At 36.4% G+C, this 265,718-nt stretch overlaps 2 protein-coding genes and 1 long non-coding RNA gene across 3 annotated transcripts; all 3 read left to right on the top strand.

Annotated features, from left to right (window-relative positions):
* Nucleotides 1-22,277: 22,277 nt before the first annotated feature.
* On the top strand, nucleotides 22,278-223,776 carry LOC126820656 (leucine-rich repeat-containing protein 9). Its single transcript, XM_056100793.1, has 13 exons — nucleotides 22,278-22,379; nucleotides 59,172-59,442; nucleotides 65,875-66,093; nucleotides 71,167-71,307; nucleotides 77,685-77,748; nucleotides 91,211-91,281; nucleotides 137,281-137,463; nucleotides 141,719-141,874; nucleotides 156,377-156,460; nucleotides 168,110-168,201; nucleotides 197,129-197,260; nucleotides 203,013-203,198; nucleotides 223,600-223,776. The coding sequence occupies exons 2-13, from the start codon at nucleotides 59,275-59,277 to the stop codon at nucleotides 223,736-223,738; spliced, it is 1,635 nt and encodes a 544-aa protein (XP_055956768.1). The 5' UTR covers nucleotides 22,278-22,379; nucleotides 59,172-59,274; the 3' UTR covers nucleotides 223,739-223,776.
* Nucleotides 27,459-34,147, top strand: LOC126820666 (uncharacterized). Its single transcript, XM_050548793.2, has 2 exons — nucleotides 27,459-28,902; nucleotides 30,149-34,147. The coding sequence occupies exon 1, from the start codon at nucleotides 27,661-27,663 to the stop codon at nucleotides 28,876-28,878; it is 1,218 nt and encodes a 405-aa protein (XP_050404750.1). The 5' UTR covers nucleotides 27,459-27,660; the 3' UTR covers nucleotides 28,879-28,902; nucleotides 30,149-34,147.
* Nucleotides 101,281-125,132, top strand: LOC130012829 (uncharacterized). The gene is made up of 3 exons (XR_008788063.1): nucleotides 101,281-101,409; nucleotides 105,723-105,769; nucleotides 124,925-125,132. It is a non-coding gene; the product is annotated as an uncharacterized LOC130012829 (long non-coding RNA).
* Nucleotides 223,777-265,718: the final 41,942 nt, after the last annotated feature.

Here is a 265,718-nt window from a genome sequence, read left to right as displayed (position 1 = left end):
CGGTTATTTGTTGACGTTTCAAACCACCGTTTTCTCCCCCTTTCCTCCCACTGCTAAAGACCTTTTGGTACTGCAATGACAATGTCTCTCTCTCTTATTGCCTTAGGGAGTCCACTATTGATTTTGGTGAATGTCTCAACCCCCAGGAGCAGAGTCACGCCCACTTTTTGCCTTTGGAATGTGAAAGGCACAATTCTGAATGCATTATCTTGGTATACTTATTAATAAGTTATACTCTAAGGACAGGAACTATTGATGTTGATGCACGACCCTCAACGCTAAACAAACCAAAAGCCTAGCCTTCTTGACAAAGTACCTTGTCAATCAAAGCAGAATTGGAATGTGGACGTATATTGTAGCGTTAGCGTTATGTTTATCATATTGCTTTTCATCAATAAAAGAATAAATGTCACCATCAGCTTCTCTTTCAGAGGCAGTCCATAACTTCAAACAGGTGTCACAATTAAACTTATTATACGCTCTATGAACAAGATATCCAGATATGTAAGCAACAATATTTTCTTCTGGCAGCTCTAAAAGAGGATCTATCAATATGTCAGATATATCCAGTTCAACTATGGACACATCAGAAAGTACAGTAGCTTGAGCAGAGGTGTTTTCTGGGCACTTGGGTTTTTCTGTTTCAATAACAGCTGTGGTTGACTTGAACTAAAATACACAAATAAAAATAACATAAGTAGCTTTTGAAGTTTTGCGACAAAATTATTGGTTTTGGAATTTGGAATGAGAATGTGTATCGAAGGTCCACAGACAAATTATTCAATTTCATAAATGACACCATCTTCAGCACAATATATCTTAATAATGAATTAATAAACCTTTCAAATCAAGGACTGGAAATAGTCGAACACCTATTAAGAGATTCAAATATTGTTATAACAGTAATTTTTAACATGGATATTTTACACAAAAATTTCAATTTACAAAATCAAAATAACTCTTAACTCACCTTGCAAAGTTTGCTCAATTTAATAAAAAAGTGACTTTCGTCAAATTCACAATTGGTGTTGCCACCAATAATCATCAGATGTTCAACTAGTGACTGCCTGTAAGCTTGGTTGAATTGGTAGGAGTCTGGATTGTCTCTATATCCTCCTTTTCCTCGTATTGATCGAAAAAAGTGCCCAAGACAGTCTTGATTGATTCTTCTAGTCATAAGGAAATTGATATGGGATCTGATAGAAGCATCATTCCATAAAAGTAATAAAGAATCTACATTCATGCGCCAACCCTCAATACATGGAAGAATGGATTCTCTTGAACAACTTAGTTTTGACAACCATTCCTTCATATCTTCTAAAAATGGCACATGAGATGTTCCATCTCTTAATGCACATTTCAAAGGTTTGGTTGACGACAAACTGCTACTATTAAAACAATCAAAGAGACGATCAAATCTGCTGATAAACTCTGCTGTATATTTAGCTTCAGAGGGTAAAATACCAAAGTCGGCAAGAGATGACATGGCTGCAGCAACCAAATGACTTAGAACCTGAAATAATAAAATTAAAAAATATATATATGGTAACAGTAACTCTTAATATGAAAAATGATAATTGACTGATAATAACTTACTAGAAGAGGATCTTTGACTATCCATGATATAATTGTAATAATAATGAATTTAAATTAAAAAGTAATAAATGATGGTCTTCTAATCAGTGGAATATTGTAGCTTGCTTACTCATTTTCGATATTCAACTACAAGAATTTTCAATGTGAACTCCTAAACATACACTTGAGGACATTGGTTTATATGTTTATAGCAAACACCTTATCCACTGAGCCAAAGCTCTCCTTTAATTGTATACAAATACATTCTAACAACCAAAAGACAAAAAGAACTAGTTACCTTTCTCTTTCTGTCAATTCAATAAAATCAAACATAACAGTAAAAATTTATGTAACACTAAAAAAAAATATATATAAACAGATAAAGTATAAACAACATGAACATCATATACCAGTAACAGAAAATTTAACAATTAAAACTATTTAATAGTTTTGTCAAAAAGAAAATCATAAAGTATAAACAACATGAACATCATATACCACTACCAGTAACAGAAAATTTAACAATTAAAACTATTTAATAGTTTTGTCAAAAAGAAAATCATAAAGACAGGTTGTGGGCAAATATGTAAAGAAAAACACTAGTTATGTTAAAAGTATATGTAGGGCTGCAGCAAATCATCTCAATGAATCGTGATACTTAGGGTAGGGTGATATATAGGGTTTAGGTTTTTAAATTAGTACTCTTTGTTTTACATATTGCTCATAACCTGTACAATGTGTAAAAATGATATTGTCCACGAAATTTACCTGAGCTGCGAGAGGAACACTCATAGTTGAGACTTGAAAATATAGGTAGTGAAAGATGTTTTTCCGTCAACCTGGGTACCATCCGTATCTGACGAGAGGAATCATACTTATACAATTCTTTTAGATGGTTCCATTCATATTTGATAGCATTATAATGAAATCCCTGCTTCTTCATATTTGTTCGAACATTTTTTAAAAGGTGGGGAGAGTCATAAAAAGTGTAAACTTTAAAGTTATCAATCATAAAAAAGGGGACTTCTGTGCTCACGTTTAAGGTCTTTAAGGCTGATCGATTGTTCGGTCCCTGATCACAAACAAATACAAACGGAATAAGTCCAATATTAATAAGAATCTTTGATGCTTTGATAATTTTGTCGGATAGTTCTTTTGCTTTCATTGTTCCGGAAGTTAAAAAATACCCAAGTGGTTGCTTCCATTTCGCAGTGACACTTCTGATCATGAAGACACTGGCATGGTTTATCAAATGTTGATTTATGTCAGTGGTACAACTCTTAATTAAACCTTCAATATGATCACCTGCTTTATTGTATGTCAAAGTTTCCTTAAGGGCTATTTCATCATATGACAAAACAACTAATTTTTCCTTGGGAGACATGGTAGTACTCATTTCTTCTAAGGTTTTGATAACAGCTTGATGAAAACCTTCCTCAATATTAAATGAACCCACCAGTTCATTCAGAGTTCTTATGGCTGGAAGCCTGAAAATGTTCTTAAGAAATTTATATCCTTTATTACTAATTCCCTTCATCTGTAAAGCAAATGACTTGATTTCATCAGACCATCTGATTCCTCTTTTCTTCTTTTTGGCAACTTCTATTTGTTGTTTGACAAAATTATAAGCAGGCGGCCATAAATATTTTCTCAGTGTATCTAATAAAATAATTTTTGACATAGTTCTTCTTTCTGTACATCTTCTTTTTCTCAAACTGTGATTTTTAGCTTTTAATTTATGAATAGTTGCTTTTAGTGCATCTATATCCTGTATGGATATATCTGTCATTGTTCCAGATTCTGTTGGTATATCCTGTTCTAAAAAATATTAAAAAATGAAAATGTGAATGAAATATAACAAAAATAACATTTACAGGGAGTGTTCTTGGAATGATACTTGGCTATCATTCAGATTTGGCTAATATATATTAGGTAGAAACAATTGTAAACAAATCTATTCCCTTGCGTGTTTGTATCATTTGTTTGTGATATTGTGGGCATATAAAACAAAATGATTCAATCTACAACCTACCCGATTGAAAGATATGGCAGTGTTTAATGAACAGTGATGTATAATTTAAATAACTAGCTTACTTGTTACAGCTGTTTTAACGTCCTCATCAATCTGAATCACTCTTACAATCTCTCTCCTACATGATTTCAGACGTTTTGGTGGATTTGGGGCATCAATGATAGTAGGAACAGCATTGGGCTTCAATCTGCTAGTTCTGTGTTTTAAAAAAAGGTGTAACATTGTAACATGAAATAAAATAGGAGAGGACAAATAAGCCAACAGTGAGGCTGATGTCCCCCACCGATATCCCAAATATTTGTGTAATAGTAAATTTACTCCTTGTTAATTAGAAATAGAAAATGTCTAATTATAAAAACAATTTCTTTTAACTTTACAATGTAGTTGAGAAACTGTCATATTTCAAATCTATATTATCGAAACTAAAGAAATGCAGATTCAAATCAAAGCAGAAAATTGTCTAAAAAGACAGACTATGTAGGCTAAAAGTGGGTACTAACAATATACTTCCATTATGTCAGTAAAAGAGAATTAGTAAAGCTGGAGCTTACCTATCTTTAGGGTTCATAAATTGACTGTCCTCAAAATGATCTGAACACAATTTGGAATGTTTCAGATTTTCTGGTTTCATACCTATCATATCCTGTCTTCTTATATTCTGAATCCATCTATCACACCTAAAATTAATACACAAATGATAGAATTTGGCAAAACTTACAATTAGTCCGAAACAGACCTAATGGTTAATGCTTGCACGTTGTGTCAGAAGGTCTGTCTTAAAGCCCAGTGCCACAAAGAGTTTTTTTCTTTCCTCACTTGTACGTTACAAGGAATAGGGTCGCCTGTCCAGCCTCGTCCAAGTCGTGGGTTTTCTTTGGGTCCTCCATCTTCCTCTCCTCTGACTGGTAAAAAAGACTGACACAAGTGAATTATTGAACCATATCCTAGTCTCAAAAGTAGGCTACATATAGTTTGAATCTAGTGGATGTTAAACCAAATTTCTCTCCACATCTCTCCCTACATTATCAGTAGCACAGAGTAAGTATCAAAGTAATAGGCCTACTGTCTGATTCATCGTAAATTTTAAACGGATTTCTTCGATTATGAACAAACTACTTAACTTTGGTTATTATAAACTTACCTGTGTGTTTGTAATGAACTCCCGTTCGATAAAATCCATTGCACAACTAATTATCACAACGATGAGAACAATTTCTCTCTTGAAAAATTTGAAAATTTACTTGTAATTTCGACAGAGTCGATGTCAACAATGTCTTCGTGACGTATTGGTCGAATCCAATATACCTGTTGCGGGGGTTGGTTAACATTGAAAGATAGTTTGACAGCGCGATCATTTTGATCGTATATGGGTTTGGGCGACGAAAAATATCAATTGAAGGCAATTACATAGGAGATTTATATGGAAACCATTGATCGCCAGTCTATCAAATTTTCTACACAATTAAAATATCACTGATTGCACGGATACTCGTAAAAATAAAGTCATGAATAAACTATAAATATCCTATCTTCTTTATGTTATAAATAATTTAACAAGGATCATGAAGCTTACCTCCGAATTCTCTGAGTGTATTTTTAATTTTAAACGCATTCTTTCGATCGAATAATAACCGCTTCAGTAACATCTTTAAGCGTGTTGCGGCAGCCCTCAGCGTGTCTATTGCCGTATTGGGTGCCCGGGTGGGTATATAATGCTACTAAGCCCGTATGACCCCGTAAGAAGCGGAACATTAATTCTCGATTCGACAGTTTTGACCGAAGTGTGATAAAGCCCGTAAAACGAATGTATAGTTGTGTTTGTGCGGCATGCGTGTTCAAAAGTAAATAATCCCATCCGAGTCGCTAATCAAATAATTAGAACAAAATATTTCAAAAAGTAAAGCTATAAAATTTGCAGAGATTTTACTAGAATGTAAAAGACGGTAACTAAATACAGGAATGCGGGTAGTTATGTGTGCGAACGCTCAAACTCAATGCCAATTGTCGTAGGTATCCAGACCACTCGGACCAAAGACTACTCGGACCAAGACCAGTCGGACCAAAACAAGACCAGTCGGACCAAAAACAAGACCAGTCGGACCAATTAAATTATATTATAAGGCTAGACAATATGCTATTTATTTATTATTAAATCACAATACAAAGAAGCAAATAATTCTTATACGGAATTCTTATATTTAGAGTTGTTTGGTTCAATTTAGTGTACGTAAATAAATCAACGATTAGTTTTAAAATTAATTAATAATGGTGCCAAAAAAAAATATCAATCTAATTTTTCTTTACTCTTGCAATGAGACTCGGTATGTCCAGACTTTTTACAGTTTCTACATATACGGGTATACTGTTCTTGTCTGATAGCCTAATTTTACTTTTTCCACATTCGCGGTATCCCCAGTGGTTTCATTCCGTTCTACCCCACTAACCCCTGGGTTACTATATATGGGGTGGGGGGGGTGGAGACACGTTTTCAAGTTATCCGCACTTGATGCGTTAATATAAACAGCACATAATAATACGAAGACCGGACGTTTATATGCCCCTTTTTAAACGTGACTACAAGTGTGGTTCTCGATATTTTGCGATTTGGAATACAATTATCAATTTATTCAAACAACACGTTATTATTAGTTCGAGTAGTCATATTAAAACACACACAATTATCAATTTATTCAAATAACACTTTATTATTGGTTCGAGTAGTCATATTAAAATAAACACAATTATCAATTTATTAAAATAACACTTTATTATTGGTTCGAGTAATTATATTAAAACAAACGCAATTATCAATTTATTAAAACAACATTTTATTATTGGTCCGAGTCGTCTTTCTGTTGGGTCCGAATAGTCTTTTTGTATGGTCCGAGTAGTCTATTTGTTTGGGCTGAGTGGTCTATCACTTGGTCCGACTGGTCTTGAACCGAGTGATCTTTGGTCCGAGTGGTCATGGATTCTTGTCGTAATTGTACTTGAATTTCCTATGCTGTCACCCCTAATACGAAATGATAGCTTCCGCAGAGTGACGTAACCATCTTCCATATTGGTATTTTTCTCTGGGAAAAGTTTGTGATATTTCAATTTTTCAAGAGAGAACTTGTTTTCATCGTTGTGATAATTAGTTGTGCAATGGATTTTATCGAACGGGAGTTCATTACAAACACACAGGTAAGTTTATAATAACCAACGTTAAGTAGTTTGTTCATAATCGAAGAAATCCGTTTAAAATTTACGATGAATCAGACAGTAGGCGTAACTCTTAACTCGTTTAGTCTAGAGCTAGGCTAAATTGAATGGAATGCAATATTTTTTCAATAGGCCTAATTTGCTTTTACTAAATATATACCCATACAAAATAAAATGTTTCATAAAATCTATTAATATTGCTGGCTGCTGCTATGTTTATGTATTTTTACTCTGTGATAATACATAAACAAAAGTTGAAAAGAATGGAGCACTCTCGTCACAGATCCCTAGACTGGGCTATACATAATAATTTGCTTGCTTAACTCTCTTTTTCTTTAGGAAAACTGAAGAATTTTAATCCCTCAGAAGTGCCCGAATAATTAAAACACCCGTAGGATCTACACTGGGTACCGTACCCACCACTAGGATGTTTACTTTTCCTTCTGTTTGACTGCGATACATCTGTCTCGGCAGCCATGTTTAGTGACATTACAGAAAAACCCCAAGATGCATTGCGTGACCTACTTTTTATGCAAATGAAAAAGTCGCCACTCTGTATTTTTACTCTGTGTTACAGGTGTTTCATCTAGTAGCAGTCTTGTTCCCAGCTCGGCTCTCCAGGCTGGCTTGTTGATAAAACATTTAGTTTGAATTTATATATTACTGGGCCGGATCGAGGTCCAGCCTTGAATTTGGAAACCACACCCATACACCGTGACCTGATTGGTCAGTATTAGTCTGGGGTGGGTGGATGCCCCGAACGGACAGATAGTTATTGACCAATCCGCTATGGTCAGGTATTATATTTCAGATTCAATTATATGGCCGGAGATTACAGCTGGTCATTATGTAATAAACAGATTAAGCTTCCTGTACAGGTTGCTTTATCATTCCAAGACCTTGTGTAACTCGGGTCAGCTGTGATGATTAATGACTCCAGTTAATGACATTCGCACAGCTGTTCGCCGTGTCAAGTCAGTGCCAGCTGTTTTAATGACTTCAGTTAATGACATTCGCACAGTTGTTCGCCGTGTCAAGTTAGTGCCAGCTGTAACTCGTCTTCTGTTAATCTGATAAGATTGCTAATGTAAGGAAGGTGTAAATTGATATTTCCTCAATTGTGTAACATTCCTCCTATTCTCAACAAAAAAAGTTATCATATAACTTTTTAAAATCTTGACAATCTTAATTATTATAATTATACAATATAAAAAATTAAACACTTCTAAAATGTCATAATATGTACAAATCTCTGTACAAAAAAATGCGAAAACACGAATTTAAAAGTTATATTTTTTGTTGGGTTTTTTTTTGTTTTTTTTTTGTTTTTTGTCTTTTTGGTTTTTTTTTGTTGTTGTTGTTGTTTTCCTCAACACAATATGAACACAGTCGGTCACACACGCGAGTCAATTTACATATATACATATATGTCACAGACGACTATTTTAACGTCCACACCCGCGACTGATTTGGATCACTAATAATTATAAAAACAAACACTGTAAAACTATTCTAATGTTCGCACACACCCGAGAAGCGCGAAATACAATCCTTTTGAAACTATTCTAATGTTCGCCACACAATCACTAATAATTATAAAAAAACAAAAACACTGTAAAACTATTCTAATGTTCGCACACATCCGAGAAGCGCGAAATACAATCCTTGAAACTATTCTAATGTTCGCACACAATCACTAATAATTAAAAAACTGTAAAACTATTCTAATGTTCGCACACACCCGAGAAGCGCGAAATACAATCCTTGAAGCCAACGGTAGGGAGAGGTACTAATTGTTGCCCTCTTCTTTATCCTCTATTTCATTCGTGTGGCTCACTGTAGGGAGGTACACAGAGTATTCCCTCTTTTTAACCGCTATGGCTTTTTCGTGGGCAACTGTCGTGGAGGGTACATATTATTCCCTTCTTCTTCGTTTGTTTCCACTTCCTCCGTTCGAGGTTCCGGTAATGGCGAGGGGTCAGTATTTTCCCTGCGTAGTGTAGCTCCACTATTGGCATTATTTGCCACCATTGCTGTTGATCGGTAGTCTTTTCGTTTTCCATACCGTCTGGCCAAACGGTGTTTTATGACATGTCGTGGTATGAAAAATATAATAACCCCCAACCCGCTAGTGATCCCTATCCCCGTTGATAATATAGGCCAATGTCCCCAGGTTTTATCATCTACTTCTACATTATGGAGTGAACTCAATTGGTTTATCAAACTAACAAGTGGAACACACTTAAGATCACGAAGGTGATGCGGCAGTGAGGGTGATGAATGGTTTGGAAAAGCCACCGTTAGAGGACACCATAAATGAAGATTAGTTATATTGAAACGGTATTTCAAATTCCTAAAGGATTGGGTCGAATGAAATCGACTTTCTTTTTGAAAATAAGGCAATAAAGTGATGAAAGTGTTTGATGCTGAACAGGTCATGTTCAGCTTGAGAAGATCAATAGGAGGGTTTGCAGTGACGTGAAAATCAGAGGTAGAATGCTTTTTGTTGTAACAGACCAAAGAAAAATGGAGCGTTTCGCGAGATGTAATGGCCCAGATACCGTCCATCAAATAGTTTGCTATTGGAAGAATGGTTTTTGGCTGAACAGTTACTACACAAACACGTTTTATTAATTTATGATTTTTCATAAAGAGGGATGTGATACAAAGTTTTCTAAGATTAATTGGATAGAGGGAGCTCCTAATTGAACAAAAGTGGATCACCTTGTTGGAACATCGATCGACTTCACTTTGGGAAAGAAGAGCGAATTGAGTTCGCTCGGCATTAATTGCGAAATATTGGCTTTCTAACTTGTAGTTTGCCACCATTTGATTGAGATTATGATCATCCGTAATTGACTGATTAGAGATGAATGGAACGGGCAAATTATGAGCCTCGAAAATTTGAAGTTTTCTGTTGGAATCAAAAAGTGGGATACTTAATATAATAAGAATTTTGGAATTCAAACTTAAAGCGGAACAAGTTGGGAGTTTATAATATTGCCAAAGGTTCGAAATGACAGCAAGAAGGTGTACGCTACGAGGTAGATGGGATCGAATGGTTAATAGTAATGATTTAAGGTCCGATGGGGATATGGTACTGGGAGAAATATGTCCCAGCGATAGCATATTAAGCTGTAAGCTAAGATGGTCAAAATAGTTAGAGCCTTGAGTGATAACATGTTGTAGTTCTGCCAATAGATATTGTATCTTATATGAAAGTTTGGGAAAATTTTTGATTCTAATAACCTCATTCGTGACATTTTGAAGCATTTGTTTAACCCGTGTCTCGAACGATTGGAAACTGTAGATCAAAGTATTAATTGTCGCTCTGTTTTTAGCAATCGCGATACGGGAAGTATTTAAAATGGACAAACTTTTAGAAACAATATGGATGACATTATTCTGATTTGAGGCAAGTTTATTTATATTAGATTTGATTGTATTGAAATCTGATTGGGAGACGGTACCAAAAAGGAAACTTAAGGCTTTGCCAATTAACGGAAGTAATGCGCGTTTTGGACGTGTACTTTTTAATAAGGGAAATTGAGAAGATTCCGAGATCAATTTATAGTATTGCTGTTCCACAATGCGCACCTTTTGTAAATCATTTGACAACAGTTTAGTGAAAAATATATCGTCGGAAGCGCGGGAATAATTATTTATAGTGTCACATAAAGTAGTAAACACTCTTTTTGCATCCTTTTTAAGAGAAGTAATGAAAATTTGGGACGGTTTTAAATCTACCATAAACGTAACTAACCAACGAGAGCGGGAAATTGAAAAATCACTAACGGGTCTAAAAATGACATTTTCATACACGTGATATCCAACCGTAATACAAGGAGAAAATGAAGACTACGCATCTATTATGAAAATAAACAAAAGAAATAATTAAACAACATTAAACATCGATTAATAACCTATGTACAACTATTATGAGGAGGGGAAACTTAATTTCCAAGCATTCCTAGTATGCCCGATAAAAGATTCTTTAAATCCGAGTTCTTGTCAGTTTGTGTTTTAAGGGGTGGGTCATCGGGATTAGAGGTGGACATGGAATCAATTTGTTGACAATGCGCAATTGTGTCCGGTTCGGGCTCTGTTTGTGCATCCTCGTCTGTCGTGTGGACAGGTTCTCGCGTTACAGCGTCAACGTCCATGGGTCGTTCCATGTCGGGGAGCTGGTTTTGTTTGGCGCGTAATCTAGTAGCCAATTCCATTAACGGAATATCCTCTTCTGAAGATGAATCGGCACGTGCTTGGCGAGTATTTTCGACAATATCAAAATTGGATTCCACGTCACTCTCGTCCCCGGACGAGTCGTCGGAGTCTGGTGGTATGACATAGTTAGCAGCTCTAAGCGGGTGTTGCTCATCAGGTCTGGGTATTTTCCAGGAATCGATTTTGGCTAGACGCATGTGCTCAGCATGGGCTCAGCATGTGATTTCAACGTGGAGCAGTCGAGTTGATTTTTCAAAACAAAAGTTAGTGGGGAGGTTTGTTCAATAATTCTAAAACAAGGCTTCCATTTTCCTTGAAGTTTACTAGAGCTCATATGATTTTTTACATAGATCGGATCACCTAATTGAAAATTAACTACTTTCGAATTTCTGTCAGCATAATGCGCTTGACGACGTTTGGCTTGCTTCATGTGTTTGTGCACTAGCATGAATGACTTATGTTGGGTTTTTTTAGAGCAATTTTATGGAAATCATCACCAAGGTACTTTCGACGCGGTTTGAGTAAGTTATCAATGGGCAAAACAACATCGCGATTATATAATAGGTAAAAAGGAGAAAAACGGGAACTTTCGCTGATAATTAAGCGAATTGCTGCCAAAGTTTGATTGATATATAAATCCCAAGTTTCAAGATTGTCCGCCATTTTCTTTGGAATCTTTCAAAGCGGGCATTGGATTGTGGGTGATAGAACGAAGAAGTCACATGGTTGATGTTTAATTCAGCAAGTGTCTCATGCATCATTTTGTTTTCATTTTCGGTACCGTTATCACTGACCAGTTGAAGCGGTGTGCCGAAACGCGGAAAAATTTCTTCCAAAAAAAGTGTGCCATATTTGCAGCCGACTTATCTTTAACCCGAAAACTTTCAGGCCAGCCACTGTACCAGTCGACAAACGAGATGATGTATTTGTTTCCGGAGAGGCTGATTGGATATGGGCCGGAAAGATCAAGTGAGATTCTTGCAAATGGGTAAGGAGGTATGTCGGTCTCCTGGAGTGGAGGTTTGACTTTCTGTAAACAACGACATATTTGTAAATTTGTTTGTATAGGTTAGGCCAATAATATTTCTGCGCTATCATGCTATATGTCTTATCAATACCAAGGTGAAAATAATCATGATATTGCTTGAGAACTTCATTTTTGATGTGGATTGGGACGTACAAACGAGGATTAGGTTCATCATAGGTGTGAGAGATATAATGCAATATATTATTAATTAACATAAATTTCTTGTGAATACCAGGAATGTCTTTATCACTTTTCAATTGCGAAATAATTTTTGAAATTTCTTTGTCTTTACATTGTTCTTGGTACATGTCATAACCGTCTACTGAGATGTCGTCCTGAGGACTTACTTCCGGAACAACCACGCACTTCGCAAATTCAGCAGGAGAAAATTTGTTGGAGTTGATGACGTTAATTTCGAAAGTATGATCGCTAATATCGGGTTCGACGGAAACTTGAGGTGAATTATTTGGTTTGTATGCCATTCGGCTGAGAAAGTCGGCTATTACATTTTGTTTTCCAGGAAGATATTCAATAGAGCAGTTGTAGCCAGTGATGTTTAATGCCCAAAGTTGTATTTTTTTATTTTGCATGGGGGAGTCCAAAATGTATTTGAGTGGTTTATGATCGGTGATAATAATCAAACTTTTGAAGTGCGTAGTGAATAGCAAAACATTCTTTTTCGATGGTTGACCAGCGAGTTTGGGTATCCGATAGTTTGTGCGAAAGCAAATAAATTGGGGCTTCAATTCGTCGCCACTTGCGGTCGTCTGTTTCTGGACTAAACATGCACCTATGCTATAATTACTAGCATCCGTATATAGAAGATACGGTTTGTTGGGATCAGGGTAGACAAGAAGGGGTATCGAAGCTAAATGATCTTTTAATTTGTTAAAGGATAAGCTACATTTTTGGGTCCAATCAAACTTAGCATGTTTCTTAGTGAGAGCGATTAAGGGGTCAGCAATGAAAGAAAAATTTGGGATAAAACGCCTATAATATCCACACATACCTATAAAACTACGAATATCGGTGACTGTTTTAGGTTCAGTCATGTTATTAATAGCTGACACCTTTTCAGGGTCAGGCTGAATCCCACCTGGTGTAATTACAAAACCTAAATAATTAGTCTCCCTCTGAAGTAATTTACATTTCGATAATTTTAATTTTAAATTATGATCACGGAGACGCTGAAATACAGTCTCGATATGTGCACAATGATCGTCCAAACTAGAGGAAAAAATTAGAATATCTATGTACACGATAGCAAACGCATTAAGGTCTTTAAGAACAACTTGCATAAGATGCTGAAAAATCCAAGGAGCATTGGCGATCCCGAATGGCATGGCATTGAATTCAAATAGGCCACGATGACATGTAAATGCGTTTTTTTCGCGATCTGCCTCGTCCATCTTTACTTGCCAATATCCTGACTTGAGATCAAGGGTAGAGAAGTGAGTCTTATTATGCAGTTTCGAAAGAATATCATCGATTAACGGCAGGGGGTAGGAGTTAGGTTTAGTAACTTGGTTTAGTTTTCGAAAATCGACACAAAAACGCTTTGAGCCGTCCTTTTTAGACACAATGACCATAGGAAAACTCCAGGGTGACTGAGATGGGCGAATTACCTTGGCGTCAAGCATTTCATTAATGGTTTTGTCGACAGTATCGCGTTGGTTTAGAGGAGTACGGTATGGGCGGAGCTTAATGGGAGGGTGGGAACCGGTGTCGATTTTCATTTTGACGGTGTCGGTTTGAGTTAAATCTTGATCTGTTTTGGCAAATAAATCTAAATTTTTAGCAAGAAACTGACGCATAACTGAATGAAGTGGAGATGTGAGGAAGATTTGACGTGTCACTGATAGAATTAATATTATTCGACTCAAGTACCGCGACGTGGCCTACAACACAGCCTTTACGTAAATAATAATTCCGATTCGTATTATTGATAATCGCGATAGTAAATTTGTTATTTGATTTTGCGACATTGATACTATCATGCAACTTCAAACCAGGTTGATGACTGATAAAACCTTGAGTGACAGGTGTCACTGCATAAATACCAGCCACTATCAGATTAGCTGAATTTTTTACACGTGCGGGACAAAGAACGGATGCCTGCGGCTTAACTTTGACGGATTTAGTCAGACGCAGGATCGATGACACGTGTGCATCTTGGACGAATGGAATATACTCATTTTGAACTTTAAAATGGCCATTATTGTAGCAAAGTTGTATACCATGGCCTACTAGCCAATCTCTACCTAATATAAAATTTCGATTAATATTAGAGACGACGTAAAATTTTTGATTTAACAAAACACTACCGACGCGAAAAGATAATACGACATACCCTGGTATTTGCAAGGAGCCCCCACTGACTGATTGTAAATTAATATCTGGCTGTTGCAATGGTGGTTGACTACTGAGCCTCTTGTATACTTTAAAATTTATAATACTACATTCAGGCGTACTAGGAGTTCTTGGGGAGCCGGCGTCACTGGCCTCGAAGCGAGTCGGCGCTATTAGTTTAAACGTGCTCGTGTATCGAAATTATTTCCTTGGCGTCTTTGATTAAAGCTTGGCCTTGATTCACGGTACGGGTTTGATTGTGGAACAGTACAATCCCTACGAATATGACCTGGTTTCTGACAGTTCCAACAGATTATACTCTGATTATTGTTTCGAAAACGGGAATCTTGACGGTTTGGTTCAAAACGGTGATTCTGATCATTTTGTTGAAAGGACGATTCGCCTGAATTTAGGCGGTACTTATGGGAGTAAGGGGAACGCGTATTACTTGAAAATGCATTAATATCGGCACGTTCACGTGGTTTTGATCTGCAAATATCCGAATGGTGACCTAATTTATGGCAATATGAACAACGGTGTTGCGGGCGGACATGGTCAATTTCCATGGGAACAGGATAATTTTGGGTTTCTCTTGGGAAAGCATCAGAGCGTAATGCGAATCTAGACCTAATATTTGCTCAGCCATAGCGGCGACAACAGCTGCCTGAAGTGTGGTGGGTTATCGCGTAATAATTTGAGCTTTAAATAGTCTTTGTTTAAGCCATTAGCAAATGTGGTAACTAACTGACGCTGGATTGGGGCGAGGTCCATTTCCGCCGTGGAGAACGCTTTCGTGGCCAAAGAGATGATTCTTTCAGCGAAGATTTGCACGTTTTCATCACCTAATTGCCTAGCTGATTGTAAAACACTTAGGGCGAATTGAGCATCATTTACAACGTCATAACGGGTAGCTAATTCCTGTTTAACGTCATTCCAGGGGGCCTCAGGATGTTGAGGGATATACCGGGATAAATAGTCACTGACGGTTCCACTGCTAGCTTGAAATGCAACGTATTTAATTTTTTCGTCAGGGACATCCGGTAAAAGGGCATATTTTTCAATACTTTTGACCCAACTAGTAAATAGTTCGGGATTGCCAGGAAATGTTGGAACCAACTGAGTTACTCCATGATGCTTAAGTGTTGACGACAAACTGCTTATTTCCCCAGTTAAATTATTGAACATAGCACTTATGTCTGGATTTACCGTTGCCATGGTTAGGATTTAGAAAAGACTTACCTTTAATAATGATAGCTGTGTTCTTCTAGTGGTTGAGGACTTCAAACGTTGCTCTGGTCTACGGCGCCAATTTATATGTGACAGTATTGGTTCTTTAATCAGGTTCGGATGACAAGACTAGTTTCAGGTTCATACAATACTTTTTATTCTGCTATAAGCATATTTACAATACTCGTACTTAAGTTACAGGTGTTTCATCTAGTAGCAGTCTTGTTCCCAGCTCGGCTCTCTGGGCTGGCTTGTTGATAAAACATTTAGTTTGAATTTATATATTACTGGACCGGATCGAGGTCCAGCCTTGAATTTGGAAACCACACCCATGCACCGTGATCTGATTATTCAGTATTAGTCTGGGGTGGGTGGATGCCCCGAACGGACAGATAGTTATTGACCAATCCGCTATGGCCAGGTATTATATTTCAGATTCAATTATGGCCGGAGATTACAGCTGGTCATTATGTAATAAACAGATTAAGCTTCCTGTACAGGTTGCTTTATCATTCCAAGACATGTGATGATTAATGACTCCAGTTAATGACATTCGCACAGCTGTTCGCCGTGTCAAGTCAGTGCCAGCTGTTTTAATGACTTCAGTTAATGACATTCGCACAGCTGTTCGCCGTGTCAAGTCAGTGCCAGCTGTTACTCGTCTTCTGTTAATCTGATTGCTAATGTAAGGAAGGTGTAAATTGATATTTCCTCAATTGTGTAACATTGGCAGTTCTCACTATAATAATTAAAAACTAGAAAACGTAAAGGCAATTTGCTGAAAATTTCATTCAAATTGATCCACTACGAACTGATAACTAAGGGAATGAGATTTCTGCTTAGCCTCGGTCATCATTACTAAAGTCAGTACGATAAACAGCATAATCTCGATTATCCATTTAATCGTTTGATCGAGAAGGAAAGTTATGTAGTAAATCGGCTCATAATCCACTTTTAAGTGGATTGTGAGCCGATTTAGATCGCAGGCTAGCGATGCCATCTAGAGTTGATTATGGTCTGGATAAGTTAATTAATAATTTAGATAACATTTCAGGCCTAAAGCAAGACTTGCAATAGACAGATTTAGCTCTTGCATAATGTATGTTTAAAAAAGAAATTGAGTTTGGCACTTGGAACTAAAGGCATCCAATCTTAGCTAAAAACAAGCACATCAGTATATCTCAGCGTTTTTAGTTACGTTTGTAGTGTGGATGTAATGAAAGACATGCTGTTCTGAGGATTACGATGGATTTTATTCATCATCCTTGACAAACATACAACATTAGGGTGACCCACCATAAATAAATATCTCCAAATATCTCGACAATTACGCCACAATATTTATATATATGCCAAGCCTCAAATCAGCTTCACACAATTATAGTCACTAAATAAACGATCATGTTGTACTTAATAAGCTATGACCATTAATCATCTATAAATAATAGACTGAAAACTGGTTCCAAGTGTCGTCCATAACATCCAGACACTTTTGAGTAAAAGATAGGTTACGTGCCCTTGTTTTGAAATTAGTCTCGCTTAACCAGTCTATCGACCATTCTACGTTTGATTGACAGGTCGGGATAATCAAGACTACTTTTTTACGAAACATAACAGAAAGCTAGAACAAGAAATTGAATTTAGAAATAAGCACTTTAAACAACTCAACAATTGTTTTACGAAACTTGTAAAAGTAAATTGAAACTACTGCTAGTATCATGTTCCTGCTAAAGAAAGTGATTCAGAGATAGTATTTGTACTAAACCAAAATAAGACGCTCTTAACGGTACAGTTAATGATAAAGCAATTTAAAAAATAAAACAAACGTAATTTCTAAAGCTACTATAATAACCATGAAGCTAAATTTTACTGCTATTCAAAATCGTCAACAATAGATTTTTTACGGCTGTAATAGTTGATATATTTGTAGAGAATTGCACGTGCCATGGCTATTTATCGACTCAAAGAGAGTGCGGGGTAGTCAGAAATCAGTTCGAGACACGCAACTGAAGCGTGCACATTTAGCCGTGTCGAGACCAACTTTCTGTAGAGTGCACGGGTCACCCTACAAAATGGTTGAAACGCGCCATGGAACTTTCTTAATACGTCATACATGTCACATGATCAATATACATTTAGAATGGAGTTATCTCCCATTGTACAGTAATATGAATATTAACATGATAGCTAGACACCACATTTCCCCTCTCCTGGAAGAAATACAAAACTAGTAATACAAACTCATTTTGTACTGACAATGTAATATTTAAACCATACTGGTTTTGTTCTTACCCTAGAGCTTCTAACTCTTTCAGAATGGAAATTATTTGGATGGACAATGTTAGGTTCATTATTATTATTACAACCATAATCGTTATTTGCATTTGAGAACATATCTATAGCATTTTCCTCCTCTCTTTGAAAATAATTACCATAAAATGGAGATAAATGACGTACATTCCATTTCTGACCATTATCAAGTATAACAGTACTTTGACCAATTTTAAACGTAATTCGTAATGGATCCGTGTATTTACTTTGGCCCTTAGGCACATACCAAGGCTTTTTGATTCTTACAAGATCGCCTGGATTAAAGGTTCGAATGGTTGCTCCTTTACGAGTATCTGTGTAAAATTTACTTGAATCTTGTTTGATCTTAACACGCTGATCTATGTCAGAACTGGAAAGTGGAGTTGGATGTTGTGTAATCCCAATTATGTCAAGTAAAGTACGCATATATCGTCCGTGTAATATATTGGATGGGGATTCACCGGTTGTAGTATGTCGCGTTGCTCTATAAGTACCAAGAAATTTGGTTACAGCAGTAGTAACGTTTTTGTTTTCAAACCGAGCTGACTGAATAACTTCACTTAAAATTCGGTTAAATCTTTCGATTTCACTGTTACCTTGGGGGTGATAATTAGATGAAAATCTATGTGTTATATCCCTTTTACGCAGAAATTCACTAAATTCGCGAGATTGAAATTGAGGACCGTTGTCGGTTACAATTTCTTTCGGATAACCCTCGCGGCTAAATATGCGAATGAGGAATGCAATTGTAGTAGATGTAGTAATATTACGTGTAAAGGCAACTTCTGGCCATTTACTTCGGTAATCAATTAATGTAATCATGAATCTTTCGTGTTCAGGTGCAGAATAGTCTGGACCCACAAAATTAAGGCCAAGTTTCTCCCAAGCAGTGTCTGGAAGTTTAACGGGTTGCATAGGCGCTGTACGCGTAGTAGCAGACTTATCGTTATACTGACAAGTAACGCAATTCTTAATACTTTCGTTCACATGATAATCCATTTTAGGCCACCAACAGAGATCTCGTAATCTCTGCTTAGTTTTAACAATACCCTGATGGTCCGTGTGTGCTAACTGAATTAATCACGTTTGTAGTTCTGAAGGTACTATTACACGACTACCACGAAATATAATATTATCATAAACGGATAATTCATCGCGTATTGTATAAAATGGTTTAGAATCATGAACCGTATCTTTAGCTGAAGTAGGCCATCCATCGCGAATGTATGAAATTAACTGAGAACACGTAGGATCACTAACAATAGCTTCTTTAAGTTCTGTAGACTTAATAACTGTATCACTGGCTGAATGTGTAATGTTACAAACGGCGTCGCAATCTTCGATGATTGCTGGAGTTGACGTAATTAGAGGTAAACGACTTAACACGTCGGCCACTTTATTTTGAGAACCTGGTTTAAACTCAACCGTGTAGTTGTAATGAAGTAACCGTGTATTCCACCGTGCAATACGCATTGGTTTATGACCTGGGCCGGAAGTACCTAATAAAGCGGTTAGAGCTCGATGATCCGTACGTAATACGAACTTTCGACCCCACAGATATGTATGCCATTTTTCAACTGACCATACACACGCAAGCGCTTCACGTTCCCCGACTGAGTAGTTTTTTTCAGCCGGAGTAAGACTCCTAGACGCACAAGCTACAAGAACCTCTGCTCCGTTTTTTAATTGGGCTAGAACGGCGCCTAAGCCGTACGCGCTGGGATCGGTTGTAACGACGACAGGTAAATCAGGATCAAATAAGGAGAGGACTGGACTAGAAAGAATTTGATTCTTGATCGTTGAAAACGCTTTGTCGGCATCAGGTGTCCATACAAATTTATCGGCTTGCATAGCAGACTGTAGCGGTTGAATTACCATAGCGAAATTAGGAACAAATTTAGAATAGTATCCCGCTAGACCAAGAAATGAACGACATTGGTCCTTTGTAGAAGGAACGGGTGCTTCGCGGATAGCTTGGACAAGCTCCAGATTTGGACGAATCCCATCCTCGTCGCCAAATGAAAGACATATACTGTTCTGAGGATTACGATGGATTTTATTCATCATCCTTGACAAACTTACAACATGGTTGAAACGCGCCATGGAACTTTCTTAATACGTCATACATGTCACATGATCAATATACATTTAGAATGGAGTTATCTCCCATTGTACAGTAATATGAATATTAACATGATAGCTAGACACCACAACGTTCTCGTGGCTAGTGGTTGACGTCTGCTGGAAATACCTTTATTTGCGTCAGACCATATAGATCTGATTGGTTGATTGGTTATTATTTTGATTGACAGGGGCGATCGGTCTAGTTACTTTAGTAACGAAGTCTTAGAGGCCCCCCGTGCTCTCTCTTCATATAGGGGTCTCTAAGACTTCGTTACAAAGTAACTAGGAATAGGGTCGGTCAAACTATATACATGTAACTCACTCACTCAGCAAATATTTTTGACATTCAGTCACGTGGTCAACACCGATTATGAGATACTGCTGACTAAGACTTAAAAATCTTATTTTCTAAGCACACACGCTAATTATGCAGTGATTTTGAAAATTATGTCACTACAAAGACCATAGGGGGGAAGGTCATAATAATAATATAGTATATAGTTGCGTCCGACACACTACAATATCTCTAAAAACATCGTGGGGTGATCAGCGCAAAGTTGGCAATCTGCGCGCTAGCTTCATAAGCGCAGATGCAATCTGCCCGCGCGGAGTGCAATCTGCGCAGGATGACAGCGCAGATTGCAATCTGCGCGAGTGGTGAAGATTGCGCCTAACTTATATATTGACTGTGCTTCAACACGTGCCGTCATAGCACGCGGCGTCAATCATTGGCTGAATGCGCGTGAATTGTTTACCTAAGACGTTACTGCTTCGGGAAGAATGCTGCCTTTTAGTCATTTTTATACCCATTTACACAATAATAGGAAATATTTTTTACCTACAGTACAAATACTTCAAACGTCTTTATTTATTTTTCTAATACATCAAAAAAATGTTTTAGAATTTAATTTGTCGGTGGAAAAAAGTTAATATTTGAGACTCATTAAAGGACTTAAGTCCGTAACTCAAAATCTTCGACATCGAAAACACGAATTATTGGTCAATTTAAATCAACATTGATGATGTAAACTTACCGGGAAAAGATGAGCTTCTGATATCCGATATTTAAGATAAAATAATTTTTTTAACATTGGTACACGATTCGTGTACCATAATGCGCTTCAGCCCCAGTTGTATTGAGTGACTCGATTTACGAGGCTAGACACATTGCACCAAATCAAATGGAGTTATGTAGACTAGAATAACTAGACGCTAGAAATTTGCACTCGATTGAGATTTCTGACTTATTTCGCCGAACATATACATTCATATTACAGTATTATATGCGTTACGACCCACTTTTGTGAATTTCTAGGTCCCAAATGTTAGCGATTTAGCTCCTTTAAGTCGCATTGATGACATCCTTATCAGTGATCGTAGCGGCCTAGCCGTTTTACAATTATTATGACAGTGAGTTGCATTTAGCTAATCTTCAATGGGCGGCGTGTTTAAACTTCAGACAAATTGTGGCTAAAATCATAACGCCAAATAGTAATCAATTCTTTATTACAAAAACATCGATAATACTAATTAGACAAACAAAAATGCTAAAATCATAACGCCAATTAACAAACAATACAAGTATACTTCATTACAAAAGGTGAATATACTTTATTACAAAAACATCGTTAATACTAATCAAACAATCAAAAATGTTACATGCCCGTCTTCATTAGCCCAGTATAGGAGCAGAACAGTAGGACGTTAAACCCCATTTCATTTCATTTCATTTACAATCATAACGTCAATTAAAAGCGAATATAGCCTACCTTATTACACAAACATCGTTAATACTAATAAAACAATCAAAAATGCTAAAATCTAACAAAACAAACTAAAATCTAACATGAAAAGAAAGATCATACAATAATCCAACAATACGATTAACTTTATTACAAACAATACAAGTATACTTCATTACAAAACGTGAATATACTTTATTACAAAAACATTGTTAATACTAATCAAACAATCTGAAATCAAATAACATCGGCGTTTCGAGTACGAGTAAATTGTGTACGACTCTTATTCTTAGCTGTGGACGACATCGCCAATGCCTTGTGGACGACTCCACTAGAGTGTGGACGACTTCACAGTGGACGACTTTGCTTGTGGACGACTTCACTGGCACCCGCAGAGTGTAATGGTGTAACCGTAGAAACGACTGAAGTCATGTGATGTATATCCTCCAATTAAAATGGTTATCTGCGCTTCAGTATGGCGGTAACAATGCCGAAGTGTGGATAGGTGTCATTTTTTCAATGTAACAGTGTTGAGTGTGTAGATCTTGTGGCTTTCGTATTCGAGGTTAGTGGTAATATAGATTAGGCTAGATTTAGGCTACCCTCTATAGTAAAATTGGCGTGAAAATTTCTAAAAATACTTGATTCTTATTCATATCCTTACCCTTATCATTAGCCTACAGTCTACAGCATATAAATATAAGGCCACCGAACACAATTTGGCGACCTATTCGTCTAGCGACCTATTCGACCGATCCAGCTGGCAACCTGTTCGTTGGCAACCTATTCAGAATAAATTCAACAGTCGCCCAAACTCATCTATTTTTATCAACCAATCAAATCCAACGTTACGTCTATCAAATGAAAGTAGAATATTTAATTATTTACCCATTCCTTTAGCTCAGAATAGACATGTATTTTCGCATTATCTTACACAATTCTGGACATCCAACTAAATATATTCCGAAAGGTAAATAAATAAGCTTTCCAAATATTATTAGTAAAAGTTGGCACAGCCATATTAAAGGGATGCACTCTCATCCTAAACATGGCCAATTTTGAAAAAAAAATTAAACGGAAAGACTGTTAATGTTAATATCCCGTGTCAAAATTCGGACCATCGTACAAAATTCTGATGATCCAACTAAATATATCCTAAAAGGTAATTGAATAAGCTTTCCAAATCTTATTAGTAAAAGTTGGCACAATCATATTAAAGGGATGCGCTCTCAACCTGAACATAGCCCATTTTTCAATATTTTAAAGTGAAAGAACGGTAATATTCGGAGTCAAAATTCGGATCATCGTACAAAATTCTGAGCATCGGGCTATATATATTCTGAAAGGTAATTGAATAAGCTTTCTAAATATTATTAGTAAAAGTTGGCACAATCATATTAAAGGGGTGCGCTCTCATCCTAAACATCGTCCATTTTTCAATATTTTTAAAGTGAAAGAACGGTAATATTCCGAGTCAAAATTAGAACCATCCTACAAAATTCTGAGCATCCAGCTATATATATTCTGAAAGGTAATTGGATAAGCTTTCCTAATATTATTAGTAAAAGTTGGCACAATGATATTAAAGGGGCGCGCTCTCAACCTGAACATGGCCAATTTTTCAATATTCTAAATGTAAAGATAGACCTGTATTTTTTTCGAAGTCCATATTCGGATCATCGTACAAAATTCTGAACATCCAGCTATATATATTCTGAAAGGTAATTGATAAAGCTTTCTAAATATTATTAGTAAAAGTTGGCACAATCATATTAAAGGGGCGCGCTCTCAACCTGAACATAGCCCATTTTTCAATATTTTAAAGTGAAAGAACGGTAATATTCCGAGTCCAAATTCGGACGATCAAACAAAATTATGAGCATCCAGCTATATATATTCTGAAAGGTAATTAAATAAGCTTTCTAAATATTATTAGTAAGAGTTGGCACAACCATATTAAAGGGCCGCGCTCTCATCCTAAACGTCACCAATTTTTCAATATTTTAAAGTGAAAGAACGGTAATATTCCGAGTCAAAATTCGGACCATCGTTCAAAATTCTGAGCATCCAGCTATATATATTCTAAAATGTGATTAAATAAGCTTTCCAAATATACTTAGTAAAATATGGCACAATCATATTAAAGGGGTGCGCTCTCATCCTAAACGTCGACAATTATTCAATATTTTAAAGAGAAAGAACGGTAATATTCCAAGTCAAAATTCGGACCATCGTACAAAATTCTGAGCATCTAACTATATATATTCTGAAAGGTTATTGAAAAAGCTCTCTAAATATTATTAGTAAAAGTTGGCACAATCATATTAAAGGGGCGCGCTGTCAACCTAAACATAGTCAATTTTTCTAAACGTCGCCAATTTTTCAATATTTTAAAGTGAAAGAACGGTAATATTCCGAGTAAAAATTCTGACCATTGCACAAAATCCTGAGCATCCAGCTATATATATTCTGAAAGATATTGAATAAGCTTTCTAAATAATATAAGTAAAAGTTGGCACAATCATATTAAAGGGGTGCGCTCTCATCCTAAACGTCGCCAATTTTTCAATATTTTAAAGTGAAAGAACGATAATATTCCAAGTCAAAATTCGGACCATCGTACAAAATTCTGGGCATCCAGATATATTCTGAAAGGTAATTGAATAAGCTTTCCAAATATTGTTAGTAAAAGTTGGCACAATCATATTAAAGGGGCGCGCTCTCAACCTGAACATAATCAATTTTTCAATATTCTAAATGCAAAGATAGGCCGGTATGTTTTTCGAAGTCGAAATTTGGATCATAGTACAAAATTCTGAGCATCCAGCTATATATATTCTAAAAGGTAATTGAATAAGCTTTCCAAATAATATTAGTAAAAGTTGGCACAATCATATTAAAGGGGCGCGCTCTCAACCTGAACATAGCCCATTTTTCAATATTTTAAAGTGAAAGTACGGTAATATTCCGAGTCAAAATTAGAACCATCGTACAAAATTCGGAGCATCCAGCTATATATATTCTAAAAGGTAATTGGATAAGCTTTCCAAATATTATTAGTAAAAGTTGACACAATGATATTAAAGGGGCGCGCTCTCAACCTGAACATAGCCAATTTTTCAATATTCTAAATGTAAAAATAGACCTGTATTTTTTTCGAAGTCCAAATTCGGATCATCGTACAAAATTCTGAGCATCTAGCTATATATATTTTGAAAGATAATTGAATAAGCTTTCTAAATATTATTAGTAAAAGTTGGCACAATCATATTAAAGGGGTGCGCTCTCATCCTAAACGTCGTCTATTTTTCAATATTTTTAAAGTGAAAGAACGGTAATATTCCGAGTCAAAATTCGGACCATCGTTCAAAATTCTGAGCATCTAGCTATATATATTCTAAAAGGTGATTAAAAAAGTTTTCCAAATATACTTAGTAAAATATGGCACAATCATATTAAAGGGGTATGCTCTTATCCTAACCGTCGACAATTTTTCAATATTTTAAAGTGAAAGAACGGTAATATTCCGAGTCAAAATTCAGACCATCTTACAAAATTCTGAGCATCTAGCTATATATATTCTAAAAGGTAATTGAATAAGCTTTCAAATATTATTAGTAGAAGTTGGCACAATCATATTAAAGGGGCGCGCTCTCAACCTGAACATAATCAATTTTTCAATATTCTAAATGCAAAGATAGGCCGGTATTCTTTTCGAAGTCGAAATTCGGATCATTGTACAAAATTCTGAGAATCCAGCTATATATATTCTGAAAGGTAATTGAATAAGCTTTCTAAATATTATTAGTAAAAGTTGGCACAATCATATTAAAGGGGTGCGCTCTCATCCTAAACGTCGTCCATTTTTCAATATTTTTAAAGTGAAAGAACGGTAATATTCCGAGTCAAAATTAGAACCATCGTACAAAATTCTGAGCATCCAGCTATACATATTCTGAAAGGTAATTGAATAAGCTTTCCAAATATTATTAGTAAAAGTTGGCACAATCATATTAAAGGGGTGCGCTCTCATCCTAAACGTCGCCAATTTTTCAATATTTTAAAGTGAAAGTACAGTAATATTCCGAGTCAAAATTAGAACCATCGTACAAAATTCTGAGCATCCAGCTATATATATTCTAAAAGGTAATTGGATAAGCTTTCCAAATATTATTAGTAAAAGTTGACACAATGATATTAAAGGGGCGCGCTCTCAACCTGAATAAAGCCAATTTTTCAATATTCTAAATGTAAAGATAGACCTGTATTTTTTTTCGAAGTCAAAATTCGGATCATCGTACAAAATTCTGAGCATGTAGCTATATATATATTCTGAAAGATAATTGAACAAGCTTTCTAAACATTATTAGTAAAAGTTGGCACAATCATATTAAAGGGGTGCGCTCTCATCCTAAACGTCGCCAATTTTTCAATATTTTAAAGTGAAAGAACGGTAATTTCCGAGTCAAAATTAGAACCATCGTACAAAATTCTGAGCATCCAGCTATATATATTCTAAAAGGTGATTAAATAAGCTTTCCAAATATACTTAGTAAAATATGGCACAATCATATTAAAGGGGTGCGCTCTTATCCTAAACGTCGACAATTTTTCAATATTTTAAAGTGAAAGAATGGTAATATTCCGAATCAAAATTCGGACCATCGTACAAAATTCTGAGCATCTAGCTATATATACCGGTATTCTGAAAGGTAATTGAATAAGCTTTCCAAATATTATTAGTAAAAGTTGGCACAATCATATTAAAGGGGTGCGCTCTCAACCTGAACATTGTCAATTTTTCAATATTCTAATTGCAAAGATAGGCCGGTATTTTTTTCAAAGTCGAAATTCGGATCATCGTACACAATTCTAAGCATCCAGCTATATATATTCTGAAAGGTAATTGAATAAGCTTTCTAAATAATATTAGTAAAACTTGGCACAATCATATTAAAGGGGTGCGCTCTAATCCTAAACGTCGCCAATTATTCAATATTTTAAAGTGAAAGAACGGTAATATTCCGAGTCAAAATTAGAACCATCGTACAAAATTCTGAGCATCCAGCTATATATATATTCTGAAAGGTAATTGGATAAGCTTTCCAAATATTATTAGTAAAAGTTGGCACAATGATATTAGAGGGGTGCGCTCTCATCCTAAACGTCGCCAATTTTTCAATATTTTAAAGTGAAAGAACGGTAATATTCCGAGTCAAAATTCTGACCATCGTACAAAATTCTGAGCATCCAGCTATATATATTCTAAAAGGTGATTAAATAAGCTTTCCAAATATACTTAGTAAAATATGGCACAATCATATTAAAGGGGTGCGCTCTCATCCTAAATGTCGACAATTTTTCAATATTTTAAAGTGAAAGAACGGTAATTTTCCAAGTCAAAATTCGGACCATCGTACAAAATTCTGAGCATCTAGCTATATATATTCTAAAAGGTAATTGAATAAGCTTTCCAAATATTATTAGTAAAAGTTGGCACAATCATATTAAAGGGGCGCGCTCTCAACCTGAACATAATCAATTATTTCTCGTAAATTCTCACTTACGAGATTATGTGAATAGGACTGCGCAGCCGTACAAGATCATTGTACTGCTATTAGCCGAAGTGACAGGACGTGGTCTTGTTAACTTCAGTACTTTTTCTGATAGTTATTGACGCGGTCAATAAACTTTAGGTTTTCTATCAGTGGATGTGTGGCTAACGTGGTTAGTTACTTTAGATCGGTCGGTTTTTACGATCTCTTATTACACAGGACTTTTTTGGTTGGAGGTTATCCGCCATTTTGTTTTTCGCACGAGGTGCTTGATTTGTTTACGTCGCTGCTATGGCCGAGATTCAGGTTTCTCAGGACCAGTTGAAGGAAAAAACAAGGCCGTCTAGAAACTCGGTTAGTGGATCTAATAAAAGCGGAAGGAAAAAAGGTTTGAATTCCGATTCTCCTAAACAGTGCGATGTAACCGCTAACTCTTTGCCTGGTTGTAGTACCGGTAATAATAATGACAACGGCTCGACGAGTGTTTTTTCCAATTTTCTCGCTGCCTCGACATCGTCTAAATCGAAAGATGTTCAGTCTGCCGAGTCAAGTAATAATGATGTCCTGACGATTCTAAAATCCATTCAGGAGACCCAATCGGCTCAGAATTCTCGGTTTCAAAGACTATCGAATAAAGTTGATGATCTTTACTATGTCAATGATGACGATTATGAAAATGAGTTATTAGGCTATAATGATGATACAGATTATAATGAAGATGATCTAGAAGTTTTGCCTACAAAAAAGCCCAAATTATCAACAGACGCAGAACTTAGTAATTCTGTTTATGCTCTGGCAGGGGAAAAATTGAGAGTTAAAGATTTGTGTGACAAACCTATTAATCCAGACTTAGCATCGTTGATCGATAACTGGTTCAGAGACGGTGTAGAGGAGGACAGATATAATGAGTTAATTAAATCTATCTCTCGTCCTAAAAACTGTGAGTCTTTGGTGACTGTTAAAACCAACCAATTAGTGTGGGATTTTCTTAGTCAGTCTACACGTACGATGGACAAACGTATACAAAACGCACAAACTTCCATCATTAAAGGAGCAGTCTCTTTGGCTAAAGTTACAGAAGTCCTTGGTTGTGGACAACCTCTGGATGTTAACAACGTATTGGAGCAGGCTATGAAGTCCCTTGCTTTATTCGGACATGCCAATAAACAGTTGTGTTTGGTGCGTCGAGATATGATGAAACCCGATATGAGAGGGGAATATTTACATTTATGCAGTCAGAATTTCAAATATACAGATTGTCTATTTGGAGATGACATATCTAAAACAGTTAAGGATATCTCTGATTGCTCTCGTATTAGTAACAAGATAGGTGCTTACCTAGGTCGCGGAGGACGTGGAAGGTCTGTCCGTTGTAGAGGTAGATATTTTAGAGGCCATTTTCGTGGTCGTGGTTCTGGAGGTTCCTATGGATCATACAATTCAGACGCAAAAAACTACCAGAAGAGGGGTCAAGGTCGACCCCACTCCCAACAAGCTCAACAGAAGTAGTTTCTGAGGCAAGTATGAATGCCAGTAAGTTTCAAGCTGGCAGACTCTCTTTATATGAATATGCATGGGAGAATTTAACTTCAGATCACACAATTTTAGATATTGTTAAACATTGTACACTTCTATGGCTCAAGGGCTAGCAAGTGCGCCTCGAATATTTACTAAATTACTGAAACCTGTGTTTGCTACTCTTCGCCGTTTAGGCTTTGTCAATACTGCCTATATCGATGATTCTTTATTACTAGGCGATACAGTTGAAGAGTGTGAGGACAATATTTCTACAACTATTGCATTTGTAGAAGGTCTTGGATTTACAGTTAATTTTGAGAAATCTGTTCTCAAACCATCTAAAGTAATAGTTTTCTTAGGAAACATTATAAATTCTCATACAATGACAGTTACTCTTACAGAAGAGAGGAAGTCTCGTATTTTACTAGCCTGTAATCAGATTCTCAAATGTTCTACAGCAAAGATTAGGGATGTTGCTAAGGTCATAGGTTCTTTGGTTGCTTCTTTTTCAGCAGTCGAGCATGGGCCTTTGCATTATAGAAATTTAGAGAGAAATAAGGATAAGGCTCTAAAATATTCAGGCTTTAATTTTGATGCTACAATAGTCATTTCAGAGGATATGAAATCTGAAATTCAATGGTGGCTCACTAATTTACTAATATAGAGTTATTTCTCACAGAGACATTCATTTCACTGTTACCACAGATGCATCTATGTTAGGTTGGGGTGCTGAAAGTGACAATTTTAAAATAGGTGGTAGATGGAATTCATCAGAATCAAAATTTCATATTAATTATCTTGAATTACTTGCCGGATTTTATGGCTTGAGATCTTTTAATATCAACAATAAATTTTATGGTAAACATGTGAAAATATTACTGGATAATACTTCTGCTGTTTCTTATATAAACAATATGGGAGGTATCAATTCAGTATGTTGTGAAATGCTCGCAAAACAACTTTGGCAGTGGTGCATCGAGAATAATGTTTGGCTTACAGCGAGTCATATACCTGGTAAATCTAACGTTGCAGATATTGCTTCCAGGAAATTTGATGATCAAACTGAATGGATGTTAAATTCAGATATTTTCTCATGGATTGCTAGCTTATGGGGCTTACCAGATATTGACTTGTTTGCCTCAAGACTTAACTGTCAGATTAAAACCTTTTGTTCATGGAAACCGGATCCAGATGCATCTTTTATAAATGCTTTTACTTTTTCATGGCATGATTTTTATTGTTATTTAAATCCTCCTTTCAGCCTATTGAACCGTTGTGTTCAGAAGATACGTCAAGACAAGGCGAGATGTATTGTCGTAGCACCGATATGGCCAAGTCAACCTTGGTTCACAAGGTTACTCGAGTTGTTAATAGATGTTCCAGTGATTATTCAGCTCAAAAGGATCTTCTTGTTCAAGTGTCCAGCGGACAGCCTCACCCTCTTTGGAAAAATCTAAGTTTAATGACTTGTCATGTATCCGGAATCAATTCGGAAAACGAGGTTTTTCTGAACAGGCAACAACTGTCATCATGGCGTCTTGGAAGTCAGGGACCAAGAAACAGTATCAAGTCTACCATAAGAGATGGTTTCAGTACTGTCGTCAAGAACAGATTAATCCACTTTGCCCATCTATAGAAATTGTCATAAATTTTTTAGCGTCTCTTTTTTCTGCTGGCCTTGGATATAGTGCACTCAACACAGCCAGAGGGGCTCTTTCATCGTTAGGGCTTGTATTTGAGGGATTTACAGTGGGCTGTCATCCTCTGGTTATAAGATTTCTAAGAGGAGTATTTAATCTTAGACCTACTCAAGCGCGTTATACATGCATTTGGGATGTTGCTCCTGTCTTAAAATATTTGCAGAAGTTATCGCCTGTTGCGGAACTGTCGCTAAAAAATATAACATTGAAATTGGTGATGCTAATCGCTTTAATCTGTGCTTCAAGAATACAGTATCTTCATTGTTTGAAATTGTGTAATATGTTGAAGAGGAAATCTTCTTTTGTGTTCGTATTTACTGACGTATTGAAAGTTAGTAGGCCAAATTTTCATGTGCCTGAGTTTGTTTTGAACTCATATCCTCCAGATAGGAGACTTTGTGTATATACAGTTATGAAACAATATTTAGAACGAACTGAGAGGTTACGGGAAAATATGAATGGACGTCTGTTTATAAGTTACAGTACACTTCGAGCGGAAGTATGAAAATAGTCCTTGTGGGCGTTTTTTCCGCTCAAAAATCGCGGTGTTTTACCCATATACACTCCGCGGAATTAGAGACGTTCTGGGCGGAAAAAAGTCCGCGAAAATATAAAAATCGCGGTGGATTATCGCCCGCGAAAATATGAAATTCACGGCGGATTATAGTCGGTGGAAATATCAAATTCGCGGCGGATTATAGTCCATAGTGATTTGAAATAGTCTTGAGTAATTTAGTCCATATTGCCACAACGTTATTAGAAAGAAACAAATATTTAATGGAACGATATCATGAGTATATTAGTCGTTTTAGTTCACCGGTAATTCATATATTCATAATACTCTTTTCAAATTCCGTTTTGATTATTAACTAAAGTGTACCAATGTATTATTGTATTCATATCCTAAAATGTCCGTTATGTTCTATTCATTTATAATGTACATCTACATCGGTATTTAATTAGTGAATCACACCATAAAGCACATACACATAGCAATTTTCCATGTCATTAGTTGATCCGACAAGCAGACAATGAAACCATGTTTCGTGAATTCTGATAACAATGTCTAAAAATGGACGACAATAAACATATATAGAAGGTAGCGATTTGCACGTGGATGTTTTAAAATATGCTGTTTTTTTATATACTGATTTATTATCCGTTTTAATTATGAACAACAATTTATCGATATTCGTAGAAATAAACGAATTAGCATAAATTGCTAGGAAGGAATATTTTCTCCTTTAACGGTAATTCAATTAAAATGACGATTCGGCTCCCAACGTTCAATATATACATGTACTTTATGTCCCCAAAATTAAGTCATATTGGATAGAAGCTGGAAGATTGTTTACTTATTTCAGTTTCGTATTTGACTTTACAGATTCCCCATTCCCCACATTGCAAAACAGATCAACACGTCAAATCGTTTCAGTTACAGGTATAAGGCTTAAAAATATCATGTCTTAAATAGCCCCTTCAAATATTTCTTTTTATACTTTAACTTATAAATGCAACACACAAACTGCTTACCGTATTTATACAGTTGACGATAAATATCCTAAATAATAATCCAGTTCGGTTTCTTTCCAATGATTATCAATGAACATATCGAAGAACCTTTAATAAAACACCTAACAACCAGATCTTATGAATGGGATCTTGTCCGGACAGAACTTAGATTAATAGTAACTGATCAAAGAGTGAACATCAAACAGAACAAAGGAAATTGCCTAACAAAAAAGCATGCGTTAGTTATAAGGGATGATTTGTGTGCCAAATTAAAAATATTATCACAGAGAGGGGTTCACTAGTCCGCCGCTATAAGAAATACTATAATGTGGGTATCAATAAACCAACCCTAACTCAACCCTAATGATAGATATCGGTGGACTAATGAACCCTAACCCAACCCTAAAGAAAGACATCGGAACCCTAACCCTAACCTAACCCTAATTCATCGTAGCCTGTTAGTAATTTAGTTGTGACAACCGCACCTATTTAGTGTGAAAATCCAGTTTGTTCGCGTCCCAATTGTAATTATTCTTTATTAATGAGGTCAACTATTTTGGGTAATGATTACTTACTGACAATTCAGAATGAAAGTATTGTCTACAAGACTACGACATGGTAACAATTTGTTGTTAAAGGGGCTTCTATTATAGTCAATTATCAATTCCTTTTGATGACACGCTCGAATTCACGTAATTTGGAAACTTGATTGACAGTATGCATTGACTCAGACTCTTTGGTGCCGAAATGAATAGGTGATCATGGTATTATGTACATGTTTGCGTCAAGGTTGATGTTGACTTCTGGCGAGGTGTGCATTTAATTCATTTGTGATTTAAATCCGAAGATATAATACTTCAGGTGTGATTTACCGATTTACAATGCATTGTGAAACTTATTTGTCAGAATGGGAATGAATATTTTAATGGACAAAACTTTCGCCCACGGTAAGACCAACATCTATGTGTATAAATTTTGAAATTTTCGTAATTTGAACGAGTTTGAATGTCTTAAAAATGTCGAACATATTGATGAAGTAATGTATCGTACAGCCCTAACCCTGTTTATTATATTATATAAAAGCCTGCCAATTTTTTATATTTGTTATATTTTCAATGGAAGACAGCAAAATCTGCGTGTCTAACCGTGTTAAATTAACAATCTTTTTTTTGCATGCCGTATTAGCTGATATTCGAATACGATATGATGACTGCGGTGCAATTGCACTATAAATAAACCTAGCTATTTTAAAAGATCTACATGTATGGATGTGCTGACTGTACATGCATGGAAAGTCCGACTTAAAGGGGCACGGTGCGATATAAGGGATGGTTTTTGTGCCAAATTAAAAAAAATATCACCACCGGTTCAACGAATGATTTTAACAGAATATGTCACCTGCGAATATGATTTTTGTTATTTTTCAATATAAGCAAGTAAAATCTGCGTGTCTAACCGTGTTAAATTAACAATCTTTCTTTTGGCATGCCGATATTCGACTACGATATCACTGCCGTGGAATCGCACGATAAATAAACCCATTTCAAACCAGCTATGGATGTGCCGACTGTACATGCGTGGAAAGTCCGACATTTTAAAATTTCGCGGTGGGCGGCAGTTTAAAATAATCGCGGAGGTCGGCGGTTTATTTAAATTCGCGGAGGAATTTTGGAGCGGAATTTTGAGCGCGGCCAGAGCGGATTGATTAACTGACCTTCGCGATTTTTCATTTCCGCCCAGGTCGGACCTCGGGGAAATTTAGTACTTCCACTTGAAGTGTACTGTATATAAAACCTCATAATTGCGTTTCGCGGGATACTATTGCCAGGTGGCTAAAATGTGTTATGTACAGTGCAGGTGTTGATACTAGTGTTTTTACAGCTCATAGTGTGCGCTCTGCAGTTGTTTCTAGAGCGAAGTTGGGTAATGTGCCAATTAAAGATATCATGTCTAAAGCTGGTTGGACAAATGTGGGAACTTTCAGAAAATATTATGATAAACATGTTATTAATAATGAAGAGTTTTCTATCTCTGTATTAAAAGTTTGAAATTTTCCTTTGTTTTGCTTTAAAGATTCACATAATCTCGTAAGTGAGACTTTACAAGAAATAATTAGGAAATTAAACGAAACTTACCTTGGTTAAGTTGAAGTGTGATTCCAATTATTGGAGTAAAGAGGAATCACTATAGAGATTAGGTGCCTCCCTCCCTTTTCCCGGCATTCTAGGTCTCTAAAACAGTTTTTTCATTATATATACTATTCAAAAAAAGTAGGGGATGTTTGATTTTGCGGGCATAATACTAAAATATGCAAATGACTACGAAAAAAGTCACTATAGAACCTAACAGAAGAAACATTTCCAGTTACATGTGACGCCCAAACGCACCAATAGCTACCGCATGGAATGCAGGTGATGCTTGGGATCATCATGGGGGTCCAACCCAAGATTTGCACGACTCTGACTTTGAATTTTACAGTCATTGTGGCATTGAATTCCAGGGTGGAAACATCAGTTTAATTGTTTTAGTGACCAGAAAACAAATTTTGATATGCGTCGGCTTACCCAAAATGAAAGGTTACGTGCCCTTGGCATGCTACAGATCGGCACAACACAGGCGGTTGTGGCGCGGACGATGAATGTTTCTCAGTCTGTCATAAGCAGGCTATGGTCCAGATACCGTGATACACAATCTGTACAGGACAGACCATGCTCAGGTCGACCAAGGGCGACAACTCAAGCCCAGGATCGATTTATCCGTACCTTGGCCTTGAGAAATCGTGTCATCACAGCAAATCAGATCAGCGCTCGTCTTCAAACAGACACTGGTGTGAGAGTGAGTGGCCAGACGATTCGGAATCGACTGCATAGGGGTCACCTTCGCGCCCGACGTCCTCGCGTGATCCCTTGTTTGAGAGATCATCACATTCAGGCAAGACGTCGTTGGTGTAGGGATCGTCAACACTGGGATAATCGACGCTGGAGCAATGTGATGTTTTCAGATGAGTCAAGGTTCACTGTTGATTTTTAGGACAGACGTAGGAGGGTGTGGCGTCGTCAAAACGAGCGCTTCCAAGACGTTAACGTCATGAGACATGATCGATTTGGGGGTGGTTCTGTTATGGTGTGGGGAGGCATCACTGTTGCTGGAAGAACGGCTTTACATGTTGTTGCAGGGCGTGTTACAGGCCAGTACTACCGGGACAACATCTTGGCAGTCCATGTTGTGCCGTTCGCACGACGTCAGGGCAGCCGTTTCATCTTCCAGCATGACAACGCAAGATGTCACAGGGCCAGGATCGTTACAGGTTACCTCCAACAACAGAACATCACCACATTACCTTGGCCAGCACTGAGTCCCGACCTCTCCCCCATCGAGCATGTCTGGGACATGCTTGGACAGAGGTTACGTCAACGTCAACAACGTCCTGCCAATGTCCAAGAACTTGCTGCTGCGTTGCAACAGGAATGGGACAATCTGGACCAAAATGACCTTAGACGTCTCTTTAGGAGTATGCCACGTCGGATCAATGCTTGTTTGGCAAACAGAGGAGGATTTACCCGTTACTGACTTGGTTGTGATGCTGTGGTAACTTTGCTGTTTGACCCCGGGTATCATTTTACCCTTATAATGGTCAGTCTGTGCCTTACTTAGTCTAACGATCATTTGGAATAAATCGATGAATGTGAACTTCATTTCATTTTGTCATTTGTTTCTTCGTCAGTTTCATTAGGTGACTTTAATAACACTTAAAAATCAAATATCCCCTACTTTTTTTGAATAGTATATATTCCATTTGTTATCTAAACTTTGGAAAATTTTTATTTAAAGTATGATCTTGTGATTCCTCTTTACTCCAATAATTGGAATCACACTTCAACTTAACCAAGGTAAGTTTCGTTTAATTTCCTAATTTTTCAATATTCTAAATGCAAAGATAGACCGGTATTTTTTTCGAAGTCGAAATTCGGATCATTGTACAAAATTCTGAGAATCCAGCTATATATAATCTGAAAGGTAATTGAATAAGCTTTCTAAATATTATTAGTAAAAGTTGGCACAATCATATTAAAGGGGTGCACTCTCATCCTAAACGTCGTCTATTTTTCAATATTTTTAAAGTGAAAGAACAGTAATATTCTGAGTCAAAATTCGGACCATCGTACAAAATTCTGAGCATCCAGCTATATATATTCTAAAAGGTGATTAAATAAGCTTTCCAAATATACTTAGTAAAATATGGCACAATCATATTAAAGAGATGCGCTCTCATCCTAAACGTCGACAATTTTTCAATATTTTAAAGTGAAAGAACGGTAATATTCCGAGTCAAAATTCGGACCATCGTACAAAATTCTGGGCATCTAGCTATATATATTCTGAAAGGTAATTGAATAAGCTTTCCAAATATTATTAGTAAAAGTTGGCACAATCATATTAAAGGGGCGCGCTCTCAACCTGAACATAGCCCTTTTTTCAATATCCTAAATGCAAAGATAGGCCGGTATTTTTTTCGAAGTCGAAATTCGGATCATCATACACAATCCTAGGCATCCAGCTATATATATTCTGAAATGTAATTGAATAAGCTTTCTAAATAATATTAGTAAAAGTTGGCACAATCATATTAAAGGGGTGCGCTCTAATCCTAAACGTCGCCAATTATTCAATATTTTAAAGTGAAAGAACGATTATATTCTGAGTCAAAATTAGGATCATCGTACAAAATTCTGAGCATCCAGCTATAAATATTCTGAAAGGTAATTAAATAAGCTTTATAAATATTATTAGTAAAAGTTGGCACAATCATATTAAAGGGGTGCGCTCGCTCTCATCCTAAACGTCGCCAATTTTTCAATATTTTAAAGTGAAAGAACGGTAATATTCCGAGTAAAAATTCTGAGCATCGTACAAAATTCTGAGCATCCATCTATATATATTCTGAACGGTAATTGAATAAGCTTTTCAAATATTATTAGTAAAAGTTGGCACAATCATATTAAAGGGGTGCGTTCTCAACCTGAACATAGCCAATTTTTCAATTTCAAATAGCTGGTGATCGTCCTTTTTTTTCAAAAAATGTGGGAGGGAGGGAGTTTTTTTTTTTTTAATGAATATACAGAATAAGCAATATACTTCAGGAATATTAACCTTTTATTTCATGTCAAAACACAACTCATCTGCATGATCGTCATTTGAATTGTTCAGATTAATTATTTAAAGATATTCCGCCGTGGATTCAAAAGAGATTTATAACTGAACACTTATAGGTGGTGCCGACTGGTTTAATTGAATAGGGTAGGCCTCTATCATATGTGTGTAATTTCGACCACTTTAGATTTGACGTCATATATTTCGCCAACAACGCTTACCGTTAACAAGTATTATTTTGCTTGGCATTACTCAATTATCCAGGCTTAATTTGGAATTGAAACATGTACATGTATATGCGACCACGTTTGGGGGAAATTCGACCGCCATCAATTTGTAATTTACCGACTTGGGGGGAAATTCGACCTGGTCATGCTCATATGACATGCCCGTCTCGTCACAATTCCATATTCTGCATCTATGTTCTTTCAGGTCGATATCCGAAATTATTGCTCCAAGGTCTTGGAAATATTTATTGACTACTACTTTATTGAGCATTCGAGACATAGCTTTTCAGGTTTCGTAAAGTCACCTCTGGGAAGCGGCTTTTAAACCCCCTCCACCAGTCATTACCTGGAATACCTTTAGTAAATGGCGTTTTTGTAAATATATTTGTTTATCGGACGTACCGTGCAACTTTCAGCAGGAGTTGCTTTTTTTGTCACTCCGAAACCCTTTTCAGAAGCGTCCAAAACTTTTTTTACTATTTCCTCTTCAATTTTCCGGGGGAGGGCAGTCGGTTTACCCGGCACGGCATTCGGGCAAATCGTGCCTGACACATGATCAATTATTGTTGTTTTGGGGATATTAAATTTTTTGCTTGCCTTTCGGTATGATAGGCCGTTTCTTACTGATGTTACGGCGTCATCTAGAGTCTTTGAATCGTATCTCATATAGATATTTTTAGACTTGTGGGGCATCCTGAAATGTAAAACAAATGTTTATTTATTATCTATTAAACTTTGCCTATATATAAATTTTATAGCTTACACATAAATTATTAATAAATGTCCTTTATTTTCTAATTCATTTAAGGATTATTTTCCTCAAGAGTAGATTAATAATAAATAAATATTTTACATATTACGATTATTTTCCCAAAATTACTAAATTAATATTCAAAATACACTATAATTATAATATGATATTTAAAATTTATTACTATTGTAATTATTAATTATCGGTAAAAATGTAACATTTAATAAATAAAATGCATGATCATAAGGCAGGTCGAATTTCCCCCACCCCCCAAAAGTAAGTTGGTCATAATTCTACCACTTGACCATTTTTGTCATAAAACTGAATTAAAATTTTTTTTTTGATTAAAAATTATTCCGGTTACATCCCACTTACGAATCTAAACCATACAAATCAATAAAATGACCCTAATATTTACCTGTTGATATATGATTGGTCATTGTACTCGATGGTGGGCGTTGAACAAACTTGACAGACACTGTGACAGAATGCGATGCTCCTACACGATAGGCCTGACGTCAACTTAGCGGTAAACAAAGATAGCGATTTCTGATTGGGTGCAAATATCACGTGACAAATAACGTGATCAGAACAATAACAAAGCACATTATCCAGGCGGAAAAGCAAATGTCGGTCGACATAACAGTTCAGACACGCTTTTTGTAAGCGGTCGAAATTAGACCTTGGGTCGAAATTACACACATATACCCTATCATCCAAAATCTTCGACGTTGAAAACACAAATTATTTGTCAATTTAAATCAACTTTGATTTTGTGATCTTACCGGGAAAAGATGGGCTTCTGATATCCAATATTTAAGACAAAATAAACATTTTAGCATTGGTACACGAATCGTGTACCATAATGCGTTTCAGGCCCATTCTAACAAGGGACTCGAAGAACGAGGCTAGACATTCAACAAGTCATGTCAAACGGTGACGGCATATTCATATCGGGAGAGTATAACCAGACGCTAGAAATTTTCATTTGATTGAGACTTCAGACATATTTCGCCGAACGTAACTGATTTGAAATTAGAGTAAAAATGGAAACGATTGAATGTAAATCAGTTTATATATATTCCTATTACATTATTATATGCGTTACGACCCATTTGTGTCAATTTCTAGGTCTTTTTTTTTTTATTCAATTTTCATTAATCTTTTTTTTTTTTGGTCCGAAATCGAAATCTGGTGCAAAAAGTGGTTATTTGATTTCAGTTGTACAATGTAAAAAAATTTTTTTTCGATGAATTGACATGAAACTTGGTAGCATAACAGTTTGTTTAATCCTTATTAAATTGCCAATCATTCAGATCAAAAATAAGACTCCCTTTTTGCAGAATAAGTGGTTATCAATGAGGAGGGTGAGGCTTGAAATTGACGATTATTTGTTATTTCACGTTTTGAATATTTGCACCCATCACACAAATCCAAATGTATGCATTCCAAGCAGGGGGTGAGACAAGGATATGGAGAAAAGGAAAGAAGGATATGGAGAGAGGGTTTTAACTCCACTTGACCCAGACTAGGTCATTTTGGGAGTAACATACAGCAATATTTTATTTCATTAATTGGCTTGTCATAAGGAGTCTTAAAGGTCATTATTACCTATGTGATAGAACTGGTTAAATACATTCCAAATATAATTTTAACACAGAGATCATTGCTACGGGAGACGTGTAACAAGTACGTGAAGAAACGGGAAGTGACGGGAGAAAAAGTAGAAAAAAACTGCATTCCCCCATTTTTATTCATTCTGTTCTTAATAAAAACATGGTAATGCACGGACTTTTTCTAATTTGTCCGTTAACTTTTACCTACTGACAGCCAATTCTTTTTTTGAATTGTCAGATATCCTCTCATCGTCTCATATAACAACTTTTCATCTTCAACGGAATTATCAGTGAAATGAAATTCGATCGTTTGTTACCGCTCGTTACTTCAGACAGTTATATATAGAAGGACAACTCATGTTTGACGTCACTTCCCGTTTCTTCACGTGCTTGTTACACAACTCCCGTAGCAATGATCTCTGTGTTAAAATTATATTTGGGATGTATTTAACGAGCTCTCACATATTTTATAATGACTGACACCAATATTGTCCTTTAACCCTTAACCGGTCGACGTCATTTTGACGTCAAGTGGTCAGGCTAAATAAAGGCTGAAGTGAAATAAGTTATAGACTCTTGACACCAATAAAAAAGTTGCTGGGGGTAAGTTGATCTATAATTTGCAAATCATTCTAAATCCTTTTCATCAGAAATATCGTCTTAAGAATCGGTGTCATCGATATAATCCGATTCCGAATAATTCATAAGTATTTCAACCACTTCGAGCGTCTTTAACGTTCCTGACACCATTAAATTATGTTTTTCGTCAAAAAATGTTGAACAAAGACATGGTTTTCTCAATGCCCTTGATAAGACAAGTTCCTGTCTGACACGCATGCGTGGCCATATCAATTAAACATACATTATTCAAGAGCAAAATCTGATTATTGCAAGTCTTAATTTAGGCGTCAGATGTTATATAGAAATTTTAAATTAGATCTTTATTTAAACAACAAGCCCAAAATCAACTCTATAGACCCACGGATGGCTCGGCTACAGCTCGGATTTAAATAGGATTTCACTCATTGATAAATTGAAATATGGCGCACCCTGATGAGAATACGTCAGTTAGATCGAGGCTAAATGATAGAGTGTACTTAGCGAGGCCGCTGTAGAGCGTTTCCGCATGCCATTGAAAACTTTACTTGATAATCGAGATATGTAGGTGGAGCGTTTCCGCATGCCATTGAAAACTTTACTTGATAATCGAGATATGTAGGTGGAGTTAACGCCTGTCAATCAAACGATCGACCAAGGTGATGGCACATTTCACTACCATTTCTAGGCAAATATTACAACGATGATAACTATGTTCAGAATAAAGTAATTTGACTGAAATTTTCAATATATTCTTCTTTCATCATCTACTTTTGAACTGTTATAGCAAGAATGGCCAACTCTCTATAAAAATCTCCCATAATGTATCTTTAAATGTGAAACTAAATACTCAAATGCGGCTTATGAAAAAGTTCTTGCTGTGGTCGACTTAAGTCGACCGTGACCACTTAGCTGTATAAAGTTGTGGTGACTATAGTCGACAATGACCGGTTATGGGTTAAGCAGTGGGAACCCAGAGAAAACCCATGAGGTTGGGCAGTTGACCCTACTTACTTGTAAACTGAATCTAAACACATTATACATTTAATAGGGTTTATTTAAAAGTTAAAAAAATTTTTTTTCAATTGAACAAATTGTACATTAAGAAATATAAATTTGTACAAAAGTAATATTAATTCCTCATGTAACTGATTTATTATGCGAGTACCTGAAAATAGATTTAAAAAAATAAAATAACAAAGGTTTTCTCGTAAGAAAGAAAATCATTATGTCTACAAAATTTAAAAAAACAAAAAAACAACAGTGCCCCAGACTGTAGCTTCGTAATAATGAACGTCAAGAATGCCACTTATCTGTAAATCCAGGAACAGAGATACATATCATATTACATGACTATGTAATCGTGTACATACAAAAGTAACAACAAAATATTACTGAAATAAAATAATAATAAAATATATATATATATATATATATATATAAATTAAATAAAATAAAATAAAAGCCATGCAACTTATCTGTAAGTAGGATTCCTTCCTACTGCGCTGTTATGCCAAAAATGAACAAAAGTGAACAAAAATAACAAAAAAAAATAACAAACAAAAAATGAACAAATATAACAACTGTTGGTTATTAATATAAAATAACAATATATAGAGTATAATAGTAGGAAAATTTCTGAATAAAATTATTCAACAAAACTAATTTTAAACCTAATGCCTTACACACAATATGTCCCAGTCTTTTACACACAATACCTCACAATCTTTTAATCACCAATAATGTTTAAGTCACCAGAAACATAATTGTCATTGAGTTTATACACATACACAGATGTATCTCTTCATATACAACATCATACCAATCTGCATATCCCCGGAACAGAAGATATCACACGACCATTGAAGGGTGTGCGTACCCCTTCTACAATTTGGTGATGTACCACTTTTTCAACAAAAATATTATCTTCAGGGCTTGAGTCCTGTAGGGCAGAGCTGAATAAGTTCTTGACGTTGGTTGTTAGCTGTTCGAGAGTATACAGTTTCCCCTTTTCACTAAATTGGAACACCTTTTTGTCATTGTGTTTTTGCTGTAGTACTATCTTCCTAAATTGTATTTATTTGTGTTTTCAGGGCTTTCATTTTTTCTGTGTTGGATGGGATTGATGAAAGTTGCGAGTCAACAGTCTCAGGGTACTGCCATAGACCATAATACAGCATGTTATTTGTGATATCTTCTTTAGCTTGAAATTCTTTTTTGATCTTATCCTCTAAACTGGTTCTTTTTGCCTTTAGTCTTTCTCTATGCTTCATTTTGATCTCATCCAATCTTTCCTTAAATTTCTGCCTAATGTCTCTTCCTTCCTGTCGGGCTTGAGATAGATATTTCTCCTTGGTTTCCTCAGATAAAGAGTTCACCCAATCCCCTGTTTTGGTAAGTGCAAACATAATGTGTGCCTCATTACATAGAGTTGTAGCTGCTGAATAGTAGGGTGCACAAAATGTCGACTATTTCGACTTTTCTCAACCGATTCATTTGTAGATCCCCCTATTTGTTCCACTAGATGAGTAACTACGCTGGGCTAAATATCAGTGAGATTGAAGAATGTCTATGTGGGCAACGCCACTATCAAAAAAATCGCCAATTTCCGGAAAAAAAGAAAAAGAAAAAAATTAAACAGAATTCAAACAAGCTTTAATATTTACTTTGATGCCTTCTACTGAACAAGACATGTAAAATAAAGCAGTACAAGAAGTATATATACGATTATATAAGGTTTGAGAACCAAAATAAGTCAACTACATCACTGATTAGTAACTATCGATTGTTCGTTCCAAGATTGTCATTTTGACTATTTAGTTCATCACTGTGTGAATAAAACACATAAAAATACCTGTGGCAAGTAAGTCATCTAAAATTACAATACAGTTAGGGGAATTCACTTTTTGAAGAGTTTTTTTTATGCAGATTAGGTGTCATTTTTCTCTCATTTTCCACTACTTGTAGCGTATTCTCATAATTTTCCTCGACCCTTGCACTTGGTAAAAAGTCTGTACTTAGCTTCAAGCCTCTCTCGGCAATATCATTGGTCACATTTATAGCCCTTACATTGCGTATAGACTCTTGATAGGCTCCACACAACTCCCAGTCTTCTACTGGAAAAATTAGGAATTCATCACTAATTCTTAAAGATGAGAGAAAAAACCAGGAGTCCTTATCAACAAAATCTGAAAGTTCGGAGTCTTGGGTAATATGGTCTGGAAATGTAGGTTTTCCGTATCCGGTGCCAAAACGCGTTGTAGGCACAACTGGTTCTGTGGGTTTTAGACTGATAAGCTTATCAGCCATTTGGCGCTTCTCTACATTACTCACTTTAGAGCTGAACAAAGATAGAAGTACTAAGTCACTGGACAAGTACCATAAATGTCGTTTGAGAGCGCACGCAGCACTATCTGATATCGTACTATTGATGGCTGCATACTTGAGAATGTCCTTATATAACTGTAAGCTATTCAAAGGTGCATCAACGGTTACACTGCATTTGAACCACCAAGCACAGTATACAAGTGAAACAAAGTCCACAAATTCTCTAAGCTTGGTGACTTGAGAAGTGGTCGTGACAGTTCCCTTTGGTAAAGCTGCAATTTGATGCTCCAGTAACACAAGTTTCAATGTATATATCAACTTAGCCTTCCATCTAGCCTTATGCATGGCACCCGGACGTTGAAACGTTACCTTTGTGCCTTGACTTAGGTAAGATACACACAATATCATCATCCCTTTACAAACTCAGTTTTCTGCTCTGATAGACGAATCAACTCATCCTTCCATTTCAAAACGTATTCGTGTGTTTCTGTGGGGAACTTGGAAATGTCAAAGTAGTTGAGAGGTTGATTTATATCATGTGGAATATAATTCCAGTTCTTACGTGTTCGGACAAACAAACTCACTTCTGGTGATTTGGAGACTTCCATCTTCAAGTCCTCAAAGACATGTCCCACCATCAACTCGCCGACATGATGGCAACAACATGACCAGAATAGTGCACGGCCAAGGCGCTGTTGAATCTGGATGCACGCTGCAGTCATGTGTCCAGTCTTAGACGAAGTGGTATCAATCACCATATTTACAACATTTCCAGAGCATTGCCATGCTTTGAGTAGCTCTGAGGTCAGCCTTGATATGATTTCTCCTGTTCGTTCATCGGTACCGGATTGATAAGCAGGTATTCCCAGCAACTGCCAACCTTTCTTCATGTTCATATTTGTCTTGAAGAGTAGGTAAGTTCTTCCCATCCCAGTGAATCGGCCCCTGATTGTACGTAAAAACGCGTTTTTTGGCTTGTGGACCCTCTATAGAGGTCATAATTTTTATCCGATTTAAAAAAACGTATTATTATATCACCGTTAAACCCTAAGGACGGTCGAGTTCGAATTTCGTGAAAATCGGCCCAAAACTGACAGACAAAATGGCCGCCGGTCGTTCTCAAATAGCGTAAAAATATGGTATATCAAGGTTGTGGACCCTATAGAGGTCACATTTTTTATCCGATTTTGTTGAAACTTGAAATATAAGTTTATAACACAAAGATCTCGGTTCCTTTCGATATTCGCGCATATCGGACCAAAACTTCATGAATTATGGCCCCTGATTGTACGCAAAAACGCGTTTTTTGGCTTGTGGACCCTTATAGAGGTCATAATTTTTATCCGATTTAAAAAACCGATTTAAAAAACTGTGTTAATATATCACCGTTACAAATTTGTTGTTCAGGAAATTTGTTGTGCAACGGCACTGACTGTGTTTGCTCTTTCATTTCTTCAGTAAGTGTTTCATACTTTCCTCCTTTCAAGTGGTCGGATGCCGATTTTTCCAGCAGAGTAGCCCATACCGGAAATAGCTGTTCCAGGAGAAAAGCTGTGATGTCATCATGCAGGTCTTCTTTTAGAAGTCTTGTATACAGCTCATCTTTTTTGACACAAGAGGGGAATGGTGCATCTATCCCACACATAAAGTTACTGATACCAGATGGTGCACCTTTCAAGAATGAGTATAAGGTTTGGTATGTATTGCTAGCCTCTTGAATAGAACAGTTTCAAGGATTCGCCAGAGTGGTGAAGTGATAAGTTTAGAACGCATACCTAAAGCCTTACAACAAGAAGCTAGGTATAATGTAGTTCAGCTCTGAACGCAGGACTGGACGAGAGTAATGAGTCCTACGTTCAGAGCTGAACTACGTACTTCAATATCAAAAAGGCCTGCTTTCTGCAACAAGTTATTAGGTCTTGAAACCTTAGTAAAGAATTAAATAATGTGGTTTGACAGATAAAAAACAACTTCTGCATCATAAAATAGAATATTAAACCTATTTCCACGAAATGGCTCCAGCAATCTATATCTAGACTTCCCAGTGTAACCCTCTTCCTTGTCTTTTTCTTGGAAAAATGAACTCTCCATAACATCCACTCTTTTCATCTGCACCCATTGCAAAGCACTTGGCAGCTGTTCTTATTAATTGAACTGTTCCACTTTCCCCAGCAGTAGCGGTCTCTGTTTTGGCCAAGATTCCAATTGGTTCTGTACATGTCTCAGTTTCATACTGAATAAGGACCTAGTGAGCGATTTCTGCAAAATTAACAAGTAGATGTAAACCCGCAATACAAATTATTGAGAGAACTGTGACATTCTTTTCCAAGCCCAGTTGGAATAAACCATGGGGAGTAGCTCTGTTCTGTACTTTTCAAGAAGCTGGTGCAGGGCTCACACTGTCGGTTGCGATAAAAATTTGAAAGTTGCGATTAAATTTTGATTTTATGTAAAGACAGATTTTTAAAGTTGTTGTATATTGTATTGTATCTATCGATAATAATGATAGTTGAGACGTAAAATTGTTATGTGTTGTATTTTTTTATCACACATTTTTGGCAGATAAAATATTCCAGTTGGCAGAAAAAATATGAACATTTTTTTTATATAAAAATTATCATCCATTTTGGCGGAAAAAAATTGAAAGCCAGTGTGAGCCCTGAGCTGGTGAAAATGTTTTTCTGTAGTGGCACGGTCTGACATCGTGTTTTTTATATTGGTTAAAATTTGAACACCTGCATTGGTTTTAGATACATCATTTATATCGGAGACAATTTTCTTTAGTGTTTCCAGGCAAGTATCTGAGGATTTGCAGTGCATATTTCTGAGGCCTATCACCCAATTTTTATACGCCCACATGGAAATGTGGTCGTATATTGCCGTTGCCCCCGTCCGTCCGTCGTCCACAATTTCTTGTGAACACTCTACAGACTACATTTATCATCTGATTGTTTTGAAATTGATATACAGTGGACTCTGTCACATCCGACATTGTGCGGGACGTTACAATAATTCAGATCACACAGCGTTTCGGAATACCGAGCTTTCTCCAAAACCGGAAATACTGTAACTTCGAAAACCGGAAGTCTTTTTATATTGTAGCTTCGAATCACCAGAATGCTACTCCCTTTATAAATGATAAACTTTTCTGTACTTTCAAAATTTTATTATATTAAATAATTAACAATAACAATGCATGCGTACAATATATTCATAAAATCGTTTACATGTAATATCAATGCATGCGTACAATATATTTATAAATATCAATGCATGTAATCGTTTAAAGTAGTTTGCTTAGTTAAGATTACCAGAAGCATATCGTAAGGCGGAGTCCTGGGCAACATCTTCTAACAAATGAATTGTTGCGATCATCTTTTCGTCCTTAATCTGTGCGAAGTGTTTATTGTCGTTGGGCATACGTAGGAATTTTGAATAGGTCAAGTCTGTCGTTAATGTATATTCTTCATCGTCCCCGTCTTCAGTCAATTGTCATTTATAATCTGTCGTTGTATGTCTAGTTTTTCAAGCCAATCAAAGTAAACGGCACCTGTAATCCAAGCTTTGCGATTGGCCGACCAATTGACTGGCAGGTAGATCTTGTCCACTCCCTTAAAACAACTCAAGTTCACTGCTTTACCGATCAAAGTAATCAACACAGTTTTAATCTCACCGATAATTGATTGGTGATTATTTGTTAATCTTTTCTGGCTTCACACCCATTGAGTTTTAATCTCACCGATAATTGGATGCTTCACACCCACCGTTTGAAGTACGGATTATACGGTGTCGATTCAATGGAAATTATGTGACAGGGCGGCTGATTGATTTCGGAATCCGGAACATACAGAATTCGGATTTACCAGCGATTTTTTGGCTGAAGTAATAAGGAAATAAATCGGGACATGAAAATCATACCGGATGTCACAGCAATCCGGAGTGATCAGAGATCGGATGTGACAGAGTCCACTGTATGTTGTTGGCATTAGTGAGATGAAGAAGCCTATTTAATTTCAATAACTTCCGTTAATTTCTTCTGGAGTTATGGCCCTAGTTTCACAAGAGTTATATCAACCGATCTGTATGAAATTTATATGCATCATTTAAATTAGTAAAACAAAGAAGCATATTGAATTTCAGCAATTTCCGTTAATTACATCTAGAGTTATGGCCCTTGTTTCACTTTGTTGAATCTTGTGAACGCTCTAATGACAACAGTTATCATCCGATCTGTTTGAAATTGATATGCATCATTTAAATTAGTGAAACAAAGAAGCCTATTGAATTTCAGCAATTTCCGTTAATTACGCTGTGAGTTATGGCCCTTGTTTCACTTTGTTGTACCTTGTGAATGATCTAACGACAAAGGTTATTATCCGATCTGTATGAAATTTATATGCATCATTTAAATTAGTAAAACAAAGAAGCCTATTGAATTTCAGCAATTTCCGTTAATTACATCTAGAGTTATGGCCCTTGTTTCACTTTGTAGAATCTTGTGAATGATCTAATGACAACAGTTATCATCCGATCTGTTTGAAATTGATATGCATCATTTAAATTAGTGAAACGAAGAAGCCTATTGAATTTCTGCAATTTCTGTTAATTACGCTGTGAGTTATGGCCCTTGTTTCACTTTGTTGTACCTTGTGAATGCTCTAACGACAAAGGTTATTATCCGATCTGTATGAAGTTTATATGTATGGTTTGAATTAGTAAAACGAACAAGCCTATTGAGTTTCAGCAAATTTCCGGTAATTACATCTAGAGTTATGGCCCTTGTTTAACTTTGTTGAATCTTGTGAACGATCATCCAATCTGTATGAAATTGATATGCATCATTTAAATTAGTGCAACGAAGATGCCTATTGAATTTCAGCAATTTCCGTTAATTACACTGTGAGTTATGGCCCTTGTTTCACTTTGTTGTACCTTGTGAATGCTTTAACGACAAAAGTTACATCTAGAGTTATGGCCCTTGTTTCACATTGTCGTTCAAGCGTTCACTAGATTCAACAAAAGTTATCACTCAATCTGTATGACATTCATATACATCATTTAAATTAGTGAAATGAAGAAGCCTATTGAATGTCAGCAATTTCTGTCAATTACTTCTAGAGTTATGGCCCTTGTTTTACTTTGTTGAACCTTGTGAACGTTCAAATGACAAAAGTTATCCAATCTGTATGAAATTGATATGCATTAATTATTTGAATTAGTAAAAGGAAAAAGCCTGTTGAATTTCAACAATTTCTGAAGATTACTTCCAGAGTTACAACCCTTGTTTTAGTTTTTAGAACCTTGTGAACCCTCAAAGGACGAAAATTATAATGTCATCTGTATGAAATTGTCTATTAAATGCCCCTTATTTACCTACAAAAGAATAAATATACGACAACTCTTGTCAACCGCTCGGACGATTTAGCTGCTGTGGGCGTATGTTTGGTTGCCTGGCAACCTATCTTTGTGACCTGTATCTCTCCAAAGCAAATACTTCACAAGAATCACCTTGTTTATTGGTCTCATCTGACATCAAAGTGGTTTCATATTGTAGTTCTTCTGCAACATGCATCTGACTAGTTCTTCTGCAACATGCATCTGACTCTGAGAGACTGAGGCTCTCTGGTCACCAATTCTACATATAGTGGAGACAGAAGGTAATTTGTCGATGCTTTTACCACAAAGTCTGGCAACTTCTTTAATTACGGTATTTATGTGTTGTACCCGAAATCCCTCAGTAAGAAGGTTCATGATGCATATTAATTGTACACCTGTGGTAAAGACATTATTCTCATCCATTGTCTGAACGGTATTTTGATCAGAAAGAAGGGTCTGAAGGTAAGTGACAGAACTTCTCAATTCAATATTTTCATTTTCTAATTCTGATTTCAAGGAAGATATTTTATTTTCTAACTGCTCAATAGCTGTGACAGTATTTGTTCTTTAATCAGGTTCAGATGACAAGACTAGTTTAACATCTTAAAATACTTTTATTCTCTACTTCTTCTAACATATTATGTACAAATCTTAAGACTCGGTAATTAACTTGTATTGAGGGAGCCATGGCCCTAGCTCGGCTAGGCACGAGTGTGCCAACTCCCAACTAACTTACATTATGTGGCCGTTGTCCGTCGTAACTCTAGACCTGCGTGGCCTGTTCTGGCCGTACCTCTCTGTCGATTCAATTCTTATCTGGGCTTATAAACCCTTCCAGACAAAGGAATCTTATTAGACATCTGGTTAATGTATCATGTATCATATCAGGTTTAGCATTTAGTACAGTTTGCTTATCATCAAGGAAAGTTTAAATAAGACATGCCAACAAGTTAAAGTTAAGATTACATAATAACATAAGACCTCTAGGGGTGTCGATAGTAGACAGATTTAAAATCACTTTCGCGTGTCAAGATGATAGGAAGCGTCTATAACATCAGTTATTATGTAACATAGCTTCTTTTTTGTCATCTAGTTCAGTTGCAGTCTGATTCTTTGATATTCTTAGTTTCTGACACTGACGTTGAAGAATGGTAATTTTTTGTTCCTGCTGACTTATCTTACTTACTAGTTTAGATCTTGCATCTCTTAATCTATGTTTTTGCAAATTTTTGTTTTGAAGACGGAGAAGCTGGTATTTAGCTCTTAATTTAATTGACAAAATCCGTTCGAATGCTTTGCACTTTTGTTTCAAGATCACAATCTGTCTTGACAGGCCCGATATCTGAAGTGTAAGACTTCCCATTTTCTGTTCTTTTTCTTGGATTATTTTCTTCAAATCAGCATTGACCTTTTGAAGGGTACAATAGCTGTTTCTTTAACTATCTGGCTAACTTTTTTACAGGCCGTTACTTTATGTGTTTTCTGAAATTCACATTCCTTGTTCAAGAAATCTACTAACTTTTGACTTCTTAATTTTTTATACGCCCACATACAGTGTTTAAGGTTATAAGACGAAGAAGCCTATTGATTTTCAACGATTTTCGATAATTACTGCCAGAGTTATGGCCCTTGATCACTTCAAAAAATCTTGTGGATGCTCTAGAGGTTAAAGTTAATATCCGATTGATTTTAAATTTATACACAGTGTTTAAGGTCATGAGACAAAGAAGCCTATTGATTTTCAGCGATTTCTGATAATTTTTGCCAGAGTTATGGCCCTTGATCACTTTGAAATATCTTGTGGACGCCCTAGAGGGCTAAAGTTAATACCCGATTGACTTTAAATTTATACACAGTCTGTGTACAGTGTTTAAGGTCATGAGACGAAGAAGCCTATTGATTTTCAGCGATTTCCGATAATTACTGCCAGAGTTATGTCCCTTGATCACTTTGAAAAATCTTGTGGACATTCTAGAGGCTAAAGGTTATATCCGATTGACTTTAAATTTATATACAGTGTTTAAGGTCATGAGACGAAGAAGCCTATTGATTTTCAGCGATTTCCGATAATTACTGCCAGAGTTATAGCCCTTGATCACTTTGGAAAATCTTTTGGACGCTCTAGAGGCTAAAGTTAATATCTGATTGACTTTAAATTTATACACAGTGTTTAAGGTCATGAGACGAAGAAGCCTATTGATTTTCAATGAATTTTTATGACTTGAACAGCTAAATTCATGATGTTAAAAGTTTTGTATATAATAAACGTTAGCATGGGGCAGAACTTTATAAAAACCAAACAAATTCTAATGGTTTTTTGATAATTACTTAATGAGTTGTTGCTCTTAATCAGATTTTAATGTATTATAAATGTTTCATTACCGAAAAAAGTAAAAATATGCAACAACTCTTGTTGACTGCCCGGATGATATAGCTGCTCTCAGCGTATGTTTCGTTGCCTGGCAACCTATCTTTCTTTTCTGATTTTAGTTTCCAAACTTTAGATGTCAGTTCACTTTGAGGCAACTGTAAAAACGCTGATAGCTGACTTATTGTAAATATTTCATGTTCTTTCGTCTTGTTGTATAAATTGATAATGTAACCATTGGTCATACATGTCTGGTTTTATTCAAAAAAATACATCAATTTCACCTTGTCCTGTGCTTGTGGATGCCATTTTTCTTAATTTTCTAGATATAGATTCTTAGTGAGAATTTTCCCAGTTGAAATTGTCTGTGAGGCTTTAATTTTAAATTTAGAACTTACCTCCAGCTTTTTAACCTATTTAAGATAAATCAGATACGGTAAGAATATTTTACAACATGCATAAGAAATAGATGTATTGTTAATTGTAGCATCATCAATAACCAATAATGCAAAGAAAGACCTGGATGTACACAAAAATAGCAAACAATAATTTTGGTATGTTTTATAGAAATTGATTTGGACTTGCAGTCGTTGTTTTTTGTATTTTAGAGAAGAGCCGAAAAAAGCTCCCCTTAATGAACAAATTGAAAAAATCGCTCCCCTAAAAAAGCTCTCCCAGTTTCGATAAGAAGAGTGATTTAGAAATTAAGGAGAATGATCTGATATTAAGGAGAGTGATTAGTTGTTTGTATGGGAAATGGTTCTGAACATCAATAACTGCGTGTAAGGGTCATTCTTTGTTACATATAAATGATAATAAACATCGTCTGCTAAATAGCACTCGTGTAGTCGTACAGTCAAGTCAAACTTCTACTGTCGTCTATAACTACAGTACATACGGTATTCCAATAGAAATACTTGTCGACATTTCTAAATATATATAGCTTGTATAAATTTTGTTTAAAAGCATAACCCCTATTCAAAATATAATCATAAACGCTTGAAAATTCCATTAAAATATAATCTATTTCTTCCGGAATTATTCTCATTGGAAATTTTCATGTGCCATCTCTCCTCAATTTCTCACGTTTCGCGAGAGTTTTACTTTTCATTTCAGTTAAATTAACCAATGGTGCACAGTCGCCATCTGTTTTTAGCAACATATTCATCGGAATTTTATTACCTAGTGCGATCACATTATACTAATCGAATACACCAAATAAATGTTCACAATGACAGCATGGTGGCGCTCGGAATGTGAGTCTTTCACACTCTTTTGAAAAAAAACCCAAATATATACATGTCCATGATTTACAAATATGAAGAGCGATTTTCAATTTTAAGGCGAGGGAGAAAAACCTCCCCTCAGTCGACATTCGGGTGCGCGACAGGCGCTCGAGAGCGATCGTGCGCCTCAAAAAACAATGACTGGACTTGAGACATACCTTGCTGGAGGTAGGTGTTGTAGCTTCAGGTACTGACTGTGTAAATTCTATGTCTGATGCTAAGTCAAACTACAATTAAAAAACCCCACATAATAACGTATTGGAAAACATCATTGCATAGATACATACATGCTCACAAATAAATAAATACAAGATTACTCAATAAACTTCATTTTACCTTTTCAAGCAATTTTCTTTTGGTACCCGTAGTAGTTTCTTTTGGTAGCAGCAATAATTCTTGGTCCGACTGATACTCTGGTCGCTGTGCACATTCAGCCTCCGCTTCAGAGTCTGTTGTAAACAGCTTGAATAGAAAAAACAAAATGAAACTAGAACTGCGATGCAGTAATGACGGGTTTCACCGGTGCCACATTACCCTTGAACTCATGTCACTTCCGGTGCCAGTTACCCAACAATATCAATTTCATTTATACATTTGTTACCATGTGTTACATATGTCAAAAACGTGATCCTTACAAAATTTGTTACTAACTTACCGCTAAGTTAGCTGACTTTTTAATGGGAAATTTCTCGACAAGGGAAGATGCTAGAAGCAATTTTTGGACAAATGATAAATATAACTCACTTCAAAACAATTTGAAGGCTAATTATACAGTTTTTTCCAAAATTACATTACTTCCGGTGATGATGAAAATGTTACATTAATTTTATGAAAATATAAATGGCATAAGGTCTCACATGGTGAAAATTTTATGATAATCGGATAATAATTGACAATTTTATAGACCAAAACCTTGAAAAGTGACTTGTAGAATATCGTCTATATCTCTGCAACCGAACAAGTTAGAAACCATTTTGTGATATCTGTATGGTCGTATGGGTTCATTCCATTTGTTGATTGGAATCAAATATCATAATTTTAAAAAACATTACAAATCAGACTCAATTGAATAAAGTATCTGTTTTGGGGGCTAAAAATACAGTTTTTGCCCAAATGACGTCATTTTCAGTGACAGTGAAAATGTTCAATTGGATTGACCTAGTCAAAGGTGGCATGAGGCATCACATGGTAACAAAAATAGAAAATCGAACGATAATTGACTCTTTTACATGCAAAATAACGTGAAAAGTGACGCATGCAGAATTGCCTATTTCTCGGCAACTGCACATATTACAATCTCATTTTGACATACATTGTCCTCGTATGGATTAATGCTACAAAATTATCAAAGTTACGTAGAAATAATTTAAAATATGAAGAAGATGAATGGGTTGTAAATAGCTGGTTTTTACTCCTTTTTTAACCCTTAAATCAAAATGGCGCAAATACAAAACGGATCTAAAAAATAAAACCAACAAAAAACTAAGCCCGACATATTTTGCGCCTGTAGTAGGAGCATTCATCTTCATTGATAAGATTTGTAGAAATTAAGACTTTTCCTTAGGAAAAGAACTCCCGACCCGTCAAAATTTAACTTTTAGGCAAAATTACGTCACTTCCGGTGTCAACAGAAAACATAATAGGTAGAAACAAGTTGAGAATTTGCACCAAGGAGTATATGAGCTTTTGTTTTATACAAATCAGGCAATAAATAATTAATTTAGAACCCATAAACTGTAATAAAAATGCGAAAAGTCTTAAAAAGTGATCCTGACGAAATTGGTTATTTCTTTGCAAGAGAAGATGCTGGAAGCTATTTTTGACATATTTATGATCGATTGATCCAATCTATATTTCCATTGGAATGAAATAAAATGTTAAACGAATACTAAATATAACTCACTTCAAAAAAATATTTGTTTTGAAGGCTAAAAATACAGTTTTTGCTAAAATGACATTACTTCCGGTGAGAATGAGAATGAAAATGTTAAATTAGTTTAATGAAATCAGAAATGGCATAAGGCATCACATGGTGAAAATTTATGAAAATCGAATAACAATTGACACTGTTATAGACCAAAAACCTTGAAAAGTGACTAGTAGAAAATCGTCTATTTCTCTTCAACCTTACAAGTTAGAATCCCTTTTGTGGTATCTGTATGGTCGTATGGGTTCATTCTCTTTGTTGATTGAAATTAAATATACTTCTCAACAAATAACATATACGACTCATTTGAAAAAAAATATCGGTTTTGAAGGCTAAAATTCAGTTTTTGCCCAAATGATGTCACTTCCGATGACAGTAAGGGGGGTTAAAATGGTTTAATCTAGTCAATCGTGGCATTAGGCATCAAATGGTGAAGGAAAATTGAATAATAGATTCTTGTACAGGCAAAATAACATGAAATGTGACTCATGCAAAAATGCCTATTTCTCGGCAACTGCTGATGTTACAAACTAATGTTGACATACATTCTCTTTGTATGGGTTATTGCTACGAGGTTATGAATGTTACGATGAAATATTTTGAAATGTGAAGACGGTGGATGGGTTGTAAATAGCTTATTTTTACACCTTTTTTCACCTTTTAATCTAAATGGCCCGAAAACGAAATCGAAATTAAAAAAACTGAGCCTGATGTTTTGTGCGCCATTACAGGGCACACCCTGTTTCAGTTAAATCAGATTGGAAAAAAATGATATTTGCTTTCAAAAAGTTGTACCGAATTGTCAAAATTGTAGTTTTTGCTGATATTACATCACTTCCGGTGCCAACAGGAATCTTTACCGGTAACAAAAAAAATGACATTTTGGATCATGCAGCATATGAACTTTCTTTTGTACAAATCGAATAATAAATAATTAATCTAGGACTGAAAAACTGAATTGGCCAATGGCGACCAATGAAAATTACGGACACAAAAAATGTTGACATTTTTAGTCAAATCGGATAACTCTTCAACCCTGGGTAAAATGCCATCTAAAAATATTCATAAATATGAAAAAGTTTTTTGTAAAATTTTAAATTTTCGAAATTTGGCACTTAATATCTACGAAGATTCATCGACAATCAAAAATCAAAAGTAGCACAGCTATGTGCCTGGTCTCCGGTTATGTCAATATGCATCATATGTTAAAATTCGATGATTATTGTTAATGCTACAGCATTTTTTAAAAAAAAACGACAACTTCGTCATTTTTTGCAAGAATCTAAGAGGATTCTCATATATGCAATCTACGCGAATCCTCCGAATCTTTAATAATAATAATGTCTAAAAATAAAAAAATGTTTTTTGTGTTAATCTAAAACATCAAAATACAACAACAATGATAAAAATAAAACAAGCAGATGGAATTTTTGGTAAACACTTAAATAAAATAAAACCATGTACGAACAATCCAAACCATTAGACAAAACTCGAACTCCTAAAAACGGTTTACAAAGTAGGCCCTAATATCCAGATAATGCCGTAGCCAAAATAAAATGATACGGCACCATGTCATTTCTTCATAACACAATTTGTAGTCTTTTGTCCATCACGTAACTAGTCACCGTAACTTGCAATTTCTTTTATTCATTCATGGATGATAGACAAACAGTAGAATGATCACGTGACAATCGAAATGAAATTGCTATAAAATAAAATTCAGTACGACTAGGATATATCCTTCAATAATATTTTTAAAATTTAGCATCTGTCAGCATGGGGTGGTACTTTTTACCGCCGACCATCGTGAAATTACCGCCGACCAAATACTTTTTACCGCCGACCGCACTGTAATATATTTCGATCGTAATATAATTACCACCGATCAAATACTTGTTACCGCCGACCAAATGCTTAATGATTCCTTGTTACCGCCGACTATATAAAATTAATTAAATTATTAGTGACAAAAAAATAGATTTGGTTAACTACACAGAGTTTGATAAAAATATAGATTTTATTATATATAAATATGGTCGACAACCCTAACCCTCGCACTAATAGAAGATAGGCCTAAAATGTTATTTTTTTATAACCAGTAGCTGAAACAATCTTGATATATTTGCCCTTCAATATCTAAATTGTAGTTTTGTCCTTCCATATTCTTTAAAATATATATGAATGTTTTTCGACAGTTGTACGTGATTACCCCTCAAATAAAAAATAACATTCTTGTTGTATTATTTTTTATAAAAAAAAAAACAACCGTAAAATAGTCGGCGGTAACAAGGAATCATTAATCATTTGGCCGGGGGTAACATGTATTTGGTCGGCGGTATTTATATTACGGTCGAAAATGATTACAATGCGGTCGGCGGTAAAAAGTATTTGGTCGGCGGTAATTACACGACGGTCGGCGGTAAAAAGCATTAAGTCAGCGGTAAAAAGTACCACCGGTCAGCATGTGTATAGTATTAGTATAAAATAAGATAATCATAACGGTAGACGCAAATTTGGGTACTATTTCAGTAACGTACCTCTACCAGTTCCCATGATCGTAGCGACTTGAAATTTTCAGGGGGTATTCATGGGGACTAGCCATGACCTGACACGAAATTTCAGCCGAATCGGTCAATAACTTTTTATTTTACTACTGTAAAATAAAAAGTTATTGACCGATTCGGCTGAAATTTCGTGTGAGTAAAATAAAAAGTTATTGACCGATTCGGCTGAAATTTCGTGTGAGGTCATGGCTAGTCCCCTTGAACATCCTCTGCGAGAATCCCAGTGCGAATTAGATTCGGAGATTCACGTGAATTTCTAGTCCTGACTTCCAAATATTGTGTATGCATCAGTAAAATTCAAGGCATTCTGACCTAATTTTTTTTTAATTTTTTCAAAACTTTGTCCCTTAATTTCTCCAAGGGGAGATAAGTTAGGAAATGTCTAAAGATAAGGTCAATGTTTTAATCAGTAAATTTTGGTGATTTCGGATTCGTAAAACATTCTGAAAATATATTGATTCCAAAGACACCACCCATTCTTGGGAAGAGGCTAACCAGAATTCACAAAACGACGGCTGATTTCGATTTTTTTCAAGGCGTTAATGGGAATTTTTCACTTGTAAACAACTTCGTCATCACAAATAACGTCAGAGGCGAAATTCCAAATTTTTAAATATTAAAATACCCAAAATTCGACCATGAGCCAGGCTATCCAGAAATGTATTAAATTTAGAAATAGACGAATTCAACAAACTATGGCCTATTATTTATTTACAGGTCGTTAATGTAGATTTTTCACTATTTTTCATATTCAATTCAAAATGGTGACTATCATTTGATGGAAATTAAAATTCTGCTTCAATAGATTTTAAGCCATTTCTTCAGAAATTCAGAAAATGCAACTCTCATGTCTGTATCTGTAAGTAAAATATCGCAAAATTCTTAAGGATTTTTCATGTTTCAAGATGGTGGCACTTCCGGTTCGATCGATCGACAAACTTCACATTTGGTGTACGCATCTGTAATTTCTTAGCTAGTACAGAATTTTTTTTTCGAGGCAGTCTGATCTATATTTTGTTGAGTTTTTGAAAACTTTGATCCTTAGGTCCTCCAGGGGGAGATAAGTTAGAAAATTTCTAGTTACATGTATCAAGTCGGATCAATAAGATCTACTTACATGTACATTCCAAATTTCCCGAAAACCGTTCAACTATTAAAAAAAAGTTCTCAGGTTGGTCTCAACTTCCGGATCGAAATCACAGCGACGAATTTTCGAAACGACTCAATATTTTGAACTGAACTTTTCGGACAAGGTAAATACACCATTCCTCTATATTTTGACATTTAAATTCCATACGTACACGGACTGTTATGTCTTAGGCTCTATGAAATTCAGGAATATCCTTTTAATATCTAACAATATGAGGAGATGGTGACTTATTAACTTATTTAATTTATGCATGTGTAACGCATACAAATAATTACTAATTGTACTGCCAGACACACCTGTCCATATCATTGTTTTACATTTTATACTATGATTAATAAAGATTCTGCATTATTTATACATGTGACTAATTATATCTCCAACTGACAGCTATAAACCACAGCTGCTTATTATGTAACACAAGAAAGGATGAATCCTATTGATATTCAGGGTTCGCGACCTTCTGTTCTAGAGTACCCCCCATCTTTTGATTCTATATAAGCATTGGATTCGGAAAGTATGAACCCTGTTGATTTTCAGCAGTTTAGGTCTTTTCGTTCCAGAGATATATTATGTGAACAGGATAGAGATTAAATTTCTTGGAGGATCCCTACATCCTTATCAAATTTGGTCAACATCCAAGTTTTTCTTCAGATAAGCTGCTTTTGAAACATAACTGCTCTGTGAGTGTATTTCCACACTGTGAGTGGCTATCTTTTTCTTTTCTCTTTTCAGATAAACATTTTGAAAGAACATGTTAGTATAAGTTGTTTAGATGTGGTACATTTTCATCTAATTTCTTTATTGAAATCGCAACATACCATCACTGATTGCAGACATGTCAAATACTGAAACCGGAAGTGATACAATGGATGTTGAATCCCTGTCTGAGAAGTACAGAGAACCATTTTTACAATCAATACCACATCGAGTGGAAGAAAAACATCATGGTCCAAAAAACTTTTATAATTATACAGCTAAAGATCAAGAAATTATACGTGAAGTTGTAAGTTGTTCCACTTGGGAAATTGTGGAGTGGTTTTAACGATAATAATATCAATGATTCAAAATCAGAAATCTTACTCTCACTATAACCAATGGTGAAGTGCTAGAACTTCCCGCCTTCCTGTGTGCATTTTAGATGTCAAAAAGCCTATGGGCCAAAGGAAGGTATGAGCCCACTTCTCGGTTTATTTAACAATTTAAAACACCCCAAACCTTGTCTAAAAATAAACGTATTTTTAAAAGCTTAAGCTTTGTTTGAGCAAAATTCGTAAAAATAAGTGAGTAGTTAGTGATTATAGCATAAATATAGTCATGATGTGGTTATAAATATAGAATTGTGCTTTAATATTCAGCCCTCATGAGCCTCACTGCTTCAGATTCTTTAAAATCTGTATGTGGTACAGTAAATACATCTAAGCATCTATGCCATAACCACTGAAACAAGGTAAATGTAACATAAACTACAATCGACAACATCAGACATCAAACCTGCTAAATTGAGGTGAGATAGTTTAAAGCATGGGTTCCACGTCGGCCGTATATGCCGGTCAGGACCTAGGGCTATAGAAAGTGACCATATCTAGATTTGAGCTAACGGTTATTTTGCACACAAAAATGAAAGCCTTTTTTTCAAATCCCATTTTCAAACATGGCTACAATTAACCTCCGCTATTCTACAGAATAATGCACACAAAGCCACATAATCTCATGATTCGTGTAATAGAGTTGTATACATAGTCGTCAACAGATTATACCGAGTGTTGTGTTGATAATTAATAATGAGTGTCTGGTATACACTGTAACCCTTGTATCGTTTAATAAATGAAATTGGGTTTAACGGTATCGTTTAATAAGGGGTTTTTAGCGTTAAAAACTATGCATATGGTTTAATTTCAAAACATCGTTTGATAATTAATAAAAATCGTTTGGAAATTACAAAAATGGTTTAATTAGTACTATGGTTTAATTTAATGGTACACCGTTGGATTTCTCCAAGTGGGGTTTAGAAATGGCCAACCCGTTGACTTATCTAATGCGTTTATTTATTAGACGAGCAGTCCAATTTCCCGAGATGCATTTAGAAATCAACACCTGTTAATTTATCTACTGTGTTAAACTATTAGATGAATCGTTTATTTTCCCGAGAGCCGTTTATCCGATCAGTATATTTTGATTACGATTATTTGCATATTAAGTGCGAATAAAAATGGTGAATATAAAAAAAAAAGCATACCCATAGATGCTCACCTTACCGTGGTCGTAGTGTTATTATCCATTATCCATTCAAAATAGTAATTCCGCCATTGACAAATACATCAAAAATCGGTAAATCACGTCCAAGGTAATTATGCATTTGGAAATCAGTAAATCACCTCCCGTTTGTTCGTTCGTTCGTTCCTTCCTTCCTTCCTGGAATTTTACGTCCACTTCCACCTGTACACGTCACTAGAAGACAAGTCAATCCCGCAATGTAATGTTGCGCCACGATAATCTCGTGAGATTTGTCATTGTCGGTTATCCTGGGATTGTCTTAGTAAATTGTCTTCATCTTCACTGACAACTGAGCTTATGTTTCTTTTGGCCGGTAGTCTTGAGTGACTACGGCTTCAGCGGTGTTCTTTTGATTTTGATGTGGAGGGGGGTGGGCATATTTGTTTGCTCTGTCTCGGGAGCCCTTTCTGCTTCAGAGAGTTTCCCTTGATTTGATTTTTAGGGTGTTTGGATATTTTTATTAATTTTCGTTGTGTTTGTAACGTAGGTAAATATAGTTTTCCCTATTTCTACATTTCGTTCCTCCTCGACTTTTACCGATCCTAGCTTTGCTAAGTCTCGACAGAAGCAGACAAAATCTCCTGCGCTCTTAAATTGGGGAGTAAAGAATTTATTGGACTCGTTGTCTTTAGCTTGTGGTCCCTCTAGAGGTCACAATTATTATCTGATTAAAAAAAAAAAAACGTTCAAATATGTCACCGTTGGTTGCACCCAAAAGATGTGAAAATCGGACCAAATCTGCCGGATACAATGGCAGCCCCTCGTACACTAAAAGTGTAAATATATGGTACATCAAGGTTGTGGACCCTCTAGAGGTCACAATTTTCACCCTATTTTGATGAAATTGAAGTGCATGTTTATAACCCAAAGATATTGGTTTCTTTCGATATTCGCGTGTATCGGATGGTAACTTCCTGAATTATGGCCCTTGATTGTACAAAAAAATAACTTTTTGTTATACGCCCACATTGAAATGTGGTTGTATATTGTCGTCGGTCCGTACGTCGGCCCAGATTGTGGACGCTCTAGGGGTTAAAGTTAATAACCGATTGACTTTAAATTTATACACAGTGTTTAAGGTCATGAGACTAAGAAGCCTAGCGATTTTCGATAAGTTATGGCCCTTGATCACTTCAAAAAATCGTGTGGGTGCTCTGGAGGCTAAAGTTAATATCCAATTGACTTTAAGTTTATACACAGTGTTTAAGGTCATCTGACAACGAAGCCTATTGATTTTCAGCGATTTTCGGTAATTACTGCCAGAGTTATGGCCCTTGAACACTTTGAAAAATCTTGTGGATGCTCTAGAGGCTAAAGATAATATCAGATTGACTTTAAATTTATACACAGTGTTTAAGGTCATGAGACGAAGAAGCTTAGTGATTTTCAACGATATCCGGTAATTATTGCCAGAGTTATGGCCCTTGATCACTTTGAAATATCTTGTGACGCTCTCGAGGCTTACGTTAACATCCGATTGACTTTAACTTTATTATACACAGTGTTTAAGGTCATGGGATGAAAAAGCCTAATGATTTTCAACGATTTTTGATAACTTGAACAGCTAAATCCATGATATTAAATGTTTCGTATGCTAAAAAGTTAGCATGGGGCAGAACTTTATAAAAACCTAACAAATTCTAATGATTTTGTGATAATTACTAAATGAGTTGTTACTCTTTAATCAGATTTTAGTGTATTATAAATGTTTTTTTACAGAAAAAAGTAAAAATATGCGACAACTCTTGTTGATTGATCGGACAATTTAGCTGCTGTGGGTGTATGTTTCATTGCCTGGCAACCAATCTTTTAGCTTGCTCTCTATCCATCTCTTGCAAAATGTTGGCGAATCTTGCCTGGCATCCACTGGTTAAAAGACAGTGTCTTTCACATACAGAGACACTTCTCCCTATCACATTTTGACCAGGTTGTATAACTACACGTACCATACTGTCAAGTGTATTTTGAACTCTTTGCAATGTTTTGACCGATATCCAAAAAGTCCATATTCCCAATTGTAGATTTATAATCTGACATAAAAAATAGCCGCCATGATTGAAATATAATTCCCTTTTTTTCTTCTTTTATATGATGTGAAATCGTGACTGCTTTATTATAGTGACTATATGGCAAAAATATCTTTTCAGATAATTTTTTTTGTGATTCAAAGCTCCCAACAGGTCACAAAATGGTAGGATTTATTTGATTTGAAAGTAAATTGTCTAAGATTCAATAAAACAGCACAGATTAGGTTATGTCACAATCAAGAAGGTTGCCTATAAGCTTGTGTAAATTCTACTTTGAACGGATGGTAAGATTTCAAAATGGCGATGTAGAAGGCAACTACAGCAAATCTAGTGACCTCCCCCTAAGTCAAACACGCGTTCAGTTTGTGAATAGAACAGGTTTATTACGTTTAGTATTACATTGTTGCGTTGAAATTGTTACATTGAAACACACCGTTATAAATTAATAATAACAACACACGTTACGCGTTAAGTTCAATACACATTACAAAACTAAGCGAAAGTAAACAGTTCAACAAACAAACGTGTGACCTACAATTCAACAACCAAACGTGATTTCACTGAAATGATAAAATAACAGTGAATTACAATACTATTACATTGAACAATGTAAGTCAAAGATATAAACTTAACTGATAACCAATGTCTTTGGCCTAATGAAATATGAAATTAAATTATCCTAACATTATCAAAAACCCTGCGTCTACCTCATTTGGAAAATTGCTAAATCGTACAAAAAAAACATGTGAACAATAGACCTAACTTTAAATGCCTAAAATCATCATATACATACGTTAGCAATACATTAATTTGACATGAAAATGCTCTACAACTTCTTATAACATATTCACAATAATATAAAATCCACTTAAAACGTTTAGCTTATCATTGCGTTTTCTCTTTGGCACTAGTGGCAGCTTTTATACATTGTTATGGTTATGTATAGTACAAATCATGCACTAGGAGTAAGGATTATCAGCATCTAATTTATGGACACGAATCAAATAATTATCAAATAAATATGGACTTCTGCCGTAACAGGCTACCAGGTTCTTTTCTGTTGTTTAAAGTAAATTACTGGTTAACTGATCATTAAGAATGTTACACAACAATAACACGTCATATTTTTATACGCCCACATTTTCCTGTGGACAAATTATGCCGACATCCATCCACAATTTGTTTGTTGACACTCTTCAGGTCACAATTTTTATCCGATTTTAACGAAACTTGAAATATAGGTTTATCTCCAAAAGATTTCGGTTCCTTTCGATATTTGCATGTATCAGACCATAACTTCATGGATCATGGTCCCTGATTGTACAAAAATCTGGTTTCGAATCCCCGGTTGTACGTGGCAAGGAGTAGGATCGCCTGTCCAACCTCGTGGGTTTTCTCCGGGGCCTCCGGAATCCTCCCACTGCTAAAGACCCCTACGCGCAAGTGAATTATGTAAATAAAATGAAAACCATATTTTAGTCCCGAAATGACCTGGTTTGTGTTTAGTGGACGTTAAACCCCATTTCTCTCTCTCTCTGTACAAAAATCTTGTTTTCAGCTTGTGGCCACTCTAGAGTTAACAATTTTAAATGCATGTTTATAACCCAAAGATCTTGGTACCTTTTGATATTTTCGCATATCGGATCGTAACTTCTTGAATTAGGGCCTCTGATTATACCAAAAACTGCCGGACAAAATGGCCGCCCCTCATACGCAATTAGTGTAAAAATGTGTTGTGGACCATCTAGAGAGAGAGAAAAATGGGGTTTTATGTCTACTCGACACAAAAATGGTCATTTCGGGACTAACATATGGTTCAATTTTATTCCATTAATTTGCTTGCACGTAGGGGTCTTTAGCAGTCGGAGGAAACCGAAGGACCCGGAAAACCCCCCAAAAGGTTGGACAGATGACGCTACAACTTGTCATGTACAACCGGGGAATCAAAACCACCCAACCCCCCAGTTTATCTGATTTTAATGAAACTTGAAATACATGTTTATAACCCTAAAATCTTGGTTTCTTTTGATATTCACACACATGGGATTGTAACTTCAAGAATTATGGTCCTTGATTATACGAAAAAAACATGTTATTATAGCTTGTGGTCTGTCCTCTAGCGGTCGCAATTTTTATTCAATTTAAAAAACATCCTAAAGATTGTTGAGTTCGAAATTAGTGAAAATCGGATCCAAAATGCCGGACTAAATGGCCGCCCCTCCTATGCATATAGTGTAAAAATATGGTAAATCAAGGTTGTGGACCCTCTGGAGATCATAATTTTGATCCTATTTTGATGAAACTATAAATTTATGTTTTTATCGCAAAGATCTTGATCACTCTCAATAATCGTGCATATCCGAACGTAATTTCCTGGATTAAGGCCCCTGATTGTTTGATAAATCGCATTTTTATACGCCCCCATTTTCATGTGGACGTATATTGTCGTCGCCCCTGTCCGTTGTTTGTGAACAGTCTACAGGTCACAATTTTTATCCGATTTCAATGAAACTTGAAATATAGGGTTATCACCCTAAGATCTCGGTTTCTTTCGATATTGGCATGTATCGGACTGTAACTTCCTGAATTATGGCCCCTGATTGTACGAAAAATCGCATTTTTAGTTTGAAGACCCTATAGAGGTCATAATTTTTATCCGATTTAAAAAAACGTTTTTGTATATCACTGTTATACCCTAAGAATTGGTCAAGACTTTGGAACATAACAACTCTGCTTTTAATTGAGGTAGTAGAATGTTTAAACTTGATGTAGATGTTCATAAGCATTTCGAGCTAAGGCTAAACAGAGGTAAGCAATTTCATTGGTCGATGCTTTGGAACAAGATAACTTTGATTCTATCTGATAGAGAGTGATGAAATTTAGTGTATAGTTGATAAACAGTTTGATTGCTTGATACTTTTGATTAATGTGTCATCTATTTATTTTGCGATTTCGGCGGGGGACATCAGCCTCACTGTTGGCTTGTTTCAAATTAAATGTGAAGCATTTGGACAATGAGAGGATGAACCCTATTGATTTCTCTGTTCTCTGTCCATCTCTAGCAAAATGTGAGCTTATCTGGAAATGTGCAAAGTCTTCATTTATATTTTTTTTTTTTTTTTTTTTTTCTCTAGTGTGTCAACAATGGAATCAACTTTAATAGAGTCTTTAATGATGATCAGTCACTGGAAGTTTTAGAGATGTTCTTCTCTGGTTTTCCTCAAATGATTGGTTTAAATCATTTTCCAAACTTACAAAGTCTAACAATTATAGGGCAGTCCATACAGCGAATTGAAGGCTTGACTATTCTCCAAAATTTGCAACAGCTGTGGTTGTGTGAGTGTGAAATCACGGTAAGTTAAACTAATGCTGTTAATAGTGTTATCATTCAAGAAATTTCCGTCCATTGGACGCCAAGAATGGTCTAATGCATGTGTTACATTATAATGTTACGTCAATGTTAGTCAAGAATGTTTCCTTTTTACACCCATATAGAAATGTGGTTTATCACCCAACAACGCATTCTACAGTAGATATCGCTTCTGACTTCTGTGATAACTTTCATAATCTACTGAGCTATCACTTTACATGAAATAAAATCTATAAATCTATACTAAAGAATTTTATTTATTGTGCGTGTAAGAAAGGCAAAGTCTTGTACTCTTAGTCTTATACATCATCGACTTTGTTGAAACTTGAAATGTAAGTTTATAACCCAAAGATCTTGGTTCCTTTCGATATTCGCACATATCAAATTGTAATTTCCTGAATTATGGCCATTGATTGTAGGAAAAATCACTTTCTTCTTAGCTTGTTCTCTATCCATCTCTCGAAAATGTGGGCGTATCCTGCCTGGCAGCCGCTGGTTAATAATAATATCTGGGTTCGTCTTGAAATGAACAATGGCTTCCCTTTCTTCATAGGAAAGATTGTTTCTCTGGAAATTTATAATCACTGTGTTGAAGACTTGGGTCTTTATAACTCTAAAGAAGATTTCTAAGTTTAAGTTTGCCCCTGGGTTGGGGGTCCAAGTGCTTCTTGGTGCGAATCCTGTCAAATTATTCTTCATACTTAAAGACTTGGAGCATAATCAAATATCAAATTAATTATTGCGACTGCATGGTAAAATAGGACGACATTATACCATTAGGCCTACCTAGTACAATCCTAGTCTAGGTCGAGATTTTGGTTTTCCAATTCCTGACCTATTTCATTAAATATTCATACTTACTTGTGAAAACTAATGCCCTGTGCTTTCGTCGAAGGATTCATGTTGATAAAACGAATATTGAGCAGCAGGTAGAGTTGACTGATGACACAAGACTACAAGAATAAGGGAGACAACTCGCAATCAGTTACGAATCATAGCTGGATAACCGCGGCACAATATGGCAACTCTCGTAACGTGAACAATTCTTTTTTTAAATTTTTTTTAAATTTTTTTAGAAAATAAAAAAAAAATATTTTTTTTAGAAAATAATAATAATAAAAAAAATAGAAAAAAAAAATATATATTTCTTTTTTTTTTAGAAAATAAAAAAAATATTTTTTTCATGAAATATAAAAATAAATTGTACATGAAATAAAAAACAAAATTATAACGATAAAAAATATAGGTGGCTGATTTAGGACACGCAAAAAAAATATCTCGAGCGCTCAAGATTTCCAGATCTCTTGAAAAGTACCATTATAATTTTATATTTGGAATGACGAAAAGCAATCTGATTAAAATACAGATGTATATTTCGTTTCATTTTTTTTTTATACTTTCGATGGCCTACCCTACATGAAGGTCTGGCCAATTGTACTGGAAGGTCGCGTCAGTGGTCATACGGGCAGCTTTTGACCCTATGTTGTCATACATTAATTAATCAATCAGTGATGATGTTTCTAGGGATTTACCCAGTTCCGTGCAGAGCATGCCAAGAATTCGCCTTAACAGACCATTTCATTGGCTAATTCCTCACATCAACTAGACGGTCTGATGATCGAGAAAACACTTTTCAGGTCTATTTTAAACCAGTTGGTTTCTGTACCCAAAATTACATTTTGCCCGCCGCCCCATATAATGAGAATCTTAAACACATATTTAGAGATGTGCAGCGGAATTAAAGAGTAATGTTTTTGCCAAGCTCTAAGAAAATCATAAGTCACGATTATACAAGTGCCCTGGTTACCACTATGCTCACATCTTGTCAAAACTACAAACAATGATAACTTGGCTGAGAATGAAGTAATTTGAATGGAATTTTCAATTTCCAGCTCTTTATTAAACTCTTAACTAATGTATCTTTAAATCAACGTGAACTCATTACCCGCCAATTTAGCCCCCCCCCCCACACACACACCCACACACACACACTTCCATACACGCACACCTGCTACCCTCACCCTACCTCCCCACAAATCAAAACAGTTGTCCAGGGGCATCATATACACTTCTTTAGAGATGGACAGTCCTAGAAATTTATGTTATCAATACATAACATGAACATCATTTACGTCAAAAAACTGGTCTCATAAATTCACAGCTCAGGTGGCGATTCCCCCCCCTTCAGCCACCGAACTATAAGACTAATATGAAATCCACACTCATCATCGATATCCATGGTATGCATTGCTTTGTTCATATCTATCTCAGACATAACCTGTACAAAAATAATTTTTTATCGTTGTATGCCTAATTCTTATTTACTTTTAGCAGAAGAATAAAACTGTTTACGGTCATTAAATTTTATACGGGCTTTATCTGCGAAATATGCATTATCATTATGATATATGTATGGCCCATTGATCAGTCAAAATAGTTAAAAATAACTTCCCATAGCTACATATAATACGACGAGTCTCGACGACCGACATTTTAGGGGCTAGCTCACCAAACTAGGCGTTGATAAAGAATGTTCCTCGGAATTCTTTTTCGAGTCACATTTTCCCTTTATAGTGGTGCATATTATAGCTAACGGTTCACAAGTAACAGCGTCTAATCTTGATGAATAGGATTGGTACATTATAACATTTTCCGGTCGTTATAAATAACCCCACAATATATATATTATTCGATGCTTACCTTTCGTCTTTTGGAGACTGGTGAGGTACTAATAAAGGTTGTATTGAGATCCGATTCATATTCTTCAATAATGGTAAGGGTTGAATATCTATCCGACAAATTGTAGGAATGGAACCTGGAAAAAGTTTTTTTTATCTGTTTGCGTGTTACGAAAACTTCAATTAAGTTAGGCCGCAGCCCATAGCAATCGTTTGCAAAATGTTCACTGCATATCACTGTTGTGACTGTAGGTTGCCAATCAGGATTTGATTTGTTTACAAACGCAATCCACTCTTTCCGTAAGATTTCTGAATTTCATCCTTGGGAAATTAATGAAACGCCAGTACATTATGCCCCCTTTTTTGCTTTAATTTCCACAACTCTCAATAACACAACGATAATGCGGCATCTTAAAATACACTTCGAAATATTCTAGTCCCAAATATCTAATCTATTACAATTCAAGACGAGAAAGGTTGGCTTTTGTTGTTGTTGTTAGTTAGTTGTATTTTACGTCCGCTTCCACCGAGGTGATATCACTTTTGAAAATGCTTTGACTTAGTTATATAGTGATATTACGAGTTAATGATTACGCCAGTCCAATGTTAATTGGCCTGACAAATACACACTTGTCAACTGGTGGTGTGTTTATACAGTGATATATTATACAAAAAGAGATATATATTGTATAGATAATGTATATACTATGTGTAGTGCCTGTGACATCACCAGCCAATCAACCGGATTAAGGTCGTTAATGAAAATTAGAAAACAGTTTTTGGCTGTCGGATACTTAAACGTTAATAGCTGAATTAATTTAAATCAGATTACCGTAAAATGGATGTAGTAATCATTGGCTACATCGTCCACAATTTCTTGTGAACACTCTACAGACTACATTTATCAACCGATTGTTTTGAAATTGATATATGTTGTTTGCATTAGTGAGATGAAGAAGCCTATTTAATTTCAATAACTTCCGTTAATTTCTTCTGGAGTTATGGCCCTTGTTTCACTTTGTTGCACCTTGTGAACGCTCTAACAACAAAAGTTATCAACCGATCTGTATGAAATTTATAGGTGTCATTTAAATAACGACAAAAGTTATTATCCGATCTGTATGAAATTTATATATGTCATTTAAATTAGTAAAACGAACAAGCCTATTGAGTTTCAGTTATCACTTCAATTAGTGAAATGAAGACGAACAAGCCTATTGAATGTCAGCAATTTCCGTCAATTACATCTAGAGTTATGGCCCTTGATTTACTTTGTTGAACATTGTGAACTTTCGAACAACAAAAGTTATCATCCGATCTGTATGAAATTTATATACATCATTTGAATTAGTAAAACGAAAAATGCCTGTCGAATTTGAACAATTTCTGTAGATTGTTTCCAGAGTTACGGCCCTTGTTTTAGTTTTTAGAACCTTGTGAACCTTCAAACAACGAAAATTATAATGTCATCTGTATGAAATTGTCTATTAAATTCCCCTAATTACCTACAAAAGAATAAATAGTTTGTGCAGGTGAGTAAAGCTTGAAAATTTCAGGTTGGGGTCAGCCATCTTTTTGCATCTCTACACACGCTTCACTGATTGCTCTATTTCTGATCAGGTAAGCCTGTAAATAATTATATGAACTGCGTATACTACTATATCTAAGCTTTACTCTAAAACAAAAGATGCAAAAAGATGGCTGACCCCAACCTGAAATTTTACAGGCTTACCTGATCAGACATTTTGCAATCTTTAATAATTTGGTATACTGTTGGGAAACAATAGAGCAATCAGTGAAGCGTGTGTAGAGAATAAGGCCGGATGTGTACAGCTGGCTGACAAGAAACAAACTGGAAGTGAGATCGGCTAACCTTTCCAGGTCATAAGCCTCCATGTCCGCCATATTTATTTCACAAATTGGAAACAAGTATGGCGGCTTGGGGGCATTAACTTTTTTTTTATTTAATTATTTCGGTATTTTTGTAACCGGAGTTCAGCTTTAATTATTTAAGTTATTTTCGTATGTACATATTTATGCTTGTTGGAATAAACCTAGCACAAATGTTGATCTGTATCAGCTGCAGTTTGGCTGACAATGTGTGCTTCTTGTGATATCACATGACTACATATGTCCTCTGAAAAACTTTTTGGGAGCGTGTGACACATACACAGTTGTATGTAATGTAAATAATCACACTGGCTTCAAGCCATTACCACTTTTATGTGGTTTTTTTTATAGGCTCATTAAATAATTTTAAAACTTTAAATATTGTAAAGCATTCATATTCTTATAATAGTTAAAACATGTATTTGATAGGTAATTTAGTTTTTCGATTTTGACTGATATTTAAAGCATATATATATTTTTATTTTCAGAAAATTGAAAACATTGATCATTTGAAAAAGCTGAAAAAATTATACCTGTATTCTAATCAGATTAAGAAGATAGAAAATATAAAAACATTGAATAATCTAGAAGTTCTTTGGTTGAACAATAACCACATTGAAAATATTGAGGTGTGATTTTTTACTGTCTAATATTTACTGTATCTGAATACAGCATGCATTTTTGTGTAGGCATATGTCTTCACCCTGTTCGTCCATCCCGCGCTACTGAACTAGTCTCTGACATTTTGAACTTCGTGCAAGACATTGATAAAGTCAGTGAAAAGAAAAAAAATCCAAATCAATGCCAAACAAAATGACAGGTACGAGATAGATTGTGCTTGACAAAGCCTACATTTGTGTCTGGCAATATCAGGGACATATACATGCCTTATATCCAGGCTTGGTGTTAACACGACAGAGGCTATATGTAACGGTAAGAAACAGTGTATTAGATTGTATTTTATATTTTTATACGCCCACAATTTCAATTGTTTGTGGACTCTCTACAGGTCACAATTCTTATACGATTTTGACGAAACTCGAAATATAGGTTTATCTCCAAAAGATCTCGATTGCTTTCGATATTGGCATATATCGAATCGTACGAAAAATTGTATGAAAAATCAAGCTTTTAGCTTGTGGACCCTATTGAGGTCACAATTTTAAATGGAATGAAATGAAATGGGGTTTAACGTTCTACTGTTCTGCTTCTATACTTGGCTAATAAAGACGGGCAATTTTAAATGGGTTTTGATGAAACTTGAAATGCATGTTTATAATCCAAAGTTCTTGGTTCCTTTCGATATTTGCGCATATCGGATCGTAACTTTCTGAATTATGGCCTCTGATTGTACAAAAAATCGCCTTTTTATACGCCCATATTGAAATGTTGACGTATATTGCCGTCGCCTCGGTCCGTCGGCCACAATTTCTTGTGAACGCTCTAACGCCAAAAGTTATTATCAGATTGTTTTAAAATTGATATATGTTGTTCACATTGGCGAGAGGAAGAATCCTATTTAATTTCCGTTTATTACGTCTAGAGTTATGGCCCTTATTTCACTTTGTTGGACCTTGTGAACGCTCTAATGCCAAAAGTTATCGTCCGATCTTTGTGAAATTAATATGCATTATTTAAATTAGTGAAACGAAGAAGCCTATTGAATTTCAGCAATTTCCGTTTATTACTTCTAGAGTTATGGCCCTTGTTTCACTTTATTGATCCTTGTGAACGCTCTAACACCAAAAGTTATCATCCGATCTTTGTGAGATTTATATGCATCATTTAAATTAGTAAAATGTAGAAGCCTATTGAATTTTAGCCATTTCCGTTTATTAAGTCTAGAGTTATGGCCCTTGTTTCACTTTATTGAACCTTGTGAACCCTCAAACGACAAAAAATCATAATCTGATCTGTATGGAACTGTCTTGTAAAGGCCCCCAATTACCTACAAAGGAATAAATATGCGTCAACTCTTGTCAACCGCTCGGACGATTTTATTTATTATTATTAATTATTATTATTACATGTATTTATAAATTATAAAGCGCTCCTTTCACAATAAACATGTTCAGATGCGCTTTACAATAAAAATAACATAATACAACGGATAAAATCACAATATCAATATAGAATATAGATAGGGTTTTAAAAATATGTAGTTTGTGTAAAAATAGAAATTTTGAAATCCACATTTAAAGATACATTATGGGAGATTTTTATAAGGAGTTAGCCATTCTTGCTATAACAGTTCAAAAATAGATGATGAAAGAAGAATATATTGAAAATTTAAGTCAAATTACTTTATTCTGAACATAGTTATCACCAGTGTAATTTTTGACTAGAAATGGGATTGAATTCCATCTTCACCGATTCTTGGTATGGCCGCTTGTTTGATTGACAATCGTTAATTCCACCTACATAATCTCTGCTGTCATCATATTCGAATTTGTGTTTTACCTTTTTGGATTTTTATAACAATTGGACAAAATGAGTGAGAGGGTAAATTTTCATTCTTACTTGTATTTTTGGCATGCTTTAAATCAATTGAATATAGGACATAATATTATAATACAATTATGATAAATCTATAGGTATACACCAGTGGCTATGTGACTATTGGGGAAATAAAAATATTTTTATTGTAATTAAGACAGAAGACCTGTCCATCTGTATAAGTCATCACACGGTCTTCAGGAATTGTATAATTTGTCATTATCTGTGTTTAGTTTATTGCACTTTAAATAGTTTAGATGTCATTAATTGTTAAGGCATCGCTCAACAGCAGCCTCGCCTCGTACACTCTCATTTAGCCTCGACCCGGGAGTATGACGTCAACGTAACGGTTAATCTCCGCTCACGATGCCATTTAAAATTAAATCAGTCAACGAAATCCTGTTTAAATCCAAGCTGGATTCAAGCCATCTGTGGGTCTACAGAGTTGATTTTGTGCTTGTTGTGTAAATAAAGATCTAATTTATAATTTCTATGACATCTGAAGCCTAAATAAAGACTTGCAATAATCAGATTAGCTCTTGCATAATGTATGTTTAAATAAACAGTAATATATAAAGTGTAAAAATAGAATTATGTAAAAGCAAGAGTAAATAGGTGGGTTTTGAGTTTCGTTTTAAAAACAGGAAGTGAATTGCAACTGCATATACTGTGTGGGAATTTATTCCATAATTTTGGTGCACAAATGGAAAAAGCACGATGGCCACAGGAGGCAAGGTTTGATTTTTTCTCCTTTAAAAGAAAATGATCTTGAGAAGAACGTAAAGTTCGGGATAGTGAATATAAAGTTAAAAGATTGGATAAGTAAGGTGGGGAAAGACAATTGAGACATTTAAAGTTAACAATACAATTTTATAGGTTATTTTAGATTTAACCAAGAGCCAGTGTAAATTAATAAGGATTGGGGTTATATGTTCTCTATAAGAAGTACCAGTAATAAGCCTAGCTGCAGAATTTTGTCATTTTTATACGCCCGCATTTTCATGTGGACGTATATTGTCGTCGCCCCCGTCTGTCCACCCGTCCACAATTGTTTGTGAACATTCTACAGGTCACAATTTTTATCAGATTTCAACGAAACTTTAAATATAGGTTTATCACCCTAAGATCTCGGTTCCTTTTGTTATTGGCATGTATCGGACTAACTTAATGGATTATGGCCCCTGATTGTACGAAAAATCACGTTTTTAGCTTGTGAGCACTGTAGAGTTCTCAATTTTTAATCAATTTGGTTTAAACTTGAAATGTATGCTTATAACCCAAAGATCTCGGTTCCTTTCGATATTCGCACATTTCGGAACGTAACTTCCTGAATTATGGCCCCTGATTGTACGAAAAATCGTGTTTTTAGCTTGTGGACCCTATAGAAGTCATAATTTTTATCCGATTTAAAAAAACGTATTATTATATCACCGTTACACCACAAGGATGACTGAGTTCGAATTTTGTGAAAATCAAACCAAAACTGACAGACAAAATGGCCGCCCTTCGTTCTCAAATAGCCTAAAAATATGGTATATCAAGGTTGTGGACCCTATAGAGGTCACAATTTTTATCCGATTTTGTTCAAACTTGAAATGTAAGTTTATAACACAAAGATCTTGGTTCCTTTCGATATTTGCGCATATCGAATTGTAATTTCCTGAATTATGGCCCTTGATTTTAGGAAAAATCACTTTCTTTTTAGCTTGTTCTCTATCCATCTCTCGAAAATGTGGGCGTATCCTGCCTGGCAGCCGCTGGTTGTAGTTTATCGATATATTTAGCAGGGATACCATATAATAAAGAGTTCATGTTATCAATGCAAGAAGTCACTAAAGCATTAACAAGAGTTTTCACACAATCTGCAGACACTTTTGGTTTCACTTTTCCAATATTTCGCAAATTAAAGTATCCTAATTTACGCACATGATTTATATGACTCTCCATTGACAGGTGAGAATCAAAAATTACCCCAATGTTCCGAGCCGACTTAAGAGGGACAGATGGCACTATCGCCCACTTTAATACTTAGGTTGTTATCCAATTTCTGTCTTATCGTCTTGAGATTGAGAGAGTTTTGACTCATCCAGAACTTTATTTCTAAGATGCACTGTTTCAAAATTGATTTTGAAATATGGAAGTGGTCATCCTTCTGAGGGCGTATGTTTCGTTGCCTAGCAACATATCTTTTTGCTTGTGGTTCCCCTGGAGGTCACAATTATTAGCCAATTTAAAAAAACGTTTGATTATATCACCATTAACGGTAATGAAGGTTGACTTCGAATTTCATGACGAAACATCCATAACACATACAGCATATTCATATGATAATGTTAACTATACTGAAGAATAATCTATATATTAGTAGTCTGTTTTGTATATTATAACGTTGGTGAGATTAACAGTTAATCTCATCAATTAATTAGCACCCTAGTGCCAGCTAGTGGTCAGGAGATTAAGATTGTTGATTGGATAATCATCAAAGAAGTCGCCACAGCTGTATGCGTGTTCATTTAACACGAATTAAAATAAGATTTTGCGTGTACGATAGGTCTATTATTATTTTCAGGTACCGTGACATTATCAAAATATGAGTCCCTATAGAAATGTCAATTTCATAGTCAAGAAATGCTTACGTTCACTTTCGTGCATTTTGGCTTTGATGTAAATATCAACATTATTCAGAGGATACTCAATGGCAGACTCGAGAATCGTCGCATTTCGGCTCGTTGATCGTTCTCATTTTTTCGACCCATTGTGATAAGAGAATTTTAAACAATAATATCCCAGATGCATTCCTTACTTTGCATGTCGTTTGAAGAAGCGACGGTAAACGGAATTCAGCTATCAATAAAATTCTCTTCGAAAAGAAAATTATTGGCCATTTTGTTTATTTCCATTTAAGGCCTATAGATTATTTTTTTAAAGATGATATGAGATATCAAATAATCACCACTTAATTAATTATTTGGAGTAAATAATGAGTTGTCGACAGCTTTATCATTGACCCGTGACAGTTGATTAGTAATAGTATTACTCAATGACACACACCCGCTTGTTGATTAATTTACATCATCAGCCATGTGGTTTCGATTAACACTCAACGGCAATCTCTACGATCAGAATTATTTATTTTTTCTGCCACTTATCAGAGTAAATCGCATGTAAGTACCCAAAAACATTATCGCCAAAACCAAATATGTATGGATAATGTTTTGCACGCGGTGTCTGGGCCAATCAGCAAAGGAGTTGTGTGGACAGCATGGCAACAGGCGGAGTTTATTTATATTTTTGGAGGGTTTTAAAACTCGATTGTATCTGTTCAAAATCAATTCATCGACAATATTTTGATCATATTTATAAACTAGAGATGCTCCGCTTTACAACAATGCCAATTGTTATGCAAGAGGAATGACCGGTCGTCCCACTGCGAGCGAAAATAAAAAACTACTTTCGCCGAGAATTTTAAGAAATAGGACAGATTTAAGAGAATACGGTACTCTTACAAAACGTTCAAATACAGGTGTTTTAAAATGTTTTATTGCTATTTTGATCTTCTGTGTCGATAGATAGTATATTTATAGACTCTTCGTTCAAAATCAATATTTTCACTTATTTTGTCTTTATCTCATTATTGATTCTCGCGCATCCCGACTCATTTAGATGCGGCCGCTCACATTTTGCTCTATCCTTCAACCCAAAATGCTTTCTATAGATCCTGTATCATGTAAATTGTAATATGATTGGTGCAATACCCGCACGCAGTCCTAGACATTATGGAGTCTTAATTGCGAATACATAGTTGTTAAACAAAAGGATTTAATCTGGACAGTGAGTCAACGTGTACACACATGAATCAGAGGTGTGAGATTTATCATTCGTGGATGTGTTATGTCAGTGTGGGAAATGCTGTTTCAAATATAGATACACGTTATGATTGTGGACGAAACGTTATGTGCATCTCTAGAAAGCTTTGCTTCGTCCCGTTGCCATTAAAAATTCAACATCTGTTACACCGTAGTGATCTTGAAATTTAATCGCCAGGCATGCAGAAACCTACTGTCTGAATCCTGAAAACTATTTCACCGTATCGCGACAGGTCAGATTTAACAGGATTTTAGACAACAGAATCAAACACCTTGTGTAATTGGACACCATGACTAATTTTAATCATGACTCAGGAAATTGAACGGTTCAACTAATTATTGATCAGCTGTAATAATTAAGCGGGATGTTTGTAATTAAACATGTGTCAACAAACTAAACATTACTAGTTAGTTAGATGCTTGGTAATCAAAATTAAATAAAAACACTGAGATTTATTATTAGCCAAAATTTTCCAATGGATCAGAGAAACTAACAGTGTTTACACTGTTTCTTCAAATCTTCATTACGCATCTGTCGTAGCAATGATTGCAAGAGTTTTTCCACTATTTATTTGATTTTGTACTTGGAATAAACCTACTTAATTTGCTTTGATATAACTCTATAAAACATTTTTTTCAAATAGAATATTTCAACTTTATGGAAATTGTCTGAATTGAATTTAGCTGAAAATAGGATTAGAATAATTGGTAAGTAAAATATTTATATAATATGCAGTCCTGGAAATTAGGATTTTTCTACCACGGCAACAAAAATAAAAAACCCCAATGCTTTAGCTATAGAATAAGCACAAATAGATGTTTTGATTAGCCCACATTTTCATATGGATGTATATTGACTCACCCCTGTCCATCCGGACGTCCAGCCTCAATTTGTTTGTTGACTCCCTACAGGTCACAATTTTTATCCAATTTTGGCGAAACTTGAAATATAGGTTTATCTCCCAAAGATCTCGTTCCTTTTGATATTGGCATATGTCGGACCTAACTTCATGGATTATGGCCCCTGATTGTATACAAAAACCTTTTTTAGTTTGTGGATACTCTAGAGGTCACAATTTTTATCCAATTTTTATACGCCCATATTTTCATTTGGACGTATATTGTCGTCGCCCCTGTCCGTCCGTCCGTCCACAATTGTTTGTGAAGAGTCTACAGGTCACAATTTTTATACGCCCACATTTTCATGTGGACGTATATTGTCGTCGCCCCTGTCTGTCAGTCCGTCCGTCCACAATTTCTTTGTGGACACTCTACAGGTCACAATTCTTATCCGATTTTCATGTGGACGTGTATTGTCGTCGCACCCGGTCCATCCGTCCACAATTATTTGTGGACACTCATCAGGTCTCAATTTTCTTTTGATTTTGATGAAACTTGAAATGTAAGTTTATAACCCAAAGATCTCAGTTCCTTTCGATATTCGCGCATATCAAACCATAACTTCCTGAATTATGGCCCCAGATTGTACGAAAAATCACATTTTTAGCTTGTGGATCCTATAGCAGTCAAAATTTTTATCCAATTTAAAAAAAGTTTGAATATATCACTGTTACACTCTAAGGATGGTTGAGTTCGAATTTCGTAAAAATCGGACCAAAACTCAGACAAAATGGCCGTCCCTCGTAGGCAAATAGCGTAAAAATATCAATGTTGTGGACCCTCTAGAGGTCACAATTTTCTTCAGATTTTGATGAAACTTAAAATGTAAGTTTATAACTCTAAAGATCTTGGTTCCTTTCTATTGTGTATTAGAGTGGGGTCTTATATAACACAAGGTGATTTCAAAACATGTCTTTATTCTAGAATTGAATAAATCGAACTGCCAGGCTAAAGTTACCTCAGTCCAGACTACAACTTGCCTAACCTTAATCTTAAAGGTACGGTAATGATCTACAATCATCTTAAAGGTACGATAATGATCTACAATCAATTCATAACAATTATCTCTCTTTAGGAAAATTTGAAAATAGCGTTAATTACTATTATCTAAGAAAAGTTTATTTATAACGATCTGGAACACGTCTTATACGTTCTGGATATCGACGTTCTGTAACGATTGGTTGATCTGGAGGATTCTGAACTTCAGACAAGATCGGTTTATTAATATCAGTTTTATTAGTTTGACGAGTTGGTATGTCTTTTTAACAGTCCGTCCGGGTTAGAATTAAACTGACGACCCAACTTATTTGACGTAAGTGTTGCATCTAATAATTCCGGTGATTTATCCTTTAATTCAAGAGAATGTTTGCGAAGTTGATACTGGTGTCTTTTCCAAACTGGTTGGTAGACTTGAACATCGTACGAACGTTGCTTTACATCAATAATATACATCACACTCCTTTCTAAAACTCAAAGAAGGTCTAAGACTTGAAAACCTTGTACGAAGTTGTCGATGCATCAGCAGATAACACAGGCTTTCACCAGTCGCTGAATGTGGTGTTGTTCTGTAAGACAACAAAAATCGACAAATTTTTTCTTCTAGCGATCCTCGGTCGTTCGCCATTTTCTTCATTTGTTTCTTAAAGTTTAAAGTAACCTACATATCGTTCAGCCATACCGTTGGTCGCAGGGTGTGCTGGAGCTGTACGCGTATGTTTAATATCATTCGTGGATAAAAACTCGAAGAACTCACTACTATTAAATTGTGTACCATTATCGGTTACTATGTGTTCGGGAGTACCGAATGTTGAAAATAGCTTCCTAAGTTCGTTAACAGTTGATGTCGTGGTGATAGATTTCATTTGAATGACCTCTAATCATTTCGAATAAGAATCAACGGCAATCAAAAAAGAGTAGCCTAAAAATGGACCGGCGAAATCTAGATGTAATCTCTTCCACGGGACCAAGGGCCAATTCCACGATGCGACGTCCGGGGGTGCAGGCATAGTCGTTTTTTCTTGGCACATTTTACAATGTTTAGTTATGTTTTCTTTTTCCTCATTAATTTTTCGGCCACCAGAAATACTGTCTCGCAACAGCTTTCATACGGACAGTTCCCAAATGTTCACTATGCAAATCTAACAAAAGAGTCAGTCGTAAATTAACAGGAACTACAACTCTACTTCTTCATAAAACAAAAGTTATTATCTGATCTGTATGAAATTTATATGCATCATTTAAATTAGTAAAACAAAGAAGCCTATTGAATTTCAGCAATTTCTGTTAATTACATCTAGAGTTATGGCCCTTGTTTCACTTTGTTAAATCTTGTGAACGCTCTAACACCAAGAGTTATCATCCGATCTGTTTGAAATTGATATGCATCATTTAAATTAGTGAAATAAAGAAGCCTATTGAATTTCAGCAATTTCCGTTAATTACGCTGTGAGTTATGGCCCTTGCTTCACTTTGTTGTACCTTGTGAATGCTCTAACGCAAAAGTTATTATCCGATCTGTATGAAATTTATATGTATTGTTTAAATTAGTAAAAGGAGCAAGCCTATAGAGTTTCAGCAATTTCCGTTAATTACATCTAGAGTTAGTACCCTTGTTTCACTTTGTTGAATCTTGTGAACGCTCTAATGACAACAGTTATCATCCGATATGTTTGAAATTGATATCTGGCATTTAAATTAGTGCAACGAAGAAGCCTATCGAATATCAGCAATTTCCGTTAATTACGCTGTGAGTTATGGCCCTTGCTTCACTTTGTTGTCCCTTGTGAATGCTCTAACGCAAAAGTTATTATCCGATCTGTATGAGATTTATATGTATTATTTAAATTAGTAAAAGGAACAAACCTATTGAGTTTCAGTAAATTTCTGTTAATTACATCTAGAGTTATGGCCCTTGTTTAACTTTGTTGAATCTTGAGAACGCTTGAACAAAGTTATCACCTAATCTGTATGAAATTCATATGCATCATTTGAATTAGTAAAATGAAGAAGCCAATTGAATGTCAGCAATTTCCGTCAATTACTTTTAGAGTTATGGCCCTTGTTTTACTTTGCTCTAATCTGCAATGCCCATCCAATGTCATGAATATGAACATGCAAACTAACTTTCAGTCAACTGTATATACATCAAAGAAAGTGTCAACAGATACTGCCCCGAACAGTTACACGCCCAAATATACCTCCAGTTCCCGTCTTCCCTTCTCCCTTAATTTGAAATTAATCCTGGCATCCCGTAGTGTAGGGACAGGCTATTATCAGATCAAAAGGTTTTTTAGCATCATGGGTGTTCCAAATATGCCACATTTGAAAACTTTCCAAAATTTAGAAAGCAAACTCCATGATGCTACAAAAACTTCTTTTCTGAAACACTTGTCTCAAGTGAGAGAAATTGCCGATAGAACATGTGTTATTGAAGGGTTGTATGAAGATCACGATAGTCTAAATACAGAATTAAAAACAACAAGGGAAAAGGGGGACATTGCAGTTATGTACGACGGTATGTGGCAGAAAAGAGGGCATAAAAGTCATAATGGGGTGGGGACATGTCTTGATGTGGCCACGGGATACGTACTTGACTACCAGGTATTATCAAATTATTGTCAGGGTTGTTCATCAGGCCCAAATGAAGACAATGAAAATTATGCAGACTGGCTTATTGTACACAATCCCAAATGCACAAAAAATACCGACTCGTCATCACATGCCATGGAGACTACGGCTGCTAAATATATTTGGGAAAGATCAACCACACAAATTCCCAAACTCAGATACCGTCAATTTCTTTGTGATGGAGACAGCAAGGCATTTCAAGCTGTTTCCTCTTTATCTCCATATGGAGACGATGTTGACATTATTAAAGAGGATTGTGCTAACCACGTAGCAAAATGCCTTGGCACAGCTTTGCGTAAAATTACTGGTCTGGGGCGGGAAAACAAACTTTCAGAAGAGACGATAAAAAAATTAACTCTCTACTATAGGATCTCAATCTCTAATAATTATAGAACGAGGCTTCAGCCTTATGAAAGAGTCAAATCTGACTGGAGGGCTAGGTTGAATGAAAGTTCTTTGAATGATCTCATGTCTTTATCTCTTTCTGACACCACAGTAACCTCCTTTGAGCCAACTCCAGCCACGGAACTGTGGTGGCTTGACACCAATAAATCCAGAAGACTTGTGGATACATATGGGCCCTCGAGTCCCTAAGAATTCAGATATTGCGCTTGAACAATAATTCTGGCTACTATTTATCAAGTGAAGGAGTTATTTCTAGTCAACTCATTCATCATTCAAATAGTGTAAAAGTATTTAATACCAAGGTTGTGGACCCTCAAGAGGTCACAATTTTGATCTGATTTTGATGAAATTTAAAATATAGGTTTATATCCCAAATAAATTTTTTTCTTTTAATATACTATTCAAAAAAAGTAGGGGATATTTGATTTTTAAGTCTTATTAAAGTCACCTAATGAAACTGACGAAGAAACAAATGACAAAATGAAATGAAGTTCACATTCATCGATTTATTCCAAATGATCGTTAGACTAAGTAAGGCACAGACTGACCATTATAAGGGTAAAATGATACCCGAGGTCAAACAGCAAAGTTACCACAGCATCACAACCAAGTCAGTAACGGGTAAATCCTCCTCTGTTTGCCAAACAAGCATTGATCCGACGTGGCATACTCCTAATGAGACGTCTAAGGTCATTTTGGTCCAGATTGTCCCATTCCTGTTGCAACGCAGCAGCAAGTTCTTGGACATTGGCAGGACGTTGTTGACGTTGACGTAACCTCTGTCCAAGCATGTCCCAGACATGCTCGATGGGGGAGAGGTCGGGACTCAGTGCTGGCTAAGGTGATGTTCTGTTGTTGGAGGTAACCTGTAACGATCCTGGCCCTGTGACATCTTGCGTTGTCATCCTGGAAGATGAAACGGCGGCCATGACGTCGTGCGAACGGCACAACATGGACTGCCAAGATGTTGTCCCGGTAGTACTGGCCTGTAACACGCCCTGCAACAACATGTAAAGCCGTTCTTCCAGCAACAGTGATGCCTCCCCACACCATAACAGAACCACCCCCAAATCAATCATGTCTGATGACGTTAACGTCTTGGAAGCACTCGTTTCGACGACGCCACACCCTCCTACGTCTGTCCAAAAAATCAACAGTGAACCTTGACTCATCTGAAAACATCACATTGCTCCAGCGTCGATTATCCCAGTGTTGACGATCCCTACACCAACGACGTCTTGCCTGAATGTGATGATCTCTCAAACAAGGGATCACCCGAGGAAATCGGGCGCGAAGGTGACCCCTATGCAGTCGATTTCGAATCGCCTGGCCACTCACTCTCACACCAGTGTCTGTTTGAAGACGAGCGCTGATCTGATTTGCTGTGATGACACGATTTCTCAAGGCCAAGGTACGGATAAATCGATCCTGGGCTTGAGTTGTCGCCCTTGGTCGACCTGAGCGTGGTCTGTCCTGTACAGATTGTGTATCACGGTATCTGGACCATAGCCTGCTTATGACAGACTGAGAAACATTCATCGTCCGCGCCACAACCGCCTGTGTTGTGCCGATCTGTAGCATGCCAAGGGCACGTAACCTTTCATTTTGGGTAAGCCGACGCATATCAAAATTTGTTTTCTGGTCACTAAAACAATTAAACTGATGTTTCCACCCTGGAATTCAATGCCACAATGACTGTAAAATTCAAAGTCAGAGTCGTGCAAATCTTGGGTTGGACCCCCATGATGATCCCAAGCAAGTGACTTTTTTCGTAGTCATTTGCATATTTTAGTATTATGCCCCCAAAATCAAATATCCCCTACTTTTTTTGAATAGTATATATTGGACACTAACATCCAGGATTATGGCTGCTTAGTACGTTTTTAGCTTGTTCTTTGTCCATCTGTTGCAAAATGTGGGCGTATCCTGCTTGGCAACCGCTTATTATCCGATTTTGATGAAACCTAAACTATATGTTTATTTTTCAAAGATCTGTGTTCCTTTCAATATTGGCACGTATATCGGACTGTAACTTCCTGGGTTAGGGCCCCTGATTGTACCAAAAATCGCGTTTTTACATATATCACTGTTACACCATAATGACGGTTGAGTTTGAAATTCAGTCCAAAATTGCCTGACAAATGGCTGCTCCTCGTACACAAATAGTGTAAAAGTATTTAATACCAAGGTTGTGGACCCTCTAGCGGTCACAATTTTTATCCGATTATGAAACTTAAAATTTATGTTAATATTCCAAACATCTTTGTTCATTTCGACATTGACGCATGTCAGACTGTAACATCCTGGATTATGGCCCCTGTTTGTACAAAATATCGCTTTTTTTTTTTTAGTTTAGCCTGGTCTCTTGCAAAATGTGGGCTTGTTACCTTGTGGACCCACTAGATGTCACAATTTCTATTTGATTTCAAAAACTGTTCTAATATATCACTGTTACTCTGTGATTACAGTTGTGTTCGAATTTTGTGAAAATCAGACTTCATGCAAATTGCGTAAAACTAAAAGCATGTAGTATATAGTAATCAGTTTGTGGACCATAGAGCCTACAATATTTGTTCGATTTTGATGAAACTTAAAATGTTTTAACTTTCAAAGATTCTTAGATAAATTCTGTGCTGGTGTTATGCCCCCTGCCTTTTACCAAGTAATGTGAGGCGACAATTTTTGACCCACTCCGATGAAACATAAAATGTGTTAGGAGAAAATGTTCTTGGATGAGTTCAATTTTGGTACACATCAGACATTCCATTCTAGAGTTATAGCCCCAAATGTTCACGCAAAATGTGTATAAAGTTTGTAGACCATCCAGTGGCTACAATTTTGTCTGATTCCGATGAAATGTAAAAAAAAAATGTGTTAGGGATCAAAACAGGGCTTCCACTTCAAAATTTTCACTGCCGGTCATTTTTGATAACGCACGAAAACTTTTCAAAGTAAATTTATATTTCATGTTTTTTATTCATGGTAGGGTATTGTGAATTCACGTGTGTATATACTACTTTGTCACCATGGGGTGCACAAAAAAAATATATTTGACTTAAAAATGAAATATTAGTAAGGCTCATGATAATTATTTAATAATTAAATATTCCGTTTTGGCTACTTAAATAACGAAATAGTTGAATTGGCCGGAGAAAAACCATTTCAGTAGCTCACACGTAATTAACACGTGCTCTATAGAAAACACACTGACCTGGATAATTTTGAGTTGTAATACAATAACTTTGAAATGAAGATAAATATATAATTATCCATGGCATATATCTCACATTTTTTTGGTTTAAGACCATCTCTTATGGAATTACGGGCCGCAGAATTGTGACATAAATCCTAATAATGTATAACTAAATGACTAACGGATAACTAACTTCACGGCTAGCGACAGTAGCGCCCCCTAGATTATGGTCGTGTATAAGAGTAACCGTATATACACAACATTTCTTCTACATGTGGAATTATCAATATTGCTGCACAATAGAACTGGAATATGTATTTTTCTTAATTGTTCGGTAAGCAAGTTAACTAATCTCTAGATTTTATTTCAACAATTTCCACAAGGCCGCAATACCGCTATAAACATTTTATTTATAAATGCATTTTTCTTCGAACACGTACGTTGTTGAGGATTTACGTAATTTCTATGCTGTTTTTATTTGATATGACGGTTGGATTCGAAGAGCAATACTTCATATCAATTGCCCTTTTTCGAAGATCATAATAACCTCGTTTACATTGTGCCTGACCGTAATAGCGGTAAACGGCTTTGTTGTTGAAAAGTCTTATGACACGTGGACAATACGTGAATGATTAACAATGGGCCGCTTCACGCCGTTAATTAGATTCCCACTTATCAATTAACATTTATAGCTCTACTACCAGACACTCGTCATTATCAACACAACACTCAGTATAATCTGTTGACGACTATATTGTAGCAGCCCCGGCAAGGGTGGTCTTGCCTCTAAAGAAGGAAAATACGATTTTCGGTAACACAAAAAAAATATGAAACTTTATTCCAGGTTCACTCGGCCATCAAATGTTGAACATACACTTGAAAATATAACTCAGTAGATCCTTCTTAGGCTTTCCTTCCAGTGGCTTTGAATTTAGGACTAGCGATCAGAATAGTATACAAAAATGATGGCTATTTAATTGGGGAAATTTGTGTAATTTATGAAAATATATTTATCATTTACTTTATATGTTATTTGGGAAAATTTACTTTACTTTAAAAATAATCATGGAATGTGCCCTTTAAGACGAGGTTCTAAGAATTGGGGAGGGAGGAGTTAGTGCTCTTTGACTCTTACCTGGCAAGCACCAATGAGTGAATGACAATGGAAAGCCTGAGGGCCTTATATACTCTCGCTTTAGGTGTCACGTGATTGTCTCGACCAATCAGATCACGTAAAAAGGGGACGTATTTGGCCTAGGAAGGATCTACTTTACAATACTGGTACATGAAATGTAATCATTATTAATGAACAGACAACTTTTGAGGAGGCAATAAGTTGGCAATACAAATATATAGCTAATCTGACTAATATCCAACTCTTACAAGACTAATGGATGTACATGTACAAAATAATAATGAAATTAATGTAATAACAATGCGTCCTTGGTTACGTCTCGATTACGTCCCACGACATTACCGTGAATGAGCATTACGCCTCAAATACAAAAGACTAATTTTAACAAGGTAGAACTCAATATCGCTATATACAACCGTTACAAATTATGCGAGGAATAACATGCTCCATCCGATTTCAATAAAGATGAAAATGTAAATTAACGAATAATTATATCATTAGCCCCGAAAATATTAGCACAGTCGCCATTGCCAAGATGATCACAGCGTATGAATTTCCTACTCAAGGCGAGTCAAGGCCTTGCTTGCACCGAACGTAATATTGAATCTGAACACAACGGATTTAACGGAACCTGGATACGATTATCTAATCATCCTTTATAAATATCGCTTTATTAGCGATCCTCTCTTAAACATTTATTTATTGTTTGTGATAACTAGAAATAAGAAGTATTTGTGTCCCTGTTATCGACATCGCGCTAACAACCGTTTTTAAAAATGGCGGCTTCGCCAAATCCTCGTAGAAAACGAGACAAACTTTTAAGAAATTACCCTGTGAATCAGGATTATAACCGTTCGTGGATATAACAGTGAACATATATGAAGGTAAGGCAAATTACTGATATTTAATTGACACGTTTAATGTTACTCAAACGACGATACGTATCAAAATTCATCAAGTAAACGACGTGTCGTTCAGCGGACACAAATACTAGAAACGTCTTCACTCATTCTAGGTTTAAACTAACTCTAAATTTAGACAACACATGATGGCATTTCACACGATTAATAGCTTAGGTTACTCAACAATTAATATTACTTATGCTAGTCATTGTTTCTATAACATTTATCATTACAATTCCTGTAAACAATCACCGATTACATACGTTGTCATAAAGAAACGAAAGGCATCCCCATGTTACTATAATTAGAATAAAGGCTCACGAACGTCAACAAGCGAACGAGTGAAAACATACAAAAACAACAAGAATGGCCCAGGCCATTTCAATATATACAACTCTATAACACCAATCACGAGATTGGCTTCTAGACGTGCATTCTTGTAGTCACACAGTGAAGGTCGATTGTAGTCATGTTTGACATTTTTTTTTTTTTAAAAAAAACCTCTTTCCGGCGTGCAAAATGACCGTTAGGTCAGATCTAGGAACGGTCATTTTCCATAGCCGTAGGTCTCGACCTGCATATACGGCCGACGTGGAACCCATGGATCAAAAGATCTTTAAGTTTGACAATGAGAGGATTAGTCCAATTGATTTTGCCTGTTACCCATCCATCTCTTGCAAAATGTGGGCGAATCTTGTATACCAGCTGCTTGTTAATTGATTTTTTTATACTCCCACATGGAAATGTGGACATATATTGCTATATGGCATGTTTTATTATAAAGTGTACCAGTGGGTATCTAACAAATGTAATGGTTTTATTAGAAAAGAGAAAAAGAGTTTATAAATATTTTTCTTATTTCAAAATCAGCATATATTGAACATATAAAATACTTAATACCAGGTTTATTGATGTATTTTTTTTATTAAAATAAGTTACAAATATTTTAATGAATTACATCATTTAAGACAGACATTTTTCCCATCATTTTTTATCTAGATTTTAGAATACTTTGAAATAAAATTTTGTTTTAAAATTTTAATTTATTTTTGTATAATTATAATGGCAAGTGTGTCTTCTTTAAAACAGACTTAAAAATATACTGATGAGAAAAATAACAGATCTGAAAATTGAATTGTTCAAACCCCAGTGAAAATTTGACTGGTCTGTCCATCCACTACATTATTGAAGTGGTCTTACATTTGTTTTGTAAACTTTGTATTTTTATGTCACGTGGAAATAAATTTGTCCCTTTGTGGAATGGCTGTTTATGTTTTAGTATATGCCATTTAAAAAAAGCAGGAAAATGGTTTGGAAAATCAAATTTCCATGCTTATATTTTGCTAATGTTTCGACCAATTTATGTCTGTCCAGTTTTAGCGAAACGTTAGCATTATTTTAATATTTCTTTCGGGCTTCATATTACGTTATAGAATTTGAATAACCACTGCAAACGAAACGTGAGTGTAGTCTCGATCTTCTACACAGGATAGGGATAATTTGACACAGGTAGTCGATTGGTTATGTCATTTTTACAGTTGTCTGTCCGAAAATGTTAACGTTAGCACTCTTGATACGTTAGCACAACTAATTCGGCTTTCATGGCGTTATTTACTCAAAATATATAACTTTCTTGTCAATTGTCAGACCGATTAAATAAACCATCTGTACTTACGTAACGTTAGCACATGCTTTTAAAATACTTTTTGTCTGATTTTAAATTTAAAACTCGCCCAAGGGTAGAAATACTATACAATTTATTAATACCTTTCATTGCGGACTATTTGAATTTTTAGTTAAAAACAATAATTCAAGTAATACAGTTATTTATAAAATGTCCATGTCTGTCCTTATGTAACATTAGCTACATTTGCAAGTCCAATAAATGTTTAAATTTTAGGTTATTAAAATATATGATTATATTTATTATATTTATCTTAAATTCTTAATATTATGCTTTATTTCGCATATATAAAGTCTCAGTAACTACTTACACCATCACTATAAATAGAAATTTTCTTCAAACTTTAGTGCTAATGTTACTAATCTGCCAGAATGTCTGTCCACATGTAACATTAGCAATGCAATTAATTTTTAAATTAATGATTAATTTGTAAATCATATCTCATGAAACTTCAGATTTAGATAATTTATTATTACATTAAAATTTTGAAGAAAATTATTAATATATAAGCAACGGTTAATATCTGAAATGAAAATAAATGTGCCATGCGCCTGTTCAATTCAAAAGAGACATTTTATATTTCTTAATATGGTCATCTTTAAGGGGGGCTTATGTCGACCTTGCAACTGGCGTTTCGGCAACTGGGAGCAACTGAATGCAACTGAAAAAAGTTCAACTGGCTGCAACTAGTGGCAACTATTCGCAGTCGACATGAGTGTTCTTGCCACTGGAGTCAACTTGTTTTCATGAAAATAACATCACGTGATACGAGACGTGTCATGTGACTTTATAAATAAGCAAATGGAAGCGAACGAAGACATTGATCATGTCGACAATAATATACTAATAAAATTGTAGCAAGACCGACCATACCTTCGGGTTGCTTCTTCTAAGTAATTCGCCATTTTGTTGATCATGTGATGAATAAATTAACAGTCACATGTTCAGGGTGATCGCTATCAGTTCTGAGTCGTCATAAGCGCTCCCAATTCAGTTGCTCCCAGTTGTCCTCAGTTGCTGATATGATCGACATAAGCACTCTTGCAACTGACGGCAACTAGTTGCTTTGGGTTGCAAAGTCGACATAAACCCAGCTTTACTGTCTTATGACCCAAAAATAATAGCATCTTCTTTCATTTAACATAATTCAATGTATATTCTACCTGTAGAGATTGCTATTTCTATGAGCTTTAATGTGCACCATTTACATTTGGTATAATTTCATCTAGAGTGATACGATTCAAAAAATTTCAATATATTAGGTATAATGTTAAAAAAAAAAATTTGTGAAAAATTATCTTTTTTAAAATATATTTTGGAAGAATATGTATCGATCTTTGCTGAGACAGAGATTTTGTAAGAGGCATAGGATTATCATAATTCTGTTGGGATTGGGAACCTATGGTACACTTTGAAAAAAAAAACATGCCATATGTTGTTTACATTCGTGAGATGAAGAAGCCAAAAGTTAACATCCGATCTTTGTGGAATTTATATGCAATATTTAAATTAGGGAAATGAAGAAACCTTATAAACGCCATAAAGGCTACAGTTTTTAACAGATTTTTTCAAGTTTGATGTACAAATCATTGATATTCAGCATTCTCCAACATTTAGTTTCGGAGTTTCCCCCCCCCCCCTTTTCCGAAAACCTTATGAACATGATAGAGTCTAAAGTGCTTAATGAGTTTGTTTCAAATCTGGATTGAACCCTAGAAACATTCAGCCTTTCGCAACATTCCATTTCAGAGATAAACACCTATGATGAGATTCACGAACTTATCAAATTTAGTCAACATTCAAGCTTTCCATATAGATAGGCTGCTGTCTATATGACTATCTTGTTTTCAAGACATGGCTGCTTTGTGGGAATATTTTCACGCTTTGGAGCCACGATGGACAATTGAGTGAGATGCTGGCTCGCTAGCATATATATAGCCTGGGGGTCATGGGTGACTCCCAGTGTTGGCCGAGAAAGTTCATCATGGTTTTCCCTTGACAGTGGTGCAGGACAGAGGGTCTAACAAGAACAGCTGTTTAGTCGTTTGGATGATACAAAAAAATGAGGTCCCGTGTACACATTGGCATGCACGTAAAAGATCCCTTGGCAATTGAAATTTGATATAAGAGTAGGCCGTAGCGCCGCTGTCTGGGCAAAATTTCCCTCATAGCCCATTGTATGGCGCATGCCCATCTTCATTAGCCCATTAGTCGGAGCAGAACAGTAGGACGTTAAACTCCATTTTTATTGCATTTCCACGCTTTGCGTGGCTATCTTTGAAAAAATTTAATATACTAGTATTATGCATTATCACTTAAAACAGGACATTGTCTAGATGCTAATACCCATTTAAGAGAAGTTAATTTGTCTGGTAATCCTATTACCTCTTTAAAGGTTAGTTACTTTCCATTCTTTTATTTCACTACTTATTTGAACTTAATACTGATGTATTTTGAGAAACTAATCTGATCAAAATACATCTAAGGTCACGTGACTGGTGTCGATTCCTTTATGCTAATAGACACATTCATTTCTATTAAAGGAGAATGCTATGGTAAAAGTTTAATTTTATCATTCACTTAGTTCATTGTGTAACACATTTCAGAATTATTTTTAAAAAAAAAAAAAAGGTTTTAGTAACAAATAACGTTAAAAACACTTTCGGATTTCCGCAATTACGGAAACACCCGGGGATTAATGAGCTGAAGCTAAATCATGTGACATGACGTAATAGACGACACTCGTATAGCAGTCGATGTATATTTCAATATGGTATTGGCAGAAAGTGACAATGATGGTTCGGAACATTCTACCATTTCTAGTGACGAAGAATGATAAATACTAAATAGGCACTAAAAACAGCGTAGACACCTTGTCTTATATCGTCGGCCCTTCGATTCTCGATAACTTTTCGCTTCATTTAGGCCCTATTGATGTTCACGCTTTATCGGCGAAAATATATTAGAGAAAAAACTATTAATTTCGGTATTATATGCCCTATACTAGGTAGATACAAGAACATAGCTAAAAATGGGTCACATCATATGACTCTGACTATCATCGGATTCGGAGTAGGGCCTATCGCTGAAAAAAATTTCTATCACTATCAGTATCACACTCATTTACCTAGAATCTGACGAACTTCTTACATCTAGTACTATCTATGATTGACTGCAAAATCATCGACATAACATTTCGTTGCTATGGTTACATCAGTCGTTTCTATTGCAAGATTTTAAAAGCGTGTCGGTTTCGCCATAGAATGCACAGTTTTAACATAGAAAGATAACATAACAGTGTTTAAAATTTGGCAAAAAAAGTTGTAAGCCAACAGGACCCGCTGGTAGACGCAATTCATGAAAATTGTAGGTCCAAACATGAACTTGTGGGCCCAATAAATATTTACAAAACACACGTACACTACCCCATCCCAAATTCCTTAAACTTTTAAGTTCCGTAGGTGGCTTCTACAGCCATTTGGGACAGGTTTAAAAGTTAAAATATGTATTCAATATTGATTAACTGTTCACATTACAATTTTAACTTTTGAAAGATTTAATGTTTATACTTCGTGTATAGAATTAATAGAAAGAAAAAAAATCATTCCTGCCCAGGCTTGATATTTATTTTTTTGTAATAAATAATTATTCACTTGTAATCTTGGTGATTATATGTAGGTCTACTTTATGATACTGACAACGTATCTCGAAATTCCATTCACATAGAAATCTGAAGATTAAAATGGCCCTTCACATTCTCCGAAATTAACAGAATATATTGTGCATATAAATGAAATGAAAATGGCTTTTAAGGTCTTACAAAACACAGATTAACATGTCTTACATTTCAATGAACTTATTAAATTTGCTGTCCGATAGCAATAATCATTTGATTTGTTTCCATCACGTGTGAAATGAAAGACCGTGACCTCTTTTAACATGAAAGTGGTGTTTGGCAGACAACACATCATTTTTATACGCCCACATTTTCATGTGGACGTATATTGTCGTCGCCCCTGTCCGTCCGTCTGTCCGTCCGTCCACAATTTGTTTGTGGACACTCTACAGGTCACAATTCTTATCCAATTTTGACGAAACTTGAAATATAGGTTTATCTCCAAAAGATCTTGACTGCTTTCGATATTGGCATGTATCGGATCCAAATTTCATGGATTATGGCCCCTGTTTGTACGAAAAATCACGTTTTTAGCTTGTGGACACTATAGAGGTCACAATTTTTATCCGATTTTGATGAAACTTGAAATGTAAGTTTATAACCCAAAGGTCTCCATACCTTTCGATATTCGCGCATATCGGACCGTAACTTCCTGAATTATGGCCAGGGCTGCCGACAACCAGTATCGCAGCGCAATTTGCGATACATATTTTGTCCGTTGCTAATCAAAAATTAAAATCTAACGTTTTTGATTCACAGTAACTGCGAATCATTAATATGCCTGTCATTTTGGATATTGACACAAAGATTTATCCACATTTCTCAACACTTTCAACGTGTATAAAATATCAAATAAATTTTATAAACAAAACGGAATTCTCCGTGTGACATTTTCTTCTCAAACTACCCAGACTCAATTCATGATACTATATAATACAGGGACATAACTCTATGAATCGAGACTATTAAACCGGAAATAGGGAATCAAGTAGTACCACTCACGTTGCGAGACATGTCAATTTCGAGTAATTATATCAGTATTCAATTTGAAAAAAAATAAATTCAGTGTATCCCCCACGTATTGTAAATAAAATATAAAAGATAAATACGTGTAAACGTATTGTAAAGTGAGAAATCAAAGTAAGAATTCCCGTAAACTATTATTGTTTATATCGCGTGCGTCTAGTTAATCGAGATTATTCGTAAAATACCGCGTGCTTCCGATTGAACAAAAATAATAACACACGATAAAAAGCAGACGAAATTGTTTTCTAACGAAGAAATAAGAAGCCACTGCCAAGAATTGGCTTCAGACATAAGGCCTAACAAAAGTCTACATTCATTCAATTAAAATTAAAATAATCTTGTTATTTAGGTGTTTTATGTTGATTTGAAACTGAAAAAGTGCTAATCAATTTTTAAATTTGCTAATCAACTTTGGCAAAATTGGACTTTTTGATTAGCAGTGCTGCTAATCATCTGTGAAAAATTACCGACAGCCCTGATTATGGCCCCTGATTGTACGGAAAATTGCGTTTTTAGCTTGTGGACCCTATAGAGTTCATAATTTTTATCTGATTTAAAAAAACGTATTATTATATCACCTTTTTCACCCTAAGGAGTTCGAATTTCATGCAAATCAGCCCAAAATTGACAGACAAAATGGCCGCCGTTCGTTCTCAAATGGCGTAAAAATATGGTATATCAAGGTTGTGGACCCTATAGAGGTCACAATTTTTATCCGATTTTGTTGAAACTTGAAATGTAAGTTTATAACCCAAAGATCTTGGTTCCTTTCGATATTCGCGCATATCGGACCGTAACTTCCTGAATTATGGCCCCTGATTGTAGGAAAAATCACTTTGTTTTTAGCTTGTTCTCTATCCATCTCTCGAAAATGTGGGCGTATCCTGCCTGGCAGCCACTGGTTTATCATTATTAAAACTGACCTGATGTCACACGTTGGGATAGCCTATATTTATGGAATGATAAACTCTTTGTTATTCTTCCTATATGAGATATTGCACGTGCCTGATTTCGAAGACTTGGGTTTGCAGTACGGTTGTGAAATCTTCATTAAAGAAAGACTTGATTCAAGTCTGCTATTAAATCCCGAGAGTTGGAAATAATGGCGGGAAAGGTCACTTGTTTTATCTCGCTGGAATTATATTGTTAACCGTAGTTAGGCTTTCAGGAAATTTTCAGCTCTGGTTTTTCAATTTTATTTTTACAAGACAAAGGTTTTATATCACGTGAATATTTATTCTTGGATTCATGGCAGTACAGTAGATGGACTGACCTAGTTTAGTAGCATATGTGTTTGGATCTCTCTATTGAAGGAATATAATATGCCGGATTATGCATGTGTATTCAATATCGGATAAAGGCAAATATACTATTCAAAAAAAGTAGGGGATATTTGATTTTTAAGTGTTATTAAAGTCACCTAATGAAACTGACGAAGAAACAAATGACAAAATGAAATGAAGTTCACATTCATCGATTTATTCCAAATGATCGTTAGACTAAGTAAGGCACAGACTGACCATTATAAGGGTAAAATGATAGCCGGGGTCAAACAGCAAAGTTACCACAGCATCACAACCAAGTCAGTAACGGGTAAATCCTCCTCTGTTTGCCAAACAAGCATTGATCCGACGTGGCATACTCCTAATGAGACGTCTACGGTCATTTTGGTCCAGATTGTCCCATTCCTGTTGCAACGCAGCAGCAAGTTCTTGGACATTGGCAGGACGTTGTTGACGTTGACGTAACCTCTGTCCAAGCATGTCCCAGACATGCTCGATGGGGGAGAGGTCGGGACTCAGTGCTGGCTAAGGTGATGTTCTGTTGTTGGAGGTAACCTGTAACGATCCTGGCCCTGTGACATCTTGCGTTGTCATCCTGGAAGATGAAACGGCGGCCATGACGTCGTGCGAACGGCACAACATGGACTGCCAAGATGTTGTTCCGGTAGTACTGGCCTGTAACACGCCCTGCAACAACATGTAAAGCCGTTCTCCCAGCAACAGTGATGCCTCCCCACACCATAACAGAACCACCCCCAAATCGATCATGTCTATTGACGTTAACGTCTTGGAAGCGCTCGTTTCGACGACGCCACACCCTCCTACGTCTGTCCAAAAAATCAACAGTGAACCTTGACTCATCTGAAAACATCACATTGCTCCAGCGTCGATTATCCCAGTGTTGATGATCCCTACACCAACGACGTCTTGCCTGAATGTGATGATCTCTCAAACAAGGGATCACTTGAGGACGTCGGGCGCGAAGGTGACCCCTATGCAGTCGATTCCGAATCGTCTGGCCACTCACTCTCACACCAGTGTCTGTTTGAAGACGAGCGCTGATCTGATTTGCTGTGATGACACGATTTCTCAAGGCCAAGGTACGGATAAATCGATCCTGGGCTTGAGTTGTCGCCCTTGGTCGACCTGAGCGTGGTCTGTCCTGTACAGATTGTGTATCACGGTATCTGGACCATAGCCTGCTTATGACAGACTGAGAAACATTCATCGTCCGCGCCACAACCGCCTGTGTTGTGCCGATCTGTAGCATGCCAAGGGCACGTAACCTTTCATTTTGGGTAAGCCGACGCATATCAAAATTTGTTTTCTGGTCACTAAAACAATTAAACTGATGTTTCCACCCTGGAATTCAATGCCACAATGACTGTAACATTCAAAGTCAGAGTCGTGCAAATCTTGGGTTGGACCCCCATGATGATCCCAAGCATCACCTGCATTCCATGCGGTAGCTATTGGTGTGTTTGGGCGTCACATGTAACTGGAAATGTTTCTTCTGTTAGGTTCTATAGTGACTTTTTTCGTAGTCATTTGCATATTTTAGTATTATGCCCCCAAAATCAAATATCCCCTACTTTTTTTGAATAGTATAGGACAGTAAGTAAGGCATACTATTGGAACACACACTCATCTATTCTATACTTGAACAAAATGGTTAAATAATATCCTCCCGAACTCTGGGAGCGTGCTGATATTTTGGTGGACAATTTTATTTTCATTCCCGGTAATGAAATACTGTTAAATATCTGGATGAAATATATTTCGGATATAAATAGGCAATGTAAATATTTTCAAAAAAGAATTTGATAGAACCCTGAACAAAATTTCCATGACAAAAAACAATCTGCTCACAGGGCCGACTCGCCATCTTAAAAATAAAAAGATGTCGGCCTGTCCAGTTGTTTATCGCTGACGGACCGACGTAAATTTTAAACACTGTAACATAACTGTTATATCTTGATCCACATAATAATATTAATAAAATCACACTGGTGACGTTCGTAAGCAGATAACTCGAAATTCTCCGAACAAGAAAGAGAAGCGTGTTTTGACATGGCCTCGTTGACATCGCTGTGTCCAGACTTCTGCGTGTTGTCTCGTTAGGAAATCAAAAAACAAATGACACATGCTTCCTTATTTATTGTTGGTGTTATTGGTATATCCCCAAGCCACACAATTGACCATGTTTATGCATCCAGTTAGTCAAAATGACGGCATGCAGTGCTCAGTTGTAATAGCCTTCTAATTCCATAGGGAAATTCACAACATCTGTCGTCTCTGATGTCATTTACGGAAAAAATCAAAACGAGGCTACAGATATGCATAATTGTCAATTCGGTTTTTTTTTGGTATATTTTTACTTTGTAAAATTATTCAGAGTAACTTTTAAAATTTCGCAGAGCCAAAAATATTCTAATGTTATCGTTATTTTTCATATTAAAACAACTTTTTTCGGAAGTATTATCCTTTAAATAAATTTTCGACAGTATATTTATGATAATCAGAAATGCTGTCTAAAATATTTTTTTATGAATACTTTTCATGTTGTCATATGGTTGGTTTTGCCGATTATCCAACTGAAGCATACTTGACCCTTTGAAAACAAAAATGGCTTGACTTCTAAAGCGATATGGATCCAGAAAATAAGTCAGGACACTCTGAGGTTAAATATTATGTAGGCTGAATTGTGGAATGCACATATTTTAGTTATAGGATTAAATACCAAGCACACATTACGGCAGTCAAATTTAGGGGTGGACAATTTTATTTTTGTTTACAGTTTGTATGAGTGGCGATGCACCATTCTTTTGTGTAATCCAATTTTGAAATAAAAAAAGTTCAAGGCACAACATTTTTGCGGAGCGGTGCCCTAGAAACAAGACATTTTATTTGATAATGTTTAATGATGATCATTATCAAATTTCATAACTTTTTTCAAATTCAAATAATCCTTAAAAGATTTTCTTAAAAACACCGTAGATAAGTAAACCGTGTGTTGATTTTTCAACATATCTCGGGGAAAGTAAACGGCTCTTCTAATAAGTAAACGTCGTAGATAAGTGAATGGGTCGTCCATTTATAAACGCCTCTCTGAGAAACTAAACCGGTTACCATTAAACTAAGCCATAGTACTAACTAAACCATTTTTATACGCCCACATTGAAATGTGGACGTATATTGCCGTCGCCTATTTAATTTCAGTCTAGAGTTAGGCTCTTGTTTCACTTTGTTAAACCTTGTGAACGCTCTAATGCCAAAAGTTAACATACGATCTTTGTGAAATTTATATGCATTATTTAGATTAGTGAAACGGAGAAGCCTATGGAATTTCAGCAATTTCCATTTATTACGTCTAGAGTTATGGCCCTTGTTTCACTTTATTGATCCTTGTGAACGCTCTAACGCAAAAAGTTACCACCCGATCTTTGTGAAATTTATATGCATGATTTAAATTAGTGAAACGAAAAAGCCTATTGAATTTCAGCAATTTACAATAATTACTTCTAGAGTTATTTCCCTTGTTTCACTTTGTTAAACCTTGTTAATGCTCGATTGATGATAGTTATCATCCGATATGTATGAAGTTTATATGCATCATTTAAATTTGTGAAACAGGTCTATTGAATTTCAGCAATTTCCGTCAATAATTTCTAGAGTTATGCCATATGGCGATTGTGAACGTTAGAATGACACAAGTGATCATGTGATCTGTATGAAATTTATATGCATTATTTAAATTAGTAAAAACGAAAAATCCTGTCAAATTTCAACAATTTCTGTAGATTACTTCAAGAGTTGAGACCCTTGTTTCAGTTTGTAGAACCTTGTAAACCCTCAAACGACAAAATTTATAATCTGATCTGTATAGAACTGTCTTGTAAAGGCCCCCAATTACCTACAAAGGAATAAATATGCGACAACCCTTGACGACCGCTCGGACGATTTAGCTGCTGTGGGCGTATGGTTTGTTGACTGGCAACCTATCCTTGTAATTCTTAAACCATTTTTGTAATTCTTAAACCATTTTTATCAATTATCGAACGATGTTTTGAAAGTAAACTATATGCATACTTTCCAGCGCCAAAGACCTCGTTCTAAACGATACCATATCTCCAGTGTAAATGGACTTGTACATTGAGAATTATAATCTTAAGTTTAAAATTGACACTGGGGCAGAGGTTAGTTTAATTTCAGATAGAGATTATGATAAAATTAAATTAAAATGAAATCAAAAAATAAAATTAGTTACATCTAATAAGATATTGTATGGTCCTAGTAGGAATAGATTGCATGTATTAGGTATGTTTAAAGCCGAATGTAGTATCCAAGGTACACATAATAGTAGGCCCATACAGCAAGATATTTATGTTGTAAAATATCTTAGTACTCCATTGTTATTCTTGCATTAGATTTACTGAAATGTACAGATCATAAATTTAACAATGTTGATGTAGATGATAATGTTCACGTTAAACCTAAATCACCATTTATTGATAAAAACCCTAAGCTTTTCGACGAATTGGGGGTATTGGAAGGAGAGTACAGTATTAGATTACGTCCCGATTCGAAACCTTATTCAGTTGTAACTTCTAGAGCTGTTAAATTGCCTCAGTATGAAAGGTTGAAAAAAAGGGATTGCACATCTTATAGAATTAGGTGTTATTTCACGAGTTGAGGATCCCACGGAGTGATGTTTTCCCATAGTGCCTATTGATAAGGCTGACGGTAGAATTCGCTTATGCGTAGATTTCACCATGTTAAATAAAAATGTACTCCTAGAAAATTATGTTAACCACGGTGGAGCAAACTCGAGCTCAATTATCGGGGGCAAAAGTATTTACAAAACTGGACGCCAACTCCGGATTTTATCAAATCCTGATTAGTAGTGAATCCAAATTGTTAACTACATTTATGACCCCGTTTGGATGATATTGTTTCAATAGATTGCTGTTTGGTATTAATTCTGCTCCCGAATATTTCCAAAAAAGAATGTCAACTTTTAGATGGGTTACCAGGCGTATTGTGTCACATAGATGACATCTTTATTTACGGTGAATCAGAATTACAGTATGACACATGACTTCATAGCTTTAAATTTGTCGAAATGCATATTTTTTGAATTCAGTTTAAAATTTCTAGAAAATATCGTAAGTAAACACGGTATAGAACCAGATCCCGATAAACTCAAAGCCATTTCTAAAATGGACGCACCAACGGATATTCACAGTCTACGTAGAGTATTAGGCGTCATACATCAGTTAAGTAAATTTACCCCAAATTTAGCCGATTTAACTAAGCCTTTACGAGAGTTTAATTCCACCAAATGTGAATTTAACGGGAATGATTTGAGACAAAAAACTTTTGAAGATATTAAGAAAAATATTTGCTCTAGTTCTATTTTAAAGCATTATAATAGGTGTCACAGCTCCATTGCCTGCGTTGGAAGAAAGTCGTTTTTCCGGATTTGTAACCCTTTTTCAACTTAACGTCAAACAGTGGCTATTTAATGTTTTGTAATAATTTAAAAATATTTTAGAAGCAGACATCCTGTTCTCTTCTTTGATATAATTTTTATATATGTGTTCATTTTATTTATTTGATAAACGTAAGTTGAAAAACGTCAATTTCCCGTGTTTTAACAGGAAATTTTGTCACGTTTTTAAACGAGGGTACCCCACTTTAAGTGCTCAGCGGGCACACTTATTATTAATATTATAAATGAACGATCTTTCGATCGATTCGGGGTGCTTTGTTGGCATTTCGAAATACCATGCATTTTTTGTAAGTTGAACACTTCAGTTCACGAAATCTTTTTTTTGAGGCGATTTGTCAATATAGCACCCCCGACCGATTGAAAGTTCGTTTTATTGTCGTTTCGATGATATTAAAATCAACAAAATCGGAGCATGGTAAGTGCGCCCGCCGAGCACTTGAAAATAGTATACAACATGATTTTTTTAGAAAAAAAAATACTGCAATCATGCGAGTTTTGTGACGTCATGACGTCGGCTGCTATAGCCAGCAAGGTCACAGAGAAAAGGGTATGGCTGAGACGAGGAAACTGCTTTGACATACTTGCTACGTTGTAAACAAGGGGATTTGATATGCATTAATACAAATAAAGGACTTGCCTGCAAATAAAAGTTATTCCAGGTTTATCCTAATCCATTTTACTAAATGCATTGCAAGAGACAATGTAACAAATGCTACGGTCGTCTCAACATGCGGAACTACTCTGACACTTCACGTGATGTAAACATGAACAGGTGGCATGGGGCGCTAAATTCCCGCGAAAGAAAATAAACCAATCACAATTTATCTTTACAAAAACAACCTCCAATAAAAAAATCCCGTACAGAAAAACTAGGTTATCAAAACATGGGGTCGAAGTTGAAGTTAAACATAATTGCGCCAGTTTGATCGCTGAGTGTGACACAAATGGTCGATGAATAATATTTTGGTGAAAAAAATATGGAACAGCAGCAGGTTTATGTGGATAGTGTGAATATCACGGGTAGTGGTGAGTATGATTATTATTATACCATGCAAAGAAAGACTAACAAAGTAAGACAGTGGTGAGGACCGCACCACGCCCACACTTAAAATTAATAGAAGAAACTTGTGCTTTTTTAATCTTAATTCTTTTAGATCAGGTTAATAGAATTATAAATATTTCCCACGTGTGTTATTTCTAGTGCCAGTGGGCCTAAATATAAAATTGTGATGCACAAGTGTCGAAGTGAGTGGAACGAATCCGCCTACTAGTTGTAGTACTGGTACGGTCAGATCGTAATCGTATCCCCCAAATAATTGCCGGTGCTTTTAAAATTGGTATGAATTAGTGAATCAAAATATACATTTTCTTAGATCTGGTGAATTGATAAATAAAACTATAAATTATACCCTTCAACGTTTAGTGTGTTTATTCTGATGGATGGGCCTTGATCTAAAATTGTAATGGAACCAATGGCAATAGGCCTAGGTCACATAGAGGTCATTGTTATTGTATGAATTATTGAATGGAAGTTTTTTTTTATTTCGCCGGGTGAATTGATGAATAAAACTCTAAATTTCCTACCTAACAATTTTGTCTTAAGTTAGGCCTAGATCTAAAATTGTAAATGTATTATTGCACTTGCAGCTGAATGGAAAGAATTGCTTTCGAGTCTTTCGTCAGACAATTTTGCTAGTTTTTTAAAATATGATAATCCTGAGATTTTTGAAGGTTATTTAACAAATGGTTCTATTTTATTGCTACGGTATAAATTGATTAAAGGTCAACTATCCTTGAAAGAATTATTTCAAATGTTGACGTCCATTTCACCAAAACTTAATTTAAATTTGAAGTAATTAAATTCTGTTGTTAATAAAATACTTATAAAGTATACAGAATTAAAGAAACGGAAAGGTAGTACTGTGAGTATTTAAATCTTATGGCAAACTTGCCGCTTAAAAGCATTTCTAATGATGTAAGTTTAATGCAATCGTGTCCAAATGACGATAAGTCTTTAAAAACGCCATTAGAACCAATGGCGGCAATGGTCGATACATTTCAAGAGAAATTAGATTTGACGTCAGTAGGTCACAAAAGTGAAGGTATGTCAGGTAATCAGGATTATGATATTAGTAGGTCAACAACTTGGGATGAAGAAGATTCCACAAGTAATAAGCATAGTTTCAAAAAATATGTTTGATGTTGATATTTCAAATACTTCCCTTCCAAGTGCTAATACAATTAGCAATTTTGTACCCGAAGTGCATTTTATAGCAAAGCGCCATGTTACAGAAACTCTGTTGAAAAGTAACAAGTTTGATTTGCATTTTGATGGAACTTGTCGAGACAAGAATAAAATTTTGGATTTTGAGGTCACAACGGATAATTTTCAAACATTGACTTTGGGATTTATGGATATAGCTCGCAAAGACAGTAGAACAGTCGTTGACACAACCATTAGTGTCTTTAAGGATTTGGCCCAAACTATGATAGGAAACGAAGAAGTGTTTGAGAATTTGATTTCCCGTTTATCTTCGCCCGTTGGAGATCGTTCCTCGGTAGTTCAATTGGCACATAAGAAATTAAATGAATGGCAAAACGAATATCTGGATTCTGTAGGTCAAAAGAAAGACGACGGGTTACTTTACTTTTATTGTATGGCTCACTTTTTATTAGGTTTAAGTTCTCAGGCTGAAAAAGATATCAAAACATTTGAAAGCGAATTGGTAAAAGAGCGTGGTTCATTAGGAAGAGATGCGTTAGCTGAGTTCAAATATTGGAGATGTTCAGAGAGTTGTGTTTTAAGATTATTACGAACCTTATGTTCTGCTTTGGGGCCACGTGGTGATGAAAAATCGGGATGTCGCGCGCGATGGCTCAGCTACTTGGATCTTTCGGACAAAAAGTCTAAAATATTAGATTTTAGATCTAATAGATTTAACTGCATATTCGACGGTGCTGCCGCAGCCCATTATCATAGAGCTGACATCATAGACTTTTTTGCTAATGGCTATGTTGGGAACAGCAATCAACTGTTGCTGTCAGTTTTGGCTGAAAGAGGCTCGTGGGTATGTTGCTGAGGTAAAGAGGCAGAAGAAGAGAGCTACCAACTCGCACGAGCAAAAGAATTAAAAAATCTCAATGAAAAGCAATCAATCATTGACGATTGGTGGGCCATGCCGTTGCCGTGAGGATTCAAGTAGTTTACTAGAAACAGTTTCTGAGACTGAAAAAATAACCTTACTTGTAACGGAAATTAAGTATTACAATAAGGTTTTGAATGTAAAGGCACCTCGTGATCTTTTTAAGATGTCAAAACAAGGCAAAAAATTAGCAGTTGGTGAACTTAGAAATAATCTTGAGCAAATTCTAAATTAGTTACACGGAATACACCAGAAATACACAAAAAGTTAAGGAGGTGATTAATCAAAATCTTGAGCAACTTGTTGATAATCATCGTAAACAAAAATCAAATATCGAAATTTGCCCTACACCTGCCAAAAAAAGTAAAGTATCGCGGGAATCTGAAATCGATCTTTCTGGTGAAGATACTGACGACGAAACTAATTCACAACATGTTTCATATGAAATTGGAAATTTGTAAGAAAATGTCTACATTGCCGTAGCATATGAAGATAGTTGGTACCCAGGGCTGGTAACAAAATTAGTTGATGACGAAACTGCGCATTTCGTTGGACTTCTGAAATTGCGCCTGTTGAAAAAAAATTCATCATTGCAAATGAATTATCTATCCTTCCTATAGGTGCAGGACGAACTTGGGAAATAGAGGATATTGAGAATATCGAACAACGGTTTTGGGAGTATGCTCGTTTGTTTTTCTAAATTAAATTTCTTTGTAAGAGTACTAAGAGAGAGAGGTGGGGGGGGATCTTATAGTAGGAGTATTCATGGTGTGCCCTGAGCCACATGGATGTAGGTTTCACTTAATAGCTTAATCAACTTAAGATGCATTCAAAAGGTAGGGCATAGTACGTCCGTGGCGTGCCTTGAACCACACGTATATGTGTATATTAAGGAATGCGCTCTCTCTTTCAGACAAACCTTTTTCAATTAAAGTATTCATTTTTGTATTTACTTTTCTTTTTTCCAAATTGGTGTTTATATTATCATTCCAATCTGATTATTTCGTTACCTTTGGGGGTAGTTATTTATTTATTATTTTTTTTTTTTTCAATTTAAAATTCTTTTCTTAATGTTCCACTGTTCGTTTTTGTTAAAATAAAATGGCTTTAGCGGGGGTGCTGATTACGGCAGCCAATGAAATAACCCCATTTAAAATTGGCGCTCTTCCCCCCGCCACTGTGCAAACACACGCCATTGGGTGAATACTTGATTGAAATGATGGGAATATGAAAATTAAAACGCAGCTTCATGTACACTACAAATTTGATATACGAGTTGCTTCAATGGCACGTCGGTTGTCTATTTAAGTGAAAGGGATACTGCTATTATTGTTGTCGATCGAGATTTTGATTTACAAGCCATATCATCAGGGGCTCTTTATGTTATTTTTATTAGGCCTAAATATAGTTCATCGTGACGTAAACTAGATCTACTAATAATGTAATATAGTTGAAATATTGTTGTGGGCTCGGATGGTTGCTAGAAATTAACAAACGGCTTTTACTTAATTTACAGTTGCTGTAATCATAAGGGTAGATTCTGCTTTTTATTCGTCCACATTTTCATGTGGACGTATTATGCCGTCGCCCCTGTCCGTCCGGACGTCCGTCCACAATTGTTTGTGGACTCTCTACAGGTCACAATTCTTATCCAATTTTGACGAAACTTGAAATATAGGTTTATCCCCAAAAGATCTCAGCTGCTTTCGATACTGGCATGTATCGGATCGAAACTTCATGGATTATGGCCCCTGATTGTACGAAAAATCACGTTTTTAGCTTGTGGACCCTATAGAGGTCACAATTTTTATCTGATTTTTTTGAAACTTGAAATGTAAGTTTATAACCCAAAGATCTTGGTTCCTTTCGCGCATATCGGACCGTAACTTCCTGAATTATGGGCCCTGATTGTACGAAAAATCGCATTTTTAGCTTGTGGACCCTATAGCGGTCATAATTTTTATCCGATTTAAAAAAACGTATTATTATATCACCGTTACACCCTAAGGATGGCTGAGTATGACATCTCAACGAGTTTCTTATCCCGACGAAGATATGGAGAGAAAAAATAGGCCAGACATGCTTCCACTGACATCCGCGCTCGTAACTATCCGACTACACACCGTTGACGTCATATTATTTATTGTTGTATATTCAAAGGCCTACTTTGTTAATAATATGTTGTATTTATTTTAGGTTATAAATATAAAGTTCTTATTTGCTACAGGCTTAAACAATTACTGGTAAGACAAAGTATTTATATTTTAGTATGGATGTCTGTGTATTTGGGCATTCGTTTATTAGAAAATTAGAGTTAGAGTTAGGATATTCTGTAAAGACGGAGAATGGGGAGGGTAAAATTCATTTTGTATATAGATCGGGAGGGACAGCCCTAAACTTAATGGGAATGGTAGACCAGATTCCTGCAGATGTTCGTGTTGTTTTTGTACAGACTGGAGGCAATGATATTCATCCCCGTCATCAGCCTTTTCAAATCGCTAGGAATATAATGAATTTGGTCAGAAGGGTTTCTTTGCGGTGTCCTGGGGCAGTAGTCTTTGTTGGATGCATCTTTCCGCGCTTCCAACCACGGGGGATGTCAAAAGAGGTCTATGAAAGTTATAGGGTAATTATCAATAGGATCATAGAAGATCAAGTTAGTCATTTGGCCAAGGTTAGGTGTTGGCATAACTGCAGAAAAGTACGTTGTAAATTAAGCAATTATGCTGGTGATATGGTACATCTGAATGACGTAGGGAATGCCCTTTTTGCAAAAACAGTCATGATGGCTTTAAAACTCGGTTTAAGGTGTTTACAGTAGGGTTTATTTAAAATATTTAAATCTAATTAATCTATGATGATGTTTGTATAATTTAGGATTGGTGCCTGTAGTGTAATCCATGGCGTGCCTTGAGCCACATGGATGAAGAGAGGTTTTTTAATTAGGGTTTCACACTGCGTAGCTTGTGTGAAACACTATTGTTTTTGTTAAGATTATTAAGCTTTCATATTACATATGAAAGCTTATTGTTTCTGTTAAGATTATTATTGTTATTTTTTTTTTGTGTTTTGTCCACAAATCGGATTTCTCAGAATCTAACCATAGGATCGTTCTGAAACTTTTACCTATCCCCCCAAAAATGGGTGGTGGCTGTTGATTAAATATATTTTCAAAACGTTTTACGAATCCGAAATCACCGAATTTTACGAAGGAATGCATTTGACCTACAATGCTGTAACTTTGTGACTATTTGACCTATTTTACTAATTCTTTTTTCTTTGAGTATCTTGAAACATTTACTTCAAATCTGCAATTTCGGATTTTGGCATTTCGAAAATTCGTCGCTGTCATTTCGAACCGGAAGTTATTACCAATTTGACAACTTCTTTAATAGTTGTGCGATTTTCGTGAAATTTAGAATGTTAGTAGATCTTGCCAATGCGACTTCAATGATGTCCTTGGAAATTTTCTAAATTATCTCCCCTTGGTGAAATTAAGGATCAAAGTTTTCAAAAAAATCGTCGAAATATAGGTTAGAATGACCTAAAAAAAAAATTTGATACTAGACAAGTAATTACTGATTCGTACACAAAATATGGAGTTTGTCGATCGAACCGGACAGACTCGGGCGTCATATTTTTGGAATCCTGGAAGGAATGCCTAAAAATCTATCGGATCAGAATTTTGATTTCGGTCACGTGATGGTCACCATTTTGAATTGAAAATGAAAAATAGAAGCAATTTGAAGGGCCGGGACTTTGGAACACAAGAACTCTCCTTCTAATTAAGCTAGAATGTTCAAACTTGGTGTAGGCGTTCACTAGGTCAATGTCATGATTGAGTTCAAAGATGAGCATTTTTTGCCTAGGGTAAGCAGAGATAAGCAAGCTGATTTGTTGATTCTTTAGGGCACGATGACATTGGTTATAATGAATGGAGGGCGATGAAACTCTTGTCAATCGAGAGGCTAATAGCTGGCCTGTTGTGTGAAATCATTGTATCATTTTTTGAAAATGTCCGGGGTAGCCGAAAAAAGGAGATCGAAATCCAAAAAGTCGTATTTTTACGATTTGGGGCATTTTTAGAGGTCGTGTAAAGTAAAATAAAGCATGCATATACATATATTATTGATATTAAATATATCATATAAAAAACTAAACAATGAATCAGCTGTCATTGACAGATTTTATATTATAAGCATGGTCAGTGGAAGGTCAGCGTATTGTCTAACTTGAACTCACTGACTCCGTAACATTATTGTGGGTATGGTATAAGCTGAATTTGATGAGATGCACATATCTCGTTATTATTTTTTTTTGTGTGTCATTTCTACAAATCGGATTTCTCAGAATCTAACCATAGGATCAATCTGAAACTTTGACCTACCCCCCCAAAAATGGGGTGCGAATGTTGATTAAATATATTTTCAAATCGTTTTTCGAATCCGAATTTTACGAACAAATTCATTTGACCTACATTACTGTAACTTTGTAACTATTTGACCTATTTTACTAATTCTTTTTTTGAGGGGTGCCTTGAAACATTTACTTAAAATCTGCAATTTCGAATTTTCGAATTTCGAAAATTCGTCGCTGTGATTTTGAACCGGAAGTTGAGATCAATTTGACAACTTCTTTAATAGTTGCACGATTTTCATGAAATTTAGAATGTAGGTAGATCTTATCAATGCGACTTCATAAATATCATTAGAAATTTTCTAAATTATCTCCCCTTGATGAAATTAAGGATCAAAGTTTTCAAAAAAATCGACGAAATATAGGTCAGATTGCCTTGATTTTTTTTTCTTTACTGGCTACGACACTACTGATTCGCTACAAAAAATTGAGTTTGTAGCTCAAACCGGAAATGCCACCATCTTGAAATGTGAAAATTACATAAGGCTTTTTTTATATTTTACTTACAGACAAGGCAATTATATTTTCCGAATCCTTGAAGGAAAGCCGAAAAACGGTAGAGAACACAATTTTGATTTCCGGCAAATGATGGACGCCATTTTGAATTGAAAATAACAATTAGTGAAAAATCCACATTTATGGGCTTGAAAACATATACAATTGGTCGTGACCTAGAGAATATGTCTCCTATTACCGAAATTAATACATTTCAGGATAGCCTGGATCATGGTCGAACGTTTGGTATTTGAATATTTCAAAAATTCGAATTTCTCCTTTGATGTTTTCCGTGCCGACAAGGTTGTTTTCGAGTTTAGCTGGATTTGACTTCGCGCATGCGCTACGCTGGAACCAAAGGTACCATGAGTACTAAATTCCGGCGAGCAACTTCTCCCTTTGGTACCTAGGTACCCTGAAAATTTCAAGGTGATACCTGCATTCGTTCAAGTCGTTTGTTCTTGTCACCTGCCTTTCGTCGTTTTTTTTCGAAGTCAATTTACGGCTTCCATGAGGGGAAAAAAGTGGAATTTCACCGTGACACCGGCACCGATTGTCCGAAAACCATGAAATTTGGACACAATACGCCCATTACCACCCCGGACACTGTGCTTTAACCCCATTTTGATCCCATTGAAAAAAAGAGTTTTAGCAAAAAAAACGATTTTCGGAATTTAATATTGGTTTTAATTAATTTTGAAATTGCAAATGCAAAGAGATTTTATCGCTTCTTCCGTATGTGATAGGTATTGGTACTATACACATTATCCTTAAAAGACAATTTTTTAAAATGACCGTAACTATGTATCGACACGAGAAACCGAAATCGCCTATTTTGACCTTTTTTGACTGCTGAGGCATCCTTCCGGTGGTCCAAATCTCTGGAATTTCCAGCGGTTGGCTGCGCCTCGATGATACTTATCACATATTAAAATGAGAAAATGTTCAGATATCAAGAACAATAAAAATTCGATAAAATACGGCAATTTTTTAAGCAAAAAAACTTTGATGGTTGGGGGTGGGTTTTGAATTTATTTTGAACGTTCTCGGAATCCCACACTCTTCTATTTTTAATATGTGATAGCTAGAATCCCAAGGTACATTCTGTGCAAATTTGAAGGCAATCGGATCACAGGAACGTTGCCTGGGCAGAGCAAATCATCCCGGTCGCGGAAATTTGTTCATTCTTTAAAGTTATTATAATATTGTGTTATGACCGCCATCTTAGATACACCGTCACTTACCAAACCACTCCGAAATATACCCCAAATCCCAAAATCGACCGTAATTTCTTTTGACTTCGCGCATGCGCCACGCTGGAACCAAAGGTACGTTGACTACCAAATTCCGGCGAGGAACTTTTCACGTTGGTACCTAGGTGCACTGAAAACTTCAAGGCGATACCTGCATTCGTTCAGGTCGTTTGTTCTTGACACGGTTCCTACCGTTCGTTTTTTTCCACCATTTACGGCTTCTGTAAGGGCGAAAAAAGTGGAATTTCGCCACGACACCGGCACCGATTGTCCGAAAACCATGAAATTTGGACACAATACGCCCATTACCACTCTGTGACTTACTCCCATTTTGATCAGATTAAAAAAAGGAGTTTCAGCAAAAAATAAACAACCGATTTTCGGAATTTAAATTTGGTTTTAATTAATTTTGAAATTCCAAATGCAAAGGGATCTTTTTGCCTCTTCCGTATGTGATTGCTATTAGTACTATACACATTATCCGTAAAAGACATTTTTTTTAAAATGAGCGCAACACCAAAAACCGAAATCGACTATTTTGACTTTATCATACATTAAATATTATATGCCATCGGTTAATTTTTATACGCCCACATTGAAATGTGGTCGTATATTGTCGTCGCCGCCGTCCGGACGGCTAAAGTTAATATCCGATTACTTTAAATTTATACACAGTGTTTAAGGTCATGAGACGAAGAAGCCTATTGATTTTCAGCGATTTCCGATAATTACTGTCAGAATTATGGTCCTTGACCACTTCAAAAAATCTTGTGCACGCTCTAGAGGTTAAATTCAATATCCGATTGACTTTAAATTTATACACAGTGTTTAAGGTCATGAGATGAAGAAGCCAATTGATTTTCAGCGATTTCCGATAATTACTGTCAGAGTTATGGCCCTTCATCACTTAAAAAAATCTTGTGGATGCTCTAGAGGCCAAAGTTAATGTCCGATTGACTTTAAATTTATACACAGTGGTTAAGGTCATGAGACAAAGTAGGCGATTGATTTTCAGCGATATCTGATATTTACTGCCAGAGATGTGACCCCTGATCACTTCAAAATATCTTGTGGACGCTCTAGAGGCCAAAGTTAATATCCGATTGACTTTAAATTTATGCGCAGTGTTTAAGGTCATGACACGAAGATGCCTACAGTATTGATTTTCAGCGATATCTGATATTTACTGCCATTTCCGATAATTACCGTCAGAGTTATTGCCCTTGATCCCTTTAAAAAATCTTGTGGACGCTCTAGAGGCTAAATTCAATATCCGATTGACTTTAAATTTATACAGTGTTTAAGGTAAGAAGACAATTGATTTTCAGCGATTTCCAATTGAATCCTTTGAAAATCACACGTAACTCTAAAACAAAAGGCAAGAAACGGGCCGGTTTACATTGAAGCACAACTAATTCCTGTCCTGCGTACTCTGTATATAATATACGGTTTTCTAAATATGCCTTGGATGGTAGCCACAAGTCGACAATTTTTGTTTAGTATTTTTCCCATTTTGTTCATAAGGTAAATGTAATTTTTCAGATACCTGATGACATTTATACTTATTGTTTCAATAGATTCTAATAAACCCCGTTGCAGTTAATATGAAAGCTTTCATATCTGCTATGCAGATCTAGTTCTTATTATTATTCTTATTATTATTATTTTTTATACGCCAACATTTTCATGTGGACGTATTATGCCGTCGCCCCTGTCCGTCCGTCCACAATTGTTTGTGGACTCTCTACAGGTCACAATTCTTATCCGATTTCGACGAAACTTGAAATATAGGTTTATCCCCAAAAGATCTCGGCTGCTTTTGATATTGGCATGTATCGGATCGAAACTTCATGGATTATGGCCCCTGTTTGTACGAAAAATCACGTTTTTAGCTTGTGGACCCTATAGAGGTCACAATTTTTATCCGATTTTGTTGAAACTTGAAATGTAAGTTTATAACCCAAAGATCTCAGTTCCTTTCGATATTTGCGCATATCGGACAGTAACTTCCTGAATTATGGCCCCTGATTGTACGAAAAATCACGTTTTTAGCTTGTGGACCCTATAGAAGTCATAATTTTTATCCGATTTAAAAAAACGTGCTATTATATCACCGTTACACCCTAAGGACGACTGAGTTTGAATTTCATGAAAATCGGCCCAAAATTGACAGACAAAATGGCCGCCGTTCATTCTCAAATAGCGTAAAAATATGGTATATCAAGGTTGTGGACCCTATAGAGGTCATAATTTTTATCCGATTTAAAAAACCGTATTATTATATTACCGCTCCACCCTAAGGACAGTTGAGTTTGAATTTTGTGAAAATCGCCCCAAAATTGACAGACAAAATGGCCACCGTTCGTTCTCAAATAGCGTAAAAATATGGTATATCACGGTTGTGGACCCTATAGAGGTCACAATTTTTATCCGATTTTGTTGAAACTTAAAATGTAAGTTTATAACACAAAGATCTCAGTTCCTTTCGATATATGCGCATATCGAATTGTAATTTCCTGAATTATGGCCCTTGATTGTAGGAAAAATCACTTTCTTGTTAGCTTGTTCTCTATCCATCTCTCGAAAATGTGGGCGTATCCTGCCTGGCAGCCGCTGGTTCTTTTTCCATTTTGATTGTATCTCAGAAAATACTTGTCGGATTGATTCAATGTTTTCGGATTTACTGGGAAAGTGGGTGTGACTTAGAAATTAAAGCTATTTCGAACGTTCTGCGACAATGCAAAATGTCCGAAATCGTCGAAGTTGTCGATTTTTGAAACATTGTCGTAATATTAACAATAATCGTTGGATTTTAACATTGGATACATTTTGACACAGCCAGAGACAAGGCACAAAGATAGGGTTCTTTAGATTTTTTATTTTCGACGAATCTTTGGAGATATTAGGCGCCAAATTTTGAAAATTGAAATTTTTACGAAAAACTTTTTTATTAATGAATATTTGTATGTGGTATTTTACCCAGGGTTCAAGAGTCATCTGATTTGACCAAAAATGGCAACATTTTTTTTCACCGTAATTTTCCATGGCCCCCATTGGCTAATTTAGTTTTTCAGTCCTGGATTAATTATTTATTGTTCGATTTGTATAAAACAAAGTTCATATGCTCCGTGGTCCAAAATGTCATTTTTTTTGTTACCGGTACATTTTCCTTACGGCAACGGAAGTGACGTAAATTTAGCAAAAACTACAATTTTGACAGTTCGGTACCACTTTTTGAAAGCAAATATTATTTTTTTCAAATCTGGTATGACTGAAAGGGTGTACCCTGTAAAGGCGCAGAAAACATCGGGCTCAGTTTTTTTTAATTTCGATTTTGTTTTTGGGTCATTTCGATTTAAAGGTGAAAAAATGAGCTATTTACAACCCATTCAGGCTTTTCATGTTTTAATATATTTCTTCGCAACTTTCATAAACTTGTAACAATAATCCATACAAAGAGAATGTATGTGAAAATTAGTTTGTAATATGAGCAGTTGCCAAGAAATGGCCAATTTTGCATGAGCCACTATTTCCGCTAGTTTGCCTGTAAAAGAGTCAATTATTATTGGATTTTCATAAAAGTGACACCTTTTGATGCGTAATGTCAATGTTAACTAGGTCAAACCAATTTAACATTTTCAATGTCACCGGAAATGACGTAATTTGGGCAAAAACTGTATTTATAGCCTTCGAAACAAATAATTTATTCAAATGAGTCGTATTTGTTATTTGTTTAAAATTTTGATATTTGATTCAAATCAACTAATAGAATGAACCCATACGATCATATAGATATCACAAAATGGTTTCTACCTTGTTCAGTTGCGGAGAAATAGACGATTTTCAACAGGCAACTTTTCAAGGATTTTGGTCCATAAAAGTGTCAATTATTATTCGATTTTCATAAAATTGTCACCGTGTGATACCTAATGCCATTTACGATTTCATTCAAGTAATTTAAGATTTTCATTATCACCGTAAGTAACGTCATTTTGGCAAAAACTGTATTTTTAGCCTTTAAAACGGATATTTTATTCAAATGAGTCATGATTTGTAATGTTTTTAAAATTATGATATTTCATTCCAATCAACAAATAGATTGAACCCATACGATCATACAGATACCAAAAGATGGTTTCTAACTTGTACGGTTGCAGAGAAATAGACGATTTTCTACAGGTCACATTTTAAGTTTTTTGGTCTATGAAAGTGGAAATTATTATTCGATTTACATAAAATTTTCACCATGTGATGCCTTATGCCATTTCTGATTTCATAACATTTTCATTATCACCGGAAGTAATGTAATTTTGTCAGGATCACTTACATGTAACAAATGTATACAATGAATTGATATTGCTGGATTTTGTTGATTATGCGTACATTTTATTTGATGTGTGCAATGCTTATATGGAAACCTGTTTAATGTTTTCATCGGTACTGGAAGTGACATATGTTCAATGGTAACAGGGCACCCATGAAACCCGTCATTACTGCGTCGCAGTTCTAGTGATTTGTTTTTACCAAAAAATCAATCATCCAACACGTTGGCCGTTTTATTTTCCACTTGAGTATATCTCAGGAAAGATGGCATGACTTAGCGATTAAATCTATTTCGAACATTCTGCGACAATGCGAAATGTCCGAAATCACCGAAGTTGTTTTTTTCTAAATATAGCCGTAATATTAACAATTGCCGGATTTCAACATTTAATACATTTTGACATAGCCAGAGACTAGGCACATAGCTACGTGTCTTTAGATTTTTGATTTTCGATGAATCTTCGGAGATATTAAGCGCCAAATTTTGAAAATTTAAATTTTTACAAATTTTTTTTTTATTAATGAATATTTCTTTATGATATTTTATCCAGGGCTAAATAGTCATCTGATTTGAGCAAAAATGTGAACAATTTTTGTCTCAGTAATTTGCGTTAGCCGTCATTGGCTAATTCATTTTTTCGGTCCTACATTGATTATTTATTGTTCGATTTGTTTAAAACAAAGTTCGTATCCCCCTTTTCCGAAATGTCATTTTTTTTGTTACCGATAGAGTTATCTGTCAGCATCGGAAGTGACAAAATTTTAACAAAAACTGTAATTTTGACAGTTCGGTACCACTTTTTGAAAGCAAATATTATTTTTTCAAAATTTGATATTACCAAAAGGATGTGCCATGCAAATGTGCACAAAACATCGGACTCAGTTTTCTTAATTTCGATTTCGTTTTCGGGCCATTTCGATTAAAAGGTGAAAAACGGTGTAAAATTAAGCTATTTACAACCTATTCAGCGTCTTTATATTATAAAATATTTCTTTGTAACTTTCATAAACTCGTAGCAATAATCCATACGAAGAGAATGTATGTGAAAATTAGTTTGTTATATGAGCGGTTTCCGAGAAATAGGCAATTTTTGCATGCGTCATGTTTCAAATTATTTTGCCTGTAAAGAGTCAAGTATCATTCGATTTTCAATTTGTTTTTACCATTTGATGCCTTATGCCAATTTAGACTAGGTCAAGCCAATTTAACATTTTTCTATCATCGCAAATGACGTCATTTGGTCAAAAACTGTATTTTTAGCCTTCAAATCAGATATTTTATTCAAATGAATCGGATCTGTAATGTTTTTAAAATTATGATATTTGATTCCAATCAACAAATAGAATGAACCCATACAATCATACAGATACCATAAAAGCGTTTCTAACTTGTACGGTTGCAGAGAAATAGACGATTTTCTTTAAGTCACTTTTCAAGGTTTTTGGTCTATGAAAGTGTAAATTATTATTCGATTTTCATACAATTTTCACCGTGTGATGCCTTATGCCATGATTTCATAGAACTAATTTAACATTTTCATTATCACCGGAAGTAATGTCATTTGGACAAAAACTGTATTTTTAGCTTTCAAAACAAATATTTTTTTGAAGTGAGTTATATTTATTATTGGTTTAGCATTATTAGGGTTTTTTTCCACTTGAGCATATCTCAGAAACTACTTGTCGGATCGATTCGAAATGTCCGAAATCGCCGAAGTTGTCGGTTTTTGAAATATTGCCGTAATATTAACAATAATCGTTGGATTTTAACATTTGATACATTTTGACATAGCCTGAGACAGGGCACATAGCTACGGTAGTTTAGATTTTTGATTTTCGACGAATCTTCGGAGATATTAGGCGCCAAATTTTGAAAATTTAAATTTTGACAAAAAACTTTTTTATTAATGAATAATTTATTATGGCATTTTACCCAGGGTTAAGGGGTCGTCTGATTTGAGCAAAAATGTGAACATTTTTTGTCTCCATAATTTTTCTTGGCCGCTATTGGCTAATTCAGTTTATCGGTTCTAGGTTAATTATAAAACAAAGTTCATATGCTCCATGGTGCAAATTCTCAATTTTTTTATTACCGGTAAAGTTTTTTTATCGGCAGGGGATGTGACGCAATTTTGCTAAAAACTCCAATTTTGTCGAGTCGGAACGTCTTTTCACTAGCAAATGTTAATTTTTGCAAATCTGATAGATCAAGATAAATGCCCCTACAAAAGGCGCAAAAAATCTCGGACTCGCTTTTTTTGATTTTGGTTTTGTATTTGCGCCATTTCGATTTAAAGGTGAAAAAAGGTGTAAAAATGAGCTATTTACAACCCATTCAGGCTTTTCATATTTTAAAATATTTCTTCACAACTTTCATAAACTTGTAGCATTAATCCATACGAAGAGAATCTGTCAAAATTAGTTTGTAATATGAGTATTTGCCGAGAAATGATCAATTTTGCATGAGTCACTTTTTACGCTATATTGCCTGTTAAAGAGCCAATTATTATTGGACTTTCATAAAAGTGACACCATTTGATGCGTAATGTCAATTTTGACTGGTTCAAACTAATTTAACTTTTTCAATGTCACCGGAAATGGCGCCATTTGGGCACAAAATGTATTTATAGCCTTCAAAACAGATATTTTATTCAAATGAGTCTGATTTGTAATGTTTTTAAAATTATGATATTTGATTCCAATCAATTAATAGAATGAACCCATACGATCATATAGATATCGCAAAATGGTTTCTGACTTGTTCAGTTGCGGTGAAATAGACGATTTTCAGCAGGTCACTTTTTAAGGTTTTTGGTCCATAAAAGTGTCAATTATTATTCGATTTTCATAAAAATTTCACTGTGTGATACCTAATGCCATTTACGATTTCATAGAAGTAATTTAGTATTTTCATTATCACGGGAAGTCCCGTCACTTTGGCAAAAACTGTATTTTTAGCCTCTTAAACAAGTAATTGTTTGAAGTAAGTGATATTCATTATTGGTGTAAAATTATGATATTTGATTCTTATGGACAAATAGTATCAATCAATACGATCATATTGATATCACAAAATTGTTTCTAACATCTTCCCTTGCCGAGAAATAACCAATTTTCTCAGGATCACTTTTTAAGATTTTTCGCATTTTAATTTCAGTGTATGGGTTCTGGGTTAATTATTTAATGCCTGATTTGTGTAAAAGAAAGGCCCACCTGGTGCAAATTCTCAACTTACTTCTACCTAGAAAAGTTTCTGTCGGCACCGGAAGTGACGTAATTTTGCCCAAAACTTCAATTTTGACGTGTCGAAAGGTCTATTAAAAAGCAAATATTAATGTTTACAAATCTAATAGATCAAGATAAATGCTCATACTAAAGACACAAAATATGTCTTGCTTTTTTTTATTTCTGTTTTGCATTTGCATCATTTTGATTTAAAGCTGAAAATGGGTGTAAAAATGGGCTACTTTAATTACAATGCATTCAGGCTTTTCATATTTTAAAATATTTCTTGACAACTTTCACGAACCTGTACATTAATCCATACGATGACAAAGTATGTCAAAATTAGTTTGTAATATTAGCAGTTGCCGAGAAATAGGCAATTTTATAAAACGTTTGCTATGTTTATATGGAAATCTGTTGATCAGTTCAAGTGGTACCGGAACTGATAAGTGATAAGTTCAGGTGTAACGTGTCACTTGACGTGACATAAGTTCAAGGATAACGTGGCACCAGTGAAACCCGTCATTACTGCGTCGCAGTTCTAGTGATATTTGATTCCAATGGACATATAGATTGGATCAATATGATCATATAGATGTCCAAAAATGGCCTCTAGCATATTCCCTTGTTGAGAAATAACCAATTTTGTCAGGATGACTTTTACAGATTTTTTTCCCATTTTAATTTCCCATAATAAAGTTAGCTAACTTATCGGTAATTAGTAACAAATTTTGTCAGGATCACTTTTTTGACATATGTAACACATGGTAACAAATGTATAGATGCAATTGATGTTGCTAGATTTGGTTGATGCTGCATCTATTTGTGGAATGCTTATGTGGAAATCTGTTTAACGGTTTCATTGATACTGGAAGTGACATAAATTCAAGGATAACGTGGCACCGGGAGTGACATAAGTTCAAGGGTAACGTGGCACCGGTAAAACCCGACATTACTGCTTCGCAGTTCTAGTTAAGCTTTCATATGTATTTCCTTGAAGGAAAGCCCATAAAATGTAGGCAGTAGAATTTTGATTTAGGTCAACTGATGGACGCCATTTTGAATTGAAAATGAAAAATAGTGAAAAATCCACATTAATGGGCTTGAAAACATACACAATTGGTCGTGACTTAGAGAATGTGTCTCCTATTACCGAAATTATTACATTTCAGGATAGCCTGGATCATGGTCGAGTGTTTGGTATTTGAATATTTCAAAAATTCGAATTTCTCCTTTGATGTTTTCCGTGGCGACAAGGTTGTTTTCGAGTTTAGCTGGTTTTGAATTCGCCCATGCGCTACACAGGAACCAACGGTACCAAGAGTACTAAATTCCGGCGAGCAACTTTTCACGTTGGTACCTAGGTACCCTGAAAATTTCAAGGTGATACCTGCATTCGTTCAAGTCGTTTGTTCTAGTCACCTGCCATTCGTCATTTTTTTTCTAAGTCAATTTACGGCTTCCATGAGGAGAAAAAAGTGGATTGTCCGAAAACCATAAAATTTGGACACAATACGCCAATTACCACCCCGGACTCTGTGCTTTACCCCCATTTTGATACCATTAAAAAAAAAAGAGTTTTAGCAAAAAAAAGATTTTCGGAATTTAATATTGGTTTTAACCCTGTAATAACCAGACATGAAATAAGCTTACATATTATTATAATCCCTATGAAATATTTTAATTATTTACTGCTATAATATGAATTATCACTTATTCCCCGTTAAATAAATATCGGTCACCGGGTGCAGCTGTACAACTTCAAGGACCCTGGCCTCAAGTCAATTTACGGCTTCTATGAGGGGAAAAAAAGTGGAATTTCGCCGTGACACCGGCACCGATTGTCCGAAAACAATGAAATTTGGACACAATACGCCCATTACCACCCCGGACTCTGTGCCTTACTCCCATTTTGATCCGATTAAAAAAAGAGTTTTAGCAAAAAAACCGATTTTCGGAATTTAATATTGGTTTTAATTAATTTTGAAATTGCAAATGCAAAGAGATTTTATCGCCTCTTCCTTATGTGATAGGTATTGGTACTATACACATTATCCTTAAAAGACAATTTTTTAAAATGACCGTAACGATGTATCGACACTAGAAACCGAAATCGCCTATTTTGACCTTTTTTGACTGCTGAGGCATCCTTCCGGTGGTCCAAATCTCTGGAATTTCTAGCGGTTGGCTGCGCCTCAATGATACTTATCACATATTGAAATGAGAAAATGTTCAGATATCAAGAACAATAAAAATTCGATAAAATACGGCAATTTTTTAAGCAAAAAAACTTTGATGGTTGGGGGTGGGTTTTGAATTTATTTTGAACGTTCTCAGAATCCCACACTCTTCTATTTTTAATATGTGATAGCTAGAATCCCAAGGTACATTCTGTGCAAATTTGAAGGCAATCGGATCACAGGAACGTTGCCTGGGCAGAGCAAATCAACCCGGTCGCGGAAATTTGTTCATTCTTTAAAGTTAATATAATATTGTGTTATGACCGCCATCTTAGATACACCGTCACTTACCAAACCACTCCGAAATATACCCAAAATCCCAAAATCGACTATAATTTCTTTTGACTTCGCGCATGCGCCGTGCTGGAACCAAAGGTACCATGACTACCAAATTCCGGCGAGGAACTTTTCACGTTGGTACCTAGGTGCCCTGAAAAATTCAAGGCGATACCTGCATTCGTTCAGGTCGTTTGTTCTTCACATGGTTCCTGCCGTTCGGTTTTTTCCGCGATTTACGGCTTCAGTAAGGGCGAAAAAAGAGGAATTTCGCCACGACACCGGCGCCGTTTGTCCGAAAACCATGAAATTTGGAAAGAATACGCCCATTACCACCCGGACTCTGTGCCTTACTCCCATTTTGATCCGATTAAAAAAAAAAAGAGTTTTAGCAAAAAAAACGATTTTCAGAATTCAATATTGGTGCAAAATTAATTTTGAAATTGCAAATGGTAAGAGTTTTTATCGCCTCTTCCGTATGTGATAGGTATTGGTACTATACACATTATCTTTAAAAGACAATTTTTTAAAATGACCGTAACGATGTATCGACACTAGAAACCGAAATCGCCTATTTTGACCTTTTTTGACTGCTGAGGCATCCTTCCGGTGGTCCAAATCTCTGGAATTTCTAGCGGTTGGCTGCGCCGCGATAATATTTATCACATATTAAATTGAGAAAATCCTCAAATATCAAGAACAATAAAAATTCGATAAAATACGGCAATTTTTTAAGCAAAAAAACTTTGATTGCTGGGGGTGGGTTTTGAATTTATTTTGAACGTTGTCGGAATCCAACACTCTTCTATTTTTAATATGTGATAGCTAGAATCCCAAGGTACATTCTGTGCAAATTTGAAGGCAATCGGAGCACAGGAACGTTGCCTGGGCAGAGCAAATCAACCTGGTTGCGAAAATTTGCTCATTCTTCAAAGTTATTATAATATTGTGTTATGACCGCCATCTGAGATACACCGTCAATTACCAAACCACTCCGAAATATACCCAAAATCCCCAAATCGACCATAATTTCTTTTGACTTTGCGCATGCGCCGCGCTGGAACCAAAGGTACCATGACTACCAAATTCCGGTGAGGAACTTTTGACGTTGGTACCTAGGTGCCCTGAAAAATTCAAGGCGATACCTGCATTGTTCAGGTCGTTTGTTCTTCACATGGTTCCTGTCGTTCGGCTTTTTCCACGATTTACGGCTTCAGTAAGGGCGAAAAAAGAGGAATTTCGCAACGACACCGGCGCCGATTGTCCGAAAACCATGAAATTTGGATACAAAACGCCTATTACCACCCCAGACTCGGTGCCTTACTCCCATTTTGATCCGATTAAAAAAAAAAAGAGTTTTAGCAAAAAATCGATTTTCGGAATTTAATATTGGTTTTAATTAATTTTGAAATTGCAAATGCAAAGAGATTTTATCGCCTCTTCCGTATGTGATAGGTATTGGTACTATACACATTATCCTTAAAAGACAATTTATTAAAATGACCGTAATGATGTATTGACACTAGAAACCGAAATCGCCTATTTTGACCTTTTTTGACTGCTGAGGCATCCTTCCGGTGGTCCAAATCTCTGGAATTTCTAGCGGTTGGCTGCGCTGCGATGATAATTATCACATATTAAATTGAGAAAATCCTCAGATATCAAGAACAATAAAAATTTGATAAAATACGGCAATTTTTTAAGCAAAAAAAAACCTTTGATTGTTGTGGGTGGTTTTTTGAATTTATTTTGAACGTTCTCGGCATCCAACACTCTTCTATTTTTACTATGTGCTAGCTAGAATCCAAAGGTACATTCTGTGCAAATATGAAGGCAATCGGAGCACAGGAACGTTGCCTGGGCAGAGGAAATCAACCCGGTCGCGAAAATTTGCTCATTCTTCAAAGTGATTATCATATTGTGTTATGATCGCCATGTTAGATCAATCTGAGTCAATGATCCACCGTCGCCTACCAAACCACTCCGAAATATACCCAAAATCCCAAAATCGACCGTAATTTCTTTTTACTTCGCGCATGCGCCACGCTGGAACCAAAGTTACGTTGACTACCAAATTCCGGCGAGGAACTTTTCACGTTGGTACCTAGGTGCACTGAAAACTTCAAGGCGATACCTGCATTCGTTCAGGTCGTTTGTTCTTGACACGGTTCCTGCCATTCGTTTTTTTCCGCCATTTACGGCTTCTGTAAGCGCGAAAAAAGTGGAATTTCGCCACGACACTGTCACCGATTGTCCCAAAACCATGAAATTTGGACACAATACGCCCATTACCACTCTGTGACTTATTCCCATTTTGATCAGATTAAAAAAAAAGGAGTTTCAGCAAAAAATAAACAACCGATTTTCGGAATTTAAATTTGGTTTTAATTAATTTTGAAATTCCAAATGCAAAGGGATCTTGTCGCCTCTTCCGTATGTGATTGCTATTAGTACTATACACATTATCCGTAAAAGACATTTTTTTTAAAATGAACGCAACACCAAAAACCGAAATCGACTATTTTGACTTTATCATACATTAAATGTTATATGCCATCGGTTAATTTTTATACGCCCACATTGAAATGTGGTCGTATATTGTCGTCGCCGCCGCCGGCCGGCCGGTTAAAGTTAATATCCGATTACTTTAAATTTATACACAGTGTTTAAGGTCATGAGACGAAGAAGCCTATTGATTTTCAGCGATTTCCGATAATTACTGTCGGAATTATGGTCCTTGACCACTTCAAAAAATCTTGTGCAGGCTATAGAGGCTAAATTCAATATCCGATTGACTTTAAATTTATACACAGTGTTTAAGGTCATGAGATGAAGAAGCCAATTGATTTTCAGCGATTTCCGATAATTACTGTCAGAGTTATGGCCCTTCATCACTTAAAAAAAATCTTGTGGATGCTCTAGAGGCCAAAGTTAATGTCCGATTGACTTTAAATTTATACACAGTGGTTAAGGTCATGAGACGAAGTAGGCGATTGATTTTCAGTTGTGGCCCCTGATCACTTCAAATTATCTTGTGGACGCCAAAGTTAATATCCGATTGACTTTAAATTTATGCGAAGTGTTTAAGGTCATGACACGAAGATGCCTACAGTATTGATTTTCAGCTATATCTGATATTTACTGCCATTTCCGATAATTACCGTCAGAGTTATTGCCCTTGATCACTTTAAAAAATCTTGTGGACGCTCTAGAGGCTAAATTCAATATCCGATTGACTTTAAATTTATACAGTGTTTAAGGTCATGAGATGAAGAACCCAATTGATTTTCAGCGATTTCCGATTGAATCCTTTGAAAATCACACCTAACTCTAAAACTAAAGGCAAGAAACGGGCCGGTTTACATTGAAGCACAACTAATTCCTGTCCTGCGTACTCTGTATATAATATACGGTTTTCTAAATATGCCTTGGATGGTAGCCACAAGTCGACAATTTTTGTTTTGTATTTTTCCCATTTTGTTCATAAGGTAAATGTAATTTTTCAGATACCTGATGACATTTATACTTATTGTTTCAATAGATTCTAATAACCCCCTTTGCAGTTAATATGAAAGCTTTCATATCTGCTATGCAGATCTAGTTTTTATTGGGGTTTTTTCGTTTTTTTAAATGTTTTTATTTTATTTCTTTTAAATGATGAGATACTATCTGCAACTGATTGATGTTTTTGATTTGAATGGGATATCTAGTTGGCTACCACCTTATATTCTATAGTCTTATTAAAGTAGGATGTTCTATGGTAATCATTTGGTTATTCAATGCCAATCAGAAAGTATTTTTATGCAGTTGAGGATACTATTTTATCTCCTTTGGAAGTGGAATGCTATGTTACAGTTTCTGTGTAATTCTTAGGGATTTAACCCACGTGGACAGAATGATATATATGGTTGTCACTGGTGTCCGTCTACAATTTCATCTAGGGCTTGTGTTTATATCTTATATTTTGTTATGCTTTTGAGGAAACAGGACATTTCGGTGAACTAGCTATAGGAAAGAGTACCTTGCCATTTTTTTTAAAAGGAGCTAAATCGCTAATATTTTGGACCTAGAAATTGACACAAATGGGTCGTAACGCATATAATAATGTAATAGGAATATATATAAACATATTTACATTCAATTGTTTCCATTTTTACTCTAATTTCAAATCAGTTACGTTTGGCGAAATATGTCTGAAGTCTCAATCGAATGAAAATTTCTAGCGTCTGGTTATTCTAGTCTACATAGTATGTATTGCGCATACTCTCCCGATATGAATATGCCGTCACCGTTTGAAATGACTTCTTGAATGTCTAGCCTCGTTCTTCGAGTCCCTTGTTAGAATGGGCCTGAAACGCATTATGGTACACGATTCGTGTACCAATGGTAAAATATTTATTTTGTCTTAAATATTGGATATCAGAAGCCCGTCTTTTCCCGGTAAGATCACAACATCAATGTTGATTAAAATTAACAAATAATTCGTGTTTTCAATGTCGAAGATTTTGGATGATATTGAGTTAGAGACTTAGCTATTTTAACTTCGGTTTTTTTTCTTGTTTATATTGCATAACCATCCACAACCTATTACTTTTTGCCAGGTCTTCCATCCTGAACAATTTTTTTTTTCGAAATTTATTATATTTTGTATTATATTTTTATATTTGTGTGATTTGTCATACATGTAATTTGTAAAACAGTAGCATAGAAAATATTGAATGTGCAAGATCTAATTTTTCAAGATGTGTTTTCATCATTATAAGTTATCTACATGTAACTTTCTTGGAGATTCAGTTTGGAATACTTGTTTAATGGGTTGTTAAATTTGATTAATGGGTTGTTAAATTTGATTTCGATATATTTTGTGTACAGTATTTAGGAGCTTGATAATGAAATTTTATGGGAGAAAACTGCTTACTTTTTTTGGCCTGAATTAAACAGAAACTGTATCATTGCTGTGGAATGGGTGTAGGGGAGCAGGGAGCCCTTTTTTTTTTTTTTTTTTTTTTTTTTATAGTTTCTGAATCTGATGTGAATGGCTTTTTTATGTTCTAATTTTCACTTTCCAATGTGAAGGTTCTTTTTCTTAAAATTTTATTTTATCTTAATGTTGTGCAATGTAACCTAATTAGAGATAGGTAATTTAATACCATGTGTTTCTTCTTTTTAGTTTTCCATTTAAAATTTCTGCAATTTTGTGTTTGTGTAACTTTGAAGTAATGGATGAAGATTTTTGAAGTAGACAAGATTTGAAGTTGTAGTCGTTTTAGCTGTGATTGCAGATTATTCTCGTTCGGAGTAAAGTGTTTTTTCGCAAATGAAATAATATAAACATTCTTCGCGTGCTCAACACAGGACTATTCCTTGTATCTACAGTTATATAAAATGTTTAATTGAAAGCATTTGTTTGTTATTGGTAAGAAATCCAACACCACTGAAATTATCAGTGATCAGATAAACAACTTGAAAGATGAAGAGTTTTACATATAATGTTAGCAGAAGTGCCCCCAATGCCCAGTCAATATTAACAGGAGAAAGTGTGCTAATTTATATTCTAATCATCCTGTATGGCAAGCCAAAGCGGAATTAATTGCAAGACCGTTTTTCTGTATGGAAAGAGAAAAAAATCGAGTATATAACAATTTTTTCATCACCTTCCAAGCATTTTTTTCTGTACAAAACGACGTATATCAATAAAGATTATTTTTTACCACTGCTGCTCTTGTATTTTGTTATTATAGTCAAGTCAATTATACTGTTCACAGGAATATTTTATCACTATATTTGTTTTTTATAAACAATTCAACAAAATTATTTTTCACATGTCAAGACAAAAAAATACACAAGTCAACACTAAAAAATTCACATGTCAACACTAAAAAATTCACATGTCAAGACGAAAAAAATCATATATCACGAGCACGTGACCCTTCAAGAGCACGTGACCCTTCAAGAGCACGTGACCACACAAACCGATGACATCATTGGGAAGAAAAAAATGGCGGGACCGTCAGACTATAAGTTGTTCGTTTCGTCAAAACGCGGAAGGGATAAAAATCAACTTCATTATCTGGATGAGGTGTTCTCCGTGACATGTTCAATGCAAAAAAATCGGCCAGAAAAAATGAAAAGCAACCATCCTTGTTTGCAGTGACGTCATTGGTTTTTGTGGTCACGTGCTCTTGAAGGGTCACGTGCTCGTGATAAATGAATTTTTTTTCGTCTTGACATGTGAATTTTTTAGTGTTGACATATGAATTTTTTCGAATTGACATGTGTATTTTTTTTGTCTTGATATGTGAAAAATAATTTTGTTGAATTGTTTATTTTTATAAAAACCGAATATAGTGGTAAAATATTTCCGTGAACAGTATAAATTCGCTTGACTATAACAAAATACAAGAGCAGCAATGGAAAAAAATAATCTTTATTGAATCTTTATACCTGTACTCGTTTTGTACAGAGAAAAATGCTTCACATCAACATTACACAGAGAAAGTGTTCTAATTTAGATTCTAATCATCCTGGGACATGCAAGATATCTCCCTTCCACCCCTCTCAGTTTTTATTACATTATTAATAACTACCAGGGTTGGAAAACTGAAAACCAAGATAACATGGATTAAGCTTACTCATCGACTGGAGGAAAAGCTGATCCTGGGTCATGTTATCTCCTTTTCACCACCAATTGCGAATTTAATGCCAGTTGAGTGCTGGAAAAGACAATTTTTGATTAGCTACTTTGATGAAGAAGGGCGATTCAAAATTTTAAATCAAAATAATCAATAACGTACCAAAATGATTGAAAAATGACACTTTTGTTTAAAACAAAAATGATAATGTTGTTGCCGTGGCAACCACCCAAACTTCTTCATATTTTAGTCAAAATTGTACAATTTCCATCAATTGATATTACACGGGTGTTAAATATATGAACTGCTTTCTTTAAACTATTTTGACCACTTTATGGTCATGGTCAACGTCGTTGAAAATGGTAAAATATTGCATTTTTGGAGGTGTTTTTTTTTCATTTTGGTTGCTATAACAACAATATATGAAATTATATACAAGAGTAAAGATATGCAATTTTAAAAAATCACAAACTTTTTGACCTGTACACAAAATTTCACTTGAAAATCTCAATTCCTTCATATTGGGCAGTTTCCTATTACGGAATGATTTTCAAAAGTGAACCCCTTTCCAGCATATAAAGAGATGGCATATAAATATTTTGTTATTATTTATTTGTTCAATCTTGCCCAATAGCTACTGACTTAAAATAATGTAAAAATTAATATTAATGAGAAAATTATTGGAAAAGGATGCGTTTTTAAAAAAATATACAGTGGTTGCTATGGTAACCACTCAAACTCCTTAATATTTTGCTCAAACTTATACAATCCATATCATTTGATATTACATGGGTTTCAAATATTTTAAAATGCTTATTTTTAAAAGTGGTGATCACCTTTTAGGTTATGGTAAATAGCGTTAAAAATGATCAAAAATTGCATTTTTTCCATTTTGGTTGCTATGACAACCAAAATCGATAATATATGGCAGATTGGAAATATGTAATTTTAAAAATTCACAAACTTTTTGACATATTCCCATAATTTCACTTCCCTATCTCCATTCCTTCTTATTTTACTAAGGTCACCAAAATGCCCCAAAAATAGGCAAATGTGTGCCGCGGACAATTGTTCAAAATTGAACACATATCCAGCCCTTGAGAGAAGGCATATAGATATTTTTACTAATTTTTTTTCTGTTAATCTTACTTGATAGATACTGATTTTAAAATGCATAACAACCAGGTTCAATATTTCAGATATAACATGCACAAGACCATTTTTGATGAAAAAATTGACCCAAATCGCTCTGAGAAAATGGAATTTTTGAGAAAACTTAGGTATTTTCCAGTTCCTGTGGAATTCTTTGTAATTATTACAAAAATGTGAAAATTGAAACATAATTAGCCTTGAAGTTGTATTTCATGAATTTACATCTACATTTTTGATAGTTTTGATATGAAATGAAATATGGCGTCACAAAAAACACCAAAAATGACTTTTTCAAAGTGTTGAAAAACCTTTCTTCCGCGAAAAGTCAAAAATCGCAACTTTGAACCTCCAAAAAAAAAAAATTCATGCGATTTTGAATCTGTAAAAAGTTTTGTGAGAAGAATGATGAGATCTACATGAAAAGCTAATAAAATCATATGTATAATCATAATCTCAAAATCACCTTTTCCACCTAATTATAATCCAAATCACGAAACCAAAGTCACTGCAGATGTGTCACAGTATGGACTTGGGACTGTGCTTCTTCAACGTGCTAGTGATAGTAAATGGAGGCCAGTTATATTTGCATCTCATACTTTGAGACCTGAAGAAACGCGATATCCTGAAATAGATAAAGAGGAGATGGCACTGACCATAAACCACTGATATCATTACTCGGTAGTAAATGTGTTAATGAATTACCCGCCAGAATACAGAGATTTATTAATTTTAGCGACGCGCTTTCCAGATCACCCTTATCGGGTACTGGCCAAAAAACAACTAACATCAGAATGTGAAGCTATGATATCGGCTTTTTTCAACACATTACTGTTAAAATAAATGAGGCTCATGGAAATTAAGCGTGAACAGGTGAAAGACCCTGCCTGTAGTAAAATACACGAATATGTAATCATCTTCCTAGTATTTTAAAAGCATATTGGCCAGTTCGTCATGATTTTACTGTCTATGATAATATCCTCATGAGACTTCACACTGGCGCCAAATAGTCGGTACCTGTCAATCTCTATAGACAAGCTGTCGCCCATTTTCAGATCGGGCTATCGGAATGGGTTCAAACAATATCAGCAGGAAATATGCTTCAATGATTACTGCCTTAATGTTACGTAAGCCCCAATGCTTACCCTAACCATAACCTACAATCTCGCTAACAATCACATGCCCTAACCTTAGTTACATCTCGGTGACCTTGATGAAAATTGAGCTGGCCTTTCAACAATATTGGCTGTTTAAAAATGGCAGACTGACATCTTTTATTGAAAGGCATTTGAATATACAAGGGTATATAGAGAGTAAATCCAACAAAAACCCAATTTTCTAGAACCAAAATATAATCCTGCTATGTAACTAAAAAGATGTGCACTGACTATTTAAAAATCATTGACTAATTCACACACAAAGGATATATTTAAACTAAAATTGCTTCAACATTTCACAAAAATTTCATCGGTTACAATCGAATGATCCTCGTCGCAGTACTTTCAACTTGTATTGTAGACATTTTCATAACGGAAAGACCCTGTGATATAACAGATCAAAGAAACGTGTTGGCCCATCTTAATAATAATAATAATAATAATCTATTTATAAAGCGCTGAATATCCAACAAACTGGTTGCTCAAGAGAGCTATCTACATAAGACATATTTAAAAGATGAAAATAACCATGATACGATAAACATTTAAACACATTGAAGGAATGAACAAAATAAATGTCCGAACTGGTAAAATTACCATAAACAAAACAGTTACTAGCACTAAGGGTAAACAGATTTAAAGAGTTCAATCTTGAGAGTTTTCTTAAAAGATGTCATGTTTTTAGATTCTTTAGTCTTTTTTTGATAGCCTATTCCATAATTTTGGGCCACTATGGGCGAAAGTTCTTTCACCACTTTTAGTTTTCACAAGAGGACATACGAGAAGGTTCTCATTCTGTGAGCGAAGTGAACGCGAGGGAGTGTAGGGTGTAATAATTTCTTAAAGATATTTAGGAGAGTCCATATTATTCAGTGTATTATATGTAATAACATTTATCTTAAATGAATAAGCCGGGGAAAACGACAACAACTCTCGTACTAAAAGGTCCGTAGTAGTTGGAAGCTAGTGACAGGAAGACATCTAAACTGGGATCTCAGCGATGCACAAGGGGTCTCAGGAAAAGTAGAAGTCTGTATAATAGTAGCCCCTCAAACCAGTAAAAGTAGATGAAGTCCTTGGTAGTTTTTAAAGTAGAATTTATTGATTAGACGTTTCGGACTATGGTGTCCTTCCTCAGTAATGAGTTGGGATGGAGCGAACCATGCGGTATTTATACTGGTTGATTGTGACGTAATAAGATTATTTAAGAATGTTTTGGAGTGATTTGGACTAATCATGATCATCTAGGAGTGATCATGATTATTCAAGAAGGTTTTTGCATGCTAATGCATCTAAATGATGAAATCTGGATAATAAAATTGGAATTTTTTTAAAAAATGTAGTGTATACCGCTGATTCGCGGTAATATGGTAGGGTGACATGAGTTTATGGTGATTTTAACAATTTAACAAATTAATAACATATTTACAACAAGTTTAAAAATTAATTATAATCAAAGAAATTATTTGAAATTTAAAAAAAGTCTTTTTCAGTTGTAAAAAGAGATCTGGATTCTTTCTTCAAAAAGTGATGTTGTATTCTTCTAAGATGCTATTAAAATCTAGCTGGTGGTATTCATTGTCTATCACGTCGTGATCTGACGGGGTGAGTTGAACTGGTGTATCGATCGTAGATACTGCTGCGGTGTCTTCTGACTGGTTTAGATGATTAAAAAATTCTTCAAATTCGTTGATTGGAACTTCATCCTCGACCGGGCTGATAGGGATTGCCGTTGCCGCGGTGTTGGAGATGATCGTTTTAGGAGGACGAAGACGAGCCTCAAACGGAGGGACCCACTGACTTGGTTTATCTGGCACGCACGATGGACTAATGTCGTGCCGGATCTTCTTGAGTGAGCGGTCCGTTGTGTGTTTCTTCTTGATTTCTTTGATCTTCGAATTGTTGAAATCATGGTCTTTGATCATGTGTCGATATAAATTAGACTGCCATTTGTATAGGCGGCCGCATTCTTCGCAAGGATGTTCCGGCATGGTGAAATTCTCAAAATAGGTTTCGGAAAAAATATTTAAATAAATATTTTTCAACTGTGGTCATTGATGCCTCCTGGATGGCTGGTGCCTAAGAATTGAATGAGGCTTTCTTCTTGTCTCAGCCGTTTATTCAAATTTCGTGACGTCGTACTGAGAATAATGACGTCAGGTTTGTGATTGGATTCCTGAAAATGGTTGCTGACGGGGGTCTCCTTATGTGTTCGCATATCGCTAAGGTGGTTTAAGAATCTTTTTTTGCAAGGATCAACTCTACAATACCTAGCATCAAACTAACACTTGAACACAGCCACACAAGTATTAACTTCTTAGATGTCACCATTTATCTAGACGAATTGCAGCACCTACAAACCCGCCTTTACCAGAAGCCCACGGACAGTTTTTTCTATCTACATTACAACAGCTGCCATCCAGAACCTTTGAAAAGAAGCCTCCCCTACAGCCAAGCATTAAGAATTTGCCGCATCTCCAGTACACTAGAAAATCGAGATCTCTCACTAAGAATCTGCAGCAAGAATTTCCTAAAAAGAGGATATCCATTAAGCATCATATCATCGTGCTTTGACCGAGCTAGATCACTACCCCGAGCCGACCTGTTAGTCCAAAAGGAAAAGAAAACTCACGACTCCATCGTATTTAGCACCAAGTACATCCCAGGATTCAACCCCCAGAAACTCATCAACAACCAACTCCATATAGTCAAATTAAATCCAGATACCACGTTCATAGCTGACCGAAAAATCGTTGTCTGTTATTAACAAAACAACAATATAAGAGATATGCTGATCAGATCAGACATGCTGATCAGATCAGACATCGCCCCACGAAAAACCAACCCAGTAGGATGTAAGAAGTGTGGACGGATCTGCACATTATGCCGACACCTCAAGGAAAACACCTTCAAAAAATCAAAAACCAATTCGAACATTTTTAAAATCAACGAACATCTTAACTGTTTAACCCCATACGTAATCTACGCAATCATCTGCTCCTTCTGTGGCCTACAGTACATAGGGCAAACGAGCGATAACTGCAAAAAAAGATTCTTAAACCACCTTAGCGATATTCGAACGCATAAGGAGACCCCCGTCAGCAACCATTTTCAGGAATCCAATCACAAACCTGACGTCATTATTCTCAGTACGACGTCACGAAATTTGAATAAACGGCTGAGACAAGAAGAAAGCCTCATTCAATTCTTAGGCACCAGCCATCCAGGAGGCATCAATGACCACAGTTGAAAAATATTTATTTAAATATTTTTTCCGAAAGCTATTTTGAGAATTTCACCATGCCGGAACATCCCTGCGAAGAATGCGGCCGCCTATACAAATGGCGGTCTAATTTATATCGACACATGATCAAAGACCATGATTTCAACAATTCGAAGATCAAAGAAATCAAGAAGAAACACACAACGGACCGCTCACTCAAGAAGATCCGGCACGACATTCCTCCATCGTGCGTGCCAGATAAACCAAGTCAGTGGGTCCCTCCGTTTGAGGCTCGTTATTATTTATTTATTTATTATTATTTATTTATTATTGTTATTTATTTATTAATAAATCAAATAAATATTTTGTTATTTATTTATTATTGTTATCTATTTATTATTGTTATCTATTTATTATTGTTATCTATTTATTATTACGAAGGGCCTGACAAGGACAGCTGTCTAGTCCTTCTGATGAGACGAAAAACCAAGGTCCCGTGTATATATTGGACTGCACGTAAAACATCCCCTGGCAGTTGGAATTCGATATATAGGTCATAATTTTTAACCGATTTAAAAAAAAAAACGTTTTAGTATATCACCATTACACCCTAAGGACAGCTGCGTTCGAAGTTCGTGAAAATCGTCCCAAAAATGGCCGCCTCTGGTTCTCAAATAGCGAAAAAATATGGTATATCAAGGTTGTGGCCCTATAGAGGTCAAAATTTTTATCCGATTTTCCTGAAACTTAAAATGTAAGTTTATAACCCAAAGATCTTGGTTCCTTCCGATATTTGCGCATATCGAATTGTAATTTCCTGAATTATGGCCTTTGATTGTAGGAAAAATCACTTTCTTTTTAGCTTGTTCTCTATCCATCTCTCGAAAATGTGGGCATGGGTTTCAAATATTTTAAATTGCTTACTGTGGAGATCACCTTTTGGGTTATGGTAAATGGCGTTGAAAATGGTCGAAAACTGCATTTTTTTCCATTTTGGTTGCTATGACAACCAAAATCGATAATTGATAATATATGGTGGATTAGTAGTATGTAATTTTAAAAATTCACAAACTTTTTGACATGTTCACATAATTTCACTTATGTATCTCCATTCCTTCTTATTTTATTAATGTCCAAAAAACGCCCCAAAAATAGGCAATTTGCTCCCGCGGAAAAATTGTTCAAAAATGAACATATATCCTGCTCTTGAGAGAAGGCATTATGAATATTTTTTCTCTTTTTTTTCCCTCTTAATCTTATTTGAAAGCTACTGATTTTAAAATGCATAACAACAGGGCTAGAAATTCATGCGAATCTCCGAATCTGATTCACGCAAGAATTCTCGCAAGAGCTTGCGCGTAAAAAATTTCTTCAAAAAACAAAAAAAAAATCTCAGAGCATTGTCGAGTCCAACTGTTGTATCAGTCAGGGTTAGTTTTCTTAATCGGCTGTATTTTGTGGGATTTAGCCGATTGATGTTTAATAAATGTAAATAAAAATTAATAGATTTTGTCTTTGGGAATGATGAGATCTGAAAGATGGAACTATCATCCCCTTCCGAAATATTTAAAGAAAGTGTACTGGAATTCAATCCAGGCAACAACAAGGAAAAATCAATAAATCTGTCCAACCAAATATTGGCATTAATCTTATCCGACACATGGTTGGAAATGGATTTAGGGGGTATGGTTGCTTGCAGTATCAAGGGAGCACTGTTACCTGTATTAAATATTTCACTGATGGGCCTGGAGCAGCTAGGGTAACTTCAGGCGACCAAGCCGACGTTGAAGCAGCATTAGTCGTTGATTCATTAGCAGCTGCTGGCGTTGCTGTATCTTCTAAAGACCCCTCTTCAATTACCACATTTGTCGACGAAGGGGGTGTTGGTACCTTAGTTGCCTGGTCTCTGATAGATGCTAAGTGGACTTTCCCTCTTTTGACTGTCTGTTTAACCATCATACCTTTCTTCGATAATTTCCTAACCAAAATGTCTGTTAGGCGGTCTTCCACTGACTTCATCGATGGAGAGGAATCTGTACCCTCCTGTTCCGAATCGCTGGACGGACATCTGCGTTTAGGCATGATTCTGAAATAACAAACTATAATACAAGAAAACCTGACAAGCATACCAAAGCCAAAAGTTCCATAGGGAAAAGCAAAAGTTCCATAAGTAAAAGCCAAGTTCCACAAGGAAAATAAAAAGTTCCACAAACGGAAAGCAAAAAAGTTCCAAAAGGAAAAGCACAAAGTTCCATAAGGAAAGCAAAAAAGTTCTTAGGGAAAGCAAACGTTCCACAGGGAAAGCAAAAGTTTTGCATCGGAAAGGCAAAGTTCCATTGAGTATTGCAAGGAAGGCCAAAGTTTAGCAGAAGGGGGGGGGGTGATCACGTGGCTAAGTGGGTAAGACGCTGGCTCGCTAGCTTGGAGGTCGGGTGTTCGATCCCTGCATTGGCCGAGAAAGTTCATTCAGATTTTCCGGCGTGGTTTCCCCTTGTCAGGGATGGAGGGCCTGACAAGGACAGCTGTCTAGTCGTTCGGATGGGACGAAAAACCAAGGCGTGCACGTAAAAGATCCCTTGGCAGTTGGAATTCTACATAAGAGAAGGCGTAGCACCGCTGCCCGGGCAAAATTTCCCTCATAGCACACTGTATGGCGTATACCCGTCTTCATTAGCCCAGGTTAGGAGCAGAACAGTAGGACGTTAAACCCCATTTCATTTCATTTCATTTAGCAGAAGGGCACAATTTCCATAGGCCTGGGTAGTTCTTATGATAATGAAGTTGTGGGTGACAGCAATTGACACCATCTCATGTGTCTTAGCAAAGCATCTCTGATGCTTTTCATAAACAAAATACATCCCATAGAATCTGACAAGTGAATGCCCTGCGAATCATAAACATATGCAACTGGCTGACAAAAGCCCGACCTATGTTTCCAAAAAGTTATTTTAGGGAAACGTTGACACAACAATGACAAACGATAATTAGTTTGAAAAACACAATCATTATATTGTTCATCAACAACCACGTGACGTTTTATCAGTTGCGATATTATCACACCTTGGGGACAAAACGTAGCTAAAATGTCCGAAGCAAAGTCCACAATGGCATGTGCTAAAATATCCGGCGACACTGACGAACCCAAATGAAGAAATACGATAACTGTATTTAAAAAACGGTCAAAACCCATATACAATCGCTGGAATCTGTCGTTTAAAACGCACAACCCACCATAGCCGAAACACAAAATAGAACACAGATTGAGTGGCAAATGTAAATTTGAATGCACACCACGTAAATGCGAAATTAAACGTTTGATATACGACGAACCAAACAAAGTTACCTTGATCGGAACCACAAATGATTATGAGGATTCTGATTGGCTGAATCACATAAATGTCATTATGTACCATAATTTGTATTTCTACTCTCACAAAACAGGCGAAATTTAAAGATATGCCACAAGATATGCCCCATTTCTTATCCTCTCGTTAACGAGAATTTGGTTCCATTGGCCATAACATTGACTAAAATTTTCAGGCCCAGTCCTAAAAAATTAATAGATCGGTTACATATCTTCCACTCCTCTGTTGTCTTATAATGTCACAGCACTATCATATTCACGGTTATAGTGAAATACCCAGTTATATTAGCAGTACCACTGGTGTGTGGGTCGTGGGGCGTCAGACTGTACAAATGTTATGTCAATTCTTGCAAAACAGACGGAATTGACAGGGGCAGATCTCAAGATTCTGTCCCATTGACTGCTATTTCTGATCCTCTCATCCACAAGAATTTCTCCCAGCAATGACCTCAAATGCCAGGATATTTACTCAATTTTTGTCCCCCGCCTTTCGAAGAAAGCAGGGGACTATTAAAATGGGTTCGTCACACTTTTTGGGACACAATAACTCTCTTCCTAATTGAGCTAGAATGTTCAAACTTGGTGTATGTGTTTATTAGGTCAATGCCTTGATGGAGTTCGAAGATGAGCATTTTCCGCTTAGGGTAAGCAGAGATAAGCAATTTGATTGGTTGATACTTTGGGGCACGATAACTCTCTTCCTAATTGAGCTAGAATGTTCAAACTTGGTGTATGTGTTGATTAGGTCAATGCCTTGATGGAGTTCGAAGATGAGCATTTTCCGCTTAGGGTAAGCAGAGATAAGCAATTTGATTGGTTGATGCTTTGGGACACGATAACTTTAGTTCTAATTAAGTGAGAACTATTATAAATTAATTAAATATGTAGTATGCAATAATGAATTGACATTTAATGACAGAAAGAAAACAGTGAACTTTGCACAACTTGCAGCAAGATGGAAAATAGACCCGTTGATACAACCAAACTCTAGATCTGTAGGCATAGAGCATGTTTTCCCCTTATTATGCTATAATTATTCCATCAAAAACATTGTATGCTTAGACTATAAGTAAAGATATACTGTTTGATTGTTCAATACTTTGTAAAAGATAATTTGTGATAAATTTATATGTGTCCTCTAATTATTTTCCTATTTCGGCGGGGGACATCAGCCGCACTGTTGGCTTGTTCAAAATTTTCTCAGGTTGCTCAGTGTTATTGGCACAATCATGATATGTGACATAAACTTTGTCAACATAAATAAAACTGCTTTCCGGCGAGACAGTGACCAGCGAACAACTATATAATTATACAATACTATCTATGTTCTACCAGTATTTTGTTGACATTCATACTGGGGTGGGATTGTGGATGGCGCCAAAGATTTGGAACCTCCCCACCCCCTATTCCCAGCTTCTAGATCCGCTACTGCACATGGCCCCTAGAAAACTTGTTCTAGGGGCATGTGCATCAGTCGGTCACATTTTGGCTAAACACCCCCCAAAACAAAATCGTTATGTACGCTCCTGCCTGTCTATAGAGATTGACAGACGGCGACTATTTGGCGCAAGTGTAAAAGTCTCACGAGATTATCGCACTGGCAGTACATTGCGAGGTTGATTTCTGGTGACACCTATACAGGTGAAAGTTAATTCATTTGTGATTTAATGAAGATACATTACCTGGGATGTGATTTACTGATTTCCGATGTTTAATTTCCTGGGATGTGATTTACTGATTTCCGATGTATTTGTCAATGCTGGATGATAATTGATGATAATAGAAAGAAAGGGTCTACAAGAAATTAAACGGTCACCATTAAACTAAGCTATAGTACTAACTAAACCATTTCTGTAGTTCTCAAACGATTTTTATCAATTATCAAACAATATTTTGAAAGTAAACTATATGTATACATTCTAGCGCTAAAAATCCCTAATTAAACGATGCAGTTTTACAGTGTCTGAAACATAACAATATTCTATACTTTATGAATTGTAGGACATTACCAATTTAGTGAGATTACCTAAACTGGTGAATATAAGTTTTAAAGATCCCCAGTATGAAGCATCACCAGTCAGTATTTTATGTAATTATTCTACTCATGTGTTATATCATCTACCGTATATTCAACGACTTGATACATTTGATGTGTCAATTCAACATCTGGCAGAAATCGCTGAGGTAGGTATTAGAGGTGTTTGTATTTGTCAAATGCTTTCAGAGTTGTTCTGAGTGATAATTGTGGCAAATTCTGAACCAAATTGTTTGTAACTGTTCATTTCACAGCAAAATATGTTCCATTATTTAACCACATATTTTATCTTGGGTTTTTTTATGGCCATATCTTTGGAAAAATGTTTTGTGTGAAGCAAGGTGATCATGAAAAGGCAAACCCTATCTATTAAGCATTCCACAACCTTCCATTCAGGGGTCCCATGGATATGGTGGCTCAGTGAGTAAGGTGCTAGTTGAATAACCAGAAGATCTGGAGATCAATCCCAGTGCCATAGAGCTGGTGCTGGCTGGTGCTGGCTCGCTAACAACCAGACCCAGGGTTCGATCGATGTAGTGCACTGCTGTGATGCTGCCTCCTCTCCCTGGACCAAGATTTTGGAACACCACAGGACCCACTCTCTGGTTCAGAGAGGGATTTGAAGCAAATTTTTATATGCCCACATTTTCATGTGGACGTATTATGCTGTCGCCCCTGTTTGTCCGTCCGGTCGTCCGTCCACAATTTGTTTGTGGACACTCTACAGGTCACAATTTTTATCCGATTTCAACGAAATGGTGAGGGGTGATGATCTGTCCACGGTAAGATCTACCGCAATGGATGTTCTCTCTGGTGAGACGTCGGCGCACTGTATCGGTACTGATGGGTCTTCCATGTGTTCCCACTGTCTGATATGCTGTCTCAGTTGCCTGTGTGAAGGGATTCTGCACGTGCTGTCACACAACATGGCGGTCTTGTCGCCTTGTGGTAACCCTTGGACTACCAGTTCGGGGGCGATCATCCATGGTGTTGGTGGCCCGAAAGCGTTGCTGAAGCCTGTAGATAGTCCAAACATTGACCTGGAAGTGATTGGCAGTGGCTTGGGCAGTGTGGCCAGTGTCGTGTCTTCCAAGTGCCTTGGCGTCTAACAACAGTTTATTTATAGTTATAGGAATCTCCCGGCAAATACAGTTTTTGAGAGGGATTTGAAGTAAATTTTTATACGCCCACATTTTCATGAGGACGTATTATGCCGTCGCCCCTGTTTGTCCGGACGTCCGTCCACAATTTGTTTGTGGACACTCTACAGGTCACAATTTTTATCCGATTTCAACGAAACTTGAAATATAGGTTAATCTCCCTAAGATCTCAGTTTCTTTCGATATTGGCATGTATCGGACCGTAACTTCGTGGATTATGGCACCTGATTGTACAAAAAATTGCGTTTTTAGCTTGTGGACCCGCTATAGAGGTCACAAGTTTTATCCAATTTTGTTGAAACTTGAAATGTAAGTTTATAAGCCAAAGATCTCGGTTCCTTTCGATATTCACGCATATCGGACCTTAACTTCCTGAATTATGGCCCCAAAGATCTCGGTCCCTATTGATATTTGCGCAATTCAGACCATAACTTTCTGGATTATTGCCCCTGATTGTACAAAAACTCCTGTTTGTTTTTAGCTGAGTATTTAACAAAACTAACACTTATTACAGTATTAAAACATCGTACAGCAAATCTGATATCGTGCGATAAAATAGACATTTGGCTGCAAAACTGAATGATGATCCACAACTAAACAGATCGTAATATCTGAACATCTCATCTGAAATCAGATTTTTGACAACAGAATCGAACACCTTGCGTAATTGGACACCTCGACTAATTTTAATCACAGCTCAGGAAATTGAATGGTTCAACTAATTATCGATCGGCTGTGATAATTAAGCATGACGCTTATTATTATTATTATTGTTCGATTTATATAGCGCTTCATTACACGTGAAGTGTTTCTAAGCGCATATCACAAACATATACTTCAAACACACAGAAACAATCAAAATCAGGAGAACATAATTAAACACAGCTGCCTGTAGGCGCTATTATTTAAAGGTTTATATCAACAAATCAACCGGCTAATCTCTATATTGAACTCAGTCGAGGTATTACCTGATGAACACCTACACCAAGTAGAGTTCAAAAATAATAACGAAGTTTAAAAGAATCAACTTCATTAACAAAAATTAAACAATCAAAAACTAAACAGATAAATCAAATTCAAAGAAAATGAAAAGCGCAGTTCATTACCATTCTACATTAACAAAATAAAGGAAATCAAGTTGTGAAAATTTTTTCAAAAAAATAAGAGCAAAATAACACTAATGTTAATACTGCTTATAATTAAACAATTAGATTAAACAATACCCTTCTCACAGTGTCAGGATGGATGCATTTGTTAGGTGGATATTCCTACGGTTACTTGATGTCACTTTTTTATACGCCCACATTTTCATGTGGACGTATATTGTCGTCGCCCCTGTCCCTCCGTCCGTCCACAATTTGTTTGTGGACAGTCTACAGGCCTCAATAGGTCTATCTCCCAAAGATAGGGTGACCCGTGCACTTTACAGAAAGTTGGTCTCGACACGGCTAAATGTGCACGCTTCAGTTGCGTGTCTCGAACTGATTTCTGATTACCCCGCACTCGCTTTGAGTCGATAAATAGCCATGGCACGTGCAATTCTCTACAAATATATCAACTATTACAGCCGTAAAAAATCTATTGTTGCAATTTGTAATAGCAGTAAAATTTAGCTTCTTGGTTATTACAGCAGCTTTAGTAATTACGTTTGTTTTATTTTTTAAATTGCTTTATCATTAACTGTACCGTTAAGAGCGGCATCTTTTGGTTTAGTACAAATACTATCTCTGAATCACTTTCTTTAGCAGGAACATGATACTAGCAGTAGTTTCATTTTACTTTTACAAGTTTCTTAAAACAATTGTTGAGTTGTCTAAAGTGCTTATTTCTAAATTCAATTTCTTGTTCTAGCTTTCTGTTATGTTTTGTAAAAAAGTAGTCTTGATTATCCCGACCTGTCAATCAGACGTAGAATGGTCGATAGACTGGTTAAGCGAGACTAATTTCAAAACAAGGGCACGTAACCTATCTTTTACTCAAAAGTGTCTGGATGTTGTGGACGCAACTTGGAACCAGTTTTCAGTCTATTATTTATAGATGATTAATGGTCATAGCTTATTAAGTACAACATGATCGTTTGTTTAGTGACTATAATTGTGTGAAACTGATTTGAGGCTTGGCATATATATAAATATTGTGGCGTAATTGTCGAGATAGGGTCACCCTACCAAAGATCTCGGTCCTTTTCGATATTGGCATGTATCAGACCATAACTTCATGGATTATGGCCCCTGATTGTACGAAAAATCACGTTTTTAGCTTATGGACCCTCTAGAGGTCACAATTTTCATCCTATTTTGATGAAACTTGGAATGCATGGTTATATGCCAAAGATCTTGGTTCTTTTCGATATTCGCACATATCGGATCGTAAATTCCTGTATTATGGCCCTTGATTGTACAAAAAATCGCATTTTGAGCTTGTGGTCCCTATAGAGGTCACAATTTTTATCCGATTTAGAAAAAGGAAAAACGTGTGAATACATCACAGTTATACACTAATGATGGTTGAGTTTGAATTTCGTGAAAATCAGACAAAAACTGACGGACATAATGGCCACCTTTTGTACGCAAATAGTGTAAAAAATATGGTATATCAAGGTTGTGGGCCCTCTAGAGGCCACAGTTTTTATCCGATTTGGATGAAACTTTAAGTATGTGTTTTTATCATAAAGATCTTGGTTCCTTTTGATAATCACACATATCCGAACATAACTTCTTGGATTATGGCCCCTGATTGGTTGAAAAATCGCATTTTTAGCTCAATTGTGGATTCTCGGGAGGTCAAAATTTTTTTTCCTATTTTAAAAACCATTTAGATATATCACCATTCCACCATAATGAAGGTTGAATTGGAATTGAGGGAAAATCAAAATGAAACTGACCGACAAAATGCCCGTTTTTTGTACGCAAATTGTGTATAAGTATGTAATAAAAATGTTATGGAGCCTCTACTAGAGGTCACAATTTTTATCCGATTTTGGTAAAACTTTAAACATATCTTTATATTCCAAAAATCTGAGTCCCTTTTGATATTTGCTCATTTCAGACCATAACTTTCTGGATTATGGCTCCTGATTGTACAAAAAATCCCGTTTGTTTTTAGCTTGTTCTCTATACATCTCTTGCAAAATGTGGGTGTATCCTGCCTGGCAGCCGCTGGTTTGAGATAGACAGTATCGAGTATCCCCAAATCTAATACTGTTCAGATGGATTTTGTTTAATTCAAATAATTTGTATTCTAGTCAACAGTATCAAAGAAGAAGATGTACTATAATATGAGAATGAAAGCTATTCATTGTAATTTATCCAGTGTTAAAAATAGATTAGAGAAATATCGTGATCTATTATTAGAATTCCCTCAGAAAAGAATTTTGAATCTTGTTAATACAATAAAAGAGGTAAGTTACTCATATGTTAATTATTGTCACTGAGAACTACTGGACCCTTTATACCATATTGAGGCTTTTAAATTTGGATTCAAACCCTAAACCACCGATAGGACTCAGAGTAACAGAAGTTTAAGAAGAGAAATAAGGGTAGTTTTCGATATAAAAGCATCTGAATAGGCTCCAAAAATGGACAATATTAGATTTTCAGCAACCCATAATCTATTGCCTAACCATCGAATTTGTATCATTTGGATGTCATAAGATCGTCCATTAATCGGGCTACCCAATAACACTTTAGTTGTTTTGGTTCGGTGGAATCTGGCATAGTTCACCATTTTTTACTTTTTACATTTTTTTTTTTTCTTCAACATATCAGATATTTTTCGACTACTTCTGGTTTTTGGATAATTGTCGGATAGTTTTAACAGGTTGTGTGTATTCTTAACTTTCTGTACCAGAAATGTAAGAAAACATCCATTGAGCTGTTTTCAAAAAAAAGAAAAATAGAAGAGCATTTCATGTAATTTAAGCATTTTTCAACTTTTTTCAAAGATTGAGGCCTTTTTTGGACCACTAAATTTTCGGCGTACCATAATTTATTTCCTAACCATTGAAATCGTATCATTTAGATGTCATATGATAGTCCATTTTTTTTCATTTTTTGAATACTTCCAGTATGGAGATCATTCTCGGGATAGTTTTAATTATCAGTTTAGGCAATTGAATGGTCGCAGGGCTCCATAATGATATATTACATTATCTGATCAGATGAGGAATCCCATGTTCAAATGTGCCATAAATGCAAAATTTAAGCCAAAATATCGAAAATTAAATTTCAATAACTCAATAAGCTTACATATTATACATTTTAGAATTGTCATTAGAACACCTATCTTAATATATAAACCTTTTTTGAAAATTATCAAAATAAAAAAATAATAGAGCATTTTCCAAAATTTTAACGATTTTTTGACTTTTTTTAAATTTTGGTCCCATTTTTCTCCAAATTCCAGTTATTTCAAAGTCTTATTGAATGTCTTCATGCACAACACTACCGAAGGGTCTCTCAACAGAGAAATTTTTAAAAAAATGTGCTGGAGCAGTTTTCAAATCAGAAAATACTTGATTTTCAGCTTGCCATATTTTGCTGTCTGATCACCGTATCTGTATGAATTGGGTATCACATGATAGTCCATTCACCTGGCCACTCAACGCTACCTTAATTGGTTTATTTCGGACGGAGAAATCACGTTTTTCCCAAAAGCATCCATATTTTTGCATTGTTTTCAACATATCGGGCATTATTTTGACTTCTTCTGGTGGAAGCTCTAGAAGCTAAAGTTTATATCGATTGACTTTAAATTTATACACAGTGTTTAACACTGAGAGCTGCTAAAGGGTGAATTTGTGCACAGCCACCATATAAATCTCAGTCATAGTTGTTATTTGTACGTGTATCGAAAGAAAATTAATTTTCCGACTATTACTCGGTATTACCGCGTTAAACCTGTAAATAAGGTGTGTTAATTAAAAAGGGTGAAAAATTGTCTGGGAGGTGAGATAATTAACGCTAGGGGTGAAAAACTGCAACAGTGCATTTTCAGTAGAGGTGTGTTAATTAACCGACCGGTAAAAAATGAATGTCAATGTGTATTGTTTAATTGGCATGTTTTCTCGCTAGTTGCGATAACTGCATCAAGGACAAACAGGCTTTATCTGACACGTAAGTGTTAAATCAAAATTTGGGAAGCAAAACTGTTTTACCGTGCGATTTATCATTCGACCGTGTGTTTTACGCAGGTCTTTGTATAATTAAAGACAGGTCTTTAGTCAGGCGTGTGTGCTCGCTATGATCTACGTTTCTCTTACGTGTCTTTTGTATTGCGTACCATATATGTAAAGTTGAATTTAATGAAATAAAAATACGGACCTTAATCTATCGTATACAGAAAGGCGAATGTAATGTCGTCATTTATAAATACCCAGCGCCCAATTTGAATATAAACGAGAATATAGAGAGTAAATCCAGCAAAAACAACAGATATATATTTCTGTTTTATTACTAAAAAGATGCGCACTCACCATTTGACATTTATTAAATTTATAAAAACGTGCCAATAGCAATATCCATAAAACAGAAATCTCCATATTGATGAATAATACGGCACAACGAACTGAACAGTGGTAATTTCCTCACAAATGATATTTAAACTAAATTACTTTAGCTTTTCACTAAATTTACATGGCATACAATCCAACGATCCTCATTCCAGAACTTGTAATTTATAATAGCCGCTTTTATGCAATTACAGAATTTTCCCATGATCTTACATATCAAAGAAGCACATATGTCTGATACGACACGTAATCATTTTTCGAGACTTTGTACATTGGACTTCCTTGTTGTGTTTTCTTCGTGATCCTAATATATAAAACTGCAGGTTAAATTATTTCTTCAAATTTATTAAGCTGGATTGGCTTCAAAGGTCCCTCGTTCTCAATAAATGATAGCTGCTCGGAATACCTGGGTGGGCTCTGATCAGTCTCACTCAACACCATCTTTTATCACCCCCTAATTTCTGCACGTCCTAGACTGACCTTGACTTTAATTTCCATCCCAAATATGGACTGGGGGGTTGGGGGGACATTACCTTATTTGGTCTACCAACCATATGGCATGAACAGATAGAATTTGATGGATATTTTGACAATGGTTAGGATTTTACCAAAATATCACTGTTTTTTTATACATATAAACATGTCGTTCGCTTTTATTAGTACGTGGGATTTGACTCTATAGAAAGAGTTAACCAACAATTTTTCAAAGATCCAATATTGTGTCTTAAGGACCAAAGTCTTACAACTTGTCTTCTATTATATCGACTATACCTTGCGTTTATACTGCGTACCATATAGTCACTCTACTTATAAAGTTGCATTTAATAGAATAAAAATATTGACCTTAATCTATCGCAGGAAATACAATGTCGTCATTTATAAATATCAAACAAGTAGACCCCAATTTGAATATCCCCGGGTATATAGCGAATAAGTCAAATTTGCCGTATGTAAATACATATGCGTACGGGGAAATTTTTGACTGGGGGGGCGGTGGTGGTTGGTACCCAAAAAATGTACATGTAGTTAGGTTCTTAGTATGTTACATAATAATAATAAATTCGCTGTTAAATTGGACACATTCAAGAACACAATATTTTTTATACAACTTTTACAAAGTACAATTGTGTGCCCAAATTTTCCCAGCATTTGGTGCCCAGCCGCCCCCCCCCCCCCAGCTCGTACGCCTATTTGTAAATATACATGTACTGTCTTCTTATTCTTACGACTGGCACCTGAAATAACCCAGCCACATCAGAAAGCAATATCAGGTTTATTTTATAATCATTTTAGACATTGTTTCATTTGATTAAACGCGCAAGTTCACATATTGACCTTTGATTGATGGTATGCATTGAAATGAAATGAAAAATAAAAATCAGCATGGTATTGTATCCGTCCCATGGATTCAGCGAAGATTTTAAAGTTCCATAAACTTATGATTACTGAACGATGGATTTGCTCCCGATAATCACTTGGGATATGATGTGAGCATTTAAATAGTTCATCAATAACACCGTCTACATTTCCTATCGTTTTTTAAAATACAATATTTGAGCACTAGTATCCTATATATACAGTCAAACTGGGGGAAAGTATTGCCATCTTTTTGTTATGGTTGATTGATCAGAATGTTTGAAAACTTGACCTTTAGGTGTTGCGTAACAAATGTGGTGTTTTGATACTTGATTGGGGTCATAAAGTAATAAACTAATTAACAAGCTACACGCGGATTATTTATTTCAACCAAAATGTGTATTAGAAGTTTCTGTCTGAATTACGCTTGTTAATTTTGTTTATAGATTTATTAATTGACTGTTTTCGCTAACTTAAAAAATCGTGCAAACTGAAAAATAAGGTAATTTATGGTTAAAACTTTTTATGGCATGTAAAAAGAATACATACAAATGTGTATAGTAAAATTTACTGCAACCAGTAACAACTTATTTCTTGATACAGGCGTATCTGTTTTATGGAATAATCTACCATTTAGTTTAAGATATTGTACAGTTATTTAAACGGGCTTTTAACCGACGCTACATGTCCATAATCTTGATTTTTTTAAGATTAAATTGTCACTTTGTAAAGTGTCCCTAAGTAAGTTACATGGAAGGGCGCACTATAATAATATATAGTAACAAAATTTCGATTTATAGTATTAATATTACTTTGTCCCCTTTATTTCCAAACATCTCTCCGATGATAATAATAAATTTGAATTACTTCTCCGTACCAGTTGGAAACGTAATTGTCTAAGGTCTAAATGAAATGTGAAGTTTAATCAAATATAAAATTACAATGCTGTTTGTTTCAAAGCTGTGTTTGTTGGGGGGCACGATGGCTAAGAGGGTAAGACGCTGGCTCGCTAGCCTGGAGGTCGGATGTTCGATCCCTGCATTGGCAGGGAAAGTTCATCCAGATATTCCTGCGTGATTTCTCCTTGTCAGTGATGCAGGACGGAGGATCTGACAAGGACAGCTATGAATTCTATTTATACATGTAAAGGCGTGCACGAGCTTATTTGCACAGATTGGAAAACTGTTCGGTTTGTTTATTTGAAAAGATACTGATATTAAACTATAAGATTTGTCAATTTTTTTTTTGAAAATTCTGATAAATTGGTAGCTCTTCGGGAAGCGTTGATCATATCGCCTACCTGGTTTGTGTATTGTACGTCTAATTATGATATTTGAATACTTTCTGAAAGAACATAATTATAGCTCGTTATAGTCGTTCGCATGGGAAGAAAAACCGAGGTACCGTGTACACATTGGCGTGCACGTAAAAGATTCCTTAGCAGTTGGTATTCGATATAAGAATAGGCCGTAGTGCCACTGTCCGGGCAAAATTTCCCTCATAGCACACTGTATTGCGTATGCCCGTCTTCATTAGCCCAGTTCGGAGCAGAACAGTAGGATGTTAAACCCCATTTCATTTTAAAGCTGCGTTGGGCTGTTCATCTAATTGGGGGGTTGGATGGCTGAATGGTTAGCGTGCGCGCTGTATCATAAAGTCTGTCATTGAGTCGACTGGCGTGGTTTCGAATCCCCGGTTGTACGTGGCAAGGAGTAGGGTTGCCTGTCCAACCTCGTGGGTTTTCTCCGGGTCCTCCGGTTTCCTCCCACTGCTAAAGACCCCTACGCGCAAGCAAATTATGTAAATAAAATTAAACCATATGTTAGTCCCGAAATGACCTAGTTTGTGTCGAGTGGACGTTAAACCCCATTTCTCTCTCTCTGTTCATCTAATTAATGTGATTTATATTTGATATCTGTGATTGATATCCGACTATCATAAAAAAAAAAATGGCCTATTAAAAACTAACATCTAATAGCGAGCTATATGTTCTTTCAGAAAGTATTCAGATATCATAAATTATTTGCTAGCTATTATAAAAACGTACAATACACAAACGGGTAAGCGATATGATCAACCTTCCCGAAGAGCTACCAATTTGTCAGAATTTTCAAAGAAAAAATTGACAAATTTTATGGTAGTGTAATATCAGTATCTTCCCAAATAAAGCAACCAAACAGTTTTCGAATAAGCTTGTGCACACCTTTACAATACTTTACATGTGATAGAATTGTTACTTTGATCAAGGAGCTGTTATTGCTCTGCACGGACTATGCGTGAAACGGTTAGACGTGAAGTCTGAAATGGTTGGGTTGACATTTGAATGGTACAAATTTGAAGACATAAATAATAACTTGTCGGAAGACGAGAATAATTATATTTACGAAAAGAAGTATTTTTACGAGAATAAGTATATTTACGAGAATCAGTATATTTACTTACGACGAATTTGGCTTATTCGCTATATACACAGGGATATTTAAATTGGGGCCTACCTGTTTGATATTTATAAATGACGACATTGCATTTCGTGCAATATTTTTATTTTATTAAATGCAACTTTATAAGTAGCGTGACTATATGGTACGCAGTATAAACACCATAGTACAATATTGGGTCTTTGAAAAATTGTTGGTTAACTCTTTCTATAGAGTGTAAATATGTAAAAAAAAACCAGTGATATTTTGGTAAAATCCTAACCATTATCAAATTCTATCTGTTCATGATATATGGTTAGTAGACCAAATAAGGTAATGTTCCCCCCCCCCCCCCCCCGTTCCATATTTGGGATGGAAATTAAAGTCAAGGTTAGTCTAGGACGTGCAGGTTAGTCTAGGGCGGGGTTATAAAAGAGGGTGTTGAGTGAGACTAATCAGAGCTCACCCAGGTATTCCGAGCAGCTATCATTTATTGAGAACGAGGGACCTTTGAAGCCAATCCAGCTTAATAATAAAGTTGAAGAAATAATTTAACCTGCGGTTTTATATATTAGGATCACGAAGAAAACACAACAAGGAAGTCCAATGTACAAAGTCTCGAAAAATGATTATGTGTCATATCAGATGTATGTGCTTTGATATGTTAGATCACGGGAAAATTCTGTAATTGCATAAAAGCGGCTATTATAAATTACAAGTTCTGGAATGAGGATTGTATGAAAAGCTAAAGTAATTTAGTTTAAATACATCATTTGTGAGGAAATTACCACTGTTCAGTTGTTTGAGTCGTATTATTTATCAATATGGAGATTTCTGTTTTATGGATATTGCTATGGAAGGTAAGATGTACAATTTACGCAACGTGGCACGTTTTTATAAATTTAATAAATGTCAAACAGAAATATATTTCTGTTGTTTTTGCTGAATTTACTCTCTATATTCCCGTTTATATTCAAATTGGGCGCTGACTGCTGGGTATTTATAAATGACGACATTACATTCTCCTTTCCGTATCCGATAGATTAAGGTCTGTATTTTTATTTCATTAAATTCAACTTTATATATATGGTACGCAATACAAAAGACACGTAAGAGAAACGTAGATCATAGCGAGCACACACGCCTGTCTAAAGACCTGTCTTTAATTATACAAAGACCTGCGTAAAACACGGTCGAATGATAAATCGCACGGTAAAACAGTTTTATTTCCCAAATTTTGATTTAACACGTACGTGTCAGATAAAGCCTGTTTGTCCTTGATGCAGTTATCGCAACTAGCGAGAAAACATGCCAATTAAACAATACACATTGACATTCATTTTTTACCGGTCGGTTAATTAACACACCTCTACTGAAAATGCACTGTTGCAGTTTTTCACCCCTAGCGTTAATTATCTCACCTCCCAGACAGTTTTTCACCCTTTTTAATTAACACACCTTATTTACAGGTTTAACGCGGCAATTAAACAATACACAACATTGACATTCATTTTTTACCGGTCGCTTAATTAATACACCTCTACTGAAAACGCACTGTAGCACAGTTTTTCACCCCTAGCGTTAATTATCTCACCTCCCAGACAGTTTTTCACCCTTGTTAATTAACGCACCTTATTTACAGTTTTAACGCGGTAATACCGAGTAATAGTCGGAAAATTAATTTTCTTTCAATACACGTACAAATAACAACTATGACTGAGATTTTTATGGTGGCTGTGCACAGATTCACCCTTTAGCAGTTCTCAGTGTCATGAGACGAAGAAGCCTATTGATTTTCAACGATATCCGATAATTACTGCCAGAATCTTGTGAAGGCTCTAGAGGCGAAAGTTAACCCCCTCATTACCACTGGCACCAGACTCTGGCTGGTCTTGGAATACCAGACAATTCCAAGATGGCTGCCATATTTTGGTAAATTTTAGCATAGCCTCATATAAACACCTGTCATTCGAAAACAGTTGAATATTGACTATTACAAGTTTGTTTTATTTTGAAGAAAAATGTCTTACCTTTATTAGCATTGCACCTCTCAGCGCTGTGACATTCGGACAAATAGAATTGCCCTCAGGAAAATGTAGGTCGCCCAGAAAAAAATACAAATTCATCATTAAAACTACACCAAATTGTAAAAATAATGTCATTAAAAAAATTTGCAGATGATGATCTGTCCGTCACTTTGTTGTTTAATTCACATCAAGCCAGTGTTTGCCAGGATAGAATGCGATAAAATACATCACTGCTGTGCGCCGTTGCTCTGACGCCATGATCAATTTCTTTGCACAAGGCAGACACGGGCTGAATTTTCAAAATAAAATTCCTGCTTTAGTATTTGATAAACACTCATGAAATTTTTCAACCAATCAGAGAAAGGCCTGCCATTCATTCCGCAAAGCTCCCTAGTAACGCGCAAGGTCTGGTTTCTTTGATGCAAGCAGCTCAAGTTTGGACCCGATTTTAGCCAAAATTTGACCAATTTCTGTCAAATAACTGGTGAGTACGAATATTTAGATCTTTTAGACCATAACCATATAGTTTGTGTGGAGGAAACAGCTGAATTAACTCCGTAGGAGGTGTCTGAAGTGGGCAATTCGCCGTATTTTGTTTCCAGGAAATGATCCAGCAGCATACGGGCAATACCATACTTTTCATTGTGAAGGGGTGTACTCTGCTCGCGATCGATAATTAGGTCACGTGACGTGTTTCTGCAATGCTGGTTGGCCTGTGCGCTTATGTTTACTGTTGAGGACAATGGGTTTGGCCCGTTTTGAGGGGAGGTGGGTGTCAGCATGTTTATTTTGGATGGAGTTTTCTTTGGGGGTGGGTGGAAGCTAATTGTGGTGATTTAAAGCAGGAATTTGACAGAGGACAATCTAAATTTCATAATATTGTATTAGGGGATAAATTCCATGGCGTTTTTATACGCCCACATTTAAATGTGGTCGTATATTGTCGTTACCCCCGTCCGTCCGTCCGGCGGTCCGGCGTCCACAATTGCTTGTGGACGCTCTAGAGGCTAAAGTTTATATTCGATTGACTTTAAATTTATACACAGTGTTTAAGTACTTGAGACAAAGAAGCCTATTGATTTTCAGCGATTTCTGATAATTACTGCCAGAGTTGTGGCCCTTGATCACTTCAAAAAATCTTTTGGACGCTTTAGAGGCCAAAGTTAATATTCGATTGATCTTAAATTTATACACAGTGTTTAAGGTCATGAGACGAAGAAGCCTATTGATTTTCAGCGATTTCCGATAATTACTGCCAGAGTTATGGCCCTTGATCACTTCAAAAAATCGTGTTGATGCTCTAGAGGCCAAAGTTAATATCCAATTGACTTTAAATTCATACACAGTGTTTAAGGTCATGCGACGAAGAAACCTATGGATTTTTAGCGATTTCTGATAACTACTGCCAGAGTTATGGCCCTTGCTCACTTTGAAAAATCTTGTGGACGCTCTAGAGGCCAAAGTTAATATCCAATTGACTTTAAATTTATACACAGTGTTTAAGGTCATGAGAAGATGAAGCTTATTGATTTTTATACGCCCACATTGAAATGTGGTCGTATATTGTCGTCGCCCCCGTCCGTCCATCCATCCGTCGGTTCGTTCGTCCGTCCGTCCGTCCGTCCGGCGTCCACAATTGCTTGTGGACGCTCTAGAGGCTAAAGTTAATATCCGATTGACTTTAAATTTATACACAGTGTTAAAGGTCATGAGACAAAAAAGCCTATTGATTTTCAGCGATTTCCAATAATTACTGCCAGAGTTATGGCCCTTGATCACTTCAAAAAATTTTGTGGACGCTCGTCGCCCCCGTCCGTCCATCCATCCATCCATCCGTCCATCCATCCGTCCGTCCGTCCGTCCGTCCGGCGTCCACAATTGCTTGTGGACGCTGTAGAGGCCAAAGTTAATATCCGATTGGCTTTAAATTCATACACAGTGTTTAAGGTCATGAGACGAAAAATCCTTTTGATTTTTAGCAATTTCCGATAATTACTGCCAGAGTTATGGCCCTTGATCACTTTGAAAAATCTTGTGGACGTTCAAGAGGCCAAAGTTAATATCCGATTGACTTTAAATTTATAATCAGATTTTAGTGTATTATAAATGTTTCATTACCGAAAATTAAAAATATGCGACAACTCTTGTTGACTGCCCGGACGATTTAGCTGCTGTGGGCGTATGTTTCGTTGCCTGGCAACCTATCTTTAAAGGTATTTTAGGGGCCTGGCCCTGATAATATTTTCCATTTTCTTTTTTACTCCCTCTTAACTGTCATTATTAATTATTGAGATTTCTGGATGAGTGTCAGCCAGTGCCTGCCTAGCCTACATGTAGCTGAGTTATAGGTGTGGATGTGTGGAAATGAACCTGAAATGCAATCTGGTAAGTAAATAGACTACAAAGATGGTTTTACATTAACACTCTTATTTTATTGAAATGCTTCAACTCATAACAAATGTTAGGGTGACCCATGCACTCTACAGAAAGTTGGTCTCGACATGGCTAATGTGCACGCTTCAGTGGTTGTCTCGAACTACCAGCGGTGGACTGTATGATACTATAAATAGCCATGGCACGTGCAATTCTCTACAAATCTATCAACTATTACAGCCGTAAAAAATCTATTGTTGACGATTTTGAATAGCAGTAAAATATAGCTTCTTGGTTATTACAGCAGCTTTAGAAATTACGTTCGTTTTATTTTTTAAATTGCTTTATCATTAACTGTACCGTTAAGAGCGGCATCTTTCGTTAGCAGGAACATGATACTAGCAGTAGTTTCATTTTACTTTTACAAGCTTCTTAAAACAATTGTTGAGCTAGGTAACGTGCGTTTTTCTAAATTCAATTTCTTATTCCAGCTTTCTGTTATGTTTCGTAAAAAGGTAGTCTTGATTATCCCGACCTGTCAATCAGATGTAGAATGGTCGGTAGACTGGTTAAGCGAGACTAATTTCAAAACAAGGGCCTTAACCTGTCGTTTACTCAAAAGTGTCTGGATGTTATTGACGAAACTTGGAACAACTTTCAGTCTATTATTTATAGATCATTAAATGGTCATAGCTTATTAAGTACAACATGATCGTTTATTTAGTGACTATAATTGTATGAAACTGATTTAAGGCTTGGTATATATATAAATATTGTGGCGTAATTGTCGAGATATTTGGAGATATTTATTTATGGTGGGTCACCCTACAAATGTATAGGTTTAAATTTTGAATTTATAATTTGTGATAATTTGCCCTTTCTATTTCAGGTCTTAGAATACTCTGAAGATGCCACGTACTGGGAAATACTGCAGACAGACAGGCATAAGGATCGAAGACCTGGAAAATGAAAAATTCACAACGTTACCAGAAAAACTCTTAACAAATGGTGTAGTCTTAGAACTTTACGCTTACTGTCGAATCCGCCACATAAGTGAGGAAGTGTTGCTGAAGTGGATTATTGGAATTTGCCCTGAGTCTGCAGATTACCGAAAGTGAAGGTGGCAAGGTCTTGCGGCAGATACAAGTTCTTCATGGCCGGCGAGACTTCCTTAGGAAACGGAAGGCGGACTCAGCACTTTTTAAGGACCTAGAAGGATGTCCTTTTGCTTTTCCATCTCACCCTGCGCCTTCAGAATCATTATCAGAATGTCATCCGATGTCATCAATTGACATCAGTGCCGCGTCGCATCTTGACTTCATGCAACCTGTGGGATCAGTCATTCTTGAAACGCTTCCATTACTATCAGATTCATTTTTGGAGGCAGTGTTAATTCCATCTGATTCTGATAACTTTGGCCTCGACGCATCCTTTTCCATTTCCCAAGGAGTTTCCAGCACCCATGTCCATGGGAAGAATACCCACCGGATGATTTTGCACTATCTGAGAACTTAATCCCTTAGACATATAGTCTCGGTCACCCAGAACCTCCTAGTCTTCAACATACGGAGGGTCTGGGAAGGTTGTCAATATTTGACGTGAAGTCCATTGCCCATGCGTAACCGGGAGTTTGGTTTTTAATGTGGTTGATTATCCTGTCTCTTTAGCCAAGTCAAGTAAGAGTTGCGCCCCTTCCCACAATAAATCCCATAATTCTTGCATTAATATAAACAAACATGAATTGTTACGACGAATTAGGATTAATTTTAAAAGCATAGATATGGCCCATGAAGAGAGAAATTTTACAATAAAAAATTAAGAGTGTTAGATATTGAACTCGCATGCAATCAAATGGATTTTTTGAAATGACATTCTTAAATTAATTTCATGGGCGTAAACATTTTGTTTTAAGAGGAGTTACCTCCCTTAGACATCGTTTATGATAATGTGAAAGACCGGATTATCTAGCCAATTTTTCTCAAATGTTGACAACCTGTCCAGACTAATATTCGTAGAGACTGGATGATAGAGACTATTAGACATACAGACGGTAAAGGGTTAAACGGATGTAAATGTGTCCTAGTTATGTAGTACTGGCCTTTTTTATAGACTCGCCTCTTGAAGACCTTTAAAATGATACCCTACATGATATACTTACAGTGAAATTGCACTTTGCCGTCTACGGTCATCTTGGATTCAGTGTGTAGGGATGGTAAAGGCTTAAAATGGATGATATGTCTTACAGTTGAGTAGTAGAGGCCTTTTATATATCCAGATACACTCTACTCTTCAAGACCTTTAAAATGATACCCTACATGACATAATATTGGAAAATAACATTTTTCGGGTGGCGATCATATTGGATTTGGCCTGTGGCGCCCCCTCTACAGTCGGCGGTGATAAAATCGGAGTTGCTCATCGGAAAGGGCATGTTCAAATTAGGTTAGGTGGCGATTCATATCACTTTATTATGAAAGATAAAGAAATGGTAGTGAAAAGATGAACAAAAAAACACCTGTAATTGTCTAAAGATTTTAATTGGGCGACTCTATTGTTTTTACCAGTAAACCATGTCCGAATGGGGAAAACGATTAAAATGCCGCAGAATACGTACAGTTTGTCGTGTTCTTTCCAATGATATAAAATTCAATTTTACAAAGTAGAAATTATATTACTATAAATAACATTGAAAAGTCAGTTCCACTGAAATTATGACTTTTCTCTGTCATAATGGTAAAATAACGTGAACAAGTATTCCCTAATAATTTTTTTTTTAAAATAAAACACAAATATAGTCCCTCACGTTGGCAGCAGTGTTCAAAGTAAATGTAAATATAACTTTTAAAAAGAAATATCACACCAAGTGACAGTCACTTCATCGCTATCGGCATTTTAACATTTCTGCCTTTCTTTGGATATATGATATGGTCGTCTTCTTTGCTTTATTGCTTCGACAATGTAATATTCCTCTATGTAGCTTGTATTAAATCCCAAAAGTTTTGATTCAATTTAGTTTTCCAAAGTCTAGAATTATTAGCTGTAAGTTTTGTGTTATCGTCTGTTTGAAAGCGTACCGTATCCAAGATGGCGGCGACACGCTTGATCTCGGCTTGTATCCGTATTCTTCGCATCATAACGTCAAAAAAAATAACAAATAGTTAATTTCTTCGACATTATCATATTCTACGATATGCCTGGCAGTAAATCATAAAAAATCTGATTCCATTTCACTCTTCATATCATAAAAGTATTAGCCGTAAGTGACAACGTGAAAATATTGGAATACTGCCAAAGTCATTGACACGGTGTGAATTTTCACCTCTGACCTATTACGTAAATACTGGAAGATCCTTTGTTGAAATGTATGTTTTTTATTCGATAATTGGCGAATATAACATTCCTTGCCATTGGGTGCTTTATTTTTATTACTCAATCACCATTAATTTATGAAATAAACACAATAGAAATCTGTTGATTGATCTGGCGCTTTTGTTCGCTAATGCCGTTGCAAAGAATGATGGGTCCGCGACTCCGCGAGTTGATTTGCTACCTTGAGTCACTTGGTGCGAGTTGTTTCGCTATTGTCAAAAATGGGTTAAGGTCATGAGACGAAGAAGCCTATTGATTTTCATCAATTACTACCAGAATTTAAATTTATACGCAGTGTTTGAGGTCATGAGATGAAGAATCCTATTGATTTTCAATGATTTCCAATAATTACTGCCAAAGTTATGTCCCTTGATCACTTTGAAAAATCTTGTGACGCTCTAGAGGCTAAAGTTAATATCGGATTGACTTCAGATTGATACACAGAGTTTAAGGTCTTGAAACGAATAAGTATATTGATTTTCAATGAATTTTGATAACTTGAACAGCTAAATCCATGATATTAAATATTTCGTATGCTAAACGTTAGCATGGGGCAGAAATTTATAAAAACCAAACAAATTCTAATGATTTTCTGATAATTACTTAATGAGTTGCTACTCTATCAGATTTTAGTGTATTATACATGTTTCATTACTGAAAAAGTAAAAGTATGCGACAACTCTTGACTGGCCGGACGATTTAGCTGCTGTGGGCGTATGTTTTGTTGCCTGACAAGTGACAACCTATCTTTGTTTTTAGCTTGTTCTCTATCCATCTCTTGCAAAATGTGGGCTTATCCTGCCTGTCAGTCGCTGGTTTGCATTTTGAAAAAAGTAGTATTTGTATTCTAGTTAGAAAGGGAAGAAGAAATACAGGTAATGTCAGCAGATATAAACAGTGAAACAGAAAGTGAACGAGACGCTAAATTTTTAAAGGTAAGTTAAATTTAGTTAACAGCAATTTAAAGAGCTCATAAAAGTGGATTGAACCTGACACCAGGGTTAACATTACACTATTCTGATTAGAATTATTTGATATATGAGTTTTATGACTGTTATTATGTCCGGACATCTGTTAACATTATGTTTGGAGGTCGGGTGTTCAATCCCTGCATTGGCCGAGAAAGTTCATCCATATTTTCCGGCGTGGTTCCCCCTTGTCAGTGATGCAGGATGGAGGGCCTGATAAGGACAACTGTCTAGTCATTCGGATGAGACGAAAACTGAGGTCCTGTGTACACATTGCGGAAGTAAAAGAACCCTTGACAGTTGGAATTCGATATAAGGGTAGGCCGTAGTGCTGCTGTCCGGGCAAAATTTCCCACATAGAACACTGTATGGCGTATGCCTGTCTTCATTAGCCCAGTTTGGAGCAGAACAGTAGAACGTTAAACCCCATTTTATTTCATTTCATTTCACATTATGTTTGTGGACACTACAAGCCCAAATTTGTGCCTGATTTTGATGGAATAGAAATATAGGTGTATATCGATAAAATCTTGTTTCCTTAATATATTTGACTGTAACTTCATGGAATATTTCCCTTGATTGTACAAAACATCAAGTGGATGTATATTGTCGTTGCCCCTGTCCGTCCGTTCACATTTTGTTTGTGAACACTCTACGTGTCACAATTTTTGATGAAACTTAAAATGTATGTTTATAACCCAAAGATCGTTGATGATCTCTATTATTTTTGGTGCATGCCCGACACCCAGGGGCAGAGCCAAGCCCATTTCTTGTATTTGTTGTTTGTCGTCTACAGGCCGCATTTCTTAATGTATCATCTTGAAACTTTGCATACTTATTCTTTGTGCCCTAAGGAACATCCCAATTGTTTGGGATGCATGCCCAATCCCCAGGGGCAGAACCACGCCCATTTTCTTTTTGTGTCTCTGTGTGTCACCTACAGGCCACAATTCTTAATCGGTCGTCTTGACAAAATTTCATATGAATTCCTTATACTCTAAGGATGATCCCTATTGTTTTTGGTGCAAGCCCCACCCCCAGTGACAGAGCCATGCTCATTTCTTGGGCTGACCTTAAAAATATCTTTGTTTCACCAAACCCGACCCACAATCGAGGAGAAGGGTCGGTAGGTCGGTTTTTTTTTTAGAAGTCAGAGAAATCAATACAGAAAACTTATTACTGTAGCTGTATAAGTTTGGGTCTGACGTAAAAAGTAACGAATTTAAGAGCTAATTTGACAGCTTGATAATTTTCCAGGTGGAAACATTTGCCTTCTTTATTGGCAAACAAATCAATGACATCGGGATTTTTCGTGATGCACGACTCGCACACGATTTGCCACGAACTTGAAGTGTGAAACTCCTTCAACACGTTTTTAACGATCGTGTGGGTTGTGCCTTCATTTTTCTCAAAAACAGATATTGAAAATATCGTCGTCATGTTTAAAACTACGCACCACAGACATAGAGGCAGAATCATTTCAAGGGAATGGACGTGCTTTCGTCTGCAACCATTTTGTTGTGAAGCGACACCTATGACGCTTTCGTCTTGATCAACCAGTTTCAATAATGAATCAAACCATAGCCATAGTGAAGGGAAATAACTCTCGTGATATATTTCAGGTTGACACACAAAATAAAATAAAAAGATTGTGGAAAAGTGCAATAAAATAATTTAAGTCGGGGGTGGTTTTAGTTAGTTGGTCGCGTTAGGCGAAACAAAGATATTTTTAAGGTCAGCCTTGTATTTATTTGTTTGTCATATACAGACTGCATTTCTTAAGTATCACCTTGAAACTTTGCATCCTTATTCCTTCTATCCTAAGGAACATCTAAGGATGTAACAGTTCAAAAATTCTTGAACCGGTTAACTGGTCGTTAAAAACCCAACCGTAACCGGTTAACCCATAAAAATTTCCTATCATAAGATTAATTATGAAATCAATATTTGAAAGCATACCTTTGGATTTTTATTCTCCCACATTTGCTTGTGGACGCTCTAGAGGCTAAAGTTAAAGTTGCAATTGCAAATTTTCAAGTTATATTTTTAAAATGTATTAAAATAAAGCCTTAAAATTAAAATAGATGGTACCCATAAACAGTCCTACCTTGTTAAAGAATAATCCTATTAATCCTATAATTCGCTATTGCCAGCTTAGAAAATGGCAAAAATATCAATTTTAACTTCAAATTTCAACGTTGGAAAATGGCTGCCCCATGTTGTCAATAGCAAAACAGGGGAGGTAATTGTGTTATTTCCCGTCTCATAGATTTTTAAGGGTGGGAAATAATGCCCATGATCGTATAATAGTGATTTGATAACCTATTGAGCAAAAGACATAGAAATAATTATGTTTTAACTTTCTTAGAAAATTTAAAATTCTCGCTTTAATATCCGATTGACTTTAAATTTATATACAGTGTTTAAGGCCATGAAACGAAGAAGCCTATTGATTTTCAGTGATTTCCGATAATTATGGCCAGAGTTATGGCCCTTGATCACTTCAAAAAATCTTGTGGACGCTCTAGAGGCCAAAATTAATATCCGATTGACTTTAAATTTATACACAGGGCTTAAGGTCATGAGACGAAGAAGTCTATTGATTTTCAGCGATTTACGATAATTACTGCCAGAGTTATGGCCCTTGATCACTTTGAAAAATCTTGTGGACACTCTAGAGGCTAAAGTTTATATCCGATTGACTTTAAATTTATACACATTGTTTAAGGTCATGAGATGAAGTCTTTTCATTTTCAGTGATTTTCGATATTTACTGCCAGAGTTATGGCCCTTGATCACTTTGAAAAATCTTGTGGACGCTTTCACTGTAACCCAGGTATCGTTTAATCTTGTGTATCTAGCACTAATTTCTTTCACATTCGTTTAATATCAAATCTTTGTTTAAAAATTTATAAGAACTGTTTAAAATCACCATAAATCGTTTAATTTGTACTTCTGTCCAGTTTAAAGCTGACCATTCAATTTTGATAATGTGTCCAGTTTACAAGTGTTAAACGAATGTGAAAGAAATAAGTGCTAGAAACACTAGATTAAACGATACCTGGGTTACAGTGTCTAGAGGCTAAAGTCAATATCCAATTGACTTGAAATTTATACACAGTGTTTAAGGTCATGAGACAAAGAAGTCTATTCATTTTCAGTGATTATCGATAATTACTGTCACAGTTATGGCCCTTGATCACTTTGAAAAATCTTGTGACGCTCTAGAGGCTTATGTTATCATCCGATTGACTTCAGATTGATACACAGAGTTTAAGGTCTTGAAATGAACAAGTATATTGATTTTCAATGAATTTTGATAACTTGAACAGCTAAATCCATGATATTAAATATTTCGTATACTAAACGTTAGCATGGGGCAGAAATTTCTAAAAACCAAACAAATTCTAATGATTTTCTGATAATTACTTAATGAGTTGTTACTCTTATAATTAGATTTTAGTGTATTATAAATGTTTCATTACTGAAAAAGTAAAAATGTGCGACAACTCTAGTTGACTGCCCGGACGATTTAGCTGCTGTGGGCGTATGTTTCGTTGCCTGGCAACCTATCTTTAAATATAAAATAAGTTTGATTATTCAACATCAGCTAATTCCAAAGAATTTAGTACACGTGTTGCTATCACAAGCCATGCTGTATCGTATGGTACCAATGACCTGTATGTCAACTTTGACCCCATAGCATCGCGCACTCGAGTGATAATATAAACAATTTTACAATTATATCCTCTCTATTTTAATATTATTTCATTACATCATACTTGTGTCATTTTGAGACTTTGTTTGTGGAGTGATGAGGTTAATACTGTAAAATAATTAATTTGTCAATCAGTTGAGGCTATTTAATGCTTGGCAGTGAGTGCTAATAACGTACACAAATGTCAAAACTTTAAGCGGGAATTTAAAGACGTCAACTTCCCGAGACTTATTACTAATGACAAGTGCTATTTTAAATATTTATGTGGTCTTAGTGAAAGAAAACAATGTTGTGGCTATCTTTCCTGGGTTTAAAGGTCGGGTATCATATGAGAACAAATACCGATCAGTAATTTTTTAACCTGTGCGCGAACTGTGACCGGTTAACCAAGTGACTGTTTACATCCTTAGGAACATCCCTATTGTTTGTGGTGAATGCATACACCCCAGGAGCAGTCTGTGTGTCACTTACAAACCACAATGCTTAATCGATCATTTTGAAAACTTTTTTATACTTATTCCTTATACCCTAAGGCTGACCTCTATTATTTTTGGTGCATGCCCGACTACATGTGCCAGAGCCACGCCCAATGTTTGTGCATCTTGTTTCGTCTACAGGCCGCAATTCTTAACAGATTCTTTTGAAACTTTGCATACCTATTCCTTATACCCTAAGGATCACTCCTATTATTTTTTTGTGATTGCCCAAGGGCCAATCCACACCCATATTTTCTTTATGTCTCTGTCTGTTGCCTACAGATCACGATTCTTAATTAATGGATGGTCTTTAAACTTGGACGGTTTATTCCTTATAGTCTAAGTACAACTGCATGTCCCGACCCCCAGGGGCAGAGCTACACCCACATTTTTATGTGGATGTACGTATATTGTTGTCGCCCCTGTCCGTCCGTACACAATTGTTTGTGAACACTCTAATGGTCACAATTTTTATCCGATTTCAATGAAACTTGAAATATAGGTTTATCACCCCAAGATCTTGGTTCCTTTCGATATTGGCATGTATCGGACTGTAACTTCATGGATTATTGACCTTGATTGTACCAAAAATCACGTTTTTAGCTTGTGAACACTATAGAGGTCACAATTTTTATCCGATGTGGTTTAAACTTGAAATATATGTTTATAACCCACAGATCTTGGTTCCTTTCGATATTCGCGCATATCAGACCATAACTTCCTAAAGTATGGCCCCTGATTGTATGAAAAATCACGTTTTTAGCTTGTGAACCCTATAGAGGTCATAATTTTTATCCGATTTAAAAAATCGAATTATTATATCACCGTTACACCCTAAGGACGGCTGAGTTTGAATTTCGTGAAAATCGGCCCAAAACTGACAGACAAAATGGCCGCCCCTCGTTCTCAAATTATGTAAAAATGTGGTATATCAAGGTTGTGGACCCTATAGAGGTCACAATTTTTATCCGATTTCAATGAAACTTGAAATATAGGTTTATCGCCCTAAGATCTCGGTTCCTTTCGATATTGGCATGTATCGGACCGTAACTTCATGGATAATGGCCCCTGATTGTACCAAAAATCACGTTTTTAGCTTGTGAACACTATAGAGGTCACAATTTTTATCCGATATGGTTTAAACTTGAAATATATGTTTATAACCCACAGATCTTGGTTCCTTTCGATATTCGCGCATATCAGACCATAACTTCCTAAAGTATGGCCCCTGATTGTACGAAAAATCGCTTTTTTCTACGCCCACATGGTAATGTGGTTGTATATTGCCGTCGCCCCCGTCCGTCCTTGTGAACGCTCTAACGACAAAACTTATCAACCGATCTGTATGGAATTTATATGCATCATTTAAATTAGTAAAACAAAGAAGCCTATTAAATTTCAACAATTTCTGTTAATTACATCTAGAGTTATGGCCCTTGTTTCACTTTGTTGAATCTTGTGAACGCTCTAATGACAAAAGTTATCAACCGATCTGTATGAAATTGATATGCATCATTTAAATTAGTGAAATGAAGAAGCCTATTGAATTTCAGCAATTTCTGTTTATTTCTCCTGAAGTTATGGCTCTTGTTTTACTTTTTTGCACCTTGTGAACGCTCTAACGATAAAAGTTATCAACATGTAAGTTAATAACCCAAAGATCTTGGTTCCTTTCGATATTCTGCATATCGGATAGTAACTTCCTGAATTATGGCCCTTGATTGTACAAAAAATCACGTTTTTAGCTTGTGGGCCTTGTAAAGGTCACAATTTTTATCTGATTTTAAAAAAATGTGTGAATATATCACCATTACACACTAAGATCATGGATCCTTTTGATAATCGCAGATACCTGAACTTTCTGGATTATGGCCCCTGCTTGTGTGAAAAATGGCATTTTTAGCTTGCGGATTCTCTAGAGGTCACAATTTTTTTTCCGATTTTAAAAACTGTTTAAATATTTCACCATTTCACCATAATGAAGGTTGAATTCAAATTTCGGGAAAATCGAAATGAAACTTCCCAATAATATGGTCGCCCTTTGTATGTACACAAATTGTGTAAAAGTATGCAATACGAAGGCTGTCGACCCTGTGGAGGTCACAATTTTTGTCCAATTCTGATGAAACTTAAATCATATCTTTCAGGGATAGAACTTTATTTGAAAACACACAAGCAAAATTTTGCTTGTTGATTTCAAATGTACAAGCAAAAATAGGATTTTGAAGAAATTCAAGGGGAAATTTTTTTCTTTAATGAAAAAACATAAAAAAGTTTGTCTATGATCGGCCGTACATATTTTTATAGCTACCCTTGAAAACTCGTTTTTTTTCTCATTCAAACGTTGTCTTCTTGAGGATGCATTATATAATATACTATTCAAAAAAAGTAGGGGATATTTGATTTTTAAGTGTTATTAAAGTCACCTAATGAAACTGACGAAGAAACAAATGACAAAATGAAATGAAGTTCACATTCATCGATTTATTCCAAATGATCATTAGACTAAGTAAGGCACAGACTGACCATTATAAGGGTAAAATGATACCCGGGGTCAAACAGCAAAGTTACCACAGCATCACAACCAAGTCAGTAACGGGTAAATCCTCCTCTGTTTGCCAAACAAGCATTGATCCGACGTGGCATACTCCTAATGAGACGTCTAAGGTCATTTTGGTCCAGATTGTCCCATTCCTGTTGCAACGCAGCAGCAAGTTCTTGGACATTGGCAGGACGTTGTTGACGTTGACGTAACCTCTGTCCAAGCATGTCCCAGACATGCTCGATGGGGGAGAGGTCGGGACTCAGTGCTGGCCAAGGTAATGTGGTGATGTTCTGTTGTTGGAGGTAACCTGTAACGATCCTGGCCCTGTGACATCTTGCGTTGTCATCCTGGAAGATGAAACGGCGGCCATGACGTCGTGCGAACGGCACAACATGGAATGCCAAGATGTTGTCCCGGTAGTACTGGCCTGTAACACGCCCTGCAACAACACGTTAAGCCGTTCTTCCAGCAACAGTGATGCCTCCCCACACCATAACAGAACCACCCCCAAATCGATCATGTCTGATGACGTTAACGTCTTGGAAGCGCTCGTTTCGACGACGTCACACCCTCCTACGTCTGTCCAAAAAATCAACAGTGAACCTTGACTCATCTGAAAACATCACATTGCTCCAGCGTCGATTATCCCAGTATTGACGATCCCTACACCAACGACGTCTTGCCTGAATGTGATGATCTCTCAAACAAGGGATCACGCGAGGACGTCGGGCGTGAAGGTGACCCCTATGCAGTCGATTCCGAATCGTCTGGCCACTCACTCTCACACCAGTGTCTGTTTGAAGACTAGCGCTGATCTGATTTGCTGTGATGACACGATTTCTCAAGGCCAAGGTATGGATAAATCGATCCTGGGCTTGAGTTGTTGCCCTTGGTCGACCTGAGCGTGGTCTGTCCTGTACAGATTGTGTATCACGGTATCTGGACCATAGCCTGCTTACGACAGACTGAGAAACATTCATCGTCCGCTCCACAACCGCCTGTGTTGTGCCGATCTGTAGCATGCCAAGGGCACGTAACCTTTCATTTTGGGTAAGCCGACGCATATCAAAATTTGTTTTCTGGTCACTAAAACAATTAAACTGATGTTTCCACCCTGGAATTCAATGCCACAATGACTGTAACATTCAAAGTCAGAGTCGTTCAAATCTTGGGTTGGACCCCCATGATGATCCCAAGCATCACCTGCATTCCATGCGGTAGCTATTGGTGCGTTTGGGCGTCACATGTAACTGGAAATGTTTCTTCTGTTAGGTTCTATAGTGACTTTTTTCGTAGTCATTTGCATATTTTAGTATTATGCCCCCAAAATCAAATATCCCCTACTTTTTTTGAATAGTATACAAGGATAGTAAATTAAACTATAAAACATAAGTACTATATGCCAAAAAGTGTCCATTGATTTAGCAATTTTTCGGATCACGGACAGCTATGCATGACACGTACGTCCGACGCTGAAGTGAATGATAATTAAATCAGTCTACCGGAACTCTCGGCATTATTTATATTTCTGCTTTATTAAAATTTATTTCAATCTGAAAATCAATGATTCCTTTCGAAAATCAAAGTATCGGTATAAACAATTTGTCAAGATTTATAGAAATTGAAAAGAAACGGATAATGCTAACGGGTGGAAAAGTGAGCGAGAAGTCACGTGACGTAAACAAAGCTCCTTATATTATAGTATTTATTCATCATTAAGCAATAAAATGTCGTAAATAACATCAAAAGGTAAACATTTTTTCAATATTTGTGTTAAATATCATCCAGAAAAATCAAAACCGCCATATATCCTGTGGTGGTACGTGTTTTTTACTATTAGGCTAATAAACTGTTTGTCAATTTGTGTCCGTGAATCAACGTATATTTTTGACCGATGTCGGAGTTTGTTTGATGGAATATAACGACAATAATGAAAGGACAGATAGTCGAACACTAAAAGAGGTCATTTATGATATGTGTGTATTGTTTTTATTGAATACGGTAAACTCCAAGCCGATAAAATATAAGATTTGGCCACAGATCACTAAACATTTGCCCATTGACTTTAATGTTAATTCTCGTCTCTTAGACCGGCTCTAACTTTTTCCCAAATTTTCGTTGGGTAGAACGCTTTCTACCACAGATGGAGCAACATGTAGCAACCTTTTGCCCAAAATCACGTATGAGGTTCACCATGGAAAACTTGAGATACACAAGCTGGAAGTAGAGACAAGAAAACATGCAATTTTGGACCCTACATTTCAACCTAACCAACCTCTCAACTCTTGTATCCTTCCGCCTCAAAATCATGAATATTCACCAAAACCTGGTAGAAAATGTATTTTCAAACCCTTTTCTTTGATTCTACACCAAAAAGTCAATAAAATTTGCCATGCAAAAGGGGGAAAAAGGGAAAGGGAGAGAAAGACTAAAAATAACTTTTGCCCTACATTCGTGGGTGACGGTGGTGAGCTGTGTCCATTTTTACCCCGATCAGTTCGGGGGGAAAAAACGCATGCGCAGATGTCACAAAACGCCGGATATAGACATCGCTTTATTTACATTTTGCAAGGAACTTAGGACGGAAAATAATGTATAGAATTTCCGTTTTTTGTCATAATTATCGTCTTGATTTTGCGTGAAAGAAGAAATGTTATTCAGTAACAATAAGTGAAAAAATGTTACACACATTTTTTTTTCGTGTGACATATTTTGTGACACGCAGTCTACAAAATCAACACGCATTTTGCGTGTTTGCGTCCGTCAAATTCGATCCCTGTATCTTTATATCCCAAAGATATCAGTCCCTTTTGATATTTCCGCATTTCAGACCATAACTTTCTGGATTATTGCCCCTGATTGTACAAAAAATCCTGTTTGTTTTTAGCTTGTTCTATATCCATCTCTTGCAAAATGTGGGGGTATTCTGCCTGGCAGCTGCTGGTTGCCTTTAGCGCCCGAAGGCTACAATTCTGAATGGATTATCTTGGAACTTGGTATACCTGACGGCAACTATTGATGTTGGTGCACGACCCCCTCCTCCACCCCCACCCTCTTCCATTTCGGCGGTGCCAAACCCACTTTTTGTTGATATTTTGTCCGTAAATGATTTACAGGTTGCAATTATTAACAGATTTGGATCCAATTCAGTATGATACAGCATAGAGTTGTACTTACATAGAAATGTGGACGTATATTGTCGGTCCGTCCGTCGGTCGTCCACAATTGTTTTAAAATTGATATATGTTGTTTACATAAGTGAGATGAAGAAGCCTTTTTAATTTCAATAATTTCCGTTTATAAGGTCTAGAGTTATGGCCCCTGTTTCACTTTGTTCAACCTTGTGAACGCTCTAATGCCAAAAGTTAACTTCCGATCTTTGTGAAATTTATATGCAATATTTAAATTAGGGAAACGAAGAGGCCTATTGAATTTCAGCAATTTCCGTTTATTACTTCTAGAGTTATGGCCCTTGTTTAACCTTGTGAACACTCTAACCCCAAAAGTTATCATCCAATCTTTTTGAAATTTATATGCATTATTTAAACATGCATTATGCAAGAGCTAAATCTGATTATTGCAAGTCTTAATTTAGGCTTCAGATGTTATAGAAATTATAAATGAGATCTTTATTTAAACAACAAGACCAAAATCAACTCTGTAGACCCACGGATGGCTCGGCTACAGCTCGGATTTAAATAGGATTTCACTAATTGATTAAATCAGATAAGGGGTAACCTGATGAAAATACGTCAATAGGATCGAGGCTAAATGATAGAGTGTACTTAGCGAGGCCGCTGTAAAGCGTTTCCGTATGCCATTGAAAACTTGACTTGATAATCGAGATATGTAGGTGGACTTAACGCCTGTCAATCAAACGTTCGGCGAAGGTGAAGACACATTTCGCTACCATTTCTAGGCAAATATTACAACGATGATAACTATGTTCAGAATAAAGTAATTTGACTGAATTTTTCAATATATTCTTCTTTCATCATCTACTTTTGAACTGTTATAGCAAGAATGGCCAACTCTCTATAAATATCTCCCATAATGTATCTTTAAATTAGTAAAACGAAGAAGCCTGTTGAATTTCAACAATTTCTGTTTATTACGGCTAGAGTTATGGCCCTTGTTTCACTTTATTGAACTTTGTGAATGCTCTAACATCAAAAGTTATCTGCCGATCTGTATTGAATTTACATGCATCATTTAAATTTAATGGACACATGCTGTGTCGTACATTTAGTAATAGATACATTGTGTGTCGTACGGTTATTAATAGATACATGTTGTGTTGTACAGATAGTAACGGATACAAGTACACAAGGTGTCTTACAATTAATTCCTCGAGTACAATCTTAAAATCAGTAGTATCAGGTAAATGCCATGTCCTACAGTCAGTAACAAGTATACATACTGTAACACTACAGGCTCACATGATGTCTTATCAATTGCACAGTTAATGTAAACCTGTAAGTTTTTTCGCCGCTATATTTACTACACATGACCGTATCAATTTATAAATCTATTGTTTCTTACCTGGGTTGTAAATATGATTATCCATGAAAAACAAATTTCCACACTATATATTCACATATCGAATAACAATGATGCAAATAGTGACATGCGCTAGCTTCCACCCACATTATAAATGTTTCATTACTGGCAAAAGAACAAATATGCGACAATTCTTGTTGACTGTCTGGACAACTTAGCTGCTGTGGGTGTATGTTTTGTTGCCTGGCAACTTATATTTATAAAAAAAACATGACATTTGTTAAATACCCACTAGCACACATTATAATAAAACATGCCTTAATTGGAATTGAAGTAATGCAGGTAAATCAAATAAACTGTTATCATTATGATTTCAGAATATCACAGAGAATACTGGTACAAAATCCATAGTACAGAAAACACAAGAGTTAAAAAAACGACGAAAACAGTGGGAAAAAAAATGTGTTGAGTAAGTTATTATGGATTTATGTAAGAATTTAACTTGAGTATCAGAAATCCATATGGCACAATAATAGAGGACAAATCCTATTGATATTCAGTGTTCCACAATTTTCCTTCCAAGAATTAAGCCCCCTTTTCCTAAAACTTGTGAATGTGATAGATGAGACAGTTTTTAACAGATCAATTTCAAATATTGTGGAAAGCATAGGGCTCATACATAATCAGCATTTTGCGACTTTTGGTTCCTGTTTCCCCCCCCCCCCCCCCTTTGCCTAAAGTGCAGAAACCAGGCGATATTCTCTTCTGAGGGGTACTTTTTATACGCCCACATTGAAATGTGGTCGTATATTGTCGTTGCCCCCGTCCTGGGTTACAGTGTCTAGAGACCAAAGTTAATATCTGATTGACTTTAAATTTATACACAGTGTTTAAGGTCTTTAGACGAAGAATCCTATTGATTTTCAGCGATTTCCGATAATTATTGCCAGAGTTATGGCCCTTGATCACCTTGAAAAATCTTGTGGACGCTCTAGAGGCCAAAGTTAATATCCGATTGACCTAAAATGTATACACAGTGTTTAAGGTCATGAGACAAAGAAGCCTATTGATTTTCAGCGATTTCCGAAAATTACTGCCAGAGTTATGGCCCTTTATCACTTCCGCCATACTTGAAACAAATCGGTCTTCTTCCGGGATTTCGTAATGTGTTCAGCTTGGAACCGATTCTGGAGTAGGAACCCAGGGATTTTTTGTTCTGAAGTGGTGTTTTATTTACTTTGGGGCCATACCCTATCGGCTGAAACAGGAATCAAAGTTGTCTGTAACATTTGAAATAAACATGTCTATTGGGGTCACTAGGGGGCGTTCTGAAGTACAAAAACCAGCTGATATTCTCTTCTGGTGGGTACTTTATATTTATAGGTCGAATTGTGGCACCATTCTCACGAAAGAATGATTTTGTCCGCCATACTTGTTCTACCAGGATTTTGTGATGTGTTCAGCTTGGAACCCATTCTAGAGTAGGAACCCAGGGGATTATTTGTTCTGAAGTTGTGTTTTATTTACTTTGGGACCATACCCTATCAGCTGAAAAAGGAATCAAAGCTATTCGTCATATTTTGAAATAAACCTATGTTCTCGGGTCACTAGAAGCCAGAAGCGAGGGGATTTTTTGTTCTGAAGGGCACTTTACAAGTTTGTCTTAGCAACGTGAACTTATGTAGCAAAGATTAACTTTGTCCGCAAAAGTTTGAATTAAATTGACTTTTTCTGCGATTTCGGGGGCGTGCAACCCCTAACCCCAGGGGATGTGCAACTTAAGAATTCCCATTCTGATCATCGGCCATGATGGTCCCTCCGTTAGGCATAGTGCCAATTTTGTCTGCGAGTTTAGGAACAACGGTCAGCTAGCTCCCCTACTAAGCAGCTTGATGTAGCCTGGCTGGCTAGTTTTTGAGAATGACTTTAGTATTGTAATCTATACTATGCTTGTATCCGGCTATGATGTATAAAATGTAAAAACTAACTATTGCATCGTTATTCCTGGAAAGACAAATGTCTTAACCCTTAACCGGTCAGCGTCATTTTGACGTCAAGTGGTCAGGCTAAATAAAGGCTGACGTTAATTATTTTGTATGCCTATTTCAATCGACTACTGCCGAATAATTATAAGTGATAGACTCTTGACACCAATAAAAAAGTTGCTGGGGGTAAGTTGATCTATAATTTGCAAATCATTCTAAATTCTTTTCATCAAAAATATCGTCTTAAGAATCGGTGTCATCGATATAATCCGAGGCAGAATAATTCATAAGAATTTCAACCACTTCGAGCGTCTTTAAGGGTTAAGAAAACAGAAGTAAATACACAACATGAAGGGGAAGCAAAGACAGCTAGAGACTAATTCTAGACGATCACAAGGCTACTAATATATGTAGTAAGAAAAGATGCATGGGTCGTACGTAGGATGTGCCGACCGGTTTGAGAAGGCCCATGGTGCTACAATTATTGTCCCCCGCCTTTCGAAGAAAGTAGGGGACTATTAAAATGGGTCTGTCTGTTCGTCACACTTTTTGGGACACAATAACTCTCCTAATTTTCTGCTTGGGGTAAACAGAGATAAGTAATTAGGCTTTCACCTTCGGTGAAAGACTATTGTTATTACTAAGATTAATATTATTAGGCTTTCACCTTCAGTGAAAGACTATTGTTATTACTAAGATTAATATTTGCCTATTTCTCAGCAACTATAAGAGACAGAGGTCTGAAATTTGATTTTCTGTTGGGAAAGTGGTGTGCAGCTACTGCTTAAGGCTATTTACAAATTTGTGCGCATAGCGGAAATGCGTTAAATCGGCCATTATTCTCTTAATTCTCAATGGATTCTTCAGATATTTACATTTTTGGATAGCTGGAGACATTTCTGAGCAGATAGCTGTTCAAAACTGTGGAAATTAGAAACTTTGTCGCTCTAATTTTTTTGGTGAAAAATGGAAAATTTTCAAAATTTTCTAATTTTTTTATTTTTGGGAATTTTTAAATTTCAGTTATATTTTTGGATAGCTGACATCAATCCGATTCCAACAATATAAGTTTTTTTCTGAAATGTTGACTTTGATTTTTCACTTTTTTTCGCATTTTGGTCAAATCGTAGATTTCTTATTTTTTTAAAACGGCTCCAACGATTTTTCTGAAACTTCAGGAATATGAAGTCGAAGGACCAGACCAGTCCATGAACTATAAATGAAAATCCCCTAATCACCGGAAGTAGTCAAGAAAGGTATCCAAACTTTGACAAAATTGTGAAAAATGGGCGTCTGTGCGGAAAATGCTATGTATCAACAGTGTTTTTGTCGTTTAGTTAAAGTTTTATATCGTTTAATAGCCAATTGAATTGTCTATCAGATGGTACTTCAGCGACAAGTTTCTATCAAAAACTAAAAAAGTTATATGACCTTGAAAAGTAAGGTATTTTGCGATTTCGAGCAACTTTAGACGCATGTTTCTCGGAAACGCCCCCAACGATTTTTTTAAAACTTTCTCAATCGAGAGATAAATGGGTACTCTGTTGTGTGAAACCACTGTATCATTTTTTGAAATGTCAGGGGTAGCCGAAAAATGAGATCAAAAATCGAAAACGTCGTATTTTTACGATTTGGAGCATTTTTAGAGGTCTATTTCTCGAAAAGTCAACATAATATTTTTTAGGAACTTCTTCTACAGAGAGGCCTATCAGTAGTGTTATATATAAAACCATTGTACAACAGTTCCAAATTTCAGGAGTAGCAGAACAAAGGGATCGAAAATTGAACACGGCACCTTTCATTGTTAAGCGAAACATAAGAGGGGATACAATCTGTACGTTTTGTCAACGTATAGAGCCAATTCAAGAGTGCTTTTATCAGTGATAATATTTGAACTAAAATTATTTCAACTATGAGTGTTTTCTTCTATCCAAAATATGGGTATAGTGACCCTGTAACAGAAATAGTTTATAGCTGTGTGTAATAATTAGTCTTTGAATTAATATTGTTGCTTCTTTGTCAAAATTATCTTATACCGGTAATCATCTGGATAGAAATCGACGGCTCGCGCTGTTTATAAGACAGTCCAATTTATTTAGCGTTTGCAGTAGTATCGTACAGTGGTATGGAATATTGCACCTGTGATAAAAGGCATGACGTTGTTTGAGCATGGACTCTTTCTGTAATTAATGTTAAATTTTTATTAGTGACGTCAAATCTTTAAGGTGCACGAAACCAGAAAATTGGCGATATTTCATTGAATATTCAATCAATTTTTGAACCAGTTACATATTTGAGTAGCTGACATGAACGCGATTCCGAAGTTCCGTGTACACATTGGTGTGACCGTAAAAGATCCCTTGGCGGTTGGAATTCTGTATAAAAGAAGACTAGTGACTCTGTACGAGCATGTTTAGAGGTCCTTTTTCTCAAAAAGGCAATCTAATATTTTGGGGGAACTCCTTCTATAGAAAGCTTAATTGATATATATTTGAATGAAAAGAGAGAGAGAGATGGGGTTTAACGTCCACTCGACACAAACTAGGTCATTTCTGGACTAACATATGGTTTAATTTTTTTATTTCAATAAATCGCTTGCGCGTAGGGGTCTTTAGCAGTTGGAGGAAACCGGAGGACCAGGAGAAAACACACGAGGTTGGACAGGCGACATACTCCTTGTCATGTTCAACCGGGGAATCGAAACCCAGCCAGTTGATTCAATGACAGACTGTATGATACAGCGCAGTCCCAAAGGCTATAGCCTACCGTGCAAATTCCAGCCAGCATAATGTATCTATATAAGAAATATTTATTCCTACTGGGGATTTACAATCAGTCCCAAAGGCTAACCTACCGTGTAATTTACAGCCAGCATAACGTATCTATGTAAGAGACATTTATTCCTACTGGCGATTTACAAATATTGCATGAAAAAATTCAAATCATAAGAACATAAACACGACTAATGCACAGTATCATATTGATTATAAAAGTACAATGTATATATTGGTTATACTATATATGTCACAAAACAACAATCATTAGATAATAATGATTATTTACTAATTATATAAATCATTTAAGAGGTAGGAGTTATCCATTGTTTGATTTAACAGTTATATAATTACCATGGTTAGAAAGGTACGAACAATTAAGGTACTTAAAGAGAGAGAGAGAGAAATGGGGTTAACGTCCACTCGACACAAACTAGGTCATTTCGGGACTAACACATGGTTCAATTTTTTTTCAATAATTCACTTGCGCGTAGGGGTCTTTAGCAGTGGGAGGAAACCGGAGGACCCAGAGAAAACCCACGAGGTTGGACAGGCGACCCTACTCCTTGTCACGTACAACTGGGGATTCGAAACCACACCAGTAGACTCAATGACAGAATTTATGCTACAGCACGCACGTGGTAACCATTCAGACATCCAACCCCCCTAAACAAATGATTACGAAAGAACATAACGCTATAGACTTTTTTATAATAAGACATATAATACATGTTTAATCTATCTATATATATATTTGTGACTTTCGTTTGTCTGTCTGTCTGTCTGTTCGGGGTTGGCGGCTACACTAGGTCTGCCCCGAGTCTGGAATTTGATGTATAGGGGTAGCTCGGACCGGGGAATAACATAGACCAGGTGGCGTTAGTCTACAACTTCCGGTTTCGGAGTTATGACCCCCGAGCGAAGACGGTCTGTTCGGGGTTGGCGGCTACATTACGTCTGGCCCGAGTCTGGAATTTGATGTATAGGGGTATCTCGGACCGGGGAATAACATAGGCCATGTGGCGTTAGTCTACAACTTCCGGTTTCGGAGTTATGACCCCAGAGCGAAGCCGGTCTGTTTGGGGTTGGCGGCTACACTAGGTCTGCCCCGAGTCTGAAATTTGGGGTATAGGGGTAGCTCGGACCGGGGAGTAACATAGGCCAGGTTGGGTTAGTCTACCACTTCCGGTTTTGGAGTTATGACCCCCGAGCGAAGCCGGGTATCTGTGTGTCTGTCTGTTCGGGGTTGGCGGCTACACTAGGTCTGCCCAGAGTCTGAAATTTGGGGTATAGGGTTAGCTCGGACCGAGGAGTAGCATAGGCCAGGTGGCGTTAGTCTACCACTTCCGGTTTCGGAGTTATGACCCCCGAGCGAAGCCGGTCTGTTCGGGGTTGGCGGCTACACTAGGTCTGCCCCGAGTCTGAAATTTGGGGTATAGGGGTAGCTCTGACTGGGGAGTAACATAGGCAAGGTGACGTTAGTCTACCACTTCCGGTTTCGGAATTATGACACCCGAGCGAAGCCGGTCTGTTCGGTGTTGGCGGCTACACTAGGTCTGCCCCGAGTTTGAAATTTGGGGTATAGGGGTAGCTCGGACCGAGGAGTAACATAGGCCAGGTGGCGTTAGTCTACCACTTCCAGTTTCGAAGTTATGACCCCCGAGCGAAGTCTTTCTGTTCGGGGTTGGCGGCTACACTAGTTCTGCCCTGACTCTGAAATTTGGGGTATAGGGGTAGCTCGGACCGGGGAGTAACATAGGCCAGGTTGCGTTAGTCTACCACTTCTGGTTTCAGAGTTATGATCGCCGAGCGAAGCCGGTCTGTTCAGGGTTGGCGGCAACACTAGGTCTGCCCCGAGTCTGAAATTTGGGGTATAGGGGTAGCTCGGAATGGGGAGTAACATAGGCCAGGTGGCGTTAGTCTACCAATTCCGGTTTCGGAGTTATGACCCCCGAGCGAAGCCGGGTATCCTGCTAGTATATATATAAATGACAATGTCCTACGCTAACAAATAATGAAATATGATAGTATCAGTAAATACAAAAAAACAATTAGTCGCGAACATCCTGGCTCTTGACTGCTTCAGTTGTTTGATCCTGGACTCTGTCTGTAATTAATAGTAAACTTTTACATGTTAGTGACGTCAAATCTTTAACGTGCACGAAACCAGAAAATTGGCGATATTTAATTTTTGAACCAGTTACATATTTCAGTAGCTGACATGAACGCGATTCCGAAGTCCCGCATACATATTGGTGTGACTGTAAAAGATCCCTTGGCAGTTGGAATTGTATATAAGAGTAGGCTAGCGCCGCTGTACGTTCGAAACATTCCTCATGGTCCATTCCGAGCAGAATGGCGTTAAACCCCATGTCATTTTACTTTGATATTAATATCTATTGCGACATTGCTTTTCGTCCATTTCGCGAAACTGTTCTTTTTCCATTTCGCGTAGATCAACTTTATTTTTCGATTCCCTACTATCGTAATGCGCATGCAAAGAACATGTCAATATCTGAGTTATGCAAATGTGTGTTTTTATTTGGGGGGTGGGGGAGTGTGTGTTTGTTTAGGGGGTGAGAGGTGGGGATAGTCTTTTGTCATGCATCTGGCGATCGTGTGACGCCTTGGCACGGTGAAAGCCTTCAGTCTTGCAGGCAAGTCTAGTTAGGCTTTCACCTTCTGTACTAGCTAAGACAGTACTGATGAGTACACAAAATATGGAGTTTGTCGAGCAAACCGGAAGTGCCACCATCTCAAAATGTGAAAAGTCCATACGGCTTTTGCAATATTTTACTTAAAGACATAAGAGTTACATTTTCTGAATGCTTGAAGGAAAGCCTAAAAATCTATCGGTTTAGAATTTTGATTTAGGTCAACTGATGGACGCCATTTTGAAATGAAAATGAAAATTAGTGAAAAATCCACATTTATGGGCTTGAAAACATACACAATTGGTCGTGGCTTAGAGAATCTGTCTCCTATTACCGAAATTAATACATTTGAGGATAGCCTGGATCATGGTCGAATGTTTGGTATTTGAATATTTCAAAAATTCGAATTTCTCCTTTGATGTTTTCCGTGCCGACAAGGTTGTTTTCGAGTTTAGCTGGTTTTGATTTCGCGCATGCGCTACACAGGAACCAACGGTACCATGAGTACTAAATTCCGGCGAGCAACTTTTCACGTTGGTACCTAGGCACCCTGAAAATTTCAAGGTGATACCTGCATTCGTTCAAGTCGTTTGTTCTTGTCACCTGCCTTTCGTCGTTTTTTTTTCTAAGTCAATTTACGGCTTCCATGAGGGGAAAAAAGTGGAATTTCGCCGTGACACCGGCACCGATTGTCCGAAAACCATGAAATTTGGACACAATACGCCCATTACCACCCCGGACTCTGTGCTTTACCCCCATTTTGATCCCATTAAAAAAAAAGAGTTTTAGCAAAAAAACGATTTTCGGAATTTAATATTGGTTTTAACCCTGTAATACCCAGACATGATATATTATTATAATCCCTATGAAATATTTTAATTATTTACTGCTATAATATGAATTATCACTTATTCCCCGTTAAATAAATATCGGTCACCTGGTGCCGCTGTACAACTTAAAGGACACTGGCCTCAAGTCAATTTACGGAGAGAGAGAGAGAAATGGGGTTTAACGTCCACTCGACACAAACTAGGTCATTTCGGGACCAACATATGGTTTAATTTTATTTCAATAATTCGCTTGCGCGTAGGGGTCTTTAGCAGTGGGAGGAAACCGGAGGACCCGGAGAAAATCCACAAGGTTGGACAGGCGACCCTACCCCTTGCGTCAATTTACGGCTTCCATGAGGGGAAAAAAGTGGAATTTCGCCGTGACACCGGCACCGATTGTCCGAAAACCATGAAATTAGGACACAATACGCCCATTACCACCCCTGACTCTGTGCTTTACCCCCATTTTGATCACATTAAAAAGAAAAGAGTTTTAGCAAAAAAATGATTTTCGGAATTTAATATTGGTTTTAATTAATTTTGAAATTGGAAATGCAAAGAGATTTTATCGCCTCTTCCGTATGTGATAGGTATTGGTACTATACACATTATCCTTAAAAGACAATTTTTTAAACTGACCGTAACGATGAATCGACACTAGAAACCGAAATCGCCTATTTTGACCTATTTTGACTGCTGGGGTATCTTTCCGTACGTGACAAGGAGTAGGTCGCCCGTCCAACCTGTGTATTTTTTCAGGATCACCCGGTTTCCCCCCACTGCTAGACCCCTACGCGCAAGCGAATTATTGAAATAAAATTGAACCATACGTTAGTCCCGAAATGACCTAGTTTGTGTCGAGTGGTCGATCAACCCCATTTCGCTCTCTCAATTTTAGCACTCCTAACTCTAAAACTAAATGCAAGGAACGGGCCTATTTACAGAGGTCACAATTTTAACCTACATGCACACCTACATGATATACATATTATTATAATCCCTATGGGATATTTTAATTATTTACTGTTATAATATGAATTATCACTTATTCCCCGTTAAATAAATATCGGTCACCGGGTGCAGCTGTACAACTTCAAGGACCTTGGCCTCAAGTGCATGGGACCAACTCTACATTTTCTGAAATGTCAATAAAAGCCCTGGAATGATTTCATTTAAAAAAAATAATCAGAAAGTAAATCTAGTTTTATTTATATGCTATTTGTTGCCAGAAAATATATTTTGTTACGAGTCTAATTCAAATTTAAAAATAAACAATGGGTCTGAGCAGTCTGAGGCATATTTTATTGATATATAGAAATTAATGCAGTGTTCTCATTATGTGATAAAAGAGTGCCAGAAATGTCTCGAAATTCAGCCATTTGTGTATTTAGTATATCAAGTATATGTGTGTATTACAAAGCTCTGATTTGTGTGATTTGTGTACACCCCGCTCCCCCCCCCCCTCCTCGTGTCACTATCATGTACATATCAATTCTGCTGCCAACCCACCCACGCGAACATGACTAAATTATGAAACATTGTCTAGTCGTTTGTATGTTACGACAAAACGAGGCCAGCGTGGCTCATTTGCTGCAGAACGGAAGGCCTTGCAAGGATTAGTGTCTAGTCGTTTGGATGTTACGAAAACCCGAGGTCAAAGTGGTTCCCCGTTGGCAGTGGTGAAGTATGGAAGGCCTAGCAAGGATCTGTGTCTAGTCGTTTCGATGGGACGAAAAACGCCCGTCCCCTCGTCCATGGTTCAAGGATTAGTGCCTAGTCGCTTGGATGGTATGCAAAACAGAGGTGCATATTGGCGTGCACGAAAAATAACCCTTTGCATTTGGAATTTTATGCACCCACCCCACCCTCGAACAACGCTTAACATAACATTTTGTTTTCACTACCTACATTGTAAAATTTGTTTGATTTCAGATGACTTAGCCCCGGTTTTTCACAGTGAAAGATTTTGATGAAACTTGACATGCATGTTTATAACCCAAAGATATGGTTCCTTTCGATATTTGCGCATATCGAATCGTAACTTCATGAATTATGGTCCCTGATTGTAAGAAAAATCACTTTATATTTCGCGTGTTCTCTATCTATCTCTCGGAAATGGAATATGGAAATACACAAGCTAGCTAGTGTATTACAGGTTGGTGGTGGTGGGGATGAGGTCTTCTATTTGCAATGATTTTTTGACTACAAAATATACGCTCTAACTCATTACTCAAACTACAACAAAAAAAAAGCGGATCGGAAACCCGATTTTATATATTCTTACAATAGCAACGCACTTCGGGATTAACTTAGAAATGGTTCCACTACTGATGTCTTCCGCCTTTCTCCTGCCACAGTAGTGGCTTGTCCTACGGAGTTCCTTTCCGCAAGTTTTTTTTAGTCAAATGACTACAAAAAGGTTACTGGCCTATGTATAGCTCCCTTAATTTACACATAAACTGACCTAAAACTGCACTGCACATATAATAAACCAATTCCCATTGAAATAAAGGTGAAGCCGTACCGCATAATTATATGATTTGATGAAACCCAACTGCTACCTGAAGTTTCTCGCCTATCGAAGTTATAATATCCGCCGGTGTCATGGCGGCTCGCACATTATAAGAATCATTGCTTTGAAAATGTAGAACGCATTAACACAAAGAAAACTGATGGGTAACTAGTTTAGTGGTCCAGTCTTCACTATAATTTGTGATAGAATTACTGTTTTAAAAAAAACTGAATGATGTAAAAATAAAAATGGTTGGAGTGCCCAAGTTTAGATTTGTCGTTGATTTCATAAAGATGTTAGGATATAGAACGTTAAATACTGTGTGATTCAACATGGCGGCCGAGGGGTTTAATATGATATAAGTACGAAATACATGTACATGTAGTACCAAATGGTTTATATGTATGAGAGTCAAGGGTTGGACTAAATGTCTTGGGGAAGTAGGGGGCGACTAGCATGTGCCTCTCTTTAGTGGACCGATGTGAGATTGCCCATTGTATTAACTGGACGGGTAGGCCTATTCACCTTCAGTTATGTGTCAATGTCAAATAAGCGGCTTCGTATCAACACGGTCGGCTCTGGGCCGGTTTAATTCTACGTATCTCTCGTAGCTGAGAGAAAAAAGATTTTTTAGCCCAGAGAATATCTTCCGTCAGAGTGGTTGTTGATTCATAGATTCTAATAACCCCTTTTGAAGTTTATATGAAAGCTTTGATATCTGCTATGCAGATCTAGTTATTATTTTTTTTTTTTTATTGGGGGAAGCTAGATCTCAGCAACTATAAGAGATAGAGGTTTGAAATTTGATTTTCTGTCGGAAAAGTGGTGTGCAGCTACTGCTTAAAGCTATTTGGAAATTTGTGCGCATAGCGGAAATGCGTCAAATCTTTAACGTGCACGAAAATTGAAAATCGGCCATTATTCTCTTAATTCTCAATTGATTCTTCAGATATTTACATTTTTGGATAGCTGGATACATTTCTGAGCAGATAGCAGTTCAAAACTGTGGAAATTAGAAACTTTGTCGCTCTAATTTTTTTGGTGAAAAATGGAAAATTTTCAAAATTTTCTAATTTTTTTATTTTTGGGAATTTTGAAATTTCAGTTATATTTTCGGATAGCTGACATCAATCCGATTCCAACAATATAAGTTTTTTTCTGAAATGTTGACTTTGATTTTTCACTTTTTTTCGCATTTTGGTCAAATCGTAGAGTTCTTATTTTTTTAAAACGGCTCCAACGATTTTTCTGAAACTTCAGGAATATGAAGTCGAAGGACCAGACCAGTCCATGAACTATAAATGAAAATCCCCTAATCACCGGAAGTAGTCAAGAAAGGTATCCAAACTTTGACAAAATTGTGAAAAATGGGTGCCTGTGCGGAAAATGCGATGTATCAATTGTGTTCTTGTCGATTAGTAAAAGTTTTATATCATTTAATAGCCAATTGAATTGTCTATCGGATGGTACTAAAACGGCATGTTTCTATCAAAAATTTAAAAAGTTATGTGACTTTGAAAAGTAACGTTTTTTACGATTTCGAGCAACTTTGGACGCATGTTTCTCGGAAAGTCTCCCAACGATTTTTTAAAAACTTTCTCAATCGAGAGGCTAATGGGTACTCTGTTTTGTGAAACCACTGTGTCATTTTTTGAAATGTCAGGGGTAGCCCAAAAATGAGATCGAAAATCGAAAACGTCGTATTTTTACGATTTGGAGCATTTTTAGAGGCCTATTTCTCGAAAAGTCAACATAATTCTTTTTTTGAAATTCTTCTACAGAGAGGCCTATCAATAGTGTTACATATAAAACCATTGTACAACAGTTCCAAATTTCAGGAGTAGCGGAACAAAGGGATCGAAAATTGAACACGGCACCTTTCATTGTTAAGCGAAACAAAAGAGGGGATACAATCTGTACGTTTTGACAACGTATAGAGCCAATTCAAGAGTGCTTTTATCAGTGATGATATTTGAACTAAAATTATTTCAACTATGAGTGTTTTCTTCTATCCAAAATATGTGTTTAGTGACCCTGTAACAGAAATAGTTGATAGCTGTGAGTAATAATTAGTCTTTGAATTAATATTGTTGCTTCTTTGTCAAATTTATCTTATACCGGTAATCATCTGGACAGAAATCGACGGCTCGTGCTGTTTATAAGAAAGTTCAATTTGTTAAGCGGTTGCAGTAGTATCGTACAGTAGTATCGTATATTGCACCTATGATAAAAGGCATGACGTTGTTTGGGAATGGACTCTATCTGTATTAGTGACGTCAAATCTTTAACGTGCACGAAACCAGAAAATTGGCGATATTTCATTGAATATTCAATCAATTTTTGAACCAGTTACATATTTGAGTAGCTGACATGAACGCGATTACGAAGTCCCGTGTACACATTGGTGTAACCTGTAAAAGATCCCTTGGCGGTTGGAATTCTGTATAAAAGAAGACTAGCGCCGCTGTACGAGCATGTTTAGAGGTCATTTCGGGAATAACATATGATTTTTTATTTTTTTTATTTCAACAATTCGCTTCCGCGTAGGGGTCTTTAGCAGTTGAAGGAAACCGGAGGACCCGGAGAAAACACACGAGTTTAGACAGGCGACATACTCCTTGTCACGTTCAACTGGGGAATCGAAACCCAGCCAGTTGACTCAATGACAGACCGTATGATTCAGCGCAGACCCAAAGGTGATAGCCTACCGTGCAAATTCCAGCCAGCATAACGTATCTATATAAGTGACATTTATTCCTACTGGCGATTTACAAATATTGCATGAAGAAATTCAAATCATAACAACATAAACACGACTAATGCACAGTATCATATTGATTATAAAAGTATAATGTATATATTGGTTATACTATATATGTCACAAAACAACAATCATTAGATAATAATGATCATTTACTAATTATATAAATCATTTTAAGACGTAGGAGTTATCCATTGTTTAATTTAACAGTTATATAATTACCATGGTTAGAGAGAGAGAGAGAGAGAGAGAAATGTGGTTTAACGTCCAGTCGACACAAACTAGGTCATTTCGGGACTAACATGGTTTAATTTTATTTCTATAATTCGCTTCCGCGTAGGGGTCTTTAGCAGTGGGAGGACCCGGAGAAAAACCCACGAGGTTGGACAGGCGACCCTACTCCTTGTCACGTACAACCGGGGATTCGAAACCACGTCAGTCGACTCAATGACAGACTTTATGATACAGTGCGCGCACGCTAACCATTCAGCCATCCAACCCCCCCCGCCCCCCAGAGAGAGAGAGAGAGAGGGAGGGTTTAACGACTTTATGATACAACGCGCTCACGCTAACTACTCAGCCATCCAACCCCCCACCCTGGTTAGAAAGGTATGAGAGAGAGAGAAATGGGTTTAACGTCCACTTGACATAAACTAGGTCATTTCGGGACTAACATATGGTTTAATTTTATTTCAATAATTCCCTTGCGCGTAGGGGCCTTTGTTGGTGGGAGGAAACCGGAGGACCCGGAGAAAACCCACGAGGTTGGACAGGCGACCCTACTCCTTGTCACCTACAACCGGGGATTCGAAACCACGCCAGTCGACTCAATGACAGACTTTATGATACAGCGCGCTCACGCTAACCACTCAGCCATCCAACCCCCCACCCTGGTTAGACTTTATGATACAGCGCGCGCTCGTGTTCCCCCCCCCCCCCCCCCCCCCGGTATGAAACCACCGTACAACGGTCAAAAGTATCAAGAGTGGCCAAACAAATGGCACTGTATATCGACAAAAGTCCGATAGGGTCATAATCTGAACGTTCTGCATACGTATAAAATGGAGAGCTATTTTTCTAAGTGACAATATTTGAACTAAGGGTGTTCTACTGTTCACCAATATCTGGCACTGGTGCTTCTAGAGAGAAAATATTTAATATCAGTAAAAAACAGTTGCTCCTGAAATTAATATCCCAGTTTTTTTGTTTACATGACGTCATCTCTTTATACCATTTAAAATAAAGCTCCCTGCTGCAGCTATTTATAAGAAAGTCGCCCCTTTCTTTGTACAAAGGAAATTTGAGGTTAAAATTCGTGTAGATCTCTGAAACTAACAGATAGTGTTCTGAATATTGATTTTTCCCTTGTTTTTAACAATTATTACTTATAACTATTGCGAAAGTTGTGGACAGACCGTAAGTTGTGTAAATCTTTAACGTGCACGAAAATTGAAAACCGGCCCTAATTATGTGAATTCCCAACCGATTTTCGAAAAAGTTATATTTTTGTACAGCTTGGGATATTGCGGATGCGATAACGGCCGAATTGAAATATCATGTCGTTCTCATTTTTTCTTCAAAATTTGAAAATTTACTAAAATTGTTATTTCTTGGAATTTTGAGTTTTCGCTTACATATTTGGATTGGCGGCGTCTGTTCGATTCTACCGATCTAGGATTATCATGATGTGAATTGTTCAACTCTATTTTTCAATTACCTTCTCTATCGCAATGCAAATACAAAGAACGTGTCAATATCTGAGTTATGTTAGTGTATTGGGTTGTTTTTTTGGGGGGTGGGGGAGTGGTGAGGAAAGTCTTTTGTCATGCATCTGGCGATCGTGTGACGTCTTGGCACGGTGAAAGCCTTCATTCTTGCAAGCAAGTCTAGTTAGGCTTTCACCTTCGGTGAAAGACTATTGTTATTACTAAGATTAATATTATTAAGCTTTCATATTACATATGAAAGCTTATTGTTTCTGTTAAGATTATTATTGTTATTTTTTTTGTGTGTTTTGTCCACAAATCGGATTTCTCAGAATCTAACCATAGGATCGTTCTGAAACTTTTACCTATCCCCCCAAAAATGGGTGGTGGCTGTTGATTAAATATATTTTCAAAACGTTTTACGAATCCGAAATCACCGAATTTTACGAAGGAATGCATTTGACCTACAATGCTGTAACTCTGTGACTATTTGACCTATTTTACTAATTCTTTTTTCTTTGAGTATCTTAAAACATTTACTTCAAATCTGCAATTTCGGATTTTGGCATTTCGAAAATTCGTCGCTGTCATTTCGAACCGGAAGTTATTACCAATTTGACAACTTCTTTAATAGTTGTGCGATTTTCGTGAAATTTAGAATGTTAGTAGATCTTGCCAATGCGACTTCAATGATGTCCTTGGAAATTTTCTAAATTATCTCCCCTTGGTGAAATTAAGGATCAAAGTTTTCAAAAAAATCGACGAAATATAGGTCAGATTGCCTTGAAATTTTTTTTCTGTACTAGCTAAGACAGTACTGATGAGTACACAAAATATGGAGTTTGTCGAGCAAACCGGAAGTGCCACCATCTCAAAATGTGAAAAGTCCATACGGCTTTTGCAATATTTTACTTAAAGACATAAGAGTTACATTTTCTGAATGCTTGAAGGAAAGCCTAAAAATCTATCGGTTTAGAATTTTGATTTAGGTCAACTGATGGACGCCATTTTGAAATGAAAATGAAAATTAGTGAAAAATCCACATTTATGGGCTTGAAAACATACACAATTGGTCGTGGCTTAGAGAATCTGTCTCCTATTACCGAAATTAATACATTTGAGGATAGCCTGGATCATGGTCGAATGTTTGGTATTTGAATATTTCAAAAATTCGAATTTCTCCTTTGATGTTTTCCGTGCCGACAAGGTTGTTTTCGAGTTTAGCTGGTTTTGATTTCGCGCATGCGCTACACAGGAACCAACGGTACCATGAGTACTAAATTCCGGCGAGCAACTTTTCACGTTGGTACCTAGGCACCCTGAAAATTTCAAGGTGATACCTGCATTCGTTCAAGTCGTTTGTTCTTGTCACCTGCCTTTCGTCGTTTTTTTTTTCTAAGTCAATTTACGGCTTCCATGAGGGGAAAAAAGTGGAATTTCGCCGTGACACCGGCACCGATTGTCCGAAAACCATGAAATTTGGACACAATACGCCCATTACCACCCCGGACTCTGTGCTTTACCCCCATTTTGATCCCATTAAAAAAAAAGAGTTTTAGCAAAAAAACGATTTTCGGAATTTAATATTGGTTTTAACCCTGTAATACCCAGACATGATATATTATTATAATCCCTATGAAATATTTTAATTATTTACTGCTATAATATGAATTATCACTTATTCCCCGTTAAATAAATATCGGTCACCTGGTGCCGCTGTACAACTTAAAGGACACTGGCCTCAAGTCAATTTACGGAGAGAGAGAGAGAGAGAGAAATGGGGTTTAACGTCCACTCGACACAAACTAGGTCATTTCGGGACCAACATATGGTTTAATTTTATTTCAATAATTCGCTTGCGCGTAGGGGTCTTTAGCAGTGGGAGGAAACCGGAGGACCCGGAGAAAACCCACAAGGTTGGACAGGCGACCCTACTCCTTGCCTCAATTTACGGCTTCCATGAGGGGAAAAAAGTGGAATTTCGCCGTGACACCGGCACCGATTGTCCGAAAACCATGAAATTAGGACACAATACGCCCATTACCACCCCTGACTCTGTGCTTTACCCCCATTTTGATCAATTTAAAAAGAAAAGAGTTTTAGCAAAAAAACGATTTTCGGAATTTAATATTGGTTTTAATTAATTTTGAAATTGGAAATGCAAAGAGATTTTATCGCCTCTTCCGTATGTGATAGGTATTGGTACTATACACATTATCCTTAAAAGACAATTTTTTAAACTGACCGTAACGATGCATCGACACTAGAAACCGAAATCGCCTATTTTGACCTATTTTGACTGCTGGGGTATCTTTCCGTACGTGACAAGGAGTAGGTCGCCCGTCCAACCTGTGTATTTTTTCAGGATCACCCGGTTTCCCCCCACTGCTAGACCCCTACGCGCAAGCGAATTATTGAAATAAAATTGAACCATACGTTAGTCCCGAAATGACCTAGTTTGTGTCGAGTGGTCGATCAACCCCATTTCGCTCTCTCAATTTTAGCACTCCTAACTCTAAAACTAAATGCAAGGAACGGGCCTATTTACAGAGGTCACAATTTTAACCTACATGCACACCTACATGATATACATATTATTATAATCCCTATGGGATATTTTAATTATTTACTGTTATAATATGAATTATCACTTATTCCCCGTTAAATAAATATCGGTCACCGGGTGCAGCTGTACAACTTCAAGGACCTTGGCCTCAAGTGCATGGGACCAACTCTACATTTTCTGAAATGTCAATAAAAGCCCTGGAATGATTTCATTTAAAAAAAATAATCAGAAAGTAAATCTAGTTTTATTTATATGCTATTTGTTGCCAGAAAATATATTTTGTTACGAGTCTAATTCAAATTTAAAAATAAACAATGGGTCTGAGGCATATTTTATTGATATATAGAAATTAATGCAGTGTTCTCATTATGTGATAAAAGAGTGCCAGAAATGTCTCGAAATTCAGCCATTTGTGTATTTAGTATATCAAGTATATGCGTGTATTACAAAACTCTGATTTGTGTGATTTGTGTACACCCCGCTCCCCCCCCCCCCTCCTCGTGTCACTATCATGTACATATCAATTCTGCTGCCAACCCACCCACGCGAACATGACTAAATTATGAAACATTGTCTAGTCGTTTGTATGTTACGACAAAACGAGACCAGCGTGGCTCATTTGCTGCAGAACGGAAGGCCTTGCAAGGATTAGTGTCTAGTCGTTTGGATGTTACGAAAACCCGAGGTCAAAGTGGTTCCCCGTTGGCAGTGGTGAAGTATGGAAGGCCTAGCAAGGATCTGTGTCTAGTCGTTTCGATGGGACGAAAAACGCCCGTCCCCTCGTCCATGGTACAAGGATTAGTGCCTAGTCGCTTGGATGGTATGCAAAACAGAGGTCCCCGTTCTCTCCCTTTGTCTGTGGTTCTTGACCGAAGGCCCGACAACTAACTTTGCGTGCAGTTTTTTAGGTAGGACGAAAAATCGAAATCCTGTGTGCATATTGGCGTGCACGAAAAATAACCCTTTGCATTTGGAATTTTATGCACCCACCCCACCCTCGAACAACGCTTAACATAACATTTTGTTTTCACTACCTACATTGTAAAATTTGTTTGATTTCAGATGACTTAGCCCCGGTTTTTCACAGTGAAAGATTTTGATGAAACTTGACATGCATGTTTATAACCCAAAGATATGGTTCCTTTCGATATTTGCGCATATCGAATCGTAACTTCATGAATTATGGTCCCTGATTGTAAGAAAAATCACTTTATATTTCGCGTGTTCTCTATCTATCTCTCGGAAATGGAATATGGAAATACACAAGCTAGCTAGTGTATTACAGGTTGGTGGTGGTGGGGATGAGGTCTTCTATTTGCAATGATTTTTTGACTACAAAATATACGCTCTAACTCATTACTCAAACTACAGCACAAAAAAAGCGGAACGGAAACCCGATTTTATATATTCTTACAATAGCAACGCACTTCGGGATTAACTTAGAAATGGTTCCACTACTGATGTCTTCCGCCTTACTCCTGCCACAGTAGTGGCTTGTCCTACGGAGTTCCTTTCCGCAAGTTTTTTTTAGTCAAATGACTACAAAAAGGTTACTGGCCTATGTATAGCTCCCTTAATTTACACATAAACTGACCTAAAACTGCACTGCACATATAATAAACCAATTCCCATTGAAATAAAGGTGAAGCCGTACCGCATAATTATATGATTTGATGAAACCCAACTGCTACCTGAAGTTTCTCGCCTATCGAAGTTATAATATCCGCCGGTGTCATGGCGGCTCGCACATTATAAGAATCATTGCTTTGAAAATGTAGAACGCATTAACACAAAGAAAAACTGATGGGTAACTAGTTTAGTGGTCCAGTCTTCACTATAATTTGTGATAGAATTACTGTTTTAAAAAAAACTGAATGATGTAAAAATAAAAATGGTTGGAGTGCCCAAGTTTAGATTTGTCGTTGATTTCATAAAGATGTTAGGATATAGAACGTTAAATACTGTGTGATTCAACATGGCGGCCGAGGGGTTTAATATGATACAAGTACGAAATATATGTACATGTAGTACCAAATGGTTTATATGTATGAGAGTCAAGGTTTGGACTAAATGTCTTGGGGAAGTGGGGGGCGACTAGCATGTGCCTCTCTTTAGTGGACCGATGTGAGATTGCCCATTGTATTAACTGGACGGGTAGGCCTATTCACCTTCAGTTATGTGTCAATGTCAAATAAGCGGCTTCGTATCAACACGGTCGGCTCTGGGCCGGTTTAATTCTACGTATCTCTCGTAGCTGAGAGAAAAAAGATCTTTTAGCCCAGAGAATATCTTCCGTCAGAGTGGTTGTTGATTCATAGATTCTAATAACCCCTTTTGAAGTTTATATGAAAGCTTTGATATCTGCTATGCAGATCTAGTTATTATTATTATTTTTTTTTTATTGGGGGAAGCTAGATCTCAGCAACTATAAGAGATAGAGGTTTGAAATTTGATTTTCTGCCGGAAAAGTGGTGTGCAGCTACTGCTTAAAGCTATTTCGAAATTTGTGCGCATAGCGGAAATGCGTCAAATCTTTAACGTGCACGAAAATTGAAAATCGGCCATTATTCTCTTAATTCTCAATGGATTCTTCAGATATTTACATTTTTGGATAGCTGGAGACATTTCTGAGCAGATAGCAGTTCAAAACTGTGGAAATTAGAAACTTTGTCGCTCTAATTTTTTTGGTGAAAAATGGAAAATTTTCAAAATTTTCTAATTTTTTTATTTGTGGGAATTTTTAAATTTCAGTTATATTTTTGGATAGCTGACATCAATCCGATTCCAATAATATAAGTTTTTTTTCTGAAATGTTGACTTTGATTTTTCACTTTTTTTCGCATTTTGGTCAAATCGTAGAGTTCTTATTTTTTTAAAACGGCTCCAACGATTTTTCTGAAACTTCAGGAATATGAAGTCGAAGGACCAGACCAGTCCATGAACTATAAATGAAAATCCCCTAATCACCGGAAGTAGTCAAGAAAGGTATCCAAACTTTGACAAAATTGTGAAAAATGGGTGCCTGTGCGGAAAATGCGATGTATCAATTGTGTTCTTGTCGATTAGTAAAAGTTTTATATCGTTTAATAGCCAATTGAATTGTCTATCGGATGGTACTAAAGCGGCATGTTTCTATCAAAAATTTAAAAAGTAATGTGACATTGAAAAGTAACGTTTTTTACGATTTCGAGCAACTTTGGACGCATGTTTCTCGGAAAGTCTCCCAACGTATTTTTACGATTTGGAGCATTTTTAGAGGCCTATTTCTCGAAAAGTCAACATAATTATTTTTTGGAAATTCTTCTACAGAGAGGCCTATCAATAGTGTTACATATAAAACCATTGTACAACAGTTCCAAATTTCAAAAGTAGCGGAACAAAGGGATCGAAAATTGAACACGGCACCCTTCATTGTTAAGCGAAACAAAAGAGGGGATACAATCTGTACGTTTTGTCAACGTATAGTGCCAATTCAAGAGTGCTTTTATCAGTGATGATATTTGAACTAAAATTATTTCAACTATGAGTGTTTTCTTCTATCCAAAATATGTGTTTAGTGACCCTGTAACAGAAATAGTTGATAGCTGTGTGTAATAATTAGTCTTTGAATTAATATTGTTGCTTCTTTGTCAAATTTATCTTATACCGGTAATCATCTGGACAGAAATCGACGGCTCGCGCTGTTTATAAGAAAGTCCAATTTGTTAAGCGGTTGCAGTAGTATCGTACAGTAGTATCGAATATTGCACCTATGATAAAAGGCATGACGTTGTTTGGGAATGGACTCTATCTGTATTAGTGACGTCAAATCTTTAACGTGCACGAAACCAGAAAATTGGCGATATTTCATTGAATATTCAATCAATTTTTGAACCAGTTACATATTTGAGTAGCTGACATGAACGCGATTCCGAAGTCCCGTGTACACATTGGTGTGACCGTAAAAGATCCCTTGGCGGTTGGAATTCTTTATAAAAGAAGACTAGCGCCGCTGTACGAGCATGTTTAGAGGTCATTTCGGGACTAACATATGATTTTTTTTTTTTTTATTTCAACAATTCGCTTCCGCGTAGGGGTCTTTAGCAGTTGAAGGAAACCGGAGGACCCGGAGAAAACACACGAGTTTAGACAGGCGACATACTCCTTGTCACGTTCAACTGAGGAATCGAAACCCAGCCAGTTGACTCAATGACAGACCGTATGATTCAGCGCAGACCCAAAGGTTATAGCCTACCGTGCAAATTCCAGCCAGCATAACGTATCTATATAAGTGACATTTATTCCTACTGGCGATTTACAAATATTGCATGAAGAAATTCAAATCATAACAACATAAACACGACTAATGCACAGTATCATATTGATTATAAAAGTATAATGTATATATTGGTTATACTATATATGTCACAAAACAACAATCATTAGATAATAATAATTATTTACTAATTATATAAATCATTTAAGAGGTAGGAGTTATCCATTGTTTAATTTCACAGTTATATATGGTTTAATTTTATTTCTATAATTCGCTTTCCCGTAGGGGTCTTTAGCAGTGGGAGGAAACTGGAGGACCCAGAGAAAACCCACGAGGTTGGACAGGCGACCCTACTCCTTGTCACGTACAACCGGGGATTCGAAACCACGCCAGTCGACTCAATGACAGACTTTATGATACAGCGCGCTCACGCTAACCACTCAGCCATCCAACCCCCCCACCCTGGTTAGAAAGGTATGAACAGTTAGAGAGAGAGAGTGAAATGGGGTTTAACGTCCACTTGACATAAACTAGGTCATTTCGGGACTAACATATGGTTTAATTTTATTTCAATAATTCCCTTGCGCGTAGGTGTCTTTGTTGGTGGGAGGAAACCGGAGGACCCGGAGAAAACCCACGAGGTTGGACAGGCGACCCTACTCCTTGTCACTTACAACCGGGGATTCGAAACCACGCCAGTCGACTCAATGACAGACTTTATGATACAGCGCGCGCGCGTGTTAACTCCCCCAACCCCCGTTAGGGTCATAATCGGAACGTTCTGCATACGTATAATATGGAGAGCTATTTTTCTAAGTGGCAATATTTGAACTAAGGGTATTCTACTGTTAACCAATATCTGGCACTGGTGCTTCTAGAGTGAAAATATTTCATATCAGTAAAAAACAGTTGCCCCTGAAATTAATATCCCAGTTTTTTTGTGTACATGACGTCATCTCTTTATACCATTTAAAATAAAGCTCCCTGCTGCAGCTATTTATAAGAAAGTCGCCCCTTTCTTAGTATAAAGGAAAGTTGAGGTTGATAATTATGATTTCAGGTTTTATTTGTTATCTGAGACTAAAAGACTGTTTTTGTCCCATTCGGAAAACTGTTTTTTGTTGTTTTTTTTATTCCATTTACAATTCGGGTAGATCTCTGAAACTAACAGATAGTGTTCTGAATATTGATTTTTCCCTTGTTTTTAACAATTATTACTTATAACTATTGCGAAAGTTGTGGACAGATCGTAAGTTGTGTAAATCTTTAACGTGCACGAAAATTGAAAACCGGCCCTAATTATGTGAATTCCCAACCGATTTTCGAAAAAGTTATATGTTTGTACAGCTTGGGATATTGCGGATGCGATAACGGCCGAATTGAAATACCATGTCGTTCTCATTTTTTCTTCAAAATTTGAAAATTTACTAAAATTGTTATTTCTTGGAATTTTGAGTTTTCGCTTACATATTTGTATTGGCGGCGTCTGTTCGATTCTACCGATCTAGCATTTTCATGATGTGAATTGTTCAACTCTATTATTCAATTACCTTCTTTATCGCAATGCGAATACAAAGAACGTGTCAATATCTGAGTTATGTTAGTGTATTGGGTTGTCTTTTTTGGGGGTGGGGTGTGGAGGAGTGGTGAGGAAAGTCTTTTGTCATGCATCTGGCGATCGTGTGACGCCTTGGCACGGTGAAAGCCTTCAGTCTTGCAAGCAAGTCTAGTTTGATTGGTATATGCTTTGGGACACGATAACTTTAGTTCTAATTAAGTGAGAGTGATAAAACTTGGTGTATAGTTTCATTACATCAATACTGTGACGAAGTTCGATAATGAGCATTCTCTGCTCAGGATAAGCAGGGCAATAAGCAATTTGATTGGCCGAGACTTTGCAACTCAATAACTCTCCTTCTAATTGAGCTAGAATGTTCAAACTTGGTGCAGGTGTTATTAGGCCAATGCCTTGATGAGTTTGAAGATAAGCATTTTCTGCTTAGGGTAAGCAGAGGTAAGCAATTTGATTGTTTGATTGAGGATACTTGGTGTATAATTTTGTCACATCAATACCTTGACTAAGTTCGATAATGAGCATTTTCTGTTCAGGGTAAGCAGAGCGATAAGCAATTTAATTGGTCGAGACTTTGGAACACAATAACTCTTTCTAATTGAGGTAGAATGCTCAAACTTGGTGTAGGCGTTCATTAGGTGAATGCCTTTATGGAGTTCGATGATAAAAATTGTCTGCTTACTGTAAGTGTAAGCAGAGCTAAGCAATCTGATTCGTTGATGCTTTGGGGCACGATAACTTTGGTTATAATTAAGTGATAGTGATAAAACCATGAGTATAGATTCATTATATCATTACCTTGACTAAGTTCGATGATGAGAATTTTCTGCTCAGACTAAGGAGCGATAAGCAATTTGATTGGTCAAGACTTTGGATAGTAACAACTCTGCTTTTAAAGCTGAACTCCGGTTACAATAATACCGAAATAATTAAATAATAAAAAAAGTTAAACACCCCGATCTCACTTCCACTGGAAGTTCCAGTTTGTTTCTTGTCAGCCAGCTGTACACATCCGGTGTTATTCTCTACACACGCTTCACTGATTGCTCTATTTTTTCCCAACAGTATACCAACTAATTGAAGATTGCAAATCCATAAACCTGGTCTGCCCTCTGTTTGCCTGCCCAATAATTTTTGGTTATTTGAACGAGGCAAGAATATTCATTCTCTTTGATACACTCACTCTGTTCGTTTGACACCTGACTCTCTGTTAACTGATAAGCTGGTGATTTGGCGACGAACAGTATCTGGTCAGCTCTATTTATCTCGACGACCAATGTCTGAAATACTGCCAGACTGCATTTCCGGCAGTCTATTTCTCATATTGTGACGAAAATATTCATTCACTTTGATTCACTCAATCCATTCATTGACACTTTCCTCTCTGGTTGGATAAACTAGTGATTTGGCGACAGGCGGTATCTGGTAAGCTCTATTTATCTTGTCGATCAGTGCTGGAATTACTGCCAGACTGCATTTCCGGCCGTCTATTTTTCAAATTTTCGGAGCCTTCCTTGAGGTTCGCAAGTCCATTTGTTTGACACTTTCCTCTCTGGGTCTGGGGTCGAATAAAGTAGTGATCAGACGACAGACAGTATCTGATAAACTCTATTTTTCAAAATTTGCTTGGGGAGGTCCCCAATAGCCTTGATTAGAACTTGCTACTTTGGCGCGCATGAGGGGCTTCGTTGAGGTTCGTAAGTCTGTTTGTTTGACACTTTCTTCTATGGTCAGATAAACTAATGATCAGGCGACGGACGGTATCTGGTCAGCTCTATTTATCTCGACAATTGGTGGCTAACCGAATACTGTCAGACAGCATTTTCGGCAATCTATTTTACAAATTTATTAGGGGAAGAGCCCCCATACCCTCCATAAGGACTCCCTACTTTGGCGCTCGTGAGCGGGCTTCGTGGAGGTTCGCAAGTCCATTCATTTGACACTTTATCTCAACGTTCAGTGCCTGAAATACTGCCAGACTGAATTTCCGGCAGCCCATTTTTCAAACATTTCTGTGGGAAGCCCCCCCCCCTCCTTACCCTAGTTGAAGCTTGTGCCTTTGTCCCCTTAACCTTGGACTTTGCTCCAGCTTTGTCCCTCCAACGACCGGCGCCACCACTGCTCAACCGTCCCATAGGTGGTCTTAATAGAGGGATTTCACTGTAATTTTAGTAATAAAAATAGTCTTTCACCATCAATGAGTAATGATATTTAGTAAGCATGTTGCTTGGGTACTGTACTATCTAATTAGATGTAAATTATTAAGCTTATAGTATAGTTCAAACCAGTGATGAGATTTCAAAATTGTTCTTGTCGGACATTTTCCTGAAAATAAAGGGGCATAACTCTTATCAGTATTTAAGCAGGCCTTTTCAGACCACAATTAAAAATCATGTGTCAATATTCAAATTCATACGTAATAAACAATAGATGCACCTGGTTATTTTTCATATTTAATTCCTGTAAGGTATTCAAATTTAGTCAGTAATATTCCTACAAAATTACTTGTTGTCATAATACGATAGAATGAAAGCATGCCGACCCGTACCTGTTTCAAATTCCTCCAAAATTACCGTATTTTTCGGGGTATAAGTCGATACATTTTTCAGCGAAAGTCCGGCATTCGTCTCATACTCCGTTTCGACTTACATACGGAAGTTTAAAAAAATGACATCCCAAAATTTATTTGGCAGTAACTGTCGCTCTACCACATTGAGCGAGTGACATCTGCTAAAAAAATCGCAATCGACCCTAGCACGCACTATTGTCTAAAACAATTAACTACAATCGAAATATTCGTTAACATTTCTTAGTGTGTTTGTTTATTTATTTATTTAAAAACATAAACCCCATTCAAAATATACTATTCAAAAAAAGTAGGGGATATTTGATTTTGGGGGCATAATACTAAAATATGCAAATGACTACGAAAAAAGTCACTATAGAACCTAACAGAAGAAACATTTCCAGTTACATGTGACGCCCAAACGCACCAATAGCTACCGCATGGAATGCAGGTGATGCTTGGGATCATCATGGGGGTCCAACCCAAGATTTGCACGACTCTGACTTTGAATGTTACAGTCATTGTGGCATTGAATTCCAGGGTGGAAACATCAGTTTAATTGTTTTAGTGACCAGAAAACAAATTTTGATATGCGTCGGCTTACCCAAAATGAAAGGTTACGTGCCCTTGGCATGCTACAGATCGGCACAACACAGGCGGTTGTGGCGCGGACGATGAATGTTTCTCAGTCTGTCATAAGCAGGCTATGGTCCAGATACCGTGATACACAATCTGTACAGGACAGACCACGCTCAGGTCGACCAAGGGCGACAACTCAAGCCCAGGATCGATTTATCCGTACCTTGGCCTTGAGAAATCGTGTCATCACAGCAAATCAGATCAGCGCTCGTCTTCAAACAGACACTGGTGTGAGAGTGAGTGGCCAGACGATTCGGAATCGACTGCATAGGGGCCACCTTCGCTCCCGACGTCCTCGCGTGATCCCTTGTTTGAGAGATCATCACATTCAGGCAAGACGTCGTTGGTGTAGGGATCGTCAAACACTGGGATAATCGACGCTGGAGCAATGTGATGTTTTCAGATGAGTCAAGGTTCACTGTTGATTTTTTGGACAGACGTAGGAGGGTGTGGCGTCGTCGAAACGAGCGCTTCCAAGACGTTAACGTCATCAGACATGATCGATTTGGGGGTGGTTCTGTTATGGTGTGGGGAGGCATCACTGTTGCTGGAAGAACGGCTTTACATGTTGTTGCAGGGCGTGTTACAGGCCAGTACTACCGGGACAACATCTTGGCAGTCCATGTTGTGCCGTTCGCACGACGTCATGGCCGCCGTTTCATCTTCCAGGATGACAACGCAAGATGTCACAGGGCCAGGATCGTTACAGGTTACCTCCAACAACAGAACATCACCACATTACCTTGGCCAGCACTGAGTCCCGACCTCTCTCCCATCGAGCATGTCTGGGACATGCTTGGACAGAGGTTACGTCAACGTCAACAACGTCCTGCCAATGTCCAAGAACTTGCTGCTGCGTTGCAACAGGAATGGGACAATCTGGACCAAAATGACCTTAGACGTCTCATTAGGAGTATGCCACGTCGGATCAATGCTTGTTTGGCAAACAGAGGAGGATTTACCCGTTACTGACTTGGTTGTGATGCTGTGGTAACTTTGCTGTTTGACCCCGGGTATCATTTTACCCTTATAATGGTCAGTCTGTGCCTTACTTAGTCTAACGATCATTTGGAATAAATCGATGAATGTGAACTTCATTTCATTTTGTCATTTGTTTCTTCGTCAGTTTCATTAGGTGACTTTAATAACACTTAAAAATCAAATATCCCCTACTTTTTTTGAATAGTATATGATCTTAAATCCAGGAATATGCCATCAAAATAATTTCACGTGTCTCGCGAGATTTCTACTTTCATTTCAGTGCGATCAACAAACAGTCTAGTATTTATCGGAAATGCGTATGTGTTAAATAGCTTTATTTAAACCGACATTATGCAAGAGCTAAATCTGCCAATTGCGGGTCTTTCTTTAGGTTGAAATGTTATCTAAATTATTAATTAGACATAAATAAACTTATTCAGACAATAATCAACTCTTGATGGCATCGCTAGCCTGCAAAATTTACTGGATTATGATCCCATTTGCTGCTCGACTTCCATACATCATTTAATCATGAAATGGGTAATCGAGACTATGTTTTTTATCGTACAGACTTTAGTAATGGTGATCGAGGCTAGGCCAAAATTTTAATCGCTTAATTCTCGGTTCACAGGGGAAGCAATGACTTCTGTTTAAGATTAGATTGATCAATTGTCCGACAAAGGATTAAGTCAGTCAATCAAGGCAAATTAAGTAGTTAATCAAGGTAGGTGTATAGACGGTATAACACAATAAATACGTTGATCACTTAATTACCTAATCAATCCAGTATATTATCAACGGTAATTGGGTTGAGTGTTAGTTATACACTCAGTAAACTATACTAATGTCCAAAGGAAAGTATACACTGTGCATTTTGTGCTGCATCAACCAAAGTCGTTTTTCCATGGTATACGGTATTTGGGTAGATTGTCAATTTGTTTCACATTTTTATTTTGCTTAGAAATGGTGAGTTTGGACGCAGAGACAAACTCAGTAATGCTTTATCAAATGTTTTTAATCTAAACAAAACTTAGTCATACTTTTAGTGTGTATACTTTCTTTTGGACATCAGTATATATTATTTTTGGAATTTTGAATATTATTCACCATGTCTTGATGTCCGATTGGGCATATTCCCGGTCAGACAATTTTGGGGCGTTTGGAAAATAGCGTCAGACAAATCCTGAATATACGGGCGAAATCACATCCATGGTTCAAACTTGGAAGGGACAAATTTAACTTTTATGTCCTCTTCTTCTAAACCACTGACATTGTTAGATTTATTTAAATGAGAAACTTTTATTAATGGGAAATTTAGACATTTTCTTATTACAACTTATACAATGTTTTGTACTGTAAGAATGGTGGTTTTCAGTAGAAATGCAGATGTGTATTAAAAAAAAGCAGCTACGCCCATAGGAGTGGCTGCTAATACAGTATCTATTGAAAGTCTAATCCAACCCACCGAAGGTGATTAGGTCCATATGCTCTGTTAAATCTCAAGATTATTGCTAATCGACATATTCTGTATCTTATCACATAATTATGAGATGTTTGTATATGTATTTATAAGCTTAAAATTATATTGGAACAGAATTGGTCGCTCTTGTCTGGAAGCTGTAGATAGAGTTGTATACCAGTCAGAGAATCTTATTAATCGTTTGATAATAGAACTTGAGACAGGTGGTAATGTTAGATTTGAGGATGGATCAGCAATAGATACATGGTTAGTATAGTTCAGATTATTTTATATACATCCACATTCAAATCTGTGGTCCAATATTGTCATCACCAGTGATGGGATTTCAATTTATTCTTGTCAACAAAATATTCAAATTCGTGCGTAATAAAAAAGTAGGTGCACCTCGTTATTTTTCATATTTAGGAGTCATTCCATGAGAAAACCATGCAAAATCGTGCAGAATCGGAAAGATGAGGGGTCAGCGGATCGAGTTCATCTCGGGGGGAGATTTTATGGAGTATCCAAGACTTTACCGCCAGAAGGGCTGATCACATTTTCATAGTTTTTGAGAAATAGCCTCTGGGTGATTTTTGGCCAATTTCGACATTTTTCATGTCATTTTTGATCAATTTTCAGCCACCTATAGTGGCGAGTCTAGGGTTTGGATGAAAATCGTGGAAATTGGTGATGCTAGTGGAGGTCTTCCTGTGCCCCAATGTGAAGACCATAAAGTCGCACCTATTCTCTGGGAGTATTGATCAGCAAAATTGTAACATATGGCGAATAAAACAGAAAATATACACCTGCGAAGATTAGCTCTATTTTCTATGATGCGGGGGAAGGTCAAAATATTGAAATGGTTTTATGCACAGCTCGACACCCTCTATCGATATAAGAAATAAAATCTCTGTCACCTATCTTCAATCAATACGAAATCATAAGTCAATGTGAATTTTCCCTATTGAAAATCTCTCAATCTCTGAAATGGCCAGCTACTTTCATTCAGGGCAAGCCAGCTCTCTCCGTTTCTTCACCAAATCATTCGCCCGTGCTTGCTGGTAGGGGCTTGAAACCCGCTTGAGCAATACTAATTTCTTTGATGAAGCTTGGTATCCAATCCAAGATAGCCGGGCCCAAAAGCGCAGAAAATTGCGTTTTTTTCCTCATTTTTGGCCAATTAATGTGGTACATATCCCAGATATAAACATACGATTGAAAAAATGTACTAAGGACATTAAGGCCCACATTTAGCACATCACTTAGCAATAAGAGATGTGAGAACCGAACAGGAGCTGATTTCTTGATGGAGCAGCATCAAACCGAATATTCCAAAAGGATGCATGGTGGTACCATACTTAAGTTATGGGCTTCAGAAGTCCCCAAATTAGCTGCATTGGGTCTGATATAGCTGTAATACCTTTACTAAAGGCCAGCTCTCTTCTTTTTTTATACGCCCACATTGAAATGTGGTCGTATATTGTCATCGCCCCCGTCCGTCCGTCCTTTCGTATTGGCGTGCACGTAAAAGATCCCTTGGCAGTTGGAATTCGATATAAGAGTAGGCCGTAGCGCCGCTGCCCGGGCAAAATTTCCCTCATAGCACACTGTGTGGCGTATGCCGTCTTCAATTAGCCTAGGTTAGGTGCAGAAGAGTAGGACGTTAAACCCTATTTCATTTCATTTCCATCCTTTCGTCTGTGCTCTAGAGGCTAAAGTTAATATCCGATTGACTTTAAATTTATACACAGTGTTTAAGGTCATGAGACGAAGAAGTCTATTGATTTTCAGCAATTTCTGATCATTACTGCAAGAGTTATGGCCTTTGATCACTTCAAAAAATCTTGTGGACGCTCTAGGGGCTAAAGTTAATATCCGATTGACTTTAAATTTATACACAGTGTTTAAGGTCATGAGATGAAGAAGCCTATTGATTTTCAGTGATTTTCGATAATTACTGCCAGAGTTATGGCCCTTTATCACTTCAAAATATCTTGTGGACGCTCTAGAGGCTAAAGTTAATATCCAATTGACTTTAAATTTATGCACAGTGTTTAAGGTCATGAGACGAAGAAGCCTATTGATTTTCAGCAATTTCCGATAATTACTGTCAGAGTTATGGCCCTTGATCACTTTGAAAAATCTTGTGGACGCTCTAGAGGCTAACATTAATATCCGATTGACTTTAAATTTTTCAGTGTTTAAGGTCATAAGACAAAGAAGTCTATTCATTTTCAGTGATTTTTGATAATTACTGCCAGAGTTATGGCCCTTGATCACTTAAAAAAGTCTTGTGAATGCTCTAGAGGCTAAAGTTAATATCTGATTGACTCTAAATTCATACACAGTGTTTGAGGTCATAAGACGAAGAATCTTATTGATTTTCAACGATTTGCGATAATTACTGCCAAAGTTATGGCCCTTGATCACTTTAATAAATAATGTGACACTCTAGAGGCTAAAGTTATTATCTGATTTATACACAGAGTTTAAGATCTTGAGACGAACAAGTATGTTGATTTTTTAATGAATTTTTATGACTTGAAGAGCTAAATCCATGATGTTAAAAGTTTTGTATACTAAACGTTAGCATTGGGCAGAACTTTATAAAAACCAGACAAATTCTAATGGTTTTCTGATAACTACTTAATGAGTTGTTACTCTTACTCAGATTTTAATGTATTATAAATGTTTCATTACCGAAAAAAGTAAAAATATGCGACAACTCTTGTTGACTGCCCGGACAATATAGCTGCTGTGGGCATATGTTTCGTTGCCTGGCAACCTATCTTTAGATCTAGTTAAGGTCACAATTATCATTCGATTTAAAAAAACGTTTGAATATATCACCGTTAAACCATAATTTTGATTTGAGTTCGGATTTTAAAAACCGTTTCAATATATCACCATTCCACCATAATGAAGGTTGAATTCGAATTTCGGGAAAATCAAAATGAAACTGCCCGACAAAGTAGCCGCTTTTGATATTTGCGCATTTCAGACCATAACTTTCTGGATTGTACAAAAAATCCTGTTTGTTTTTAGCTTGTTCTCCATCCATCTCTTGCAAAATGTGGGCGTACCCTGCCTGACAGCCGCCGCTTTTATACGTCCACATTGAAATGTGGTCGTATATTGTCACTGTAACCCAGGTATCGTTTAATCTTGTGTATCTAGCACTAATTTCTTTCACATTCGTTTAATATCCAATTTTTGTTTAAAAATTTGTAAAAACTGTTTAAAATCACCATAAATCGTTTAATTTGTACTTCTGTCCAGTTTAAAGCTGACCATTCAATTTTGATAATGAGTGTCCAATTTATAAGTGTTTAATTTCTCAATCATTGTTAAAAAATAAACAACCCAATTGATTAATGATGTATAATGATTAATTTTTGAACAGTGATCAGGAAATTAAATACTTGTAAATTGGACACTCATTATCAAAATTAATCAGTCAGCTTTAAACTGGACACATGTACAAATTAAACGATTTATGGTGATTTTAAACAGTTTTTATGAATTTTTAAACAAAGATTTGATATTAAACGACTGTGAAAGAAATTAGTGCTAGATACACAAGATTAAACGATACCTGGGTTACAGTGTGTTGTCGCCCCCGTCCGTCCGTCGGTCCGGCGTCCACAATTGCTTGTGGACGCTCTATAGACTAAAGTTAATATCCGATTGACTTTGAATTTATACACAGTGTTTAAGCTTATGAGACGAAGAAGCCTATTGATTTTCAGCAATTTCCGATAATTACTGTCAGAGTTATGGCCCTTGATCACTTTGAAAAATCTTGTAGACGCTCTTGTGGAGTTATGGCCCTTGATCACTTCAAAAAATCTTGTGGACGCTCTAAAGGTCAAAATTAATATTAGATTGACTTTAAATTTATACACAGTGTTTAAGGTCATGAGACGAAGAAGCCTATTGATTTTCAGCGATTTCCGATAATTACTGCCAGAGTTGTGGTCCTTGATCACCTTGAAAAATCTTGTGAACGCTCTAGAGGCTAAAGTTAATGTCTGATTGTCTTTAAATTTATACACAGTGTTTAAGGTCATGAGACGAAGAAGTCTATTGATTTTCAGCGATTTCTGATAATTACTGCCAGAGTTATGGCCCTTGATCACTTTGCAAAATCTTGTGGACGCTCTAGAGGCTAAAGTTAATATCCGATTGACTTTAAATTTATACACAGCGTTTAAGGTCATGAGACTAAGAAGCCTGTTGATTTTCAGCGATTTCCAATAATTACTGCCAGAGTTATGACCCATGATCATTTTGAAAAATCTTGTGGACGCTCTAGAGGACAAAGTAAATATCCGATTGACTTTAAAGGGACTACCCCGAATTGAACAGAGTCTCAAAAATAAAAGTCTTAGTACGTATGATATTTAAGCACCAAATTATAGAGGAATGGTGTATTTACCTTGACTCAAAGTTTGGGCGTGAACGTCAAAACTGCTTATCGGGACATGTAACCCTTTTAAGATTTTGGGTCAATTTTTTTGTTGGGTGACCTGATAATTGATTCCCGTTGCTTTAGAGGTCTATACAATGAATGACCCATGTGCTGTACTTGATAACGAAAGGTAAATTTCGCCTACACATACATTTTATAAAATTAAAGCCTGGTTTTATCCAGACACCGCATAATACAGCTTGGGACACCATTCTCCATTTCCATATGAAGACTGACATGTTTAAGTTGTTGAAAATATATCACATATATTGAGCTAGTTGCTTGGCCCTAAGGTAGAGGATTTTTAGGGATTTTAACACAAAATTAAGCAGTTTTATTTTCCAAAATATTATCGGGATTGGCCCTTTAAATTGATACAGTGTTTAAGGTCATGAGACGAAGAAGTCTATTCATTTTCAGCGATTTTTGATAATTACTGCTAGAGTTATGGCCCTTGATCACTTCACAAAATCTTGTAAGTTAATATACGATTGACTTTAAATTGATACACAGTGTTTGAGGTCATGAGACAGAATCATATTAATTTTCAACTATTTCCGATAATTTCTGCCAAAGTTATGGCCCTTGTGACGCTCTAGAGACTAAAGTTATCATCCAATTGACTTCAGATTGATACACAGAGTTTAAGGTCTTGAGATTTTCAATGAATTTTTATGACTTGAACAGCTAAATCCATGATGTTAAAAGTTTCATATACTAAACGTTAGCATGGGACAGAACTTTATAAAAACCAAACAAATTCTAATGGTTTTCTGATAATTACTTAATGAGTTTTAATGTATTATAAATGTTTCATTACCAAAAAAAGTAAATATATGTGACAACTCTTCTCCAATGAAGTAAGTCTATGGTGCAGTTCTGCTAAGTATTCGTCACAGGGGATATTAGTAAAGAGGTCTATTACATGGTATGATAGGATTTGTACATCTTTTGGCAGGTCTGTTGGCTTTTCGCAGAACTCTTTGGAATTTTTGATAAAGGATGTAGCTTCTTTGGTTAATGGAGAAAGAGAAAGAGATGGGGTTTAACGTCCACTCGACACAGACTAGGTCATTTCTGGACTAACATATGGTTTAATTTTATTTCAATAATTCGCTTACAAGTAGGGGTCTTTAGCAGTGGGAGGAAACCGGAGGACCCGGAGAAAACCCACGAGGCTTGACAGGCAACCCTACTCCTTGTCACGTACAACCAGGGATTCGAAACCACGCCAGTTGACTCAATGACAGGCCTTATGATACAGCGCGCACTTGCTAAAGATTCAGCCCCCCAACCCCCCCTAATGGAGAAAAACTCTTTTTTTTTTCTTTTCTTTCTTCTAATGGAGAAAAGAGTTTTGATAGGTAATGTGTGTTATAATGTACAGATTCTGTGGAGCATACTACTAAAAGTCTGGCTTTAATAAGGTTCTTAATCTTATGGGTTTTTATGGTGGCTTGGGCATATGGTGGTCTGGGATGGGATGGCTTAGGTTTGTAGAATAAGGAAAATGTTTAAGTTGCTTCTGCATATTATTTTTACTTCTAGGTTTAGTTCCTGTCAAGATCTAGTTTTATCCAGATTTTGTGCTGCTGATTATAGAGAGAAAGGCATTGTAGGAATTAAGATACATCAAATAGTTCGAATACATCATCGATTGTTACGGATTCAGTTTGACAACAAACTAGAAGATATGACAGAAGATAAAAATACTGAAGATTTTTTGTCAACGAAGTGAGCATTGATTAGTAAATATATGATGTTTCCTGATCCCGCACTGATAATGGGATTCTTCCTTCCTGATAAAGGCAACAGTTTTAAACAATTTCCATTCTGGAGTTTGGGCTAATATGTTGTCACTCTCAGCCTGTCGGTTCGTCAACAATTGGCTTGTTAATGCAATAGAGGCTACGTTTTTCAACAGATTTTCTTTAGATTTGGTTTGAGATCATGAGACAACCACCTATGGATTTTCAGCACTCCTCCACCTCTATTCTTGAGTTATTCCCTTTTCTGTAAACCTTAATAAGTGTCACAGCTCCATTGCCCTTGTTGGAAAAAAGTTGTTTTTTTCCCAATTTGTCAGCTTAACATCACATGGTGGCTATTTATTTTTTTGTCATATTTTAAACCTGTTTTGGAAGCAGACATCTTGTTCTCTTGTCAGATTTTGAAGAAACTTAAAATATAGGTTTATTTCCAAACGATCTCAGTTCCTTTCAATACTGGCATGTATCGGATCGAAACTTCATGGAATATGGCCGCTGATTGTACGCAAAATCATGTTTTTAGCCTGTGGACATTCTAGAGGTCATGATTTTCATCTGATTTTGATGAAACTTGAAATATATGTTTATAACCCAAAGATCTTGGTTCCTTTCAATATTCACGCATATCTGATCCTAACTTCCTGAATTATGGCCTTTGATTGTAAAAATCACGTTTTTAGCTTGTGATCCCTCTAGAGGTCACAATTTTTATCCGATTTAAAAACTAGCGGCTGCCAGGCAGTATACGCCCACATTTTCGAGAGATGGATAGAAAACCAGCTAAAGTTAAGTGAGTGTAGATCAAACATGCCGCTGGCAGAGAGTGTATTGAGGTGTTTAAGATGAATGTTATTCCCCACTATGTCGTTCTAAGGTTCTTACTAAATGTATATAACTTAACTGTGAAATAAGCCAAACCAATGATGAAATGGAATTAATAAAATAAATACACGATAGAACTCCAGTTAGTAAACCATAATAATGAACCATATCATGTCCCAAATAAATTATCTAATTTGTAGATCTGCAATTTGTCACATGATGGTCGAAAAATAATTTGTTTGGCTCTTTGATAGCAAATACAGCTAATGAGGCATTTTTACCCTGCCTCGTTCTGGACCAAATAACTGGTTCAAAAACATGACAACTATGTTTTGAAACTCCAGACAAACGTGGCATTGTTTTTACCACGTTACAACGTGGCAAAATTATGGCAAAAATTATAACACATTTTTGCCACGTTTGGACAAAATTGCCGAACAAGGCATTCTGAGGTTTACAGTGTTAATTTAAACTTTTAAGAATTTAACTTTTTAAGATATTAAATTTTCTCCTGATGGGTCCCGATGTTTTTGCCCAAAGAAACGAAGTAGTCCCGTGAGAAACAGAACTTATTAAGCATCGGGAGTGGTCTGGTGAATGTGCACTGATGCTTAGGCAATGGTCACAAACTTCCGGGAATGCCCCCCTGATGGGTCCCGATGTTTTTGCCCAAAGAAACGAAGTAGTCCCGTGAGAAACAGAACTTATTAAGCATCGGGAGTGGTCTGGTGAATGTGCACTGATGCTTAGGCTATGGTCACAAACTTCCGGGAATGCCCCCCCCCCCCCCCCCCCCCGAGCAATCACCATGAATCATCGGGGATGGCTCCCAATAACCGGGAAAGCTCTGGGGTACCTTTGCCGATAATCAAAATCATCGGGTGAATATTCATGTCGGGAGATCTCAATCTCTTGCGTGGTGGCATATCGGCGGCACCTATGAGAAGGTCCTACTGGGCATTTTTTGCATGAGCGATATACTACCGACTGAAATTGATGATGCCCCTGAGGCGCCCCGGTGTGAAGGGGAAGTCTCAGGGTCATCATGAGCCATGTTGAACCGTCAGGAGGACTCGGGAGAACTGCAAAAAATTTCAAATCTGGCATTGAAATTTTTTCCGATGTGTTCCCGACGTTTTGTCTGGAAAACAGGCCAGGAGGGCATGCCGGTAGCTTTTCAGATCGACGGGGAAGCTCTGGTGATGCTTCCCTGGAGCAGTGAAGCTTCAGCGAAATATTTTGCTTCAAATATACTGAAAGGTCGCCTGATAAGTCAGCAAGACATCGCCGATGCTTCGGAGTCGTTGCGGGCCATACAAAACCATCGGGAAGCCTGGAGATAACTGCTATAATTTTCAAAGCTAGTATTGAAAATTTGTGCAATGTTTACCCGACGGGGAAGCTCCGAGATTCTTCCTTGAAGCTTCCGCGAAATACTTTTTCCCCCCGAGGCATCCCCGATTTAAATATCCTCAAAGGTCCTCTGATACATCAGCAAGACATCGCCGATGCTTCGGTCATGCCCCGGGGCATATTTCGCGGAAGCTCCAGGGAAGCATCCCCGGAATTTCCTTGTGAATCCGGAAAGCTCTGGGGATGCATCCCGATCTATTTTCCTGAAAATGCAAGTATTGAAACTTTTCGCAGTTCTTCCCTGACCTCTGTAGCACCATGGGCCTTCTGTTAGACGTGGAGAGCGGGAGATCCTGATTGGTCGCCACATCCTACGTACGACCCATGCATCTTTTCTTACTACATATCTTAGTAGCCTTGTGATCGTTTAGAATTTGCCTCTAGCTGTCTTTTCATCTGCTTCGTTTTTCCATTTTTATACGCCCACATTTTCATGTGGACGTATTATGCCATCGCCCCTGTCCGTCCGGACGTCCACAATTGTTTGTGGACTCTCTACAGGTCACAATTCTTATCCGATTTTGACGAAACTTGAAATATAGGTTTATCCCCAAAAGATCTCGGTTCCTTTCGATATTCGCGCATATCGGACCGTAACTTCCTGAATTATGGCCCCTGATTGTACGAAAAATCGCGTTTTTAGCTTGTGGAGCCTATAGAGGTCATAATTTTTATCCGATTTAAAAAAAACGTATTATTATATCACCGTTATACCCTAAGGAAGGTTGAGTTCGAATTTCGTGAAAATCGGCCCAATATTGACAGACAAAATGGCCGCCGTTCGTTCTCAAATAGCGTAAAAATATGGTACATCAAGGTTGTGGACCCTATAGAGGTCACAATTTTTATCCGATTTTGTTGAAAATTGAAATGTAAGTTTATAACCCAAAGATCTCGGTTCCTTTCAATATTCGCGCATATCGGATCATAACTTCCTGAATTATGGCCCCTGATTGTACGAAAAATCGCGTTTTTAGCTTGTGGACCCTATAGAGGTCATAATTTTTATCCGATTTAAAAAAACGTATTATTATATCACCATTACACCCTAAGGTAGGTTGAGTTCGAATTTCGTGAAAATCAGCCCAAAATTGACAGACAAAATGGCCGCTGTTTGTTCTCAAATAGTGTAAAAATATGGTATATCAAGGTTGTGGACCCTATAGAGGTCACAATTTTTATCCAATTTTGTTGAAAATTGAAATGTAAGTTTATAACCCAAAGATCTCGATTCCTTTCGATATTCGCGCATATCGAACTGTAACTTCCTGAATTATGGCCCCTGATTGTACGAAAAATCACGTTTTTAGCTTGTGGACCCTATAGAGGTCATAATTTTTATCCGATTTAAAAAACCTTATTATTATATCACCATTACACCCTAAGGAAGGTTAAGTTCGAATTTCGTGAAAATCGGCCAAAAATTGACAGACAAAATGGCCGCCGTTCGTTCTCAAATAGCATAAAAATATGGTATATCTAGGTTGTGGACCCTATAGAGGTCACAATTTTTATCCGATTTTTTTGAAACTTAAAATATAAGTTTGTAACCCAAAGATCTCGGTTCCTTTCGATCTTCGCGCATATCGGACGGTAACTTCCTGAATTATGGCCCCTGATTGTACGAAAAATTGCATTTTTAGCTTTTATCTGATTTAAAAAAAAGTATTATTATATCACCGTTACACCCTAAGGCAGGTTGAGTTTGAATTTCGTGAAAATCGGCCCAAAATTGACAGACAAAATGGCCGCCGTCGTTCTCAAATAGCGTAAAAATATGGTATATCAAGGTTATGGACCCTATAGAGGTCACAATTTTTATCCGATTTTGTTGAAACTTGAAATGTAAGTTTATAACACAAAGATTTCAGTTCCTTTCGATATTCGCGCATATTGAATTGTAATTTCCTGAATTATGGCCCTTGATAGTAGGAAAAATCACTTTCTTGTTAGCTTGTTCTCTATCCATCTCTCGAAAATGTGGGCGTATCCTGCCTGGCAGCCGCTGGTATATATCAAGCTGGATACATATAAGCATAGTATAGATTACAATACTAAAGTCAATCTCAAACCCTAGCCAGCCAGACTCGATATGGGCGAGTCTGCTGAATGGAAACTTCTACATCTTTACACTTCAAGAACCAAGCTGCTGTCTAACGAATTCTCACAAATATGATAGTTTTGTAGCTTTTGGATTTGGATCTTCAATTATCTAATTGGTGAAATATGATGTAAATAATTACAGAGATTGGTCAAATAAGCCAAATGATGCAATTGTAAATTTCCGTCACATGTTTTTCGACACAATCTATCCTTGAACTTAGAACCCATTTCCTGTTATTCTCACGCTATTTCACAAACAATTAATTTGCGTTTTAAATAAACTCATACCATAGCTACTATACTGACATTAGAGAATAATTTGTAAAGATAAAAAATGTTGTTTAACCCATCTTATTTCTCTATTCCTTGTCTATAAATTTAAAACCAATATTGCAACGATGATAGTGCTACACCTCCCGATGGGTTCACATGGCTCGCGATGCCCCAGGAGCTCCCCCAGGACACCTGAAAATCTATTCCCGACGCCTTCTATCTTTAGTACATCGGCAAGGCAAAAATTGCCCAGTGGTACCTACGCATTACATAAGACAATTGTAACTAGCTTAATATGCTTTGACAAGTGTCACTACTTGAAATTGCGCGACTTATTAATATTTCAACTGTTGATTACTCATTATTTTATCTTTATCATTTCGGCAATAATCTTATATGTTACGCCAGGTAAAATCTCGAAATTTCAGTCAGAAGTAATATAATGAATAGATGGCTTGATTTTTAATATCGTACGGGTTTAAAACGGTTAAGTTTAGATATGGTATAAATAATAATTTATTTCTCCCACGTGACCATATATGATGTGTATGGTAGACATCGGTTAACTGAGGACTTGATACACTTGTTGTCCAATAAACACTCACTGCGGACTTACTACACATAATCATATTTTTCCCTTTTCAGATCACACACACGAAAGATACACCCCAACTGTAGAATACCACCTAACGTGGATCACCTCAGATCGACCTTAAAATCAAATAGGATATTAAATCCGAGCGTCTGAACACCGTTACAGTCCTAGATTTAGTTTCAAAAGTCCTCGGTTGACACGGGTCGCGATTAGAAGGTGTTTATACAAACACACAACACACACACACACCCCATCCCATGCTCATCACCACCACTAAGGATGTAACGAGTCAAAAAAAATTGAACCGGTTAACCGATGGGCAAAAAACCGACCGTGACCAGTCAACCGATTCACTTTTTATTTTTAGTTGCGGAGTTATTAATCGCCGGTACTGTACGCAGGATTAAAGTTTACTTTTTAACACTGTTTAACTTGAATATAAACTATTAGACCCCAAGTCCTAAGAAGAGTTTATTTATTGCAGCTTATTTTGTTTTTCATTCAAATTTCTCGGAAGGAAACATTGCGTCGTCTAACAGTCAAAAAGGTCATGGTCTCACGTGGTCGTCACTCGCCGGGTACCAGCACATGCCGTTGTGTGACAGATCAGAAAATTAGTGTTTGACCCGTTATAATTATAGGAATATTCTATGGCCCCCACCTACCTCCATCTCAATGTGCAATGTTATAATGTAATCCATTAATAAAATATTTAATTCGGCGTCTTTATTCACGCGCACAGCATTACTTTCATTTTCATACGCATTTAATAGTCAACCTGTAGTCAAGATTACCCAGCCCGAAGATACAACGCAATAAGTCGCTCTTTTCTGGAGAGTCTTAGATCACGGTCAAAACATTATTATAACTGTAGGCTTATAGTCCATGCCATTTTCTTAAATTTATATTTATAAATATTGCCGTATTAAAAGCTAATACTATAAAATTCGTATGTTTACCACACGTGACTGAACATGTGACCCCATCGAGCCAATGAAACAAAGAAAAGATTATACCATTTGGCCACGTGCCAGAGAGACGAAAGATACTTTGTTTACGGCATAATTTTTCTTACTACGTTTTCGAGCAGCGAATACGACCGTTTTATTACCGGGAAAGTTTTGTATCAACGTGTAATATGAACAAGAGAGCCTGGGCTAATGCTAGTTTACTACTAGGTCGATATACACTGACATTTTTATATAGAACGAATAACGGTCACGGGAATATTGAACCGGTCAGGTTGCAGAACCGAACCGTAACCGGTCAACCGAGTAACCGTTTACATCCTTAACCACCACTAAATATTTCCCGTTATATTTACCCTTTTCCAAGTGGGGAGTATATCGCATGTTATGCACAAAATTATACAGCTTTAAACATCGGTTGCAATGTGTTTGGTTACATTATCACAAGCGCTCAACTTAATATCTCAAGCGCTCGACTTAATATCTCGAGCGCTCGAGATATTTTTTTTTTTTTTGCATGTCCTAAATTAGCCACCGTATCAGAGTCTCTCTATTTATGAAATTAATTTCACTAGTATCTGCCGATGGAGTTTCGTCCGCTATCCCTGGAAAAAATGGGGTGTCAAGAAAATCGTTGTGTGCTTTTGTTGATTTTTTGGACTTACTTTTACCCAGCTTCCTAGTCTTTGTCTTCAGTCTGACAAGTGTATTTTGAATGTGTTTGTCACACAGTCATCGTGTAAAGCAGTAATGATAGACCAATACTCTGTAGTTGTCGGGAATTTATTAACAATGCCTAGTATAAGCCTATTTGTGATTTTTCCCATGGGTAGTTTGGTTACACAATGATTAAATAAGATAGTATAATTATGAAATTAATTTACACCAAGTTACCAAAAAGTGTCTGGAAAATAAAGACTACAAATAAAAATTTTGTTTCGGTTATGTTCGGGTCTCAAATAGTTCTGCGTATTTAGAGCTAGCAAATATTTATTTCCTATCATAAAGAGAGTGCCACGTAAACAAAGGTTGTAACCACTAAATAAAAGTAAATCTCAAAATGTTGTAATGAGTTTATCTTGTCGCGCTCATGGATTTGAAAGTAGAAAAAGGAATTAAGCTATTAGAGCTAGCTCTGTACTGAAACCGCCCAAATCACCCAAATCAAAAATTAAATCAAAGAGTGCAATCGATATTTTTGCTCACGTTCGCTATTAAATAAACGCGAAAGTCGAAGTGCGTAATGAGTGTAATTTTTACTTTTTGTAAAATACCTCGTGTGACGTATATTTGCTGTGACCTCCGAACCCACGTGCGCGGGACTAAACTTTGCTCACTTCAAAAAATTTCTCAAAGTCACACAGATAAGTGGGTTAGTTTTTATAAGGACAAATAATTGAGTCTCTGAACCACTCTACTTTTTATTAACATTAATTATTTGATTGGTCGAATGCTATTGTTTTATTAATTCCCACCTGTAGTTAACTGCCAGGTGAAGTAAGGCATGTTTTATTATAAAGTGTACCAGTGGGTATCTAACAAATGTAATGGTTTTATTAGAAAAGAGAAAAAGAGTTTTTAAATATTTTTCTTATCTTCAAAATCAGCATATATACTATTCAAAAAAATGTAGGGGATATTTGATTTTGGGGGCATAATACTAAAATATGCAAATGACTACGAAAAAAGTCACCAAAGAACCTAACAGAAGAAACATTTCCAGTTACATGTGACGCCCAAACGCACCAATAGCTACCGCATGGAATGCAGGTGATGCTTGGGATCATCATGGGGGTCCAACCCAAGATTTGCACGACTCTGACTTTGAATGTTACAGTCATTGTGGCATTGAATTCCAGGGTGGAAACATCAGTTTAATTGTTTTAGTGACCAGAAAACAAATTTTGATATGCGTCGGCTTACCCAAAATGAAAGGTTACGTGCCCTTGGCATGCTACAGATCGGCACAACACAGGCGGTTGTGGCGCGGACGATGAATGTTTCTCAGTCTGTCATAAGCAGGCTATGGTCCAGATACCGTGATACACAATCTGTACAGGACAGACCACGCTCAGGTCGACCAAGGGCGACAACTCAAGCCCAGGATCGATTTATCCGTACCTTGGCCTTGAGAAATTGTGTCATCACAGCAAATCAGATCAGCGCTAGTCTTCAAACAGACACTGGTGTGAGAGTGAGTGCATAGGGGTCACCTTCGCGCCCGACGTCCTCGCGTGATCCCTTGTTAGAGAGATCATCACATTCAGGCAAGACGTCGTTGGTGTAGGGATCGTCAATACTGGGATAATCGACGCTGGAGCAATGTGATGTTTTCAGATGAGTCAAGGTTCACTGTTGATTTTTTGGACAGACGTAGGAGGGTGTGACGTCGTCGAAACGAGCGCTTCCAAGACGTTAACGTCATCAGACATGATCGATTTGGGGGTGGTTCTGTTATGGTGTGGGGAGGCATCACTGTTGCTGGAAGAACGGCTTAACGTGTTGTTGCAGGGCGTGTTACAGGCCAGTACTACCGGGACAACATCTTGGCAGTCCATGTTGTGCCGTTCACACGACGTCATGGCCGCCGTTTCATCTTCCAGGATGACAACGCAAGATGTCACAGGGCCAGGATCGTTACAGGTTACCTCCAACAACAGAACATCACCACATTACCTTGGCCAGCACTGAGTCCCAACCTCTCCCCCATCGAGCATGTCTGGGACATGCTTGGACAGAGGTTACGTCAACATCAACAACGTCCTGCCAATGTCCAAGAACTTGCTGCTGCGTTGCAACAGGAATGGGACAATCTGGACCAAAATGACCTTAGACGTCTCATTAGGAGTATGCCACGTCGGATCAATGCTTGTTTGGCAAACAGAGGAGGATTTACCCGTTACTGACTTGGTTGTGATGCTGTGGTAACTTTGCTGTTTGACCCCGGGTATCATTTTACCCTTATAATGGTCAGTCTGTGCCTTACTTAGTCTAACGATCATTTGGAATAAATCGATGAATGTGAACTTCATTTCATTTTGTCATTTGTTTCTTCGTCAGTTTCATTAGGTGACTTTAATAACACTTAAAAATCAAATATCCCCTACTTTTTTTGAATAGTATATTGAACATTTTAATGAATTACATCATTTAAGACAGACATTTTTCCCATCATTTTTGTCCCCCGCCTTTCGAAGAAAGCAGGGGACTATTAAAATGGGTTCGTCCGTCTGTCTGTCTGTCCGTCTGTCTGTCCGTCTGTCCGTCCGTCCGTCTGTCTGTCCGTCACACTTTTTGGGACACAATAACTCTCTTCCTAATTGAGCTAGAATGTTCAAACTTGGTGTATGTGTTTATTAGGTCAATGCCTTGATGGAGTTCGAAGATGAGCATTTTCCGCTTAGGGTAAGCAGAGATAAGCAATTTGATTGGTTGATGCTTTGGGACACGATAACTCTCTTCCTAATTGGGCTAGAATGTTCAAACTTGGTGTATGTGTTGATTAGGTCAATGCCTTGATGGAGTTCGAAGATGAGCATTTTCCGCTTAGGGTAAGCAGAGATAAGCAATTTGATTGGTTGATGCTTTGGGACACGATAACTTTTAATTGAGCTAGAATGTTCAAACTTGGTGTATGTGTTTATTAGGTCAATGCCTTGATGGAGTTCGAAGATGAGCATTTTCCGCTTAGGGTAAGCAGAGATAAGCAATTTGATTGGTTGATACTTTGGGGCACGATAACTCTCTTCCTAATTGAGCTAGAATGTTCAAACTTGGTGTATGTGTTGATTAGGTCAATGCCTTGATGGAGTTCGAAGATGAGCATTTTCCGCTTAGGGTAAGCAGAGATAAGCAATTTGATTGGTTGATGCTTTGTTATTTATTGTCCTCCGCCTTTCGAAGAAAGCAGGGGACTATTAAAATGGGTTCGTCTGTCTGTCTGTCTGTCTTCTAGGTCAATTAGAAAGAGAGTTATTGTGTCCCAAAAAGTGCGTCCGTCCGTCCGTCATACTTTTTGGGACACAATAACTCTCCTTCTAATTGACCTAGAATGTTCAAACTTGGTGTAGGTGTTTATTAGGTCAATGCCTTGATGGAGTTCGAAGATGAGCATTTTCTGCTTAGGATAAGTAGAGATAAGCAATTTGACTGGTTGATGCTTTGGAACACGATAACTTAAGTTCCAATTAAGTAAGAGTGATGAAACTTGGTGTATAGTTTCATTACATCAATACCTTGACTAAGTTCGATATTGAGCATTTTCTGCTAAGGGTAAGCACAGCGATAAGCAATTAGATTGGCCGAGACTTTGGAACACAATAACTCTCCTAATTGAGCTAGAATGTTCAAACTTGGTGTAGGTGTTTATGAGGTCAATGTCTCGATAGATTGCGAAGATGAGCATTTTCTGCTTATGTTAAGTAGAGATAAGTAATTTGATTGGTTGATGCTTTGGGACACGATAACTTTAGTTCTGATTAAGTGAGAGTGATGAAACTTGGTGTATAATTCATTACATCAATACCTTGACTAAGTTCGATGATGAGAATTGTCTGCTTCGGCTAAGGAGCAATAAGCATTTTGATTGGTCAAGACCTTGGAACATAACAACTCTGCTTCTAATTGAGGTAGACTGTTTAAACTTGATGTAGATGTTCGTCTTGACTTGAGTTCAATGATTAACATATCGAGCTAAAGCTAAGCAGAGATAAGCAATTTCTTTGTTCGATGCTTTGGGACAAGATAACTTTGATTCTATCTGATAGAGAGTGATGAAACTTAGTGTATAGTTGATAATCAGTTTGATTGCTCGATACTTTTGAAAAAAAATAGTTGTGCGATTAATTGATATGTGTCATCTATTTATTTGGGGATTTCGGCGGGGGACATCAGCCTCACTGTTGGCTTGTTTATCAAGATTTTAGAATACATTGAAATAACATTTGTTTTAAAATTTTTAATTTACTTTTGTATAATTATAATGGCAAGTGTGTCTTCTTTAAAACAGACTTAAAAATATACTGATGAGCAAAAAAACAAGTTCCGAAAATTGAATTGTTCAAACCCCAGTCAAAATTTGACTAGTCTGTCCATCCACTACATTATTGAAGTGGTCTTACATTTGTTTTGTAAACTTTGTATTTTTACGTCACGTGGAAATAAATTTGTCCATTTGTGGAATGGCTGTTGATGTTTTAGTATATGCTATTTAAAAAAAGCAGGAAAATGGTTTGGAAATTCAAATTTTCATGCTTATATATTGCTAACGTTTCGTCCAATTGATGTCTGTCCAGTTTTAGCTAAACGTTAATATTATTTTAATATTTCTTTTCGGCTTCATATTACGTGATAGAATATGAATAACCGCTGCAAACGAAGCGTGAGTGTAGTCTCGATCTTCGACACAGGATACGGATAATTTGACACGGGTAGTCGATTGATTATGCCATTTTTACAGTTGTCTGTCCGAAAATGTTAACGTTAGCACTCTTGATACGTTAGCACGACTAATTCGCCTTTCACGGCTTTATTTACTCAAAATGTATCACTTTCTTTACGGCCTTTAGAAAAGAAAACCGGCTTTCCAATTCCCGATGCATAAACATGGCGGTCGGCATTCTCGCCTTATTCACTCGATCAAAATGACTTTGAGCCCCGCAAAAAAGTGCTAACGTGTCAATTGTCAGACCGATTAAATAAACCGTCTGTCCTTACGTAACGTTAGCACGTGCTTTTAAAATACTTGCCCAAGGGTAGAAATACTATACAATTTATTAATACCTTTCGTTGCGGACTATTCTTATTTTTAGATAAAAACAATAATTCAAGTAAAACAGTTATTTATAAAATGTCCACGTCTGTCCTTATGTAACGCTAGCAACAGTTGCATGCCCGATAAATGTTTAAATTTTAGGTTATTAAAATACATGATTATATTTTATTATATTAATCTTAAATTCTTAATATTATGCTTTATTTAGCATGTAAAAAATCTCAGTAACTACTTACATCAACACTATAAATAGAAATTTTAGTGCTAATGTTACAAATCTGCCAGAATGTCCGTCCACATGTAACATTAGCAATGCAATTAATTTTTAAATTAAAAATTGATTTGTAAATCATATCCCATGAAACTTCAGATTTAGATAATGTATTATTACATTATTAAACTTTTGAAGAAAATTATTAATATATATAAGCAACAGTTAATATCTGAAAGGAAAATAAATGTGCCATGCGTCTGTCCAATTCAAAAGAGACATTTTATATTTACTAAAATGGTCATCTTTACTGTCTTATGACCCAAAAATAATAGCATCTTCATTCATTTAACATAATTCAATATTCTACCTATAGAGATAGCTATTTATATGAATTTTAATGTGCATTGTTTGCATTTAATATAATTTCATCTAGAGTGATACGATTCAAAAAATTTCAACATGTTAGGTATAATGTTCAATAAAAAAATTATTTTGCGAAAAATTATCTTTTTTAAAATATATTTTGGAAGAATATATATCAATCTTCCCTGAGACAGGGATTTTGTAAGAGGAATTGGAATTTCATAATTAAGATGGGATTGGGAACCTATGGTAAACTTTAAAAAAAAAACCATGCCGTTAACTACCATCCCACAACCATTTCACCTCGGACTGTTTCATCCCAACCTATATTTTTTATCGGGCTGTTTCATCCCCCATGTTATTATAATTAACTGAGTTGTACTTGTCGTTAAATAAACTGTTAAACACTTTCTTATTGTTAAATAAACAATAATGTATGGAATAAATAAGTTTTACTTGTCGATTTTTGTTGATTACCGATCACAATCGGGATAAGTTCACCGCTGTATATTCTGTTGTTTGTTAATTGGCATTATGATTTTAGGTCTGTTAACCGATGTTTTTGTAGTGAAGTATAATCGTATTGTTTTTATACGACCACATTGTAATGTGGTCGTATATTGTTGTTGCCGTCGGTCCTGCATTCACAATTGCTTGTGGACGCTCTATAGGCTAAAGTTAATATCCGATTGACTTGAAATTTATACACAGTGTTTAAGGTCATGAGACGAAGAAGCCTATTGATTTTCAGCGATTTTCAATAATTACTGCCAGAGTTATGGACCTTGATCACTTCAAAAAATCTTGTGGACACTCTAGAGGCTAAAGTTAATATCTGTTGGACTTTATATTTATACACAGTGTTTAAGGTCATGAGACGAAGAAGCCTTTTGATTTTCAGCCAGAGTTAGGGTCCTTGATCACTTCAAAATATCTTGTAAATGCTCTAGAGCAGTGATGGGATTTCAAAATTTTTCTTGTCGGACATTTTCATATTTAATTCCCGTACGGTATTCATATTTATGTCAGTAATATTCCTACAAAATTCGTAATACGATAGAATGAAAGCGTGCTGACTACTGCCGATCTGTACTGTTTCAAATTCCTCCAAAATTACCGTTTTTTCGGGTCATAAGTCGCTACATTTTTCAGCAGAAGTCCAGCATAGAATGAAAGCGTGCTGACTACTGCCGATCTGTACTGTTTCAAATTCCTCCAAAATTACCGTTTTTTCGGGTCATAAGTCGCTACATTTTTCAGCAGAAGTCCAGCATTCGTCTTATACTCCGTTACGTCTTATGTACTGAGGGTAAGAATATGATATCCCGAAATTGTTTGGGCACAACATCCGCTAAATAATCGCATTCTACACTAGCACGCGCTATCGTCTAAAACAATTAAGTACTTACACTATTCCAATCGACATATTCGTCAACATTGCCTAGCATATTTATTTCTTTAATTAAAAACATAAACCCCATTCAAAATATGATCATAAATCCGAGAATATGCCATCAAAATAGAATCTTTTGTTAGACATCAGAAGCGTGTATTTTGTCACGTATTCATTTCATAATTTCATGCGTCTCGTGAGATTTCTAATACCGGTTCAGTTATCGTACTTTAACCGCCTGAAGCTGTTTTTCTTTCAAGTTTAATCAGATTTTCTTCAAACAAGGACAACTTTGCTCTGAAAATTCTAAACACGTTTCAAACGACGCAATTTCTTCAGTATAGGAACTCTGCCAATAGCCTTGTAAAAACATAGCTGCAGTACTTCACACTGTGGGGAAATTTCTATCAGTTGATTTCATCATAGAGAGGATGTTTCTTTGAGATAGTTGAGACAATTTGAAGGATTTGTGTGTGAAATTTGTCATTACCTGTCGCAAAACAATCGAAAATTCCCTAAAAATTCAACTGAAATTAAATAAAGTACTACATATTCTCAGAATCGCTGCATTCCTGGACAGTAATTTACACCCAATTCTGCAAAACCTGGGTTTTTACATGCCTTCATTTAATGCTCTATGAGAAAAGTGGGTTAGAGGGATAACTTTATTTTGTTAATGTCATCCTTTTTGGCCCAGAAACTGGCCCATTAATAACGTAACGTTCTGTCCATTTATTTTACTTTTATTTTTGTTTATGAAATAAAGAACCTTTATAATAATATTGTTTTTTATGCCCCTGTTAGGTGTATAGTATCCACATGTCCATAACAATTACATTTACTTTGGTAGAATATCCTTAATTTTCGCATACGGTCCATTTTAAAAGCTAGAGTTATTTTCTGTCCAAGTTCAGTTCCGTTATGTAATGTCAGTCAATCGAAAATAGATAACGGAACACTCCCACTACCATATTCGGCATCGATAGTTGAGCAGTCAACAGCTTGTCATTTTTCATCCGCCAATCTCCGGTATTTTTATGCAGTTCTCATCTGATAAATCGCATGTTCTGTCCAAAATGTTAGAGTTAAGTTACGTTAACTTTCATAATTTTATGGATAAAAAAATCCTGAGTATAGACTTTGTAAAGAAATTAATAGGATAAGAAATTTATCAATGTGCGGTTACCGTAATGGCCATTTTTTTTTAGCTTTCTGTAAGTCGCGAGAGGTGGGGAGCATTTTTCGCAAGAAGACAGAAAGTTGGAATGATCGTATCGTAACAAGACGGAATTATATCAAAGACGGAATGCCACTGTACCCAAACTGGGAGGGTTGGTGAAGGAGCAGATACATCTTAAAACAAGACCTGTCACGAAATGCAGTTTATCGGTACAGGTAGTTGTCAGTAGTCGCGGTCTTCCAGTACTTCGATGTTTTTGCTTTGGTGCTCCGAAGAATTCAATCTTGAGTGTTTTGGGGTTTTTTTTTTTTCTTTTTTAAATCCCATTTTCCATCGATGATTTTGTCATGGATAACTAAAGCAAAACTAAATAGTTTTATTTTACCCATTTTTGACGATAGCAAATTAGTTCGCACCCATCGCGGCCCCATCATACCTGTCACACCGTGTCAATGACTCTGGCATTATTCCAATATTTTCACGTTGTCACTTACGGCTAATAATTTTGTGATGTGGAGAGTGAAATGGAATCAGATTTTTTAATATTTACTGCCAGGCATATCGTGGAATATGATAATGTCTAAGAAATCGACTATTTATTATTTTTTGGGACGTTATGATGCGAAGAATGCGTCTACTCGAGCCGAGATCAAGCGTGTCGCCGCCAGCTTGGATACGCTTTCAAACAGACGATAACACAAAACTTACGGCTAATAATGCTAGACTTTGGAAAGCTAAATTGAATCAAAACTTTTAGGATTTAATACAAGCTACATAGAGGAATATTACATTGTCGAAGATTTCAACTATATATTTTTATTTTCGACGCAATGAAGCAAAGAAGACGACCATTCTTGCATATATCCAAAGAAAGGCAGAATGTTTAATTGCCGAAAGCGATGAAGTGACCGTCATTTGGGGTGATATTTCTTTTTAAAAGTTATATTTATATTTACTTTGAACACTGCTGCCAACGTGAGGCACAACATTTTTCTATTTTTAACAAAAAAGTTAGGGCATACTTGTTCACGTTATTTTACCATTATGACAGAAAAAAGTCATAATTTTAGTGGAATGACTTTTCAATGTAATATAAATTTAATTGCTACTTTTTACAATTGAATTTTATATCATTAGAAAGAACACGACAATCTGTACATTTTTGTAACAGAGTATATCTATGTATAGAAAATATTTTTTAGTTATTTTCAAATTTGTAAAGAGGGTATTAGGATTAACAATAATCCACTAATTGGCTTCGGGAGAGGGGCCCCTCTGATTTAATGAGCTTAGGGGTAGGGTAGCTAATCTTTTAATTGGCTCAGGGTTAAAAAAAACAAAACAAACACGTAATTGTTTTGACCTAGCTTGTGCCTCAGTATTATGATTGACAGTAACCAACAAGGTTTTCTAATTTTTTTGCAAAATAAATGTTGTATTGTAACAAGAATAATTGTACAAGAATAAACAAAATAATATCATAACAAGTTACTCAACTCTTGCAAAGTAAGAAACCAAAGTTTATTATAAACCAAGCTACTTTTATAGGATAGTAAGCCATGAATATGTTTGATTATCAACTTGTTTTGTCTACATACTCAAAAGGTCTGGTTAAATTTTGTTGTTATCTTTTCACTTCAGATGTAATAATTAATACCATCCCTTGATGCTGATACATGTTACACTTATTGTTATGTTATTTTTATGTTATTTATTATAAAAGAAGTTATTACTATGTTAGATATTAAAAAATAAATTGGATTTTAAAATTGTATCTTATTTAGTTATGATTATTGATTTTTTTCCGTCCAGTTACATTACTAATGTGTGCTAGCCTCTTGGACGAGATTGAATTTTAGAGAAAAACATGATTGGATTTTGGATATTGGAGTTGGTTATTATTATAATTAAACTTATACCATTAATTTAGAAGAAATTTGAATAAATTATATTGAATATCGACTGTGAAATGGCAACTGTAATTTCGTCTTACTCATTCAGTAGCTTGCTTAAAAGAAAAATGAACTTTCGACCAATCCTTGTGCTAAACCTTATCTTTCCAGTCAGTTGTTTCTGTTATTTCCTTGAGGAATTCATTGAGAAGAATGGGTAGAATCATCAATTTACTCGATATTCTTATGTAACCTTGAAATAACTGGCCCCGCTGAAATTCCGTCCAAGTTACATTACCACCCTGACCACTTTCACATATTTTAATATATTGCTTTGTAGTGATTATTCAATATAATTCAATATTAATTCAATATTATTCAATATAATTATTTTCTGATAATTAGATTGTTAGAGATTCAGGAAAACCATAAGATCAATATATTATCTTATTTTTATTTTTGTCAATTCAAACACCCTATACTGAAGAAAGAGCCAGGTACATATACTTACCGTCATACAGCCGAAGCTAGATGTAGAGTAACGGAATCTGCCAAGGTTTCCCAAGTGCTGTAACCGCGTGCTAGCAATGTCTAGTATTTTTCGGATATGTGTGTGTGTGAAATAGCTTTATTTAACGCTCGCTTCCACCGAAGTGATATCGCAGACAAATTATAATGACTGTCTATTGATCTGGGCGTTATATACTCTTACAATATGTGACTTCTATGACTAGTTTATACACATTGTCGACTCACATCAATGCGATTAAAATGTCCGACAATGCAGAAACCACGAGGTTAACCAAAGATTAAAATTATTATGGTTGATGAATAGTCCGACAAAGGGGAAACATTGGCTTCTGTTTAAGATTAGATTAATGAATTGTCCGACAAAGGATTAAGTCAGTCAATCAAGGCAGATTAAGTAGTTAATCAAGGTAGGTTTATAGACCGTATAACACGATAAATACGTTGATCACTTAATTACCTAATCAATCCAGCGTATTATCGAGGATATTCTGGTTGAGTGGTAGTTATACACTCAGTAAACTATATTAATTTCGTAATTTTGAATATTATTCACCATGTCTTGATGTCCGATTGGGCATATTCACGGTCGGACAATTTTGGGCGTTTGGAAAAAAGATTCGAACAAGTCCAGAATATTCGGGCAAAATCCCATCACTGCTCTAGAGACTAAAGTTAATATCCGATTGACTTATACAGTGTTTGAGGTCATGAGACAAAGAATCATATTGATTTTCAACGATTTCCAATAATTACTGCCAAAGTTATGTCCCTTGATCACTTTGAAAAATCTTGTGACTCTCTAGAGGCTAAAGTTATCATCTGATTGACTTTAGATTGATACAGAGTTTAAGGTCTTGAGACAAACAAGTATATTGATTTTCAATGAATTTTTATGACTTGAACAGCTAAATCTATGATGTTAAAAGTTTCATATACTAAACGTTAGCATGGGGCAGAACTTTAAAAAAACCAAACAAATTCTAATGGTTTTCTGATAATTACTTAATGAGTTGTTACTCTTAATCAGATTTTAATGTATTATAAATGTTTCATTACCCAAAAAAGTAAAAATATGCGACAACTCTTGTTGAATGCCTGTGCGATTAAGCTGCTGTGGGCTGATGTTTCGTTGCCTGGCAACCTATCTTTATAACTGCCGTTATGATTTTAGATTAGTTCACCGATGTTTTTGTAATAAAGTATACTTGTATTCTTTGTTAGTTTATGATGTCTAACATCATTTATCTTCTTTATAAAAAAGGTATTTTATAATTACATATTGACAGCTTAATCACTCGCCAGAATACATCATGGACTCTACGTATTACCCATTAATCAACTAAATTGCGCAGGAGCCCCCCAATCAAGTGATTACGCTGTCTGAAAATGGGCGACAGGTTGTCTATAGAGATTGACAGTGACTTTTTTGGGCGTCAGTCCTAATGTACAGTATCGCGAGATTATCGCACTGCCATTCTGAGCTTGACTTATGACCACGTGTACAGATGGAAGACTAGTTAATTCATTTGTGATTTAAAAAAGATACATTACTTGGGACGTGATTTACCGATTTCCAATTGTATAATTACCTGGGAGGTGATTTACCGATTTTTGATGTATTTGTCAATGGTGGAATACTAATTTTAGAGAATAATGGATAATAAATAATACTATGACCACGGTAAGGTGATCATCTATGGATGGGCAATTTTTTATATTCACCTTTTTTTGTTCGTACTTCATATGCAAATAATCGTAATCAAAATGAACCGATCGGATAAATGGCTCGCGGGAAATGTATAACAAAAGCTTATTTTTAGCACTTTTCAATAAGCTGTATATTTTAAGTATGTTGCATTCTGGTCATTTTTTTTACACCTATGGATACTATGTGCTTAGCACTTCAAAAGCATCAAAAGAAATCCTACATGCGACCATGAGAGAAAAAATTACAGTGTATCTTTCTGTACTATAGGGACAATGTGAATATGGTACCCTAAAACAAGTCCACACATAATTAGTATGTACTGTTTTTTTCTTTTCAAATTAGTTCTGGCGTGGAAGTTGACCACCCGCTTTATCAGACAGGGTCAAAATTAGAAGGTTGCTATTCCACCATAGAATGCAGTATGTGCTTAAAAAAAAAAGGGTGATAAATACACATGTGAAAACCGCAATTTTACCCATAAAATGAATAATTCCAGTACAGTCCTTTAGAGCGACATCAGGCTGTAACCACTTCAGCATGTCACCTCTTGTCCCTAGGGGGTGTCATTCCATAAGTTTGATCAAAAACTTCCGACCCCCCCATCTTAGCTCCTTTTGCGATTTTTGCATGGTCTTCTCACGGATACACTCTTAAACGTTAGCATGGGGCATAACTAAAAGCCAAACAAATTCTAATGATTTTATGATAATTACTTAATGAGTTGTTACTCTTAATCAGATTTTAGTGTATTAATAAATGTTTCATTCCCGACAATAGAAAAAAATTGTGACAACTCTTATTGACTCCTCGGACGACTTAGCTGCTGTGGGCGTATGTTTCGGTGACTGGACCCCGACAGATGCCCATTTCTGTACATCCCAGGTTAGTATGTAGAGGGCTATATGGTCAGATATTGGTACTTCGTTTGTCCAGGTTTGACCCTCTAGTCTCCCAGCCTCATACTCACCAATCGGTGAAATTCTGTTTATTTCTATTTTGATGTGAAGCATTAGAATAATGAGAGGATGAGCCCTATTGATTTTCACTGTTATCTGTTCATCTATTGCAAAATGTGGCCATTCATATTTGGTGTGAAGCTTTAGATTCATGATAAGAGTTTACTATTGTTTTTTTTCAGACCAACTTGTTTTAAGAAAAATTTGGAGTATTTATTTTGGATGTGGAATCCAAGCTCTGTGGGTGGATTAAAGGAACCATATCAAGTTTTAGAAGAAGGTTTTAGTGATGCTGATACATATCAAGTAAATGGAATTTAAACGGAATTTCCTTTGTTTGTCCTCCGCCTTTTAAAGAAAGCCGGGACTATTAGAATGGGTTCGTCCATCACACTTTTTGGGACACAATAACTCTCTTTCTAATTGAGCTAGAATGTCCAAACTTGGTGTAGGTGTTTTATTAGGTCAATGCCTTGATGGAGTTCGAAGATGAACATTTTCTGTATAGGGTAAGCAGAGAGAAGCAATTTGATTGGTTGATGCTTTTGGACACAGTAACCCTCACTGGATGCAAATACCCTTAAAAACTACTGCCCCGTTTTCAATTTGTCATTTCTTTTAAAAGATTAAATGTCAACTGTTACAGCATTTAAACTCGAATAACCTTTTGCACAAGTACCAGTCTGCTTACAGACCTAAACACAGTACCGAAACAGCTCTGATTCGTGTTCTTAGTGATATTCGATGGGCAGTTGATAACGGTGACATATCTCTGTTGCTAATATAAGACCTCTCCACTGCGTTTGACACAACTGATCACATTGTTCTCTTAAATCACCTCACCCGCCACTTTGGTGTCGAAAGTACGGTTCTCTCATGGTTCCCCTCTTATTTAACTGACCGATATCAGTCCGTTATCCGTGCATCTCACTCCTCAGAAGCTGAATTAACATGTGTACCACAGGGTTCCGTCCTTGGTCCCATTCTGTTTACTCTGTATACTACACAGTTAGGCAACCTCTTAAGTAATGAACAAGTGAAACACCATCTGTACACTGACGATATCCAGTTATTATATAGTTTTCCACCCAATAAATCTGCATACAATCTTAACACTATCTCAACTGGAAGAGTGTTCCCACAAGATCAAGCTAAATGAAAACAAGACTGAAGCCATAACATTTGGAACAACAACAAAGGTGTCTAATTACAATACCAGCCCCATTAAAATTGCTGACTCCAGCATCTGTATTTCATTCTCAGTGAAAAATCTGAAAGTGATTATTGATCCAGCTTTGTCTATGAATAAACAGGTTGACGACGTTCGTTCAAAATGTGTGTTCCATAATCGCAATATTGGTTCCATCCGAAATCTAATTACTCCTTCTGCCACGGTAACACTTGTCCATTCTCTTGTATTTTCCCGTTTGGACTACTGCAATAGTTTACTTGCCGGATATAATAAAACATCAAGTTATAAACTGCAGCGCATACAAAACAAGGCAGCGTGGATCGTAACACGAACTCCTTTGAGAGACCGTATCACCCCTGTACTTAGGTCACTTCACTGGATGCTTTCAGTGCAAGCAAGAATCGACTTTAAATTAATGTCTCTCACATATCAATGCATATACTGTGAAATGCCATCTTATCTGAAAGAACTGGTGGTACCTTACATGCCATCGAAAAATCTACGGTCAAGTACCTTGTTGTCCCAAACTTAGCTCCTTTGGAGCTCGCTCATTTAGTGTTGTTGCTGCCAATTTGTGGAACTCGCTACCTGTAAATCTTCGATCCAGTCCATCATTAGACTCCTTTAAATCCAGATTGAAAAATACTTATTTGAGAAATATTTGCAAGAGTGATTATTATTAATCATTATTATTATTAATGAAGGTTGAATTTGAATTTCGGGAAAATCGAAATGAAACTGCTCAACAAAATGGCCGCTTTTTTATGGAAAGGTATCGCTGCCAATATCTTACATAACTAAGGTGGGGAATTTTATTTAATCTAGTAGCATCCTGAGAGTAACCTTTCATGAAAGCAGTGGTGGCAGCACCAATTCGAAACGAATGTAACTTAATTTTTATACGCCCACATTTTCATGTGGACGTATATTGTCGTCGGCCCTGTCCGTCCGTCCACAATTGTTTGTGAACACTCTTCAGGTCACAATTCTTATCTGATTTCAACGAAACTTGGAATATAGGTTTATCTCCCCAAGATCTTGGTTCCTTTCGATATTGGCATATATCGGAACGTAACTTCATGGATTATGGCCCCTGATTGTACGAAAAATCGTGTGAACACTGTAGAGGTTACAATTTTTATCTGATTTGGTTTAAACTTGAAATGTATGATCTCGGTTCCTTTCGATATTCGCGCATATCGGACCATAACTTCCTGAATTATGGCCCCTGATTGTTCGAAAAATCGCGTTTTTAGCTTGTGGACCCCATAGAGGTCACAAATTTTATCCGATTTAAAAAAAACCTGTGAATATATCACCGTTACACCCTAAGGGTGGTTGAGTTCGAATTTTGTAAAAATTGGACCAAAATTGATGGACCAAATATTGTGTATCACAATTTTTATCCGATTTTGATGAGAGTTGAAATGCATGTTTATAACCTACAGGTCTCGGTTCCTGTCGATATTCGCGCATATCAGACCATAACTTCCTGAATTATGGCCCCTGATTGTACGAAAAATCATGTTTTTAGCTTGTGGACCCCATAGAGGTCACAATTTTTATCCGTTTTAAAAAAAAACGTTTGAATATATCACCGTTACACCCTAAGGATGGTTGAGTTCAAATTTCGTAGAAATCGGACCGAAACTGACGGACAAAATGGTCGCCCCTCGTTCGCAAATAGTGTCAAAATATTCTCTAGAGGTCACAATTTTTTTTTTCAGATTTGAAAAAATGTTTAAATATATCACCATTCCACGATAATGAAGGTTGAATTCGAATTTTGGGAAAATTGAAATGAAACTGCCAAACTAAATGGCCGCTCTTTGAACGCAAATTGTTTACAAGTATGTAATACGAAGGTTGTGGACCCTCTAGAGGTCACAATTTTTATCCGATTTTAATGAAACTTAAAACATATCTTTATATCCCAAAGATCTCAGTCCCCTTTGATATTTGCCCATTTCAGACCATAACTTTCTGGATTATTGCCCCACTTTGTATAAAAAAATCTCATTTGTTTTTATCTTGTTCTCTATCCATCTCTTGCAAAATGTGGGCGTATCCTGCCTGGCTGCCGCTGGTAAAAGCAACTTTCTCTCATTAAATATTATATTTATTATATATATTTGTTTAATAAAGTTAGTGTTGTTCTTAATAGAAGTACTCTGTTATCTGTTTGTGTCTGGGTTATTGCAGGGTGTCGTCTTGTACAGCTACAGAACTACCGCAAATTTGTTGGTTGCAAGCAAGAGGGTTGGTCGTGCAACAATATCAAGGTTGTGGATCATCTAGAGGCCACAATTTTGATCCGATTTTATGAAACTTGAAATGTATGTTTATAATCGAAAGATCTTGGCTCCTTTCCATATATGCCCATATCGGACCGTAACTTCCTGGATTATAGCCCCTGATTGAAAAATCACGTTTTTAGCTTGTGGACCTTCTAGAGGTCACAATTTTTATCAAAATATTTGATACGAAGGTTGTGGACCCTCTAGAGGTCACAATTTTTATCCAATTCTGATGAAACTTAAAATATATCTTTATATCCCAAAGATCTCAGTCTTTTTTGATATTTGCGCATTTCAGACCATAACTTTCTGGATTATGGCCCCCTGATAGTACGAAAATCACTTTTGTTTTTAGCTTGTTCTCCATCCATCTCTTACAAAATGTGGGCGTATCGTGCCTGGCAACTTCTGGTATTGCCTGGCAAATTATCTTTTCCTTTTTCTTTTCTTTTTTTTTTTTATAGAAATTACAAAGAGATGGAGGTGTACCTTTAAGTAATAGTCTTAGTTTAGCAGATAAACAAAGAATGGAATTTATAATGCAACAAAATAAGAATAAAGATTACATTGATGACTGTCCTTTTAGATACGGTAAGCAATTTACTAATACTATAAATCGAAATTTTGTTTATTATGCATATATATTAAAGTTTAAGAATGAATATTGATACACTACATATTATTATAATGCACCCTTTCATATAACTTGTTAAGGGACACTTTACAAAGTGACAATTTAATCATATAAAAAAATCAAGATTATATACATGTAGTGTCGGTTAAAGGCCTGTTTAAATAATTGTGTTTTGAATAATTGTTTTCTTTAAAGAATATAGATATGTACAATAAATGGTAGATTATTCCATTAAACAGATACGCCTGTATCAAGTGATAGTTTGTTACTGATTGCAGTAAATTTTACTATACACGTTTCTATGTATTCTATTTACATGCCATAAAAGTTTTAACCAAAAATTACCTTATTTTTCACTTTGCACGATTTTTTAAGTTAGCAAAAACAGTCAATTATTTGATACTTTATGAGAGATTTTAATAGAGCGTTGGCCATTCTTGCTTTGACAGTTCAAAAATAGATGATGAAAGAAGAATATATTGAAAATTTCATTCAAATTACTTTATTCTGAACAAAGTCACCCTTGTAATTTTTGTCTAGGAGTCAGCTCTCTCTTCACCTTCTCCGAGAATGGCCGATCGTTTGATTGACAGGCGTTAACTCCACCTACATAATCTTGATTATCAAGTAACATTTTCAATGGCTGTGCTACCGTTAGCCCACAGAGTAAAAATACTCTGTGGTTAGCCTATTGTGTTTGAGACGAGGTTGCAATTCAATTCGTATCACATTTATTTTTACTACAAATTAAAAATAAGACTTTTAATATATAGATAAGAAGCAAAAGTTTGAAAGGAATGGACCAAATCAATGAGGCATAATTATAGCCGACTTCTTGTTAGCCTGCGTGTACTCTTGTACTGTAACTGGTAGGCCTACATAACTCCCGAAGCAGACAAATAGGAAACAGTGATCCAATGGGGCTGAAATTCAACTGGGGTGATGTTAGCTGCGATGTTTATCAATTTCCATAATTTTTCTGTAAACGCAAGTGACAAAAGAGCGTATAATACCGACATCCAAACTCTAATTTTAACCACAACTAAACATAATATCAATCTCCGCTTACGACCCCATTTAAAAATTTAATCAATCATTGAAATGTTTAAAGGAGCTAAATCGGTAATATTTTGGACCTAGAAATTGGCACAAATGGGTCGCAACACATAATAATGTAATATGAATCTATATAAACTGTTTTACATTCAATCGTGTCCATTTTACTTTGAGTTGTCATCAGTTATATTCGGCGAAATACTTCAGAAGTCTCAACCGCAAGTCCGTTTTTAGCGTCTGGTTATTCCAGTCAACACCGATATTATTTATTGCGCATGATCTCCAAATAAGAACATGATATCACCGTTTGACATGACTTGTGGCATATGTCTAGCCTCATTCTTTGAGGACCTTGTTACAAATGGCGCTGAAACGCATTATGGTACACGATTCGTGTACCAATGGTAAAATGTTTATTTTGTCTTAAATATTGGATATCAGAAGACCATCTTTCCCAGGTAAGATCACAACACCAATGCTGATTTAAATTGAAAAACAATTCGTGTTTTCAATGTCGAAGATTTTGGATGATATTGAGTTACGGACTTAGCTACTTTAAATCAAAGCCGAATCCAAGCCATCCGTGGGTCTACAGAGTTGATTTTGTGCTTGTTGTGTAAATAAAGTTCTAATTTATAATTTCTATGACATCTGAAGCCTAAATAAAGACTTGCAATAATCAGATTTAGCTCTTGCATAATGTATGTTTAATAAATCTGGTATATCAAGGTTGTGGACCTCCTAAAGGTCACAATTTTGATCCGATTTTGATGAAACTTGAAATGCATGTTTATAACCCAAAGATCCTGGTTCCTTTTGATATTCATGCATATAGAATCGTAACTTCCTGAATTATAGCCCTTGATTGTACGGAAAATCCTGTTTTTAGCTTGTGGTCCATCAAGAGGTCACACTTATTATCTGATTTAAAAAAAACCTTCGAATATGTCACCGTTACACCGTATGGTTGGTTGAGTTTGAATTTCATGAAAATCGGACGAAAACTGCCAGACAAATTGTACGATTGTACGAAAAATCCTGTTTTTAACTTGTGGTCGCTCTAGAGGTCACAATTATTATCTGATTTAGAAAAACGTTCAAATATATCACCGTTACACCGTAATGTTGGTTGAGTTCAAACTTGAAGCTTGAAATGCATGTTTATAACTCAAAGATCTTGGTTCCTGTTGATATTCGCACATATCTGATCGTACCTTCCTGAATTATGGCCCTTGATGTTACGATAAATTGTTTTGTTTAGCTTGTTCTCTGTCCATCTCTTGAAAAATGTGGGTGTATCCTGCCTGGCAGCCTCTGGTTATCCAATTTTTATAAAACTTAAAAGATACCTTTATATTCCAAAAATCTCAGTCCCTTTTGATATTTGCGCATTTCAGACCATAATTTTCTGGATTATGGCCCCTGATTGTACAAAAAATTGTTTTTGATTTTAGCTTGTTCTCTATCCATCTCTTGCAAAATATGGGCGTATCCTGGCTGGCAGCCACTGGTTTGTTTGTGTCTCTGTGTGTTGCCTACAGGCCACGATTCTTGAACTTGGAATATGTATTCCTTATAGCCTAAGGACGACAACTGCATGTCCCGACCCCCAGGGGCAGAGCCACGCCCAATTTTTGTGTTTATCGGTTACAGGCCGCAATTCTTGATTATGGTGAATTCCCCGACCCCCAGAGGCAGAACCACACCCAGTTTTTGGCTTTAGGGCTCGAAGGCCACAATTATGAATGGATTATCTTGGAACTTGTTATACGGTACTTATTTCTTATACTCTTAAGGATGGAAACTATTGATGTTGGTGCAAGACCCCTATACCCACCCCCTATACCCTGCCGTTTCGGCGGTGCCACACCCACTATTTGTTGATATTTTGTCTGTAAATGATATACAGGTTGCAATTATTAACAGATTTAGATCCAATTCAGAATGATCCAGCATATTGGTTCATGTCCAACCCCCAGGGGCAGAGCAGCTACCCAATTTTTGTGTTTTTTGTCTACAGGCTGGAATTCTAAATGGATCATCTTAGAACTTTGCATATTTATTCCTTATACTGTAAGGATAGCAACTATTTATTTTGGTGCATTTTCCGACCCCCAGGGGTGTGGTACCGCTTTTTATACGTCCACATTCATAATGTGGACGTATATTGCCGTCGTCTGTGTCTGTGTGTATGTATGTATGTGTCTGTGTGTCGCCTACAGGCCACAATTCTGAAGTGATCATCTTCAAACTTTACATACTTATTCCTTATACCCTAAAGATGATCCCTATTGTTTTTGGTGCATGCCCGACCCCCAGGGGCAGAGCCACGCCCATTTTTTGTATTTCTTTGTTTGTCATCTACAGACCGCATTTCTTAATGTATCATAATGAAACTTTGCGTACTTATTCTTTGTACCCTAAATAACATCCCTATCGTTTGGGATGCATGCCATACCCCCAGGGGCAGAGCCACGCCCATTTTCTTTTTGTGTGTCTGTATTTCGCCTAAAGGCCACAATTCTTCAGTGATCATCTTGAAACTTTACACACTTATTCCTTATACTCTATGGATGACCCCTATTGTTTTTGGTGCATGCCCGATCCCCAGGGGCAGAGCCACGCCCATTTCTTGTATTTGTTTGTTTGTCGTCTACAGGCCGCATTTCTTAACGTATCATCTTGAAACTTTGCATACTTATTCTTTGTACCCTAAAGAACATCCCTATCGTTTGGGGTGCATGCTCAACCCCCAGGGGCAGAGCCACGCCCATTTCCTCTTTGTGTGTCTGTGTGCCGCCTACAGGCCACAATTCTTAATTGATCGTCTTGAACAAATTTCGTATGAATTCCTTATACCCTATGGATGATTCCTATTTTTTTTGGTGCATGCCTGATCTCCATGGGCAGAGCAACGCCCATTTCTTGTATTTGTTTGTTTGTCGTCTACAGGCCGCATTTCTTAACGTATCATCTTGAAACTTTGCATACTTATTCTTTGTACCCTAAGGAAATTCCTATCGTTTGGGGTGCATGTCCAACCCCCAGGGCCAGAGCCACGCCCATTTCTTGTATTTGTTTGTTTGTCGTCTACAGACTGCATTTCTTAACGTATTATAATGAAACTTTGCATACTTATTCTTTGTACCCCAAGGAACATCCCTGTTGTTTGGGGTGCCATGCCCTACCCCCAGGGGCAGAGCCACGCCCATTTTCTTTTTGTGTGTCTGTGTTTCGCCTAAAGGCCACAATTCTTCAGTGATCATCTTGAAACTTTACACACTTATTCCTTATACACTATGTATGATCCCTATTGTTTTTGGTGCATGTCCGACCCCCTGGGACAGAGCCCAACCCATTTCTTGTATTTGTTTGTCATCTACAGGCCGCATTTCTTAACAGATCATTTTGAAACTTTGCATACCTATTCCTTATACCCTAAGGATGCCCCCTATTTTTTTTGGGTGATTGCCCAACCCCCAGGAGCAGAGCCACACCCATTTGTTCTTTGTGTCTCTGTGAGTTGCCTACAGGTCACAATTCCTAATCGTCTTTGAACTTGAACTTGGGATATGTATTCCTTATAGCCTAAGGACGACAACTGCATGTCCCTCCCCCCAGGGGCAGAGCCACGCCCAATTTTTGTGTTTATCGTTTACAGGCCGGAGTTCTGAATGGATCAACTTTGTACTTGGCATATGTATTCCTTATAGCCTAAGGGCGTCAACTATTGATTATGGTGAATGCCCCGACCCCCAGGGGCAGAGCCACGCCCAATTTTTGCCTTTAGAGCCCGAAGGCCACAATTCTAAATGGATTATCTTGGAACTTGGAAAACTTATTTCTTATACGCTAAGGACGGCACCTATTTATATGGTTCCATATCCAGAGTCACACCCATTTTTTGTATTTAGCTTCTACAGACTGCAATTCTGAATGAATCATCTTGGAACTTTGCATACTGTAAAGAAAGCAACTAGCCGTCTTTGCCTTTTATCATATTACAGCCATTTCATTTTTCATTCTCTTCATTTTAAAAAGTACCATATCAATCAATGCTGGAATGTGGACGTATATATTGCAGCGTTAGCGATGCTCTTGTTTGTTAGTTTTTATCGGTAAATACTCTACATAATAATAATGGACATTTATGGAGTGGCAACATCCAGCTAGATTAGCTGCTCTAGTGGTTACAATATTCATAATGGTGGGGAAAAAAGTTAAAAAATCGCACCGAGAAATCACAAAAGCTTCGTTAAAAAAATGAATTTTTAGCCATATTAAACAAATTGTTCTATAGAAATTAAGTGCAAGGTGGAGCAGGGGAGGTGGAGGGTTATCAATGGAAATATTGTGGATAAGACACAAACGTCCTGTCTGTGGCACTGACAATTCTGTTGTGATGAAAAGAGCGGGAAAAACAACGCGGGAAACCCAGCTCATTTACATAATCAGGAATATATAAGAAATAGACGAGGACTATATCAAGAGTAACAAACCTGGACGAGGACTGTAACACAAAAATCATTATTGACAATAATGTTTATTTGTGTCTCCATTCAAACTAACCCCATCCCCCAATAACTGAGCAAAGAACAAACTAACAAAAGAACGGATGGGGTACAATGTCATTTATTATGACTAATCAACTGAAATATGCATTATCAATGAAAACAAATCTTTAACAAAGAATACTACATGTATAAACACTAATAATACAAAATAACATCATATTTCAGTCTTAAAACTGTGGGTTAGGCTTAAGAATTAACAAATAAATGGCCAAACACATCACAAAATGTGATGTCGTGCCCAAACCTAAAGACACCATCCGCATGATAGCTGAAATAAATCACATATACAGAATAGCATAAACTATCTAATAACTAAAGGAAACCAATCATGACATACTATATATTATTTGTCATATTAATATAATTCTATGTACATGTTTGTATTGTATGTTGTCCTCAATGTATGTTGGGATACAATAAATTCTTATCTTATTACACAACAATCGAGCATGCAATTAACACACTAGCTAAGATAATTGAGGAGAATAAAAGGCATATAGCCAACCAAGCCCTTCCTACCCAGCCCATACTGTATGGGCTTAATAAGTCAGTACATACACAATAAAATATCTAAAGGTTGGGATACAAATTTTTTTTTTTATCTTATCAGCACAATAATTGAGCATAAAATTAACACAATTAACAAGACTAAAAGGCAACTAGCCGTATAGTCTACCAAGCCTTTCCTACACAGCCTATACTGTATGGGCTTAACAAGTCAGTACCATACATACAAATTACAGTATCTAAATAGCTAAAAAGATAACACAAATCAAGACATACACACTAATCGAGCATAGAATTAACACACTAGCTAAGATAATTGAAGAGAGTAAAATGCAAATAACCATATATCCAACCAAGCCCCCCCCCCCCCAATATCAGTCTACACTGATCCAGATTAATAAATGTGAACAAAAATGTTTGGTAACCCCTTTTGGAGATCTATATTGACAAAACGGGTAGTCGAATGTATGATTTAACTGCGGAACTGTTCCAGCGTTCCATAGTCCGAATCAATTCTTCCGAGTGACCCTGAATAAAAGCTGTTGTTGCTGCGCCAATTCTAAAAGAATGTAATTTGTATTGGTTAGTTGACAACCAATAAACAACGTCAAGATTTTTTGCAACGACACATTAACAAAATTATATGTAACGCATGCTGCATCAGCAAACTGGAATAAAGGACCAGAGGCATGGGGGGAAAATTTCATGTACTGTAACAACAGATATGGAGCGCAAGTCAAAAAGTGTGTAGCTTCAAGACATTTACAAGAAATAAAGAGATGCATTGGGGATGATGTAGTTTTATGTTTAAAATTTTCCATGGCCATTCGGACAAAGGCCAACTTATTGTGATCAAAGGAAAACTGTACATTTTTAGTTAGAATTATATTACTATATTAGCAATTGATGATTCGGATTTGAAAACCAATTCACCTAATCGGAAGAAACCTGCAAACGCCAGCGAAAAAATTGCTCGTAACAAAATGCAATGATTTTTTAGGGAAATCACTTTCGGAATAGCACAAATAATGCGAGTCAATATTTCAGAAGTAATCGGTCAACGTGATTGTGAAGGTACGTGCATTTTTCGAGCACCTTTTAAGAGATTTTTTAACATAAATCAATTAATGGTATCCGGATATCCCAACAGCTTTTGAACAAACGCTAGAACCGATGCATGGGATGCGATTGTATTTGGGGAAAAGCCTGAATAAAACATATTCGCAAAGTAATTAACCACAAGTTGATTAGAAAGAGGGAAACATGGAGTCAAGTGACTGTCTTTACAAAATAATACAAATCTCACCCATGCTCGGAAGTAATTTGCTTTTGAAGATGGCGCTAAGGCTGCACCAATTAATTTGAGTACAGATGGTGTTAAATTTTCAAATGATCTAGATTCAAAACCTGAGGATTGACATCTAACCATGGAACCCAGTACCTGGTTTGCTGAAATTTAAAACGGGACAAGCAATCAGCAACAAGATTAGATTTCCCTGGAATATGTTTTGACCTGACAAATATATTGTATTTTATAGCAGCAAATACAAGACGACGAAGCAATTTCATTAAGTGTGGGCATTTTGAAGTGGCTTTGTTTATAACAAACACCACACACTCATTGTCAGATAACAGGATGATTTTATGATTTCGCAATAAGGGTCCCCAATGTTCAATTGCAAGAACAATGGGGAAAAGTTCCTGAACATTAATGCTCATATTCTGCATTTCTTAGGGCCATGTTCCATAAAACCATTTAGAATTCAGCACTGCTGCATACCCTGCCGTTGATGCCGCATCAGTAAACAACTTCAAATAGTCTGAACTCAACCAGGCATCACTCAGAAACATACAACGACCATTAAATCCCTGCATAAATTCATGCCATAAGCTTATATCAGCTTTGGCAGAATTATTTAATCTTATTTTGTAATAAGGCTTCGTAACCCCGATGGTAAGGTCATACAGCCTGCGAAGAAATGTACTACCAGGGACAACTACCAAGGTGGCAAAATTTAAGAGGCCCTGAAGGGACTGGAGTTGTTTAAGTGTAACTTTGTCTTTATTTAGGAAGTCAGACAAAGCAGCCCTAATTTTAACTACTTTTTCTTCTGTTAAGCGACTCACCATCTGCATGGAGTCAATCTCAATTCCATAAATGATTATTTCAGTAGTGGGTTCAACCGTTTTGGAGGCCTTAATGGGAATATGTAGATAATGTGCAAGTGTCATAAAATTGTTCAAGGAATCAGCACACACTGACGTGCTAGGTGGTCCAATAAAGAAAAAATCATCTATCATGTGACTAAAGAGATGCATTGTATTTGGTTTCCATAATCCAATGTAGCGCGGAACTAAAACGTTTGAAAGTCTGGCAACTCATACTGAGGCCCATTGGTAAGCACATGTCCGCAAAATAATAATGTTGGTTGTCAATCTCAACAGATAAGCCCCAGGAGCTCATAATCATCCAAATGAATGGGCAAGAGTCTATAAGCATTCTGGATATCCGCCTTGGCCATGAGTGCCCCCCGACCATGTTGCCTAACAAGAGATACAACAGTGTCTATAGAGTCATAGTGGACTTGTGTATAACAAGGGTCGATACCCGAATTTATAGAGTTTCCCAGGGGAAAGGAAAGGTCGTGTATTAGCCAAAAAGCACCCCTTTCTTGTTTAGGAACCACTCCAAGAGGAGAGCAGCGTAAATTTTTAAATGGGGGTTCTAAAAAGGGGCCCATAACTCGATGTGGTAATAGTTCATTGTTTAGTTTCTGAAACAAAATGTCCATATTTTTATAACAAGAAGAATGATTCCTAGCCCAAGAAAATACTCGTTCCCCATTTTATGGAATTTTAAACCCCAGAACAAAGCCCTCACATAAAAAGTTTCTCTCAGAGTCGTCATAGCCAGCAGCAGATCATTTAATCTACTGGAAACAATTGGGGTTGGCACCCTTGCTTGATGTTGTATTAATTTTACGAAATGAATAACGGGATTTGGACACTGGCAATCCCTTCTTAGGCTGCTGCTGCTGCGATGGTAACGGCGAGAGGGCGGATTTATGGCCAGACGGTACTTGTGGCAACCCACTCTGAATTGTTGATAAGGCAGTGTTGTTAGGGATTGTTTGTACATTAACACATTTGAATGCGGGACAGCTATAGGGATAGACTGATAAATCGGTGTAGGGAAGGTATGTGGGTTAGGTGCCGAATTGTCGAAGGTATTCCAACCCCGGGGGCATTCTGTTTCACCTTGGCGAAACACAGGGTGTTTGTAACCACAACGGCTACATACAGATCCACAAATTTATCCGTCCAAATAACCTGGCGGAGCCTATCCGATAAATGGCGAGAAATTGACATGCAATTCGTAGTACCTTGGTGGTGCTGGACCGGTACAGAATCGGGAATCTGAAAAATCTCCGCCGCATCGACCGATTAGCCCACTCTGGTTTTCAGTATCTGCAGCTGTTGACTGTTGGTTGGAAGTGCCTGTTTGGTCTGAAGTCGGTATAATGACAGGAGCTGCTGTGGTGGAAGCAGGAGTGCTAACAGAGGTACATGTAGGTCCTGCTGAAGACGAAGGGGGTACCATGACTAAACCTCTATTGATGAGTTTAGTTATTAACAAGTCTGTCAACCGTTCTTTGGCCGTTGTGGTCATGGGTACCTGTGGTATCTCATCTTCGCTCTCTGAAGCGACCGATGGAACTTGATCATCCCTCTTTCTTTTTGACATCTTGAGGCTGCAAAAGAGAAGGAGTTAGAGGTGGCCACAATGAAGCACAATGATCGAAGAAGTACGGTTTTCGTAAAAGTCCAGCAGCAGAACAGCCAGTGAACAGTCTGTAATCCCAAAACATGAACGGTTTTGATCAGGAATCAATTCTTGCTGCTTTGTGCTGAATAAGTTTTAATGGATGAAGAGATTTTGCCGGAAGAATGATCAGAAGTGATTTACACTAATCTAATTTTGAGGTGATCAGAGCATTTACTAGGAGTTTCATTGTTTAAAGGTTTAGACATTTTCTGATTTTGCCAATTTGGTAGATGGGTCATTCCATGAAGTTGACACCTAAAGTGTGACATGGTCATGGGCATTAAAATTTCAAAATGTATTTGGAGAGTAAATAACACATTGTTTGTTTTTGTTTTGAATGTTTCCTGATGTACCAATTTGGCAAAAATATAAAAAATGTACAATTTTCTGTAAAAACGCTGACATACTAAAATGAATGCATGTAACATTGACAATGATAATGCGGATGTTAGTCATGTATGTGACAAGCACAAGGGTCACCTGTCTAACCTTGTGGGTTTTGCCAAGGACTATCATTTACCCCCACTGCTAAAGCCCTATGCACAAGCCAATTATTGAAATAACCTAGAGTCGAGTGACAGCTAAAGTCCACCTCTCTCGAACAACCATCATTAAATAAGTTACGACTTTGGAAATACGATTTAATATTTCATTTATTATTCAACATGTAATACAGTGATCAGTTTAAAAACAAAGACAAAATAAAAATAACCTAAGAAATAAAATGGGGTTTAATGTAAATGACATAACAATAATGATAAAATAATTGGACAGATAAAGCATCAATACTGATTTAATTCAATTAGACGGATAATTAAGAATCTATACTGATTTAATTAAATTGGACGGATAAAGCATCAATACTGATTTAATTAAATAAAATTGGACGGGTAAAGCATCAATACTGATTTAATTAAATTGGACGGATAAAGCATCAATACAGATTTAAAGGAGCTAAATTGCTAACATTTTGGACCTAGAAATTGACAAAAGTGGGTCGCAACGCATATAATACTGTAATATGAATGTATATAAACTGATTTACATTCAATGGTTTCCGTTTTTACTCCAATTTCAAATCGGTTATGTTCGGCGAAATAAGCCAGCAGTCTCAAGCGAGTGCAAATTTCTAGCGTCTGGTTATTCCAGTCTACATATGCCGTTTGATATGGTGCAATGTGTCTAGCCTCGTCCCTCGAGTCTCTTGATACAACTGGGGCTGAAGCGCATTATGGTACACGATTCGTGTACCAATGGTAAAATGTTTATATTGTCTTAAATATTGGATATCAAAAGCCCATCTTTTTCGGGTAAGATCACAACATGAATGTTGATGTAATTTGACAAATAAATCGTGTTTTTAATGTTGAAGATTTTTGATGATATTGAGTTAGAGACTTAGCTCCTTTAATTCAAGTAACGTCATGGGATTTGCATTAATAAGAAAATATTTTCTTCTTCTGCTTCTTCGTAACCAATGCTGGTACTCAACATTGACTACTTAATACTTAACTAAGAAATCAAAACATCAGCACTAGATAATTTCCCTGCATAGATCCAGTCAGATTAAAATCAGACCAAGTCATCAGATGTTGCGAAACAAAGATGACGAAAGGCTCTTTTGGTCATTAGATTTTGCGAAACAAAGATGACAGAAGGCTTGTTTACATAGGGAGCAGCATTTTCATGTTGTGAACAGAATAAAACCAGTTTTCGACTGCTATTCCTATTACAGATTCAAATAACAGTTCATTTTCCAACCAAAAATTCCTTGCTGGTTTGAAGTACTTGACATACTTATGGCCAATCAACAACCTAGAAAGAAATTTAAACACAAGATTAATTCTACACTATTTTGGAATTCAACATATAAGGTGTTCAGTACATGCAGATTAAATAAGTATATCCATTATTGCATAAAATCTAAACAACAAGAAACATAACTGTGTTGGTAACACAGTTGTTTGGTCATTGTTACCAACACTTATTTTCATCAACAGCCTTGAACAGGTATACGGTATAGGTACATAAGGATGACAGCATGCATAGAACCATGAACTATTTCGAAAGACTTTTGTAAAGATCTAACAAATAATTAAATAAGTGTGACAGACAGGGGTTGTTAGTAATTTTGACATTCAACTGAAAGCTTAAACGTGTCAAGTTACCAACCAATCCAATCCCGGTTTGTTCCCGAGATAGACAAGGGCAACCATTTGTTTTGCGGACCATTCTTGATCGCTCTCGACGGCGTAAAAAGAGAAGGAAATCGCGCAAACGTAATATTGACCGACAATCAACACTTTTCGTAATGACTACAGTTTAAAACATTTCAAAAGTATAGCTGATAAACATTTTGCCTTTTCTAAGATGAAATAAGAGTGGTTACATTTTACGACATTATTTAAGTAGGTCACACAATAGCCCTCCGTCTAATCGTGTCATTAGCGTACGTAACAAAGTTGACGATATCTTACCAAATAGCTAAATTGATGCCCTTGTTGTGCAGTTTTTGAAAAATTAAACATTAAATCTTTGCAACTGCACCTCGCGCAAACGTAATATTGACCGACAATCAACACTTTTCGTAATGACTACAGTTTAAAACATTTCAAAAGTATAGCCGATAAACATTTTGCCTTTTCTAAGATGAAATAAGAGTGGTTACATTTTACGACATTATTTAAGTAGGTCACACAATAGCCCTCCATCTAATCGTGTCATTAGCGTACGTAACAAAGTTGACGATATCTTAACAAATAGCCAAATCGATGCCCTTGTTGTGCAGTTTTTGAAAAATTAAACATTAAATCTTTGCAACTGCACCTCGGATAGTTGATTTAAACACATAAGATAAAATGGGGATCAAATCAAAGTTCAGGAGTATGAAAATGTCACACTTTTGGTGCATGTCAAACTGCAGAAAATGCATTTGACACATCTTTTTTTCAAGTGAATTCTTTTTATTTCACAAAATGACATTTTAATATCTTTACATCAGACCCCCAAAATAATTATCAACAGTTTATTTATTGAATTCTGTTTCTTGAGTATTTTATCATCACACTGATAATCATAGGTAACAAAGTGTCGACTTCATGGAATGACCCAGATATGAAAGTTACAGGATTTGGTTACAGATGATATGATCTTGCATAGAAAGAATGCTGTCAAATGTGACTGCAAGGTTTTTAACAGTTTTACCTGGGTATAGCACAGTCTCCAATATTAACACCGTCGTTGCCGATTTGATTTAAAATATGTTTGGTACCAAGTTTTATAGGTTCAGTCTTATCGTCATTTAGTTTTAACAGATTTGATTTCATCCAGTGACGAATTTCAGCCACACAGTTTTCCAGTTTGGCTTTTCCAAATATGTTTCAGTAGATGGTTTAAGTGCGATATACAGCTGCGTATCATCAGCGACAAAAGTTATTATTAGATCTGTATGAAATTTATATGCATCATTTAAACTAGTAAAACAAGTAAGCCTATTAAATTTCAGCAATTTCTGTTAATTACGTATAGAGTTATGGCCCTTGTTTCACTTTGTTCAACCTTGTGAATGCTCGGCCGACAAAAGTTATTATCCGAACTGTATGAAATGTATATGCATCATTTAAACTAGTAAAACAAAGAAGCCTATTGAATTTCAGCAATTTCTGTTAAATATAACTAGAGTTATGGCCCTTGTTTCACTTTCTTGAATCTTGTGAACGCTCTAATGACAATAGTTATCATCCGATCTGTTTGAAATTGATATGCATCATTTAAATTAGTGAAACAAAGAAGTCTATTGAATTTCCTTTAATTACGCTGTGAGTTATGGCCCTTGTTTCACTTTGTTGTACCTTGTGAATGCTCTAACGACAAAAGTTAATATCCGATCTGTATGGATTTTATATGTATCGTTTAAATAAGTAAAACGAACAAGCCTATTTGAGTTTCAGCAAACTTCCGTTAATTACATCTAGAGTTATGGCCCTTGTTTAACTTTGTTGAATCTTGTGCATCATTTAAACTAGTAAAACAAGTAAGCCTATTGAATGTCCGCAATCTCTGTTTATTAGGTCTAGAGTTATGGCCCTTGTTTCACTTTATTGAACGCTGTAACGCCAAAAGTTATCTGATCTGTATGAAATTTATATGCATCATTTAGATTAGTGTAACCACGAAGCCTATTGAATTTCAGCAATTTATAATAATTACTACTAGAGTTGTGTCCCTTGTTTATGGTGGCTGATAGTGGCCATGTTAAATCTCGCCCTTTTCATAACACGACAACACAACATTACGACAGTATTGACGCAATGACACGACACTTTACTCTGTCGTATCATTGTGTTAATTTTATCATAACGTCGACTTGTCGGCTTAGTCTCTACTACAAGTCACATTACACCATTACACCATATAAGTAGCAGATTAGATAAATATAAATAAGACTCGTGCAAAAGAGATAATAGAAAAAACGTTGATTAATTATTTGTTTTCTCAAAATAATATTATATTCAAAAAATCTAGAATTACAATAGCAGGACCAAAGTGAGTTAACTATGTTAATTCCTTGAATTAGAAGTGGTGTCGGGAGGTATCGAACAAGTTAGCATACATTGCCTCGTGTACAACACCCACCAATACTTTTAGATGACTGGAGCGATAGTCTAGAAGAGATTTCAGAAGATTTTACATTGGTTTTATTATACGCCCACATTTTCATGTGGACGTATTATGCCGTAGCCCCTGTCCGTCCTAGGGGTGATGATTTTCCGTGATCGCGGAAATCACGGAATTGTCCACTCAAAACGGAATTTGAAATCTCACACGGAAAAAGACGGAAAAGCCGATATTTGCAGATACTAAACACAAACTCAAAACAATATTGCAGTTATCCAAGTATTTCATCTTTTTATTCATAAAAATCGGAAATATTGAATGATATCGCATGGTTTTGTTACTGTCTATTTTAGTATTTAGCTACTTTCATTACATCATTTAGGAATCATAATTTTAATCGAAACGAAAACCCGTCTTCCATGTATCCCTGTATACAATTACTCTGTAGTTGAACTTGAATTAAACATTGTAATGTATATATATGTCTTAAAAAAAACTTCTGTCACTTCATAAAAGTAAAAATCGTTTCATTTACTTCTTATTTTACTGCCAGGCTCCTGACTCGTGTTTATCCGCATTAACCACGTGACATCACAAATATACCGTAGCCTTGTGAATCCAGCCCTTATTCTCGAAGAAACGGTAGTAACTATGAAGATGTCTGGATAAATCGCGACTACTACTAGCAGCTGAGAAAAATGGCTTCGTCTGCTAAAAAGATGAAACAAGCTCACAAGATGTAATTTTCTGTTATTTAATTCGGGAAACAGGTTTAAAGAATAACTAGTCATTGAACATAACAAGTCATTCACAATTCAACATTTGTTATCATTGGTTTGAAATGATCCGTTTTGTAATAAAAGGCATTTTAAGATGTTTTATTCATTTATTCATAAAATAACATTTTATCTCGAAAAAACGGAATATGGTCAGCTCTGAAACGGAAAATAACGAAATTAAAAATACTTAAAACGAAATTTGCTATTTTCTGAAACGGAAAATCATCACCCCTACCGTCCGGACATCCGTCCGTCCACAATTGTTTGTGGACTCTCTACAGGTCACAATTCTTATCCGATTTTGACGAAACTTGAAATATAGGTTTATCCCCAAAAGATCTTGGCTGCTTTCGATATTGGCATGTATCGGAACGAAACTTCATGGATTATGGCCCCTGATTGTACGAAAAATCACGTTTTTAGCTTGTGGACCCTATAGAGGTCACAATTTTTATCCGATTTTTTTGAAACTTGAAATGTAAGTTTATAACCCAAAGATCATTGTTCCTTTCGATCTTCAAGCATATTGGACCATAACTTCCTGAATTATGGCCCCTGATTGTACGAAAAATCGTGTTTTTAGCTTGTGGACCCTATAGAGGTCATAATTTTTATCCGATTTAAAAAACCGTATGATTATATCACCGTTACACCCTAAGGCAGGTTGAGTTTGAATTTGACAGACAAAATGGCTGCCGTTCGTTCTCAAATAGCGTAAAAAATATGGTATATCAAGGTTGTGGACCCTATTGAGGTCACAATTTTTATCCGATTTTGTTGAAACTTGAAATGTAAGTTTATAACACAAAGATCTCAGTTCCTTTCGATATGCGTGCATATTGAATTGTAATTTCCTGAATTATGGCCCTTGATAGTAGGAAAAATCACTTTCTTGTTAGCTTGTTCTCTATCCATTTCTCGAAAATGTGGGCGTATCCTGCCTGGCAGCCGCTGGTTGCAGGGTGGGAAGGGGATTGTAGAAAGAATCAAATCGGCCCACATTCTTTAAAATCACCGCATTAGTGTAGCACGCCGCCCCAATAGTTGCAGGAGAGGTTTTTTATGAGGTGCAGAAAACGATTCGCAGCTGTTATTGACCTTATCGCATATTCACCCGTTTAGCATCACTAATGGGATCGAGGCCTAGATGATTAAAAATAGGCCCAGTATTGCCTTCAACTATGAACACAAACTGAAAATCCCATAAGCCCTTTCCCCCATGTCTCTTATTTTGTTTTACAAATAATTTCAGAATCAATAAAATGGTATCAATGATGTTTGATACGACTGGAAAATAATATGTCTAAAATTGATTAAACCACATAGGGTAGTTATGAGAAATATTACATTTTGAATCCGTGTCAAATCTTATCTTATGATAATGTACATTTACTCAATATGTTCCTTCCAATGGATCATCATTTAACTTAAAAAACAGGTTTTAAGTAGTGGTTTGGTCATGCATTTACATCCAACGGTGTCATCCTTTCTTTGAAAATAATGATTGTTTCAAATTTGACGAAGGTCCATCTAGATTCGCAGCCTGTAGAGAGTGTTGACAGATAAAACGTAAAAAAAAACCAGACCCCCCCCCCCCCCCAAAAAAAAAAAAAAAAAAAAAGATCCCCCAAAAAACAGACCTATAAAAATATATTTTCTAAGAATAAGTTATAGAAAGGGTCTTATAGATTAAGACTATAGCGCATGTGCCGTCGATGATACGACAGTTTGGCTTTTTGTCGTGCCGTCGTATCATCGACTTGTCGTGGTGATAAGTCGGTGATAAGACAGCACGACAAAATAAGGTCGATACGACAAAATCAGGCGATCTTACGACCCATTCCTTACAACCCTAATGATTATCTTCATTGGTTTTTTTGGGGGGGGGGGATGGCCAAATGGTTAGCACGTGCGGGCTGTACCATAAGGCCTGTCATTGAATCAACTGGCGTGGTTTTGAATATCCGGTTGTACGTGACAATGAGTAGGGTCGCCTGTCCAACCAACCTCGTGGGTTTTCTCCAGGTCCTCCAGGTTCCTCCCACTGGTAAAGACCCCTACGCGCAAGTGACTTATTGAAATAAAATTAAACCATATGTTAGTCCCGAAATGACATAGTTTGTGTCGAGTGGACGTTAAACTCTCTCTCTCTCTCTCATTGTTTTTGGTGCATGGTCGGCCCCCGGGGACCACCATGCCACGTTTTTGGGTGGATCTCATGGCGACTGCAAGTCTGACTGAATCGGTTGTGAAGATAGCATGCTTATTCCTTACACGTATCCTACGGATGGTCCATGTTTTTTTTGGTGTATGCCCAATTTTTGATTGTTCCATGCCCAAGCCCTCTTGGGTCAGTGACACCCACTTATTTGTTGATATTTTGTGGGGGAGCCACATTGGCTAGGCAGGAAAGACGTTGGTTCGGTAACCCGGAGGCCGGGTGTTCGATCCCTGCATTGGCCGAGAAAGTTCTGCCAGATTTTCCGACATGGTGCCCCCTTGTCAGTTGTGCTGAACAGAGGGCCTGGCACGTAAAAGATCCCTTGGTAGTTGGAATTCGATATAAGGGTAGGTCATAGTGCCGCTGTCCTGGCAAAATTTTGCTCATACAGCCCGTCTTCAATTTGACAGTAGTGGTTTGGTCATGCAGTTATATCAGAGGGTGTCATTCTTTCTTTGAAAGTAATGATTGTGCCAAACTTGAATAAACTCCATCTAGAATCGCGGCCTGTAGGTAGAGTGTTTTAGCGAATAGTTATATAAAGAGTCTTGTAGATTAAGACTACAGCGCATGTGCAGTTTTAAACTTCCGAGACAAGAAGTCGACAAGTCGATGATACGACAGTCTCGGAAGTTTAAAACTGCACATGTGCTGTAGTCTTAATCTACAAGACCCTGTATATAACTATTCGCTAAAACACTTAGCTCATGTGAAAACAATATAATTTCAAAATTAAGAGTTTTAGAAAATATATTTTTATAGGTTTGGGGTGGTTTTTTTTTACGTTTTATCTGTCAACACTCTGCCTACAGGCCGCGATTCTAGATGGTGTTTATTCAAGTTTGGCACAATCATTACTTTCAAAGAAAGGATGACACCCTCTTGTAACTGCATGACCGAACCACTGCTGTCATATTGAAACGTGTTTATTTTTTAATCTTTTTTCTTCGATCGAATGCTTGCCTTGTTTTCAAGTTAAATGATGATCCATTGGAAGGAATATATCGAGTAAATGTACGATACGGATTCAAACTTTAATATGTTCCATTACTACCCTCTGTTGTTTAATCAATTTTAGACATATTATTTTCCAGTCATATCAAACATCATTGATACTATTTTATTGATGGGACTTTTAGAGTGTGTTCATAGTTGAAGGCAATACAGGGCCTATTTTTAATTATCTAGGCCTCGATCCAATTAGTGATGTTAAACAAATGAATATGCGATAAGGTCAATAACAGCTGCGAATCGTTTTCTGCACCTCATAAAAAAAACTCTCCTGCAACTATTGGGATGGTGTGATACACCAATGCAGAGATTTTAAAGAATGTGGCCCGATTTGAGGCTTTCAACAATGCCCTTCCCACCCTGTAATAAAACAAATGTGATATCTTCTGAAATCCCTTCTAAACTACAGTGATGAAAGTCTTCCGGATTTTCCCAGAATTCCGGATTTTGATATTTTGGTGAAAATTCCGCCGGATTTTTAAAAAAAATCAATCTTTCAAAATTAAAAAAAACTGATATTCTAAAGAGAAAAATTATGCCCGAAGACGCATTAAACCGTTATCACGGGATAATTCTGTTATTTAAACCCGGGCATTGTCATTTTGTCTTTTAAACACAAATATGCCCATACCGACACATTATTACTTCATTAAAGGGACAATAACACTCTTGCTGGCTTGACAGCTCCAGAAAATAAAAAATAGCCTTATTCTAAGTACTAGATGTGTTAGTGTCTCACCTGTTGTGTAAATTATCCATTAAATCCAATTTTACTTGTCCAGAGGGTTCAAAAATATTTTTAAATCCAAGTCACATTTGAATAGCTTTACGTCAGGCTTTTCAAATCATTTAGTTGAATTTTTCCAATTTTTTAAATTAGGTGTGTTAAGATGAAATTTGTATCATCAATTAATTGGAATATTGTAAAATAGTACAATTTGTTGACCAGAATGAAGATTGGGACATATTATTCAGTTACAACAAGAGCGGTGCGTCGAATTACCCAATAACACCCAATAACTGCCCAATAACAACCAATAACACCCAATAACACCAAAATAACAACCAATAACTACAAAATGTTGACTTTGGAAACACAAAATAACAATTTAGTTGATTTTAAGAAGCATTGCTGCTTTGTGTCCAAATTGCGGACTCGTATATGTGATTTTTGTTGACAAGAAATTAATAACACCCAATAACTGCCCAATAACTGCCCAATAACACCAAATTGTTGACTTTGGAAATACAAAATAACAATTTAGTTGAATTTAAAAGCCTCGCAACGTTGAGCCCAAATCAGAGTTTTATGCTCACTCGCCTGAAGGGAGATAACTCGTGTATGTGAATTTTGTTTACAAGAAATTAATGTATGCTTTTGTTGCAATTCGTTTTAATTATACATGGGCATCAAATATGGAATAACTATTTCAACCCCTCCATGGGTATCGTCAGGCGGTTGCGATAACAAAACGTTATTACAGATGTCCCCGCTATAGTTTTTCATAAAATTCAAATTAACTTCCAATAATTTAGCGCAAAAATGCGCTACCCGACGACATAACGATTAGTCTGTAAAGAAATTCTAATTAACTGCCAAATATTCTACGTACAAAGGCGCTACCTGACGAGATAACGAGATACTTGGCTGTTAATTTTAATTCCTTTACAAACCAATATTTTTTTAAAACATACACATATTCAAAAATGTTTCATATGAAAATATTATAAAGATAATAAAATAATTAGTCTGTAAAGAAATTCTAATTAACTGTCAAACATTCTACGCACAAAGGCGCTACCTGACGAGGTAACGAGATACTTGGTGTTTGATTTTAATTCCTTTACAAAACAATGTTTTATAAAAAAAAACATACACATATTTAAAAATATTTGGACACAAAGCAGCGATGCTTCTTAAATTCAACTAAATTGTTATTTTGTGTTTCCAAAGTCAACATTTTGTAGTTATTGGTTGTTATTTTGGAGTTATTGGGTGTTACTGGGGTGTTATTGGGCAGTTATTGGGTGTTATTGGGCAGTTATTGGGTAATTCGACGCGCCCCAACAAGAGTGGTATTGAGCCTTTAATATATTAGACATTTGTAAGACTTGCATAGATGGACTATTACAAATTCAATCAAATTTCGCAAAAATTGAAAAATGCACACCAATATATGCTAGTCATACCGGGGGTGTAGTATTATCCATCTAAATAGTAATTCAGATACTGACAATTAAGTCACACATGCCATTTAATATCGGTAAATCATACCTCAATTGATATATCTTTTCTGGTTTAAATAACAAATGAATTAAAAGCCTTCGTCTCCTGATATGTAATCACACATCGCCAGAATTCACCGTCAACAAGTTTATGAAACTTTGCTGAATACATGTACATGGACACGTATCAGTCCGATAATACCTTGCTGACTTTTTCATTATCCACCAAAGAGTCTGGTGGATGCAATTTGTCCATAATGAGAATTGACACGTGACATCAAAAGAAACCGATTGACAGAACATAGACGCCCCTTTAACAACAAACTGTTACCTTGTTGTTATGTGGACAATATGACTTTTATTGTTAATTGTCAGTAGTAATAATTACAAATTTTTAAAAGAGATGTCGATGTATTTTTGATTATACATGTAGCTTCAATCCATTCAATAACCTGTATTTATTACTCAAATGGTTTCTCAATTAGCAGAATGTCAAAATAAAGAAAACACAGTTACACTTACAATATGACTAACTAAGAAGTTATTCGTCATGATTTCACGTAGTTGTTAGTATTTGGCCGGCCCCCACCCCACCCGCTACATGTAATACCAATTTGTAACGAGTAATTGTGATTACTGTGTTACGGTAAAACTCGTGTTTTTAGTAATGTGGATATGTGGGATTGTTCATTTTTTTTTTAAATCGGTACAGACTTGAAGGTTCACGCATGCAGAGTGTCTCATGAACAAAATGATGTTTAGTAATCATATTTGCAGTTGACATTTTGTCAATAAAATCATTCCTTACACCAGTGGTAATTATTTCATTGTATTGTGCACAAACGTCATTCCTTAAATAGCCCCACGCCCCTTTAACAACTTATGTTAGGCAATTTTTTTCTACACTCTTTGATGTGCTTTATAACTATTGAAGAGGCTCCAATTCATAAGATCTGGTTGTTAGATGTTCACTCTGTGTGTTGATGGATAAAACAATCAAAATTATTATTTGTGTCTGTGATAATTATTGGAAACGGAACGTTTTTATTAATTATTTATCGTCTATGGCATGAATACGGTAAGCAATTTGTATTTGGAATTTTCAAGTTGAACGGGTGTCAGTTAACCCGTTCACAAGCAAACTCGTACACGGTTAAGGTAATACTTGATTCGTAAATAATTTAATTGATTGGAATAAATCAGTTTTACTCATTGGTTGTTTATATTGTTTTATTTACCTAATAATCAACGGTTCACTGCCATTTCAACTACGTCCCATTTCGACTACACCTCATTTCGACTACACCCCATTTCGACTACAAATTTTATTACCCTCAAAATCCTGATCCCCAATAATCAGCAATGAACTGTTCCACTGATTAAGAGATCTAATGAAGGTAATTATTATTGTTAAAATAGCTTATTCATTATATATTATAGCTTGTTTTTTTAACATCAAAGCAAAAATATCAACTCAAGAGTACAATTTTGTTTTGGCAAATATTTATAATATTTGGAGATTACATTGAGTTTAATACTTGCTTATCTATATAAGATGAATTTTTTCAAATTTGGTACATTTATTCTTCAAGTTCACTATCATTCAGTCAAAACATTTTTGTTATCTTATTAGAATTCTTTTATAACAAATAGTTTGTTTATTTTCAAATTCGATAATTAAAAAGTAGAAATATTAGTTTATTTATTTATTAACAATAACATTGTTTTATGTGTATATGGCGGGACTTCATGTAGTATAATTCGTAGTTTCTCAGAGTCTTGTGTTTTGTAAATATTATATGTCGACTACTGTTTTGACTGCCAATGCTTTGTAAATAGACAATGGCAATGGAACCAGTGCTTTGGAAATATTATATCTTGTTTTGTTACATATTTTATACAATTTCTATATACCGTAAATTAATTTTTCATTCTTTTTTCTGTTTGTTTTGATATAGACTGTAGCCTGAATGGGATATAGAAGAATCTATTTTAGCTATAGAGAGGGTATATAAGTAGGGATAATAAAACCACCAGACCGTATAATCTGTTGTTATAAGCTGTAGTCGAAATGGGACATAGTCAAAATGGGAAGATACCTAATCATCAACTAGATTGGCTCGCCATCACGACAGAGATTAGTTCACCGATGTTTTTGTAATAAGGAACAATAGTATTGTTTGTTGATTAGCGTTATAGTTTTAGACAAAATGATAAGTTCACCAATGTTTTTGTAATAAAGTAGACCCGTATTATTTGTTGATTGACTTTATATCATGATTAAAAATAAATGGCGGTGGTAATTCCTTAAAGTGCGCCTGATCTGCACGTGAATGACTGCATAACAAGTTGACAGTTCATCATTGATTTCGGATTCATATGGAATAGGCTCTTCGGTCGAAATACAGTTATTCTTTTCTAAATTAAAATGAGTGCCTTGGATGTTTGTGTGGATTTGATAGCGGTTATGATTAACTAATATTCACTTAAATCGGAGACTTGTGTTGCGTTCAGTTCATTTTTATACGCCCACATGGAAATGTGGTCGTATATTGCCGTCGCCCCCGTCCGTCCGTCGTCCACAATTTCTTGTGAACACTCTACAGACTACATTTATCATCTGATTGTTTTGAAATTGATATATGTTGTTTGCATTAGTGAGATGAAGAAGCCTATTTAATTTCAATAACTTCCGTTAATTTCGTCTGGAGTTATGGCCCTTGTTTCACTTTGTTAAATCTTGTGAACGCTCTAATGACAACAGTTATCATCCGATCTGTTTGAAATTGATATGCATCATTTAAATTAGTGAAACGAAGAAGCCTATTGAATTTGAGCAATTTCCGTTAATTACGTTGTGAGTTATGGCCCTTGTTTCACTTTGTTGTACTTTGTGAATGCTCTAACGACAAAAGTTATTATCCGATCTGTATGAAATTTATATGCATCATTTAGATTAGTAAAACAAAGAAGCTTATTGAATTTCAGCAATTTCCGTTAATTACATCTAGAGTTATGGCCCTTGTTTCACTTTGTTGCTTTTTGTGAACGCTCTAACAACAAAAGTTATCAACCGATCTGTATGAAATTTATATGCATCATTTAAATTTGTAAAACAAAGAAGCCTATTGAATTTCAGCAATTACATCTAGAGTTATGGCCCTTGTTTCAATTTGTTCAATCTGGTGAACGCTCTAATGACAACAGTTATCATCCGATCTGTTTGAAATTGATATGCATAATTTAAATTAGTGAAACGAAGAAGAATCCTATTGAATTTCAGCAATTTCCTTTAATTACGCCGTGAGTTATGGCCCTTGTTTCACTTTGTTGTACCTTGTTTATGCTCTAACGACAAAAGTTATTATCCGATCTGTATGAAATTTATATGCATCATTTAGATTAGTAAAACAAAGAAGCTTATTGAATTTCAGCAATTTCCGTTAATTACATGTAGAGTTATGGCCCTTGTTTCACTTTGTTGAATCTTTTGAACGCTCTAATGACAACAGTTATCAACCGATCTGTTTGAAATTGATATGCATCATTTAAATTAGTGCAACGAAGATGCCTATTGAATTTAAACAATTTCCGTTAATTACACCATGAGTAATGGCCTTTTTTTCACTTTGTTGTACCTTGTGAATGCTTTAACGACAAAAGTTATTATCCAATCTGTATGAAATTTATAGGTATTGAGTTTCAGCAAATTTCCGTTAATTACATCTAGAGTTATGGCCCTTGTTTCACATTGTTGAATCTTGTGAACGCTTGAACGACAAAAGTTATCACCCAATCTGTATGAAATTCATATGCATCATTTAAATTAGTGAAATGAAGAAGCCTATTGAATGTCAGCAATTTCTTTCAATTACTTCTAGAGTTATGGCCCTTGTTTTACTTTGTTGAACCTTGTGTTCGAACGACAAAAGTTATCATCCGATCTGTATGAAATTAATATGTATTATTTGAATTAGTAAAACGAAAAAGTCTGTCGAATTTCAACAATTTCTGTAGATTACTTCCAGAGTTACAGCCCTTGTTTTAGTTTTTAGAACCTTGTGAACCCTCAAACGACGAAAATTATAATGTCATCTGTATGAAATTGTCTATTAAATGCCCCCTAATTACCTACAAAAGAACAAATATACGACAACTCTTGTCGACCGCTTGGACGATTTAGCTGCTGTGGGCGTATGTTTAGTTGCCTGGCAACCTATCTTTACGGTAAGTACGAGCTTACGTCTCATTTGAAAGCGCTTTCGAAGCCCGCTGCAAGTTCTATTTATGTATTTGTAAGACCGATAACCAAAATACTTTTATAGTTTGCAATTTAAAAGTCTATCTTTGCCGTAATTCAAGAGTATATACACTCTTAATACAGAAAATATGCACAACAATTTGAACACAGCATAAATATCTAAACTGTGTAATACATGTGTAGTCTTAAGCATACATGTCCTTTAAAATGCACGAGACACGCAGCTTTACATGACTGGTTGGAAATATGTGATCACGCATGTTCTCACTATACAACGTGGTCTAACGCGTCCGTATTATTAATGAAAATATTCAACATTCATTACATCGTGGCAGTATATCGTTTTGACATCGATTGTTTATGACAAATAATAATAATAAGTAATAAAAAGTAGAAATTTGTACTTTTCTTTTATGTCTTAATTTTGGTTTCAGATATCATCAGAATGCACCACAGCCTTCCATTTTGTTCAAAAAAATTTCGGGGGGGGGGGGGGGGGGATGCTTGGCTAGCGTCATTGGTGCTCGGAATACGTGCCTACGGCGCTTGTAGATTGCGACGCAAACAATTGCCCCCCAAAAAATTTCCGGGTTTTTTAGCACTAGCCACTTTCATCTCTGAACTTATCGCTCTAGTCATCTATAAGTATTGGTGGGTGTCTTACACGAGGCAATGTATGCTAACTTGTTCGATACCTCCCGACACCACTTCTTATTCAAGGAAATAACATAGCTAATTCACTTTGGTCCTGCTATTGTAATTCTAGATTTTTGAATATAATACCAAATATAATTCACTTTTGGGTGCAAAATGTTTCATTATTTTAAGAAAACAAATAATTAATCAACGTTTTCCTATTATCTCTTTTGCACGAGTCTACAGTTGTATTTTTGTGACTTGTAGAAAGAGTCGAAGTCAACATCTCGACGTTACGTTGTCACGTTATGAAAAGGGCGAGATTTAAAATGCCCACTATCAGCCACCATACTTGTTTCACTTTGTTCAATCTTGTTAATGCTGGATTGATGAGAGTTATCATCCGATATGTATTAAATTTATATGCATCATTGTGAATCGGAGGTCTATTGAATTTCAGCAATTGAATTCAATTCATTCTAGAGTTATGGCCCTTGTTTTACTTTGTGAACCTTGTGAACATTTGAATGACAAAAGTTATCATCCGATCTGTATGAAATCGGTATGCATTATTTAAATTAGTAAAACGAACATTTTTTCTGTAAATTACCTCCAGAGTTAGGGCCCTTGTTTCAGTTTGTAGAACCTTTTGAACCCTCAAACATCAAAAATTATAATCTGATCTGTAAAAACTGTCTTGTAAATGCCCCCAATTACCTACAAAAGAATAAATATGTGACAACCCTTGTCGACTGTTCGGACGATTTAGCTGCTGTGGGCATATGTTTCGTTGCCTAGCAACCTATGTTTTATTACGTACAAATTTGAACAACTGAGCTCCTCCATTGACCTAAAATACGAATCTGGTCTTCACAGAGACGGGCCATAAATGCTGATGTAGCAGCTCCACGGCGAAAGGAGTGAAGCTTGTATGTATTGATCTAGATTTAAGCTAAGGAATGTCACCAGTTTGTGTAAGCTAGAATTGACAAAATTGTAATTTACCAAGGAGCCATCATCAAATTGAAATAATGGACTGGAGGAGTGTGGTGTATCTTGTAAATGTGACCAAAGGTTGCAGGGTGCACAAGTATTAGTAATGTTTTTTTCTGGAAGTGCATTTAAGAAATAATAAGATTTAGCTCTTACAAATTGCATCTCTAAGAGAATGTTTTTGTATTATATATAGGTGAAATAATAGTTTGTAAAGCTTACCTTGGAAAAAGTTCAACTGTCATTGATGATCGGCAGTAAGTATGCAATTCTAATATTCTAATACCATCAATATGTAATTAATTATGATAAAAATGGGTATTGCAGCTTGAGACACTATACGACTGGTACCGTGGAATCTCGGGTAAATAGCATTTTTATCTAATCTATGTAGAATTATTCATAAATATTGAATTTGGCCTAATAGCATTCAATTTGTCCTTGTATACAACTTAAATCTCAACGTGCAATTTTGATTACCAAGCGTTAATTAACTAGTGTTTAGTTTGTCGACACGTGTGTAATTATAAGCGTCCCGCTTAATTTTCACGACTGTTCAATAATTAGTTGGACCGTTCAATTTCCCGAGTTGTGATTAAAATTAGTCAAGGTGTCCAATTACGCCAGGTATTCAATTCTGTTGCCGAACATCCAATTTCACATGCGTTGTTCAGATTTTAACGAAATGTTTATATTGAAGGAGTTGTAATATAGTAATGCTGCCGTGAAAACATGTACATGTATAATGTACAGGCCGGTTTGAATAACAACAAAATGGGTTGAGCCCATCGGAACGTAACTTCCTGAATTATGGCCCCTGATTGTCCGAAAAATCACGTTTTTTTAGCTTGTGGTCCCTCTGGAGGTCACAATTATTATCCGTTTAAAAAAAAACGTTTGATTATATCACCGTTACACCGTAAGGAAGGTTGAGTTCGAATTTCGTGAAAATCAGACCAAAATTGCCAGAGAAAATTATATTGATTAATTGATTAATCAATCGGCGTTGGCGTTTCTAGTGGTTTACCTATAGTTTCGTGTATGGCACGCCAAGAACTCGCCATAACAGACAGTTTAATTGGCTTATCCCTCATTTAACCTTAAGCAAAACGACGGTAATATAACAACTTTTCCAGATCCTAGTGTAGTAAAGACAAGTAAACGGAATTTTGAACTGAGTCAAAATATGCTAAGGAGGTATTAAATGTAACAGAGCTGTCCAAAATAAAAAATATTGAATTTCCTTTTAAATTAGCGCCAGAATGTAGAATACATACATATCTTTCAGAATCTACATACAGTTATATAACTTTCATCTCACAGATTACAAAAATTTATATTTTTGTTCCCAAAAATCATCTTGCGTACGATAGATTTGACAGACAAATTTTCAGTGTAATATTGTAAATAATTCTACTTTTAACACTCTCTGATTGTTATTTCTTTATTTTCCAGGTAAAATTATCTATAGTTTACATAGTTAACCCAAAGAATTGTAACTTAACTATATAAAATGATTTTATAGCACTTTTTAAAAAACAGCATGTGATGTACTGAAAGAAATGTGTTTGAAAAATAACACAAAATCTCTTAAAAACTTTAACATTTTGGAAATTTCCTTTTATAATTTTACTGATTTTAATCAGTTTATCCATAAGTATTTCTTTCAGAAAATTTAAATAGGTATTATGGGCTTTAAGTGTATTTTGATTTCACACTTGCGTATGTTGGGTTTGACAGACACAGAACTTTAATTGGGTTGAGTATGGGTATTATATGACATAACACAAAAATTAAAAAAAAATTAACTTCGAGAACACAGTAATTAATCTTATAATTTCTGAGAAATGACTCGGACATTTAAGCATATTAACATAATGAACACTTCTATTTATTTTATAAGTATTTGGATAGGATATGAATGGACAAAAATAGTGTTATATTGTAATGTTAGTTTTGCTATTTCATGAAATCCTGACTTGGTTGTACATCAACGGCTGCCCACATGAGAATATGAAATGTCACTGTGCAGATCCATAGTCATTCCTCACTGTATTAGTCCATAATTGACCATCTACAGGCCTGGGCAGTAGCGGATCTAGAAGCTGTGAATAGGGCGCAGTTCCAAATCTAGGGCGCCATCCACAATCTCACCCCACAAAGAATGTCACCAAAATACTGGCTATAACACAGTCTGAGCGCCCCGGTAGAACATAGATCGTATTGCCTTGTTCACTGATCCTTAGCTCGCCGAAAAGCGGTTTATTCTAGTTGTCATATCATTGTTATTGATTTTGTTATTGATTTTTGTCAATCTCACGGTACTTTGTCTCATGGGGGCACTAACTTGGTCTCATGCGGGGGGATGGGGGAAAAATTATTTATTTATTGGAACAAATTATGTATTTATTTTTACTTTGTAGAAAATGAAAAAAAAAAAAAATAAATAAATTATAATGTAGGGAAGTATCTTAACATTTGTACTGCTATTCGGGGCATGTAGGTCAAAACCAAACGTACCTAATATGGTTTTTTTTGTGTTCTACATTACATGGCCATTCTAAAACGATAGTAGACAAACAATTATTGAGCGATAACTTCATTGATAAACGAAATTAAACTTATCAATTTCATTCAAATTCTACAGGGAACACACGCAATGCAAAACAGCTAATGTCCGCAAGAAACCTCGGTCAAACACTGCATACAGATTTGAGAAATCGGTCAGATTCTCCGTACAGATTTCTAGAATCGGTCAGCGAAAAGTTTTAGTAAACTTACTTTCGCTAATCTTCGCGTATTTTACCGTAATTTGAATGGAAATGATATACTTCTTTATTTAAAACCACAACAATGCATTCCCAAATCTTGTGTCTTGCACATTCCGAAAATATTTCCGTGTTTATGAAACCGTGCGTTAAATCTTGCGTACGTTTGACTTTCTGACCGACACTATTGAAATCGAGTTTGATCTGCCATTACTGTGTTCGTGTACAAAAGCGATGACGTACTCATTTTCTGTGTGGCATAACGTTATAGCATGTGGGTGTCAACCGATAATTTCTATCGGGTCTTTAGATAAATAACAAATTCCGTACGTTTGATTTGTGACCGACTTTGTTGTTAATAATATTAAAACGTAATTCTTTCGCAAAAAATAGCATGAAGTTGACTAAATAAATTGTGCGTCACGCGAATATATTTATATTTTCATTTTGTTGTAACTTGTAGTTGATTCATCCGTTATTTTTTTAATTTTGCCGGACTCTTTCACAGCGTTTGGTTTGACTGACAGCCTAACGTACGCAAGCGGTAATTTCAAAATAAATTTTAACATGATAAAATTGTTCCACTATGTATGTATTTGTGTACATCGTATATAGTCATTAGTGTTCTTTCTAATTGTGGGTAAAAGAGAGTCTTTTGATATGGCAATAAAGCATGTACTTGGTCATTTCTAATGTAGGGTCAGTGATGTTACAAATTTAGGCGTTGGATTAGTGTACTTTATAAAATAAATTGCAACATTGCAAAAAAAGTAGTAGATAAATCACAACGAAATTGTGTATGTTATTTCTATGTGAATCAAGCTAAACACCAAAAGAAAAAATAATGAGTTCTTATCAAAAAAGAAAAAAGAAAAAACTAATGATGATGACCTCTGTGAAATACTCCCTTAGCATATTTTATCTCAACTATACTATTCAAAAAAAGGAGGGGAAATTTGATTTTGGGGGCATAATACTAAAATATGCAAATGGCTACGAAAAAAGTCACTATAGAACCTAACAGAAGAAACATTTCCAGTTACATGTGACGCCCAAACGCACCAATAGCTACCGCATGGAATGCAGGTGATGCTTGTGATCATCATGGGGGTCCAACCCAAGATTTGCACGACTCTGACTTTGAATGTTACAGTCATTGTGGCATTGAATTCCAGGGTGGAAACATCAGTTTAATTGTTTTAGTGACCAGAAAACAAATTTTGATATGCGTCGGCTTACCCAAAATGAAAGGTTACGTGCCCTTGGCATGCTACAGATCGGCACAACACAGGCGGTTGTGGCGCGGACGATGAATGTTTCTCAGTCTGTCATAAGCAGGCTATGGTCCAGATACCGTGATACACAATCTGTTCAGGACAGACCACGCTCAGGTCGACCAAGGGCGACAACTCAAGCCCAGGATCGATTTATCCGTACCTTGGCCTTGAGAAATCGTGTCATCACAGCAAATCAGATCAGCGCTCGTCTTCAAACAGACACTGGTGTGAGAGTGAGTGGCCAGACGATTCGGAATCGACAGCATAGGGGTCACCTTCGCGCCCGACGTCCTCGCGTGATCCCTTGTTTGAGAGATCATCACATTCAGGCAAGACGTCGTTGGTGTAGGGATCGTCAACACTGGGATAATCGACGCTGGAGCAATGTGATGTTTTCAGATGAGTCAAGGTTCACTGTTGATTTTTTGGACAGACGTAGGAGGGTGTGGCGTCGTCGAAACGAGCGCTTCCAAGACGTTAACGTCATCAGACATGATCGATTTGGGGGTGGTTCTGTTATGGTGTGGGGAGGCATCACTGTTGCTGGAAGAACGGCTTTACATGTTGTTGCAGGGCGTTACAGGCCAGTACTACCGGGACAACATCTTGGCAGTCCATGTTGTGCCGTTCGCACGACTTCATGGCCGCCGTTTCATCTTCCAGGATGACAACGCAAGATGTCACAGGGCCAGGATCGTTACAGGTTACCTCCAACAACAGAACATCACCACATTACCTTGGCCAGCACTGAGTCCCGACCTCTCCCCCATCGAGCATGTCTGGGACATGCTTGGACAGAGGTTACGTCAACGTCAACAACGTCCTGCCAATGTCCAAGAACTTGCTGCTGCGTTGCAACAGGAATGGGACAATCTGGACCAAAATGACCTTAGACGTCTCATTAGGAGTATGCCACGTCGGATCAATGCTTGTTTGGCAAACAGAGGAGGATTTACCCGTTACTGACTTGGTTGTGATGCTGTGGTAACTTTGCTGTTTGACCCCGGGTATCATTTTACCCTTATAATGGTCAGTCTGTGCCTTACTTAGTCTAACGATCATTTGGAATAAATCGATGAATGTGAACTTCATTTCATTTTGTCATTTGTTTCTTCGTCAGTTTCATTAGGTGACTTTAATAACACTTAAAAATCAAATATCCCCTACTTTTTTTGAATAGTATATAAAAAACGAAACAAAATAGGATCTGTGTTATAATCAGATTGAAAAACCGTTTAACCCTTTCAATGCGTCTACCTGGTAGTACCGGGTATTGTAAAATGTTGTTAAAATGCGTGCGTAACCGGTATTACCGGGTACTCAGTATGGCCCTCGCTAAAATTATCACCGTAACTGCAAGTGCTGTCTATTTATATTTTCTATACACTAGAACATATTTCCACGTGTTTTAAAGCGGCAAACTGTAAAATGGCGGAGTGCATAGCCATAGTGACAACTGAAGGTAGACGATGTACTCTCGGCGAAGTAGGCAATTCCTGAGTCCCAAACGTGTAGAACTATTGACTAACTATAGTGATAATGATATGGGACTTGGGAATGAAAGTGAAAGTGGTGGTGAAAACAAGGTATTGGAATCCGCACGTGGTCATGGCAGCGGGAGACATGGTCCATGTGTGCGTGGTGGCATTGCTCGTGGCTACTATTGATATTTTTGTTCATTTTATATATCTTTATCAAAATCCAGTGAAAAAAAACAAAATCCCATAAGTATTTCATGGAGAAAAATTCATTTTCTTCTTACCTTTAATGAGAAATTATAAATCCAAAATGGCCACCATGACGTCACGAGACTACATGATTATGGAAATTTCCAAAATTCTATTTTTTATCCTCTTAGCCCAACCTCATGCCCATCTCAACACACGAAAAGAATTTCCATAAAAGCTTCCATAACTACTGTTTGGCATTTAGTTCCAAATCCCCTTTTTGTCCCCCGCCTTTCGAAGAAAGCAGGTGACTATTAAAATCTGTCTGTCTCTCCATCCGTCCGTCCGTCACACTTTTTGGGACACAATAACTCTCTTTCTATTTGTTATCCAGCATCTGTCTATGGTTCTGTAGAAAAGTTTGAGTAGGGAGAATTTTTTTGAAGAAATGTTTAGTGGGTGCCGAAGTAAGTATTTTGAACATGGGTGGACACTCACCATGTGGTAGGTTATTCCACAATGACGTCATCAAATATGGCCGCCAACATTATATCAATTTTATCCTACCCGCTCTAGTTTCTAGTTTTCTGTCAATTTCTATGAAATAAAGGCCAGAATGAAGCTGTTTATTTGAACTGATTTGAAGAACATATTTTTGGTAATTTGTTTTATTAATTTTCAAGAAAACACATACCACATTTTTAAGCGAAAATGTGGAAAAAGTTAAAAAAAAAAAAATATAAGAAAATTAGAATATTTACAATGCTACAACAATAAGAATACTTTAATAACACTAAAAAAAAGAAGTTCTGTCTTTTTATATAAAGAACTTTCTGTGCATACTAATTAATGATGTCAAGCATAGTTACCACAAGATGTGATGTCTCAATACATAGCTACCACAAGATGTAGTATCTTCTAACCGTGAAGAAATACACCAAGCAGAATCTCTCACACAAATTCAAAATGAAATTAGCAAACATATACCTAGCGTCAATAAAACCTATATATATATTTATATGTATCACGATAATAATTGTTACCTTTATAATAGAAGCATTTTAAGACACATTACCGTAAACATACTAAAATATTGCAAACTGGGCCCGCAGAAAAGGGTACGTTCACTTTGCATCAAACAGTATTCAAACCAGCTTTGGTGGCAAAATGTTTTTTATTTCTCAGAATCAAGGGATGAATAAACTACTAGACGTAATAGGGGAATAACCTACCACGTGGTGAGTGTCCACCCAAGTCCAAAATACTGACTAAGCTACCTACTAAACATTTCTTCAAAGAAATTCTCCCTACTCAAACTTTCCTACAGAACCAGGACTATTGAGCTAGAATGTTCAAACTTGGTGTAGGTGGTTATTGTCCCCCGCCTTTCGAAGAAAGCAGGAGACTATTAAAATGGGTTCGTCCAACCTCTGTCCGTCTGTCTGTCCGTCACACTTTTTGGGGCACAATAACTCTCTTTCTAAATGAGCTAGAATGTTCAAACCTGGTGTAGGTGTTTATTAGGTCAGAGCCTTGATGGAGTTCGAAGATGAGCATTTTCTTCGCTGAGACTTTGGAATAATACAATAACTCTCCTTCTAATGGAGCTAGAATGTTCAAACTTGGTGTAGGTGTTAAGTAGGTCAATTAAGTGAATTGAAATGAAATGAAATGAAATGGGGTTTAACGTCCTACTGTTCTGCTCCTATGCTGGGCTAATGAAGACGGGCATACGCCATACAGTGTGCTATGAGGGAAATTTTGCCTGGCCAATGGCACTATTGCCTACTCTTATATCGAATTCCAACTGCCAAGGGATCTTTTACATCCATTCCAATGTATACACGGGACCTCCGTTTTTCGTCTCATCCAAAGGACTAGACAGCTGTCCTTGTCAGGCCATCCGTCCTGCATCACTGACAAGGGGGAACCACGCAGGAAAATCTGGATGAACTTTTCTCGGCCAATGCAGGGATCGAACACCCAACCCCCAGACTAGCGAGCCAGCGTCTTACCCACTTAGCCACGTGATCCCCCTAATTAAGTGAGAGTGAGGACACTTGGTGTATAGTTTTATCACATCAATACCTTGACTAAGTTCGATAGTGAGCATTTTCTGCTCAGGGTAAACAGAGCGATAAGCCATTTGATTGGTCGAGACTTTGGAACACAATAACTCCCCTTCTAATTGAGGTAGAATGTTCAAACTTGGTGTAGGCGTTCATTAGGTGAATGCCTTGATGAGTTTGATGATGAAGTGATGAACATCGTATGCTCACGGTAAGCAGAGATAAGCAATCTGATTGGTTGATGCTTTGGGGCACGATAACTTTGGTTTTAATTAAGTGAGAGTAATGAAACTTCGAGTATATATTCATTATATCATTAGCTTGACTAAGTTTGATGATGAGAATTTTTTGCTTGGGCTAAGGAGCGATAAGCAATTTGATTGGTCAAGACTTTGGAACATAACAACTCTCCTTTTAATTAAGAGGAAAGTTTAAACTTGATGTAGATGTTCATTAGGTGAATGTCGTGACTGAGTTCAATGATTTTAATCATTTCGAGCTAAAGCTAAGCAGAGCTGAGAAATTTCATTGGTCGATGCTTTGGGACAAGATAAATTTGATTCTATTTGATAGAGAGTGATGAAACTTAGTGTATAGTTGGTAATCAGTTTAATTGCTTGATACTTTTGAAAAAAATTAATGTGTGATTAATTAATATGTGTCATCTATTTATTTTGGGAATTTGGCGGGGGACATCAGCCTCACTGTTGGCTTGTTTCCTCAAAAAAGGGTCTAGCACAGGCAGTGGATTTACATCTAGCATTGAAAGGGTTAAATATATATCACCATTCCACCATAATGAAGATTGAATTCAAATTCCGTGAAAATCGAAATGAAACTGCCCAACAAAATAGTGGCTCTTTGTATGCAGATTGTGGACCCTCTAGAGGTCACAGTTTTCATCCGATTTTGATGAATCTTAATATATATGTTTATGTCCCAAAGATCTCAGTCCCTTTCGATATTTGCACATTCCAGACCATATCTTTCTGGATTATGACCCCTGATTGTACGAAAAATCGCTTTTGTTTTTACCTTGTTCTCTATCCATCTCTTGCAAAATGTGGGCATATCTTGCCTGGAAACCGCGGGTAAAATAAAGAAATAAACAAACTAAGAAACATATGCAAATATTTTGATTGGAATAGTGTAACTTAATTTAGTTTTGTTTTAGACGATAGTTTGTACCGCATTGTGGAGAGACAGTTACTGAAAAAATATTTTTTTTCGAGATGTCATTTTTTTATATTTTTTTTTACCTTCATCTGTATATAAGTCGAAGCAGAGTATAAGACGAAGGCCGGACTTCAGGGGAAATAGTATCGACTTATAGTTTTTCCCCGAAAAATATGGTGGTTCTCAGTGTAAGCAGCTGAAATGTTACTTGGAGTTGGACCCTGAATAAATGGAATGACCCATATCTCAGATTTTTTGACATCCTGATTAATTCTTAAGAACATACTGTAGATGTAGATGAAGGCGAGTGTCGTCATGCTCTTTATTTGTGTTATTAATGGATAGTCTAATGTCTTTACTATTATTATATGAGGGCATTGATGGACATATTTTGATTATTACAGGATTTGCCAATCAGAGTACCCTAATGTTGATTCTGTTATCAAACTAAGGAAAAGATGTTTGTCAGTGGACAGTAAGTGATTATGTATTAATACCATCAAAAGACCCTGAAAATATCAATATTGAAATTGAAGTCAAACACTGAAATTAAATTTGTTAATTGATGGTGATGGAGTACACCTTCAGAAATTTTATGTTAGAATTTTATGTAGAAGTCAATTTTTATACGCCCACATTTTCATGTGGACGTATATTGTCGTCGCCCCTGTCCGTCCGTCCATCCACAATTGTTTGTGAACACTCTACAGGTCACAATTTTTTTCCGATTTCAATGAAACTTGAAATGTAGGTTTATCACCCTAAGATCTCAGTTCCTTTCAAGGTCACAATTTTTATCCAATTTGATTTAAACTTGAAATGTATGTTTATAACCCACAGATCTCGGTTCCTTTCGATATTCACGCATATCAGACCATAACTTCCTGAATTATGGCCCCTGATTGTACGAAAATCACGTTTTTAGCTTGTGGACCACATAGAGGTCACAATTTTTATCCGATTTAAAAAAACATTACAAAATGGCAGCCCCTCGTACGCAAATAGTGTAAACATCTGGTATATCAAAGTTGTGGACCCTCTAGAGGCCACAATTTTGATCCAATTTTGATCCAATTTTGATGAAACTTGAAATGCAAGTTTATAACCCCAAGATTTCGGTCCATTTTATTATTCGTGCATATATGATTGTAACTTCCTGAATGATTGCCTCTGATTGTACGCAAAATCATGTTTTTAGCTTGTGGTCCCTCTAGAAGTCACAATTATTATCCGATTTAAAAAAAAACGTTCAAATATATCACTGTTACTCCGTAATACCAAGGTTGTGGCCCCTCTAGAGGTTACAACTTGAAATGTATGTTTATAATCCAAAGATTGTGGTTCCTTTTGATATTTGCGCATTTCGGACCATATCTTTCTGGATTATGGCCCCTGATTGTTCGAAAAATCACTTTTGTTTTTAGCTTGTTCTCTATCCATCTCTTGCAAAATGTGGGCGTATCTTGCTTGGCAACTGCTGGTCTTGGTTTTCCATGAGTTTTTCAACTAAAAAAAGCTTTCAACAGCTGTAAACGAGTCTGTTCCTTTATGTGTTTGTATCATATGTGGTAACGGGAGCTAACGTACTTAAAAGTTAGGGAATTTCAGACTAATCTAGTAACGGCTAGATGTTGTCTGTGGGTCTACGTAAAAGTTTGGATCATAGAACCTACAATAATGGATCCAGTATCCTGCTTGACGAATACCACCTTGACTTAATGGATCTTGCTTGATAAATGTGTTTTCTCGTGCTGTCGAGCAGGAAGTTGAATGACGCGATTGTTCATAGTCATGATGATGGGATGCTTCTTGGAGAAGGATACACTATACGACTTGTACCGTGGAATCTCGGGTAAATAGCGTTATTATCTAATCTATGTAGAATTATTCATAAATATCATTGAATTTGGCCTAATAGCATTCAATTTGTCCTTGTATACAACTTAAATTTCAACATGCATTTTTGATTACCAAGCGTTAATTAACTAGTGTTTAGTTTGTCGACACGTGTGTAATTATAAGCGTCCCGCTTAATTTTCACGACTGTTCAATAATTAGTTGGACCTTTCAATTTCCTGAGTTGTGATTAAAATTAGTCAAGGTGTCCAATTAAGCCAGGTATTCAATTCTGTTGCCGAACATCCAATTTCACATGCGTTGTTCAGATTTTAATGAAATGTTTATATTGAAGGAGTTGTAATATAGAAATGCTGCCGTGAAAACGTGTACATGTATAATGTACAGGCTGGTTTGATTAACAACAAAATGAGTTCGGTAATCTCGGGAAAACATTTACCGGCATTCTGTGTCGGTTAGGATTTTTTTCTAACGCACTGTACATGCATATAACGTCGGCTTAAATGTATGCAACAATGAACAACTTACAATTTTTTTACAACGTATCATTACATCTTCGTCTCTAACTTAGATGTAATTCATCAATTATTGGCTGCTATAAAATCCAAACTTTAAATTATATACGTCATACGATGAGCTTGCAGCTTCAGTTAAACA

Source organism: Patella vulgata, chromosome 5 (genome assembly GCF_932274485.2).
Source record: "Patella vulgata chromosome 5, xgPatVulg1.2, whole genome shotgun sequence".
NCBI lineage: Eukaryota > Metazoa > Mollusca > Gastropoda > Patellidae > Patella > Patella vulgata.
This window is presented reverse-complemented; position numbering and strand designations above follow the sequence as displayed.

Coding starts and splice junctions, on each gene's coding strand:
- LOC126820666 (XM_050548793.2), top strand. CDS start 27,661: ATGGCCGAGATTCAGGTTTCTCAGGACCAGTTGAAGGAAAAAACAAGG.
- LOC126820656 (XM_056100793.1), top strand. CDS start 59,275: ATGTCAAATACTGAAACCGGAAGTGATACAATGGATGTTGAATCCCTG. Junction 59,443..65,874: donor AAGAAATTATACGTGAAGTT/GTAAGTTGTTCC, acceptor TTTTTTCTCTAG/TGTGTCAACAATGGAATCAA. Junction 203,199..223,599: donor GAAGATTTTTTGTCAACGAA/GTGAGCATTGAT, acceptor GTTTTTTTTCAG/ACCAACTTGTTTTAAGAAAA.